The 288,358-nt window shown below is 39.8% G+C and overlaps 3 protein-coding genes, 1 long non-coding RNA gene and 2 pseudogenes across 13 annotated transcripts in view; 4 read left to right on the forward strand and 2 right to left on the reverse strand.

Annotated features, from left to right (window-relative positions):
- Nucleotides 1-848: 848 nt before the first annotated feature.
- WT1 (WT1 transcription factor) lies at nt 849-50,080 on the reverse strand. Of its 7 annotated transcripts, none has more exons than XM_026012938.2 (10): nt 49,208-50,080; nt 43,536-43,658; nt 42,966-43,068; nt 33,009-33,086; nt 31,896-31,946; nt 13,497-13,593; nt 9,683-9,833; nt 5,682-5,771; nt 4,969-5,061; nt 849-2,271 (listed from the first exon to the last, which is right to left on the reverse strand). In XM_026012938.2, exons 1-10 carry the CDS (start codon nt 49,650-49,652, stop codon nt 2,150-2,152), a joined length of 1,353 nt encoding a protein of 450 aa, XP_025868723.1. In that variant the 5' UTR covers nt 49,653-50,080; the 3' UTR covers nt 849-2,149. The 7 variants fall into 7 exon arrangements, with proteins under 7 accessions (XP_025868723.1, XP_072615168.1, XP_072615171.1 ...); XM_072759067.1 differs by having other exon boundaries at nt 4,978-5,061; nt 49,208-50,059; XM_072759070.1 differs by lacking the exon at nt 49,208-50,080 and adding an exon at nt 45,428-45,635.
- A 143-nt stretch (nt 50,081-50,223) lies between these two features.
- Nucleotides 50,224-146,325, forward strand: LOC140599054 (uncharacterized). 2 transcript variants are annotated; one of them, XR_012001732.1, is made up of 5 exons: nt 50,224-50,353; nt 79,034-79,199; nt 96,721-96,769; nt 113,594-113,650; nt 143,391-146,325. It is a non-coding gene; the product is annotated as an uncharacterized lncRNA (long non-coding RNA). The 2 variants fall into 2 exon arrangements; XR_012001733.1 differs by lacking the exon at nt 143,391-146,325 and adding an exon at nt 116,967-117,154.
- On the forward strand, nt 107,945-108,526 carry LOC112930569 (zinc finger matrin-type protein 2 pseudogene; annotated as a pseudogene).
- A 35,416-nt stretch (nt 146,326-181,741) lies between the features above and the next one.
- EIF3M (eukaryotic translation initiation factor 3 subunit M) lies at nt 181,742-208,223 on the forward strand. 2 transcript variants are annotated; one of them, XM_026012775.2, is made up of 11 exons: nt 181,742-182,117; nt 184,840-184,972; nt 186,250-186,388; nt 186,531-186,654; nt 186,808-186,902; nt 198,333-198,416; nt 199,361-199,460; nt 200,355-200,436; nt 204,980-205,123; nt 206,088-206,148; nt 206,600-208,223. In XM_026012775.2, the coding sequence occupies exons 1-11, from the start codon at nt 182,076-182,078 to the stop codon at nt 206,718-206,720; spliced, it is 1,125 nt and encodes a 374-aa protein (XP_025868560.2). In that variant the 5' UTR covers nt 181,742-182,075; the 3' UTR covers nt 206,721-208,223. The 2 variants fall into 2 exon arrangements, with proteins under 2 accessions (XP_025868560.2, XP_025868561.2); XM_026012776.2 differs by lacking the exon at nt 181,742-182,117 and adding an exon at nt 182,240-182,487.
- CCDC73 (coiled-coil domain containing 73) overlaps nt 206,562-288,358 on the reverse strand; it is a 142,638-nt gene continuing 60,841 nt past the window's right edge. Inside the window, exons 4-18 of one of the 2 annotated variants that reach the window (XM_072759072.1) lie at nt 287,429-287,500; nt 285,492-285,527; nt 284,459-284,533; nt 268,262-268,300; nt 258,444-258,579; nt 258,133-258,212; nt 236,009-236,137; nt 235,449-235,508; nt 234,595-234,669; nt 227,941-228,051; nt 224,790-224,921; nt 215,847-216,027; nt 212,690-214,171; nt 210,517-210,650; nt 206,562-207,386 (exon numbers count right to left, since the gene is read on the reverse strand). In XM_072759072.1, the coding sequence (XP_072615173.1) occupies nt 207,165-207,386; nt 210,517-210,650; nt 212,690-214,171; nt 215,847-216,027; nt 224,790-224,921; nt 227,941-228,051; nt 234,595-234,669; nt 235,449-235,508; nt 236,009-236,137; nt 258,133-258,212; nt 258,444-258,579; nt 268,262-268,300; nt 284,459-284,533; nt 285,492-285,527; nt 287,429-287,500 (2,964 nt within the window). In that variant the 3' untranslated portion in view covers nt 206,562-207,164. Of the gene's footprint in view, nt 207,387-210,516; nt 210,651-212,689; nt 214,172-215,846; nt 216,028-224,789; nt 224,922-227,940; nt 228,052-234,594; nt 234,700-235,448; nt 235,509-236,008; nt 236,138-258,132; nt 258,213-258,443; nt 258,580-268,261; nt 268,301-284,458; nt 284,534-285,491; nt 285,528-287,428; nt 287,501-288,358 lie in introns of both variants that reach the window. The other variant, XM_026012774.2, reaches the window with a different exon arrangement.
- Nucleotides 270,038-270,879, forward strand: LOC112930453 (protein SET-like; annotated as a pseudogene).

The raw sequence follows: 288,358 nt of genomic DNA on the forward strand, positions 1-288,358 counted from the left end.
ATGCTGTCTTCTGGCAGGAAAAGATAAAACTGGCTGATACAAATGAGTCACCGTACTCGCTATAATTAACAGTGATGCAAGAGCCAGATGCGAACGAAGCAGGGCCTCAGGACTCAACTTTTCGGCAGCCCAAACTTTGAGCTGCTGCACAGAGTCTCTCCCTGGTGAGGGGCTGAGCTGCCGGTGTGCTCAGGATACTTTTTCAATGAAGAAATGAAACCTGGATGCATGCACACTCCAAGCTACTGGAGCTGGGAGGGGCGGCACCAAATCCATCTCCTTATTTACACCCGAAAGACCATACACCAGAACCAGAGAGAGAGTTTATAGTTTATACATAATGCTTTTACATTTGCTTTTACACTCGGCTGCCCTGGAAAGTCTAAGTAGTTTTCGGCCTGCTGAGCTGATTTATGGCAACTACAGCTGACAACTCAGTTGGGCTAGGTGTTCAGCCTATGGCCTCCTGATTGCACTACGTATCTGTGAACTTTCCAGAAAAGACCAGTTACCACTAGCATCCCTATTCTCTTTTGCTGGAGCTGGAATAACAAGTGATACAAGGAGAGCCTGACTAAAATAAACCCTCAAACACGCTTCCCACCATGCCGGCCACAAACCCAGCTGACCACAGCATGAACACGATCCCTTTATGATGCCGGCGGCTTCCAGGATGGGTAACTGCGCCTCCTGAGTTTCGACAGAGAGAAACAGCTAGGAGTCAGGACCTGGAGAGACTACACTAGTGATCTTCGACGTCCGGTAGCATCTTTTTTACCTATTTAAGAGAGTCTCAACTGTTCTTGAGATTTGAACACAATACAGCTGATACAACCTTGCCACTTTCCTTTTGAATAGACTTTAATTGAGAGTGAAGTGAAAAATGCAGGTTACATTTTTAGTGTTATCATTGATACGTTGTAAGATCAACACCAAAACAGTGATGCATCTAACATTTATACATTTCCTAATTTTAGTTGTCAAAGAGCAAATCATTATCAGATATATATATTTACATAATAATTTCAAGCAACAGTAAATAATAAACACCCTCCTTTAAGCACACACATGCACACGCACGCACGCGCACATACACACACACACACACACACACACCCAACCATCTTTAAACAATGGATTTCCTCACACTAGTGAGTCTCATTTTGTCACATACACCGGTAGACTCAGAGTTACTTAAGAACAGTCTTATCAATGGACATCCTGGACCAGCCCAATTTTCTTCTAGAATCACTTTAATTTTTACAACTTGAAGCCACATAACCAGCATGGTCAGTACACTCTAAGGACACCCCAGATGATAAAAATGAATTCCACTTCTTTTGTGTGAGGACATATGCACGTCTCTGAAGATGCATGTGATTTACAACTCAAAAAAAGTCGAAAATACCACCAAAATCTCAGCTTTTCAAACACAGTTTCTTAACAGCACTGTGCTAAATGTTAACACCGAATTAGCTGAACGGAAGGATTCTTCTCGATATCTCTACAGAGGTACTGGTTAGTCCTGATGCTTTCTTCAGCTGCTTGGAACGCACAAGTTTTCAAAGCTGCCTGGTGGTGCTACATCCTGCCTTCCAGGTTAGCAGCCTGCCTAACCTCCGGAATGTCGGATGGGACTCACCCCCAGTGCCTTGCTCTCTGATTTATTTCTTGCTGTTAGTAAATGGAAACCATGACAAAGTTTACATTAGCAGACACATACACATGCCCTGGCCTATAAATATTCTATGATGGAAAATGGTACAATGACTCCATTCCTAGTGAAAAGGAGCATAAAAGGAGAGGGGCTGGGGGAGGGGGGGGGACATGATCCACAATGGCTCTTCTTACAGTGGAAAATCCAGACCAAATGGCAGAGGTGGGCTTTTAACTAACTGGACATCGTTAGCCACTTCTCTCCAGGGCCTTGGAGTCAACTAAAAGCAAGCAAAGCAGAGCCCAACTCCTGCGGGCAAACCTGGTAGGATCCAGTCGTACAGGCATCTTGTCTTGTCTCGGAAGCCGGATGAAGATCACCTGCCATTTTCTTCTTAGAGAGGTGAGTGAGGAGGAATTCTAAAGTCAGATTTGAAAGTAGTTCACACACTGTCCTGCCTGGGACACAGAACTGTCCCCAGGTCGGACCCCCTCAAAGCGCCAGCTGGAGTTTGGTCATGTTTCTCTGGTGCATGTTGTGATGGCGGACTAATTCGTCTGACCGGGCAAACTTTTTCTGACAACTGGGCCACCGACAGCTGAAGGGCTTTTCACCTGTTGACACAATTGCCAGTCAGAGACACTTGCAGCAGAGAGGCCGGGCACAAGTTCAACTATCAAAAGCCTGAGTTAAATCATCCCAAGGCATCCACTCCCGGTTCCCTCTAGCTCTTGCCCTAGGCTCACAAATCGGGCTCATCTCATGGGCAGCCTTGAAATGGAAGCCCCTCTGGGCCCTTAAGGATTACACTACTGTAGAAAGTATAAAATATTCCCTATGTCAGAGGCCTAGGGAAATGGCAGAGAAGGAAAAAGTCTAGTTAATCAGAGTGTCTGGGTAACCGACAGTTCATATGTAACTGAGGGGAAAACACTTGTTTCAACCTTTGCTGTTGGACCATTTTTTTGTGAACTGCATACACGTTTCCCCTCGGCTGTCTTCACAGGGAATTGAGCTTAACTGGGCTGCGGAGAGTCAGGATCATCACCCTGGATATTACTGATTGGTTGTCCTCCAGTATTAGAGCTTGACTGTAACTTTAATATCTCTGTCCGTGTGGATATTCGGGGGGGGGGGGTGCTGGGTATTTTAAAATAATTCACGGATACAAGTTTGCAGGATATTTGCTTCTTTTACCTTCAAGTGTTACTGAGAGCTTAATCCCTGGTTCTAGGTGAGGCATGATTTTCAGATTTTTAACAAGCCTGCCATAAGATCGAGACCTCTCCATCTAAGGAGTTCTCAGAAGTTCCTTCCAAGCCTCGTTCTGGATGAGGAGGATAATTAGCATTTATGAAATGCCTAATTTATGCCCAGCCTTGTTGGGCATCATCTACATACGCTATTTCTTGTGTTCCTTACAACAGCCTTGTAAGAGAAGCGTTGGTATCCCCATTCTAGAGAGGAGGCTAGACAGCTAGTGAGGGCAGACCCAAGCAGGACGTCCATCCAGGTCTATGCCAAAGCCCATGCGCTTGGCATTATCCCGCCTCCGAGGCCTGGCCCTAATGGGAATAGAGGCGTGGCTTTATCCTAAGTAAAAATGCCACAGGAGCCAATCTCTGTACCATCAGGGAGATCTTCCCAGGGTATCGCTGGCCCCCCACTTTGCCTCCTCTGAGAGCTAGTGGTTGGGACAAGCAGGGAGGAATGTCCCAGAGGAGGAGCTATCCCAAGGTCACAAGGGGAGTGACCCAAGATAAGTAAAAGGGTCTGCCAGTGACAAGGGCCATTTTGCGCATACACAGGTATGTCCGGTGTTGGAGGATGAGGGGGGTGGGACACCAGGCACGATAACTTTCTCACCAAGTTGAGCTCAGGACTAAGAAAAAGAAGAAACTGGGCAGCCTGGGTGGCTCAGCGGTTTAGCGCCGCCTTCAGCCCAGGGTGTGATCCTGGGGACCCAGGATCAAGTCCCATGTCAGGCTCCCTGCATGGAGCCTGCTTCTCCCTCTGCCTGTGTCTCTGCCTGTCTCTTTGTGTCTCTCATGAATAAATAAAATCTTTTAAAAAATAAAAAAATAAAAAGAAGAAACACCAGAGGCACCTGAGTAGGGCAAAAGAGATGCCTGTCTCACCAACTCTGGGGCACAGGTGCCTTGGCCCTGTCTGTAAACGCAGCCTATTTGGGCTGAGTCTGCAACTGCACGGGGGCTGGTGACCTCATGTTTTCCTTCACCTCCTGCTCACTGTTCCTCTGCTCTTCCCAATCTGGCTCCTGGCCCCCCACCTCCACCCCCAGCCGTGCTGTCAAAGGTCACCTTCTAATGGACTAAGCCCAACCCCTTCTCCTGGTGGTCATCACTTTCCTCAGTGTCTTGGTGGCACTCAGCTTTCCTGACCTTGGCTCTCTTCCTGATTCCTATCCTCCCTGGGCTGTGAGACGAACCTAGGTGCGCTCTCTCTCTCTCTCTCTCTCTCTCAAGAAGGAAGGCTGTGGGACACGGTGGGCTGGGAACAGAAGGAATTGGGTTTGCTACTTACAAGCTTTGGGACTGTAAACAAGTCATTTCATCACCTCAGTCTCCTCATCTCAGAAATGGGGATAAAACATGCCTACCCTTTTTTTACAAGGATGTCACAAAGAGACAGCGAGATAACCCTAAGCCTCCTTCTAAAGGTAGAAAATACACAACAAAGGTGGTGCCATTTTCATTATGAATCACACCAGGCTTGTGAAGAAGCAAGAAACTTCCAGCGACCAGTAAATAAATGTCCTATTCCCCTGTCTATACGAGTACAAAGGAAATAATATCCATCTGCTGATACGAGTCTAGCAGACACCATGTCTGCTCTGGGGACATCAACTTTTAGCACAGCAAGGATTCAAGGTCTCTGAAAATAGTGTCATGAAATGTGAGCTCTCCAAAAAATAAGTATTTGGCTTGCGAGAATTTCTGCTGTTTTTCTGTAAGGTTGATTATCATATCAAAACTGAGTGACACAGTGTGAGGGAGCCAACTGGGAACAGCAGGGACCTAGCTCATCTCTTCCTTTCAAACTTGACACTCACAGTAAGAGTTCTTTTCACACGTCCCTCCTCCAGCTTTATGGTTCCCCCCACCAATCTATTCTGAAACAATATTATTTAAAGATAGCCATGCCCTGTTCTTTCTCCCCACCCACTCTAAAGCCTGCTCAGAACTTCTACACTAGTCTTTTTTCCCATCTCTCTCATCACAAACAACTTCATTCAACAACATTTTTTTAAAAAAATAATGAAAAATAAATGTGAAGAAAAGTTTACGCACTTGTTTTACCTGTATGAGTCCTGGTGTGGGTCTTCAGGTGGTCAGACCGGGAGAACTTTCGCTGACAAGTTTTACACTGGAATGGTTTCACACCTAAATGGACAGAGAAGGTCTAGCCGCAGCCCTAACAATGTGGGAGCATAACGAGGCCCACAGGGCCAGCTTCCTGGTGGCCGGAGGAGCCGGACGTTTCCAGGCACCTGTGACGATGTCTGCCTCACCCGCAGGTTTCCCCAACACCCCAGGCCTGGCACAAACCACCTGATGCTGCAGTGTAATCACTGAAGACCTGCTTCTGTCTGGGGAACAACTCTTCCCTAACCACAAACATCCAGCTTCCCACCAGTCTCAGCTGTGTCCAAGACTGAAAAAGTGAATCACACCCTACAAACTGGATTGTGTTCTCCACCACCCTGTTATTTACCGCTACTATTGTATCATCAGCAAATTGCTAGCGGGATCCCACTGTTCTGCGGTTTGCAGGAGAAACAGGGGATGTTTCCTTTCCTTTCTTTCTTTCTTTTTTCTTCTTTCCCTTAAGAAAAGGAAAATCTCCGGAGATTGGGGGGGGGGGGGGGGGGAGGCACGATTATCGGGAAAAGCTAAGCAAATGGCTAACCCTCTCACATCCATATTCAACCACAAAGAGAATCATGAAATCAAGTGCGACCCAAGAGAATGTACTGGCAGCAATGAGAAGCGAGCCTACAAACCTGTGTGTCTCCTTTGGTGTCTTTTGAGCTGGTCTGAACGAGAAAACCTTCGTTCACAGTCCTTGAAGTCACACTGGTACGGTTTCTCACCTTGGGGAAGACACATATTCCATTTGAAAATGATGCCAGAAATGGGGATCTCATTAAAGGCGAGCTCTCCTCCTGGGACCGTGGGATCCCCAAACGCCTAAGGCACTCTGGCAGACCTTGTCAGGGTGGTGCTGCCGACAGCAACGTGAGGCTAAGGGCCCTCCTGTGCGCAGGCTCCTGGCCAGTGGGCGTACAAGAGAGGACTGGGTGGATGAGGATGGTCCCTAACCTCTGGGTTGTGAGTAGACGGGAGCTCAGGTTCTGAAGTCTGACACTAGGGTCACATCCAGCTCTGCCACTTAAAGCTCTGGGCAGGTGCCATTTCCTTATTGAGAAATGGGGCCCCAAATCTCACAACTTCAAAGGATTTACGAACAGACGAAACCAGGCCATCCACATTAAGGGCTTAGCCCAGCGTCTGGCACAGAGGCACTGCTCCAAAAACACTGGTAGAGAATCTTTAGACAAATAATAAACCAAAGAAGTCTTAACTCTCAAACAGAGTTGGGAGGCAATTCTGGGATGGATACGCCTTGGAGCTGGCCCCATGAAATAAGTGTCCAGCGTTCCATGGTGTAAAGATGTGGTGTTCTCTGCTACTGACTTCTCATCCCTGAATCAAGCATAAACAGCGCCATGGTTGTGAGACACTCAAGTTAAACCAGGAACCAAAGTAGTTAGGAAGGTTTTGGTATCCCTTTATCCGAGAGTAGTCAGGAGTGGGATTACACAACTTTCTGCCTCAGAATGGAGAAGCCCCACCCCTGTGCTTGCTGGAGAAAGTTCAGCCATGAGTGCAACTGAGCAACCTTGGGCCTTCCCACCTTCTTATGAGAACTCTGAGTCACCAGTATTCTGGGATGGAGAGCAAACTATTTGGGGCCAGTTGTTCTTTCTGCTGCAGGGCATTCCCTAGTTGCCTTTCCGGCCTCATACCCTCCTCTATTTCCCTGATAAATCTGTATTCCCGCTATACCAGAGCTCAGCATTCCCAAAACTGCCTTGCAGTTCGCTCACAACAAATGCCCTTTGTCCCTATCTCCACATTTTCCTCCCACAAAAAAAGTCTACTGTATGTCTCTCACCAATGCCACCTGCTTCCTCTGCATATGCCTTCTTGGACATTTCATGTTCAGACTGAAAGCCCTTCCTTGCCTCAGTACGGAATTTGTTCCGGAATATCTAACATTGTAGGCTACATCCAGGGCTACCTTCCTCCGTGGGCTGGAAAATTCTGAGGGCAGGAGCCTTTCCTTAACATTGTATTTATATCTGGCTCAGTGCCTTACATTCCACCAATCCTACTCGGTCTAATTTCTTTTCTCTGCCTTTCTGCTTCTGCTCCTTCTTTACTTCCTCTACTGCACTCTACCAACCCTTGGATGGTTAGCCAAGCCCTTCCTCCTTCTGGGATGATTTTAGCTTACATTAGCAACTGTTCTCGGCTCCTCCAGCCTCGGGTTTAGTACACTGTCATTACTCTCATGACCCCTTTTCATTTGTATGTATCCTAGCTCCAAAACAGACTATCAACTCTTTGAGAAGGGGGTTTGTGAGTTGGAGTTAAAAGGCATGAATTTGGGCCCTGCTTCCACTATACCCTCTCCACTTGGTAACTGGTCAGTGCCTGAGGATTAAATGAAATAATTCATGTAGATAGTCTGGCAGCTAAGAGATATTTTATATAAAAGTACTTAATAGAATAGTCTTCCTATTATCATACGTAGATAAAAAATGATCGCATTGTTTCAAGAAAAGGGCTGCAGGACTGTGAAATACCAGGCTGCTCTCCTTGTCTTCTGGAAAGAAGAGCTTCTTAAAGCCTCCAGTAGGTCTGCGGGTCTTGGCTATCTTATCCACTGCTTCCCCTTCACACAGAACTCTCCCCCTCACTGCTTGCTAAGTGCCTCTTCTCCATCAAAGGTTTCTAAAACCGTATTTCCTTCGCTGTATTCCCTTGTGTTTCTCCAGCCACAGTTTTACTTTATTATTTTCTTTATAACCTTTACAGACACTTTTCAAAGGATCCCATTTGGGGAACAATGTAAAAATATAATGGGCCCCTAGGTGTCTCATCTTTAGCCTCAAAGCATGTGGTCTACTGAGTGCAAACTCAGGTTTATAGGAGAACTGCATCCTCCAGACACAACAACCTAGCAAAGTTCAACGATCCAGAGAGATCTAAACGTGGCTCGCTCCCCTTTTCAGCTTCTCCAAAGCAAAATAAGCAGTAATAACAAAATAGTAAGGGTAATTATAACAATGAAGCTGTCTTTCCAGTTACCAAAAACAACAACAAATAAACAAACAAACAAAAAAACCCAGCACCAGCTCCCCTGTAGGAAAGCCTGTGTTTTGCACTGCTTCCCTGCAATGGAGACCCAACCACGCTCCCATTCAGTGCCCACAAGGCCAAGAGCAAATATTTGTGAAATGGCTGTTTATACTCAATGTGGCCAACAACCAGACAAGGCCAATTCTCTTTCCTAGAAGAAGGCAGATCTCATGACCTGTGGGAAAATCCAGTTTTCCTTGACACATCCATCATCAAAAATCATCTTTCTTTTTTTAAGATTGAAAACAAAAATTAAAACCAAATCCATTTTCCCATTCCTATCTGGTTGGTTATTAGTAACCCAAGCAGTCCATCCCATTTTTCTTTGGGCCATGTCTCTCCTTAAGTCTTACTGACCTTGCCCATCAATCTCTCAAAACTGTCTGATTACCAAGCTCCCAGAACAGGTCCTCTCTCTTTAGAGATGCTACTAGGATTCTAATAGTTATACCACTGTTTATTCAGACCTATTGACATAGGCTACTATACTGGGTGCTTCACATCTAATGCCTTTAATTTAATTTTATTTATTTATTATTTTTTTAAAGCTTTTATTTATTAATTTATTCATGAGAGACACAGAGAGAGGCAGAGACATAGGCAGAAGGAGAAGCAGGCTCCATGCAGAGAGCCTGATGCAGGACTCGATCCCAGGACCCCAGAATCACGACCTGAGCCAAAGGCAGAGACAACCACTGAGTCACCCAGGGCACCCCTAATTTAATTTGATATTAAAAGTTAATCTAGGGAAGCCCGGGTGGCTCAGCAGTTTAGCGCTGCCTCCAGCCCAGGGCGTGATCCTGGAGACCCAGGATCGAGTCCCACGCTGGGCTCCCTGCATGGAGCCTGCTTCTCCCTCTGCCTGTGTCTCTGCATCTCTCTCTCTCTCTCTCTCTCTCTCTCTCTGTCTCTCATGAATAAATGAATGAAATCTTTTTTAAAAATTAAAAATAAAAGTTAATCTAGTCTTGAGGCGCCTGGGTGGCTCAGTCAGTTTAACTGTCCAACTCTTAATTTCAGCTCAGGTCATGATCTCAGGTGGTGCAATCAAGCCCTACATCAGGCTCCACATTCAGTGTGGAGTCCGCGGGAGATTGTCTCTCTCTCTGCCTCTGCCCCTCCCCGGCTCTTTCTCTCAAAAAAAAAAAAAAAAAGAATCTAGTCTTAATTATGGTTTAAGGCAGGTATTATCACCTCCATTTTCCATGAAACAAAATGAAATCCAGAGAGAGGTTAAGTAACTTGCTCAAGGTCTCACCACTTGATCATGAAGCCAGACTTCTAACACAAGCAAGTCTCTTCAGTTCTGTGGAATTTTCTCTCCACCACTCTCCTCTGCTCTTCCTGAAAACAGTTTACTGAATTCTTTATTAAAGGATGGACAGTCAGGATGCAAAGTTCCCCACAGCCCTTTTTTTTTTTTTTAATCACATCGGCCAGACCTTTCAAAGCATTACCGACTGTCAATCCAAGAAATTTTCCACGTCCTTAGTGGTGTGCCAGGCAGGAGCAGGAGTTCTTGAACCACCTTGCCCAAAGGCCACTGAAAAAGAGGCTGGACGGTGGACACACTTACCAGTGTGCTTCCGGCTGTGCATCTGTAAGTGTGAAAGCTTAAAGTATCTCTTATTGCAGCCCGGGTAAGCACACATGAAGGGACGTTTCTCACTGGTCTCAGATGCTGACCGGACAAGAGTCGGGGCAACTCCAGGCACACGTCGCACATCCTGCAGGCAGAGTGTGAGAGAAATGGAGGCTTTAAGCCACGTGTGAATATTCATGTCAGTCCTAGGGAAAGTGAGCTTTAGAATATACCCAGAGAAAGGATGACAGATATAAGATCTAAAACCACTCCCATCCACACCCCAGATGCCCACAGCAGACATCACCAATGGATGACAGATCAGGACGTTCTATTGTGCAGCACCCCAAAGTCATTACTACTGATCAACCATAGCTGCTACTTCACTGAAATCTGTTTGGGGTTGCTGATCCAGAGGATCTGGAAAAGAACTGCTGGTGACTCCAAGAGCTTCCAAGCCCTCCTGTCTCTCAGCTTCTCCACTTGAGGCAGTGAGGTCTGGAAGTTCCAAGTCCCAGATTCTATTTCCTTCCACTTGGATGCACCAGCACATGAGCTCAGGCCCAATCTGCCATGTGCGGATAAGCCCTTATTAGAGAAAGATATGGGATCCTCAATGAACCCCAAACTGACCAGACTTTCCATATGGGAATAAATGACAATGAAGGAGGGACCCCTGGGAATTGGAGGTTTTCTCTGTGATGGGGCTGAAACCACCAGGGCTAATGGTGTAACCAGTGTAATCGCTTAGTAGTAATGCCAGAAAACATTGTGTCTGCCTTCCGGGCACTTTCCATCCTTCACTGTTGATTCCCTTTATCTTGTGGGAGCGGGTACGTGTATGGTCAGTTCTTTATGACAAGGTACTAAGGGGACACGGTGAGGCAAATTCTCCTTCCTGCTCTCAGGATCAATGACTCATTGATGGGAGAACTGGGAGTGCCCAAGGGGCCACCGAATCCTCCTCAGTCTCTTCCAGATGTGCAAGTCAAGACCGAAGAGCATACCCATGTTTGTGTTAAGACCTGGAACTGCCTCTGAGCTTAGCAGTGTCCCTGCCCTGTGCATCTTCCACACCATGCTTACGTTCTAGATTCTACTTCACACTGCCTGGCACTGTGAGATCTTCTTTGAAGAAAAAGTACTAGAGTGACATACACATTGCTGTTGATAGGCCACAGTGTCTCAAGGAAACGGTGGCAAAATTAAATGGTGAGCCAGCTGTGTTCGATTGTCAGACTCTAGGAGAAAATGAGTAGGTAGTGAAACAACACCTGTGAGGTCTGGAGTCTACCAGCAGCCATGACAGTGAGTCTGACAAGTGGCTTGGTGGAGATGAAGGCAAAAGAAGCTTTTTTCATTTCCTTTAATTCAATCTATATGTGGCACACACAGCAACGGGATATAAAATCGAGTTGTCAGTCAGTCAAGGATCCTGGTGGAAGATGGTATTTTTTGGAGGAGAGACCGGATGACTCTTCATGGTACCTTCATCAGATTTTATATTTCTGTAACCCTCACCTTTATTCTCACCCTTGGAAGGTTTGGGTTGAGGGAGCATGCTGTTCAATCACCACGCTGCTTCTGAAGACATCAATCAGAACCTCTCAGAGCTACCTGCCCCACACATCAGGTGGACACCCGGCTCACACACCACTTATTTCTAGGGTACTGACTATTCTGGTGAAAGTACCACTGGTGTCACTTGTGTTACAGCCACTGAGTCACAAGTCAAAGTCACAAACGCACACCCTTGGTACCTGCGTGTGGTTCTGACCTCCCAAAAAAAGGCTCTGCTGAGGTGGCCTGCTATTGACTTCCCCAAATTCTCCAAAATGTTTACCTTTTCACTTTACTTTCCTCACTCTCCTTGAAGCCCTTCTCCCCCAAACTGTTCACAGCCCTCTGTTTCCCTAAGAAGCAATGCAACATGGTGGTTAAAAACAGGGGTTCTGGGCACGTAGGTGGCTCAGTGGTTGAGCGTCTGCCTTTGGCTCACGTCATGATCCCAGGTCCTGGGGTCGAGTCCCACATCGGGCTTCCCGTGGGGAGCCTGCTTCTCTGTGTCTCTCATGAATAAATAAATCTTAAAAAAAAAAAAAAAGCAAAACAAAAACAGGAGTTCCAGAATCAGACAAGACTTGTGTTTAACCAGCTATGTGATTGTGGAAAAGTCACTCATCTTCTCTGGACTTCAGTTTCCTTGTCCGTAAAATGGACATGATGGACCCACCTGTTAAGATGCACTGAGGACTAACTGGAAAAATAAAATATAGACATGGAAGAAACTTCAGTGCATATTGCTAACTGACAGAGGGCAGTCTGAAGCAGCTGCATGGTGTGTGATTCCAGCCATAGGACATTCTGGTAAAAGGCAAAACTGCAGAGTCAGTAAAAAGATCAGTAGTCCTTTGGAGGAGGTGAGGAGGGGGAGAGAGGTGAATAGGTGGACATGGGCATTTTTGTTTTCCGATTGTGAAACTATTCTGTACTAGAATGTGCAGGTTGATACGTGAAATTATGCATTTAAAGAAAACCCATGGAACTGCACAACACAAGAAATCAACCCTAACGTAAACTATGGACTTTCATTAACAATAATGTATCAAAAAGGAACCTTAGGACAAACTGGTAGTTGTGCTGGCAACTTAACTCTTAAATGATTCAGAAATAAGTTATATATACATAAAGAATAATAAGGTGAACGTGGTAAGCTATTAGCAACGAGGAATCTGAATGCAGGAAGCATGTCTACTATTTTTAGACTTTTCTGTAAATTTGAAATTATTTCAACTTATACTAAAGTTAAAATATAAAGATGAAATATGCATGTTGAGGCAAAAAAGTACAGAGAACATATTAGCTCTACTATTAATTAAATTATCTTGAAATCTGAAAAAAAAACAATAATGTATTAAAAAAGAAAAAGGATCAATACCAGCTTATCATTGTAACAAGTGTAGTATACGGAGGCAAGATTATAACAGGGAGGAGGGGAAAGAGGGGGGATATGGGGAGTCTTTGTATTTTCTGCAGTTTTTCCCTAAACCCAAAACTGATTTAAGAAATTAAATCTGGGGCAGCCTGGGTGGTTCAGCAGTTTAGCACCACCTTCAGCCCAGGGCATGATCCTGAAGACCCGGGATCCAGTCCCACGTCAGGCTCCCTGCGCGGAACCTGCTTCTCCCCCTGCCTGTGTCTCTGCCTCTGTGTGTGTGTGTGTGTGTGTGTCTCTAATGAATAAATAAATAAAATCTTAAAAAAAAAAAAAGAAATTACATCTGTTAAGAGAAAAAGCAAAAAAAAAAAAAAAGAGAAAAAGCCCATATATAAAATTCAGCACAATGCCTGGCATACAGAAAGCGTCCAGCAGCAACAAGGTAGTGCTGTTATTGTCATTATTTATTATTACCAGTGGAACACTTGGCAAGATCAGAGTCAGCTTCGGGCACCTGACGATGCAGACCAAGTCCAGGGTCCGCCCGGGAAGCCAAGGGTCCGGGTCACCCGTTGCAAGAACTGCATGGCCCACCGGGAAAGGTGAATTAAGCGGTGGTTGGGGGAAGGGATGGGATTCCACCAGAAGCTTCTTGGTCTGAGCCAGGGACGTGGCCGTGGTCACAATGACCCACGTGGAGAGGAGGCTGCCCTCTGCCCCGGGTGAAGAGCAGAGGTCCCTATCATCAGAGGGGCCTGTGATGAGGACAGACTTACCTGGCCGAATGGCCATCAGCAAAGAAGCGAAAGGCTGCTGAGAAGGGAAGGAGGCACCGAGATCCCCGCCCAGCGATGCCCCCCGAGGTCTCACCTGAATGCCCCTGAAGACGCCGTGCGTGTGTATTCTGTACTGGGCGCCGCACAGGATGGGCGTTGTGTGGTTGTCACTCTCATACCCTGTGCCGTGGCTGCGAACACAAAGAACGGACAGCAAGGCTCAGAGGGGTCCGCAGGTGCCATCTGGAAATGCGCATCGGCGCCAGAAAGAAGGTCTTTAAAAGGATCATGGGACAACAACAACAGTTGGTTGTCTGCATCCCTCCACAGGGGCTGTTCTGGAAACAGGACCCTGTGCGGGGCAGGGCCACTCAACCCTGGGGTCACCACCATGCAGCCCGCCCTACGCTCAGGTTCTCACTGGCTGGCCTTCTGGGTCTCTGCTCTCTGACAGGCTGGGAAAAGTCACAGGGGCAGGATTTCATCCCCAGCAAGTTGTTTACCCTCTAGCCAGCCGAACTGACAGCTGCGAATATCTCAGGAATGAGCAGATACCTCAAGTTTCACATTAAGTGCAATGGATTTTTGTCGGCACCTCATGACTCAGTTTTTACCAGATAGCACGGAGAAAGTGATGACACAGAAGAAATGTCACATTCTCAGACGTGGGGATTACGCATCTGTGCCCCTGCTCCACTTAACCTACAGATCAGTTTTCCAGATCGACTTAACTCTTTGCAGCCAACCGGTGCCACCACTGGACACTGGATAATCCTACCCAGCGTTAGAGTGACTGGTCCTCTAGCTGGTGCTCAGGTTGATCCTGGACAGCTTGGCGAGAGCTGAGGGATGTGGAACGCTGAAGAGAACACCTCGGAGGTAGTGAATCCTCTAAAAGTATTCTCTCCTTTAGGTAAAAGCTGGTATCTATTCTGCAGTTATTCTACTTCCAAATGAGGCAGAGCAAGGATTCTTATCTGCATGGGAAGCACAGTATAATCGCATCTAGAATCAGCACAGGGAGCTCTTATGAAAAGCCTCCGTAAAATGGTGCAGCTGCTTTGGAAAATGGCAGTTCCTCAAAAGATGAGACCTAAAGTTACAATACGACCCAGAAATCCTACTTCTAGGTATATTCCCAGGAGAAATGAAAACCTGTATCTGCACATCAACTTGTACACATTGTTCATGAGCCAATAAGTGGAACCAACCCAAATGCCCATCAGTTGATGAACGGATGAACAAATTATAGTATATTAATAAAAGGGGACATTATTTGGCAATAAAGAGGTAGGAAGTACTGATACATGATGATGTGGGCAAACCCTGACAACAGGGGACTGAAAGAAGTCGGCCACAGAGGACACACCTACTGTGTGATTCCGTTTAACCGAAACGTCCAGAACGGGCAAACTATGGAGAGACAGAAAGTGGATTGGGGATTGGCTGCTTAGGACCCGGGAAGTTGGGGAAATGGGGGAGTGACTGCTGAGAATGTCCTAAAGTTGTGGGAATGGTCGTACAACTCTGCGAATATATTAAAAACCACTGATCTGTATACTCCAAACTGACAGTATGTGGAATTTATAAAGCTGCTTTACAAAATTAACTCCGGGGAATAATGGGTTCCTTCCATGCACGATTGTTTTTTTGTTTTTTTTTTGGGGGGGGGAGGTTGGTTTGGTTTGGTTTTCTCAAGCCTCCAGGTGTCACTAACTTGCTGTCAGGGCTGAGAACCTCCACCCTCTGCCTCTGTTCCTCTAGAGAGGCCAGGGGTCCCAGTGCAGGAAGCAGGGAGCTTGGCTGCTCAGCCCACTCCATAGTGTGGGGAAACCCTGGGGCCGGCTCCACCTCCCACTTCCCCAGGGGAGACAATTCCTGGAGGGGAAGGCTGTCTGCCAGGACAACTGACATGTCCACAGGTCCCACGGCCACAGCAGCTGTGGGATGCGCCACATTTAATTCTGGCTCCAAGCTTTCTAGAAAGAATTGCCTGTCTCCCTTGCAGAGATCAGTGACAGCAGTTTGGGGAACTCGGTGGCAGTTCTGCTCCCTTTAACCTACTACACTTCGTCTCTACATCCTCCAGGTGATTTTTGATATATCTGGGGGGCAGTGTCCCAAAGAGCCAAGCCAGGGTTAAATGTGCAAAAATTGGGAAGAAATGCCAAATCCAGACAACATCTGCCTCTCTGAACCATAGATGGTACTTGCCGAGAAAGAGGCCATGTCTGCCTTACAATTATGCTACAGAGACAGTGGGGGTGTAAGAGCTGATGACAGTGGCGTGTGGTAGCAGAGAGAGGACAGGGCAAGAATGACACCGCCAGAACATTCTGCCTTGAGGGCTGTGAAGGCATGCTGCCTCTGCTTGCTTTAGTCCTCTGCATGGAGCCAGAAGGTGACACGTTTTCTAAGGCTGAGGGATCTTTAGGGACACAACAGAAATCTGAATTATTTTAAAGGGGAAGAATTAGGGATCTCTAGCCTTGGCAGCTATTCTCCGGATTTGATATTACTTGGGTTCCTGGAGGGCATAGGTAATAGACTTTCCTCAAAATACATGTCCCAGGAAATGAGGCGCCACACTACTCAAAGGTAATGACATGATCCTCAGAGCCAGATGCAACCAACACACTAAAGAAGCACCCAGAAACAAGACTGTACCTGCGAAACACGCCCCTAGGTTCTCCTACCAGGTCCGTGAACAAAAACTACAGCTGGGCCTGCCGGCTGGCTTTGATGTCTCCAAAAAACAAACACATCAGTGCAATTCCACGCTGGGGAAACCCTGCAACCCAACGCTCTTCCCAAAGTGGTCTGCCCAGAACACTGAGTACAACACATAGGCATCCTGGTGTCTGCCAGGACGGCTGACATGTCCACACGTCCCACAGCCACAGCAGCTGGAGGGTGAGTAAGCTGCTCTCTGGATAAGTAAAGGAAAGCAGGTCAGTGGTCTTGGGACCATATACTAACATGTGGAGAAGGCATCTACTCCAACCCTCATTTGAAAGCTCCTGGAGCTCATCTTCAACAGTTGGACAATACAACTGGTGGTTAAGTTTTTAGGGCAACCCACTCCAGTTGGGGGAGTGCTTTAATTGTGAGGAAAGGCCTTTCTAGGCCAAGCTGAAATCTGCCTCCTCCCTTCTGTCTTCTGGAGAACCAGAGTATTCGTGTTTTACAGCCACCTGTATATCTCCTCTGCTCTGCAGTAAACTCGGCCTCAAAGACAGAGACCAACCTGCTCCTCTGTATCCTCTCAGCTCAGAGACCAAAATAAGGCGCACAGCCTGTAAATGTTCCATGAGAAGGACTAAAGCTAACTCCTCTTCCACACGACGGCCCTTCAGGTATTGGAAGACAGCTTTCCAGGGCACAGAGCTGCAGTTCTCTCAGTGATTACAACACACACTGGTGTCTGATTCCTTTACCATCCATATCATCCTCTTCTTGATTCCCTTCCTTTGTTAAGTCTCTCTCAACTTTTGGGCTTAAAATGGATACCAGTGGCCCCAGAAGAGTGTTACTATAAGGGAGGGGGGAAGGAGGGCCATCCATAAACACAAAAATCTTAAGAATTGAGGAATTTACATAAATGCATAAGACCAGAGAGTACATGCCTCACCCAAGGGATTCCATCGCATTGTTCAAAACCAGTATGCCAGTCAAACACAACACAATGCATTAGGCTCACAGGCTGTCAGGGCTCCACGAACACATCTAAGAGCATTATCACTTTGTAGCACTCAGGTCACAGTGGTCTTCCCCAGTCAAATAGAATCCTCAGCGTCCAAGAAAGCATGAACTGCAATTAAGGCATGTATCTCCAACCCTGCGCTTGAACACGACTTCTTTAACTGCAGTTCAAGACTACACATACTTCTTACTTTATTTTTTTTTTACATTTTTAAAATTTAAATTCAGTTTGCCAACATGTAACACACAGTGCTCATCCCATCAAGTGCCCGTCACCCAGTTAAAAATGTCACATTTACCCTTCAAATTCCATTTCATTTCTTTTAGCAAGTCATTCCCAACTGTTGAAATCTTTTTTGACTCAATTTAGCTTCCAAAATATTTGCTTTCCATCCCATTTTGTATCATCTCCATCTTTGGAAACCATCTTTTCTGTGTTGCTATTTTTTTTTAAATGCTGTTGTGGGGAACTATTATATTTACAATACACATAATTGTTCTCTAGTATTCAGAATGTGACCAGATTCTAGAAGGTCTCTTTCTGTGGCAACCTGGGGGAAGCCATCATAGAGAATTTAGTCATTTTGATGGGCAAATATCATCAGCAGAGGTTCATCTGAGACAAAATGGCTCAGGATGATGGCAGCTGCCCTTGGAACAATAGCCACTGTTAATACCAAACTATTAGTTTAGATGGTCAAGGAAAACCAAGCTCTTCCTCCAAGAGAATTATACTGAAAAAGTTCCAGGGACTATGCTTAAGATTTCTACCCCAAGGGAGATCTGGGTCTCTTGACTGCTCGGTGAATTAAGCGAGTGAAGGAAGAATTCTTAGAGGTCTAGAGCCATAAAGTCTTCTAAGAAGGACAAGGAGCTACCACCCAGTGAAGGGGTTTCTGGCCAAAGATATAGTTTCCAAATAATCAATCATAAAGCCCTGGATAGTTGGGGAGTAAAAATTTATCATGACCCAGAGACAAGGGTGTTATCATTCATGGAGCAGCCCTAGAGTGGAGTATGAATCCCAAATCTGCCTTAGGGTAGAAATGTTTGCAGTGGGTAGATGTACCTTCCAACTCAGATAATGAGGAGGAAAGTAAGGACTGTGCTCTTCCAGCCAAGGACTGGTAATTATATGAACCCAGTGTTGCCAAATCTTTCCATTTTCCAGAAAAGTCAGAAATCAATATTTTTATATGAGATCACTTCAGCTTTAAATTCTGGCAAATGGGGCACCTGGGTGGCTCAGTCAAGTCTCTTGATTTTGGCTCTGGTTATGGTCTCGGGATCATGAGATCAACCCTGCATCAGGCTCCATGCTCAGCAAGGAATCTACTGGAAGGATGCTCTCCCTTTGGCCTTCCTACCCATTCTCTCTCTCTCTGTCTCTGTCTCTCTCTCCCCTCAATCAATCAATTAAAAATTCTGGCAAATAATTGAGATTTTATAGAATCACTGTCAGGTCAGACAAAATATCTCTGGCCTAAGGGCCACCAGTTTGCAACCTCAGCTTTAAAGGTTATGCAAGGAATTTTAAGTTACAAACTGGATAATTTTGTCTTGATTTTGTTGTCTCTTGCCACATGGCAACAAAGTAGAGTGGGGATATATCTAATTCTTTGAAAACTGAGTATTAGAACTCTTTAAACCCTTGAACACTGAAAAAGAAGCTGTACTAGTACAGCAGACATGGCCAATGCCACTAGGCCAAAATCCAGAGGCACTTTTCATCTACAGGGATCAGTGTTTCACCTCTAAATTTCATGGGCCCAGTTGCTGGTAGGTTTAAACATTGAAGCTTTAGGCAGGAAAGTGCAAATCCCAGCATATCGGTTTTCTACAGCTGCTGCAACAAATTACCACAAACCTGGAGGCTTAAGACATAAATATATTCCCTTAGAATTCTGGAGATCATAAGTCTAAAAATCAGCCTCCCTGTCCTAAAGTCAAGGTGTGAGCAGGGCTATTTTCTTCTGGAGGCCAAGGAGAAAATCTCTTTGTCTTGCCCAGTTTCTAGGACTTGCTTGCATTCCTTGGTCCTTCCTTCACATCACTCTGTCCTCTTGATTCCTTTGTCACATCTTCTACAACTTCTCTGTAGTCAAATCTCCCCTGTGTCTTCTTCTTATAAAGGCACTTATTATGTTTTATGTTTAGGGCCTGCCCAGATAATTCAGGATAATCTTCCACCTCAAGATCCTTAACTTAATCACACCTGCACAGTCCCTTGAGCTACCCAAGGTATCATTCACAAGCTCCAAGAATTAGGACTGAGATATCTTTCAGGGTCATTATTCAACCTACTATACCAAGAGAACCAGATTTATTCAGTTTCTTGCAGATGCATTTTAAAGAGTTAAATTAATCTAGGTTCTTTATCTCCAGATTAATCTACAAGACTAGTCCAAAAGAGACACGACATAGCACCTCCCCATCAGAACTTCATAACATAAAATGAGACTAGGTAAGTAAAGCGCACTGTTCAGCACATGGTATGCCCTCAATAAATGTTCACTATTACTTAATTAGTAAGATCTTCATTTTACAGCAAAGGATATGGAAATTTAAGAAGACACTGAGTTATCTGCCCAAAGTCAGACCGATGGGGTTTGAATCCAGGTCAGTCCAGCTCTCTTCCTTCAAAACTAGCTCGACAATCCGAGTGGTATAACCCCAGCCTGGGTTCACTTCGATCATCAAGACACTTGACTAATCCTCAGCTATTTTCTCCAGTGGTATGAATGAAATTAGACTTGCTGAAGGTTTAAAAATGTCGTGGGAGTGGGTAGGATAAGATAAGGGGAGCAGTCAGGAGGAGCAAGTTCAAGACACTCACTTTTCAGTACACTCCAGCTTCTGCTCTGAGGCATAATATTTATTTTGGTACAAAGAAAGCACAAAGCTAGCTGATAGAAGTGGCCTGCTTATATGCAACAAAGCGACCAAAACTGAGCATCATTTTTACAAAAGGAAATTCTTTCCACCTAACTGGGAAAACAAAGTAAACAGAAACAGTTATCAGCAGAGCATACACCTCATGGCTTCCTTCTTGGTGGTGGTGTGAACTACATGTTTTCCTAAATAGCTTTAAAATGCATAAATATATATCCTGAGAAAGTTTGCTTTTCCTAGACAGCTTTAAAATACATAAACATGTGTCCTTAGAAAGTTTGTGAAAAGAGAAAAATGCCCCTCATATAACACAAATTATGAGCTTTCTTCATGCTAAAACCTTTACATTGAGGTTTGGCCCAGAAAAAAAAAAAAACAACTTAACATTAGAAGGGTAGCTTCTTTAGAAATGATTAATTTTGATATTCCACAGGCACAAGAAGATTAATAAAAAGGAATTGAGGTTTTACAGATGAGGAAAACCAGAGCTGCCCTGAAATCCCTTATCAACAGAGGAGGTTAAAAAAAAAGAGAGAGAGAGAGAAAAAAAAAGAAAAGAAAGAAAGGAAAAAAAGAGGACTTTTGAGGGTAATTAGCATTTGATACAAATATTCAAAAAGGAAAAACCTCCATCTGTGACTTCTCTCTCCTGCTTCTAGTCCTTGGCCAGGTGGGCATCCCCCCATCTTTACCTCGGTCTTCTCACCTCTGCAGAGTTTAATCAGGTTGAAGGAAAGCACCTGGGGAGACTTCAAAGTCTTGCATATGCAGAAAATGGAATTTACCCATCCACCCCTCTTCTCTGTCCATCCTTGATACTCAGGCTTATGAGATGCTTGAGTGCTTGATTCCTCTTGGTGTTGAAAACACACTTTGCCACAAGCCTTGATAACCATCACCCCTGGCTAGTGTGCCACTTCTGAGGGAAAAGAGGACTGGAACCATGTTCAAAAAGTGTGCATCCTTAAAGGTTAAACACAAGAGATGGGGCTAAACACACCACTCTTGCTAAAATAAAATAAAATAAAATAAAATAAAATAAAATAAAATCTAATCAAGCTTCCAGACCTAACTACCTATTTATAGGAACTACAGGGGATGGAGGCCCAAAGTTAAAAGACTATAAGAGGAAGCAATCTGCAGAATCCAGATTGTGAGATTTTCTACTGACCAACTGACTTGGTCTCTAAAGTATCAGTAGCATGAGAAAGAATGTGTAGGGTTAAAAGCTTTACTGAATGAAAATCTAAGTTCCCTGTAGCCAAAGTATTTTCAGAACTCACTTTCATATCCACTTATAAGATCTAACTTGGGAAAATGAATACACAAGGAATTCTCTTTCTGTACATAGTCAGAGGTGACGGCAACCCAGCACGATCACTTGCAGCTCAACGTGAATGCTATTTGATTCTCTGTCTGAACGTGATGTGTTCAGGGCAATATTTAAATAAAATTCTGCACAAACATCCACAGCAATGTCATCTGGCCATCCTCTGTTCTTTTCGTAATTTCATCATTTAGAGTGGGAATATAGCAAATCAATGGGTATATCAAAGTCAAAGGGTTTTTTCTGTTCCTGAGAATATCCAAGTGATGCAGTATCTTTTATGAATCCAGCGGAGAAACTAGAACTTAAAAAATGAAACAACCAAATTAAATTTGATTGAGTTTAAAAAAAAAAAAAAAACTACAAGTAATGTCTGCAGTCTGATGATTCATGGGTATAAAATTTTCCCAGAAGTACAGTCTACAGAAAACAACCAGCTATTTTTTTTTTTTACTCAAAAAAGTGTGTCTTCCTCCCCAACTCAGGTGTTTCATTTCTGTTCACATCTCAAGACAACAATGCACTTTTGACTTTTAACAAAAACCTATAATCTATCTTGTGTCACTTTTCATTAAAGAGCATATTATGGTACCTTTTAATGAACACTTTTCCCATGAGCATTAGAAAGAAGGCTTCTCCATCCATCCCTCATTTACTTTCTCTCCAACTTTCATACACCCCTATGGCATACAGTTACAAAGTGATCTGGAGAGGAAGAGGACTCATGCCACTTTTATTAACTTTGACTGATTTACTTACTTACTTATCTAACTATTTATTTATTTATTATTATTTGGACAGAATCCGAAGCAGACTCCACGCTGAGCACAGAGCCTGACTGTAAGATCATGACCTGAGCTAAAACCAGGAGTCAGACACCTAATGGACTGAGCCACCCGGGCGCTCCCTTACTTTGGCTCTTTTAATTCTCTGTTGAGTATCTCTTTTCTGCCCATTCCACATCTATCCCACTGTCCTCTGGAAATATGGCCCTCCCCCTTTCTAGGGAACCACTTTTCTTCTACTCCTGCCCTCAGATTCCAGGGATGGACATATGCTCAGAACCTGGCCAATCAGATCACTGCATTCTCTAGCCACATGACCCAGCCCAGGCCAGTCAGCGCCTTCTCTGGGCCTTTTGTTGGAGAAGAGCCAATAGAAGAGGTATCCTCCTTGTGAGCCTGTAGATGCCCAAAACCAGAGCTACTTTTTCCACAATGGCAAGAGCCTAAGAAGGCAGCCTGCACAGAAAACAGCAGAGACAAGAGACAATGAAACAGTATCCTAATGAGCCCCTGAATCCAGACCTGGGGTTTTAAAATACAATATAGGAAGTTACTAAATTTAAGTTTCCCCTTTGACCATGCCAGTTACAACTGGAGTTTTGCCACCTGCTGTAGAAAAAGTCTTAATTCACGCATAATCTAGCAGTTACCTAAAAGTCACTGGATTTATTTCCTTAGTGAATTTTTCAAAATACAGAGTATCTATAAATGAGTACTGGTCCCTTCAAAGTATTACCTTCTGGAAGATGCATACTTGTAGCAATGCTATCATTACCAAAACCTAGCTGGTATTCCTCTTTTGGAAGTTTCTCTATGGTCATGGCTCCTGTCTTCATGTCTCATGCAACCTGGTCATTGACTGCTGTTCAACAGGGCACACAGACTGAGTGGCTGATAGCCTGACAACAATGCTTGTATAAATCAGTCCTTAGGAACCATTGAGCCTTCCTCAACACCTGAAATGGTACACAAACCTCCTCCAACTGACCCTTTCCCTGCTATTTAGCACACAGAGCAGAGCTAAGAGATATTTTAAATATTTAAATCCAGTTTCTCACAACAGTTTGGAGAGAACACAGCCCAAGAACACCACAATTTTACCGGCCACTATCACTTGGAAGAATATTTTTTGGCACGACTTTCATTCCTATTTCAACACACACAAACACAGGAACTATATTTTCATAGACCACCTCAATCAGATCATATAAGAAATCTCTGGATCTCTCCTTACATGTATCTGGTATTGAGGTGATAGTTTACCCAAATCCCAATTTGATCTAACTGATTGGGTTCACTCTTCTCAAAGCCTTGGTTCTATGGCCAGAAACTGCTGCTAGATACCAAGAACAGCTGTCCCAGATCCACATGGGAGACAAATCTCACACAGGAAGGAGGGAGCAGGATCTTCTCAGCCTGGATTCCTAAAGGCTCCTACCCAGCTTGCTTTTATACTCTTGAATCTGAAAAAGTTTACTCAACTATGCTCAATTACATTTTATTTTTATTTATTTATTTATTTATTTATTTATTTATTTATTTATTTTATTTATTTTTCAATTACATTTTTTAAAAAAACCTGTCCTCCTTAAAACACCAGGATCAAGCAAAGGGTTCTAAAGATTAATATGTCCTCTGCTTCTCCACTGTTGAAACGGAGGCTTGTAGTATGAAGGCTGTGTGCATAAATCATCTTTTCCTCAACTCCCATCCTCCAAACGAATGTTAGTAACACAACAAAGTATTTCAAGGTGAAGAAACAAAGGAAAAATCCTCATAATGTATTCATGGAATCACACTCATTCTCAAAGAAATTCTGAAGCTAGAGGCATTACTGCTAAAAAGTCTTGAAAAGGAGGAAATTCAAAATAGACATCTGACACAGAATAAGACTTGAAAAAATGTTGAGGAATGCCATCCACATTCTTTTCTTTTATTTTTTTAAAGATCTACTTATTTATTTTATTTATTTATTTTTATTAAGATTTTATTTATTTATTCATGAGAGAGAGAAAGAGAAAAAGAGAGAGAGAGAGAGAGAGAGAGGCAGAGACATAAGGCAGAGGGAGAAGCAGGCTCCCTATAAGGAGCCCGTGCAGGACCTGATCCCGGACCTCAGGATCATGCCCTGAGCCAAAGGCAGACACTCAACCACTGAGCCACCTAGGTGTCCCTACTTACTTATTTTAGAGAGAGGAGTGGGGGAAAGGCAGAGGGAGAGGGAGAGAGAAACCTAAGCAGACTCCGTACTAAGCATAGAGCCTGACACAGGGCTCCATCTCATGACCCTGAGATCGGTTCTGAGCTGAAATCAAGTGTTGGCTGCTTAACCAACTACACCACTCAGGTGCCCCAGCTATCCACATTCTTGAAGAAAGGTTGAGTTTTTTTCCCAAAAGTCAATCTTCTCCAAAACTAATTTTTAAAACTGATGCAATACACTCAAAATTCTAATTAAGACTTAAAAAATAAACTTGTTATTTTAGAATTGTTTTAGATTTACAGAAGTTTCTAAGATAATATAGATAGTTGCCATGTATCTCATACCCAGGTTCCTCTCTTATTTATATCTCACATTAATATAAGTGCATTTGTCACAATTAATGAACCAATATTGACAAAGACTTTCTTTTTTCTTTTTTTTTTTTTAAAGAAGGAGAGTGTAAGTGCATGAGTAGGAGTGGGGAGGAGCAGAGGGAGAGGGAGAGAGAGAATCTTAAGGAGGCCCCACACCCAGCGCAGAGCCAGATGGTGCTGAGATCATGAGCCAAAATTAAGAGTCGGACGTGTAACCAACTGAGCCACCCAAGTGCCTCGATAAAGACTTTTTTTTTTAATTAACAAAATGAATCTTAAATTTATGATTCATCTTGAAGAATAAACAAGCGATAACAGCCAAAATTAGTTTGAAAAAAGAAATACAATGCTAGGAAACTTCTCCCTCTGTCTCTCTCTCTCCTGTGTCTCTCATGAATAAATAAATAAAATCTTAAAAAAAAAAAGAAAAAACAAAGTTAGGAAACTTTTCTATCAGATTTTTAAACAGACTATAAAATTATACCAAAGAAAACAATCTGATACTTAGCAAAAAGAATCAGATTGATCAAAAGAAGAGAGCAGAATCTAGAAATGGATCTGAGGAATTTGATAGGATCCAAGGTTTAATAAAGATAATATTTGTTTTTTTTATATTTTATTATTTATTCATAAGAGACACAGAGAGAGGCAGAGACACAGGCAGAGGGAGAAGCAGGCTCCCTGCAGGGAGCCCAATGTGGGACTCAATCCCAGGACCCCGGGGTCATGCCCTGGGCTGAAGGCAGATGCTCAACTGCTGAGCCACCCAGGTGCCCCATTATAAAGTTAATATTTGAAGTTAACAAGGAAAGACTGGATTATTTAAAATAGTTTGAGGATACTGGCTAATCCTCTAGATACAGGGCAGGGTGGAATCAAAATGCCAAATAAATTCAAGATGAACTAAATGTTTAAATATAAGAAGTTAAGTTTAAAAATATACCTCAAAATATCAACAAATAAGTAATTTAAAAAAATTGGGATGGGAAAATCTTTTCAGACAGGATACTAAAGCAAAAACTTGAAACCATAAGACAAAAACTGATCATTTTTACTATAAAAATAAAAATTTCTGACAGGAAAAAACAAAACCATTAAGAGTTAAAATACAAATCAGAAAAAATACTTGAAGGGCACAGGACAACCAAAGGGTTAATATCCTTATAAACAAAGAACCCTTGCGGATCCAGGGTTGCTAGATAACCTATCCCAGCTCTTAGCCAGACACCAGTTTCCCATGGAGCCTCTTCTCTCTCAAGGACAGTGTTCCAGCAATTCTTTTTATTTTTTTAATTTTTATTTTTTTAGATTTTATTTATTTATTCATGAGAGACACACACAGAGAGAGGCAGAGACACAGGCAGAGGGAGAAACAGGCTTCATGCATGGAGCCCGATGTGGGACCCAATCCCGGGACTCCAGGATCACGCCCTGGGCTGAAGGCGGTACTAAACCACTGAGCCACCTGGGCTGCCCGTTCCAGCAAGTCTATCCTCTCCCACAAACAACTTTTTCCCTCTTCTTGACCATTGTCTTCAGTAAACAAATATGCAGGTCCTTCTCTCTAAATATAAATAAATAAATAATAAAAACAGTAAGAAACCATCTTTTCCTGACATTCAATCCTCATTGAGTTAGAACCTCATTTCTTTGCTTCTTTGTGCAGCAAAACTCCATGCAAGTGTCTTTGTACAAGTGCCTATAGTTTATCTCCTCCTAGGATCTCTTAAACCCATCTCTGTGAGGCACCCCCCAACCCAATCTCTCCAGTGACAGCTACGGTTACTAGCTCGGTAAATGTTTCCAGGAGTTTCTCTCTGCAGATGCAAACACATCCTAATAAAAATTAGTGACCACTGCGTGGAGAGATAACAGATACTTCTTCTCCTTTATGATGTTTTGGTACTGGTCTGAATTTTTAAATACATAAATTAAATAAATAAATAAATAAATAAACAAACAAACAAACAAGCCAGCCTGTTACTTTTATAATCAAGAGGGAAAAAGCCGTTTTCATTGTAATAAAGTCACCATTTTAGCCTTAAGAACATTATATCTATGGCTTTGGTTTTAAAGAGTTAGAAATAAAGCTAGAGTAAATGAACTTTTTCACTTTTAATAAGAAAAAAAAAACCTACTCAAACTCTTGCTTCAGAGAAGTGTTATATTATGGATGACTTTTTGCTGGTGTAGCTTCCATGTCCACCTTTTCCTAGTGGAGATTATGATTTTTTTTTCCTTGGGTAAATGATAGGGAGAAGGATTCATGGTGAGTAGAGGGCCTCAGAAGGGCACAAAATGGGATCATAGACATGAGTGGTCCAAAATACTCCTTTAGGTCATGAAAGACATCCTCCACGTATCTGATATACTTCTCCTCCTCCAACACACACACACACACATGTGCAGACACATGCACGTACACACCCCTTTATCAACGGGCTGGAATCCTACTTCCTCTTTCTCTGCTGAGGCCATCATCCTCCTCATATCCATCCTGGACCCTTTACCACCTCCTTCCTTTTCTTTCATTCCTCCTTGATCTCTTTCTTCTTCTGATCTGAAAAGACCCATCATTTTCCTTCACCTTTACAAGATTAAAATGACTGCTTGTATAGAAATAAAATAGAAACATAGTGTGGAGATGATGTCTATCAAGCCCCAAATAGTTTTTTAAATGAAATGTTTTTTAACAAGAGAATATTTTCAAAACCCTCTCTTGATAGTTGAAACAGAACTTTGCCATGGCCGACAGATGCTGAGGCCCAATCATTTGTTATGAAAAGAAGAAAAGGACACAAATGTATATGTTTGCATAGAAAAAGGTCCAGGGGATCCCTGGGTGGCTCAGCAGTTTGGCGCCTGCTTTTGGCCCAGGGTGTGATCTTGGAGTCCCAGGATGGAGTCCCACATGGGGCTCCCGGCATGGAGCCTGCTTCTCCCTCTGCCTGTGTCTCTGCCTCTCTCTCTCTCTCTCTCTCTCTCTTTCTCTGTGTGTCTATCATAAATAAATAAATAAATAAATAAATAAATAAATAAATAAATAAATAAATAATCTTTAAAAAAAAAAAAAAAAAAAAGGTCCAGGGGCACCTGGGTGGCTCAGTCAGTTGTGTCAGACTCTTGATTTTAGCTCAGGTCCTGACATCACAGTTGTGAAATGGAGCCCCATGTTGGGCACTGGGCATGGAGTCTGCTTGGGATTCTCTTTCTCCCTCTGCCCTCCAGCCCCCCCAAAAAGATAAAAGTCTAAGTGTATGCAACATAATATTAAACAGTAGTTTCATCTGAACTACTGGGGGGGGGGGTAATTTCCTTCCCTGTTTAGTTGTGTTTTCTAAGTGTTCTATATATCTTACTTTATTTATGAGAGACGCAGAGAGAGAGGCAGAGACACAGGCAGAGGGAGAAGCTGGTTCCCTATGGGGAGCCCGACATGGGACTCGATCCCAGAACCCTGGGATCACAACTTGAGTCAAAGGCTGAGCCACCCAGGCATCCTTAAGTGTTCTATAATTTACAGATTTAAATAATGTAAACAGTTAAATATATTAATTGAATATATACCCAAAAAGATAAGCGTGGGAAAGGCAACAGCCAAGGAGAGGAAACAAGTAACATGGAAGTAAGAATTGAGGGCAAAGAAGCTAAGTCCTCTCCAGGTGCAAGGAACAGGAGACAGAGCTCAAATATCAGTCTCCACCGCCACCCTGCCAACCCAGGAGCCCCATGTTGGTCTTGGCAGTATGGCTACCCAAGGCAAGCAGCGTCCAAGGGAAGACAAAGGCCCACTTTCCTGGCATAAAGGTAACCATTTAGAAGGAGAGATGAACAAAGTTTGGCTGGGGGTGGAGCGGAGGATTTCACTCAGGAATGCTCATACTCACAGAACTATTTCTCTCCACCTTTGCTCTGCATCCCAAGCTCCAGGAGTCACTTAAAAGCAGACTATCTATTTTCAAGAAGTAAATCTCTTAGACGAATACCTTATGTTTATGAGCTGGAATGGGAAGGTGCTGGGCTGTGTATTGGAACTCCCGGCCAGAGAAGACAGTTATCTCTTTTGGCACAGGTTCCCAGGGATGAGACCATGTCTAGCGGGGATTTTCTCCAGATTCGACAGCCTTGGCCCTACCAAAACGCACAGCTTTGTTTTCACCATACATCACTCATCGTGAGGCTTTCGTTTTTCCTTTCAACCATCCCCAGGTCAAACACTGTGTGTTCCCACCAGTCCATGAACTTCTTGGGCCAGCAAAGGGACATTCATTCCGCTCAGCACTCCTTTCACATTTCTATTGTGTTCAATTTCCCACTCCCCCTGCCCAGCTCCCAAGAGAATAACTTCTTCCTTGTTTTAATAACTTGGATCGCCGTCAAGGTTGATGTGTTACTCCATTTTGCAGGATATTTTCTTCAGAAGAGACAAAACAGAGACCAACGGAGTAGCTGGGGCTTGTGAGCAGCTTTAGGAAATCATCGGCCTTTAAGAACATATGGGGAAAAGGCTTTTAAAGAAATAAAAAGCAGACAACGAACACAAAGGCACCTAAACAGAATTATTCTTAAAGGTGGACTAACGCTTAGAAGGGATCCCTGGCAATTTTCTTTCCCAGTGACTCACTTAAAAAAATCTACTTTCATTTGTGAGTGACAAAAAAAGGGTCAGAGTTAAGAAAGTGGGTTCAAGAAGAACTTTCTCTTAAATTGAAATATAATACTCTCTTATTTGAGGTCATAAAAGTAGTTCTGATCCCAATGGGCAACAGAGATCAGAAAATGAATAAAGAGAGGAGGTGGGAGGAGTAAATCAGGGGCAGGAGTATCCCCTCCTCCCCATTATATCATGTTTTCATCTCATCTTGCCCATGTTCTCCCTAAAAATCCTATCCCCACCCATTGTAATAGCACTGCTCCCTGACATGTAATGAAAGATGTCTCCAAGGACTTGCTTAATACACAAGGAAAAAAAAACCTATTCTTTTTTAAGTAAAATTTTCAAGAAAAAAAGACATGAACAAATATTTAATGGGGTTTGTCTGGAGTTCATGATCTTTTTTAATTAAAAAATTGGGATACTGCCCCATTTTTATGAATGATATGGAAATTATCTTTTTTTCTCCAAAATACGAGGTAAACATCTAGTTTTATAACTACTGTATCACCATGATTTTTCTTACCAGTGATTTCAAATAGTGTCAAGACACTAGCTATGGATTTAAGTAATAAAAAATTTATCTTTCTTCGTGGAGTATCTTTACTCAAATGTATTTTCCATACTAGCAGCGTTTTCATACCATGGCAAAAGGAAATGAATATGGCATCAGAAAGAAGAACGACTCCTAGCCAGATTGTGCCTTCCCTGGAGAAAAGCCCAATTTTCTACTGGAGTAACAGATTCAATTGAATTCAGTTTTCAGCAATTCAGGGGCTTGGAGGAAAGAGCTAAGGAGTAGCCATTTTTAAGAGCCATAAGAGAGGCGAAATGTGGGTCATGACACATCAGGGTGTCGTAAAATCAATCTATGCATCACAACAAGCATTTTAAAGTTCACACTGCTGTGTGAAATTGGGTTAGGTGGCTTAGTCTCTCCACCCTCCTCATCTGAAAGATGGACACACCATAGTATCCTAGGATTGTCACAAGGTCAAAGGAGAAAACCTACATAAAGCCCCTTACACAAAGCCAAGTAATGTTAACATCCACCCTTAGATAAATGTTCAAGTCAGAAATGGAAGCGGACTTCAGTAGACTTACATTCTAAAGGGATAAATCCACAGTGTGAGAGAAGATGTTAGAAAATTAGAAAATTGCAACTTTGCTCTCCAAATAGTTGTTCTTCTGTAGGACTACCTATTGGAGGTATTTTATCCTTTTCATTCAGCTTTCTGAATAAAAATAGTATTCAAGAAATACATTTTGGTTTCAGAAATCCTTTTCCAAAATGTAAGCACCAGACCAATAAAAACTTTTCTAGTTTTTTTTCATTAAACAAAACAAACTATTCACACTTCGTACTTCATCCTTACAATATAGCTTCTGATTCCCCAGCAAGTGACTAATATCATGTGTCTATAGACCTTAAAAGGTATCAAAATTATCTCAACTATTGGAAAGACCCAGAGTCAAACACATGCCAAGAGTCCCTATCTGTAACTTTTGTAATTAAGCAAACAAACAAACCCTGTACTCCAGCATGAAGAAATTTTAAAAGTTGATACATACTACTCACTTCACAATCATGTTCTATCTATTCTTGGCATTCAATGTGGGGACAGCTTCTGAATTCTGAGAAGAGGAGAAAGAAGAAAAGGACGGGATCCAGAAAGAAAGGGTGAGAGCAAGAAGCCAAGAAACCTCAGACAAGTTGAGTGTAGGTAGAAAGAAAAATGCTGAAATTGTCAGTAGCCCCTTGGATGGAAGTGTGGAAAGGAAAAATTCAAATCAACAGGCTTTTTAACTTTTGGGTCGAAAGAGAGGAAGTTGAGATTTGGATAAAATAGCAGGAAAAAATGGAGGATGGGGGTGGAGAGAAGGATCTAACAGTAAGTCCTGAAAAACTGAAAAACAATCCTGCTGACCACTGAAGGATGATCCAAAAGCCAAGACAGAGCCAAGAAAAAGAAAGGAGGAAGAGGGAGACCAATTCTGGTGTTCAAACAGAGAAAATAAAATCAAAAGAAATAGCTTCAGAAATGTCCCAGGGTGCAGGCTGTAGGGCTGGGGAAGGCACAGATGTCTGAGAATGAAAAAAAAAAAAAGTTTTTGTAAGAATTCTGGCTACAGTCTTGGGGTAAAAATTAAGTTCTCCCTGAGAGATTTAAAAGCAAATAGAGAAAAAGCAAGCTATGTATGGCTGGAAGATTTGACTTATCTAACTGGAATATGAATAATACCACAAATTTTGTGTTTTATAGAACATTCCAGAGGAAATGAGCAGGGTTCCTACAGCATTGTTGTAAAAGTTGTTTTCTAGGAGTACTTGGATGAGAAATGTCACCACCTCCATTTTTGCCCACAGTTAAATAAGAGAACAGAGAGAGACAGAGACAGAGAGACAGAGAGAGAGAGTGAGCAAGAGTCTTCCCATCCTTTTGCACCATCTACTACCCTGATTACCCACTGTCAATGCTAACTCCTGCAGCACCCCAGGAGCCTGTCAACAAGGCCTACATCATTTGCTTTGCCATCATCGTATCGTCCACTCACTTGCTCTGCCCTTCTGTCCATTTCACTGAGCTGGAGCTCCCAGCAGCAACTCTAGAAGAGAAGAAGAGGTGGGGAATGGGGAATGGAGCATGCATGGCTCTAGCAAGCCCCCCAGATCCCAGAATCCAATGAGAAGCAACTAACACACAGAGATGTGCAGCTAGTTGTCTAGTCCAGAGTGTTGGATTTGGTCTCTAATGCCACTAGGGCTGGTGGTGGGGGGAACACCACTGCCTGCCTGTGGCAGCACAGGCAGGCCAGAAAGAGCCTCTGCTTTGGAATTAGATCCAGGCTTAGAATCCCAGCTCTACTACTTCACATGATGTGAACTTGGGAAGTTACTTAATTCTCTGGTTTGTTTACTTGGAAAACAGGGTAACAATACCTAAGCCTTACAGTGTTGTTAGGAAGAGTAAGTGAGGTGACCTAGAAGAGCACTTGCTGCATCACGGGGACTTCACTGGAGTCCTACCTTAATGCCCATGGACTCAGACTTGTTAGAAAGTGAAAAAGTGAGTTCTTGTACTGTTGAAAGCAAGTCCCACCTGTCTGCCTTTCAAAATTTCCAGGGGCAAAGAATCTTCCCTGCCTGCTATGTTCTCCCTGTTGCGACTGTCTATCGAACATGAAGAAAACCTGTGGATGCACCAGGTATGAGCAGCTCTGACTCGGAAACGTCCTAATCATCAGCACTCAAACGCGAGTTTGGATCCTGGGTGTTATGAACTAATTAATGCATTTCTCGATAAGATAATGTAATAGTTAATATCTGTGATATCACTAGCAAAATAAACATTAAATGAGGTTGAACTGACACGATTTTGAAGAATTCTAAAATGCTCAATAAGGCCAGATAATGTTTTCTCAATATTCTCACCTCCCTTGTTCAGGATACACACAAAAATCCCTATTCATATTCCCGAAAATTTAATACTGAACACAATCCACTAGCTGGGGGAGGGAGGAAAGCATCTTAATTCTCCAGAAAGCCAGGACTATTTTTCTAAAACTGCAGCTTCTCCATGAGCTATAACCACCTTTAAATGGTTCAAACAGGTATATGCTTTTGTTTAAGGGCAACTGAACAAATAAAGTTCAATTTATTGAACTTACCCCTTTAAAGTGGCTCCTAAGTTCATCTGATTCCAGGTCATGCATTCAAGCTGGGAGGTCATTTGGTATAAATTGTCACTGTTAGAAAAACATCCAGAGTTAGAAACACATAACTACAAAAAATACATACAATTATTTCTTCAAAAAGCAACGGCGTTTTACCTTTTCTTTGCAGTGAAAACCTCCACATTTTCCAAAACAACAGAATATGTGAGTCTGAAATGATTTTCATTTCACCCCACTGATTCCTGTATTCACTTCACACAGAGCAGAAAGGATGTAAGAGTAATCTGGAAGCCTTTAAAAAAAAAACTTTAGTAGAGCAAACACTGAAGCTTCTAAAAAGGTATTAAACCTTTCCAGGGGAAGAGGCTAAAGGGAGTGGAACTCTTGAAAGGCAACACAGGCCGGATAACTCAACATTAAAGTTAAAAGCCTGGAGCTGAAAGTAAAAAGATGGCAGATTAATTATTCGTGAAAAGGCCATTAAGTTGTTTTAATCAAAAGAAGTATCATGTGGATTATGAGGGTCTGAAAAGTCAAAGAATGATGGGTGGTGGATGGTCTAATACGTGAGGATGTGACAAGCAAAAGGAAGAGGATGGTAAAGTGTATACACAACCAAAGGAATTCCTCTTTAGAAATTTTATAATCTTGGTACAAGTTGAATGGAAAAAAAAGAAAAAGAAAAGAAATAAAAAAGCCCCAGGCCCACTTCTATCAAGCTCTAAGAAGGAAAATAATGGCTGATCATTTACATCAAGACCCCAGAGGAGAAAGTACACTAGCATGCAAGCCAACAAAAGTCATTCTCTCCTCTCCTCTTATATCTATCTCATTCCTAGAAGAGCAGCACATAAATCAATTAGCAGAAATCTCCTTAATTACCAAGCTCTGTTAGGACTCTATTCAGTCCTGAGCTGAAATGGTTAATTATGAAATTTGAGACCCACAGATGAATGGGCTGTCTGGGGGCCCTTGGTCTAAACACATGCCAGAGGAATCCCTTCACTGTCCCTTCATGGCAGGAGCGAAAGACAGAAGCTTCCAGTGTCTCATGTGGGGTATCAGGCCCCAAACCGACAATCTCCATCCCGTGGTGGCATGCCTTTGGACTGCTTCATCGGGCAGAGGCAACACTAAATTTTAATAATTTAGAGAAGGTTTTGTCTGGCCAGCCACACTGGGAACTTGTGGAGGGGTCAGGGAAATCACAGCAACCTGGAATAAATGGATACGGTGCTCCCTCTAGGCAGAGCTTGATAAATCATGGCACAGTCCCTCTGCCGTTCGAATAATGCCTCTGAAAATGATCTGGAACTCCTTCGTGGCGGGCACACGGGGGGATAAGGAGAAAATCAGATTCCAGGAGGGAATTTTACATATGAAATGTGAAGTGACTTCAAACTCGAAGTATGCGTCCTTTCATTAGTCAGTGTGTATCTGGGCCCCATCATTCATGCTCGGGTCTGACCGGCTATTATGCTACTACAATATCCTACAGATCAATGAAAAAAAAAAGATTACTTTCTCCTGCAGCTTCTCCATTTGCAGTAGCGGCCCGTGCTGGTCTGTGCCACTACGTTTCGCAATTCCACAAATTCTTGCTGTAAGGCCAATGTAATTAATTCCTGAAGGACCCCAATTTTTATTAGAAGTGCCAGCCCTGCTGCATTTAACACAGAAGAGTTTCTTGAACTTTCTTTGGGCTGACAGCTCATTAATAAGCAGCCTCCTCCACAATCTCTACTGGTTTTTGTTCTCTTGCGCCTTTTCATCAAGCAATCCATTTATTAATCTTGCCATTAATCTCGGCCAACGGGCATTGTATTCCCCAGGCAGCGTTGTATTTTTGTCACTGATTTTTAAAAAATTGTTCACCAGCTAAAATCACTCAGCTCCAGTTGACAATTTTCCTAGGCCTTATTGGGAGGTGGGATCTTTCTGAAATGATTTCATCTTTGCCTAAGACTAAGACCCTAATTTTCAAGAGAGCTGAGAAGCAAGATGAGGGAAAGAAGTTTATGCACATGGATTAATGAGTTCCAAATATCTCACTTTATGATTTAGGAATTTTCTCACAGGCTTAAAGGATAGTCCAGTAGATTCCTAAGGGTCTCTATAAGAAAGGACCCCAGAGACCAACTATTTTTAAGGCCATTCTCTCAGCCCCCAGAAAGCAAACTTTCTCAAATATACAGTCTATGTCTTCCAGATATGTACCTTCCAATGTGTGCTTAATAAATACTCTATACTGCACTGGTACGATAGCTACTGCTCAGACATAACTATCGAGAACTTGAAAAATGGCCAGTGCCACAAGCTGAAATTAGATTTTGACTATTTTAAAATAGAATATTTTAAAAATAAATTTCACGGTCTTATTTTTTTAATGCAGCTACTAAAAAATTCCAAATATATGTGGCTTGCGTTGGTTCTAAAAATTTTTTTCTTTTAAGATTTTATTTATTTGACAGAGAGAGCGAGAGAGCACAGGCAAGGGAGATGGAGAAGCAGGATCCCCACTGAGCAGGGAGCCTGATGAGGGGCTCGATCCCAGGACTCCAGGATCGTGACCTGAGCTGAAGTCAGATGCTCAACAAACTGAGCCACCCAGGTGCCCCTGGCTACTAGCATCGGTTTTATTGGACAGTACTGCTCTATAAGTTTTAGGACCTTGAGCCAATCAGTTCAGCTCTCTGCCCCTCCATTTTCTCATCTGCCAAATGGAAATATTAATCTCCATCAATCTAACCCTACAGGGATATGGTAAAGCCCTCACAGTGGCTCTCTGAAGAACACAGAAAATATATTTTAATTTTTTCTAATGTATCCAATTTCACACAGTGCTTTTTCACACATCTTCAATATGTCCCACAACTTTGTGAGGCAGGTATAGTTACGATCCCCATTTATTAGAGGAAGATTAGGGCTCAGAGAAGTGCCTGAGCTTGCCTGATGCCCCCACCCCACCTGCCGCACCCCTCGGGAGGCATCCTGGCATCATTTGGCCTCACAGCTCACTCTCTACCACTTCAACGATAGTAATCATAACACAACAATAATGCAGACAAGTCCATAGTTGAAAGAGAAGATGCCCAGGGAAGCCTTGTGACAGTTCTCCGTCTCCAGAAAGTTCTAAAACGCAAGATGCCCGACATAGCCTTTTAAGTTAAGAACAGTATGCCAAGATCACAGGAGGAGCCCCCACGTCTTGTTTTAGTGGTCCTAACAGCTCAGCTTGCAAATCCTCTCGGGGAGAGAGAAGATGGGAAGGGCTGATAGGAGAGACGGAGTTTTGGAAAATCCCCAAGCTACGACTAGGTTTCCTGAGTCCAGTGATAGGATCGGAGCAGCATTTTAACCACATCCTGCCTTCTGCGGCCTGGGGTTCCTCAGGGCCTCGGCCAGTCAGCTTGGCTGGCACAGCCTCTTCACTGGAAGTCAATGACAGCATGGCAGTAACTGCTGTCGGGGAGGAGACGGAATGTGAACCTGAGCTAAAAATACCAGGCCGGAGCATGCTCCAGCTCTGATCTCTCTGGGCAATCGGTCAACACCCAGCTTTCATCATGAAAACCCACAGAAAGAGGCAACACTGGTCAAGGAATGTAAGGCCTCTGACAAATAAAGCATCTAATTATTAAATAACCACTGTAGGTGTCGACCACTTCATTCCCAGAGGAGATCAGATAAGCAGGTGGTTTGGCTCAAAGCAAACCACAGTGGTCACGTAGGCATTTCAGCTCGCCGTCTAACTCTGTCTGTTCGGAAGTGAACTCTGAAATCGCAGGCTGCCAAAATATATTCCAAAAGTCATGGTATCCTTTATATTTTTCAAGTCGATTTTTTTTAAGGCCCCTTGTTTCCTATGTAAGAAATGTTTGAAGTTGGAAGCAAGGGAGAGAGGAAAGAAACTTCTATAACTGGGATTAATGCAAGTTGGAGTAAAATAAAAGGAAGTCAGTCCTAGCAAAAAGAGGAACTTAAAAGGAAATCGGTAGTAGATCATATAGAGTTTGTTTTGGCCTGGACTGCAGTATTACTGAGTTCTCGACCTCCACACAAAAAAGAAAGGAGGGGGAAAAAAAGCCCTCGGCTATTATCTGGGCTGGGACTCCCCCACTCTTCAACTGCACGTGTAATTCAAGTACATGTTCATCTTTAAGTGTGTTTACTAGAGGCAGCAGAACAAGGTAGAAAAGTTCATGTCACCCCTGGAATGGAGCTGTCGAACCAGGTTGAGGTTGGTGTTACCTCTGCCAGATGGTTGCAGGCTGGCAAAGGAGCACTTTGGTGGAAGTACAGTTTCCCCACAAGATTGAAGGGGAAAATAAAAAAAAAAAAAAGGATGCATGAATGAAAAAAGAAAATGCCAACAAGGAAAATGCAGAGGTAGCTGGCACCTGTGATCAGAATTCGTGATTGCTCAGCTTTTGCGTTGACAGCTCTGCCCCACACAGACAGAGAGGCCTCTGGGGTTTCTCCCTACCTGATAACCGGGGCTTAAGCACAGAGGCTGCAGCCAGACCTCCACGCAGCCCTTTTCCTGCGTTCTTCCCTCTAAGGCGCCATGGAGGCTGCCTGTTGAGAAATTTCTGCCCAGCAGGCCATGGTGAATAATTATTTCACAGTCAATCTCTTGGTATTGTTATTTCTCTCAAGCTCACCAGTTAACCAAAGAAAAACCCACTGGGGATTCAACTTCTATTAATAAACACTCGGTCAGCACAAAAGTTGCAGGAATATTTGAAACTAGATGTTTCCCCCTCCCTGGAGACAAGTCCATTTCAAGCCTTTGGTTGTGATAACATTGCCCACCCCTGGAAACCATTTCAGACTTTCTGCCTTCACGCCTACCTATGTGGGAAATAAATTATCGGTACTGTCTTAAGTGAAACCTTACACCATGTAAAGTGTGTGTGGATACACAAGGGAAAGGAGGCATTATCAATTGTCATTTTATTTCCTTGGGCACGAGCTATCCCCCTCTGATACACATCTATGCTGAAGGCCAACCTAAATGGTTGATGATACACTTCCCGCTGACCTGGGCTCCCAAGAAACTCTGTGGCTGCTACGGAAGTCTCTCTCACATAAAAAAACAATCTGCTGCAAAAAGCCTCCACTGTCAACCGCATCATTTGTGTATCACCAACATTCAATTTAAGAGTATCTGAATCAGCAGTTGCTGCTTCCAAAGTTGGGGTCGTTTTACTTACTAAGGAGCAAAAGGAAATATCCTCCTTTAAAGGGGTAGCACAGTTGCTAACGAGGGATATGCAAGCCTAATAAATGAATAAGAAAAAAGGGGAAGGACTAGAAGATCTAAAAAACAAAACAAAACACCAGTGCATGGGGAATACTTTTCAAACACAGGGCACAGAACTCTGTCAAAGTAGCTGTGAATATCAACCCATGAACTGGGCAGATGGGAAGGGGGGGGGGCCTCCAAGGAAGTCAGCAAGCAGAGAAGGCAGATGGGTTTGCAGAAGACTCAAAGGAAGTGAGCCAGCCCAGCTAGCTGCCTGTTCTAGGTAGAAATTGGGAAAAAAATTAGTGCTTAGTGGGAGTGGATTTCACTACTCTCTCCCCTCAGGAGAGGGGAAGGTCCAACCTCTCCTGAATCTTGGCTCTGAGCACAATCGTGGTGGCCCTGGAAGCAGTCGTTTTTCCTGGGTCTGGATGGATGGGGGGAAAGGTCTTCGGGTGTCTGGACTGAACATCACCCCCAATGGTTCACACCTCGTGCTTAAGGCACAGCTAGAGGAGTCTGAAATCTGAAGGACAGACAGCTGATTTGGGAGTGAAGGTTTCAGGAGAAAGCTCAAGTTTGCACCTGACAATAATCAGGAATAATACTGCTCCCAATCTATTAAGGGCTTTCTACCAAAAGTTATGGGTAAAACTAATGGATAATAGGATTTCCTTCATAACTGGGCAATAAAGACCTTTCTCTAGTGAGACACCAGGCAGATGCCACCTTTGGAAAGAAAAGGCGCTTATTCATCAGGAGAGGTAGCAGGGTGAAGTGGATAAGAGGATGGATTCTGAAACCTCACTACCTGAAATGGAACGCCAGCTCTGTCTCTTACTGTGGCATACCAGGCAAATTCACCTCCAAAGGCTTCCTCTGTAAAATGGGGATGATAATCTATTGCCTGCCTCAACAAGTCATGCAGATTAAAGAGGTCAGTGCTTGTAAAGTGCTTTAGAATGGGGCCCCTAATGAAGGAAGTCTGTATAAGGATTTGCTCTGCATATTTATCAGCAACTGTACTGGTACAGACTGTGTAAGGGGAACATTCCAGGTGGAGGATGCCGAGTGGCCTGAAACTCCTCCACAATGCAGAGCACAGATGGGTTTTGAAGTCAGAGACACTGTGTGGATCAAGTCCTGGTCCTGATTCTGATTTGCTGTGTGACTTAAGGAAGTTATTTAGAGAGCCTGAACCTATTTCCTCTTCAGCAGAGTGGAGATTAGAGTACTTACCTCAGAAAGTAATCAGAAGAATTAAAAGTGTGACCTGAATGAAGCACTTAGCTCAGTGCCCAGCAGCACATAGTCAGCATGCAATAAATCCTCATTGTTTACTCATGTTTCACCTAGCTATGATCACTGGGTCCCACAGGGGCTGAAATCTGGCTTCAGAAGCCTTAGTGACCTTTAGACAGAACTTTACCCACCTTCAATATGCTGGATGGCAGAGAGGATGGGAAAAACCATCTCCTATCACTACCCATAAGTTGACTGGGGACATTTTCTATTCACTATCATTCACATCTGCACACAAATGTGCCCCGCTGTAACTCCTGAGATCTGTTATCTGAGAGAGAAGAATCCCTGTATAGTTCTCTCCTAATGAGGAGAGAATCTTGAGAATTCTCTGAAAACAAATTCATATTGTGCACTGCTTGTTTAATATCAGTATATGTATCATCACCTTTATTTCATGCTGGGAAGACAAAATTCAAGATTAGAGAGACAGAAGCTCTTGGAGGGCAGCGGATAAGAGGCTGGGCAGGCTGCCCCAGGGGGTCAAGTGCACCAAGGCAAACGAAATACAAGCAAGCCTTTCCCAGGAGGTCCCAATTTTAGACAGAAGGGAATGGAGCCAAGGACCATGGAAGCACCACTGAGTATCTAAAACCCAAATGTTAAGCCATTAAGTGATTAAAATTTAGTCTTATTTCCCATGCTTTTTCAAACACTGCGTTCATAAAAGCATATAAATACCCTTTCAGATTTTTTTTAGGAGCAAAAAGAAGAAAATGACATAACTCCAGTGATGTCGATGCATAGAATCGATTTTAAAACTTCCCGACACCTGTCCACTCATCGTTACTTCAGGGGAAGTATCTGACCCTTGAAAAGTGATTAGAAACATTATGAATTTAGGGTGACTGGAACTTCAAAGACAGTACAAACTTCAAGGGAGCAAACTCTTTTCCTAGGGAGTCACAAATTCTTCTTCAGATGCTACTGCTTAGAAATGTTCTCTCACAGAAGAAAATGGTATTTTGGTGACATAAACATAAAAATGAGAAGCAAAAGAAGTTCCATTTATGTAGAAAGCAGAAAGGGATAAGCAAATATTTCCCAAAGATGAACCTGACAAAATTGCTTTATACAATCAGAAGCTGGATTAGAAATGTGAGAATTTTACCTATAAAATGCAATCCAAGTGACTTTTCCTACTTCCATGGCAACCACAAATTCAGCCCTAAGTCAAAATCCACCACAGGGACTCACTCAGTTTAGAGAATTGTTGTTGAAATAGCGGCTGTGACCACTTTTTCCCCACCTCCTCTTTCTAGGCTGCTCAGCCCCTCTGTGAGAGAGGAGAGTAAAAAATGTTGTGTATCTGTGTCCCTTCTGAACTAGATTCCAATGCCTCTCAGGCCCCAACACCCAAGGAGATATCCCAGCACATCTCAACAGCACCCATTCCAGCATGGAGGTATTCCTTGCTGCCTAGGTAAGGCTCCAATCAGGAACCAAGGAGGTAGGAGTTCCCATGGGGAACCATTCCAAATGCACCCCCAATGGCTATTAGGATAACCACAACGCCACTTTAGAAATGGTCAGAAGCAGTTCCTCAAGAATGATGGCAATGGCCCTGCCACCACAGTTTTGCTGGGGTGGGAGTGGGAGTGTTTGCAACACAAAATGGTTCTGGGTTCTGCACCCATTCCAGTGACCCCACCCACCTCGAGGAAGCACAGAGACTATGGGCTTGGAAGCACAGGACACTGGGACTGAAGTGTCAAAGAAAAGAACGAGATCTGCTAGTGAGAAAGAAAAAGAGGATGAGGAGGTGTGGTCATTCTACCTCTTTCTGTGCAACCCTTGCACATTTCTTTGCCCCTTCTGGCAGAAAGAAAAAAGAAGAAAAGAAAAGAAAAGAAAAGAAAAGAAAAGAAAAGAAAAGAAAAGAAAAGAAAGGAAAGGAAAGGAAAGGAAAGGAAAGGAAAGGAAAGGAAAGGAAAGGAAAGGAAAGGAAAAAGGAAAGAAAAAAGAAAAGAAAGAAAAGAAAAAGAAAGAAGGAAGAAAGGCTAAAGGAAGGGGAAGGGAAGGGAAGGAGAGTGATCTCGAATCCAAGATCCAAGTAGATAGGCCAGAGTTTCCCATCCAAAGGAAAGGCTTCCGAAGCCCCTGGGCCTCAAGCATACAAAACTAGAAGGGGCTCGGCCTTGTACTTCCCCCACAGGACAATCAGACCGGTGCCAGGCTCAATTTCATAAGCGCACCGGGGCTCTGGGATGCGCCGCCGCTGGCGGGGGAGCGCAGACTCCTTCCCCTCCTCCACCTGTGGGACTGCAGGTCCCCCAGGCGCGGCCACCCCCCACCCACCCAATCTCCCAGGGCAGGCGCTTTTCCTTCCTTCATTACCTCACTACCTCCTTCCCTTGACGTCAGCCCCGGGTCCTCGAGCGGAGGGGGGAGGATGGAGAGGAGTTTGGGGCAGTCGGTATCAGGCTCCCCGCAGCCCCGGGCTGGGGGGTCGGGGCGGAATGGGAGCTAAGGCGCGCCCGACCCCCGCCTCCCCGGCCGAGGGCCGCCGCCTCCCTCCCCCCGCCGCACCTTCCAGGCCCGCGCGCGCCGGCGTGTGCACCAGTTACTAGGCAACCCTATCGGAGGCGCGGGACGCCGGCCAAGTTCACCCAAAGTTGAAGAATAAATTTGGGGGAAGAGAAGGTGGAGGGTGGAGCGAGAGCCGGGAGGACGCACCAGGGACAGGGGAAAAAAAAAAAAAAAAAAAAAAAAAAAGCTTGTAAGAAAAAGAAGCCGGTCTCCTGCCTCCCCGGAGCGGGAAGGAGGGCGAGGGCGGGCGCGGGCGGGCGCAGGGTCCCCGGGGGCCACTGCTGCGTCCCGGCTGCAGTCGGCACACGGTCGGGGTCGGGTCCCCGCGCGGAGCCGGGCGCTGGCAACCACGCCCGCCGCGCGCCGCCGCCGCCACGGCCCCGGGACCGCAGGGCCGCGCCGAAGGCTGCGGTCCGGGTGTCCGCGCCCTCGCAGGACTCCCGGAGAAGGCCGGCCGGAGTGGCCAGTGGGCGCGGGGGCGGGGGGTGAGCAGTGGGAAGAACGGAGTGGGAGTGGACTCGCGTCTCATCTCTGGTCCCGAGGAAGTTAAAGCCCTCCCATAAGGAGCCTTAAAAAAAAAAAAAAAAAAAAAAAAACCTTCTCGAAGCGCCACTCTTTTAGCTCAAATAGTAACCGCCGTCATTTATATTCAAAACAAGAACCACCAGGAGAGGAGGAAACCTACCTCTTCCGCAGCAGAGCCAGGAGGTCTGCTTAAATTTGCTTTAAGTAGCTAAAGGCGTCCTCTGCGTCCGGGACCGTGCACGCCCGAGGTCCAGGGTGCCCGCGTCGGACGTCACCGCTCCCGGGGTTCGAGCGCACCCCCCCCCCGGGTCCCGGGGACCCAGACACCGGGCCGAGCGCCCTCCTACCTGCTGTAGGGCGTCCTCAGCAGCAGGGCCTGGCTGCCGGTGCAGCTGTCGGTAGGGGTGTGGCAGCCATAGACGGGGGGCGGCACGGAGTACTGCTGCTCGCCTGCAGAGAGCCGGAGAGCGGCGTGAGCGCGCCCCAAGGGATCGGGGTGCCAGTGCGGGTGGGGGTGCGAGGACGCGCGGGCAGGGTCTGGGACAGCCGGGCTCGGAGACTAAGCGGCGGGGTTGGGGGGCTGGATGCTGGGGCGTGCCGAGAGAGAGGGCGTCCGGATCGATGGATCTAGGGCGCTAATCAGCTTCTCACTTCACATTCCCTAAGCGGTCGCTTCCTAGTACACCGAAAAGACCATCGAGACCTACGCAGACTTGCTTGAGTAGAGCTGTCCCTAACATTCTTGGGGGTGGGGGCAAAACTCAGTCCTTTCTTTAAAACTGAGTGGGACTGGGCTGATGATTTCTAAAACTCCCTTCTCTCGAAATTTGCTGTGGTTTGGCAATCCTGGGAATGGGGGGGGGGGGGGAGTGGCGGAAGAAGGGGAGAAGGACCACACATCGTTCCCGCCTGCTTACCCAGAGAGCCCTGCTGGCCCATGGGGTCCTCGTGCTTGAAAGAGTGGTTGGGGAACTGCGCGGCGTGGTGCGAGGGCGTGTGACCGTAGCTGGGCGTCCCGTCGAAGGTGACTGTGCTGTATCCTGCTAGGCGGGGGAGAGAGGCACAGGTCAGGGGGGAGCTGGTCAGTGGGTCAACACCAGAACCTGGTGGGGGAGTGCGCTCCCCCAACTCCAAACCCCAGCGGAGAATTATGCCACCAGCTGGCCTCCAGAGCTTTGAGGGTGGGGGGAAGCTGAGACCAAGCCCAGAGGTGTGACCTCGGGGGCAGGCTCCTGCCCTTTCCCAAGTAAGACCCTGACCTCCCAATTCATGGAGGGCCACATCTTCCACTTCTTGCCTGCTTGCTTCTGAACCCAACCTCAGGTAAGTGAGGTATGTAGCCCACCAACCACTGGCAGGAGAAAGTTCTCCAAAAAACAAACACCGAGGCTCTTGTTCAAGGGGCAGAGCGGGTGAGCGAAATGAATCTGTTGGGCTGACCCCGCGCTGACTCGGAGCCGTAAATCAGGGGACTGCGCACCAACTTTCATTAATTATTCGGAGCCCGTTCAACAGCATTGGCTTTAAATGGTGAGAGTAATTACTGAGTAATGTTATCGGAGGCTGTGCGAACCCCAGGACACCCAAAGCCCTCCGGGAAGCTGGTAAGGGTTAAAAGAAGAGGCCCTTTCAGTTGGGCCCTCCGGCCACGCCCTGTGTCCTCCTTACCCTCACCCAACTTGCACCCAATGAGTCCCTATTCTGGGCTCCATTGTGGGGGACACGTTCCTGGGGCTCCAGGTCGGGGAGCATGCTTGTGTGGGGAGTGTGCCTTCCCTCCCTGGCAGTGCACAGGTCCCCTGCCAGTTTCCCTACCGAGAAACCAAGGGTGATGATATCCACCGTGTTCTTCCCCAGCTCTGGGAAGGCTGAGTAACAGAATGTGGTGTCTTGATTGAAAAGTGTAGTCTCCTTTGTAGTTATTATTACTATTATTATTATTATTATTATTATTAAATTGCTTTAAACATAGACCCCACCAGCCTCTGGAAAACTGTTTTCACCTCTAGGGAAAAAGGATCCTCCAGCTAGGATAAAGGTCAGTCCTGGGGCCCTGGACCGACTGGGGGGATTCCCTCCTTTTATATGCAGGCCCTGGAGTCCAGGCCAGGAGATGAATGTGATGGGCCCTGAAGCTTCCATAGGCGCTGGGCAGGGCCACGGTGCCAACCCATCCTCTGCTCATTCTCCCAAGGCCCACCCAACCATTGTGCTCCATCTCCAAACACCACTCAATTTGGGGGAGTGGAATGGGTCAAACGGCCCCACACCCACACCCCATTCTTGCCCCAGGCGAGAGGCAGGCTCTGTAACAAGTGTCGGAGAAGACTTAGGATGGATAGAGGAACGTTGGAAACAAAATCCCTCCTCCAACAAAAATAAACGGAGCTTCTCCTGCCCACTCTGGGCAGTGTGGTGTGTGGGAGTGGGAAGGAGGGCCGGGGCAGGTCCTAATTACCGGGTCGGAACCAGGCAGGCCAAATCTCATGCGCTGCTTAAGTTGACAATTTAAGAAGCCACCAGCTTTTATAAGTCGCATGACCTCATAGTCCTACATCTCTTACCTGCTAAGTAGGCAAAGATCTCCCCCACCCCACCCCACCCCTTCCCGTTCCCTTAGCTGTGGGGGGGAGGGTGCGTGGGTGAGTAGCTTGGGCTTCCTTTTGGGAGCGAACGCACCGCGCTGCCCAAGCCTGCCTGTCAACTTACAAACGAAATAAAGCTCTCGGCACCCAATTTTGCAGAGAGAAGGCCGAATTTTTAGAAGAAGGAGAAACAGAAACCGCAAAGAAATGGTCTCTAGACGAACCCCTCTCCATCCCTGAGCAGTAGGCAGTGGCCCGGAGCACGTGCTGTCCTCGGGAGGCGGGCTCCGCAGTCCTGGGGTTGCGGGCTGCAGCTCCCGCAGCGGCCTGGTCGCCACCGCGCCCCGCGCGGCTCCCGAGGCTCCCTCCGGGACAGGACGCGCAGACCGGGGCGCACGGGGGCGCGGCAGAGGCCGGCCTCCAACCTCCTCCCTCCCGACCCCCGGGAGGGGCCTTAGCGAAAGCGCCTGCGGAGGGGACTGAGCGCTCTTTTCATTAGAAGCTTATCGGCCCGGGGCTGATTAGATCGCGCTGTCCCGGGGCCGCGCGCTGGGCCGGGCGCGGAGAGCGCGGGGGCGGGGGCCAGGGGGGCACAGTGGCCCGCGGAGAGGGGCTGCGTGTCCAGACTCCTCGTACGGGCCTTGGAGGGAGAGGCTCTAAGCCGCCAAGGTAGCGCTTTTCCCACGGTTAGTCTCCCCCGGGGAAGGGAGGGCAACCTTGACCGCGGAGACTCGAGGCACGCTCTGCGCCTCACTCCCCCGCCCGCCGCAGCGGAGGGACGGGGAACAGCCCGGCCCGGCCTCCCGAGAGCTGAGGGGTAGGGTGGGCTGCAGGCTCAGCCAGGGAGGGGGGCAGAAGGCTGAACTTGAGGACTCCATTGCTACAGCAGAATAAGGAGAAGCCTGTTTCCCCCAACGAAATACCCTCTCCAACGTGACCTAAAAAGGGGGGCGCCCTTCGCCCTTGGGTAGAACTGGTCTCTACACTTAACCCTAGGATGGCCTGGTAATGCCAAGGCTGCCCCCCTGCACTGGGACTCTGGGAGCCCTTCAGGCTGAGCAAATCAGAGGCCGGCTGACAAGCAATCTTTTTCCCCCTCCATAAAGTCTTGCCTTTAGTCTGAGACTACCCAGATCCTCCTGCCCTGAGGAACCATCTAACCCTCACACACAGACTGCAGTCGGTTCATTGACCATTCAGCCCGGCGAAGGAAATCCATCTCAACAGAGGGGCCCAGATCCCTGGAAAAGGAGGTAGAAATAGCCTAGTATGGTCTGGCTTTGAGTCCCTGCGGTGCCACAGAGGGGCCTCTCGCACACCTGATCTCTTAGAGCCCAGATTTTCTCATCCAGAAATAAGGGAGTCCTCCAATGTCAGACTCCGTGCACTCCAACGGGCAAAGACGGCCTTAATACTCAATCCCCCGTGCCTTCCACAGAGTAGATGCTCAATAAATGTTTGCTGAATTAAGGTTTAGAAGATCAGTACACCACCTATACTATTTAAAAAATTGGGGGAATATAGGGGGATGGTCTGATGCCTGGAGTGCCAACTGTCCTCTCCTGTGGGCCAGGGCTAGGCTGCTCTGCCTAGGGACAGGAATTCAGAATCTCGATTCCTCTCTGCTGGAGCATGGCCTGGGTCTGCTGATGGCCATTCCCATACTCTGGAGAAGGAGCTGGTGCCCTTGCTTCCAACACAAGCCTCCTGCCAGACTTTGCATTCCTGGGGGAGCCACAGGAACCTCAGAAGTCAAGGGAATAATCCCAGAACCTCCAGGCCTCAGGGTCGCCAAGGCCAGGGCTGAGGCTGGAGCAGCTTCTGACATCTCAGCCCAGCTCCCAGCTGCCCAGTAAGTTCCAACAGCCAGGCAAGCATGGCCCACTTACATCGTCCATGCAAGAAAACCTAAGCCCACGGATGGGAACTGCCTTACAGGTTGTGGCACGTGTCTGGGGCGGGCTCTCCACTGGGCTTTTCCCTGGAATGGGGAGGAGAATTCTTTCACCTGCTAGTCCTGTCCCCCAACTCCCAAGCCTTTTATCTTTTTGGCAGCCAATCCCATGCTGAACTGATGGGATCCCAGGCACTAGACCTGCCTAATAGAAGAGGCCCAAAGTGAGAGAGCCCAGGTTTCAAAATCCCCCACAGAACTTAGATGGCCTCAAATAGTGCAGTAGAGCCCCAGAAACAGACCAAATAGCTACTCCAGAGAGCACACATCCACACACAGATTCCCTTACATCACACACCTGCCTGCCAGTCTTGCAGTTTCTTGTCCAATTTTAGGTGGTCTGCCGCCTTCTGAATTTAGAGCCCCAAGCCAAGGGAAAGTTGGGCTTCTGCTCCGTTGGCACAGAACTTCAGCAGGGCCCAACCCCCAAGTTGTTCATCTCAGCTCTCCTCTTACAGATGGGGAAACTGAGACCTGGAGATTTGTTTAAAAGGTAACAGCCTGCTCAGTGGAGGTGACACCATCAGAGAACACAAGCCTCTGAATCATACTCAGTTGTTTCAACTGTTCCTTGAGTGGGAAACACTAGCTTCTATTTAGGAAACACCCAGAATGGAGGAACCCAGGTGGGCCGTTAGAGGTTCCTCCACAGAACAGGGATCTCGGATTCCCTGAACCTAGAGGCAAGGGTGGTTTCGATTTCACCAGGGCTTCTGGTGAGCCAGGTGCTCCAGACTGGTCTAAGGTAGGGGCCACCTGAAGATACTCGTTTAGAAGGTATGGCGTGGACCGAAGCATAGCGCCCTTCTGCGCCCTGGGCGCCCCGGCACCTCCTGCAAACCATCCAGGCTCTGCGTCTCTCGTCCCACGCATTCCAGAAACGCCCCAGAGTCTCGGGCCCGCGCGAAATTTCGCCCCAGCAAAAGCATCCGCCCGTTGCGTTTGGAAACCGTTTCCTAAAATATCGAATCAACCCGAATTCCGTGCTGTTACATTCTCAACCAGCACAGAAGTCCAATTAGAATAAAATTGGAAAACAAACCACTGGGGTTTGGATATGATTGGTTCCAGCTAGTCCCCGAGTAGAGGTAAGTAAGTAGGTGTGCGGCCACCAGAGCGGGGTGAGGGAACTCGGGCTGTGTCCCTCCGTGTACACTGGCTGAAGTCGGCGGAGAAGCTGTTCTTGTTCTCACCCCCATGTCTTGCAGAAAATCTTTCCCCGAGCCGAGCTCCGTCCGAGTTTAACGACAAGAAGGCGCCGAGACGCGCTGAAAGGAAGGCGGATGCTGAAAGGAAGGCGGATGCCTCGTTCACCGCCTCTCGCAGGACCTGGTCCCTCCCGCACAGCTTGGAAGAGGATAAGGAGCAGGGTCCTGCTCCAGCCCTGGAGCCCGCACTCACCCGCCTCGTCTGAGCTGGAGCCCGGGAGACGTCCGCTGCTGTCCTACCTACGCGCGCCCGGACGCGGTTCCAGGACAGCCACTGTTTAGGTGTCAGCGCGTTCACCCACTCTTGCTCGGCCCCGTGATACCCATCGTACGTCTGATGTGTGCCTCCGCCCTAGGGGAGGCTGCAGCGCCTCCTGACATTTTGGCGCAGCGCGGGAACGCGGGCTGCCCACCCGGGGCTGGTCCCACTGTCTAGAAGCGGGAAAGGTCCAGTGCCTCGTAACGGCCTGGTGGTGCCTTGAGCTACAACAGCGCTTTCCGGAGACAGGGCCAGAGGCTGCACCGGGCCGGGTTCCCCCTTCCCACTCCCACGGAGACGAGCAGCCCTGGAATCTCCCGGGGTCCGACGGGGCCCCAGGTGACCTCCCGGCTCGGGCGAACCCGTCCGGCTCCCGGCTCTGGAGGATGTCAGGGGCCTCTCCGCGGCCTCCTCCCCCCACCCCTCCCGGCCGCAGCTCCTGCCACCCTCACCGTCCTGGGGGAGGCAGCGGGTTAAGAGCCGGGGTCGCGGAAGGGATGGGAAGGGGAGCGCTGGGGCGCGGCGGCAGCCCCGGCGCCACCCCGCGTGTAGGGGGCGCTCCCCCCGCCCCCGCCCTGCTTACCCTGGTTGCGAATAGCGGGCTGGCTCTCGAGGCAGCTGGGCAGGTAGGGAGCGTTGGGGAACATCCTGGCCTGGCCCGAGGACGCCTGGCTGGGCGGAGGAGGACCGAAGGGTCCGTAGCGACAGGCCCCAGCTGTGCCAGTGAACTGGCCGGAGAAATGCACGGTGAAGGCGCTCAAGCACTGCTCCTCGTGCGGCTCCGCGCCGCCCCAGCTCGGCTCCTGCTTGATGAAGGAGTGAGGCGGCGGCGGCGGCGGCGGTGGCGGCGGAGCGGGCGGCGGCGCGGGACCGCCCAGAGACCCGTACGCGGAGGCGCCCGGGGGTGCAAAATCCAGCACCGGCGCCCACTGCGCGGCGCCGCTCACGGGCAGGGCGCAGCCCCCGCCGCCGCCCAGCGAGGGCACCGCGGGCAGCAGCGCATTCAGGTCCCGCACGTCAGAGCCCATTTGCGGCGGCTCAGCCCCGGGCGCCCCGCGGCTCCTTCGGCCTTGCAGACGCTCGGCGCCGGACTCGGCCGCGCCTAGCCTGGCCCAGAGGCCGCCCGGGCCCGGGAGCCCCGGCTGCTCGGGCTGCTGAAGGCACCCAGGCCCGGAGCGGAGCGAGGGAGAAGACGCCGGCTCCGGGGCACACGTGGAAGCCGGCTCCTGCGGCAGGAGGAAGTCCAGGATCGCGGCAAGGAGGCGGCGGGGCCCCGGCTCCCGGGCTGCCGTCCCGGCTCTGGGTGGGTGGGTGGGTGGGTGGGTGCGGGAGTGAATGAGTGGGAGGGCGGGTGGGAAAGGGGGAGCGGACCGGCGGTCGGGTTGCGGAGAGCCCCCGGGTGTGGGCGCTGCCTTGAACTCCTTACCCCAGCTGCCTGGCTGCCCCCGGCTTCCCAAAGCTCAAATAAGAGGGGCCGGCGGCGGGGGAGGAGGAGGAGCCAGGAACCTCGGCCGCTCCATTCACACCGCAGCCCGCGCCGGGCCGGGCGGCGCGCGCCGATCAGTGGGGGCGCCCTCGCAGCGCGGGTGGGGTGGGGGCGGGCCCGAGGGAGCGCACCTCCGGGAGACACCCTCCTCTCCTGCCGGCCTGCGGGACACGGCCCTCCCCCACCTCCCCTGCTCGGCCTTCGCAGGTGTGGGCGCCTCTGGGCCCTGGCGAGCCCCTTCAGGTGAGCAGTGAAGGTCCCCACTGCAGCCCTGGGGGATGGGGGGGATGGGAGGGGGGAGGTGGGATGGGGTGGTCAATCTGAGAGGGCGGGTTCAAGGGAGGGGCAGGTGAGCTCCACGAGGGCGGGAACTTCGGGAAAGCGCAGAAAACTTTCCCGGGCAGCGGAGAGGCGAATTCCTTTGCTCTGAGCCCGCAGGTCCCGCTCTGGCTTCCAGAGCCGTCGGGCACGAGTGGGGCCGGAATCTTACGTTCACTGGGGGGTGTGGGTGACACTTTATGGGTTCCAGAGGCCAGACTCAAGGTGAACGTGGATGACCTGGGGGGGCGGGGGTGCATCCGCTGTGATAAATGGCTTATTTCGATCGTCTGGTAGCTGATTACTTGACGGGATTTGCGCCCAGAGCAGGGCAGTTGTCGCCTGCCTAAAAATTGGTGTCCGCGGCACTTAATCTCCCTCTCTAGGGATGGGTGTTTAACTCTTCTACGGTGAAGCCGGGAAAACAGCGGCTAGTTCGGGAGGGAGGAAAACTCCTAGGGCCTGCACGTACCCCGACCGGGGAGTCCTGGAGCCCAGTTTGGAGGGTGAGCGGTAGGGAGGATTGGAGGTGCGAGCCCCCGCGGAGAGGTTGGCCCCTGGAGCCAGTCCCGCCCAGCTCGGCCTCCGCTCACGATCGAGAATACCCTTCTGGGTAAGCAGTGACGGACAAGGAGACGCAAACCCGTTGGGAGGACCCCGAGGGAAAGCCTCCAGTGGCCCACGGTCCGGGGCAGCGGCCACACCGCTGGGAGCAACGAGCGCCGGCCTTTGCCACGTCGGACCCCTCTCCCCACCCAGCCACTCTTTGGGAGCCCCGCGCCTCGGGGCAGGTGTTTGACGTTTCGAGATTTGTCGTCTGGTTCTTCCAGAATAGTCAGGAGTTAGGGGGATGCGGAGCCCAGGCAACGAGAGGCGCTGGGAAGCCGGGCCGGAGCGCGTCTCGGGGCGCGCGGAAACGCCCAGCAGAGCCGGGGAGGCCGCGGCGACGGCGCAGCCCGGAGCCTCCGGGAGCGCGGGCGCCGCTCACTCCCGGCCGGCCCGGGAGGGCCCGCGGCTCCCCGCAGCGGTAGTTGCAGTTTCACAAAGAAACGGAGCGTTTTAAGAGCCGTGACTTGCTCTCCATTCCTTGCGCTTTGGTTTTCGTTCGTTTGCACCGAGTAAACGAAGTAGATAGACCTGAGCGCCGGCCGCGAACCCGAGGCGTTGGCGGGCTCAGAACCCACGCGCCCAACAAACTTCCCTCCTCTTGGGGTCGCTCGTCCTAGAGGCGCGGGAGACCCCAGACCAGGAGGGCAAAGGTCGGGAACACGCGCTACCCGCTGCCACACACCCCCCCCCCCCCCCCCCCCCGCCGGCCATCTAGGAGGTCCTGCACCTCTCTCGGCGCTACTTTGGTGCGTGACTTGTGCTTGTCTCCACTCAGAAGCTTTATTTTATTCATTCCTTCACTCATTCGTTCATTCATTCATTCAGAAATGGAAAGGTTCTGGAGGCCCCCTCGGTCTCCGCCCGCACTCGTGGGCTGCCCACTACGCTCCCACTAGAGCAGTGGGTCAGCCTGCCCCTGGCCTGGAGAGCTGGGCAGAGGGCATGCGCCTTTGGTCCCTTTGGCTCAGAAAGGCCCCGCAGGACGAAACTTCTGGGGCCAGCTTGCCCTCACAACGGACAGACCCCTGCCTCCCCCCACCACTTTTATTTCTCCTTCGAAGGAGTTTTTCTCAATTAGGATTCACTCAAGCGCCACGAGGGAAGGAGAGCCCTTTATGAACAACAACAGTCAGGGATTTTCATTTGCCAACGAAAAGGTCGAGATTGTTTCTCTTTTATCCTCCTTGGCAGAGTTTTTTTGAGAGGGGAGGATGTTTGGGGGGAAGGTGGCTTGAACGTGAACTTTTCTGGTTTTGAATCCCAGATAGGGCAGAGGTGCTTAATTTTGTGACTGTATGTTTAAAAGAAAAAAATCTTTGTTCAGGGGTGGGGTGGGGTGGGGGAAAGGGGGGCCGTGAAAAGTTAGGACTGCTCTCGCCCCCGCCGTGTGAGGCCAGAGAGTTCTGGAGGGAGGGAAGAGCAGCGGTGCGATGCCCGCTTCAACCCTACGGTCCTCCGCGCCCCAACTTCGTTGTGCGAAGTGGTGGGAGGAGTTCCCCGCAACCGCAGGGCAGGAGACGTAAGTGCTGCGCCTCCACAGCCCCCCGAAGTCGGACGGCCTCACCCCAGAGGAGGCCCCCGAGTGCCCCCACCCATCCCAATCCCCATCCCCATCCCTATCCCCATCCCTGGAAGCCCAGCAGCGCCTGGGCCAAAGCTGGGAAACCCGCGGACTGCGGTCCCACCTCCCCCCTTGGGTAACATTCTCTGCGGTCTCGGGGGTCACCCCGATCCTGCCTGGGCGGAGGGACATAAAGTCTGGCCGGGAGGAAGGCCCACCCTCTGCCCGCTCGACAGGTGGGCGCTCTCCTGCACCCCCGTAGCTCTCGAGGCCCAAGGAAACCCGGGCGGCTGAGCCCTGGCCGCTCCCTCCGCTCACCCATCTCCCCGCTCCCGTGGGCGCTGAGGCTGGGAGCCCAAGAGGATCTGGTCTGAATCACCGTTTGGCAGAGATGGAAATTCAACTCCCCGTCTACAGAGAAGGAAACTGAGGCCCAGGCGGAGGAGGGAGGAAACGCAGCTGCAGAGCGCAGAGGTTAAGAGCAAGGCGTGGGTGGCCAGAGAACGGAATCTCAGGTCCACCAGGTAACAGCTGTAACAGTTTCCTTCTTCATCAGACGGGATGAGGAATCCTAGCGTCCACCTCATGGGGTCGTGAGGATTAGACGGGTTCAATAAATGTTTCAATTATTATTATTAAGGATCCGTAACAAGATCGTGGCAAAGCGGAGCTGACCCCAGATCTCTCAAGTCTAGCTCAGGGCTTTACCCCCACGCCCCTTCTTCTCTGTAGAGCTAACGGAATGGGGTGCAAAGAAAGGAGGGGGGACCCCGAAAACCCATGTGGCTCTGATACGATGGTAAAACGCATCCTGGCCTGGGAGGTGCTTAGTTATTGCGAGATCAGAAAAAAAAAATCGCCTCTGCGTGGTAGAGGGTACTGAGGACCTCCGACCCCACCCCATCCTCTCTGACCCGGTGCAGCCGGGGCCCCAGGGGACAGCGCGGACGCCCAGCCTGCGCTCCCGGCGTCACCCCGAGGCCGCGCACAACTGAATAAACACCGCGCAGCGCTGAGATCTGCCAGGGGCTGGGGCCGCAGACCCAGGAGAGGAGTGGCTCGCCCGCCGGCAGCCCAGCGGGACCGGCTCGCTTAGCACCTGGCGCAGGGGCCCGGGCGCCCAGCTCCGCGCGCGCCAGCAGCAGCCCGACCGCGGCTCCTCCCTCCCTGCAGACTTCCACTCCTAGGTGTGGGCTTACCCCCGGGCACAAACCTCTAGGCAGGCGCTAGGGCCGGTCTGCAGCCCGGTGCTGACCAGAGAAGCCCCAGCTTCGTTTCTTTAAATTAAAAAAAAAAAAAAAAAAAAAAAAAGTAAGGGAGGGACTTTTGTTAGAGCCTACCCCCTTTGTGCCCCCCACCCCACCCCACCCCACCCTGGCTTCCTCTGTTCATTTGAAAAATAACTCGATCTTTTTGAATCACCTCTCGCCTACAGTTCAAACTCCGTTCTCAGTTTGGGGGTTCAGGACCGGTGAGCACCGCTGCCTGGGCGGTGCCAAATTTTCCCCTCTCCACCCCACCCCTTGCCCCCAGCTTGCAGCTCCTGCAACCGCCAGAGTTACCCGTCTGTTCTGATGCCACCGCGAGATGGTCCCCAAGCTCCCAGAGAGTCCCCGTTGAAAGGATTCCGCAGCGCTGCCTCTATTATTATACCGTAAATCTTTTTAAATTCTGGAACTAATTATATAGAGGATATGTCTCAATTTGTTCTGCATTAATGCCACAGTGGGGATGGAGGCCGGGCCGTGGCCAGAGCAGATACGTAGGCCCATGAAATTGATGAGCTGAGAGTTGCTCCCAGTCCTAAGCGCACCATCTGGAATTCCAGTCTGAGGTTACAATTAGAACTCCTGACCCCAGATTCAACTTTGCAAACAACAAGGGAAAAAATGGGAAAAAGGAAAAAAAAAAAAAAAAAACCGAGAGGGAAAAAAAAAAAAAAAAAACCCCAACAATCCCAACTTATATTCTGCACCTGTAAAAAAAAAAAAAAAAAAAAAAAAATCCCCACACTGTCTTAAAATCTTTACATCTTAGACGATTCTTTCCAAGTATTCTTTTGAGTTTTTTTAACCTATAAAAGATAATGGAATATCTTTTATAGATTGGATTTTATCTTATCCCTTTCCCTCTCCCGATTGCACTCAGTTTAATAGTTGTCAGTTTTTTCTCTCAGTGTTTTTTTGTTACGTGTTGGATTTAATTATATGGAACCAAAATATTCCTCAGGAAATTAGCTTGCTAAATATTCTGTCATTTTGTGATTCTGCTTTTGAGAAACAGCTTAATTACAGAAATCTATCTGGATCTAGGAACTTTTTTTTTTTGAGTGTTGCTTCAGCTTAACTGTAATCAGAGATTTTATTTGTGTTGTAATTTTATTTGTGTTCTAAATCGGTTAAGCCAATTTCTTCCTTCTTTCTTTAGTAACACACTGCTTTATTTTCCTCTCACTTTGACCCTCTGAAGAAAACGAAGGACCAGGCAGTACTGGGGAATCTGTTAAATTTATTAGCATAAATGCTTAGACAAAACGAGATATAAATCATTCAGATGTATTAAGCCATAAAGTATCCCAATGAAGTCAGTGCCTCGCAAGGGTCCTGGTGTATAAATGTTCATATAAAACAAGGTATCGGTATTATCTTTCAAACTGAATATACGTTGTAAAAATATCCAAATGTTGAGTTAGGAATACGGGGGTGATGGCAGGGCAGGAAGGGTCTATTCTTTAGAGCAGCCTGTTAGCCATTGTGATGGCTCAAAAAGCATGGCACAAGGGAAAAATCTCAACAGTTTGCATGAGGAATACTCAGTAGACAATTTTTTGAAGAAAGGTAGACAGGATATATTTGATGAGAAGTTAAGAAATAAGGAAAGAAGAGATGAATAGAGAGCAAAACATTGCTTTCAGTAGAATGCCTACCCCCCCCCCCCACACACACACCCAAAGGTTGATTTAGCTTCAAAAAAAAAAAAATCTACTCAGAAAAGGCACTGGCTCTACATACAAGATAACGGATGAGCCATTAGTGAAGAGCCACCTGGGCCTTCGTCTGCGAACCCGGATATGCAGCTGGTCTGAAGGAGAAGGATGTGAATTCACTAGAGGTAGACAGGGAGAAGAGGGATGGGGGAGTGAGGAAGGGCAGTTTCCAGAATTCTTAGCAGAGGTTTACTAAGACAAAAAATTAGGCAAAATGTTTAAGGAGCAGTGGCTCACAAAGCTCATAATCACAGCATTCTGTAAATCTTGGCAAACCAAAGAAATGATTATTCCAAAGCCTTTTTTTAAAAAAAGTTCCCCTTTTCTCTCTTGAATCAAGGAGTTTACCAGAGAAAAGAAAAAATCCCCCCTTTTCTTCATCTGGGGCATCCCCAGCCTTTGGGTGCCATCAGTTCGTTCATCGTGGGGCAACTATTTATGGGCATTTCCTTTGTGCCAAGCATTGTGGCAGAGACTGGAAATACAGCAGGAAGAGGACAGTCTCCACTCTGCTCTCACGGAGCTGACATTCCAGTAGGAATGACAGACAAATTACAAGCAAACCAGGCAGATACTTTTACATAGGAGTACCTGCTACAAAGGAACAAGGAGATTTGTTAGCCTAGAGGAGTAAAGGTTAAGACAAGGACGGGAGCAAATATACTCACCCTGCCCCATCTTAATATGTTTGTAAGTGTCCCACCTGAGTGGTAGGAAGGGTGTGAAGGATTTGGAATGCTTGGTCTAGACACATCTCTGTCTGCAGGGAGGCTGGACTTCATGGAATCAGGAGGGTAGCTGTTTAGACAGGGCTGGATTAAAATTGCCACCACCAGCTGAGTGACTGTGAAAGTTCCTTAACCTCCGAAACACTCCCTTTTCTCCTCTTCAAGATAAAAACAACCAGCACCTATTGAAGTTGAGAGAACTAGATGAGGAAAGGTATGTACCATTTCTTAGCCCAAAGGGAGCACTGAATAAAATGGTGACTGTTATCTATATTCATACAGATTGTTTTTTCTTTGCTTCTCATTAATTGAGTTCTAGACTTAGCCTCAGTATTGGTGTGAGCTGAGAGAATCTTCACTGTTGTTGGATCAAGGCAGGAAGAGAAGCCCTTTGCCAACAGCTCTAACCTTAAGGAAGGTTTGTTGCCACCTCGAAATGAAATTCTGTCCTACACCCAGGCCTGAAACAGAAAATACGTGGCTTCTGGTTCAGAATCAAGCTTGGTTTCTTTCCTTTCAGTACAGAAGGCTACAGGTTAATGTCGACTTGAAAAGTTTAGGATTGCTTTGTTCTTTACAGCCACATTTCAGATGTGTAGCCTAGTTTAGAATAAAGAATGCTGGGCTAGGTAGAAAAGCACCTGGGCTCAAATCCTGTTTCTGACAATGACCATGGCCCCTGGGAAATAACTTAGGCTCTTGGTTTTTCAATACCCTTATCTATAAAACGAGAATGATAACAAGAATGAAATAAAGCAAGCAGAGTGATTTGAAAACTGCAAAATGCTAGACAACGCTTACAGACAGCCATCAGGACCATCTGGTACATGGAAACTAATGGGGCAGTGGGGGGCACTTGGGGGGCTCAGTGGTTGAGCATCTGCCTTTGGCTCAGGTCATGATCCGGGGGTCCTGGGATCCAGTCCCCCATCAGGCTCCCTGCAGGGAGCCTGCTTCTCCCTCTACCTATGTCTCTGCCTCTCTCTGTGTCTCTCATGAATAAATAAAATCTCTTTTAAAAAAGGAAAGAAAGAAAGAAAGAAAGAAAGAAAGAAAGAAAGAAAGAAAGAAAGAAAAAAAGAAAGAGAAAGAAAGACTAACCAGGGAAAGAAATGCTACAGGGAACATTGGAGTATATCACTTTCTCCTGCATGTTTCTTCATTTCTGAAGGGCACAGTGCCTTTCTCATGGGGCTGTTGTGAGAATGACATGAGACGTGGGCAACCTTTCTGACCACCACCTGGCATAGAGGGCTTGCTACCTTTGTTGTTATCCTCCTCTAGCCATGCTCCCAAAGCTGAGCTTTACATTTTCACACTGACAGGGTTGGGGTTTGTTTTGTTTTGTTTTGTTTGTTTGTTTTGCTCTGGCAGGAGGAAATAGTACAAAGAGTAGGGCTTAGGGATCAGACGGCTGGGGTTTAAATCCTCCTCTGCTTTTTATTTTTATTTTTTTATGACTTTGAGTGACTTCCTTATTTTCTCTGAGCCTTAAGATTCCTTTTTTTTTTTTTTTTTTAAGATTTTGTTTATTTATTCATGAGAGAGAGAGAGAGAGGTAGAGACAGGGGCAGAGGGAGAAGCAGGTCCCATGCAGGGAGCCTGATGTGGGACTTGATCCTGGGGCTCCAGGATCACGCCCTGGACCAAAGGCAGGAGCCAAACTGCTGAGCCACCCAGGGATCCCAGCTTTAAGATTCCTAACTATAAAAATGGGAGCTAATACCTTTCCCTCACAGAGTAGTTTTGAGAACAGATCAACACAACACATGTAGAGTGCCTACATGGTGCCTGGCATGGGGTCAGAAATCAATACATGGTAGTTATTAAATTTTCAATTTGCCTAACCAAAGAATACTAACTTACCTCAAAAAACCTATCAGCGACTAAGAACTTGAATTAGAGCATGACTCTGAGCACACACAGAAACAAATTCCCATCTTTGTCTAAATTCACCTGTGCCAATAAGTAAATAAATTCACCCATACCACATCAAAATCTCACTGCTTCGTATAGGAAAGACTTTGCAGTCAAGGCATTGACAATGACTTTCCTTTTTGACTATGAGTCCATTAGATTATAAGCTAGAATCCCATTTATTTTCACTGAGTTTCTTTACAGAATATCCAGCACATATCAAGGACTTCGGTAATCTCATATTTTTTCAAAATAAGCAGAAAAATTTTCAGTCAATGGAGAGAAAAAAAACAGTTTGACTCTCTTCCTGGAGTTGCCACATAGCATTTATTAATAGCTCTGTAAACAGGCTTGAACATAGTATCAGCTGGCTGCTCAAGATATTACAAAAGTTTGTGAGAAGTTGCTCAGGAAAAACAAGATAGAGTCATTAGAAATCTGATACTGGTCAATAGTGCCTTTATCCCAAGTCTCCATAAATCACAAATGAAACTTCTATTGTGATCACTGTTCCAGATCTAAAGGATCTCCCTCTCCCCTTTAGCAGAAATTAAATAACTTTTTTTTTAAAAAAGCCCAAGATTTTTTTTCTCTACTGATACAGAGGCTAATTACAAAATTTCCCAAGAGGTAATAAATATCAAACTCTAATCAACAGACGTGACACGCAATAAATAAGAAGCACATAACTTTGATTCTCTATTTAGGGCACATGTTTATCTTTAATTATCCCCAACCTGAGAATGGAATAACTGTTGTTATCTGTTATACTTATTATTTATTTTTAGAGTGACACCACATTTTTATCCTGCCCAGAACAGCCACAGTTTAAGCTGTTGTCCCAGCTTAATTATTAATTGCTCTCCTTTTACTTCCCAAAGTGTTTTGGTATTGATGGTAAATGATAAGGACTCCACTTACTTAAAACTTTATTTTATAAAAAGATTCAAGAAAGCCATTAGAACAAAGGTGAAAGACAAGAGTTAATTGTGGCTAGTAAGAAGGAGAAAAGATTGCATTAATATTAGAAATCCAAGGATACGGGAGCTCCTGGGTGACTCAGTCAGTTAAGCATCTGCCTGTAGCTCAGATCACAATCTCAGGGTCCTGAGATCCAGCCCCACATCAGGCTCCCTTCTCAGTGAGGAGTCTCTTCTCTCTCTCCTTCTGTCCCTACTGTCTCTCTCCCTAATGTCCCTGCTCATTCTCTCTCTCTCTCTCTCTCTCTCTCTCTCTCTCAAATAAATAAAATCTTTGGGGCACCTGGGTGGCTCAATCAGTTAAGTGTCTGCCCTCAGCTTAGGTCATGGTCCCAGGGTCCTGGGATTGAGCCCCCCCGCCATGGGGTCCCTTCTCAGTAGAAAGTCCACTTCTCCCTCTCTCTCTGCCCCTCCCAAATACCCCTGCTTGTGTTCTCTCTCTCTCCTAAAATTAAGTAAATAAATACATACATAAATAAATAAACAAATAATTTTTAAAAAGAAATGAAAGGAGGATAATTACTGTAATTGAGCATAAAACTTAGTTCTGAGCTTCTTGACACCCGAGTCAAATACAACTAGTTACCTATCATTATGCAATAGAAAGAAGAAAGCCAATTTTTTTCAGAGACAAACTTTTCTAGTGCTAAACTCTAACGGAAACTTATCTCACTGGCCTTCCTCTAAGGATCATCAGACAATGGTTAGTGACTTCAACAATAACATTTCAAAAGATGCAGAGACATTCTCTGATTGGTGGCTTCTCATTTCAACCCAATGGTGTAGTATTAAAATTATAGTTCTTTTTTTTTAGTTATAGTTCCTTTAAAGCAAAAACAAAAACAAACCCAAACCTTTTCTAAATGGAAAGAAGCAGTAATATAATCCTTTTTTATAGTTTTCTGGGAGTCTGACCTGATTCAAATTAGCCTAATGTGTTAATTTTCAGAAACTGCCAACTGATAATTTTTTAAAATATCTTTTATTCATTAATCATCAAATGACTTTGACTATGAACCAAAACACTGCTAGGGATCTGACCCTTGTTTTCCGGAATTTGTGATCTGATTTGGGGAGAGCCCTAGGGTAGTAGTAGTTCTTAACAGAGATGATTTCCTGCACCTACATCTGGCAATGTCTAGAGACATTTGTGATTGTTACAACTTGGTGGGAGTAGGAAGGTGGATGCTATGGGCATCTAGTGGGTAGAGGCCAGGGATGCTGTTAAAACTTTCTTTAATGCACAGGGCAGTCCCCCCCAACAAAGGATTATCCCACCTAAAATGTCAACAATTCTGAGGTTAAGGAACCCTTCCGTAGGGTACTGTCACTAGAGGAGATCATTTCTAGCTGGGTTAAAAAGAAGCTTCCCAGAGATGGGGGCCATAAACTAGGTTCCCCCACCCCATCCCAGTGGGCTGGAGGATGCCTCTCCCCAGGCTCAAGAAATGGTGGGAACAGAAATGGGCAGGTGAGAAGAGCAAAGCATGTTGTAGGGATGCCATCCACAAAGGGAGTAAACCAACTGAGCTGGAGAAGAGAGAATCTATGTGAAGCAAGAAGAGAGAAAGCCAGAGAATACATGTGAATTTAGGGCAAAGAGTTTCTGTTCTGATGTTATGCTCCAAGATCCCTAAACATTGCTAGTGTTTTCTTTTTTAAACCACACAAATCAAAAGCAGCATAAACTTTTATGTTCACAAAGATCATCTCTGAATGCCGGCTTGTGCTGTATATATATGAATAGACACATATTTTCTTCCACTCCCCTACATCATTTTTCACCACTTACATAGTAGGGATTCTTTGGAACTCAGTTTTATATCACATTAAATTTTAAAAAATGGATGCCTACTTAAAAATACAACCTATCAAGGCACAGAAAATTCTGAACCACTGCTGTAATTAATAGGCATTGTAGGAATCACCATTAAGAAATATTATTCTGACCTAGTTCGCCGTGTCACGCTGCAGATTGTCCTTTTCTTGAATCATGGAATGCTTTGTGAGAAAGGACTACAAAGCTGGGTCCCTCGATATTAGCCATCTCACCCCTCAAAGTTCAGCCAGAAGTGGGACAAAACCCTCCTCACCATGTTGACATGTTTACTTCTGGCGTAGGAAAATATTGCTGTTGCCCAATTCGGTGTCCTCGTCCATTCACTTGCCTGGAAACATGTTTTATTCTTTCCTTTGATGGTTTACAAATAAATTAGCGTGATCCACTAAGGTCTGCCAATATACGTTACTGGAGAAATTGGAGATGTTGAAAAATGATTGTAATTTATTGTATCCCGATACTTTCTTCTTAAGGACAGAATATATAGCATCAGTTAGTTTATATTCCTGACATATTTATTGCAGTATTCCTGCTGAGCACTTCCCATTGTCATGTGTTCTCACACATTGTTTTCACAAATTGTGTTTTGAAAGAAGTCGAGGGAAATTCAGGCCGGAGAAACAAGATGTTATCTTTTGGAAAGGATGAGCCCAATCTAATGGAAGAGGATAATCCATTCAGAGGTTTGGAAAGCCAGTGTCCTCCAGTGGGTGTGATAAATCCACAGGATCTGAATCCAGGATTTTGCACTGGGACCTTGAAGTCAGCAGGAACAATTTAGTTGTGCTCCAAACAAAGACAGCGTATCATTATTATTATTGGACAAACATGAACATCTGTTAGGTCAATTTTATCCTATTTCCTCAAGGCAATTGCATTCACCAAATACCGTTCTGTGTCTATCACAAGTGGATCTAAGATGTGTGCATAATGCCAGAGCTGCTTCTTGATGATCTCTATGTTTGAAAACCAGATTTGAAAAAGAGAAAAATGTACCTGCACCTCTCAGATGGGTCATATGCATGGAGGACCCCCGTAGAGACTCTAGTTCTCTCCTAAATTCCATCAACAGGACCATTTTCTTTTTTTTAATTTATGATATTCACAGAGAGAGAGAGAGAGGCAGAGACACAGGCAGAGGGAGAAGCAGGCTCCATGCACTGGGAGCCTGATGTGGGATTCGATCCCGGGTCTCCAGGATCGCGCCCTGGGCCAAATGCAGGCGCTAAACCGCTGCGCCACCCAGGGATCCCAACAGGACCATTTTCAAAAGATGAGACTATTTGACACGGCTGTCCTTCACTTTCAGATAAATGTACATGCTTTAAATAATTTCAGTGGTGGTGGGGGACGCAGGAGGAATCTAAATTTTTTTTTAAAGAAATTCTTCATCATCTCCTTTTCTTAACTCAACATGGTACCTTCCTCAGTATCATTCAGTGCACCCAGGATGTGTAAGACAGTTTTTCTTTGGGCTGAAACAACAGTTTGCAGCAGATTACAGCTGCAAGGAACTTCAAAGAGCATCTAGTTCTACATCTTATTTCCCAGATAAAACATTATATGACTTGCCCCAGATCACCTGGCTAGTTAGTGGTAAAGCTCTCCGTAAGGTCAGGCCTATGGGAGGTGAGATCTGTCTTCCTGTAACAGCATTCACTCATTTACACTTACTGAGTACACATCACAGGCCTAGTAATCAAACCCGAGACACACAGTCCTTTCTCTCAACGTGTTCTCTCTGGCTGTGCTCTAGGACTTGGTCAGGATGTGGAAGTTCTGCTAGGGGAGGTGTCCTTGTAACCACCCTCCCTTATACCAGGTCTGAGAATTGTCTTCAGTTCTTCCCTATGGTCATCAGGGAGACCAGAGGCCACTTCATTAAGTGTTAGAGAGAGGGCCTCTGATGGGCCTGTAAATAATTAGGCTAATCTCAATATTGTTAGAAATAGGAAAGCATCATTATACCTTACAGAGGCCTCGACCTACAAAGATGCCTCACACACCTGCAGCATCCTTTTTGGCTTAAATTGGTCAATGATGCCTCCGAGAGGTTTAGCAACAAGGATACCCCAAGGGGGAGCTCTTCTGGTTTGGAACTGAATTGAAGTGAGTGGCTGATCAAATCCAAAGCACAACAAGCCTTTTAGAGCCGCATTTAGTAACATAGTCAAAGGAAGATAACCAGAAAGCCACAAAGAAACCGTTAATCCCCTCCGCCCTGTGTTTTTGTTGCCTATTTAAAGCTGATGAAATCCTGACAGTATTGGGGGTGGGGGGTGTTACACAATGTGCAAACCTCGCAGACATTCACCAAAGATCAAGTTCCAAGATATAAAACAAAGATTTTCTCCTAATTTGACTCCCAACGGACCTGAAAAGCATTTCAAACGTGTCCAGTAAGGCATTAAAAATAATGATCCCGGAGAGTCATCACTCCCTTGGTTGTTTTAATATATTTTTGTCTACAAACAAGAGAAGTTTTCTAAACTGCTCCCTTGGCTTCCTTTGAAAGGTCTCTAGAACAAAAGTACTTTGGGTGACCCCGGGATACCTGGCAACAGTAACCAAGGATGTGGATGAGGCTGAGAAAGATAAAAACAGACGATGCACTTTTTGACGTCAGACCTAAAATATTGTATACTTAAAACAGAATAAAATGCTGAAGCTTAGAAACAAAGAATAATGCCATCAGGAAAATCAGCAAGCTTATTGAAGAGAATGTTAAATAAGATTTCCCAAAGGGTACTATAAAATCACTCTTATGCTACCCAGATGGCCCTGTGGGGTGGCTTCTTTATGTAATTAGAATTGGCTTTCCTCCTTCTTGCCTCCTCCTCCTTCTCTTCTTTTCATAATAATAGTTATTATTATTCTTATTCTTCTTATTATTATTATTATCAGCAGCCATCATTTATGGAGTGGCTGGGCTCTCTCATACATTCTCTCTACTTCTCATAACAACCATTTTAATGAATGGTTATGATCACCATTTCTGAGATGAGGAAATCTATGCTGGGAGGTTTGAACTGCACGATGTTTTTTGTTTTTTGTTTTTTTCCCTAAAGCTTTATTTATTTATTTATGATAGTTAGAGAGAGAGAGAGAGAGAGAGGCAGAGTCACAGGCAGAGGGAGAAGCAGGATCCATGCACCGGGAGCCCGACGTGGGATTCGATCCCGGGTCTCCAGGATTGCGCCCTGGGCCAAAGGCGGGCGCCAAACCGCTGAGCCACCCAGGGATCCCCTGAACTGCACAATGTTAACCGTGGAGGACATGGTGCCGCCAGAGCAGACGTCATGGCTCTGGAGGGTGCCACATCAGAATTCTGGAAGGAAGTGAAGTAGGTGAACGTTGAGGGTCCCCTTCCACGGCAGCCCTTGGCATAGCTTATTCTCAGAATCAGACTTCCAGCCCATGATGGTCCAGCCCAATTATGATAAGATCCACAGGCCAAAGGAAAATTAAATGGCCTTTACCACAGAATCTGATTCTACCACACAGTGTCCACTGGAATCCAACCCACCCACTTCCTGTTTGTATCAAATTCTGGCGTACCCTCCTTCCTACAATGGCTGTGTCCCTGAAATTAATTTTTTTGGTTGTTGTTAAATACAGTGAATAACAGTGACAATGCACTGTGGGGGAGTTACAGAAGGAATTTGCTATTTCAGGGAATCCCAAGGTGATTTTTTCCCCCTTCTACATGACCCCCGCCCCCATCTCTCTCTGCCTCTCTTCAAACCTGAATTTTTAAATGCCAGGATTGACTAGAGAGGAGAGATGTGCAAGCACACCAAGTATTGCATCTAAATAAAGCAGAAAGAAGCTCTATTGAAGGCTCTACTCAGGTTTCCAACATGGTGGCTCTCCAAAGATCTCAGAGCTGGGCCATTTCTGATGGTCAGCGGAAGAAGAAAGTGCACCCTTATGAGCCCAAAGCTCAAATGTACATTCAGATGTTCACACGTGTATGCATGCATTCATGCACACACACACACGTACACACGTGCATGCACACACATGTTCCTGATGTTTCCTGAGCTGAGCCTTCTCACTTGTACTTCTCCCCACAAGAGCAACTTCTGTTTACATCTCTCTCCCTTCCTCATCACTACTCACACAAATAATTCTGAAGTTATGAGCTAAAGGAATATTGCCAATTTATTATTTTTTTAAGATTTTATTTACTCATGAGAGACACAGAGAGAGAGAGAGGCAGAGACACAGGCAGAGGGAGAAGCAGGCTCCCTGCAAGGAGCTCAATGCAGGATTCAATTCCAGGACCCTGGGATCACACCCTGAGCTGAAGGCTGACACTCAACTGCTGAGCCACCCAGGTGTCCCAGGAATATTGCCATTTTTTAAAAATATTTTTTTATTTTTATTTATTTATGATAGTCACACACACACACACACACACACACACACACACACACACACACAGAGGCAGAGACACAGGCAGAGGGAGAAGCAGGCTCCATACACTGGGAGCCAGACGTGGGATTCGATCCCGGGTCTCCAGGACCGCGCCCTGGGCCAAAGGCAGGCGCCAAACCGCTGCGCCACCCAGGGATCCCTGCCATTTTTTTTTAAAAAAGAAAATGGTTTCATAAAGGAAAAGTGACACCTCCCAGTTACACGAAAAGATAAGTCTCCTTCAAGGTTGACTTTCTGGAGCTTCTCATACAGTTGGTAGGAGAGAGGGGTTAAATATCCCAGGCAGTAGTCATGTGCCCAAAAGTGGAGACAGCTCTGGCTGGCTGAGGGCCTTAGGAAGACAGCCATGGGTCCTCAGTCAGGTATTTGGGATCACAATCTTCTCAGAAATACATCTTGTTTCCAGTGTCCCCTTAATCTCCAGCAAAGAGCATCGTGATCATAAACTGAGTACTGTGGGTAGAACTTGGAACCAGCCACCAGATGATGCCCCACCCTGCAGGGGTGCAACTCAAATGCAAGAGCAGCCCTCTCAGCCTAAGCCACGCTTCAGGGGCTGGGCATGGAGCTCCCCAACTTGGCTGAGTTTTTTGTTTTTTTACAACCCTTCAGGATTCACTCAGAGCTTATTCACTCAAATTAGCTCTGAGACTTATGGGAATGGCATTCCTGCCATTTGGGTTATTTGGCTTCTTTGAGGAGGGGTAGGTCTTGGCAGGCTAGCCATGGCACAAGGATAATAATAATAATAATGGCCACTTTTTATTGAATGTTTGTTGAGTGACTGGCACTGTGATACATATTTTCTTAATTATTTCGTTTTATCCTTACTGAAACTCTGGGGGGAAAATCATATAAACATCCATATTGTATATATGAGACAAGAGAGCTTGCCGTTTGTCCAAAGTCCCACAGGTAGAAAATGACAGACTCCCTCCAGACTCTGCCAGTGTATTCCCTTTGGCCAAATCCTACCAGAAGTGGAAGGCAAGGGAGCCCATTGAGGCAATCTATACAGGTCAGCCTCCAGCAGCCCAGAGTAGAGTGAAGAAAGGTAGAAATGGACCTGGAGGAGGCTTGTCAGTCTGAAAATGACTTTATCCTAACCTTCGCTTGATTGATATTTAGTTGGCTATATAATTATAGATTGGAAATCATTTTCCGTTGGAATTTTGAAGACATCACTCTTTGCCTTTTAACTGCTAGCATTTACCTTTGAGAAATCCAAAGCCATTCTGATTTCTGAGCTCATATATGAATTAGATTTTCCTTCCTGGAAGTTTGTAGAATCTGCAAGAGTTCCCTAAACTGCCCAATTCGATTCCCAATAATCCTTGTTAAGAAGAATTGATCTGTTAAATAAACTGTCCCAACAATTATTTTAGAATGACAATTTATAGAGACAGGAAAAAGAAATTACCCTATCCATTTTTGGGAAAATCATTTTTCCCTTTAGCAACATTTAGGGCCCAATCTAATAGAGGTCTTGAATTTTGAATTGTTTAAAATGCATTTTCTGGGAAAATCACATTAGACATGCGGGGGATGGGAAATCATGATAGTGGGAGCATTCAAAATTATTGTTTCTGTTCAGCATCTAAAAATGTCTGTTATCCTATCCTCACATGCAATTGCTGTTGAATAAAATCAACCTAAGATAGGAATAAATAGTGTGTGTCTTTTCAATAACTTAGGGCCATAGGCTCTTTTAAACGCAGACTAACAAACATTTCTCTTAGAAAAATGATATGTTTTATTTTTAATGGGCTTATTATTTTATATGTAGATATCATAACTGGGAAATTATCCCATTATAGAAACCAGCATGTAATATGTTGTTGCCCCACACAGCACAGTGGGTGACAGAAATTCTTCTGCGGGTTGTAGTCTCCTGATGGAACCAAAGTTGGTTGGCCCGAGAGATTTCCATGGTCTGTTGAACACCAAAGTCAAGGTTGGCTCTTGGCCACAAACTAGGCTGCCCTGGCAATAAGACCTGCTTCCATCAACCCAAGGCTATACTGACTTCTGATTTTTTTTTTTAACAATAGAAATGAAACTGCCACAGGGAAGAGAAAGAACAATGGTGTTTTGACAAATGGAACAAAGATATAGCTTGACTGACAATTCAGGTCAGAAAGAAAATGAAGGCACAGGAAGACTGATGTTGGGCTCCTTCTTGCCAAGAAGCAAATGCTCCAGGGGAGGTTTCCACTGACATGACGAACTAGTTCCCTGGTGGCCATTTGGATTCAGCAATTTTGTCAGTTTTTTTCTGGCCAAAGGGCACTTTTTCTAGGACTTCAAATGTAATTAGAGTACATACTACACAATTAACCCACATAGGGGCACCTGGGTGGCTTAGTCGGTTAAGCGTCTGCCTTCAGCTCAGGTCATGACTCCAAGGTCCTGGGGTGGAACCCTGCATCTCTGTGTCCATCAGGCTCCCTGCTCAGTGGAGAGCCTGCTTCTCCTTCTCCCTCTGCCCCTCTCCCTTGCTCCTGTGTGCTCTCTCTCTCTCTCTCTCAAATAAATCTTAAAAAAACATTAACACATATAGCCACAGTATCTTTGAAACAAAAGGAAGAACCAGTGAGAACTTGGGAGACTCACTGAAAAATGCTATTGTCCTATTTATTTGGAGCTCTGATAGAATAGTTCAGATAGAGCTCTGGCCTCTGGAAGGGGCTAGGCTAAGAAACCTCTAGTCACCCTCTCTAGACTTGCAATCCTCGAAAAATGGAAATTAGGAAGCATTCATTCATGACCTTGAGAAAAATGTTTACAAAAGTATATTATAATGTATCAGTAAAACGAGCCGGGAAAAGGGTTTATGTGAAAGTTCATGTGAGAAATGCAGCTATTAGCACGCATGCCATTCCCCACCTTGACCCCAGAAGGAATGTGTAAATTGTAACATATGGAATGTAAGCGTCTGTTGAGATGTTTCATAAATCTGCCTGGCAATGAGCATCACAAGGCCTTGTGTGAGAACAGGCCCCAGAAAGGGAGAGATGGTGAATGTCACATCTAACTTTAGGCTGTTAATCAGCCTTGAATCTGACCATCAAAAATTTTCAGACAATGTTCTTTAATAATATGGATTGCTTTCTGACAAGGTGACACGTCTTTAGGGGACCCAGCCCAGGAAAAAGTAATATGTTCATCCATTCATTCAAGAAATGTCTATTGAGAGCCTGTGACCTGGTGCAATGTGCGAGGCATTGCAAGTACAGTGGAGAACAGGAGAGACCCTGCATTACTGCCATACAACCTACAGCATGTAGAAAAATCTTAAACAAATAATAACAAAAATAATTTTCTAATTACAACTTGAATAAATGCTAGGAAGGAGAATGCTAGCTTATACTAATAGTACAGACACTCTTCCAAACTCTCTACATACATTTAATATTAGCTCCATTTTAAAGATGAAGAAATAAAGGTATGAAGGCCTACATGTCTTGCTCAAGGCCACACAGCTAATGAGTGGTAGGCTCAGAATATAACGTCAAGCAGTGTCAGTCCAAGCCCTGAGTTCCTGACTCTGTGTCACTTTATTATGACCTGAGTGGGAAAGACCATTGATTTAGATTTCCAGGTTCAAGAAAATGTCTTTCAGGGTATGATTTTAGGCTAAGCCCAAGGATAAGTAGGAATAATTTGGGCAAAAGAAGGTAACAGGAATATTCCAAAATTGGGGAAATAGCATGTACAAAGGCTCAGAGATAGAAGGAGTTGGCTTTGGAGGCTGGTGTGATTGGGTTGTGGGGAATGAAGGCAAAGCTGGAGAGTAGGCAAGGGTCCGAGCCAGTGGGACCTTGTAAATCCTGCTAAGTATCTTGAGCTAAATACTGAGCGGAGGAGTGGGAGCTCCTAAAAAACCAGACTTCATCTAGGGCTCAGTGGAGTTGCTCCAAGCACAACTACTACAGCTGGGAGAGGAAAGGCGTTCTTCCGACGAAGGACGGAGGCTGCTGCTGAGCTAGCAACTCACCCCTCCTTCCCATCATCTTCTATAGAAGACCGAGGATGCTCCACAGTTCTGTTCTTATCAGATCTCTGTCCTCTGTTGTAGTTAGAAGATGGTGGTGTCAAGAAAACAACTGATGTTATGGACTGAATGTTTGTGCGGCCCTCCTCCAAATTCATATGTTGAAACCTTGATCTCCAGGGTCATGGTATGAGGAGGCAGGCAGGGCCTTTGGGAAGTAATCAGGTCATGAGGGCAGAGGTCTCACAGATGGGATTAGTGCCCTTCTAAGAAGACACAGAGAGCTATCTCCTTATGAGGACACGGTGAGAATTTGGCTATTTGCAATCTGACCATGCCAGAATTTGGCACCCTGATTTTCCACTTCCAACTTCCAGAACTGTGAGAAGTTTCTTTTTTTTATAAGCCACCCAGTCTATGGTAAGTAGTGATAGAAGCCCAGATGGATTAAGACAACTGGCAAACCAAAAATTCGTTCAGCACTGCTTAATATTAATCTCTGGCACCAGCTTTAGTTTTGGCATTGCCCACACTGCAGGAATTTAAGATTATAGATTTGGGTTCCTAAGTTGGTTCTGCCCCGTAATTGCTGTGTCTTCTTGGGCAAATTACATACATCCCCATGCTTCAGTTTTTTTTATTTTTAAAAGTTAATAATATCTACCTCCAAGATTGTGATGCATAAGTGACTTTGGTATTAAAGCATGAACAATCAGGATGCCTGGTGGCTCAGTGGTTGAGTGTCTTCCTTTGGCTCAAGGCGTGATCCCGGGGTCATGGGATCAAGTCCCGCATCAGGCTCCTTGCAGGGAGTCTGCTTCTCCCTCTGCCTGTGTCTCTGCCTCTCTTTCTGTGTATCTCATGAATAAATAAATAAAATCTTAAAAAAAACAACAACATGAAAAATCATGCCTGGCACACAGAAAGTGCTCAAATTTTAACAATAGTGATGATGGCTGCTATTATTATTCCCTACAGCATTTAGAATGAGGTTTAAAAGTCCTTTATGGGCATTCTGTGTACAGTGTGGGGACATATACTGTACAGGCAAGAGGGGTACAAGTGGACAAGAGCTAGTTGGGAGGTGATTGAATCAGGGTGAAGATGGTCAAAATGGAGCAAAGTGGGTGGATTTGACAATCCTGCAGAAGTAAAATCACCAGGCTTGTCAGTGAATTGCATATGGGGGTAAAGATGTGTCAAGGATGACAAAGTCAGAAACCTTATGATGATATGCTCATTACAGCATGAAATAAATCCTTATTTTGCTTTTGGGCTCGCTTGTACCCTATCTTTTCCTACTGTGGTATTCTTTCCTTTCTTCCCGTAATAAAGAAACACCAGGAAAACAACAACAACAACAATAGCAACAACAACAACAAAAAAAACAAGAGCCAAAGAAGGCACCGGGTATAGAAGCATAAACTATTTGGCAACATGTAACCAAAAAATGGGAGACTTCTTCTACCTGACTCTGGCTTCATGCCCATCATGAAGGGGCAGAAAGAGGGAGTGTAAGACAACAGGGGAAGAAAAAATAAGTAAAAATGTCTGAATTAATTTTTAGAAAAATAAATAAATGAATAGCATAAGAAAGTGGTTTTTAATTTTTAATGCCTGTAATGAAGTGGGGCTGGGAGTGTAGGCAGCAGGTAGAGAATAGAGAACCAGGCCCTTTGTGACTCTGCAGAACATGGGATGGGGCCAGGGAGTGACTGATGGGGAGAGGGAAACATTCTGGAGATAGAGTTGGGAGATTTGGTTTCCAGGCCCCATTTTGCCACCAACGAGCATTTGAGCATGGAGCTTACTCACAAGGATTCCATGAGATGGCTCTTGGGTTCATGGGTTCTGGAAAGTTCCAGGGAGCAGAAGGGAAGTGTACGGTCCTCGGGAGCCCATCTCACTGGCATGTGAGTTGCCTCTACTATCTCACGGGCCTCGTAGCTAAAGGGAGCCAACCTTCCTCCAAAAGGATCTTCATGTCCTTCTGCCTCTGCCCTCCCAAAGTGACTCCTATTAAACGTGGAATGTTTCTGAGCTGACCGACCCACGAGGAATTGCTTGCTGAGTGGTGGAGTTTATTTCTGCATGAAACAAAACACCTAGGTTCCCCCTCGCCCCCTTCTACCTGGGTCCATGATTTGGCTGTGTCTAGCAGAAGAAAGGCAGGCAAGGCACACTTTGAAATTGTGGCAAGCATTTGAGTGGATTGAATTTAATTTTGGATACAAATGTCAAGGAAAGTCTCCCTTGGCTCTTGTTCATTGTTCACTGAGGCGCAGTGTGATGCTCCATTGAAAGGCCTGCTGATCTAAGCCAGCGCCAGCTGATAATGACAAAGTGCGGGAGGGAGGGGCAGCAGGCCAAGTCCAAGGAGGGATGCCCTTCCCCAGGATGCTTCCAAAGACTCTGCCCAGCCCCACAAGTGCATGGTGAGACAGGAGGCAAGAACCTAAAAACTGCTTTAAAAAAATTTTTTTTTTAAAAAGCTGCTCAAGTCCCAGCTTGGCCACAATGCTGCATGGCCTTTTCCCACCACTTAGATTTTGTTTTCCTGGTCCATGAAATAAAGGGACTGGAAAAGATGAGCTCTAAGATCTTTTCTTTCTCAGATATTAGGATTCTGGCATTTGGAGCATCTACAAATGCTGGAGAGGAATGCCAGCCAAGAGTGTAGGATAAAATTTGGCACAACTATTTGGGAGGGCATTAGCTTTCAGATGTTTAAATTGACATACCCTTTGGCTTCTTAAGTGTCAATTTTTGGGATGTATCCTGTGGAAATACTAGCATAAGTATGCAAACGTGGATGTTTATAACTGCAAAACATCAAAAACAACGTAGCCGTCCACTAGTAGGGGAGTGGTTAAATAAATCTACTACTCACCCATAATAAAGAATAAAAAATATGTAATACTTTGATACGTTTTCCTAGTAATCTATAATAAAAATATCCAAAATATAACTTTAAGTGAAAAGTGAAATTGTCGAGTAAAATGTATATAACATGATTATGTTTATTCTGAAATGAAATCCAGATATGTGTAATATGTTATATTTAATTATATATGCATATGCATAGAGAAAAGATTGAGAAGATTCCATACCAAAAATCATAGTAGTTCGCTCCAGGGCTGCATGGTTCAATATGGTAGCTGCATGTAACTACTGAGTACTCACAGTGTGGCTGGTGTGACTGAGGAACTGGATTTTAAATTTTTAATTAATTTTAATTACTGCACATTTAATTTAAAACTGGTCCTTCAACTGTATGTGTTATGAGATTGAAATAGAGAGCAAGTATTTTCGATGAAAATATAGCGTCCAAATTGAGAGGTATTGTAAGCATAGAATACACATCAGATTTAGTAGACTTAGTACCACAAAGTGGTATCTCAATAATAATTTTCTATTTTAATAATAACTTGATAATGTTGATTATAGGTTGAAGTAAAAATATTTGTGATACATTACATTCAATAAAATATATAATTAAAATTAATTTCACCTGTTCCTTTTTTACTTTTTTTAATGTGGCTACTAGAAAACTTTACACACATAGCTCGCAAGATATTTCTATCGGGTACGGCTGCTCTGGGGAGTGGGATAGAGGAGAGGCTAGACTAACTTTTTATTTATATACTTCTGTATTGTTTGATTTTGTTACAGTGAGCCTGGATTACTTTCACAATTTATGAGGAGTAAAGACCCTTTAAAATGTGAAAATAAAATTCATTTCTAGGATATATCAAAATGTTTGAGAAAACACTCCCTCCAATTTGTTTCTTTTGGGATGGTGTGTCAGGGTCTAAAATAAATGTTTTGCCATCAGGTTATTATAAAGTGGAACTCTCATTGTGGTGTCTCTGTGATTTACCAGCATCTTCTAATTGCTTGACCCTTTCTTGGATGGCTGCTATCCTCAGCAAGGATACCTCTGCCTGACAACCATCCCAGCTGTGTTGGAAGAGGATTGTTTCTCAGAGAGTAGGAGTTAAGCCCATGAGAGTTAGGCAAAAAGGAGAAATAATCCTAAAAGAAATCTCCCCTCTTCTCTCCAGCTCCCTCCTTCTCCTGTATCAAGATTCTCTAAAGCTTTGGGGATCTGTAGTCCTAGGCTGAACTTCCTACCTCACTAAATGACAAGGCCAGGATGTTAATGTTCCCCACACAGACACGTCTGCATTATACATAAAGATGTCTGTGTTACACATAAACACGTTATGGCTGTAACAATATCACTTTCAAAGGAGCGCTAATCCGCTGAAGTCATCGAGTCAGAAAACATTTGTTTCTCCATGTCTTGTGTCTGAGTTGTGTGTGAGAGAGAATAGTAGGAAGGAAGGACAGAGAAAGGATGGAGGCAAGGAAGAACAGAGAGTGTGCACTTTATAAAACCCTACTTTGCAGAGACGGCTTTTCAAACTGTCTCTCTGGTTTCTCATTTGTTTGCTATGGTGTCACTTCCTTAACACAATTTTCTGTTTAAAAAGTTGATGATGATCTTTTCTATACAAGGTGACAGATACACAGATGACCCAAGTCAACATTTTGGATATGAAGTTGTGGGGTTTTAATGGATGTCACAGGGTGATGGGGTGGGGGGGAGAATCAGCCACAGTTCTCAAAGTTCAGGAAATAGCCAACTGCATGCTCCCCTAAAACCCTGTATCACCTATATCATAGCTCATGTCTGCCTAGATCGTATTTACCTATTTTTATTTGACTTCCTTGCTAGACACCTCTATCCCCAGCACCTAACACAGAATCTTGCAAATAGTAGGCTTTTAATAAAAGTTTGCTGATTGAATGAGTGAAAGAGTGAATGAAGAAATAAACAAACCTACCATTCAAGGGTCTGTCTTATCTAAAACATTAAGGAAATTAGAATGTCATCTCAAAATGGACTTGTAAAATATTCCATTTTATTTACATTGTATTTATTAAATACCCATTATGGACTAAAAGCTGGCTAAACAAAGCCAACATTTACACACACACATACACACACACACACACACACACACACACACACACACACACACACGGTCCCAGCCCTTAGGAAGTTTACAATCTGGGGAGAGATGGAAGGTAGAGCTCAGGTATAAGTACATAAAATTAAAATTAAATTAAATTAAATTAAAAATTACAAAATAGTAATAAGTGCTTCCAAGGATATGATCAGGGATGATGATAGAGAATAAAGTAAGGGGCTATGCCAATCTAGCCAAGCAAATTTTTCTCTTCTTTGAGAAAGTGACATTAAAGCCAAAGCATGGAGGATGGGGAGTGAACTATTAAATAAACCAATTGGGGGTGACCGGGAACAGGAGAGAGGAAGAGCCTTCCTTTCACACTCAGGTAGTAGTGCCTGCTGCTTCTGTGACTTACCGCCCAAGTGTGCTCTGTAATTTGAATTTGACTTGATTCATTTGGGTTTTAGGGCCCATGCTAATTTGCATGCCTGACTAGATGTCAATGTCTGTTGGAACCCACGTGCTCAGAGTGTAAAGAGGGTGATTTCCCTTATTAGAAGGGCAATGTGATTATAAGTGAGTGTTCTGGGAGTGGGCTGAGGGGTGGCTGGCAGTAGGCTGGTAAATCTCGTTCACTTGTCTTCAAGGCTGTCTCCTACCTCTGCACCTCTTCACGTTAGCTTCTGCAGTTCAGATCTGCTCTCACTATTTAATTTGTGCTTTCGAGATATGTATTTTTTGTTGACAGTAGTTACATGGAATTCACAAGAGAATTCTTACTTTTCACTTTATACTTCTTGTCCCTTTTGAATATTTCAAAATACGAGTTTTTACAACTCATAAAACTAGTAAATACAATTATTAATTATATATACAGTTCTGTTTAACATGCAACCCTATGACCACTGATGAAAATCAGTTTTCTTTTTTCCTGATTATTAATGCAATATAAGCTCAGTGCAATTAGGTTTGGAAAGCTTATGAGAAAATTAAAAAATAAAATAAAATTCTCCATAACTAATCATCCAGAGATTACCACTGATAATATCTTGTTATATTTCTTTCCTAATGCCTTTTTAAAAATCTACTTGTTAATTTATAACTGGCTTTTAAAAACTCAATATGTGTAGGCACCTTTCCATGACAGTAAATGCTGGGCTTTTGTCTGGATCTATCATAATTTAAGTTAATGGACATTTAGGTTGCAATTTTCACCACATAATTAACTCATAATCTAAAATTTTTAAAAAGATTTTATTTATTTATTCAAGAGAGAGACACACACAGAGGAAGGCAGAGACATAGGCAGAGGGAGGAGAAGTAGGCTCCATGCAGGGAACCCCATGCGGGACTCGAGCCCGGCACCTTGGGATCACACCCTGAGCCAAAGGCAGATGCTCAACCGCTGAGCCACCCAGGCATCCCTTAATCTAAATTTTTAAAAAGATTTACTTATTTATTTTAGAGAGAGAGAGAGTGAGAGGAGGGGCAAAGGGAGAGGGAGAGAGAAACTCAAGCAGACTCGATGAGTACAAACGAATGCTTGAAAATCTAGACTGACCAAATCCAATTCAGGATTATTTCCTAATGCCACTAAACAATTTAAACAGCAAGTTTCACTAAGTGCCTTTTCTTTCTTTCTTCCTTCCCTCCCTCCTTCCTTCCTTTCTTTTTTTCTTTCTTTCTTTCAGATTTATTTATTTATTTGAGAAAGATAGAGGGAGAGTGCTCACCTAGGGGAAGGGCAGAGGGAGAGAGAGGAGAAGCAGACTCCCCATTGAGCAGAAGCCCCAGGCAGGACTTGATTTTATGACACTAAGATCATGATCTGAGAGGAAACCAAGAGTCAGAGGCTTAACCCACTGAGCCACCCAGGCACCCCACAAAATATTCCTTCATAAAATATCAGTTTCTCAGAAGGTTGACGGTGAAGGGTAGGGAGCAAAGCCTCTGAAGTCTATCTAATGCTTTGTTTTAAGACCAGCTTACGTCTACTGTGTAGAGGTGGTGGGGTGAGGGTAGGGGTGAGTACTGTTGGACTCCACTGCTCTGATCACCACTGTCACCGTGTGACCAACATGTCAGGCAAGTGAGAGGGGCGAGATGAAAAGCAAAGTTCCAGGTGCCCAGAAGTGGGTAGGCTGGAAGGATTCTAGCTATTAAAAGCCCCCACATGCCAGGATTTGTAAAAGAGAACCTCAACCAATTTCCCTCCAATGGAACAGAACATCAGCCAGGGCTGGATCATCTTCACATAAGATCAGCCTGTCCCAGGCCAGTGAATTCACCGAAATCCGTTCCACCTTCAAACCTGATATTCCCTTAGTTACAATCCTGTGATTTCCAAAAGACTATTTTCTGTTTCTTTTCAGCTATTGCAACCTGCTCTCTTAAATAGCTTCTTTATCTGGCAGGGCAATTACAGTCTGTGACTAACAGCTGTGGTTCATAAACATGAGTTTCACTGTTTGGGTCAGTAGTTCTTAGCCTTTTCCGAATGGCAACTCCCCCAGCTGATCTTGGCATTACGAGAAGCACCTCTCCTCAGCACTTGGGTTGGTACTCAATAGTGCAGTTTACTGTTGGAGGGTTCTGTTTTCCCATTATAAAGGAGGTGACATTTTTATTAAGTTGCAAGTCCTGGCATCTAATACCAAACATATTTCTGGATGTTGGTTTTATTAGTGAGTTTTAACTTTCCCCATTGAGCTTTTCTTTATATTCCAAATGGTCTACAATAGGCATGTCTTTCTTTTAGACTTAGAAAAAAAAATGTTCTTTCAAAAAGTGATTCTTACCTAGAAACTTTGATGGAGAATATCTGCAAGATCTAGGGCTTGATGAAGAGAATCTTTAGACCTGACACCAAAAGCACATCCATTAAAAAAAAAAAAAAAAGAGTATAAATTACCCTTCAGAAGAATTAAAAGCTGTTGCTGTGTGAAAGACTGTGTAAAGAGGATGAAAAGACAAGCTGTAGACTGGGAGGAAATATTACTTGCAAACCACACATCTGACAAAGGATTTGTATTTAGAACACATAAAAAATGCTCAAATTTCAACAGTAAAAACAAACAACCTAATTAGAAAACAGGCAACCTATATGAGACATGTTGTTGAAGAGGATATACAGATGGCAAATAGGCACATGAAAAGATGTTCAACATTACTGGCCATTAAAGAAATGCATTTGACCATGATGAGATACCACTACACACCTAGTAAGGCAGCTAATGTAAAAAACTAGTGTCAATGCTGAATGCTGACAGGGAATCGGAGAAACCAGATCTCTCATACATGGCTAGTAGGAACGTAAAATGGTACAGTGACTCTGGAGAATAGTTTGGCAGTTTCTTAAAAAACTAAACATAGACTTGCCATGCAACTCAGCAATTTATTCTTGGGCCATTATTGCAGAGAAGTGAAAGAACCTGAACAGGAGTATCATTAGCAGCTTTGTTTGCAATAGCCAAAATCTGCAAAACACCAAATGTCACACCAATAACCAGTTAAACTGAGGCATGTCGCACCATGGAACCGTACTCAACAACATCAAAAAAGCAAACTATTGATATACATGCAACAACCAGGAAGGACCTCCAGGACATTGTGCGGAGTGAAAGAGGCAAATCTCAAAAGGCCACATACCATGTGATTCCACTGATACCATATTCTTGAAATTATAGAGATGGAATTATAGAGATGAGCAGTTGGTGGGAAGGAAGAGGAGGAGTGTGACTATAAAGGGTAGCATGAGGGAGATCTTTGTGGTCATGGGATGGTTCTGCATCCGTATTGCAGTGGTGGTTGCACAAATCTACACGTGATAAAATACCACATGTACATGTGCCCAACCCCACAGTACCAGTATCAATTTCCTGGCTTTCTTATTGTACTATAGTTAAATAAGATGTAACTACAGAGAGAAATGAGTAAGAGTATCCAAGACCATCCTGTGCTATCTTTGCAACTTTCTGTGAATCTGGAATTATTTCAAAATAAAACATTTTTTAAGAGGAATTCATCCTTATTATGGAAAATTTAGAATATGCAGGAAAAAATATGAAGACTACGAGTTCTAAAATTCATACCTTTTTGGATATGTTTGTTTTAGAATGTTAGAATTTATTGCTTAATTTTTTATTGGAGATAAAACTCACTCAACATAAAAACATCATAATTTTTACAGTTTTAAGTGTACAATTCAGTGGTGTTTTTACTTTATTCACAGTATTGTGCAACCATCACCATTATACAATTCCAAACATTTTCATCAGCCAAAAGAAACCTCATACCCATCAGGCCCTTTTCCCTCCCCTGTGATAGCTAATCTACTTTCCACAAATTATTTGATTCCACATACATGAAGTGTGTCTGCACATGGAATCATACAACATGATACAACAGTCCTTTGTTACTGGCTTCTTTCACCTCTAATAATGCTTTCAAGGTTCATCCATGGAGTAGCATCCACCAGTGCTTTATTGCTTTTGTGGTTAAATAATATTTCATTGTATGGATATATTCAATTTTTATTTTTGGTACAATTTTTCTTTGTTCTCTTACTGCAGGGTCTCTTTTACATTGGTTAATTGAGCCAACTCTTTCCAACCTGGACTGCTGACCTGTGACCTCCCATTATTCAAACCAAGGCTGACCTATGTGGGCATCTGGAGACCCTTGGCCTTGTTGCTTCACTTATCCGCATCACCTTCTGAAATCAAGATACTTCATCAGGTAGGTCATTAACTGGGATCCACGGGATCCATAGGGGAGGGTCTCCCTGTGGCCCATCTGAGATGATAAGCCAAGCCAGATGAATGGTGTCAAGGCAGGAGGGAAGGGAGACAACCAGCCTGTCTATGGAACAGCAGAGCAATTTCAGTAGCTTCCTAGTCATAGTCTTGACTCACTTCTCTAGGATGAAGAACACTAAATATTTTTCCCAAAGCAATATTTTTCTAACCTGTTTTGATAAAACAAACATTTTTCCTGAGTGTCCCTGCTCTCCTCATGGTGCTCCTGGGTCCAGAGCTCTCTCTCCTACAGTGTTGTAATCACCAGCTTACCCACTATCAAGCATCCTTTTCCTCCATCACTGAGCTGGGATGAGTTGATTGTGCCTGTAGTACTTTGGTGTCTTAGTGAATGTGAAGGCCATTTAGGATGTGTAGGTCCTGGACTGAGCCCTCTCCTTTCATCAACTCACTTCTGGCTCATAGTAATTCCATCAAGCAGGAAATGTTCTTATTCCCATGTTAAGATTCAGAGACAGAGGCTCAAAGAGTTTTAGGGTCCAGTCCAAGATCATATCACCACTGAGTGGTGTGGTTGGGATGCACACAGACCTATGGGTCATCTAAGTGCACTGAGAGCATAGACTCTGGAACCAGACTTCCTGGGTTCCAGTCCTGGTTCCTTGCTCATTAACTATTTGGATTTGCCTCCATTTCCCTATCTGTAAAATTGGATTAGTAATAAAATCTCGTTGTGTTGTAAAAATTATATATAGGAATCTGTCTACAGCCCGAGAGCTATGTGCCTGGCACATGCAAAGGGCCATGTGAGTGATCACTATGTCATGATTGTTATTATTACACTGACTCTTAAAAATGGGATAAAGAGGTAGGAAAAAAAAAAAAAAAAACCAAATGATCCAAACAGACACCACTTCATGTTTGCCTCACGATATGTCTCCTAGCCAAGTGACACAACATGTGCTGCCTCCAGGCCGCTGCTCCCAACCCCAGGGGCTTTCAGCAACCAGCAAAGCGAAACCAGCCCTTTCCAAAGCCACATTCTCCAGGTCAGCAGTAAGTTGTTGTAGTAACAAGAAAGGGGGCTAGGTGGGGACAACTCTTTCCTATAAGAGCCAGCAATGGATTTCCTTCGAAGAATCATTTTTATGATTCTTTTGTAAATATTTGCTTATGAGCATCTGATGCTCATATTTTGTGTATCTCTATTGTCACAACACACTATGGACCATCAGTGCTATGGAAAATAGAGCCATTAGTGTCTTTAAATCTAACCAAATTAGAGAACCAATTCCAAAATCTCCTGAACCAATATAGAAAACTCATCTTTAAGATTTTGTTCTCTAGAGCAACTCTAGATACCTACAGGTACCGAAGGTAACACAAGACATTCCCTGCCTCACAGTGACTGGTTACAAAGGCTAAGAGCCCTGGAGATGAGGCTTTCTTCACTTCTCTAGATTGGTGATTATCAGGCAAATGATGGCTTCAGTCAGGGCATCATTTGGAATCCCAAATTCAGTCAATTTGGGATTCTTTTCTTTAAAAAAAAGAATTTCCAGGGTTTTGGTTTTTTTCCCCATATCTATAAAGGATAGTTAAGTCTTTAAGATTTTTTTTAAAGATTTTATTTATTTATTCATGAGAGACCCAGAGAGAGAGAGACAGAGACAGAGACACAGGCAGAGGGAGAAGCAGGCTCCATGCAAGGAGCCCGAAGTGGGACTTGATCCCAGGTCTCCAGGATCATGCCCTGGACTGAACACTGCACTAAACCGCTGAGCCACCCAGGCTGCCCAGTTTTTAAGATTTTAAAAACTTACCTTGATGTGGTTTTATCAGCATTCCTGTTCCGTGTGCTAGTAGATACTATTAATCTCCATCACTTAATTGAACTCTTTTATTTTATGATCAAGAAGACGAAGCCCAAAGTCAGACAGCAACCTAGTAATAAAGGCCAGAACCCAAGATCACAGCTGTCAGTCTAGTTTGCAACCCTCAGAGCCACACGGCTAAAAGATGATTCTAAAAATGTCCTTTTACACAGATCACTCTTCCTCTTTTACAAGGCTGGTGGGCCACTTCCCAGCAGATGATTCTATGATTCTATCCACAGCCTATTCATAGTACTCTGAAGTGTGTCTTACTATGAACTAGAGCTTCTGCCCAGATGGAGGGAGAATTCAAGGTTGGTTTGAGGACCGAAGTGATTAAAAGGCTCAATAGAACAATCCTGCTGATTCAGAATGACTAGAGAATGGCCTTCCTGGTTATCTACTCTTTCTGCTCATGTTTGTTGAATGAATGACTATATGGAGCATTGAAATATAATACAAGGGATGCTACCGAGTTTAATTCAGCCTTTCTTCCCCTACTGCATTGAGGTCATCATGATAAGTATGGATTACCTTTCTGGAGAATTCAGCTGATGGTGAACAGGGTTGGCACTGTTCCCTTTGGTAATTTGCTGACCCTGTTATGGAAGGTGAGGGTGACCCAAACTGGATCTTCTCTTTTTAAAAAAGTGAATCCCTTTCACTGCTTATCAGTCTGCTTATCTTTCACTTATCCTTTTCAGTCTGCTTATCTTTCACTTATCCTTTTCTTCATCACAGTATCTTAAGAAATGCACACACACAGACCCAGTTATCTGAGCCTTTGGTTGATTGAACCATAGTTAGCCAGTTAACAGGACCTTCACACAGATGATGGTGTCTTAAACATTTCCCCTGAATTCTCTGTTAACAAGATGGGAGACATGCCCCTGGTCACTTGATTCTTTTTACTTCATTTAGGAACATGAATCTTGAGGCCAAGAGGCAGAAACTAGCCCACTGACACAACCAGCAACTAGACACAAAACAATTCCGGTGATAGGTTCAAGAAAAATGATGTCGATCTTAAAAAAAAATAATCTTTAAAAATTCAATGACCAGTTAGTTACAGTTTAACTCATTACATATTTTTGAGCAGGCAATGAATGAGACCCAAAGAGTACGCAGAGACATTAAATTAAATAACAGAGGCTTTTAGGGACACTTTTTTAAAAAAAAAAAACAAACTTATTGCTTCTCAAATTAAGCTAAATGTTTTAACATTTTAAAATAATTTTTAAAGTCACAAATCAAGATTTATCTACATTCAGGTCGATTCTGCTGGCTCATGTCCAAAAGACTTGGTCCTCTAGAGAGTAGTCTTCCTTGCTTTTCTTTGAGTGCTTATGAACACCTTTTACTTGTCAGGAATTAAGCCAAGTATTGAGGCTACAAACGAATAAGACACAGCCCTTGTCCTACAGGGACTGACATGGAGACTAAATGCTCAAACATTTTCTCACTGTCACCATTGTTTTCTTTCTTAAAATGCCATCAATCTGAGCCTTATAGACAATCCTCCTTACACATGCTATGGTTACTCTGTGGGGTTTCTACACACTTGCTACTTAGCTCTCTTTAAGATGTACATGTAGTTCAAATTAAACAACTTCTCAAAACTACTGCTGTGCAATTTTTTCTTTCTTTAACTTGTTCCCCCCACCCCCACCCCTACCCCCGCTGGGTTCTTTCTTTGGCACCAGCTAGTGATCTGAAATAACAAGGAGCTAAACTGAGAAGGGTCTGTTTGTCTCAGGTGCCCCACCTGGGGCTCTCTGGTAAGGGTGTTGTTATATCTACTTATCCCAAGTTTGTCCTAGCCTATTTATCCCTACATTGTTTTCTTTCATATTAATGAACTATTATTATTATCCACTGAAGCATTATTTGTTTTTCTGTGTGTTTTTGTTTTTAAGATCTTATTTATTTAAGATTTTATTTATTTACTTGAGAGAGAAAGCAAGCAAGAGAGAGAGCATGGGCGGGAAGGGAGGGGCAGATGGAGAGGGAGAAGAAGACTCTCCACCAAGCAGGGAGCTTGATGAGGAGCTGGATCCCAGGATCCTAGGATCGTGACCTGAGCCGAAGGGAGATGCTCAATCAACTGAGCCATCTAGGTGCTCCTGAACATTATTTGTAATAGTTAAGAAAACCCCCCCAGAAGTAACCTGTATCTTCATTTGTAGGGAGGTAGTTAAATAAACTATGGCATATCCATACAATGGAACTCTCTTCATGCTTTAAAAAGAATGTAAGGTCTTGGTGGGCACCTGAGTGGCTCAGTCCACTGAGGTCTGACTCTTGATTTTTGCTCAGGTCATGATATCAGGGTGGTGGGATCAGGCTCTGTGCTGAGCGGTACGTCTATTTCTCTCCCTCTCTCCCTCTGCCCCTCCCCCCCTCGTTTTCTCCCTCTACTATAAATAAATAAAACTTTAAAAAAAAGAAGGAACAAGAGGTGTCTAAAAATGTTGAATGCATAAAAGCCGAGATTAGAATGGTGGTCGTCAGAGGCTGGGGGTTGGAGGAAACGGGGAGATGTTGGTCAAAGGGTACAATGGTTTAGTTATGGCAGGATGAGTAAGTTCTGGAGATGTAATGGACAACATGGTGACCATAGTTAATAGTACTGTAGTGCAGTCTTGAAATTTGCTGAGAGAGTTGATCATCTCCCCACCTAGAAAAAGTGATCGATATGTTAATTAGCTCGATTGCGGAAATCATTGCATAATGCACACATTGATCGAAAACAACATGTTGAACACCTCAAATATATACAATTTTTATTTGTCAACTAGAACTCAATAAAGCTGGAAGGGGGTAGAAATGAGAGGTCTGTATGAGCAGGTATCTCTGATACATTGTAAAATTTTTAAAAGGCAAGTTATAGAACAATATGTGTTGTAGGACCCCACTTAAAAATACATGTGTGACTCTGTATAAAGTGTATCTGAATACACCCATGCACATGGTATTTGAATGAAAATACTTTTAGGAGATAAACAGACTTTAACAGTGGGGAGTCTAGCAAGTGAGGTGGGTAAAGAGCAGATGAAGGAAGGAATGCAATTTCTAATTGTGCACTTATCTGTTGATTATTCTTTTTTTTTTTTAAGACTTTTTATTATTTGTGAGAGACAGAGAGAGAGTCAGAGACATAGGCAGAGGGAGAAGCAGGCTCCCAGTAGGGATCCTGATGCAGGACTCAATCCCAAGACCCTGGGCCAAAGGAAGACACTCAACCACTGAGCCAGCCAGGTGCCCCTCTGTTGATTATTCTAGCAATGAATAGATATACTTGTTATAAGTAAATAAATAAAAAGTAGAATATAGTATTTTCCTAGATATTTCAAAACTATGTGTTCTTCTAGACTTGCATGGCTGTTGAGCTCTCATTTACTTTGATAATATACTTAATTCCTCTTTTATTGCTTCAGGGAATGAAGGCCCCAGACTGACAAGTGTGTGCCTCTCTTTCCTGTTTGCTGCTTCTCCAGGTTTCCCATCCCCCGGGATAATGCAGAGAGTGTTTCATTCAGACTCTTTGTACACTGTTCCCAGAAGTCTTGGTCACATGATAGACAGACTTGTCCTGGAAAATCTAGCCTCCAGTGGTATCACTTTCGTCTCACAGATCAGGAAACTGAGGCATGGAAAGTTGACTGGGGCTGCCGAGGCCACATGAGAGATTAGAAGTAATGGGATGTTGTGGAAAAGGTGTTGGGTTCAAAGTCCTGAGTCCTAAGTTCAAGTTCTTGACATATCACATTTTCTTTGAGCAAACGTTTTAACTCCCTGAGCCCCAGCTTTCTCGTCGGTAAAATAAGGATTATAATGCCTGCCTCCTGGAGCAGTACTATTACATGAGAGGATTTAAGTTTTTTGCATATCGTAAAGCACCATATATATCCTAGGAGGACCAACCGCCAGGAAGGTAGATAGTCAACCAGACCATTATGGTTGCAAATAAAACTAGGCTTTTGTTTGATTTTTCTTCTGCTCAAAACACAAATTTAAAAATGTCTTTCAAACATCCTAGAAATCGTCCTTTTACCTTGAATAGTCCTGTTCTTTAAACTCAAGCTTTATTTTTTTCTCCGCCCCAAATATTTCTCCTCGTGCCTTTTACAAGAGGCACAAAAGTATCAGTTCCACAAGGAAGGCAACAATACTCTACTAGAATGCCATACCAAATTGGATAGAAGTCTAAAAGCAGATTAAAGTTGTTTCAAATGCTTCAAAGAGGAGAAAAAATCTAATCCCCCAAGGCTTCTTTAAATCCATATTCCTTAATTTCAGAAAATTTCCCAAGTCTTTTAAAAGGCCTAAATATCATTTTACAGTGTAAAGTAGTAATGGAAAACATTTCCCGATTTTTAAGAACATTCTTCCTTCCTTAAAAAAAAGGGGGGGGGGGCTCCGTAAAGCTGGGTTCCCCCCTCCCCACTTGCAGAGGAACTGGCCCAAATGGATGGTGACCTGCCCGTCTTAGCCGGGAGTGGGGGCAGCCGTCCCCAGAGCCCTGAGCCTGGAGCTGATGGCTAATGACTACCTGGAGAATTCTTGAAAGAAGCAGTGTCAGGCCTTTTCCCTGTTATTTCTGGGCCAGATTTGCATGTCTGTCATTGTGTGGAAGAACGCCCAGTCCCTCCGCTGTGTAACACTGAAGGAAAGAAAGTTTCCAAATGAGAAGAAAAACAAGGCTGGTTACAAGAGATGCAGTGGGACCCTTTCCATTGCCTTAGAGAACGTTCCTTTTTTTTTTTTTAAATGTTATTTATTTATTCAGAGAGACACAGAGAGGAAGAGAGGCAGAGACACAGGCAGAGGGAGAAGCAGAAGCTCCATGCAGGGAGCCCGACATGGGACTTGAACCCAGGACCCCAGGAACACGCCCTGGGCCAAAGGCAGGCGCTCAACCCCTGAGCCACCCAGGCGGCCCTAGAGAATCGTAAGCTGTCTTCACCTGCCCAGAGAGGCCTACCCTTATCCCGAACCATTTGGCCTGATTCTCCCCTTGCTATGGAGGCAGTGATAAGAGCTCCAGTTATAACAATGAATATTAGTTGAGATGAACCAGGTACCCAAGCAGGTACCCTTTGTTAAAGAGCTTACTGACCTGCCCCATCTTGGCCAATCCATGCAGTAGCTTTGGGGCAGATGCTGTTATCAATCCCATTTTACAGATGGAAAAGTTGAGGTCTGAAAGCCTAATGCTGCAGCATGGGGACAGACACGTAGCTACTCAAGTGGTTGAGCAGGTACTTGAACCCAGATCTTTCTGGCTCTGCAGTCCACGCTTAAACAGACCCATGCGCTGCCTAAATATAGACCGCAGGCCTTACAGCCAGGGCCTGTGTTGAACACTTCTGTTCCACTTTGTCGCTGAAATTTTATTATACTTAACAATGGCGTCCGTATCGCCGCTAAGTGTGCTAAGTGATTTACATGCCCGGTCTCATTTCATGCTTCCCAGCAGGTTTATTAATTTTTTTATTATTATTTTTTAGAGATTTATTTATTTATTCATGAGAGACAGAGACAGAGAGAAGCAGAGACACAGACAGAGGGAACAGCAGGCTCCATGCAAGGAGCCCAACGCAGGACTCGATCCCGGGTCTCCAGGATCACACCCTGGGCGGAAGGCAGGCACTAAACCACTGAGCCACCCAGGGATCCCCCCAGCAGGCTTAAATGGAACAGACTACCCTGACCCTGGAAATAATTTCTGCCTCTTTCATCAGACTTTTTGTCTTTTCTCCTTCTCTCCGGTTTTCTTCTCCGTCTTTCTCCATCTCCGAGATGTTGAGTGCATTCTGGTGGCATCTTCCCCTTGTCTTGGGACTGGGCCTAACATGCGATCCTCGTGGTGAAGGAGCCTGTGAAGGGAGACATCTCTTCAGGTGTCTCCCACTTTACTTGGAGGGCCAGTCCTGAGTGCCCCTCTCTGCTCTCCGTCTTCAGGACACCTCCCTGCGGACGGTGCCAGAACGGTGACCTCAGACCACAGCTTGAACACCGATTACAAGTAATCCAGCTCCCGAGGTGATAGAGTGTCCTTTCTTTTAAAAAGGAGATAAAAATAGCTAAGAAACAACACTTTCCTTAGTTCTCTGAAAGGCTGGCATCCTTCCAGGATAGACTTATGTACTTTTTGTACTTGGAAGAAAAAAAGAGATGGGATTTGATCCAAGAATGGTCCTACAAACGAGAGAAATATGGAGCGAGCAGCTGGAGCCGAGCAGCCAAGTGGTACCACCAGCTGCAGGCCCATTAATTAACATTCCCTGGTATGTAGCAGCTCCAGTGACCTTGATTCTTGTTGAATTCACAGAGATAATTTTTACAGAGCCTCTACTTTTCTCGCGGCAGTATATTTATCCAAGGAGTACCTTGCATATTTCCCCTCATCTCTCCGAGCAGTAAATTTATTCTAATTGCAAATAGATACAGTAAAAGCCTGATTGAACACTTGGCAGTTTATAGAGATTTATTTCTGGGGCTTAAGGGGGTTTTTAGAGTGTGTGACTAGAGCCGGGTTGAGGGGAGCTGGGGAAAGGAGCCCAAGAGAAAATGTAGATTTAATGGATCTATAAAATGACCCCCCTAGATAAAGACTTGTTCCAAAGACTCTTAAACAGCCTGACCCAAACCAGGGGCTGTGACGACAGCCAGCCCTACACGAGGTGTCTGAAGCATTGCATGGTCCTCTCTGGGTTTTCAGGTTTCCATACGAAATTTGTTATTCCCCAGGCAGAGGTGGGACAGGGGTGAGTCTGTTTTCCAGAGAGAAGAAGCATATTTAAGCACAAATTTCTAAGTACTAAAAGCTATGAAAAAGAGGCAAAAGTAAACCTCCAGCACCTGCCCTTAAAATCACTCTGCCTTTTCTTTAACCCTGTTGAAGCTGCATTCCGAATTTTAAGCGTGGGATCCTGGAAGGCGAAATCATGAGAGCCTGCCCTTTGCAGCAGGATTTCTGTACCAGAAAGGGCAGCCTTCAAAACTCGGTTATCCTGGCACTTGCAGCCCGTGGTGAGACAGACGGACACCCTATCCTCTGACTGGGCCTTCTACTCAGAATAGACCTTGAGTGCACACGCTACCCAACCTTTCCACGAAATCCTTCTAGGCTTTTGATCCCATGAGTGGCATTCATCTTTTTTGCAGCTGCTTTGCAAGTTTTGCTGAGGATGAATTTTAGGACCTTCAACTGTTAAGTTTGTAATATTGTAAATCTACTCACTGCACTAAAATGGAGACATTTGTTCTGGAGGAAGAGACAAAATAGAGAAGGGTACAGGGTAGATGCTAGTGAGGAAGAAGGCTGGAGAGTCAGTGACTGGTCTCTTTGGCTAGAGGCTAAATGAGGACTGGGTGAGGGGTTTGTGATGTCCCCTGAATTTTCTCTCTATTTCCAGGAATTGGCATAAGGAGACCTCGGGAACTTTTTTTTTTTTTTTTAAGTTTTTGATTGTAAAGTTTAACACAGAGATGGGGGCGGGAGCCATTTGATATGTTGTTTTAAAGTTAACACCCAACAACAACAAAAATAATGTTAACACCCAAGTCAGGGCATATGTAATATTGCTATCTTTCCCCCATAAACCCCTTTCATGCTCCTAGAGATAACCACTATTGTGGCATTTATGGGAATCACTTCTTTGCTTTTTCATATAATTCTTCAACACCTCAGTGTGCATCTATATAGAATAGTTTAGTTTTGTATCTTAGAACTTTATATAAATGGAATTCATGCCCTGTTTCTTTGTACCTGGCTTCTTTTGCCCCATTATGTCTATAAGAGTCATCCATGTTATACGGAGCTATAGTTCATATTTATCGTGGCATAATCGTTATGACACAATATTTCTTATTTACTGAACTCTTCCATGTATTGCTGATGGCCATCAGGGTTATTTCCAGTTTGGGGATGTTGCTGATAAAGTGCTCCTGCCCATGTTTGCAGGCGTATGTGAGAATTTGCTTGGCCTGCCTGGTTAATACCAAACAATGCAATTTGAAGACAGCTTGAATTGAGACAAGTCCTACGTTTAGTGACAAAATGGACAGGATTTGTCATTTGTTCATTCATTCAGTAAACATGAACTAAACTTCTGTTGCAGGAACAGTGAATATGTGACACAGGCGGCCTCTCCTCCCGTCTGCACTCACAGCAGACATTACCAGTTCATGTGGGTGTTCTTTCCTGTGGAGTCTGAAGTGGCTTCAGAATCATTTGCAACATGGTCCTCAGGGCAGCTACTGTTGAGGATCAGAGATGGGAGTGTGATGGTTAATTTTCTGTCTCAATGTGGCTAATTGTATCCCGATATTCTCCAGAAATTTCTACAAAGGATTTATTTTTAGTTGAGAGTTAGTTGAGATTTACTCAAAGTCAATAGACCTTGCTTAGATTTTTTTATTCAGTCGACTTTGAGTAAAGTAGATTATCCTCCATAATGTGGGTGGGCCTCATCCAATCAGTTGAAGACCTTATAGAAAGAAGACTGATTTCCCCTGAGGGAGAGAGAGAATTTTACCAGAAGGACGCCTTTGGATTCAAACTATACCTCTTCCCTGGGCCTCCCACCAATGGACTACCCCTGCAGATTTTGGACTTGATATTCTCTGGGATCATGTAAACTAAGTCCTTAAAATCTCTGTCTCTGTCTCTGTATCTCTCTCTCTCCCTCTTTCTCTTATTGGTTCTGTTTCTCTGGAAAACCCTAATACAGGTGGCATGATCTTGGCTCAGGATTGTCTAATGGCAAAGTAACCGAAAGCCTCTCAGACTAATTTAAGTAAAAGGGATTTACTGTTGATAGAGTGGAACTCCTTAGAATTAAACATCAAGGAATACTTCTAATATTTAGTATTACCCCTCTCGATATCAAATCATTACAGCACTGTTTTTCTTTGAGATATTTTCCAAGATAAAAATGTGAGTGTAGAGGAGCCTGCTGACTCAGTTGGAAAAGCATGCACCTCTTGATCTCGGGGTCATGAGATTGAGCCCACATTGGGTTCTACTTAGTAAACAAAACTTTTTTTTTTAAATGTGATGAGTGTATATAGTCTCTCCTCAGTTTCTGAGTGTCATCAGAGCTCTCAGCCCATGAGATCTAGAGCAGAGAAACTATGTTGACTCTCCTCGGCCAGTGAGCATTTATGTATACTACTGTGGCTGCTTTCAGCCACTAAGCTGAGCTCTACTTAGCTATCAAAGTTAAACGTATCCTGTGATGTATATTGTTTTTTTCTGCCCTAACCTCCCTTTCGGCCTTCACTTTTGTGGTCTGGCAAACAAATTTGACCCAGACTGGCTGACCAAAATGTATAGGTCATAACACTGGACCTACTGCAAAGATATAAAAGAGAGTGTTGTGTTAGATGTTAGAATACAGGTTTTCCAGAGTGTAGATCCTCCAAGGCATTGGATAAAGAAGCAGAGAGTCCAGCTCAGCAGGTAAATAGGGATATCGGTGGGAGTGTTGATTTAGTAGGTCTTTGTGACAGGTCAGTGAAGCTCAGGATTGACCAACAGATGCATGAACAAGAGCTGGAAAAAATTATGGAAGAGAGACTGGAAGAGCGATGGCTGGTGTGCAGAGCCTGCATCACATCTCTATGGGGGCTGTGCCAGGTGGGTCTCTTCAGGTTGCTGATCGATCGAGAGGGGTGACAGCCAGGCCCTCTGCTTCTCCTGCTTCCCTACCACATTCTCCCCTCTGCAGATCGGCTGCCTCTGTAAGGCTCCAGGTTCCCAGTGCTCCATCACTTGCTCTGGCTTTGGGGGATTGTAGCAGGTGTCGCTAATGTCCTGCCCACATTCTCTGGCCCATCTTGGAGTTATTTTTGGAGATATTTTCCAAGATAAAAATGTGAGTGTAGAGGAGCCTGCTGACTCCGTTGGAAAAGCATGCACCTCTTGATCTACCTACTACTACCCTGCAGTAGTGGTAGACGTTCTCCATGGACTGGCAACTCTTGCCTCAAGTATCCATATCTCTGCTTCTCAAAGAGTTTTTGTTGCTGTTGTTGTTCTACCAGAAAGCTTGCTGGGCTGCAGGAATGTGAACCCCCAAACAGTGGATGTAGGGAGCCACCGCGTAAATCCCCCGACCTTCTAGTTCTCCAGTGGGACGAGTCTGAGGTGTGTCCCGCATGTTTTCTCAGGGCGTTTCAAGGGATTAAATCAGAGTTTCCCATGGTGATAACCTGCTTTTTAATATACCTTATATTGGATTTTCTCCCGTTCTGCCTCACTTTCCCCGCCTGCACTTGTACTTCCTTGAATGACCTCTCAAATAAACTTCCTGCACCAAAGTTCTTGTCTCAGGGTTGGATTTTGGAGGTTCCAGTGGCCATACTCTCTGACTCCTAGCCCTTAGGACTCTTAAGTTCAGAATTCTGTAAATCTGATTTGTCCAGATCAAGGGTGACACTTAGCTATGGAGGGGTGGGGATGGGGAGGCAGTGGGCTTAGTGTTAGTTAGGACATGAGTGACATTTCTTGTCCATCTGACTTCTCCACCCCAGGCATTGTGGTGGGCAATGGGACATAGAGAACAAAACCCAATTTCTGCCCTTAAAGAGTTCTAGTTGGGAAGTAGGCTTCCCAATAATACTTCTATCACAAAATGGTAAGTTTTAGTACAGTGGAGGAAGGGATAAACAAATGTTATGGAAGTAAAGTAATTATAGGTTCGGGCATTGAGGGGTGGTTAGAAGCTCATGCAGAGAAAGGGTATCGAGAGGATTTTCCAAGTAGAGGCCAAGGCATAGAGCAATGAGAGAACATAGACTGCTCCCTGGACGCCAGGCAATGTCTTACCTTAGCAACTTCTCTTTGTGTTTTGTTTTCTTCCTAAAAGGAAGAGTGAGGCACAATGGGAGAACCTCAGGTGCTCTGGGTTCAAGCCTTCTGTTATTTTCCACATCAGTGGGAAGGTGTCCCACTGATGTTTTGAAGCCAAGGAACATATTACTTTACAGTAGAAGGAGAAAAGTTTTAGAGGATGGTGGGAAATGGAAAATTGGAGCACAGAGCCAGGATAAGCAGTCTGTTTTATATGGCTCATGACAACTGCTCCTGGAGTCATCAGGAGTAATATTTATAATCAGATAAGTTGATGCTTTGGAGGAGCGCCTGTGACTCTTCTGCTTCTAGAAAGCCAAATTACCTGTCTTCCACAGACCTGCAAGAGACTTCTCCTTCACATGGAAGGGATCTGACTGTGAGGATGACATTGAAAATATATATATTTTTAAAGATTTTATTTATTCATGAGAGAGAGAGAGAGCGGCAGAGACATAGGCAGAGGGAGAAGCAGGCTCCTCGTGGGTAGCCTGGCATGGGACTCGATCCCAGATTCTCGCGTTCACACCCTGAGCCAAAGACGCTCAACTGCTGAGCCACCCAGGTGTCCCAACATTGAAAATATTTAACCACCGTATCATAGATACCAGACCAGTCAGATGACACAGTCCATAGACATTGGGATGGTTACATTAAGTGTGTGCAGACTACTCCAGTCGTGTCTTCAGGACCATCAAACCTGACACTTGTTTGGCAAGAGAAGCTTAAGGACTAACCTGAGGCCATGAGGTGACAGAGCTAGGAGTGGAGTCCAGGTCCCCTGTATTCACCTTCCAACACTTTCCGCTGCATACCTGACTTCTCTCCAGCCTCAAGGCCTGGATGAGACAGGTGGAGGGCCCTACTGGTTTATCCTAAACTTGACTCCTACCCAAGGCTGCCCATGGGCAGGGTGTCTGGTTCTCTAAAGGTCCCAAGTGAGGAAAGCTTTCGTACCTCCACTCTGAGGATTATAGCTATGACACTGCTTGTGCTAATGTTGAAATTCTTTATCCACTAGTACATAAACATCTACCCTTATGTAATTACAAGCATAATTTATTTGCAAACATAATATGTCACATAACATATGGTAGAGGATGCAGAGCAATAGTCAGTTTTTTAAAAGTTGCCTACCAGATGTATTATACAACACTATTATTTTCCTTAGATCCACCTCATTCTGACTCCAAGTCCCTATCCTGCCAGGCTTGTGAGAAAGGTAACTATCCACGTCCCTCTTTTCAATCCATGGACTTGTGTGAAGTCCAGAGGTCTTCTGCAACACCAAGGCCCCGCCTTCTCATCATTATTCCTTTGTTCAACAACTATTTGTTGAACACCTACCATGTGCCAAGCCTGGCTCTAGGAGCTGATGAATAGTGATGTACAAAAGAGGTTAAATCCTTGCCCTCTGTTCCAGGCTTAGCAGCACTCTGTTCCTCACCTGGGGCCCGGGAGGGACTCACTGGCGAGGCTGGGATAGGGCCTCCCTAGGAGCTCTTGCAGCTGCTCCCCACTAAATGCTGCCTAAGTTGGCACCACCAGGAAGCAGGGAAAAGATTCCCATCTAGATGACTCTGCACTCCTTCCTGAAGGGGACCTCTTCTCCTAGACTCATCGGTTCAAAGGTGCAGTCCCTGGGCCCTCCCTCTCCAGACCACCTTCATGGTCCCTCAAGGCGCAAAACTTTTTTAAAAATCATAAACGTAAAAAATAAATTAAAAAATAAAATAAAATAAAATCATAAACGTCATGCTTATTTCTTATTATAACATACATACATCAGAACTACTCAGAAAACAATCATTGCGTATTTAGTTCAATGAAGTTTTAAAAAATTGTGGTAAAGTTCACATAGAATTTGTGTGAACTCCCATCCTAACCATTTTTTTAAGTGTTCGGTGGCACTAAGTCCCAAGGTGCAAAACTTTTACTCCGAGAGGCTGCATCCAATTTTTAGCTCTAACCAAATTTTCTAGGCAAAGCATGCAAAGCCTGGAAGCCTGCTTGAATGAAGGGAAAGGGAGCCAATGTAGTATTTTAGTCAAGCAACCTGACATATAAACATTGTAACTGTCAAATCAAATTTCAAGGCTGACTTGTCCATGCTGAACTTTATACCACATTCCTACTATATGCATTTGGTCAACACATGTGCATAAGTATGTGTGTGTGTGTGTGTGTGTGTGTGTGTGTGTCCACCAGCACGTGTCTGGCAGCTGGGCCTCAGCGGACTCTGGAAGGTGGTTCTGTTACCAGATCACTTTGTACTCAGAGTCCTGCTGCCTCTTCCTGCTGCCCTGCAGGACTAACCTCCACACCACTTCAACCCAATGCCTACTGTCAGCTAGCTGGGAAAGTTCCTGATAAACATACACTAGCTAAGGTATTTTCCCATCAAGGCTCAAGGATTATTATTATTTTTTAAGATTTTATTTATTTATTCATAAAAGGCACAGAGAGAGGCAGAGACACAGGCAGAGGGAGAAGCAGGCTCCATGCAGGGAGCCTGATGTAGGGACTCCGGGATCCGGGACCTGAGCCAAAGGCAGACATTCAACCACTGAGCCACCCAGGCATCCCTAGGCCCAAGGATTATTTGAGGGATATCTGCATTGTAACTGGGGACACTGAAGACTAAAATGTTCCCAAGACACAAGAGAATGGATCTGTAAGGATGGAATTTCATTCATTGTGACAGGATGGGATTTTTGGATGGAGGAATAGTTTTGGGCTTCACTCTCTTTTAAGGATATAATCGTATGATTTTTCACATGATTATCCAGCAATTTAAAAAGCACGTGTTGGGAGGGGTGCTTTGCAGCGCTCTTCCTTAGCAATTTCATCTTAGCAAATGATATAAACCATGACTGCTGTTTACTCCACCCCCCCCCCCATGGATTCCGTTTTCATAAATCCAACTTCCTGCTGGCTACCTCCATCAGGATAAACTCATGGAATCTCAAATTCAATATGTGTACAACCAAAGTCATCATCTTTTCCCCCGAACCAAGCCCCATTCCTGGTGTTTACACAGAACACAAGTGAGGGGGTGGGGTGCAGAGGGAGAGGGAAAATCCCAAGCAGGCAGCTTGGAGCCCAACATGGGGCTCCATTTCACGACCCTGAAATCATGACCAGAGCCAAAATCAAGAGTCAGACCCTTAACCAACTAGGCCATCAAGGCACCCTTTGTGTCTCTAGTTTTATTAATGGTGTCTTTCTCCATGTCCTTTGTGTTTATAATCTTCAAATGATTCAAATGACCTCTGGGTCTTTCTTTCTCCCCGCCCCCCCCTCTTTCTTTTACCTTACTTCTCCTGTCTGGGTAATTAGAATATTCTCCAGGTGCAATCTCCATAAGATCTCTCAATCCACTCCTTCTTTTCCATCCCCACCACCAGTGCCCTCATTCTAGCCCTCCTGAGCTCTTACCTGAACCATGACAGTAGCTTCAAAGTTGGTTTCTTCACATAGGTGTCTGGTGACTCCTATGATGGTCTAGTCTAGCTCAATCTTCCTGATTATGTTTCCAATCGTATTACTAGATGGGAAGGACATACATTTTGTTCATTTTTTTTTTTAGATTTTCTTTATTTATTCATGAGAGACTTTATTTATTCACAGAGAGAGAGGCAGAGACATAGGCAGAGGGAGAAGCAGGCTCCACGCAGGGAGCCCCACATGGGACTCGATCCCAGGACCCCGGGATCACACCCTGGGCCAAGAGGGCGCTAAACTGCTGAGCCACCCGGGCTGCCCTATTTTGTTCATTTTTATATCCCAGTGCCTAACGGTACCTGATTGCTAGTAGGTACCCAATAAAGGCTGGATTGAACTTATGCTGTTTTTCTACTGAAATTTTTTCAGTAGCTCTTGATTCCCTTCTGAATGAAGCTCCAGCCTGACATTCTGAGCCCTCCATTTAACGGAATGGGTTATCATTTAACTAAACCTACTGCTTTTCTGCAAATACTTTTATACGTTACACTCTTTGCTGGTACTTTCTCTTCCACTTGGAATTCACATCTATTAAAATTCTGCTCATTCTTCTTAATTTTTTTATATTTAAAATTTTTAAATGATAAGCGTATATTACTTTTATAGTAAAAAAAGCACTCAACATTTTATATTTAGTATGTTTGAGATATTTCATGATAAAATGTGTTTGAATCCTCCCATCTGGAGTATTATATAAACATTCAAAATTGTAGTTATGGGTCTATATTATATGCTGTTGTTGTTTACATTTTTTATATGTTTAAAATTTTCATAATAAAGTTCTTAAACATACTTACCAAGTCTATATAAGAACATAAGAATATTTATAATTTTATGTGGCACCTAGTGGCTCAGTTAGTTAAGCTCAGATCATGATCCCAGGACCCCCAGATGGAGCCTGCTTAGCAGGGAGCCTGCTTCTCTCTCTCCTTCTGCCCCTCCTGCCTTGTGTTCTCACACACTCTGCACGTGCACATGCATGCATGCTCTCTTCCTCTCTCTCTCTCTCTCAAATAAATAAATAAAATAAAAATATTTTTTAAAAAGAATATAATTTTAGGTGAAAAGAAGCATGTAGTAATCATTAGTGATGTCCACTGATACTTCCCGTTCCCCTTCCCAAACACTTCCTTGGAGTTATGTGTGGCCCTATGACTTGCTTTGGTCAATTACATGTGAGTGGAAATGACCTGTGAAACTTCTAGATGGAAGTCATGAACAGCCCCAGTGTGCCTGACCATGTTTTCTCTCCTCTATCACAGGTTCTGATGATGTTCAAATGGTCAAAACCCCATCAGCCCGAATCCCTGTGTAAGTATGACACAAAGCAGAGGCTCTGCTGACCTGAGATGACCATGTAGACTAAATGGGAAATAAACCTTTGTTTTTCTAAGCCACAGATGTCCGGGGGTTGTTTGTTGCTGCAGCATAAGGTGGCTAATTCTGATGGATGCTAAGCAAGAGCTAATTCTGATGGATGCTAAGCAAGAGCTTCAGGCAATGTGGAAAACCAGATACTCTGGCCTTACAATTACAAAAGAGCAAAATCATTTTTTAAAATGTGTTGCTGGACTCATCAGTAGTAAGGAAATTGTCTAAGGACAAGCTCTTCTCTCAAAAAGTGGGTTGAGGGCAGCCTGGGTGGCTCAGCGGTTTAGCGCCACCTTCAGCCCAGGGCGTGATCCTGGAGACCAGGTATCGAGTCCCATGAGTCCCACGTTGGGCTCCCTGCATGGAGCCTGCTTCTCCCTCTGCCTGTGTCTCTGCCAATCTCTCTCTCTCTCTAGTGAATAAATAAATAAAATCTTAAAAAAAAAAAAAGTGAGTTGAAACTAGAACTGGGAGTCAAGAGCATTAGGAAAAAAAAAAAAAAAGAAGAATTGGGTTATCCTGAGGGCCAGCGTAGCACTGTAAGGAGCTCTAAAGCCTCAGAAGGTAAGGAAGCCAAGAATCTGAGACTTCTTTTTTTTTTTAATAAATTAATTTTTTATTGGTGTTCAATTTACCAACATACAGAATAACACCCAGTGCTCATCCCGTCAAGTGCCCCCCTCAGTGCCCGTCACCCATTCACCCCACCCCCCGCCCTCCTCCCCTTCCACCACCCCTAGTTCGTTTCCCCGAGTTAGGAGTCTTTATGTTCTGTCTCCCTTCCTGATATTTCCCACACATTTCTTCTCCCTTCCTTTATATTCCCTTTCACTATTATTTATATTCCCCAAATGAATGAGGACATACACTGTTTGTCCTTCTCCAATTGACTTATTTCACTCAGCATAATACCCTCCAGTTCCATCCACGTTGAAGCAAATGGTGGGTATTTGTCGTCTCTAATGGCTGAGGAATATTCCATTGTATACATAAACCACATCTTCTTTATCCATTCATCTTTCGATGGACACCGAGGCTCCTTCCACAGTTTGGCTATTGTGGACATTGCTGCTAGAAACATCAGGGTGCAGGTGTCCCGGCATTTCATTGCATCTGAATCTTTGGGGTAAATCCCCAGCAGTGCAATTGCTGGGTCGTAGGGCAGGTCTATTTTTAACTCTTAGAGGAACCTCCACACAGTTTTCCAGAGTGGCTGCACCAGTTCACATTCCCACCAACAGTGCAGGAGGGTTCCCTTTTCTCCGCATCCTCTCCAACATTTGTGGTTTCCTGCCTTGTTAATTTTCCCCATTCTCACTGGTGTGAGGTGGTATCTCATTGTGGTTTTGATTTGTATTTCCCTGATGGCAAGTGATGCACAAGACTAGGACCCTCCACAGGGGGTAGAAGATCTCAGGTTGCTATTTTCCCTCTGCCACCAGCCAGAAGCAGATACAAATCCTCAGGGTAGGAAGGCCATTCAGATTCACATTTGAGTTCAAATCCAAGATGACCAAGCACAGAAGGAGGAAGGCCATTGGGGGGAGTGGGGGAGGGCCAGCAGCAGAAAAACAAATATCCAGCTTAGAACCCAAGAATTTTGAATATTGGAATTCTCAGGTATAGAATATATATTTTTAAGTTAACAAAACGACAGCAATGATTAAGTGCTAGGATTAAGTGCTAGGTGTCACGGCAAGGATTTTTTTTTCAAAAATTTTTTAAAATTTTTTAAAAACTGGTTTTTTTTTTAAGATTTTATTCATTTATTCATGAGAGATACAGAGAGAGAGAGAGAGAGAGAGAGAGAGAGACAGGCAGAGGCAGAAACAGGCTCCATGCAGGGAACCTGACCTGGAACTTGATCCTGGGACTCCAGGATCACACCCTGGGTCGAAGGCAGGCACTAATCCACTGAGCCACCCAGGGTTCCCCTTTTTTTTCAAATTTTAACTTATTTAATTCTCATAACAATTCTAGGAAGCAAGTATTATTATCATTCCCATTTTATAATGAAAAAGCTGAGGTACAGAGATTAAATTGTCCCAGGTGAACTTTTCTTAAGTAGTAATGCTACAGTTTGGATCTAGGGTCTGCACTCTCCACCATTGCATTTTGGTGACTTTCTAATGCAGAATCAGTACGTATGAAGAATTTAAAGAAATAACAGGTGAAATATTAAAGACAAGCAGGCAACTAAAGCCCCTCAGGGATGACCAGGTAGATTTGAAAAAAGAATAGTAGAAGAACCCCTAGAAGTGAAAATAATATGGTTAGAAGTAAACATCTAATGAACACGTTAAATATCTAAAGAGGTGATTGGGGAATGGGGTACTATCTCCAGAAAATATCCAGAATGTGGCATGGGAAAAAGGGAAATGAAAGTATGAAGGAGAAGGTTAAAGATATCGAAGTTAAAATGGAAAGTTTTCATACATATTTAATTGGAGTTTTGGAAGGAGAGGATAGAGAAAATGGAAGAAGCATAATATAGATATTTTTAAAGATTGTATCCATGTATTCATGAGAGACATAGAAAGACAGGCAGAGACATAGGCAGAGGGAGAAGAAAACTCCCCGGGGGGAACCCAACGTGGGACTCGATCCCAAGACCAAGGGATCATGACCTGAGCTAAAGGCAGATGTTCATCTACTGAGCCACCCAGGTGCCCCTCATCTGTAATTTTAAACTCTCATCTTTCATTGTCTTTGTAAAAGTTCAATCCTCTGTAGTTTAAAAATCAAATTCTAGTAATATGGCATCCACTCAGCACTATTGTGTAGAGACACTGTTCTAAGCATTTCATGTGTATTATCTCACTAATTCCTTATGACAACCACAAGGGCCAAGTACTAATACTATTCCCATTTTACGGAAGTTCAACAATTTGCCCAAAGTCATACAGTTGGTGAAGCTGGGCTTTGACCGAATGCAGTATGGATTCTAAATCTCCACTCTGAACTCTAATATGAAACTGCCACTATTCTTCAGATATTGTCCAGAAGGTTTTCTGATGGGAAGTTAAGGGTTAACATCTCTGAAGAGCTGAACAATCATATGGGATTTTTAAATGTCTAACTACAGCCAGGTAGTATAGAGAGAAGATAATGAAAAATTAAAAGCCTTTTTCTGGCGGGGGGGCCTAAGTACTACTCTTCATGGTTCTGAATATATCCATGTGCCAGAGAATTGCACTTTAGATAATAAGTTAACATAAAATTGGTGGTACAGTTTAAATCTGACAGCTCTGTGTGTCTGATACATTCTGTGAAAGTAATTTTAAAGATAAGACTTTACTCTCAGATCTGAAATAGGTTCTTTAAACATTTCCAACGCCATACAGTATTTGCGGAATTGTTTCAATTACATGGAGAAAAACTATAGGGCTAGGAGGAGAGGAATCTTTTAATCATAAAATACTGTGTTGCCAGAAAAGAAGCAAAATATAGTCAAAGAAATGTGAACCAAACAATGTCAGTGAGAATTCTTGGCATTTAGTTTTAGAAGCCATTTTGCATGGAAATGAATAAAATATAAACACAGTACTTTATCTAGGATATGGCAAGAAACTTCAAGATTGTAATGTGCATTAAGATAACATTCCAAACCTATCCTTTCAAGTTTTCAGCCAAGAATTTGTTTTTACAATTTCTTTGCAGTTGGCAAACAGCTAGACTCTACTTGAGATATCAGTTTTCATGCTTATGGTCCCAATCCCATTGTGTGTAACTATTAACTTACTGTATGACCTTGACAAACTCACTCCCCTGCACCCCAACCCAAATTATGGAGGTGGATCTCTCAGGCCCCTCCTGATTTTAAAATTCTGTGGTTCTAGCCTAGGGATTAGGACATAAACACCATAAAAAGTGCTGGCTAGAGGGATTGGGTTTTTAAATTTTGGGCTGCTTAAGCATCTTTAAGTGATCTGCCTTAAAGCCAGTTATGTAAACCATGGCAGCCAGGGCCTATCAGTGATTTACTTGGTTTTGGTGCTGGTTAGCAGCTGCTGTGCCCATTTCAAGTCCCCAAGCACCTTCTGTAGTTCACAGAGACAGTCTGTCCATGTGCTGCCTTGACTCCCCAACACGAAAGGGATCTGAGACATTCTGGGCACAAGAAGAAGTGATCACAACTGCCATGGTCCATGAGAGGACCTCGAACAGCTTCCTAAACTGCAGGGAGGTGTGGACTCCCTGTGGTACACTACCCAGATCCCCCCTCGAGACTGAAGCCCTCATGCTCCCAGCTGCCTTGGCAGCTGGCAGTTCTTCAGGAGACAGCTGCTTTGCCCAAAGCCACCCCACTTCCAGGGCAGCCTACATCTAAGGACTGCAGATTCCATGGAGAGGCTGGTTAATGGCCAACCCTCTGTCCCAGTGGGGTCCACCTCTGAGGGACCCGAGCTCCCAGAGCATGGGCGGATGAGTGAAGCTTCTCCTGTGGACCCACAGGTGTCGCCTCTGAGCTCCTCCCTAAATTTCCTGTCCCAAGATCTCTTAGAGCCCTTTCTGGGGATCCAGACCTGCCACAGAGACTTACTGACCTGAGTTCGAACTGGGACTCTGCTTATTTCCACGCTGGATCTAGGAGTAAATTTCCTCTTTAGTAACATGGAAATAATGACTACTTCAGAACATTCTTTATTATAAAGAAATGAGTCCAAAGTATGTAGGAAATGATTAGCAGCAATAATTTAACATTTATTGAGCACTGATGTGTCCCGGTCTAAGAAAAGTCAAGAATTTAAACCTAGGCAGCTGGACTGCAGAACTTAGCTAAAAGCCTGCGTTCTCCCACTGCTAAACAAAAAATTTTGATGTATTTGGGTGATGAGAAATAAAAACCCAAAGATGTCACCTGATTCCAGAAGGACCTTTAAAGCAAGGCAATTGTAAAAGAAAATTTTTACAAAGAATTTTTGTACTCCCGTTGTTTATATTTTTGTGTTAACTAGAGATTATGCTTCTTTTTGCTTCGGATCAACCCTTCTTCATCAGGAGCATGAACGAAAACAGTTGGAGGGTAGGGGCTCCTACCCTCTGATGTGTGACAGACTTGTTCCGTGAGATCATTTATTTTTGTTGTTTCTATTTTAATTAAATATGTACTGAATTTCTGTTTTAATGATATTGTCCTGAATGTGAGGCCAAAGAATAAAAAAAAAACAATGGCATGTTTCACTATTAGGTAGTCATTTTGTATACTAATTGGGTTTAGGTCCTATCACATCCCTCCCTCCCTGGGTCGTTGGGAAGTATATTGTACTGGGAAAGAAGGGCACTCTGGCAAAGGCCCCTTCTTTGCCACCCCTGACCCCTCATTTATAGTCTAGATTTGTGTTCGCTTCAGACTAGCTGTCTGTTATTAGCCAATGGAAGGCCTTTGTTTCACATTCACTTCTAACCTAAACAGATTTATGTCATAATTTTTATCTTAGGGGATAATGTGTTAACAGTGCTCGTTTAGACCCCGTTACACCTTTAAGGTCAAGGAAGTCTGTTTTACTCTTTAAGGCACAATCTGTTAAAGTTTTTATGATTTGCAAACAAAGTGGTTTTTCATCTTCTGCTATTAGATAACTAAGGTATAAGAGAGCTCCTTCTACACCAAATAAATTAAACATCTGAATAATTTACAGCTCCAGGTACGTTTGCCAGACTAGCATAACTGAATAAAGTCAACAGATTAAATGTTCCCTTGGCAATCAGTAAGGGTATGAGATACAGCACCTGGGCTGCTCCACTGGGTCTCGTTATTAAATCACAAGCAAGAGCTCAGCATCCCAGGGTCCCAGGTGACAGGTAGGAGCTGACTTTGGAGGATGGAGTCATAGTGGTCATTACCCATGACTTTGGAAACTCTTAGAGCAATTGAGATAGAGAGAGAAAGAGGAGATAGGAGGCAGGGAAGAAGGGAGGGAGGGAGGAAGAGAGCAAGAGGATGCTGGGGAGAGACTATATGTTTCAATGAGGGAAGATTCTAGTTTTTGTATGTCACTAACTTGGGAATTCATCCACGTAACAGTGTATAACTTGTGCAATCTCAGAGCAAAAGTCAAAAAGAGGGAATATTTTGTATGTGGAACCACTTTCACTGTCAAGGCCAGAACAAGAACTTGCTAGAAAAAGAGACAATATTTCCCTCTTTCTAATTTCTTAGAAAGGCTTTGACCAGGACATGCTTTTGCCCTAGGGAAGGAAGATTTGGTCTGCGGAGCTGGTGGCAGCAAAAGAAGGATTGGAACGTAGGATCCAAGAAATTATGTGTGATATCCAGTCTAACAGTCTTATTCTTGGGAAGGTTTCATGTGCCAGAAGCCAGTCATCTCATCTTTAGCAAATGGAATTTATTAACCAAAACATGGTTTTAAATTTGCACATTTAATGATGGGAGGGTTCAGATGATCAGTGGAAAGATGGGGTGAGGAGCAGCAAGGATGCATTTAGTAAAAGGTCATCTCATTTTTAGATCATAGTCATGGGCCCAGTAGACAAACAGGGTCCCATTTAAAAACCTCTTTCCTTTCTAAAGGTCTCGTGGGAATCTAAGTGCCTGAAGGAAAATATGAAAGGCAGGATTATGCTTATACTTCTTAACTATTGTCGGCACAGCTTCTCTGGAGACTAATGGGATGGGAGAAAAGATAAACAACATTCCAGGTGTATTGTATACCGCTGCCTTTAGTAATTACTAGATTTCCAGTTCTATTATAGCCCCTTTGGGATGGTGTAAGAATTGGAAGGAGAGGGGATAAGGGTGTGTGTGTGTGTGTGTGATGATTTAGTGTGCCTGACCTACAAAGTATCTGAATTTAAGGTAAAACCATTAAATTAGGTTCATTGTTGAATTCTCATGGGGCACACTAACTTTTCCATTTTCACTTAGGAAGCAAGGGTGGAAGAGAAGCTTCCCAGGCCTGGTTTATAAATATGGCCTTGAAAATGTCCACAGACGTATTGTTGTCTTGTTGAGTCTGCAGCCAGGAAGGCAGAAATCACTGTGGCAAAGCAGGTGTGAACGTCCCCCTACTTCAGAGGCAGCTCTCTTTGAAGCTGGAAAATCAAGGACGCTGGTACCTTCAAGGAAACAAGGATATAATTATCACAACCCCCAACTGGCCAGTGACCTTCCATTCCTCAGGCCACCCTACTCCCTTCGCTGGCACCAGCCCAGGTCCTCACAGACTCAGCTCTGTGTCCCAGACCGCTCAGACCCAGGAGCAACCCCCTCATGCACCCTTTGAAAGCATTTGTAATCTCTTTCTACTGCGCTGCTCTTGCTGACATAAATCCGCCAGCCCAGGGGGCCTCTGAACCCCCCACGGAGGGAGGCCTGCTCAGGCCAAGTGGAGTCTGAACAGCTTAGGAGTGGGATTTATGCTTCCCCTCACCTGTGCCGTCTGTCTGTGGCCCCTACCCCAGTCTGGTTTTGGAGGTTTGAACATGACCCCCCAGCTTTTTGCCAAGTCTGCGGCCATCATCACTTGAGCCACAGAAGCAGACTTCTTGAGGCCTTTGGAAGCTAATAACAGTGACTCTCAAAGTCATTATTATATTTGAAATGTTGAAAGCAGAGGCCCAATAAAATGAGTTCAGAAAAACAAAACCGAGCTATAAATTATCATTTGAAAAGAGTGGCTAAAGAACTCATCTACTCTGAATACCTAGGGGCTATTTCTCAGCTACAGCAATAATCCCCACATTTGGATTCCCTTCACTGTGCAAAAGCCTTGGCTGTGTTCTCTTAGCACAGACTCTTCTCTGCTTCTATGAGTCAAGTGTCCAGAATCAAGAGTTACACAACAGTCCCCACCCAACTTTTTACACACACACACACACTCCCTACTCCAAGGGGTCCACTGAATTGTATTAATTCTTTTTGACTATGAAGAATTTATCCTACATTATCATCAATCAGCACTCATTGCAAATTTACATTTTATTTATTTTAAGATAAGAGTAAAAGTCTACTTCCTTGATCTCATGAAGACTACTTATGCTAAACTGATAGACTTAATGAAAAAACACCAGAAGCATTATTCCCTGTAAAATCAGAAGCAAATTAGGGATGCCCTTATCACTGTTATTATTACTCAATGTTTTGGAAATTCCAGACCAGTCATTGCTTCTCAGGGCACATTTAGCAATGTATGGAACCATTTTTGGTTGTCATAACTTTGGGAACTGGAGGGCTATGGGCATCTGGTGGGTAGAGGCCAGAAATGCTGCTAAATATCCTGCAATGCGCAGGACAGTCCCCACAACAAAGAATTCTCCAGCCCAAAATGTCAATAAAGCTGAAGGTAATGCTGAACCTTGCTCTCTGTATAACGCAGCAACACGTGAAACATAAATAAGAGAATTAAAGTTTAAAAAATAACTAATTTTCATTGTCATTTATTGCAAAGAACATGTATCACCCGGAAAAGCAACAGCCTCCCCCAGAATTAAATAAACATTATTAAAGTTCATAAAGTAGTAAACAATGTAGCTGGATAAGATGTTTTCAATTATGAGACAGACTTAAGAGTCCTTAAATTTTCCTATAGGCTTATTTATCTATTCTACAAAAATTTCCCTAGAACAAAAGGATTAGTTTTATAAAAGAACTCTTAGGAGATATAAGATGACTTTTACATTTTACAACTATGGAGGGGATCCTGCTTTTCCCTCTCCCTCTGCCTGCTGCTCCCCCTGCTTATGCTCTCTATTTCTCTGTCAAATAAATAAATAAAATCTTTAAAGTAAATAAATAAGACTATGGAAAAAATAAGAAATTTTATTATTATTTATTCTTCCCCAACTATAAACTGGACTTGAGGACTTTTTAAAAACAGTTTGTTAAAGCACAAAAAACATTGTTTGGAGGTTGTAAATACACACACACACTCCTTTTAACAGGTGAAAACTTCCTCAGTATTTTTTAATGAGGCTAGTATTCAGATGCATCATTGGCAGTCTAACTAATCTATCATAATAGATCATTAGGATCCAGTAGATGAAGCTTCTTAGGGGAGGCCTCATACCTTATTCATCTTTCTATCTCCATAACTGACACATATCAAGAACCCAATGTTTGGAATTATTGAAATAAAGAAAAAAACATTAACAGTGAGAGATGGTCTTTGAACTCACTAGTCAATAGTTAACATACAGATATAGCAATTGTAATTCAACATCTAAGAACCCACATCTGAAAGGCTGAAAGAGGGCAGCCTGGATGGCTCAGTAGTTTAGCACTGCCTTTGGCCCAGCGTGTGATCCCAGGGTCCTGGGATTGAGTCCCACATTGGGCTCCCTGCATGGAGCCTGCTTCTCCCTCTGCCTGTGTCTCTGCCTCTCTCTGTGTCTCTCATGAATAAAGAAATAATATCTTTAAAAAAAATGAAAGGCCGGGTGAATAGTCAAAATCTTAATAGGAGGTTTTGCCTCATGTTGCAACTATAAAATGTACAGGCTAAAAATAGAGGGAGTGAAGAATCAACCAATGATGTTTTACTGAGAAAAGTAAACTCAATTTTTAAATGTTGAAAGCTCAAAAGAACATAAATATCTATATGCACATAACCTAAGTATATCAATGGTTTCCTTATATTTTGTTCATTTTTGTGACAAGCCTTCAAAACTTGAGGGGAAGGGCGAGAGGAAAGAAACAAAAGAAAGCCAGGGGGAAAGTCACAATCAGGAAATAATCAAAAGCTTTTGCTTTATCCCTTCCATCCAATCTCACAGGCTCTCCCGAGAACCTTCCATCCTGAATGTTTAAATTTTTTAAAGATTTTATTTATTCATTCATGAGAGATACAGAGAGAGAGGCAGAGACACAGGCAAAGGGAGAAGCAGGCTCCCTGTGGAGAGCCCCATGTGGGACTCGATCCCAGGACACAGGGATCACACCCTGAACTGAAAGCAGATGCTCAACTGCTTAGCCAACCAGGTGCCCCATCCTAAATGTTTAATAGCATTAATTCCACAGTTTCAATTCAGTTTAACATAAAGTCGTCTAAAATGGTGTACTGGGACAGATTCACAGTCTGAGAAGCCTCAGACAAGTTCACCAGGGAACATATTCCAATATGTTCTCTTGTTCTGTTTGATGTAAACTTCACAGCTTAGGGTCAAGAAAAATCACAGTTACTATTCACTGAGCACTGGCACTATTCACTATTGCTATGTGCCAGACAGTTCTTCCTAAAGAACCGTTCACCCATTTATCTTGGCCATCCCTCACTATAGCCCTCCAGAGGAGGAGACAGATGTAATGGGGGTTATACCAGAGGGCTACCCATACACTGGCAGGGCCAGCCACACCTGCCAGTCCCCAAAGTCAGACTCATAAGTACCGCACTGCAGGTGTCTCCAGAATATCATATTTCTCTCAATAACCCACTCCTCATGGATTCATCGTAAGATCTTCAGGTCAGCAAGCATTGCCAAGGCAGGGAACATAAAGGAAGTACATGAAACAGTCCTTGGCTAGAAGGACTTGCTGTCTTCTTGGAGATACATGATAGGAAGCAGGCGGTGAATAATACCGACTGCAAAGAGTGCTAAAGGAAAGTTAAGTATGTGTCCAAATGGATGTTATAGCCAAAATGTGGATGACCAAGAAGCAGAATGGAGAAAACACCAGATGGCATGGTTAGGGAAAATCTCACTAAGGACCTGAGGATTTGATAGAGGAAGAAGATGAAAGCAAAGAAAAATAAAGACAGAGCAATAATTTCCTTGTGCTTGGCTATCCTTTTCCAGCATCTCAAAAGCCTTTCTGCCATTACTTGAATTAGAAGATCAAGAGAATAAACATTTATCGAAATCCACTGTAAACCTAGCACAGTCCCACGTATTTCACACACTCAAAAAGGTTAAGCACTTTGCTCATTCTCACACCACATAAAGTAGGAGAGCCCAGGGCAGCCTGGGTGGCTCAGTGGTTTAGCACCACCTGCAGCCCAGGACCTGATCCTGGAGACCCGGGATCAAGTCCCATGTTGGGCTCCCTGCATGGAGCCTGCTTCTCCCTCTGCCTATGTCTCTGTCTTTTTCTTTCTCTGTTGTCTCATGAATGAATAAATAAAATCTTTTAAAAAGGGGGTGGGGGGTGCAGTGAAGATGGCGTCGGGCAGCGGGACAAAAAACTTGGACTTTCCCGAAAGTGGGACAAAGATGAGAAGCTTGCCGAGAAGAGGCTCAAGTAAGAGAGAGAAAAGAAGGATGGAAAACCAATACAGCCAGTCAAACGGGAGCTTCTCCGGCATAGAGACTATAAAGTGGACCTGGAATCCAAGCTTGGGAAGAAATTGTCATTACCAAGACCACGCCACAATCTGAGATGGGAGGGTATTACTGCAATGTCTGTGATTGTGTGGTGAAGGACTCCATCAACTTCCTGGATCACATTAATGGAAAGAAACATCAGCGAAATCTGGGCATGTCTATGCGTGTGGAACGTTCCACCTTGGATCAGGTGAAGAAACGTTTTGAAGTCAACAAGAAGAAGATGGAAGAGAAACAGAAGGATTATGATTTTGAGGAAAGGATGAAAGAGCTCAGAGAAGAGGAGGAAAAGGCCAAAGCCTACAAGAAAGAGAAACAGAAGGAGAAGAAAAAGAGGGCTGAGGAGGACTTGACTTTTGAAGAGGATGATGAGAAGCCAGCTTCTCTGGCTTTGGTTCCACCAAGAAGAGTTACTGAGACTTTCTATGCTTGGCCTTTTGTTAACTGTGTGTGTGTGGGGGGGGTCATTTTGGGGGAGGGTACTTGGAAAAGTCCTTAAGAGCTGCAATGGGGGTGGACTAGAGGGTGGGTGTTGGTGGTTTCCCTCTACTTTGGAGAGAACACAGGATGCAGAGGTAATGCTGTGGCATATTCCTTCAGCCTCGGCATATCACTGGAGTCACAGGGCCTCTGCCTGAGTTCCCAATAAAGAAAAACCTCTTCTAAGGCTGCTTTCCCAAACCTCCCCCTGCATCTTTCCCTCTTCATCTGTCCAATCTCTTTGAGCAGCTGACATTTATCCTGTGTTTTCCATTTGTTTTAATTTTGACTCTTGCTTAGCCTGCAGCAGAAGGGTTCTCTGGGTCCCCAGTGTCCAGCTGATAGCACATTTTTGACCAGCCCTCTTTTTTCCCCAAACCTCTTGTGGTTCTCTACTGCCTGTGCATGCATGTGTATTTCTGCCTGGGTCAGTAGTATGTGCGGGCGTGTGTGCATGAATTTGTCACATAGAGGGAGCCTGAGCTAGATCCTCAGAGCATTGTTGCCTTGGGGCCTGATGTTCTTGGCTCTCTCAGTGCATGTAACAGGAAATTAAATGGGATGAGAGTTTGGTGTGGTTTCTGTCTGGTGAGTTTTTTAACCTTTGTTTTTCATATGTAGACTGTTCAGCCTTTCCTGTTTGTTTCATTTTATTGAGGATTACTCTTTTTTTCTTCCTTGTGAGCAGGCTCTTGGAAGAACCTATTTGATGCAAAAAAAGAAAAGAAAAAAAAAACTTTATATGGGAGCCCTTGGGTCTCAGAGACTGTTCAACATGTATAATAAATGGCATTGACTGGGCCTATTCACAAAAAAAATTAAAAAAAAGAAAAAAGTAGGAAAGCCCAGCACTAGGTCAGCTCTGTGTTTAATTCAATTCAATAAATATTGCTGGAGCACCTGCATAGGTCAGACTCTGTCCCAGGACCTAGCAATACCGCAGCAAAGAAAATGGACAAAAATCCCTGCTCTCATGGAACTTACAGTCAAGTGCGGAGACAGATGATAAACCAGATAAGTAAGTAAAATATAAGTGTTTTGGACAGCAGTAAGCAAAAGGAGAAAGAAATAAAATGGGAGAGAGGGATAGGTTGGGACAGGGAGACTACAATTTTAGAAATGGTGGTTAGGGAAGGTGTCACTAAGAAGGTAACAATAAAGCAAAGGTAGGAAAAAAGTGACACCACCCAAGTGTGTATCTGGGGAGAGGATCTTCCTGGCAGAGGGAAGGGCAAGAACAGAGGCTTTGAGGCAGGTGTGTGCCTGCCATGGTGTTGGAGGAACAGCCAGGAGCCCCGTGTGACAGAAATGGGATGAATGAGGAGAGCCAGAGGGAAAGCAGGCAGGTAATGGGCTGAGCACCTCTGTCTCAGAACTCCTAGTAAGGACTCTTTCTAGGGAGATGAGCTGTAGCCGGAGGATGTGGACGTCATTGGATTTGTACAACACCTGACCTGCTTTGTCTTCCTGTTGTGTTGGAAATAGACTGAAGGGACCAGGATAAAACAAAGGAGAATAATAAAGAGGATATTGTGGTAATCAGATAAGAGGTGAAGGTTGGCAAAAAGGATAGATAAATGGTGGCAAGGAGAATAGTTTAAAGGGGTCAAATTGGCTTAAATATATTTTGAAGGCACAGCCAATAGGGTTTCCTAGCAGATTGGATAGGGGTGAGAGAAAAACAAAGCAAAACAAATAAATGCCAGGAGACAAGAGGGACCTCAGTAACTTTGGCTCCAGTGAGAATGGAGTTGTTTCTATCTGAGACAGAGATTTTCAAGATGTCTGTTTAACATACAGGGGAGAAGAAATCTGGACTGCAGGTAGAGATCGGCCTCAAAAATAGGTTTCAAAGCCCATGCTCCAGCCAATATCTTACAAACTTGGAATCTGGGGACATGTGTCTATTTTTTTTTTTTTAAGATTTGATCCATTTATTCATAAGAGACACAGAAAAAGAGGCAGGGACATAGGCAGAGGAAGATCCCTGCAGGGAGCCTGATGCAGGACTCAATCCCAAGACCCTGGGATCACGCCCTGAGCCAAAGGAAGATGCTCAACCACTAAGCCCCTATTTGTTCCTATTTGTATGGGGGTGGAAGAAATAGCTTTCCAGAAGTAACAAGAATGAAAAAACTAATTAGACAATCTCAAAACTAGTTTAAGCTGTGTCTTTCAAAGTCTTGATCTTCCCAAGCTTTCTCTGATTATCTGGGCTCTTCTCCTACCCTTACTGCTCCCCACTCCCACCTCAAATAAAATCTATGTCCAAGTTGTTTCTGGCATGATAACAACAGGGCAGTCACTCCTGGTGGAAATGAATATACTTTTCTCAGAGCAAACTTTACAGAAACAGTGGTTCTCTGCTTGTTGACACTCTCTGAGGACCATCATAAACTCAGACATCCCTTCCACTCTTCAGTTCTTCAGGCTACTGGCTGTCTGGACCTCTTGGCCATTTCAGAGTTTCCATAGGTTGACAGAGGAGGAAGATTGCAGGTCATCTTAATCATTCAAACACCTCTGCAGTGTATCAGGAGATTCATCAATGTCCTCGTCGCTTGAGTTTTGTTATCCGTTTTGTAAATCAGAATCACTGTAATTTTTTTAAGACCACACATAAAAGAGGAGAGGCAGTTGATCATTGTAGAAATAAAAGACTGAACTGGACCTTAGAGTAGATGCCTTCTCTCCTGGATGTAGGAAGTTTTTTGTGTTTATATCCTTACTATTCATTGCTCAGGAGGTGGATATGAGATTTGGATTCAAAAATATTTATTGATTTATTGACACAGCAGAGGTTAAGTGCCCTTGCTTATGTTAATCTCTTTAATCCTCACAACAGCACTGAGAAGTGGTATTGTATTATTTTGCAGTGGGGAAAAATGAGGCTGAGAGCACGAGCAACCTACCCAAGCCCAAGCCAACTGTGAGTGGCAAGAGTCAGGCTTACAACCCCAATCTTTAGGGGCTCTTATTCCCATGCCATATTTCTGTCTCATAACATGAACAAATAATGAAACATTTAAGTCAAAACATTTAGTCTCTAAGCCCAATGTTAGCCAAAGATGACTTGTCTTCTCTTTAGAAAAGAAATATCCATGTGGGAGAGGTTTCACCTTAGAATGTGAAGATTATACTCTTAGTTGCCAGGAGAAAGTAGGTAAACACTTTATTCAATGCCTCAAAGATGTGATAACAGAGACAAGAATTTTCCTTTTTTCATTCTCTCAAGAGAGTGTCACGATTCACAAGTATAAGATGCAGACCCAAAATATGTGTATGTGTCTGTGTGTGTGCCTGAGAGAGCGGGGGAGGGGAGAAACCCAATCAATGCTTACTCTGGGTAGGTACAGACGATCCCTGACTATGATCATTGGATTTATGATTTCTCAGCTTTATGATAGTGACAAGGCCATATGGATTCAGGAGAAACTGGACTTTGAGTGGTGCCTGGTTGGCTCAGTTCATAGAGTACATGACTCTTGATCTCGGGGATCTCAGGGTCATGGGTTTGAGCCCCACTTTGGGCATGGAGCCTACTTAAAAAAGAAAGAAACTGCACTTGAAATTCTGAATTTAGATCTTTTCTCAGGCTAGCAAAGTGTTCCTGTCTTGTGATGCTGAGCAGGACAGTGAGCCATAGCTCCCAGTCAGCCATGCAGTCATGAGAGTCAACAACAGATATGCTCACAACCGTTCTGTACCCACACCGCCATTCTGTTTTGCACTTTCAGTATAGTAAATAATAAATTAGATGATATTCAATACTTCATTATAGAATAGGCTTTGTGCAAGATGATTTTGCCCAGCAGTAGGCTAATGTAAGTGTTCTGAGCACCTTTAAGGTGAGCTAGGCTAAACTATGATGTTCCATAGGTTAAGTGTGTTAAATGCATTTTCAGCTTACCATATTTTTGACTTAGGGTGGGCTTATTGGAACATAATGCCATCATAAGTCAAGAAGATCTTATATTCTGTTAAGTGCTTTCCATACATGATTGCTCTTAATCTTTGCATCAGTTCTTTGAGGCATTATCTCCTTTATGTTATGGAAGTACAAACTGAGAGTCTTTCAGGTTAAGGTTTGTGTACTTAACCTACAGTACCCAAAGCTTACAAGAGGCAAGATTCCAACCCAAGCAGATAGGAGTAACTCCCATTTCCCCTATAGCTCCAAACACACCATTTGAAAACAGTATTCCCACTGAAATGGCTACTCTGAAACTTCACCCAGGGCAGGTAACCTGATAGCTTTCAGGCAGGCTGACACCATGGCGCTTTTGATCCCATCATAAAAATAAGCCTATTCTTTTGGCCCACTAATTTCATATCTGGGAATTTTCCCAAAGGAGATAATCAGGCATATGTGTGCAAAAATTAATGTGCAAGTAAGTTCTATACATTGTTATTTAAGTTATTTATTACCAAGTTATTAATATTGTTACTAAATTATTAGACTCAAGTGTTTAATAGGAGCTAGGTGAGATCCTTTGTGGTACATCCACATTGGCAATGTTAGGAAGTCGTTAAAAATCATGCTGTAGAAGAATATTTGATAACATGAGATACTGCTCTAATACATTCAGTGAACACAGGGGATGCTATCCTCGTTATGTAGTATTTACCAACAGGATACTTAGTGGGCGTTGAAAAAATACTAAAAGAGATACTCAGAACTTTCTGTAAAGACATGACCTCAGGCTTCCTTAACTGGAGCTTCAATGCAGTGTCCTTCTGAGGTTCTGTGTGAAGCATGTCTTCCCACCACATGGAACAAAATCCAGACTTCTTAACTTAGGCTGGAAAGCCCTACATGACTCTGGTCTTCTGATCATCCATCCACCCTCTCTCTGCGTTGCTCGCTGTGTTACCCCGACACGGGCCTTTTTTAGCTAGTAGACTATACTGGCCTAGCCCTACTGGTGTGCAGGGACTTTGCACATGCTGTCCCTTCTGCCTGGAATGTTTATCCCCATTCTCATGGCTGGTTTCTTTCCACAGGTCTCAGCTTAAATGTCATCTCTTCAATGGAGTCCTTTCTTGGCTACCTCACATAAGGTAAGCATCCCCTATTATGCTTCCCTGCAGCATCCTGTCCTTTTCCCTTTTCACACACATGATAATTTGTAATGATATATTTGTGTGTTGTACTTGTTCACCTTCTCACACTGAGGGTGTGTGGTAAGGTCCACACTGTTTTTTTCACCACTGTACACTAAGTGCCTACTCAGAGGCTACTCATGGCAGGCATTCAAGAAAGACTTGAATGAATGAATAAATGAACAAAGGTAATGCAAAATTTTTAGGCACTGGCTCTGTACCTAGCAAAGTGCCATGGAAGGCTTAGAAGCTCTTCAGAGGAAGAAGACAGGAACTAGATAGCTGCTGGCTGGTAATCAGTGTAAATCAGTGTAACTGATAACTCAGGCTACGAGAATTCATGCAAGGAAATGATTGGGTTATTTCTAAACCATTTCCTAAGAGTGGCTCATTGGATGTGAACTATGTTCTACATCCTAGAAATAATGCGAAATAGAGAGAGAGATCACAGGCCTGAGCACAGGCATCCCATTTTCCTAAAGGTATCTAGAGCCAGATACATAGGTTGAAGTGGAGCCAACCGGTACCACTTTGCATGTGCTCACTTTTGCCCCACACAGTCCCTCCAAATCTGACTTCCTTCCTTAAGCAGAGGGAGAGAACCTGCTGCTCTTGTCCAAAAAGGGCTCATTCAAATGCCTAGGACTGTGGTTCACAAGCAGAAGTCATTGTGTCTTCTGTAGAACCACACAAAATATTAAAATGGTGGCAAAAAAAAAAAAAAAGCCAATCACTTTTCTGTTAAAAGAAAAACCCTCAGAGGTAAAATCTTGCAGAAGGCTTAGGAACAATTGCAGGAAAAAATAGAACAGATTATTCTAGACATTTTATTATTTTTCCCTCTGCAGACTACAAAATGGCAACCTTCATCTGACTCTAAGAACAAACACATAGGGTGAGCGTAGGGCCCATCAGTGCTCCTAGGGAAGGTTGCCTGTGGACGTGAATTTGGGTGTTTGCGGTGGGGGCTGGGATGGCATGAATATTTTCCAAGCCTTATTCAAACAGTAACTTCTATCTGCTACCATGCTATCAATTTTTCCAACAGTGGATTGCAAATTCACCTCATAAATCAATCCGTACAAGAGGTCAGAAGCCAACCACAGCCAATTAAAACCTCTCAGCAATAATTCATCCAAGATCTGAGTAAGGATTTTTTTTTTTACAAGTCCTAGGAGGCTCTTGTTTATTCTAATCAGATCAGTAGAGGAAGAACTAAATTGGGTAGAACCTGCATTTTTCTCTTATCCCAGAACACAAACTCAGATGTTTTTATAGGGAAAGGAAGAGGAAGAGGAGAAAGATATGAGGAAAGAGTGAGCTGAAGAATTAGAACACTTTCTCCACATAAAGTTGTGTTACTGAGGCCCTCCCAAGTGCCAGGCCTGCATGGGACTGCTTCATCCTGAGGAGCTTCTTTTCCAACCTAACTGGAGTCTAAGCCCTGATAGGGTCGCGTCCAACAAATAAATACACCTAAACTACTGTTTAGCGAGTGTCTCTGACATACCAGGCCCTGTGGACACTTGAAATGAATCCGTATATTTATCACTCTTTAGAAGACTGTAGCTTACAGGTTATCCAGGTGTGAGAAAGTGCTGGAAAGATTAGGGGGCTGGACCGCATATACTCTAAGTGTGTGAATATAGGACTGTACACACACACACATGCATATACTACAACTGTACAATTGTAATTGTCTTTTCACTGTAGACCTGTGCTGAAAGCTGGGTGAACTTGGGAGAAATCACTCAGCTTCCTGAACTTCTGTTTCTCGTCTGTAAGATGGGTAATAACAGTACCAACTCGTAGGCATGTGGGAGATTAAACAAGATGTTTGCAAAGCACTGGCATGCCCTCTGGCCCCCGAGTGGCTGCTCAGTGCTGGCTGTAACTAAAAACCGTGTGAGATTCTGGGCCCCACCGCAGTGCTCCCTGGTTATCAGCTCATTGGGTTTCGAGATTCTCCCTCCAGTCGCAAGTCTAGCCCGATTTTTGATGGATCACCGCCCTGACACGTCCTAGAGGTTGGGACTGAGGAAGTGCAGGCTCCCTCAGGAGAGATGCCGAGATGCCGACAGCCAGCCTCAGCCTCCTCCTTGGGCAGCCTCCTGGGGGGCTGGAGGGACTCCACACGGCCTAACGTGCTCCCACCTGATTAGCAAGACTCTGATTTAATCCTCCTCTCAGTCTCAGGCACAGAAGCAGAGCTTCTAGCTATTTTTTAAAACAAAATGCTTTATTTCTTAATTATAAACATACAAGGAAATGCCTATCATAACAAATGGAACAGATCTGAAGTGTATAAAGGAACAGGATTCATAGTCTTGCTGTCTCCCCCCTCTCTATTCCGTACTCTGCTACCCTCATCCTGAGGTAACCAGCAGCAATTGTTCTGGAAATATCCTCCCATGACTCGTAAATACCTAAGAAATACAATGTCAGTACTTTTCCACATGCAATCATATAGACATATCATAAATATGACTCTGCAACTTGCTTTCTTTTCTCCCAGAGTCCAAAGGATTATGGACATTTCCCCCAGCTATTATTAGGAACTCTAGATGAAACTGTGAGGTCTTTACCCAAGTTCTGCAGGACATTCAACAAAGTAAATAGAAATATTGGCTTTGTCTTCCTAGTTACTATCTCTTAGATTTCATCCATGGAGTTCCAAAGCATTAGATTTGGGGTGAGGAAGTATGTCAAGGAACTCATAACTGTTTTATTTCTCTGTAAAACCAGAGTAGTTTAGGTGTTTATGGTCTGGTTCCCTTTCCTGGGAAAATTCTCGTCTTCAGCTTTTTCTAGATTTTGAGACATATGCAAAGGAAAGCTGGCAGCAAGAGGCATTGTCTTCCTCACCAGACGTCTCTCTGCAACTACTGATACCACATGGTCTTATCAGGGTGAAGAGATGGTGTGTGTACTTGAGCAGACAAATTTTGTCCACTCTGTGGTTACCCCATACAAGGGTGACCAGGCCCTCAACCACACCAGCCAGGAGCGTACAGCCCATCAGAAAACATGGCACACCCAAGTCTCTCAGCTGTTGCAACAGCTGGCATCAATGAAACTGGCCAGGGAGAGTCCAAGAGTAGAGTTAGAAGTCACTTTTCTCATCAAGTCCTGGGCAAGTCCTGAGAAAATGAACATGGAACCAAATCTTGTCCCACACCCAGGGATCCAGAGAGTCGGGAGGAGAGCGGAAGTTCACGGTGGACGTGGCCAACCTGATGGCCCCCTTCTCTTGTTCTGTATTCATCACCTGCAGGGAAAACACATCCAGAGAGATGGGGATGTTCTTGGGATGAGGTCCTCATCTCAACTCTGCTGGGAAGACAAGACGCCAACGCTCCCTCACAACTCACCCTGTGCTGGGGCAAGAGTACAAATCAAGAGACACTGCTGCATGAATCAAGATACGAGCTAGGAAAAAATCATGTATCTGAGAGAGAAAAGGTATCCTGACACCAAGTCTAAACCCCTAAATCCAGCCTAGCACTAACAGGGATAAGGAGGCTCCTTCCAGCTGGAAACAGAACAGCCCTCGTAGAGTTATTTATCGCTCGCCTACCATGTTTATTATTGTTTGAGAGCCAGAGAAAGTGGCTGTGTTTACAGCAGGTTAAAGGGATATCAGAACACTACACACAGGATTCTTGAGGCTCCTAGAGCCCGACAGAGATTAGAAAGCGTAGAGATGCCCCTCCTAGACCCACACATATTCCCTAATTACACTTCGTGTGTGTGTTTATCCAGGGACTGTGAGCTTCTTGAAGATAGGAGTGATGCTTTATATCCTGTACATCCTCTCCCAATCATCCTTTAGAGGAAATGAGACTTATGAAGCAGGAGCTCCATAAATATTTGTGAAACGAGCTCAGTCAGAGAACAGAATCCATTCTGACCAGCAGTAAAAGCAGCTCACTCTTCAGCTGATACTATTCAGAATCTAGTAGATGAGGAGCTAGAGTAGCCAGGGAAGGGGGAAGACAAGTTCAAGGAGATGCTGCTCCCAGCCCTCCCAGTGGGGTGAGGAGGGTAGCATCACCTTTCACAGAACAAGGGACTCCATCTGTTAAAATCATTTTTTTTTTTCAAATTTCTCACTAAGGTTTTTTGAACATGGTGGTCAAATCCCCACCATTTCTCATTTTAGACATAAGGCTTAAAATATTTTTTAAAGGAATATATGCAGGTCCCCTCGCACAGGGCCTGGAATATGCCCCCAGGTGCTGGTTTCTTTCTCATTTTCCCAGTCCTGTGGACTTTAATTCATGGAAGTTGCAGTAACCTGATGCAGATTCTTTCCTGAAAGCACAATTTGGCAGGAAAAAGGAGGAGGAGGGCCAAGGAGACATGTCAGTGAGGAACTCAGGGAAAGGTACTGTTTTGGTGAACGCTATAGTTTGGTAGCAAAAAAAAAAAAAAAAAAAGCATGTGTGGAAAAATCTGCAACACCGAGGCCACTTGATGCTTAACAGCCAGCCTGAACACATGCGGGAGAAATCCAGCTGCTGGGGATCTTACTCAGACTGCTCAGAAAACTCTTTCCATTGTCTAGGTTGTTATTGCTGTAATGTATCTTGTCACTCATCTCCTTACTTCGAAAAAGAAAATTTGTGTACAGATTTTATAAAGAACCTTGTATTTACTTTTTTTTTTTTTTGGAACATGACCCAGAAAACAAAAAAAAGACAATGGAAGGGATCGTACAACTAACAACAGAAGGAGGTGAAATCTTCCCTAAGTCCCCCATCCCCACCCCCATTTTGAACAATGAAATTTAAATTATTTGGAAATTTACATTAGTTTTGACCTATTATGGCATTTACCTAGAGGAAACATGCGAACTTATAATGTGAAATAATTAAATGTCTTCTTTTGTTTGAAAGTTCTTTAAATTCCTTATGAGACACAGGAATGGATAGAAAACACTTCAGATTCTACAGAAATAAATAAGTATAGACAGATAGGCACAGATATGAAAATAACATTATAGGTGATTCTGCTTTCTAGGTAACTTAAATTCTGATACGAGCATATGACAGTTTTTGAGAGATCTTTGACAAATTTGGTATTTCTCAAATTTTTGTGAAACTCATACGTACTGATTGAAAAGGTATATAATTTAGTCAAAAAAGTCAAAGTGAGAACCTGAGGCTATTTTTCCCTCTGATTTTGTTTGACTCTGTTAATATTTTTTTCTAAATTCTTTTCCCCAGCCATGTTTTTTCCAATGTCATCATTTTAGTTTCAATTACTATTATGACTATACTTTTAGTTTATCACAATTTTTCATGTACATATAAATAAGATCTTTTATTCAATAAATAGTGATTGAATTGCCAACACTGTACCAAGAACTGAGTTTTTATTTTTATTTTTTTAAAAGGTTTTATTTATTTATTCATGAGAGACACAGAGAGAGAGGCAAAGACACAGGCAGAGGAATAAGCAGGCTCCTTGTAGGGGGCCTGATGTTCGACTGGATCCCAGGACCTTGGGATCATGCCCTGAGCCGAAAGCAAATGCCCAACCACTGAGCCATCCAGGTGTCCCAAGAGCTGAGTTTTAAAAGGTTAATAAAATCTCTGAGTCTGTATTTTCATATACCCCTTCTTATTAAAACATGGTAATATTTCAGTATACTTTTCCTATGCCCTAAAAAATAAACAAAAAACCAACCAAGGTATCGAGGGAACTTAGAGACACTAACATTAGTGTTCATTAATGTTCATTAGTGTTCATTAGTGTTCATTAATGAATAACAGAACTGCACTAAAAAGGAGGATGAAAAGAATTGACTTAAGTAACTATGGAAAACAGTTATCTTGACTAGGTATTGTCAGGCTAAAGACAAAAAGATCCATCCAAAATGCTATCTTCTATTGGAAATGTGGATCTCCTTAAATGTTTACTAGAACATTAAAAATACGTGAATAGGTTGTATAAAATCACAGCCAAGTTTCTCAGTGTTGGAGAAAGAAGTTACAGATAAGGAAAAGGGAAAGGTTAAAATGAACCCTGTGTATTAGAGTCCAAGTTATTGATATCAATTCATATTATTATATACATACATATACATACACATATACATACGTGAATACATGTAAGTGTATATATGTAGACATACATACACACAGATATATACACATAGAAAGATACATACAGAAATACAGTGTGGATGTAGATAGTACTAGTGGGTATATACACATGGTTTATAGATATGTAATTTCCTAGCTCTGTCTGCTGAGAGGGCCTGGAAACAATAGTTCCAGTTGCAATGAGCATAACTAGTGCCCAGATCTTGGTTTCTAAAGAGTCATTATCCAATAAAAGGAGGAATAGTAGAGTAGGGACAAGGGCAGGGATATAAGATGAGCCTGGAAAGGAGGCTCATCTTATATTTGTGGAGCCAGAAAGGAGGGAAGTACTCTAAATAAGACGGGGGCATGTCAAAAGAAAACAAAAGTCTACCAACAGAAGTTCCTAATGGACAAGTTGGGACAATTTGAGCAACAAAATAAATATTGAGACCATTGGATTTTGTCCATAGAATAATAGGAATATTCAGGAGACCAGACTGATATAAATATGTAATTGAATAAATAGATAAATAAATAGATGGCTAAGAAGAGATAGCTCTTTCTTACAGTAGAATTCCAATGAACAGATGTAAAAGGAAAGATGGAAGTAGAAAAATCATCATTAGGTACATATTATAGTAATTCTTGTTGCAGACAAGCTCTACAGATGGATGCTAAAAAAAAAAAAAAAAAAAAATCAATGGACAGGGACACCCAAGTGGCTCAGTCAGTTAAGCATCCAACTCTTGCTCTCAGCTCAGATCTTGATCTCAGGGTTGTGAGTTCAAGCCCTGCATGAAACTTACTTAAAATAAAAAAATCAATGGATGAAAATTTTGCAAAGTCTCAAAGTATCACCCCAAGAGATTTATTAACTACAAAGGGAAAGACAGTAACTTTATAGTGGATAAACCTTGCATACATCGACTTAACCAAGTGACTGAAGTTAAAATCACCAATGATAAAATATATTAAAATCATAAACCCCTTGTTTCGAGAAGGACACAACATCATGTCTGTGGTGTTCTTGCCAAAAATTTATAACCTTAGCTCAATTGTGAGAAAACATCAGAAATGCAAATTGAGGGACATTCTGAAAAATGAGGAGTACTCTTCAAAATTATCAAGGTTATGAGAGACATGGAAAGCCTATGAAACTGTTAGAGACTAAAGGAGATTAGGAGAATTAGCAAGTAGATGCAATTGGGGAAGCTGCATAAGGTCTGGGAACAGAAAAATAACATTAGCGGTGAAAGTGGTTATATTCAAACTCTATCAATGCTTGATAACTGTGTTATGGTTATGTAAGATGTTAACACTTGGGGAAGTAGGTGAGGGTATCCAGGAACCCTCTGCCCTATTCTTGCCACTTGTTTTTATAAGTTTAAAATTAGCTCAAAATAAAAGTTACAAAAAATTTTTAAAATATTTTAGGAAAAAATCTTGGAGGAAATTGAAGGCCCCACCTACACGGTGCACTGCCATTTCTAACTTCTCCTTACTCTGTTTTCCCATAGCACTTCTCACCTTCTAACATATTATATAATTTACTTACTTCCTATAGTTAGTGTGTATGGCATGGTCTCCTATAGAAGACGGGAGGGAGGGTCTTTGTTTTGTTCACTGGTTTATCCTGAGATCCCAGAATACTATCTAGCACAAAGCAAGCAATCAATACATATATATTTGTATTTGATAAAAGAATGGACAAAAATTTGCAAAAGAATACATGCAAGATAGCATATATTAAGTGGATGCTACAAACTCAGATGCCTTCAGGGCTTGGTCAGGTAACCTAAATATGCATAGGGGTGTCTGTTTTGTTTACACATGTACTTCATGTGGCCCAGATAGGGCCTGGTACTTAATAAATGTTTGCTAGAAGAATTAATGTAAGATTTTTTATTATTAATTGGGTGCAATTATACATCTCAAATTTTAGTAGTTTTTTGATTGGATAAATATGACTATCTTAACTTATACAACATGAAAAGAGGGAAAAACTAAATTTACAGGTCAATGCAAAGATATTCTGGATGACATTTTTATCTGTTCTGTACTAAAAATTTTACTTTCTTTTTGATTCAAAAAATAAGTTTGTTGGCAGAAAAAGATATTTCTCAAAAATGCGGTATTAAGATGTAGTGTAGTGTCACATGTTGCTGGTGGCAGTATTAATCGCCATAACCTTTCTAGAAAGCAATTAGGCATTATGTTTCAGGATCCTAAAAAAAGAGCTTAGGTTTTTACTACACATTCCTTTTCTGGAATCCATCTTCCAAATTGAACTGTGTAGATACAGCAATCACAGAGCTAGTTATGAATTGGGGATGGTTAAGAAATGAAAGTTTGATCAAAAAACTCAATCCCTAAGGGAAAATGAGTAAGTAAATGCAATATATTGAAATTATGGATTATTTGGGGGGGCACCAAAATCCACATTTATGAATTGCCTTTAATCCCATGGAAAAGTGTTTGTACTAGAACATTAACTGGAAAAGAGGAGGAACACCTAACTCTGGGAAATGAACAAAAGGTAATGGAAAGGGAGGTGTGCGGGGGGTTGGGGTGACTGGGAGATGGACACTGAGGGGGGCACTTGGCAGGATGAGCACTGGGTGTTATGCTATATGTTGGCAAATTGAACTCCAATAAAACACACACACAAAAAAAAAAAAAAAAAGGAAAAGAGGAGGCTACAAAATTGCATAGGCAATATTATCACAATAATATAAAATATAAATTTAAAAAGTGGAAATATGCACATATGTAAACTCTTTGAAATTTCCCCCCGCTTCTCTGTACATTTCTTTGCTTTTCATTAACCTATTATACTAGTTTTATTTTTTTTTTTTTTTTTTTTTTTTTTTTTTATTTATGATAGTCACACACACACAGAGAGAGAGAGAGAGAGAGAGAAACACAACACAGGCAGAGGGAGAAGCAGGCTCTATGCACCGGGAGCCCGATGTGGGATTCGATCCCGGGTCTCCAGGATCGCGCCCTGGGCCAAAGGCAGGCGCCAAACCGCTGCGCCACCCAGGGATCCCTATTATACTAGTTTTAAAATCAGAAAAGATGTTAATGATAAAATATGGAAACATTCAACTGATTCATCTTAAAAATACTATGAAGTAAAGTCAAATGCCAAAATAAAATTTATTTAAGAACTTACAGCATTACCAGAATAAATGCTGAATGGAACCAGGATCTAAATATAAAAAATAAAGCCAGAGAATTACTAAAAGGAAATTTGGATAAATTCCATGGGGAAAGCCTTTCTAATTATGACTCAAATCCTAGGAGCAATGAAAAGAAAAAAACTAATAAACATGAGTGCATTAAAACTTTTCGTGGAGAAACAAAAACATAAGCAAACAACAATAACAACAAAAGACAAATTGTGAGGCTATTTGAAACTCTTAAAATACAATAGGGCCAATTTCCCTATTGTATAAAGGACTCTTAAAATTGAGAAGAAAAACTAAAACCTGATAGGAAAAAGGGCATAAAACATGACCATGCATCTTTTTATAGAAAAAGATATACAAATGACTCTTAAATATATGATAAGATGCTCAACTTATTTCATAATATGAGGACTGTAAATTAAAACCACACTGAGACATCATTTCTTACCTATTATTAGCTGGCAGAAACCCAAAAGCTCAATAATACTGTAAGACTTTGGGGGAACAGGCCTCTTATACACTACAGGTAAGATATAAGGGTGCATTCTACGGAGGAGAATTTGGCCATGACTATCAAAATTGACCCAGCCATCTTACTTTCTGAGAGTGCCCTTATATTTTTCTTTTTATTTTCCTTGCTCCATAACCATGTGTGCAGTTTACAGCTAGTGTGCTATAAAGGCATTCTAAGGAGACTTGAGTCTTATTCTTGCCACTTTCTACAAACAGATCTTTCTGGGAAAGATCAGATGGGTCTGTTTGGAAGTCAGCACTGTTTTTCCATCACCAAGGGGATTGCTGCGGAACGCCGCCCCCAAAGTTCATTATCTCAGCATTTAATGTTTTGTTTTTGTTTTTTCAAAATACAGAAAAGTAATTAGAAGACATGATGGGCAATAACCTCTGTGCCAAATTACCTTGTTTTAATTTGATGATGCTTTTGAATTGTTCAAGCTCAAATAATTAATTTAAAAACTGCCAGTCTCTTGATAGGATTTTTTTTTTTTTTTTTGGAATGTGCATGCCAAGTATTATAAAGAATGTTTTTCATGGTAAAATCTTAACCCCCTAAGACACACAATGACCACCGGACCACTGATCTGCTTCAAATATTCGAAAGATAATAAGCCACAAGTTCACAGGAGGAAATTATTGCCTGGCCAGCCTCTAGCAGTGGAGGTCTGACTATTTCTGTAGTGACATTTATAAAACCCCGTTGCTTTAATCAGATCATAAGAAGACTGAATCAGGTTTCAGATTCACTCAGGGTTGATAATTGAGCTCATTCCTGAAAGGCCTGAGGAGCACAAAAGCACTGAAGTGAAACCATGGAAATTAGTGATTTGAATAGGAGAATCGTGAACTTTGGTAAAGAAAACATTCCCCATCGGGGCTCTCATGGAAAAAGATTTGCCAAACTCTAGCAGGATGAGTGAAGGTAAAATTAAGGAAAACACGGTGACTCTTGTTTTCTATGAAAGGAAAGAAGAGAGGGGAAGCAAAAAAAGATCAACCTCATTTGTACCCTTAGCTATATAATTATGGGCCCATGGGGAGCGGCTGGCAGCATTTCCTTGTTGCTGAGGGAAAGGCCATGTCTAGTTCTTTCTCAAGTTGTGGGGCTTGCCTTTGGAATAGTTGACTTCTCTAAATGAAACAGGACCAAAACTCAGGGCCTTTTGTAAATGTTTGTTCTCCACAAGGGCAGGGCAACTTCCTATGTGGGTAAGCTGGCTGGAGATCTGAGCAAGCTTAGAAAGGAGAGCCAGGCCTGCCCTTGAACTTCACGGGCACTGAACACAGCAGCGCACACACCCTCCACCCTGGCTTGGGGCCCTGACGTGCGGCCCAAAGGAGCCTCCCCATCACTCACTCACATCCCCTCAGCATGCTGTCCTTGGGGGAGGTTTGCAAACCTGCCAGGCACCCCCTGCCTTAGGAACAGTCTTCTCTCCCCTGTCTGTGGGGCTTTCTCCCCATCCTCCAGTGCCTCACTCAAATGCCCCTTCTCAATGAGGCCTTCCCCCAGACCTCCACTTTCCCCAACCACCCCCTGCCAGCTCCATTTTTCCTCTTTCTCATAACTATTGCCTCCTAACTTCGTATTAACTAACTTTTATGTTACTGTGTTTATTAGATGGCTCCCCTAGTACAACACAAGTGCTCTGAGGGCAAGTTTTTGTCTGTTTCCTGCTGTCTATCGCTCATACGGGAACAGTGCTGGGTGCACAGTCGGCATTTCATAATTTTTGGATGAATGAATTATCCTGCAGTCGCCTTATCATGAACCTACCCATCCTCATCATAATTGCTTATGTCGTTATGTCTTCCTTAATGGATTCTAAGCTCCATGCAAACCGGGATATCTATGTCACCCAGTAGATACTCCCAACAGCTGGCATAAAGGTGGGTGCGCAAATAGGCCTTCCATCATCACTTATTGAATGAAAGAATTAAACCATCCTAACAATCCTTCTGAAGATACTTTTAAAAATGGGAATAAAGAGCCCCTGATGTTAAATAACTTTGGGAAAATCTTTGACCTCAGTGGACTCAGCTTTTCCATATGAACAATGATGGGATTGGGCCAGAGCAACAGTAAAGTCCTGTCTAGTCTTTAGATTCCATGGAAATATATGCTTTTATACCACATCTTCCTCTTTCTTATATCCAGTTTATTTATTTTTTATTTGAGTATAGTTGACACACAATGGCACATTAGTTTCAGGTATATAATTTAGTGATTCGACAAGCTTACACACTGGGCTATGCTCACCACAAGTGTAGCTATCATCTGTCCCATTACATTACTATTCCAAAATATCATTGACTATTTTCCTTATGCTGTGCTTTTTATTCCCATGACTGTCGCTCCATAACTGGAGGCCTGTAGCTCCCACACCACTTCACCCATTTCTTATCCACTTTTAAAAGTCCAGGTAAAGTATGGTTACTAACTAAGATGTATGCTCTTGGAAATTGTTTGCTGGGAGAAATTGGGGTTCCCAATAAATATTTTAGATATTCCCAGGGGTTTGAGACATGTAAATGTGATGGAAGAAACTGGCTCATCTTTTGATATGGGTGCGACCGCCCAAAGTCTTAGTCTTTTGAAGGACGGATTAGTTGATTTCAGATAATGAAATCATAAGGATTATTTTAAGATTTTAAAATTTATTTTATTTATTTTTTAAGTTTATTTTTACCAGTAATTTCTACACCCAACTTGGGGCTTGAACTAATGACCCCCAGATCAAGAGTCTCATGCTCCTTCCACTGAACCAGCCAGGCACCCCCCATAAGGATTTTTTTTTAAGTCCTACTTATAGTAGTCTATCCCATTGTTAGATCATTTTTGTTCTAGTCTGAGATTCAGAAATCTTAGACACATTACTTTAGAAAATCACAAGACCCACAGAAGTAATAAAAAATGTAGAGTTGAATGCCTTCTGCAGTCAGTGAAAATCCACTGAGGGATGTCTGCTCATTTATTTAGGACCTTTTAAAAAAGTTTTCCTTTGTTCTAAATTCTAGGGCAGGCTGGGTGGCTCAGCAGTTTAGCGCCGACTTCAGCCCAGGGCTTGATCCCGGAGACTCGGGATCGAGTCCCACATCGGGCTCCCTGCGTGAAGCCTGCTTCCCTCTGCCTGTGTCTCTGCCTCTCTCTGTGTGTCTCTCACGAATAAATTAACAAAACCTTAAAAATTAATTAATTAATTAATTAATTAATTCTAGGTCACTGTCCTGGTTTCTAGTGTTGGGTGCCCATGTGATCTACCAATACCTCTTGAAATCATGAACTCAACTCTCAGCCGTTTTCACGGCAGGTGTAAGACATGGCACAAATTAGTACAGCAGTAGCAGGATGCTTTCATATTCCTATCCCTGGTTTATATTTTTAGTGTTTTCACTGCTTTAAAAACTCGTTGCAAATATTTCGCTTTGATTACTCTGTACTTCCAAACCTGCCAGTTTTCATGTGGGTTAGGGATGCCCATGCTTTTATTGATTCTACATTCTCAATACATCAAGAGGCATTAAAATATTCTGAAGCTGTTTCTGTTTTCTATTTTTAAAGTCATTCTAAGTCAGATAAAGCTGAGTTTGATTGGTCCTTCTTGATAACAACTAGCGTTTCTTGGCTCCTCCAAATCATCAAGTCTGCCCCATGCTATGCCACCAAGCTGCTCAGTGGTGCTGAGACATGGACCAGTCTCCTCACATAGGGTGGCCCAACGCAAATTGAATCCAACCCCAGTGAGGTCTTCCATAGACACTCAGCCAAGCTGGAAATTGATAGGAACCAATGTTCGGTGTTGAGGAGATGACATTTGAAGACTCAAGGCAAAGGAGTTCTCTGGAGAGGGAATAGCATATGCAAAATTTCTGAGGTGCAAATATGCTCTACATGTACAAGAAATTGAAAAATACTGGTGAGACTGGTATATGGGAACTGAGCAGTCACATGGAACAAACAAAAACTAAGTAAGTTTTATTTTCCATTCCCAAGTCTCTCCTGCACAGTTTGGCATAAATGACGGCACTGGCAAGGCTGAAAATTTTGCACTCAGGTTGGAGCTCCCCAAGACAGAGAGTAGATAAAAATCCTATTTTTTAAAAACTTTATTTAAATTCAATTTGCCAACCTATAGTATAACACCCAATGCTCATCCCATCAAGTGCCCTCCTTAGTGCCCGTCACCTAGTTACTCCATCTCCCAACCCTCCTCCCCTTCCACAACCCTTTGTTTCTTTACCAGAGTTAGGAGTCTCTCATGGTTTATCTTCTTTTCTAGTTTTTCGCCACTCACTCCCCCCCTCCTTCCCTTATGGACCCTTTCACTACAAAATCCTATTTCTGGACTTCTTAGACTGACTAATCTTTAACTGGTGGTTGTTTAAATAAAGTTTCTCAACCTCTGATCTAACTTCTTTGCATTCTAATCCCTGCTTTCCCTTTTCTATCCTTGATGCCCTTGGCTTCCAACACAGCTGCAGTGTCCACAGTCCAGGATCACCTGAACTGGTTCATACCTATCTTCCTGTCCTGTCAGAGCATCTTGAGTGATGACCTAGTAAGTCAGCTTCTTGATTGATGCCCCTCTCTATCCCTGATATATGTGTGTTTTCACCCTTTATCTCACTCCTACCTCCTTTCTCTCTCTCTAGCCCACACCTCCTGCAGTCCTACATCCATACTCTATCTGGTCCCTCCTGCTTCTAGGGACTCTACACTTTCCCCACCCTGTGGACCAGCCAGATAACAACACTGAAAAAAACAAAAACAAAACAAACAAACAAACAAAAAAAAACACTGTTGGCTTAGAAGCACTGCTGGCATCACATAAGGAATTTGGACTGCAACATCTCAGAAACAACCTGCACAGCATTTGCCGACAAACACTAGCCACCTCTATGGCAAAAGTTTCTGTAGTTCGATCAATTTCTTCTCTGAACTCAGCATCTCCTTATTTTCCAACCCACGCAACTTGATATTTTGTTATGGTTTTGCATTATTTTCATTTTGTGGATATTTTAATATTGCATCCCAACAAAATGTAAAGTTCTTGAAAAGTGAGAACAGTGTCCTGTATTTCACTTGTAAATTTTGTCAGCCTTAAAAGTGTTGTGCTCACATAGTTTATGTATGAGAACATAATAAATACTGGCTGATTCATTGTCTTAATTCAGCTAGGAGTCTTAGGCACGGGAGCAAAGGTGATGGAAAGTGTAGTCCTTCTGGGGAGATCTGTGTCTTTGGAGCTAAATGCTACCTCTAAATAGTGGCTAAAGTTAGAAGCTGGGAGGCTGAGCAATACAGCACTCCCACGTCCCTGGAAGGTCCACAGTTGCACAATTCAGGACAAAAGGGCAGCCCTTCCTGCTTCATGTGATAATTAGATTGTTCACTCATTTGTTAATTCAGTGAATATTATTTTCTGAGTCATGCTCATGTACTATGTGTGAGGCAACATGTTAGGCATCATGGAGAACATACCAAAAAATTCTGAACCATGATATCTGGGGTGCCCTAGCTCAGCCTGAATTATAATCAGATAAAATCTCGGCTCTTCCTCACGGAAGAACATAGGGGGCATAATCTGCAAACAATGGGCATCACACGTCAGTATCCCGGCTGCTGGCTGGACTTCTCTATTGGAACGTGCTGTCCGGGTGGAAAGCAAAACCATGGATCAAGACCTTTGAAATCAGGACTTCCACACTTCAGAACTTCCCTTTTCTTTTTGTAGCAGGATGTCAAACACATTCCAATAAACCACAAGAAATTCTGATGTAAGAAAGAAAGATTTTTAACCACTTCATGTGCACAGACCTTACCCTAAAGTGGACTTGTAAATTTTATAAATGATCACAAATGTAATGAAAAAAAGGACTTGTTTCACTACACCACGCCAACGGATACTATACCAATTGATATTATTATGATCAACACATGTGCAACAGAGGTTTCATTCATTCATTCATTCATTGTGTTGTTTGTTCTTTCCTTCACAGATGTTTACTGATTGCATACTATGTGCTGGACACTGCTAGGAACTATGGGTGATACAAAGATGAATAAGATACCACCTCTCTGGCCTTAAAGCACTTTTTAGAGGAAAAAAGAGGGGATAAAACATGCACTTAAAAACTATTGATAACATGTGTGACAAATCATCCAAGAGAATTAAAGTGCTCAGAGGGCAAAGATCTGGTTTGAGAAAAGGGCTTCATAGAGGAGGTAGCTGGGGCCTAGAAAGAAGGTTGAGAAATGAGTATGTGGAAATGGGAATGGGGTTGAGGATGGGGAATTATCACCACCAACACAATCAAGCTATAGAGTATGTATATCACACCAAAAGGTTCCTTCATAGTTCCTGTAGACAGTCTCACCATTCCACCCTCCTTGCTTCTGAGGAACCAGTGGTCTGCTTTCTCTTATAGGAAATAAGTTTTGCCTGTTCGAGATCTTCATTAAATGAAATTATACACTATACTGTATACAGTCTTTTGGATCTGGTTTTTTTCATCCAACATGTTTTTTTTTTTTAAGATTTTATTTCTTTATTCATGAGAGACACACAGAGAGAGGCAGAGACACAGGCAGAGGGAGAAGCAGGCTCCTCACAAGGAGCCGGATGCGGGACTTGATCCCAGGACCCCAGGATCACGACATGAGCCAAAGGCAGATGCTCAGTGGCGCCCCAGGTGCCCCGTTTTGAAATTCTTTCCTGTAGGTGTTCATTTCAGTAGTTTCTTCTTTTTGATTGCTGAGCAATATTCTATTATACGGCTATGTCACAATTTCTTTATCTGTTCACTTGCTTCCCAGTTTTAAAAGATTATGAAAAAAGCTGCTATGAATATTCATGGCCAAGTCTTTGTGTGGACATATGATTTAATTTCTCTTGAATAATACCTAAGAGAATTCCTGGATTATATGAAAAGTGAATGCTTCCATATAAAAGCAACTGCCAAACCATCTTCCAAAGTAGCGATACCATTTTACACTCCTACCAGCAACGACCAAGAGTTCCAATAACTCCACATTCACTCATACTTGGTACTGTGATTCTTTCTAATTTTTGCCATCTTAATAGGCATGTAGTGCAATCTCACCGTGGTTTTAATTTGCTTTTCCCTGATGACTAAATATGTTAAGTATTTTTTTCATGTGCTTCTTAGCCATTGCCATTCATATATTTGCTTTAGTGAAGTTTCTTTTTCTTTTTTTTTTTTTTTTAGTGAAGTTTCTATTCAAATCTTCTGCCCATTTTTTAGTTGGGTTTTTGTTGTATTACTGAGGTGCAAGTATTCATCGTATGTACAAGTCCCTTATCAGGTTTATGTATTATGAATATTGCCCCCTTGTCATTGGCTTACTTTTTCCTTTACTGTAATGGTACATTAGAAGAGGAGCAGCTTTAAATTTTAATGAAATTCAACTTGCTATTTTTTTTATCCACGGTTTGTATTTTTTGTGTCCTATCTAAGAAATCTTTGCTTTCCTGAAATCATAAAGAGTTTCTTATATGTTTTCTTGTAGAAGTTTGTTTAGCTTTGATATTTCAGCATATGAGCCATTATGATTAAATTTTGTGCAAGGCTGTGAGGTAGGGGACAAGGTTTATTTATTTCCATATGAATCTCCATTTGGAACACTTCCACTTATTGGGGGAAAGAAAACTCTTTCCCTGTTGGATTACTTGACACCTTTGTTAAAAATCTGACAATATACGTGTCAGTCCATTTCTGGGCTACATATTCTATTCCATTCTTCTATCTATTCATCCTTACACCAAATCTGCACAGTTCCATTTATGTAGCTTCACAGCAAGTCTTTCAATCAGTAATCTCTTTTTCATCATTTACAAATCAAGAAAGCCAACTTGATTTGGTTTTGTAACAACCTGTTGGCCAACAGCAACATCACAGATAAGACTGTGAGTCATGTGCACACTATCACCAATTTCAAATACTTTTCTACTCCAAATTAAATTTCTTCATTTAACACAAGCATTATTTCTACCTCAACACTATGCTCCGTCAAAATTCAAATTTATATTATTACCAGAAACATAAATTATTTTATCTTCACTGATGAACTTAACTAAATTTATGATAGCATTCATAATAATGGAAGAAATGGCAGATATTTTGCCCTTGACCAAACAAACTTTCAAATAATCTATTAACTCTTACTTCATGAATTGGATTAAAAAGTGGAATCACTATTGCAATTAATTTCAGTGTCTATTTGAAATATCTGATATAACGCCTATAAATCAGGCATCATTTAACTATTCAGAAATTTCTTGGGGCGGTCAGCTAAGCATCTGCCCTTGGCTCAGGTCATGATCCCAGGGTCCTGGAATCTAGCATGGGCTCCCTGCTCAGCGGGGAGACTCCTTCTCCCTCTGCCTCTCCCTTCGCCACAGCTCATGTTCTCACTCATTCACTCACTCTCTCTCTCTCTCTCAAATAAAGAAATAAATAAAATCTTTTTAAAAAATCCTTATCTCACAAAAAAAAAATCCTTCTCTATTTGCAAACTTCTTCTGCTAATGGAGCCAATACACTTAACAACTTTTTATTTCTTGTAAATGCACACACACACAAATATATTTGATATCTGTTGTGTACCACTTCCAATTGTCTCAGCTCCCCAATTCCAGTTGGTTGCCGCACTAATGCATCCTCAAAGTCTTTCATCTCAGCTCTGCACCTTCAGTTTGGATTTCTTACTTTGTGCTCCAGAGCTTCATCGTATGACACCTTGCAGTATATTTGGCATATGTGTACAAGGTAAAAGGACGGGAATGGTCCCTGGAAGGAACTTGTAACAAATGGGGCCAATCATTAAATGCTATCCCTTTCTTCATCTGAAGGACTGTCTTGAAATGTGTTTAATATGGCTTTTCAGGTAGTCTCATGGATTGAACAGTAAGTCACATGGAGTAGTGGCCAACTTTGATAGCACTTCTTTATGTTGACTCTGCCTGCCTCCTTCCCTGCTTTGCTCTTCCTGTCCCTCATGCCTGCTACCCTAATCTCATTTACCAATAAAATATTTGAATATAAAGATTTATTTTAGGCGCTACTTTCTGGGGAACCCAGGTTAAGATAACTCAAATTAAAATAGCCAAATTAGGGGTGCCTGGATGGCTCAGTTAATCAAGTAACCAACTCCTGATTTGGGCTCAGGTCATGATCTCAGGGTCCTGAGGTAGAGCCCTACCTCAGGCTCCATGCTCTATGCTCAGTGGGGCGTCTGCTTGCCATCCTCTTCCTCTCCTTCTGCCCCTCCCCCTGCTAGTGCACACACACACACACACACACACACACTCTCTCTCTCTCTAAAATAAATAAATAAATCTGTAAAAAAGATATAAAATAGCCAAATTAATTTATAAAAAGGAGATTTCACGCTTTAACAAATGAACTTCTGAAGCTGCATGTGTGGTCTTCTTGAAATAACTACTAACCTAATACATCTTAAGAACATTTATGTCTTCTAATTTTCATTAATCAATAATATCACTATGGATCCTATAACAGATGGTAAATGTACACTCATGTTATGTGCAAGTTCATCAACTTTCTTGAAACATAGAAACTCAGTATTTAATTTTTATAAAACAAACCTCCCATCTATCCTTCCTCCCTGCCTTTTTTTCTTCCTCCCTCCTTCCTTCCCTCCTTCCCCCCTTCTCTTTTCATTGCTGCTGTAGTGAACACTGTGGTGTGCTGTCCAGATTCCCCTTGCAGGACTGTGACAAGCTTCTCCCAGCTTCTGGGAATGCTAGCAGTTGATAGTTCACAGTTAATTCAATATCCAGAATTGCCCTTAGCTGAAATGTGCTGCCTTATTCAATGTCATGTTCTTTCTCTGAGAGTGGAGGGGCATGGGGAAGGAAGGCAGCTTCCACCCTATAAAGTCAGTGAATGGCAGGGGGATGGAAGGTGGTGATAAAATATAAAGACCTGGCCCATCTGTAACCTTGATAGATCACTCAGTTCCAGAACTCCCATGAGATCGGCTGAGGCTTCTGCTGCACCTGCATCACAAATCAATTTTCCTACTGCCCAATCCTGCTTCCCTTGCTCCCTCACAGGTGTTGTTCCCAATAAACCCCCTGGAGGCAAACCTCCATTTCAGAGTCTATTCCTCAAAAATCCAGTCTAAGACAGCTGCTGAGAGGTTTTTTGTAACATTTTTAAAAAGCATTACTAAACAATGAAATAAATGCTATTTTCATCATGCAATAAATAATAAGACCTCTGTACTAAGAGTGTCCCGGCTATTCTCTATTCACTTTTTAGTAAGACTGCTCAGCCTGTATTTCCTGCACACATTGCATGTACACCTAGTCCATAATTTGCCCATTTCTTTCTGGGTTGGCCCACCAATGGTCTGGCAGGTGTACCCAAAGACCAGCAAAAACAACATCATTGACTGTGTCTCCCACCATCTCTGGAGATAGAAGGAATTAGCTGTTATGACTGATCCTATCTGAGGGCACTTTGGTTTTTATCAACAAGTACTCTCCAAACTGTCCTTCAAAGGAAGGTGTCAATTGCTTTGCACCTTGAAAGGGTCCAGCTAAGAGAGGAGGGCTAGTCTCCATATAGAACCATGTGTTAAAGTAAGAATTCCATCTGTTACATAACCATTTCATGTGCAATAGAGATCATGACAGAATCCAGATCTTTAGAGTGGAGGTCTGTCAAAACCATCCTAGCTTCTCATTCCACTATTAATAAAGAGTATCCCATTAAAAAATGAAACACAAATACTGGTACAAAGGCTGGGTAGGAGTTGGGGAAACAGGCACAATTCAGTGTCTGGGGTAAACCAACACACGTGGTCACCCTAATTTATAGGTAACAGAATGACAATGTGGCTGTGTGCTCAAGAGCATTCTCTCACACCCTACAAACTTGAATGGATGCAAGAACGCCCTTTCGGCAATACCAATAGAACCAAAAAAGCTCAGAAGAAAACTAAAATTCTCTGTAATATGCCCTTGGGAGATGTCCTAGAAGTTAGTGATAACCCAATAGCATGGTCTTGATAAATATTCTGTGGGTAGAGATCTCTATCAGTACAGGATGTGAGATAACCAAGGTCTTAATGATGAATAACAACAAATGTAAACTGCCAAGAGTCAACAGCCAATTTCCAGAGTTTCCATGACTTGTACATGTGAAAATTTCCTCCAATGCATGTTGAGGGTGATGGCATTCATGGCCACTGTGAGCAGAATCAGAGCATTAGATATGTAAAATGACTATTTTAGACAAGGTTGATTTAATTGAACAGTTTAAATGTGCTGGGTTGGGTTCTATTTATGTTAGGAAAAAAGCAAATATTTCAAAGGGCCAAAAAAATCAAGCAGAGTTTGCTTTATCAACACAGGTTCTGGGCCCCTCCACTAAGAATTCGAACTGGTTATTTAAAATCAAAGGCCTGGGAACCCTGGGTGGCACAGCGGTTTAGCGTCTGCCTTTGGCCCAGGGCGCGGTCCTGGAGACCCAGGATCGAATCCCACGTCGGGCTTCCGGTGCATGGAGCCTGCTTCTCCCTCTGCCTATGTCTCTGCCTCTCTCTCTGTGACTATCATAAAAATTTAAAAAAATAAAAAATAAAATAAAATCAAAGGCCTGTGTAGCAACTGTAGAAATATCTAACTTCTACTCTTGAAAGATTGGAGAATAGAGTTATTTTCCATTAAATTAAATTTAGAAAGATGTCAACTAAATCTTTTTTTTTTTTTTTTTTTTAGATTTTATTTATTTATTCATGAGAGACACAGAGAGGCAGAGACACAGACAGAGGGAGAAGCAGGCTCCTCACAAGGAGCTCAGTGTGGGACTTGATCCCGGACCCAGGATCCCTCCCTGAGCCGAAAGCAGCCACTCAACTGCTGAGCCACCCAGGCGTCCCTCAACTAAAGCTTTTAACTTAGTATCAGATACAGATTTCTATATATACCTTTATTATCTTTATACACCTTAAGGGAGTGCCTGCATGGCTTAGTCAGTTGAGCCTCCAATACTTGGTTTCAGTTCAGTTCATGATCTCAGGGTTGTGAGATTGAGCCCCAAGTCAGGGTCCTCACTCAGCTTGGAGTCCGCTTGAGATTCTTTCCCCTTCTCATTCCCTTCCCCACTGCTCCTTCCCCACTCCCACTCTCTTTCTCTCAAATAAATAAAATCTTAAAAAAATATATAACTTTATAGATCTTAAATCTTTATAAGAACCTCATGGCAATGTGATAATTAAATTAATTAATATACACAAAACACTTAGAACAGTGCCTGACACCTAGTAAAGACTTAATAAACGTAAGATGCTAGCATTAATTTTCTTTTGCAGAGAATTAAAAACAGGAGAGATTTACAAAAACTTTTCAAGCAACTTTTGAGACATCTGTTTGGGACTTTCCCATTCATTATTCATTTATTCAGCAAAGCATTTGTTCAGTATGTGTTCATTATAACCATTCTGATTACTTGAGGCTACCTGTCATGTAATCAATACAATTTAATCACACCAACATATGATCAAAACAATTCTACTGTTGTGTCTAATTCTTTAACCAGGCTCAACTGAATCAGATAAACCATATAATAAAAATTTATGAAGAAAATAGCTTTTAAAATAGTTTGTAGATTAAATGAATTCATTCTGATATTCAATTTCCAGACAATAATTGCCCTTCAGAAATGCCAGCAAGACACAAGAAGCCGTAAAGTCAGAGAAATGTGAACATTAACCGAACAGCCGGGTCAGTTATGATGTCATTAAATAAAACACACATTCACATAAGCAGAAGCCAAATAGACCATAAAACAGTTGATTCCTTTCCACATAGAAAGACCAAATGCATCTATCTTAAGAGTGAGGACCATGTATGCCAATTAAGTTGGATATTAGATATTTTCCAATACAAAATAATTTTAGCCAAAAAATGCACAAAGTATTAATAAAAAAATTAATACTCCCAAATCTTGATTAATATACTGGGTTAAAATAAGATACATCAAAATGAAAGAGTAACATATAATCAGTAGTCATTTAGTAAGTTTTGGTAAAAACTTTGGGTTTATGTACCAGCAATTTAGAGAGCAAATTATTCTAATAGCTGAACCATAAATATTTTTACAACATTAAACGAAGGTATAATGTAGTTGACAGCCAACAGAAAATTTAAAATAATTTGTATGCCAGAATAATATGTTATTTTTAATGACATTTTGAAAGGAGTTCAAGGAATCAAATGATGTTGCCCTAATAAAACTTCTTTCCTATTTATGAGCTGTTTCTCAATGCTTACATATAAAAGATAGATTGAAATAGAATTGATGCAAAAAATCTCATTCTAATAAGTAATATCCATGATATATACATAAATCAATTTTTAAAGGCCCATCTGTCTCAATAATCATTTGCTTTTTGGAGTCAATAATTATTTACCTAAATTTGTAATATATTTTATAATCTTTTGCTTAGGTGGGTATTGCCATGTACTGTATAATTTTAATAAAAACCCAACCAAGAAGAAAACAATTTCTCTCTTGGAGGCTGATGACCAGAGAAAAATTTTTTAAATTTCAATTTATTTACATATTTATGTGGCAGAGAAATATTAGTCATCAGTCAAAGTCTTTCAAGATTAAAATAATTTGCATGGGGGTGAAATTGTATGGTGGAAGTAGAATGAAGATATAAATTCAAGAGGAAAGAAAAATGATATAAAGTTTCTGACTATTAAAAGAGTGGATTCATGTATTCTTTAAAAGGTAAGGAAGGGCATCAAATCACTAAAGTACTTAAAGTAGGGATCCCTGAGTGGCGCAGCGGTTTGGCGCCTGCCTTTGGCCCAGGGCGCGATCCTGGAGACTCGGGATCGAATCCCACGTCAGGCTCCCGGTGCATGGAGCCTGCTTCTCCCTCTGCCTGTGTCTCTGCCTCTCTCTCTCTCTCTGTGACTATCATAAATAAATAAAAAAAAAATTAAAAAAAAAAGTTTGAAGTACTTAAAGTATTTAAAGTCCAGTTTTATTTTGAAATGTCAACGTTTACAATGGACGAGACATTACTACATTTGCAACTTTCTAAACTTATGATAACACTTTTTAAAAAAGATTTATTATTTATTTATTTATTTATTTATTTATTTATTTATTTATTTAAAGAGAGAGAGCAGGATGGAGGGGCAGAGAGAGAAAGGGTCTTAACAGACTCTGCACTGACATAAGGGTCAATCCCATGACTCTGAGATCGTGACTTGAGTCGAGCCCTTAACCAATGTGCCCCATGTCAACATAAATTGTGCAAGGGGATGCATAGTTTTTCAAAATGGAGTTGGTATGTGTAAGAACAAAAACACTGGAGGATCCCAGTGGATCTCCCTATCTATGGACACAACGTCCACAGTGAATCCAAAAGGCTGAAGAATTCTAGGAGAAATGGACTGGGGAGTGGGTGGCAGCTCTTGCAGGGCAGGAACAAGGCTGGGAGACTGGAGAGAAAGACTGGCAGATTGGAGAAAAGTGTTTTTGTACAGCTGGAGTGAGGCCCCGAGCAGGTAGCCACAGCCTGGGCAGCGGACAAATCATCCAGCTGAAAAGTTAGAGTAAGCAGAGGAGCAGAGTGTGAGGATGGAGCCTTGGGGACAGGATAGTTGGAGAGGAACCCCTGAGGACATTAACAAGGCATGATCCAAAAAAATGGGAAGAGAATGGTTTGGGGGGGCGGTGGGTATCGTGAAAGCCAACTGAAGGCAAGGATTTCAAAAATGGGAATTGACAACAGTGTCCACTGGATTAAAACGGGCTTGCTGATGGATGTGTTAGTTGAGGTCTCTGGGTAGCATGCCTTAGAAAGTAATTTAGGCAAGAAAAGTGGTAATGTGAAAAGTCAGAGCAAGAGTTGAACACCCACGCAGGAATCAAGGCCGCTGCAGGAACTTGCCCTAGAGCACTGGCTGTACTCTTGAGGGTGAAGCCATTCATCAGCTCAGCTCCAGTCATTCCCCGTCTCTGGATTTCCATTCAAGCTTCTGGGTGATTGACCCAGCTCAGGGCAGGTGTCTCCTCTTACATAATCAGCCAGGGCCATGGGGGACCAGGACCTAGCACAGAATGGCTGGTGAGGGCCTATTCTGGTGTGTTGGGGCAGAGTTAGAGAAGCAGAGAACCGCTGTGAGCAGGGAGCCATTCCAGCTGGGGTCTAGAGATTGCCTCCATGAGAAGTCGTGGGAACAGAAGTCAGACTGTGGTGCTCAAGGAGTGAATGGGAAATTAGAAAGCAGGTTTTTAAGAACTTGGCCATGATAGCACAGAGTGAGAAGTGGTAACCAGAGCGACTGAATTAAGAGAGGTTACTTCCAATGGAATATTCTATACACATCCATTATTTTGTTTTGTTTTTAAAATATTATTTATTTATTTATTTATTTATTTATTTATTTATTCATGAAGGACACACAGAGAAAGCAGAAACATAGGCAGAGGGAGAAGCAGGCTCCATGCAGGAAGCCTGATGAGGGACTCGATCCCAGGATCGAGGATCACGACCTGAGCCAAAGGCAGACTCTCAACCACTGAGCCACCCAGGTGTCCCGCGTCCATTGTTTCCCTTCTCTCCCATGCACATAAGAATCGGTCTTAAAATCCATCTATAATAGTTTCTCAATGTGCCTGAACTAAAAAATAGTTGATGGCAGGGAAAGAGTATGGGCTTTAGATACAGAAGACCAGGACCTAGGCTCTGCCTCTGAATAAATGTCTGACTTCGACCAAGTCCTAAGTTATCTCCAAGCCTCAAGTGCCTAATATGTAAGATGAGGATAGTAAAAATTGTGGGGGGGAGGGATGAATTATGGAAAATTCAAATAACAAAATGTATATAACTACTTTTTAAACTGTGAAGAGTCAAACAAATAATACAATGCGGCATCCATAACAAACATGCAAATTAGAACTGGCTCACATACACAAACTCCACTCCTGAAAATTCTATACACTTGTTAGTCCGGTAATATTTTTGTTTTGGAGAGCTTAGAACTTTGGAAGCGGAAAAGTCTATAATGATTATCTTAGCAAACTGATTTTGTTTAAAAGAAACACACTGAGAGAAGTTTAGTAACTCATCTAAGGTCATACAGCTAGTGAGAGACAGGATGAGAACTTGACTCAAGCTTTGCTTAGTATGCATTTCCTTCTTGCATGTGATTTCCATGTTGAAGTGTAACATACTTTTTCCTGCAGTTATCATATGTGCTTTTCAAAGTCTTTCCACTGTAGTGAAATCTGTGTCTGTGGAAGTAAAAGATCTACATTGCATAGTCTCAAATGGGAGGAGAAAATTCTGGTGGATCACAGAGTCCTTGCCTTCTAGTTGTGAGGATAAAGAAATCACACTGGTATAGCTGAAGGGAATGGCTACTTAGGACCAACAGCAGCCTGAAAATATGTAGCCGACTTGGGTGCACAGGTTTGAATCTTGGCAGGGTCAACATGATAGCTTAACCTTTTAAGACAGATAAATTGAGTTCTTGGAATGCCCCCTGTTTAGTGGGCTCGCAGGGGTCTTTTGGATGAGCCCCTTGCTAAGTGAAGCTCGGTCTGCTTTGCATCAACTTTACACAATCTCAAGATAATCTCAGACTAGATCTCCACGAAGCCAAAGCCAGCAATAGGAAATTCAGTCTATCAGCTCTTTATTTGGCACGGGGGAAATTGCTATATTGTCTATTGCAACATTATTTATCGTAGTGAAGTTTGAAAACCGCCTACATGCTCAAAAATTAGGAAATGTTTAAATGAATTATGGTCTATTTGTATGAAGGAATATTGTGCAGCCAATGAGATTTTGCTTTCTTAGGATCTAGGCATCTTTTACAGCTAATTTTAAAAACAATTTAATTTATATTTTTGACGCATGTTGCCACAGTATTGACTTAGTCTGATGAAATCTTATATAAGTCCCTGTGTAATGTTTCCACTTACCAATTATTGTTTCCTCCATCCTGTAGCCTCTTAACTATGATCACCACAGAAAACTTTTTTTTACAGTTTTTTATTTAAGTTAAATTTGCCAATACATAGTATAACCCCCAATGCTCATCCCATCAAGTGCCCCCCCCAGTACCCATCACCCAGTTACCCTAACCCCTGCCTACCTCCCCTTCTTTTTATTTATTTTTTATTTAAAAAAAATTTTTTTACATATTTTTTAATTGGAGCTCAATTTGCCAATATATAGCATAACACCCTGTGCTCATCCCATCAAGTGCCCCCTTCAGTGCCCATCACCCAGTGACCCCCACCCCCCGCCCACCTCCCTTTCCACCACCCCTTGTTCATTTCCCAGAGTTAGGAGTCTCTCATGTTCTGTCTCCCTCTCTGATATTTCCCACTCATTTTCTCTCCTTTCCCCTTTATTTCCTTTCACTATTTTTTATATTCCCCAAATGAATGAGACCATATAATGATTGTCCTTCTCCGATTGACTTATTTCACTCAGCATAATACCCTCCAGTTCCATCCACGTGGAAGCAAATGGTGGGTATTCATCGTTTCTAATGGCTGAGGAATATTCCATTGTATACATAGACCACAGCTTCTTTATCCATTCATCTTTCGATGGACAGCGAGGCTCCCTCCACAGTTTGGCTATTGTGGACATTGCTGCTATAAACATCGGGGTGCAGGTGTCCCGGCGTTTCATTGCATCTGTATCTTTGGGGTAAATCCCCAGCAATGCAATTGCTGGGTCGTAGGGCATTTCTATTTTTAACTCTTAGAGGAACCTCCACACAGTTTTCCAGAGTGGCTGCACCAGCTCACATTCCTACCAACAGTGCAAGAGTGTTCCCCTTTCCCCACATCCTCTCCAACACTTGTTGTTTCCTGTCTTGTTAATTTTCTCCATTCTCACCGGTGTGAGGTGGTATCTCATTGTGGTTTTGATTTGTATTTCCCTGATGGCCAGTGATGCGGAGCATTTTCTCATGTGCTTGTTGGGCATGTCTATGTCTTCCTCTGTGAGATTTCTCTTCATGTCTTTTGCCCATTTCATGATTGGATTGTTTGTTTCTTTGCTGTTGAGTTTAATAAGTTCTTTATAGATCTTGGATACTAGCCCTTTAACTGATAGGTCATTTGCAAATATCTTCTCCCATTCTGGAGGTTGTCTTTTAGTTTTGTTGACTGTTTCTTTTGCTGTGCAGAAGCTTCTTATCTTGATGAAGTCCCAATAGTTCATTTTTGCTTTTGTTTCCCTTGCCTTCATGGATGTATCTTGCAAGAAGTTACCGTGGCCAAGTTCAAAAAGGGTGTTGCCTGTGTTCTCCTCTAGGATTTTAATGGAATCTTGTCTCACATTTAGATCTTTCATCCATTTTGAGTTTATCTTTGTGTAGGGTGTAAGAGAATGGTCCAGTTTCATTCTTCTGCATGTGGATGTCCAATTTTCCCAGCACCATTTATTGAAGAGACTGTCTTTTTTCCAGTGGATAGTCTTTCCTCCTTTGTCAAATATTAGTTGACCTCCTTTGTCGAATATTAGTTGACCATAAAATCCATTTCTGGGTTCTCTATTCTGTTCCATGGATCTATGTGTCTGTTTTTGTGCCAGTACCACACTGTCTTGATGACCATAGCTTTGTAGTACAACCTGAAATCTGGCATTGTGATGCCCCCAGCTATGGTTTTCTTTTTTAATATTCTCCTGGCTATTCGGGGTCTCTTCTGATTCCACACAAATCTTAAGATAATTTGTTCCAACTCTCTGAAGAAAGTCCATGGTATTTTGATAGGGATTGCATTAAACGTGTAAATTGCCCTGGGTAGCATTGACATTTTCAGAATATTAATTCTTCCAATCCATGAGCATGGAATATTTTTCCATCTCTTTGTGTCTTCCTCAATTTCTTTCAGAAGTGTTCTGTAGTTTTTAGGGTATAGATCCTTTACGTCTTTGGTTAGGTTTATTCCTAGGTATTTTATGCTTTTGGTTGCAATTGTAAATGGGATTTCCCTTTCTTCAGTCTCATTGTTAGTGTATAGAAATGCCACTGACTTCTGGGCATTGATTTTGTATCCTGCCACACTGCCAAATTGCTGTATGAGTTCTAGCAATCTTGGGGTGGAGTCACCACAGAAAACTTCTGAGTTCCAATGGGCTCATGAGGATGGGGTGTAGTTATATAGCTCCAAAGTGGGGTTTTAATTCTTTATAATACACTGAAAAATGGGAAAACTCTTGAAAAGTTGGAAGTGCTGCATAAATTTTAGTGTTATAATACTGTTAAATACATTTTTTAGTCTAATTAAATAAATAAGTATTTTTTCTCCTAAGTACTTACTTTTCTAGCTGAATACTTTTTTAATATCTAATTCTGGCACTGTAACAACAGTACAAGTAAATGCAGACAGGCTCTGATAAAAACAACAACAACAACAATTCTGTAATAGGGGCACCTTGATGGCTCAGCGTTTGAGAGTCTGCCTTTGGCTCAGGTCGTGATCCTGGGGTCCTGGGATCGAGTCCTGCATTGGGATCCCCGCAGAGAGCCTGCTTCTCCCTCTGCCTGGGTCTCTGCCTCTCTGTGTGTGTGTCTCTCATGAATAAATAAATAAATAAATCTTTTTTAAAAACTCTGTAATAACAAGTTTTAGGAAGTATATGGAGAAATAGAAACCCTCAAATGTGGCTTGTGGGAATGAACAGTGGTGCAGCCATTTTGGAAAACAGTTTGGCAGTTCCTCAAAATGTTAAATCTAGAGTTACAATATGGCCCAGAAATTCTGCTCCTGGGGATATATATGCCTAAGAGAAATTAAAACATGTCCATGCAAAACCTTGTGCATGAATGCTAATTGTAGCCTTATTCATCCTAGCCCAAATAGGGAACAAACAGTCCAAATCTCCATCTGAATGGAATTTGATGAATGAATAGACAAAATGTAGTGTGTCTACACAATGGCATAGTATTTACCCACGGGAAGGAATGAAGTACTGATGCACACTACAAGATGGATGGCCCTGGAAAGCATTATGGTAAGTGAAAGAAGCCCATCGCAAAAAGACTACATATCGTACGATTCCATTTATATGAAACATCCTGGGTAGATAAATGTATAGTGACAGAAAGTAGAATAGCGGTTGCCTAAGGCTGAGGGTTGTTTGGGGAGAAGATGGGGATTCACCACTACTGGGTACAGTTTCCCTCTGGAGTGGTACAATCTGTTCTAACATGGATTCTAGTACTGGTTACACAACTCTGTGAATATACGAAAACCATTGAATTGGCCACTGCAAATGCGCAAATTGAAAGATATGGGAATTAGAGCTCAACAAAGGTGTTAAAAAATAAACTCAGATAAAAAGGGCTGTTCCCTGGTTAATGCAAGGTTGCACACATTGGGAAGTGGAGTACTGAAAGGTATGAGGTGCCTGAATGTTACGATTTCAAATGAATGGGAAAAGCCACCAACAACTGGGGAAAATACCCAATCTAAAACTTAGATCAGAAGTGCAATACACATAGACTAATTTTTAAGATGGCATCAAATGATGGATGACAGAGTTGATGCAATTATACAAAACTAAATATAAACAAAAGCATTTGGTTTTATATCTCTCCCATAAAAATAATTTAAGTTATAACAAAAGTCGGTGGAAAACTACGATTTGCATGGTATTTAGTGATACCAGCTCTGTGATTTCCTTAACCAATTGATCCTAATCTACCTATCAGAAGCAGAGACAATTTTGATATATCTTCTGCTTCAGCCAGAGGGAGGAAGACATTCCCACATAATAATCACATCCTTATAGAAATTGAAAACGTATGTTCCAGCCATGGTGGTCCTACAAAAATATAAACCCATAAAGGGGTTCTTGATTCAGTGTCATCATTCATTTTGCTCACTGGGATAATCAGAATTTTGCCAGGCTATGCGATGACTGATAGCTTTTTCATAAAAGGATATTTTATGAAATATTGAAATGTAGCCCATTTCTACCTGATAAATGCCTGGACCTGTAAACTTTGAACCCTCATTGGCCTTTGTTGCTTGTGACCTTGTTTAAATGATTAATGTTCTTTTAACAACTGCAGGCTGCAGGAGGCAGCATGCACTTACTGTGTACAGATCCTTTATTCGAGGCAAAATAGAGTTGTTCAGACATAAACCTGCTCACAAAGTGCACCCTAGTATACAGAGAGTTGTATCACTCTTTTACTTTACTTGCCCTACTAAAGGCTAGAATGTATTTTTGTGATGTATTTTTCTTTTCTTTTAAAAAGTTATAACGGCTCTCTTAGTTTTTAATTTTCCTTTCAAAATTGTTGACACAATTTATTCGTCATCCCCAAACTAAGAGCGAATGGACAGATAAGATTATTTTATAGCACATTTAAAAATATTATTGTTTTATCAATGTTTAGTAGCATTTTGTGCCACTTTGCTGTTATCATCAAAGCTGGTGAGTTATATTATTACTGAGCTATCTGAGGTCTCAAACCCCTCAATCTCTATCCACTGTTAATACCCATCACTTAAATATCAAAGATCTGCATTTGCCAGACGTCATTAGAATTTGCTTTCAGGGACTTGATGAAAAATGGACTGGATCTTTCTTAATTAACATCACTCTGGAAATGGTGAAGACATAACAAATTTTTCTCATGGCTTTACACCAAAACTGAAAACAAAGGCCAAAAAAAAAAAGTTCTTCTGGCCTACAAAATGTTTTATGAACCCAATGTTCCCTGAAAAGTTTCATAAGAAATAAATAAAATTGGAAGTCTTTAGCAGCTTGCTTGGTATACATCATTACTTCAAGGGGATAAAGATATTTGCCATTTTCAAATGAATGTATTTGATAAAACACATTTTCTTATGACTACAATAAGAAAGATCCTCCTTGTTTAGGGATAAAGAAGAGTGAGAGGGTTACCCTATTAGGGTTAGGAAGGGCAACTATATTTTTAAGATATCACCTACCATGAAATCAATGGATTATTATATCAGCACTAAAAAAAGATACTTCTTTTTTTTAAATGAAATTTTTAGTTAAATTCCAGTTAGCTAACATACAGTGTAATATCGTTCTGGGTGATGAATTTAGTGTCTCAAACACGACATTTCTTACCTTATTCAGGATCCACATCACTGTAAGTAGGGCTTTGGGTTAGCAATTTACGTAAAATACTACTAGAGGTAAGTTGCCTTTTTTTTTTTTTCTTAATGGCTCCAAGGTTAAAGTTGAAAATACCAACTTGAGGTTGTGCGGAGATGTGGACATATTGAATGTCATTTCCACGTTTCCCAGTAAATCACTTCATTATCCATAATAATAATCTTCACCGGCTTTACAAGTAATTGCTTTGCTAAACTTAAAGGAAGTCTGATTTTAATTTGCTATCTACATCTACATTCTCGTATTCTTTTTATAGATTTTTAACAAGTTATCAGTAGAATCTTCCTTCACTCAAACATAAGTGAAAGTTTTATCTATCTTGAGATATCACTAAAATAATTTATTGCTGGAGAAACAAAACCTTTTGTCTCAAAATATATTTCTTCCCGACAGCTGTGGTATTTCAGAGAAAGCACCAAAGCTATGATGGTCTGGACTGCAATCAACCATTCTTAATAGGAAATTTTACAGACTTTTAATAAGATATCCTCAAATAATTTATGGGGAGAGGTTTTGAAGTGAAGAGGCATTGTTTGGCAATATGTTCTTCCTCTAATCTCAGGAAATTTAAATAAAAGAGTGCTCATTTCCTCTGAACTCAGCAGTTCTTCTTAAAAAAAAAAAAAAGATTAAGAAAAACACCTGCTACGACAGTCCTAAAACACGGCAGGCTTACTTGCTTCAAACAAAATTGTCCTCAAACAAACAAACAAACACTTCAGTACTACTAAAGCCTTTTCTTGTGGACTTGCTGGTCTATTACAGGTTAGAAATTTCCACAAACAAATCCACAAGGCCAGGTTTATTTGAAAATCATTGGAGAAGTGTCTCCTGTTTACTAAATGCATAGAGTAATCCCTAGGTCACCCTGCTCCCTTGGACTCATGGTTCCAATCTGTCCTATACAGAGCTGTGTTGTTTGGTTTTGTTTAATTTGGTTCAGTGTTATCCTGATGCTCTCAATTCTTCCCACTAAAGTCATATATTGCATTCATCTTCTTTGATTTCTCACCTTTTTGTTGGTTTTGTTTGATAGGTGATTTTACCCAAAATTTTGTTGTTTTCCTACTTAAAAACAGAAGTTTGAAGTCTCTTTACCTGTCATTATAATGATAATTTCCTCATCTTAGAATATGCCAGCATTCACTCCATTTGGTTCCTTATGTGGGGTGGATGTAGACTAGATCCACATCTCTTGTGTTTTAGTGTACACACAAACCATTTGGGTATCTTGTTAAAAGGATAGTTATGCAAACTGGTGGTCACCAGAGGGGAGGAGGGTATGAGGATGGGCGAAACAGGTGAAGGGAATTGAGTATTCTTATTGTGATGAGCACTGAGGTGATGTATTGAATTGTTGAATCACTATATTGTATAGCTGAAACTATTATATTGTGAAATATGTAACTAATATGTTAATTATACTGGAATTTTAAAAAATTAATTACTTTTTTTTTTAAAAAAAAGGTAGTTCTGGGATCCCTGGGTGGCGCAGCGGTTTGGCGCCTGCCTTTGGCCCAGGGCGCGATCCTGGAGACCCCGGATCGAATCCCACATCAGGCTCCCGGTGCATGGAGCCTGCTTCTTCCTCCGCCTGTGTCTCTGCCTCTCTCTCTCTGTGACTATCATAAATAAATAAAAAATAAATAAATAAATAAAAAATAAAAAAAGGTAGTTCTGACTTAGTAGGTCTGAAGTGGGGCATCTCTAACAAGCCCCCCAGATGATGCCAGTGCTACTGGCCCTTGATCCACACTTTGAGTAGCAAAGACTAGATGATATCAAAGGTCACTTCCAATTTTAATGCCATATCCTAGGGGTTCCAGTGCAGTTTTTTTTTTGGGGGGGGGTCGCTGAAGTGTCCATGAAATGACTCAAAATCCTGATAGAAAATGTTTAAAAATTTGAAAGCCGCATATATTGCCACTTATATTCTCAAGCAGAAGAATACAAGTGAACCTAACATTAGCTGATTAGCAACAAGTGTGATGTTGAACGTATCTTTGTCTTGGGTCAAGAGAAAATTATTTTATTCATTCTCATGCTATCTCTGTCTCTTCCCCTCTCTCTTTTCTTCCAGTAAACTTGACGTCTCTCCAACACACACACACATTCAATTGGGTAGCTCCTGTACTTACATAAATTCTTCTTTCATTCATCAACCATCAACCAGAAACACACAGCTGTACTGTTAGAAGAAAAGAAGAAACCAAGATTTGCCTCTGACAAGATATACCAAATTTACTCAAAGTATAGTTGTATCTCAGGGAAGGATAGGAGGAAATGTGGATTCATCATATATGCTCCTGAGATATCCTGAAGCTTTAGTCACTAATCCAGGAGACTTCTTTCTCCAATACTAACTCACTTCTATATCATTCATACTGTATCTGTAGCTAGAGATGGATGATTCTTAAACTTTCAGCCAAGATATAAGTCAAAACTCACCCCAGGCTTAAAAAGTCATTCGGCTACCTTTGAATCTATTGTTGTGGACTGGATTTCATGAATTTTTCTTCTCTTTAGAGTGAGAGATACACTGATTTAGAAAGGTGCAAAACTGGCATCTCAGTTTTTCTCTTTGTTTCTGTTTTCTGTATTTTTAAAAATTATAGAGCAGGGTTGATGACTTCAATTTTTCACTTCACTTTGTACGTGAATATCCAATTTAGTGAAAGAAAAGACTTCAAGAATAGTCATATTGGATAAATGTAAGTGGAAAGGATTTTTAAATCTTTCAAGAAATTACTTTTTGTGAATTTTCCAAATGTATTTGTGTATGATAAGCCTTAGGTCAGATCATTTGAACTATTCAGAGACCAAAACAACTAAGGCCTGACGTAAGTTCAAAGGCTTTCAGCAAAAGAGCAAAGCAAACAAACAAAATGATAGAGGACGTGGCAAAGGACAAGGAAGGGAAGAGCAGGCTGGAACTGAAATGTTGTCTCTCCCTGGGAAGGTTTCTTTTTTGGAGAACATTTAGAGCTGTGAGGAAGGAAGGGAATATCAGCTTAGCAAGTGTAACCAGAACAGGGGATCAACAGTAGAACAGATGATGCAGACGGATGACCCTCAGTTCCGATTATTTATTGCTGCCTAACAAGCAATCCTGACACTTAGTGGCTTAAAACAATAGTTCTTGTTGTATCTTGTAATTTTGCGGGTCAGGTGTTTGAGAAAGGCTTGACTATTCCATGTGGTGTTCAGAAATCACTTGGGGGTATTCACCCAGTAGATGGTCTCGTCTGTAGGATCCAAGAAGCTTCACTTCCAGGACTGGTGACTGATAGGGATGGCTGTAAAGCAAGGCTCAGCTGGGATTGTCAATCAGAATGACTTCAGGAGGCTTCTCCAGCATGGCAGCTTGAGGGGTCAGAGTCCTTACGAGAGCCAGTGTCCCAATGAACAAGATAGAGTCTGCATGGCCTTTTATAACCCAGTTTGGAGAGTCACACATATCACTTCGCTGTGCTCTTTTGGTCGAAGCAGTCATAAGCCTGCCTACTTTCAAAGGAAAGGAACATTAACTCTTGAAGGGGAAGTGTCAGAGAATTTGTGAACATCTTTAAAAACTGCTCCACCCTCAAATCCATGAATAGTTCCAGAAATGGTAGAGATCAGTATTTAACTACTGGCTACTGTAGTGAGTGCAAACTCAAACAAATGAGCCTTTTTTTTTTAAATCTCCATGCATGCTTAAAAGATGCATTTGAAATGAAAGCTACAACTCCTTGTTCACTTTATATTCTGATGCATGAAGTCAGTCTTCTAAAACTTTATTACTCATTTTGGTAATAATAACTCAGTTACTATTTTTTAAAAAACATTTTATTTAAAAAAAAAAAACCTCCACACCTAGCATGGGGCTCAAACTCACAACCCCAACCAAGATCAAGAGTCACATGCTGAAAAAAAAAAAAAAAGAGTCACATGCTGTACCAAGTGAGCCAGCCAGGTGCTCCACCAGTTACTAGTTTTTACATTACCCACTACTGTGTTGTATTCTATAGCCATTACTTTGTAAAGCATGCAGATATTGGTATCCATCATCAACTACAAGACAAAAAATTGTAGCTCTTGCCAATAGCGTACACTGTCAATGTATTATAAGGTATTTTTCAGTTAGGACTTTACTCAGTTCTCCTGAAAAACAGACGGTGAATGGTTTGCAAAGTTTTTTTTTTAATTGAAGTTTAGTTGACATACTGTGTGATAACAGTTTCAGGGGTACAACACAGTGATTACATTATGATAAAAGCTTTTGATGTCTATGAATTAAATATTACACGATGACACAAACTATTATTGCTAGTAATGTGAAAATTAATAAAAGGGAGGCTGAAAAAAAAAGAATGGGAGGCTGATGGGGGAGCTCTTACCCCCTCCCACTCCTCATCAGTTGCAGATCCCACTGGAAGAGAGATGTTACCCTGGAAGAAAGTCTCTCCTCCTCCCCCAGCAACAGCCCAGCCATTGAGAGACAGTTACAACTCAGCCAATGAAACGCCATTCTTCTTTGGCCTCCCGGTTTACTCCACTGGACTTTTTATTTTATAACAGCCTCTCCCTCTTTCCTATATAGAAATGTGGTCCTCTCCTTCATTCTGCACTCTTACCTATGACTTTGCTGTAGCTTGCTTCTACGGGACTACAATTCTGTGCTACTCCCAAATAAACCCAGTTTTGCTAGTAAAATAATTGGTAGTTTTATTTTTTTAAGGTTAACAGTAATGGTAGTCCGTGTGTGTTTCGTAGCTTTGTGCCAGATATTGTTTTAGATCATTGACCTACAATTTCCAAACTCCTGCCCACAAATTTGTAAGTAGGTTATTAAAGTTTTCGCGGTAGTAGCTAGGAAAGTAAATAAAATCCAGGGAAGATTTTTTTTTGAAAGGGAATGATATAAAATGATATGTAGAACTTTTTGTAAACCACTCATTATCTCACACTTTTAATTGTCCGCTGTCCAAATTGTGTTTCTCTATTGTGGCAACAGCTGAGATTTGCATGCAGTTAAAAAAAATTAAATTGGTAAGAATCTGAAAATCAAGGGCCTGGCACAAGCTAACTTATTAGAGAAAGTGGCGCCCTCACATATCTTAAAAGTATGTCTTAAACCCCTGATTCTCATGGATGATGTATTCCTAAACAACCTCTCTTTTTAATTATAAACCAATTAAATATAAATACACTTGGGGGAATGACTAGTAATGGGTACTGGTGATGGCTTCACAAACTTTTTGGGAAAAAAAAAACCCACTCAGCTGAACATTTTTAAAGAATGAGTTTTATGGTGTGCGCATTATGTTTCAACAAAAATATCACACTACTATAAATATATGATCCTTATAGAAAAATTAGGGAAGGAGATATTAACAACTGAAAATCTTAAAAAAATATTCTAATTAGCTGGTGATGCTATTGTATACAAGATGTCATAAAGCCTAATCTAATTTATATTTTCTATCATTGTGTTGACAGCCACAGTGGGGTATTAAATTCTGCAGGAGGCAAGATGAATAGTGAGTTAATCTCTGCCACTTGTCCCCACTTACTATCACCACACCAGCCACACTCCCTAAACTGCTCATTAAAATGTCATGGAAAGAATGTGACCCAACCTTTTCAGCCTCGCTCTAACAAGACTATGAGGGCTATCAAATCAATATATAAGTTCACTCACTCCATTTGATCAACTATTCAAAGTCAGGTTTACTTTGTAACTCATCGAAACCAAAGCACCACAAAACTCCCACCAAACTGAAAATTGCTACTTGTGAATAACCACAAGTAGGTTAAACCATTAAGGTTGGTTTGTTTGTTTTATACAGACAGCTTCTTTTTTTGTCTTTTCTCCACTTAATTCGTTTTATCCTTTATTTAGGTTCATACTATATTAAAAATATAGTTTTTATTTAACCCTTTATTCCAAGAGAAGGCCACAAAAATGTTTGCCAACAATTAATACTTAAGTGGGTATGACAGTGGCTCTAAAGTACTGAGGTATTACACACAAAATGTCTTTTAAATTTCAGGCATAAATTGGTAAAGGAAAGTTTTTGCATGAAGTTACCAAGCACTAGGGTCGTAGCTATAATTCAGTAGTCCCCACCATATTCTACTGCAATAAAAATATTGTTCCAGATTTTTGCCTGTAGAGATCAATATATAGCCGTGGTACTGCTAGGGCACAGAGAAAGTAGATCAAAGTCCTAGCAGAGCAGCAAAAAGAGTGTGAACAAACACCTCCCTCTGAGTTTCAGGGTGCAAGACCCTCAAGCAGAGAAGTCATCTAGAGTACGCCCTCCCCACCAGTGCCCTCTCTCCTGGGCTTCTCAGGCCCCTGTTGGCCCTCAGTGTCCTTGTGGCACCTGCAACCCTCTGATACATCTCTCCACTCAAGCTGTCACCTCCGACCATGCTCTCTGTTCCCAGATTAGTCCTCCCATATCTCTCCATCCAAAGCTCCTATTTTCTCTCTGATCTCTCCTCATAAATGTTAGAAAAATGATATGGAATATTTCTAAGATGATGCTTTGAAAACTGCACAGCTCCCCAGAAAAGGCCTTTGTTATTATAACTCCGTGTGGTGTATTTGCATATTAACAGAGGCTGCTTGTGGTGATACCTTGGCCAAGGTAATAGTAGAATGTTAAGTGGGAGGAAAGGTTTTGGGAGATATAAGTTTCTCATCCATCCATCCATCCATCCATCCATCCATCCATCCATGCAAGCATTACATCACATAGCTACTATCTCCTCTGTGATATTATTAAACATATAAGCCTTCTGAATTTCTGAATAGTTAGAGGCTGAACTTTAAATCTTTAATGCTAAATTGCTTATTATTGTGTGTTTACGATCCTTATGACGGAGGAAATGTGGATCACTCACTTCAATGAGTTTCTATGTTTATCAAAAGCTTATCATTACACCAAGAGATTCATTGTCTCGGGGTGGGGGGTGCCTTCTACTCTGACCATTTAAATTGCCTTTCCCACCAGGCACCACACCCTAGCTCTTCCTAAAAAGAAGGTACAAATAGCAGATGCCTCCTGGACCCATGAGGACCTTTTCCCAGATTCTCTCATCACTGTATTATTTCTCTACAGTCTCAGATCCCTGGCTCCACACCCTCACTTCACCCTTACTCTCCCTTCTGTTTGAAGACACACCACATTCTCTTTGGGCTTTTTGAGCTTTGGATTCTCATCAGATTCTAGACTCTGCTTCCTCTCCCAGTTTTAGAATCCCACTTAGTTTCAGATAGAGAATGTCCACCTGCACACAATCTGACAGGGACAGCTCAGTGTCCCTACAAACGGATGGTAGAGTTCATACCTCAACACTAGTAATTGCTATATAAGATAATAATCTGTTACAGATTGGCTTACTTAGATTCAACTTAACTGGAGCAACCTGAGAAAATGATTCTTTTTATTTTGTAAGACTACAAATCCCATTTCGCCAACCTTAGATGATGCTAGAAACATGACATATTCTTGTGTATCTTAAATAGACTGTATATTCCACAGTATGACATTCTACCCCTCATATTTAACTTCAGGAGGCATGTTGTCTTCTGCCATCAGAAGACATCTAGCAGTAGAAATAAAGAATACCCAAGATGGTTTTTTTTTTAAACAAAAGTAAGACACCTTCTTTTTTTAATTTTTTTTAAGGATTTTATTTATTTATCCACAAGAGACACACACAGAGAGAGAGAGGCAGAGGGAGAAGCACGCTCCATGCAGGGAGCCCAACGTGGGACTCGATCCTGGGACTCCAGGATCAGGCCCTGGGCCAAAGGTGCAAAAGGTTTTGCAGGTGCGAAACCACTGAGCCACCCAGGGATCCCCAAAATAAGATACCTTCTGATGCTTCATAAATTAAGATAAATCTGATCGATTTACACTTGGCCCAAAAGTCTTTACGTAGGCAACACTGTTCTTTAAAAAAATGCTGATAGCATTATACTTTACATGTGTTTAGTTGTTGAGGATTCATTTAAGGGCATATTTGTGGAGGTTGGATACGTAGACTTTTAAATGTAAATAAACTGGTTTGAACTTAGCTGTCACCAAACAGACATGCTCAGGAGAAATTTTTGTTCTCTTGTGATCCGTGTCATTTCTATCTCCAAGTGGTAAACATGGTAGATTAACACTCAGCATCCATCTAACCTCCTTCTAGTAGTGTTCTTATATGGCAGAAGCTGGAAATCTGGGGAGGAGGACACTTCTTAGAGTCACTTGAAGCTAGGTGTATTATTTCCTTGGGCTGCCATAACAAATCCCCACAAATTAGATGGCTTAAAACAATGGAAATGTATTTCTCACAGTTCTGGAGGCCAGAAGCCCAAAATCAAGGTGTTGGCAGGGCTGTGGTCCCTTGAGGCTTAGGGCAGACCTCCGCTTCTAGCTTCTGATGGCTCCAGGCATTGCTTGGTTTGTAGCTGCATCACTCACCCACATCTCGGCCTTCACCTTCACATGGCCTTCTCTTTTCTCCGTGTCTTCTCCTCTCCATCTCTTATAAGGACATTTGCCTTTCGATTTTAGGCTCATCCAGATAACCCAGGACAATCTCATCTCAAGAATCGTAACATAATTATTTCTGCAAAAACTCCTTTTCCAAATAATGTCACATCCTCAGGTTCTAGATGGACATATCTTTGGGGGAGCCACCATTCAATCCATTATGCAAGAGTTTCTGGATGTGAACCAGGTTATGTCCATTAGATGTACAGTGTGGAAGTTGGAATGTAGAAGTGAGGAGGAGGCCATCCTTCCACATCCTTGGTTGAAGCTGTTGGTGATCACAGTTGTGAAGATCTTGAGATTTACTGCAACAAGTTAGCAGGGGACAGCCTTTAAATATGTGAAGATCAAGGGCAATTTCTGTGCAGTGACTTCCTGATCTCTAGCATGCTGCTAGAGCCCTGTGTTCTTGAAGGCAACAAGAAGGAAGGTGATTCCCACCTTCCCAATTGGCACAGAGGTAACAGTACTCCTGGTGGGTCAGCTCTCTGGTGGTTGTTCTGGGAGTAATTCTGGGTGTCCAACCTATAACCCTACATTAAATCACTTTTTGCTTCAAATATTAACTTAGGCAACTAAATCCTGTCAGTACATTCCCATTTGGCCAATCCCTTCCTACAAATGTATTGAAAAGAAAATGCTATTATTTTAAATAGTATCATTTTATATTGAGCCCCATACTATCTCTTATGTCTGGCTCACAGTGACTAAACTACAAAGTCATTTGAATGGTGAAGCACAAGGCATTATCTTTTTAGGTCAGTGAACAAGTCTGTATGATACAGTAGTGGTGAATAACTGATGGCACCTACAAAAACCCATAGAACTCCACAGCACATAGGGTGAACCGTAATGTATGCAAATTTTTAAAACTCATTTAGGGGGCTAGGGGATCCTCCTAAAGAATGTGATGAAATTATCAACTCTATTGCAATTGTTGAGACAACTTCACTGGAGGAGTGGGGGACAAATTTGCTGACCCCAGTAACTTTGGAAATGAGTAGTCTGCAAGATTAAAAGCCAAAAGATCTTTTAAAAAAACCACTTAAAATTCCCTTTTAAGTGATTATTTTCCTTCTTCATTCTCAACTGGGACATCCTGTATAGGAGATACAAGAGAATCCTGGCCTTTTCTCATAAATAACTTGCTTGCATATTCTCGCAAATGCAAAATTTGTTCTAAGCTAATGCAAAAGATGTAATGTGATGGCCCAATGGTGGCCTGATGCAGCATATAGACACATTTTGTTTAGTCTGCACAATGTTTTAAGAGTACTGGAATTAGCTGTTTATATTCCAAAATCAGAAGATTACATATAAAAATATGGATTTCCGGCTTTTTATTTTTTTTTTTTTTTTAAATTTTTTTTAATTGTTTTTTTTTTTTATTTATGATAGTCACAGAGAGGGAGAGGCAGAGACACAGGCAGAGGGAGAAGCAGGCTCCATGCACCGGGAGCCCGACGTGGGATTCGATCCCGGGTCTCCAGGATCGCGCCCTGGGCCAAAGGCAGGCGCCAAACCGCTGCGCCACCCAGGGATCCCGATTTCCGGCTTTTTAAAAAAAAATCAGAAGCTCCAGCAAGACTAAGCTCGTATTTGCATCTGACAATACATGGAGTGACAATGGCCTGCAGCTAAGAAAATGTTGGCTTCTTTATACAGACCTGTTAATCCAATTTGCCATGGTCTTCGCCACTCACCAGTGTTACCTTGTAATTTAAGATGCCCTACTGACATCGGAGTTTGCAACCACCAAGATAATGGAAAGATTTGGGGCAATCTTCTGAAATACTGTGAACGGATGAAGCCTATCCTTTCAGTCAGCCTCATTGCCCCTTTCCACACCTTTCCCCATCTATCAGCCTCACTTTACCACATTTCCCAAGGCTTCCTAACTTGCCTTTTCCCAGAGAAAAGTAATCTGACCATGTGTGACTCAGCATTTCATCCTTTGCATTTGCAGAGAAGGAATCTAGAAAAAAACTGTTTTTAGCTGAAAGCAGTTTGTCTTTAATGACAATATTCTGGGCACCATGAGGCACTTTTGTGGCCAAAGCCTTTACGTCACTCTTTTACCTATTCATCAAATAGTTCTGAGCACAGTCTCTGGATTAAATCTCAAGAGGTGTGTCAATTAGAAATGGGATTCTTTGGGGGTTTTTGTTTTTGTTTTAAACGTGGACACAGTAGCAATGAAATGTACTAGCTAGTGAGTCTGTAGTGTTGGAAACTACTCATTAAATTTATTGGTTCTTTGATGTTGGGTTCATGGTAAACTCTCATGGTTATTTTGCCAAAGAAGTCAAAGTCATCAAGTCAAACACGTCAAGTTGTGTTTTTTAATGGGGATTGATACACTTTTATGAAAGGGACTTTGTGGAATTTTAAAAGGACATCCATTTCCCTTCTTCCTAAGTATGGTAACCTTGCCTTGGCCCCTTGAGACTCCTCAACACCCGCGTGAATCTGCTGCACTTTCATGAATTTCACAACTCATCCAACAAAATGTTCTGACTTTTTCACCTAAATATCAAAAACTTTCAGTTAGCCAAGAGAAGAAAACATCATCATCAAAAGCCTTTCTCATACTTGATTCTATGGAAACCACTGACCATATATAGGAAAAATAGCGGGCAGCCAAAGTTTAGATTGGGGCATTCATCTTGCCTTGGTGATAAAAAGTTAGGCTGGTGACTCGAGAACTCGCTACACGCTTCATTGGCAGAAATGCTCTGTTTCTGCTTGAAAGCGTGGGCACTTCAGAAGTGCCTCCCCTCGCCAGGATGAGTAAAAACAATATCATTTTCCCTGATAGCTGCTGAATTGAAGTGAAGGATTATTTATTTAAACTTTTGAAGCATGAAGCAAAATGCCACTAGTATGCGCTGTGTCTGTCCCAGAAACCATAAGTCAGAGGGAAGAGTTTACGAAGCGTTTGGTCAGCAGGGGTGATTCCCACTTTCTCATGTAAACCACACATGCAGCAGTAGCCTCTACACCCCTGTTAAAAAAAGCCATAGTTTCAGCTCCTTAGTTCCTACTACTGCACAATCCTATTACCTCTTCTTCCCTCACAAAAATATGTTTTGAATTATTCCTCTGCTGATGGGTGATGAAAAGCTCTTTTTTATTACTTGTTAACAGTTATTGTTATTACCAAGAACAGAGAGTCTGAAAGCCTTTGCCATCCCCGCCTCCCATCCTGCTTCCAGCCCCAAGTAATGCCATGGGTTTGCCAAATCCCACCACATTAGCACCTAATTGCTCCTGGGAGTTCCTTGAACCTGGCTGAGGCTACCTGCAATCGGACCTCCTGCCCTGGAGCCTCCAAACACCTCTCTCCAGAGCTGCTTGAGACGGTTTGAGCTGCTGAAACAGGCATGGAACATTGCCTTGTTCATTAGTCCTTTCACTTTCATCTAAACACAAGCCCTTCCCCAGATCCTAGGAGCCTCCCAAGGCTTGCAAATTTTCTGATTTTCTGTTACACTCCAAGAGATATGGCCCTACTTCCTATCTCTTATTTCAGGACGAGTCTCTGTGTTTCCTATTGTTGCTCTAACAAATTAACACAAATTGAGTGGCTTAAAGCCCAGAAAATATTTTTCTCTTATAAATTGGGAAGACAAAAATCCAAAATAAGTCTTACGGAGCTGAAATCAGTGTCAGCAGGTCCAGTTCTTCCTGGAGGCTCCAGTGGAGAATCTATTAACTTGCCTTTTCCAGCTTCTTGTGGCTGCTTATGGCCCCATCATTCCCATCTAACTTCTGTAGTCAAATCTCCCTTTGTCTCTCTCTTTACGGACACTTGGGATTATATTTAGGGCCTGCCTGGATAATACAAAACAATCTCTCCATCTCAAGATCTTCAATCACAGCAACAAAGTTTCTTTTGTCATATAAGGTAACATGCACAGGTTCCAGGGATTAGGACATGGACACCTTTGGGGAAGCACACATGTTCAGCCTACATAGACCCAAGTGTGAGTTAACGATATTGTTATCATTTGCTTCTAGGTAGTATGTTTTCTTTTTAAATTTAGATGTTCAAAGACTGCAGTGTTTTATCAAAGTAGTAACTCTTTCAGGGGAAAAAAATCTCCAGGAATCTTGTGAGTCGCTTTAAATGGGTGGTTCTCTAAATATCCAAAGGTTTTGATATTTGGAGCTACAAAGTTTTCCGCTTTTCTTTTTTTTTTTTTTCAATTCAAAGAAGTCCCATTCCAAATAGTTTTCAGATTATGGTTTCTAAATACCATTTTGCTCCAAAATGACTCAGAGCTCCTTAGATAAAAAGGTAATGCCAGATCTAGGGGAGGAAATCTACTAGTTGAGCCTGAAACATTTCAGATACAAATTAGAAAAGACTCCTGAAGTCTCTTCAAAGGAGTCAAGGGACAATTTGCCAAAGCTCCCACTGGCCAGTAATCACAATGGATTGAAATACATCAAATATATATATAAATCCATGAGTTTAAACTGTATTTAAAAAGTATCCTTTAGAGAATGCTAGGGAATCCGCTTACTATTTTAAAATCTGGTAAATAAAAGGAGATAATCAAGCCTTTGTCCTGCTTTTCTTAAATGGGCTATATCTGAGGGTAATCAAATAGTTGAACAAAGAAAGTTTCTCTTTATAGGATTATTTCAGCTGATAAATCATGAAAGAATTCTAGAATTAGAAAAATCAAGGTAACCCCTAATGAATTAATGACTTGTGCAACCCCAATGAATTAATGGATCTATGTAAGTGATGATCCATGGTTGTTAATGTTATAACAACAACATCAACAACAAAAAACCCAGTATAAATGCCTGCTGATAGAACACACTCATAAACCACTATTTATAAAACACCCTGCCAAAATGAATCTAATCAAAACTCTAGACCTAATAACCAATCCACAGGAAATGGCAAGAGAAAAGAAAACACATTAAATGATACTAGATTAGATGTTATTTGTAAAATCTGCATGCGAGGTACTCTATAAACCCAAAATCTCAAGGAAAGAAAAAAAAAGATGGAGGGGGAGCCTATAAATTAAGCCTGTCAATAAGTTGCCATGTCAGTCAATCACAAGCTATAGACTCCAGTGCATCCTTTATTCAAGCCAAACTACAAAAATCAAACAATAATAAGGGAAGCTTGCACTCTGACTATATATTTGGTGGTGTTAAAGAATTATGATTAATATTTTAGGTATGATCAGTTTAAAAAAGATGTTCTTCTCATTTAGAGCTATATACTGAAATATTTATAAGCAAATGACCAATGGGATTTGCTTCAAAATAATCTGGGGTGGAGTGAGGACCAATGGATGAAACAAGATTGGCTTCAAATTCATAACTATTGAAACTGAATGATGGGTGCATAAAAGTTCATTATACCCTTCCCTCCACTTTTGTGTAGGTTTGAATTGTTTTCAGAATTGCTTTTTGGTTTTGAGGTAAAATCTTGCTTTTGCTCTTGGCTTTAACCTAACAAAATCGATAGCAATAATACTATACACAGATTATTTGGGGATATTTTAAGTTAAACACAGTCAAATGTCTTTAGCTACAGTTCCTAATAGTCCAAACTCCCCATGGACTTGTTAGTAGGGAACATAAGTTCCAAGTTCAGGCACTGGGGCACTAGCTCGCTATTCTATGCACCTTGCATCCTACATGAATTTTTCTTGAATGTCCCACTGTGTTTTGTTATATATCAAGGCTAGACACAAGGTTTAAACACGCTATAAATCCAACCAAGTTCATAGATTGCTCTTATTACCTGTTCTCAAATATCTTGATAATATTCAAGGCTGTAAATCTCAGATTGGTTTCTGCCCTATTGTACCTCGCCACTGGAGAGAAAATTACAAGCAAAATTCAGCCCATCTCCTAAGGCAGACTTCTCTAGGGAGAAAGGCTGAGAAATATACACATTTTTAAAAATAATAGCATGGTCATTAGTCTGTAAGGATCTTCCAACTAGGGCACCTGGGTGGCTCAGTGGTTAAGCGTCTGCCTTTGGCTCAGGGCATGATCCCGGGGTCCTGGGATGGAGTCCTGCATCAGGCTCCCTGGTGGAGAGCCTGCTTCCCCCTCTGCCTACGTTTCTGCCTCTCTCTGTGTATCTCTCATGAATAAATAAATAAAATCTTTTATTTTTTTAAAAAAAGGATCTTCCAAACAAAGAGCTGTCTCCCAAGAGCTATACAATTCTCAGTAAATTAGACTCAACATCTTGGAGTCATCATTGATGTGTCCCATGTGCTCTTTTGGGGGACTATTTTTGAGTGGTTGCTATGTGCAAGGCACCATGCTTTGGCACTGAGGATACAGGGGAAAAACAACACGCTCCTGTCCAAGAAGGAATCAGCCTGGCGGATGGGAGAGAATGAACATGAATGAATCTATCTGGCAAATGCTCTGATGGAAGTCCTCAAGCTCTCCAGCTTTTATGTGCCCTCTTTCCCTCAATTCCTAGTGGACCTTATCTGAACCAGCATCCTCTGTGACTGTAGATGGTACAGTCCCTTTCTAATATGCAGGTGACATTAGAATTCAATAGTTAAGAACAGAGACTTGGCTGCCAAACTGCCTGGCCTTGAGTCCTGACTCCACTATTTCCTAGATTGTTTGGAGGTATTAAATTTCTCTGTGCGTCATCATCCATAAGTGGGGGATGATAAAATTGTTGCAAGGGTTAAAGAAGTTCATGTCTATAGAGGTCCCAGAATAGAACCTGGTGTAATAAAGACCTTATCCACTTAAGTCTTATCCACCTTTTCACACTGCTGTTTTCCCATCCATCCATAGCACTTCTAGCAGCCACCATTGCTTCCCTTAATTCCACAAAGCACTGCTAATAAATAGTGTTTATGAAAACATTGCTACACCTAGGGTCCATTAAGGATGCCCCTTTCCAGGAAGTCATTTATAGTACGTCTCTCTGCTCAGCCCTCAGCCTGCTGTTGGGTTGCAGCAGCCAGCTCTCAAACTTCAAGACAGATATCCTCCACAGCCTGTCCTCAGCCCCCACCCAAGTCAAGCACCGCAACATCTCTCCCTTGGCCCCAACAAGTAAAAGCCCTGTTTAAATAATGCTCTCTCTAGAAATGCTCCTTGCTCATAGTCAGACTGTCTTTTACATTGCTCTGCAAAGTTACTAAGCCACTCACCCTGAACTGCTCTATCCCAAAGGAGGATCTGCTTTCACCTTTGCGTGACTCAAAAGGAACATTGTAAGTTGTTTTCCTTACAAATAAAAGAGAAATCTAAAAAAAGAGACAGAGAAATCTTCCCTTAAAGAAGAATTCTGCATAAGTATAAAAGATTATAAGCACCGAGGATGAATCTGGCGTAGAAATCTAAGAAGGCTTCCCATAGGAGGTGACCTGTAAGTTTTAAATCATCTTAATTTCAACATTCCCCGCCAAAGGTCTATTAGGGTAATGAATGTGGAGGGACTTGGAAGAAATATGGCAATACATAAGCATTAAATATCTCAAAGGAAATGACTTTTGGTAATTCTTTTCTCATTTATATTTGTATACTTCCCAACTTGCTGCAATGCACGAATTACATTTGGTATGTAATGTAATTCAAAGATGGCAAAGGTGGATTTTTAAATGTCTCATATCTGGATTTACCCTTCCATTTCCATTGTCCTCAGCAGCCCCATGCCTGTCATTTTTATCTGGACTCTCTCCCCTGCTCAAGACCTAACAATGCCTTCCTCCTACTTTCTCCTCAAGCCCTCTTCCCTCTGCCAGACTGTCAAGCTTCATAATTCATCCCATCCTACCTACCTTAGCATATTCCCCACTGTACCCTCTCATCACCCAAGGATGGAATCCTACCTTTCAGTAGGAAGATGATTGCTTTTCTCTGTTTCTGAGGGCTCTCAGGAAAATACCCCACAATGGCTAAAAATCCTTTCTTGGGTAGGTGGTAAGGAGCAGAACTAAATAGAAGGATCTTCCTTCTAGAAATTGCTGTTATTTGTTTATGAGAGTCCTAACTGCTACTTTTCATAGATGGGTTAAGTAATTTGCCCACCATCACAAGACTGAAAGGTATGAGAGCCTATATTAGGACCCCTAATATATAGGTCCTATATTAGGACACCAAAGCCATGCTCTTTTCTTTACACCACATCCTCAGCAAGGAGAACTCATCATATTTACATTCACCAGCAGCTGCACACATTGACACATTGGCATTGAAACTGAAAAACTGTTTCTAGCCAAGCTAATTCACTCCCATGGCTCTTTTAGTTTATGCCTCATAATTTTGCACATTTTGTACTGTATTTTTGCTAATTGTTACTTATGTATAAATCTTGTCTCCCAGGGAACCCGGGTGGCTCAGTGGGTTAGCGCCGCCTTCAGCCCAGAGCCTGATCCTGGAGACCCAGGATCGAGTCCCATGTCAGGCTTCCTGCATGGAGCCTGCTTCTCCCTCTGCCTGTGTCTCTGCCTCTCTCTCTCTCTCTCTCTCTCTGTCTCTCATGAATAAATAAATAAAATTTTAAAAAAATCTTGTCTCCTTAATCAGGTCATTGGTTTGAGGGGATGATAACCATGTGCTAAGCACGTATTGAGTACATACTAAGGACTCACAGGCTGAGAACTTCATTTCAGTTAAAAGCTTGATTTATCAAAATATTATCTCAAAGTTTATATAATTCCTAACTAAAACCCTTGGGTAAAAGGAAAATTTACCACCTTGGGAAGTGTTTAATACACGAAATAATATTTCTACAGAGGCTAAGAAGAAGCTAATCTCTCCTTTATTAAACTATTTATTATATCATCCTTTCTCAATCTTTCACAAACACTAAGGTTTCTGTCTGTCTCACAAAAATACACACCTTGTCATTGTAATCTACAAAATAAAGTACAGATGGACAGAAACATTTCATTTTTTAATTTAATTTTATTGGGGGGGGACATAAGAATTTTAAATGCTGTGTATTTCTGGAAAAATGAGGGCTAGTTGGAGATAGAAAGATACCGCTCAAAATGAGTGAAAGCCACTCAAACTTGCATGCAAGAAGGAATCCAAAGAAACCATTTAATATGTCTAATCTGCTTTTGCCCAACAATTACCTGAGGAGAGAACAGCATATGGTAGACTCACCCAACATATTTCTGTAATGAGGCTTTCTCGTGTTGGTCACCAAATAACTCATAATTTTGAAAACATTAAAATATAATTTATTAGTGTTACTTTTAGAAGAATAGATTGTAGGCTGCCACCGAATATGAAATAAAATCTTCTACCTGGTGAAATATTTTCCCGTTTCTTCTACCCATTCTGCTTCCTAAGAGGGAGCAGAATGACAGATTTGCTGCTATTAGCAAATCATCATCTCCATTAAGACAAACTTCATGAGGGTCTTTTCTTGTAGGGAGTCACAACTCTTTCAAACTCTGCCCCCTTCCAGCATTTTCCTTTGGGATTGGATCATATTTACATGTCCTTGTTTTCATTTCCTAGAAGTATTATGCCTCTCCAGGTAGACTATGCGGCCTCCTGGGTTGGTTTTCTTTCTATTCTGTAGACCCCCTTAGCTCTCTGTAGCGGAGTGCTGAAATAGGCAGTCAACAAATTAGAGCATTATTGGATTTTATTCTTTTAGGGAAACAGAAGTGTGGTCATCCCTCTGCTTTGCTCCTTGATTCTTTGGGCGTCTCTAAAACCGCATTTCTAAACACAGCACAGCTGAAATAACAACAGCACCAGCTTGCCTTTTTACAAAACCATATACTTTTCAAAGTGTTTCCATGTCTCTTATCTATTTCTCACCCAAATCCTAGGAGGTAAGTAGAGCAGATATGGCTCATCTCATTTGATAGATGGTAAAACAGAGGAAGAGGGAGGTTAAGTGACTTGCCCAGACTCTCACCACTCCAGTACATCTGCCAGAATTATCTTTTTAAAAATAAATATAAACATGACATTCCCCTGCATAAAATCATCAACAGGACCCCGGCTGTCTACAGGGTAAAGTGCAAACTCCTTAGCGGGGCATGCAAGTCCCTTCACATCCTGGCCCCATGCTCCCCACCAGCTTCATCTTCCACTACTTGGGCCGGGCACTCCACACTCCTCCAGCCACCCAGAACTGCCCCCCACACACATACTCATCATTAGCACTCAAGACGGCATGCCTTTGGACATGTGGCTCTGCTGCCTGGAATGCCCTTTGGGGTTTAAACCTCTCACTACCACCTGAAAGTCCTATTCAGTCCCCTACATGTGTGTCAGATGAAATCTCCTTTATAAACTTGCTTCTAGCTTCCTTTCTCTTGGGTAAATTGACCACTCTTTACAAGCCACCAGCCCCTACCTTGTCGCTCCCCTTTACCCTGCTCTATTTTTTCCTTTTTATCCTCATAGAACTTGTTACCTTCTAACATACTGTGTGATTTGCTTATGTTTTAAATCTTCCTATCTGCCTCCCTCTGCTAGAAAGTCTGCTCCACTTGGGCAGGGACCTTGGCTGATTTTCTTCATTGTTCGGTACGCCAAGCACGCAGAACAAAATCCGACACATAATAAGTGCAAGGGAGATTCAGAAAGCATTAATTAAGGGACCAGTGATCTGACACTAGAGCGACAGAGATGAAACACGTCCCTGGTCTAGGAGAAAGAGAAGGGAATTATGACATTAGGGTGCACAGGGTGGGAAGTGCAGTGATGGTTGTAGGTGCTGGGTGAGATGAGAACGTAGATAAGGGGCAGCCAGTGAGGCAGGCGCCTGGCAGGTGTAGAAGAAAGCCGCAGACAGGAAAGGCTTAGGCTCCATCCAGTGGGTGATACAGAAAGAGAGCCTTGACAGCCATTCGAAAGTTCACCGAGTTCAGAAGGAGGTGGGGAGAATCTTTGCAGCTGAGAAATTACAAGTCATTTTTTATAGCTTGATCTTAGAGTGTGTATGGGGGTAGGATATAAGGCCAGAGAACTAATAACTGTGTAGAAGAGACACAGAACTCTCGAACATAAAGAACCACATCTTTACCTCAGATTCAAATGCAACTGGGTTGTTTTTACCTCCGAAACAAACTTCAGAACACCCTTTTTCTGCAATGAAGGATGATTAATTCTGATGTTAATAGTTTAAAGAGGAAAACAGTCCAGAGTCTGGGCATTTCACCTAGATCTCTTGAGACTTTAAAAGAAAATTCTAGAGTGTATACCTTGAAATATTAATCCTGCTCATTTATGAAGCTTCTGGATCAGCAGAAATTTGATATATTTTTCCCTATTAAGCCTTTTCTTTTGCCCTTTCAGAGTTTGAAAAGAATTTTTATAGCTAGAATGTATGTAGTTAGAGATGAATTGTGGTATTTAGCTCAATTTCAGGAGAGTAATATTTTTATTATTTGAGTAGCTCAGTGTTTTAAACCATCTAATGAGTATCAAGCATTGTGCTAGGCCTTTTGCTATCAAGACTAATAACATAAGGTCATGGCTTTTCAGGGGCTCACAGACTGGTAGAGAGATAGGCCAACTTATACCTATAATATAATGTTGTAGATATGAAATATGGAAGTTTGCATGGGATACAGAGGGCAGACAAAGAAAAGAGTGCTTTATTTCTCTAGAGAGAGGGTGAGAGGAAAGTGGGAATACTGTTTCCCAAAAGAGATGATGCTTGATGGGTCTTGAAAGTTCGTGTGTGCTCATCAGTGGACATTGGACAATAGACATTCAAGGTAAATGGAAAAGCATAAGCGAAGGCTTGAGGATATGCAACACTCTGCTGACTTCAAGAAAGTACAAATAGTTCAATATGTCTGAACCTGGGCTCTGTGCATACGTGCTTGTGTGTGTGTGTGTGTGTGTGTGTATGTGAGAATGTGTGTAAGCAGTGAGGCATATGACTCTTTATATGCTATGGTAAGGAGTTGGGATTTCATCCTATTGGCAAGTATTTCTCAAACTGTGATCCAAGGAAAATACCTGTCTCATATTTTTCTAGAGCTTCCCTATTAAAATGTAGATCCTTGGGCTCTTAAGATTCAGAATCTCAAGAAGAATGATCGGTGAGGTTGGAAAGCCAAGAATCTGCAAAGCTCTCTAGGTGATTCCTACATACAATAAGGTTTTAGGACAGCTATTACACATATGTAAATCACACATTCTCCTTGCATATGTTACAATGGGAGACATTCAAAAGTTATAATATGCAGGACAATCAGAGTTGCTTTTGCAATTTTTTTTTTTTTTTTGTAAATAGTATCATCAAAAACTCTAAACACAGGTGCTTACATGGGCTTATCATGTGAGATCAATGACTCACGCAGGCAAGATGTAACAACGGGGAGTAGTAAGACCTGTGGCAAACCCAGAAGCACAAGCCTTGGCTAAAGGAACAGCCACTGTGCAGTTTCAGTCAATTGTTAACAAGTAAGAATTTTTAACCCAGTGCTGTCAGACTGTTGTTCACTTTTGAAAATAAACTGGATCATCCATATTTTAATGTAAAATTCCCTAGTGTTTAAATGGCAACTATGCCAGTTAGGTACTTAGTGGTAAGGATCAGAAAATGATTCTAGATGACTAAAGCAGAAAATACATTTTTTTAAAGCCCCAGGCAGGGCTTGAAACTGTGACTCTGAGATCAAGACCTGAACTGAGATCAGAGTAGAATGCTTAACCGACTGAGCCAGCCAGGTGCCCTGAGAAAAATATATTTTTTGAAAACGATATTTAACAAAGTAAAGCCATTTTGGAAAATTGTTTGGCAAACATATATATATATATATATATATATATATATATATATATATATATGCCTTGTGTTTCCAAGAACTTCTTCCCAAGATATATACTGAAATGTGTAGGTATGTTCCCCAAAAGACACATACTAGAATATTCACACAGTGATATGGATAAATCTTACAAACATAATGTTGAGGAAAAGAAGCTAGAAGCCAAAGAGTACATACTGTGTAATTCATTTATATTTAACACAAAAACAGGCAAAACTAATCCATGCTGTCTGCGATCAGAACAGTGGTTACCCTTGGGAAGGAGTGTTGTGATTGGAGGAAACCCAAGAGGATGTTTTGAGATTCTCAAAATATTATCTCTTTATCTGGTTCTGAATACACTGGTATGTTCAGTTTGTGAAGATTTATTGGGCGATACATTTATGATATGTACAGGGTGTCCCCGGGGTATTTATTTATTTCTTATAAGAATTTATTTACTTATTTATTTATTTAGAGAGCATGATTCAGGAAGGGGAGGGTGCAGGCAGAGCCAGAGGGAGGGAGAGAATCTCCAGCAGACTCCCAGGACTGAGTGCAGAGCCTGGCACAGGGCTCAACCCCACAACCCTGAGATCATGACCTGAGTGGAAATCAAGAGCTGGACAGTCATCTGATTCAGCTACCTAGGCACAGCCCTAGTGTATTTATTTATTTATTTATTTATTTATTTATTTATTTATTTATTATTTTTTATTTTATTTTATTTATTTATTTATTTATTTATTTATTTATTTATTTATTTATTTTAAGGATTTTATTTATTTATTCATAGACACACACAGAGAGAGAGAGAGGCAGAGACACAGGCAGAGGGAGAGGGAGAAGCAGGCTCCATGCAGGGAGCCCGACGTGGGACTCCATCCCAGGTCTCCAGAATCACACCCCAGGCTGCAGGCGGCGCCAAACCGCTGCGCCACCGGGGCTGCCCTAGTGTATTTATTTTTAAACAACGTCCTCCTCCCCATGACAAAATACATTTCAGTAATAATCACAAAATAAAAAAATAGGGGATCCCTGGGTGGCGCAGCGGTTTAGTGCCTGCCTTTGGCCCAGGGCAGGATCCTGGAGACCCGGGATCGAATCCCACGTCAGGCTCCAGGTGCACGGAGCCTGCTTCTCCCTCTGCCTGTGTCTCTGCCTCTCTCTCTCTCACTGTGTGCCTATCATAAATAAAAACAATAATAATAATAAAAATAAAAATAAAAAAATAAAAAATAAAACTAAAGTAATAATAGCTCTAAAAGAAACATAGATGGTGAAATCTTTTTAAGTTAAATTTTACATGCATGTGTGTTTGTGCGTGTATGTGTATGTATATGAGTGATTACACACATGCACATTATATGTAAGGTTTTAAATAATTGTGATATTGTGATTTATAATAAGAAATAGATGTTTTGGTCTTCAACCCCCCTTTCTGGCATAGAACTCCTAAAACCCTTGGAATTTCCTGTGATCAGAGGGATAAAGGTGTCTCTTGTTATGTTAATGAGGTGACCTACTGGCTAGGGGATGGTTGCTTGGAGAACCAACCAAACGATTAGAAGATTTGAACTTCCAGCCATCCTCCCACCCCACTTCCTGGGAGAGGAGAGGGGCTAGAGATTGAGCCAGTGGTGTAATCAATCATGCCTTTGTAATGAAGCCTCCATAAATCCCCAAAAGGACTGTTGTTCAGAGAGCTTCCGGGTTGCTGAACCTGTGGTGGTGCTGGGAGAATGGGGTGCTCAGAGAGTGGAAGCTCCTTGCCCTTTCTCTGTACCTTGTCCTACCCATCTATTCATCTGGCTGCTCCGGGGTTATATATCTCTTTATGCTAAACTAGTGATCTGGTAAGTCAAATGTTTCTTTGAGTTCTGTGAGCCACTGTAGCAAATTAATTGAACCTGAGGAGGCAGTCACTGGAAACTCCAATTTATAGGTGGTTGGTCAGAAGCCCAGGTGACAACCTGGACTTAGAATTGGCATCTGAGGTGGAGGATGGGGGTGGGGGGTAGTCTAACAGGACTGAGCTCTTAACCAGTGGAATCCAATGGGTAGGTAGGTGGTGTTTAGGTATTGCTTGCTGGTATAAGGAAACCACCCTCTCCACGCTTACATATACACATACACACAAAATTGGTATCAGAATGATATTAATAATTAACAATGTTTAAAAAAAGAAACTTCAGCATTAAAGACATTATTCAAAGTCAGTAAAATCTATTACATATGGGGTAAAATTTGGAAAGTAAAAATTTATGAAAGTATCTTATAGTCTCCTTGGTTTCACTGTTCAAATTTCAAGAACAAAGTAAAACTTTCTTAAAGTAGTCATGGATTGACAGAATTGAAATGATTTAAGTTCTATTTCTCTGTCTTTATGTTCCCCACACTATCAGCTGTTTATTTTGAACCTCTTACTTAAACACAGAAATATGTAGGATTGCAGGAGTCAGAAACACAATCTGTGAGGAAAGGCTGCTCAAAAGATTTCAGACCTTTAAGAGTTACTCTTGAAATGTACACATGTAGCTGAGCCCACATATATCAGGGTCCAACTGTATAACTAGATGTCCTCCAAATTAAATTCCTTATAGAATATAATGCTGTTTTTTTAAAAGATAGATTCATTCATTCATTCAAGAGAGACCCAGAGAGAGAGAGGCAGAGACATAGGTAGAGGGAGAAGCAGGCTCCCTGTAGGGATCCCCATGCAGGACTCGATCCCAGGACCCTGGAATCACGACCTGTGCCAAAAGCAGACACTCAACCACTGAGCCACCCAGGTGCCCCTAGAATATGCTTCTTAAAAAATAAGAAATAAAAGTGTGCTAATTATCATATATATATAATATATATACAAATTTATCTAATGTTTAAAAATACACATAGTAGCACCAGAATAATATAGCAATGTATTTATACATAAATTAATATATTATTCCAGAGGTTGATATATATAATATGTAAATATATGTATACTTAACATATATACATATTTAATTCAATAATAGCAACACTTATTGCTTAAAACTTCACCACCAAAAGAGTTTTTCAGGGAGGACTATTCTATCCTTGACATTATTTAGAAGGAGTTGTACATGGCAGTATTAAAAAGCAGAATCAGCTTTGTTATTGTTTTAAAATCATCTACAAAAAAAAAATAAAAAAATAAAAAAAATTAAAAAAAATAAAATCATCTACAAACCGTGTACTTCCTTATTGTATGTACCTGGGGGTGGACCTCTCCCACGACCCCACTCTTGATATGTTGCCAAATATGTATGCTTTTCTGCATGCATATTATGTTTCAAAAAGTAAAAAGAAAGAGAAGGTATATCTGGGGCAGCTCACAGAAATGTTGGGTGAACTGGACAAATAGACTTGAGGTTGTTCTTAAAACAACACCCCAAACTACATGGCCCTCCTGGCCTACAAAAGCCATTAGAGCTGCTCCTGCCCTAGGGGACATATGAGGACAGGCCAATGGCACTGTAGCCCCTGAAAGTCAAAGGTCTCTGCCACCCCCTTTGCTGAGCAGATTATGCATAGAGTTTTCTTCTTCGAGATATGGGTTCACAAACATTAGATTCAAGTGGGTCTATCTAACTGATGGAGCCTAAGGTCAAAAGTTGGGGAATTTGTTTCCTGAATTCCCCCTCAGGGGAGATAGCAATCAGAAGCCTGGAAATCACAACAAGGATGTCCAAAAAGTGATACATAGTGGGAAATATGAGAAAATCCACTACAACATGCTTCTCAGCTGTTTAATATCGGTATGTCCTTGTTCTATACCCAATAACAACACATGAACAATGACAATAAAATTCTCCTAAGGAACATAATGCAAATATCTCTCATGCAAGTAACATGCTACCTCTCTGTCCAAAAGGGAGAACCTCTTTAAAAAAAAAAAAAATCCATCCAAGTACTACATACATACAGTTCAGAATCTTAGCCTTGTTGATGTGCAGTGTCAGATGTGTCTCCTGGGGGCCCTGTGACCTTAACACTAAAAGATATAGGATATAGTGACTACCTCCAATTCACTGAATATGCAATAGAGAAAGATCGGAATGTCTGTAACAACTTCAGTTCAGGAAAGAGGAGAATGGGAAATACCATGACAATCAGCAAACATCAAACACAGTGTTCTGGTAGGGGGATTGAAGACTTCTTGCCTTGGTGGTGGTATAGGATCTTGATGAGCACATCTGATAGCTTCTGGTTCTGCCTTCTGGAGAAATCCTCCTAGTCCATTATCATCCGTGGCAGCCTACGAGAAGAGCTTTGGAAAGGATGCCTTTCCAGGGGTCCTCACAGAACTTCATAGCACACTTCTATCTCGTAGATGTGAGTTTAGGGTCCTGGGGTGGCCTTAGGGGTTGAACAGGTAGAGGCTGTTGCCAGACAAGCCTAGAATTTCTTTGACAATATATTGTTGTGAGACAATTTTTGTTGGGGTTCATGCATCTGCACATATCTTGTATTCAGAAGCACCTGTGGTCTTCAGTTTCCAACTATCTTTTCAAGGGTGTTTGTGTAGAAAACAGTTGTGGAAGATAACAATAGTGTTTCCCTCCAGAACAAGGTCAAGCATGTTCACAATCCCTTATAAAATAGTTGGGTTCCCTAAGCTTGGGGTTCCTCTCCTCTGATGTGCACATTGAACACACACCTGGGCCCATCCTCATAATCTGAATTCACCCCTATCCTTTGGCTCTTTGCAGAAAGTGGCAGGAAGTAACCAGCATGTGTCAACATGAATTATATCTACTCTTTTCCTCTAACAACAAGATAAAACACCAGGGTTTATGTCCCAAGAAACAAATGGAGAGAGAATTCCATGGAGAATGTTTTGACATCATATAACAAGATTCATGCTTTTTCTCGCCTACAAAATCTGTTGTCCCCATTGTCAAAGCCTTCCTTCTCTAAGCCATTACCATATTTTAGGTTCTCTTAATGAAAGCACTCTGCTTCTGGTACCATATTTGTTCAGATTGGTTCCAAGTTCCAAGTAATAAAACCAAACTGCCATACAGTGGTGTAAACAAATAAGGGGTGAATGTCACTCACAAAACTAGAAAATTAGAGGTAATTTTCCCCAGGGCAGAAAAGGTGGTTCCATAATGAACCAGATCCCAGGCTCCTTCTAGCTGTCTTACCCAGGCCTGCTCGCATGTAGAGTTCATCCTCAGCTTGTTACCCTGGGGTTGCAAAGTACTTGGCCCACCTTTAGCAACATGCCTACAACCAAGATAGCAAGAAAGGAAAAAGGCAAAAGCATAAGGGCTCCTGTCAGTCAGATATGCCTCCATTTAAAGAACTGTTGAGAAAGCCCCACATGGTAGCTTTTTTTTTCAGCTTATCAGTGGAAACATGTCACAGCCCCACCCCCAGCAGCAAATAGAGGCTGGAAAACACAATTCTTTAGGTGGCCGTAGTGCCACCCTGAACAAAAGGAGGGTTCTGCTAGTAGAAGTAAAAAGAGAAAATATGTATTGGTTAAGTTACCAGCAGCGTCCACCACAACAATTTATTTTTCAAAAAAAGCTAATGCTATATAGGACAAAATCTATCTTTCAGCTATACCTGTACAACCTGAGTACGATCTCAGAGAATCAGTGGCCAGACAGTGAAAGTGGATATAGGGAGAACAGATAGGAGATGCCTTTAATAATCTAGACAAGAAATTATGAGGATCTGAGTAGAAAAGTAAATAAGAAGGATAGAAAAGTTGTTCAGAATTGGAGGATATGGTTCCTCCCTATGCCTGATGTTTCCTTCCAAGTGCAGAGAGCTCTACACCGTGTCCCTCTGGTCTCGGCTTCTGCTTGTATTTAATGTGCCTCTGCCCAATGGACAGGGAGTGATTTTTCTGATCAGTGTGTGGGGGAAGAGCAATGAGGCTCATTTCACATCCAGCATTTTCTACTCAGGAGCCAGCCTCTCGTGGTGTGCAGCACCTCCCGTGTTGGCAAACTGGAGGTGTCTTTCTCCACTAGGCCTGCACAGTGGGAAACCAGTCTGTTACTGCCTCTTTTTTCCTCTTGGGCAGGTTGACCATGGAGAGCATAAGTTCAATGCTCCTCTGTGGAGTGAGTCTTACTATGTCTGAGGCCTCCTCATCCAGCCTTGCCTGTGGCCAGGTAGGTAAATCTGCCTAATTCTGGAGTTGAGGTTTACTCAATATATCTAGTTAGCAAGTCAAAAGCCATATGACCTACTTCTATTAGTAATGAAAATGCTATTTTGTCCCCCATCTGCCTCTCCTGGGCATTATTTTATTTCCTTTAAAATAAAACAATTCTGGGGTGCCCGGGTGGCTGTTGGTTGAGCATCTGCCTTTGGCTCAGGTCATGATCCCGGGATCCTGGGATCAAGTCCAGCATTGGGCTCCCTGCTCAGCAGGGAGTCTGCTTTTCCCTTTCCCTCTTCCTCTCCTCCTGCTTGTGCTCTCTCTCTCTCTCTCAAATAAAAAAAATCTTTAAAAAAAAAAACCCCACAATTCTGTTGATATAATCCACATACGATACAATGCACTCATTTCAAGTCTATATTTCAGTGAATTTTAAGTTCATATATTCACGGTGTTGTGCAGTCAGTACCACAGTGATTTGTGGAACACTTTCATCACCCCACAAAGAAATCTCTCACCTTTTAGTTATCACTCCCCATTCTCGCCCCCTCCCCTACCCATGGACTCACACAATATGTGCTGTTTCTGTTTACTGACTTCTTTCACTTAGCATAAGATTTTCCATGTTTACTCATGTTGGAGCATGTATGAGTCCTCCTTTTTACTGCCAAATAAAATTCCATTGTATAAATAGTTCACATTTGGTTTATCCATTCATCAGCTGATGATCATTTGGCTCTTATGAATGTTTTTGGCTGTTATAAATAATGCTGCTATGAACATTTGTGGACATGTTTTTATATGGACATACGTTTTTAATTCTCTGGATATATATTGAGGAGGGGAATTGGTGGGTCATATAACTGCATGTTTAATCTTTTTTAAGAAACTGCCAGACTGTTTTCCAAAGTACCTCCACCACTTTACATTCTCCTCCTCAGTGTATGAGGGCTCCCAATTCTCTACATCCTCATCAACATTTATTACGTTTTATATCATAGCCATTCTAGTGGATGTACAAGGGTATTTCATTTTGGTTTTAATTTACATTTACCAGGTGGCTAATGAATGCTCTTTTGTTGATCTGGATGGTGGTTATATGTGTGTGTTCACTGTGATGATTCATCGAAGTCTGCACTTGTGATTGGTGCATCTTTCTGAACATATACAAAAGTTTACCTAAAAGTATATATTCTGGGGCAGCCTGGGTAGCTCAGCAGTTTAGCGCCGCCTTCAGCCCAGGGTGTGATTCTGAAGACCAAGGATTGAGTCCCATGTTGGGCTCCCTGCGTGGAGCCTGCTTCTCTCTCTGCCTGTGTCTCTGCCTCTCTCTCTCTCAGTCTGTGTCTCTCATGAATAAATAAATAAATCTTTAAAAAAAAAAAGTATATATTCTGCTTCAGGAAAAGATTTCTTACATTCTATTGAAAAATGACATCATCACCAACCAACAAAAAAGAAGAGATAGCTTTAAAGTGAGACAGACTCGGATCAGAATCCATGCTGACCGGTGCTCTGTGTCTCCTGGTGGCAAAGCTCCCTAACACTTCCGAGCCTCTGTTGCTTCATCTTTAAATACAATTTTTTTTTAAAAGTAGTAATACTTCACAGTGTTGTGGTTAGTGTGGCTCATGTATGAGCTCAAAATAATGAGTTTAAAAAAAAACATAAAACTTATCAGCTCATAAAGCTCATTTTGCATTCGCATTGTTTGCAGCTGATAAGCCTCTTGACTAGTGAGTGCATTTTCCCCCTCTGGTATAGACATGCCTTTCTGAAGTTATTAAAAAACATAAATGATGAGTGCGTCTTCCTTAGATTTAATAGATTTATGCATGTTTCAATAATTGGTCATGTCATGTGAAGTGAAGAAGTTAACCTTGTGAATTTTGTCTCACTGCAAACCCTAATGGGAAGATTAATGTTTTCTAATGGTCAAGGTGTTTGAGATTTAAGGCGCTGTATTAGTTTTACTGCTCAATCTATAGCTCAGGTGCAATGCATTCCAGTGAGTCACCAATCAACTGGCTTTAAAGGCTGTTTCACCTATAAAGTCACTATAATCATATGTTGCATCACTAGCATAAAATTTAATTATTAGCTGTAAATCTCTGAGATCCTAAGATGATAGTGCTTTGCAAATTCAGTGTTACACCACAACAGCACTAAAAGAGATTCAAAGATTCTCACCATACAAACTACAAAAATTTATGAACTTGTACGTATGTAAACTTTTTATTTACAAAATTATGATTTTAGATTTTTTTCTCTCTGTGTCAGTCAAGATTAGGTTCAGCTGCATATAAGAGACATCCAATATAATGATGGACTAAACAAGTTGCAGGTTTCTTTTTGTCTTAAGTAAAACAAGTCCAGAGGTAGGCAGACATGAGTAAGCACCACATCTTTCTGAAGTTAACAGGGACACAGACTCCTTCCATCTTTCCTCTCCATCATGGCTTCCAATATTAAGGCCAAGTCTTGGTTTTAGTTTGGTTGCTGCAATTTCCACCATCAAGTTCATGTTTTAGGCACAAGGAGGAGAAAGGGGCAAGGGCAAAAGAATCAGCTTCCAGGCCAAGTCTGCTCCTTTATTAGAGCTTTCTGAAAAGGTACTCTCAAAATCCCATTTACAGCTCACTGGCTATCCCCAGCCATAATCAGGCTGATAAACTTAGTTGAATAGAAGGGTACATTGCCACCTCTATGCTACCAAGGAGTAAGAAGATGGATAGCAGGTTGACAAGTAGTAGTCTCTGCCACATTTATTTTGAACTTTTTTACGTCTTTCTACAATGTTATAATCATCTATTTTTTTATTCACAATTAAAATTTGAAACAATTATCAGGTTTATTACAAATCAGTTTAGCTAACTTTTGTGGTATAATTCACTAATATAAAAAATATTGAATTTTCTTTGTATCTAACACTTTGATAAGGGAAGAGATGCAAGAACACATCTCACCTTCTTAGATGTCAATGTACATTAATTTAGTAAAAGGATAATGATTATTAATTTAAATGATGCCCATTTCATATAGCTCATCCTTTATAATGTAGTATTACTATTAGTCAAATACATGCACTATTTTAACATAAAAATATACTTTCCTAAAAATATACTTTTCCTTTATCAGATGAATAATTCTACAGTGTTGAGATGCCTGCTGTGGACTTAAAGATAAATTTTAGATATCAGTATGCAAAGCATTCTCCTTAGAGAAAAATTACAGTTTTGGTCCAATAATTAAATTTCAGGTGAATATATTAATATGGCCCTGGCAAATGTGGAGGCTGAGAAAAATTAAGGCCATTCCACCTCAAGTTTAGCATTAGCACAATACAGCCATCTTAGGTCCCTGGGAATAAGAGCTGAACTTTACAGGAAAAACTGCAGATGTCCTAGGCAGGGAATCCCATATCAGAAAGACAATAAAGCTCAGAATACCCTCAGCAGAGAATCCTGTATCAGATCTTAAGAAACTCCCCCACCGTTTCCCCCATATTGGAATGGAAAAAATTCCTCCACCCCTTCTGAAGATCCCCTAGACCAGCCCATAAAAAAACCCAGCTGTAACCCACTTCGGGGTCCAAGTCCCTGCTCCGCTGTGTCAGGTATACTTGGACCCAAGCTCGAGCTTGTAAATAAACCCTCATGTGTTTGCATCGGTTTTGGCTCCTTGGTGGTTTCTCGGATTCACAATCTTGGGCACAACAGCAAATAGAATAATTAAAAATATAACTAAATCCATGTTTTCTAGAATGTTTAATCAGAAAGAACAAAGAGATAGCACTAGAGGAAAAGCAGACAAATTAAATAATAAAGAACTATAAATATTTTTATTTTTCAGGTAAAAAAATTAGCTAAGAGAATATTTATTGTCTTACAGAAGATTGGAGTCTTGTTCAACTTCTTGGCAATTCAGTTTTTGAAAGTTTCTAGGTATATTTTTAAGAAACTCTAAAGAATATGATAACAGGTTGTTACTGTGGTGGTATAAATGACAACTCTTATTTTATTACCTTTAACACACTAATGACCTGTATTTTATTTCAGGCTTAAGATGAGGTTGAAATCGGCCAGCTCCAATTTCAACTGGTTGCAAATTTCTTTAACTGGCTCCAAATTTATCTTAAATATTTGGAACATATGGAACATGTCATATATAGAAAAATAGACAATATTTCTTATATCACTTGTCTAAGTTAAGGAGACAAGTGAAAAAGAAAAAAAGTCCATAGAATACTTATTTTATTTAGCAAAAATAAAGCTGCAAAATTTTTCCTTCCTTTAAAAATCAATCTGATTCGAGATATCTCTCTTTTTTTTTTTTTTTTTTTTTTTTTTTTTTTTTTTTAAGTAGGCTCCATGCTGGGTGTGGAGCCTAAAGCAGGGCTTGAACTCAAGATCCTAAGATCAAGAGTCAGCTGCTTATCCAACCAGGTGCCCCATTTCTAAATGACTATAAACCATAGGAATATATAATATATATCTTTTCTCATGAGGTTGATCCCTATCTCCTACTTAAAAGTGGTTCTTTTACCCAGTAGCTATTAGAAATGGAACCTAATTCGCTGTTTTGAAAATTAGGAGGAAAGTTTAGAAAAATGGATTTCAAGCTGAGGCATATAAGCTTCCTATCCCCATTCAAGATGCATCCTTTGATTTTATTCTTTCTGGTATCCCACATACCTAAACAGTACCTGGTACATCATAGATGTAAATACGTATGAATGAATGAATGAATGAGTGAAAGATTAAAGTTTCAAATGATTTTGCCTATGTCCTTCCACCATCTCTCTCTCAAGAACTTCCCTTGAAAGGATGTTCTTTTACTTCATGGACCATAGAATGAAGAAAAGTGGCAAAAAGGATAAGACTTTGAAACGTTTGATGAAATGGTACATGTATTTTTTTGTATTCTTAGAACTTCTTGGTATTCTTGGGATATAATAAGGTGTCTTGGAGGAGGAAGCCAGGGACTATTCTTTCTGGATCAACATATATCTATAGACTACCTGCTGGGTGCTGGGCACTGAGGTGTGAGCAAGGAATGTAGTGTAAACATGACACAGTTCCCTGCCATCAGGTCCAGTTTCTACATCATCAAAGATATTCCATGCAAGAATGAATCCTTTTAATTTTGGTGTAGCCAACAGTGCCTGGGTGGCTCAGTCAGTTAAGTGGCTGCCTTCAGCTCAGGTTGTGATCTCAGGGTCCTGTGATGGAGCCCTGCATCTGGCCTCTGCTCAGTGGGGAGTCTGCTTCTCCCTCTCCTGCTCCTCCTTCTTAGGCTCTGTCAAATAAATAAAATCTTTAAAATAAAATTTTTAAAATTTTTTTAAAAGTTTGGTCTAGCCAGATGTTTCTATACTTCCTAGCCCTCCTTATTTCCACCTTTACCTGCCATTTTTTATATTGGCACATAATCATGATACCAACAAACTAGATCTTTCAAATGTACTTGATAAATCTCATATACGCTTACAACCACGACACAATCATCACAATCGAGATAATGAACATATCCATACCCGCCCCCCCAAAGCTTCCTTTTTGCCCCTTGGTAATCTATCTCTCCCTCTCCTTGCCTAGTCCCGCGCACCTAGGCAGTAACCATCTACAGTGCTGCTACTTTAGGTTTGTTTGTATTATTTAGAATTTGATATAAATGGAATCATATAGTATGTCTGGTTTCTTTCATGCAGCAAAATTATTTTGAGATTCATTCATGTTGCATATATCAATAGCTCATCTTTTTATTTTTTTTTATTTTTTTAAATTTTTATTTACTTATGATAGTCACAGAGAGAGAGAGAGAGGCAGAGACACAGGCAGAGGGAGAAGCAGGCTCCATGCACCGGGAGCCCGATGTGGGATTCGATCCCGGGTCTCCAGGATCGTGCCCTGGGCCAAAGGCAGGCGCCAAACCGCTGCGCCACCCAGGGATCCCAATAGCTCATCTTTTTAAATTGTAGAGTAGTATTCTATCACAGGGATATACAATATTTTTTAAAAATCTATTCAGCTGTTGTAAGAAATTTTGGGTTGTTTACCATTTTGGGCTATTACATATAAAGCTGCTGCCTTTTTGGAAACTAGTTCCTCAAAAAGCTAAACATAATTACCATATAACCCAGCATTCCACTCGTAGGTATTTGCCCAAGACAGATATAAACCTATGTCTGCACAGATTCTCGTGCATGGATGTTCATAGAAGCATTATTCATAATAGCTAAAAAATGGAAACAACCTAAGTATGCATCCCCTGATGAATGGATAAATAAAATGTTATAACAATGAAATACTGTTAAGCAATACAAAGGAATGAATGACTGATAGATACAACTTTGAAAGCATTTTGCTAAAACAAAGAAGCCAGACATAGAAGACCATATATTGTATGATTCCATTTATATGAAATGTCCAAAATAGACAAATTCACAGAGACAGAAAATAAAGTAGTAGTTGCCAAGTGCAATTATTCCAGTACCATTTGCTTAAAAGACTAAAGTGCATTTGGATCTTGTCAAAAGCCAACTGAGCACATGGGAATGTTTCTATGCTCTTTATTCTTTTCCTTTCATCTTTGTCCATTCTGGATCCATATCTGGATCCCTATCAGCAATTTATTAGAGTTCTAGTTGCTCTACATTCTTACAGCACTTGATATTGTCAAGTTTTTTCTTTTAATTAGTTATTACGGCAAGTGTGTAGTGGTATCAACATGTTTTAAATTTTCATTAAAATTGGGTTGTTCTTTATCTTATTGATTCTTCCATTATTTTAAAAAAATTTAATTTTCCCTGGACGTCTGGGTGACTCAGCAGTTTAGCGCCTGCCTTCAGCCCAGGGCATGATCCTGGAGTCCCAGGATAAGAGTCCCACATCGGGGTCCCTGCATGGAGCCTCCTTTTCCCTCTGCCTGTGTCTCTGCCTCTCTCTCTCTCTCTCTGCCTGTGTCTCTGCCCCTCTTTCTGTCTTTCATGAATAAATAAATGAAATCTTTTTAAAAAAATTAATTTTCCCTTGCTTCCTAAAAAATAACCCTCCCAGGTGTGTATCATGGCCTTGTTTTCTTGCATTTTCAAGTAAGAGGCAAGCTTGTAATTACCCTAAGTAGTTTGTCCCAGAATATTAGAAGGCATTGGCTTGAATTCAGGACAAAACTTTAGAGTCACCTTGACTTTCTCTTTCTTCCACACCCCACATCAGATCTGTCATTAAATCTTACCAGCGTTACCACTAAAACATCCAGAATTCAGATTCCTACCACCACTCCATCACCTTCTCTCACTCTGCCTTCTGTAATAACTTGGGAGCTGGTGTCACTACTTTGACTAGGGCCCAAATTACCTCAAATTGCAATACCCCTGCCAGGGTGATCCTTTGCCAAAAAAAGTTAAGTTTGATCTCCTCACTCTTCTGCTCAAAACATGTCAGAGACTTCCCAATTCATTAGCCGACACAGCCAAAATTCTCATCTCGGCCTAGGAGACCATGATCTGGCTGGCCATGGCTCTTTCATTTTTTTGCTATTCTCTTACTTAGATCCAGCCCACAGGCCTGCTTGCCCCTACCTTGCATCCCTTCCTGGCTGTTCTTAGGATGAAACACTTTCCCACAGGTTTCTTAATTCATACTTTCCTCAATATGAATTGAGCAATTTTTTTCCCTTAAGATTTTATTTACTTATTCATGAGAGACACCACAGAGAGAGGCACAGCTACAGGCAGAGGGAGAAGCAAGCTCCCTGCAGGGAGGCCCAAAGCAGGACTCAATCCCAGGACCCAGGGATCCCGCCCTGAGCCAAACAGATGCCCAACCACTGAGCCACCCAGACGCCCGAATGGAGCAATTTTCTTCCATCATCTTATGCACACAAACTTACACACTCCCTGGTTTTCTTTCTTTTTTTTTCTTCCCCCCTTCCTCTTAGGCTTTTGCCTTGTTGGCAGTGCTAGTTAAGGTAACATGCAGTAATTCTGTAGTAATAGCTAGTTGCACTCAGGACTCACATTTTTTAAGTGCTTTATCTGCTAAATTACTTAAACCTCCCAACACCGAGGTAAGTACTTAATTATTCTTATTTTTCCAAGAGGAGGCTGAAACACGGATGTTAAGCCATCGCCCTACATCGCACGCCCATCAAAGCGTGCAGGGCGGGGATTCCATCCCTAGGAATTCTAATCCTGAGGCCAGGCTGTCAAAGTCGATGCCCAGCAAGGGCTGCCTTTCTCATTACTTGGAGATGTTGGTGTTCCGTGCGCTCGCTGGAATGCAAACTGCAATTCGGAGCTTCTAGTGGAAACTACGGTTATCCCCGGCGCACAGCAAGTCCCCCAATAAACGCGGAAAAGTAGGATCAATGTTAGCTCGGAAAAAAAATCGTCGAGCTCAGAAAAAAAAAAAAAAAAAGTACACCCTGAAGGCTGTTTTTGCACCGTCCAGAGCCAAGGCTCGGTGGCCGGGGCAGCAACGGAGGCACCAGGCAGCGTGGCCTGGACGGGCTGGCGGGGGCGTGGCTGCAAAGGAACAACTATTTTGAGCACAACTGTTGACCCCGCAAGCTACAGATTTGCGCGGGGAGCTAGGCTAACTGAAGCACAAGACGCGAGCTCAGCGAAGGACGGCAGGCGACGCGGTTCCGAACCATGGAAGCGACAGGCGGAGCCAAGACCCGGCGCCGTCGAAGGCGCCCGTGAGGCCCGCCCACGCGCGTGCGCCCCGCCCCCAGCGCGAGGTGGGATTGGCCCCCTGGTCCCGCCCATCTCGGTGACCCCGCCCCGCAAGACGGGCGCAGGGTAACCCGGAAGCGCTTGTGAGGCCGCCCCCCCCGCCCCCTTCCCCGGCCCGCCCGCGCGCGCTGCTGCCGCTCTCTTTCCGGTCGGCGTGGTTTTGCGAGCGGAGCGGCCGCCGCGCCCGGGTCTTCGCCATGAGCGTCCCGGCCTTCATCGACATCAGCGAGGAAGATCAGGTGGGCTCCCAGGCCGCGCGTGCCTCCGGGGGGGTCGGTTAGGGGAGCCTCGAGGCTGTGAGGGGCCGAGCGTGGACCCCGCGAGCCCGCTCCGGGGCTGAGAGGCGCAGGTCACGCCGCCCTCGCGAGAGTAGGGAGGAGGCCGCGAGGCGAGGCGCTAAGGCCTGGCCTGGAGCCGCGTTAGCTCTCGGAGCGTGGGCTCGGGCGCCGGGCCCGCCGAGGTTTCGCGGCCGGCTTCCTGGTTGGCGTCGCCCTTCCAGGCCGTGTCACTCCTGGTGACACTACTTTCTGACTGACTGGGGATGGTGTCTGCTTCCGTCTCCCCAATGCAGCCACATCCGGAGTGGGAGGTGGCGAATCTCCAGACGACGTAAGCAGTCTCAGGGAAAAATGATTTCGTATTGAAGACGAAATGGTTTTATTATATGATCCCACAGGCAGGGGTGACCCCCTTTTAAATGAACGAAGGCCCTAGAGTGAGGGTTCTGAAACCTGAAAAACAGAACGTCAGTTTCATCCTCATGCTTTGGGGCATACACATGTGGTGAACCATCCTAGTATTTTTTTTTTTTTTTTTTGCAACTCCAACTAACATAAAAATTTGGTTTCCATAGAAGAAAACACCATTACTATTCGAAGATAACTCTTAGAATTACAGATGTTGATTTTTTTTTTTTTTTACCCCCCATGGTAGAAGGGCAAATCCTCAGTCTGAAGAGGAGAGGAAGAAGGGGAAATGAAAGGGTGGGGGAGGGGATTAGGGGAGGAGATAAGGCTAGGAAAGGAGTTGAGCTCATTGGAAAGGAAAATGTGGAAGACAAGGGAAAAAAGCATATATGGTTATTAATGGAATCATGTTATCAACAAATTGGCTATTAGATTGCCTCAAAAAAGTATTTGATTTATTTTTTTAAATATTTATTTATTTATTTATTTATTCATGATAGAGAGGCAGAGACACAGGCAGAGGGAGAAGCAGGCTCCATGCAGGGAGCCCGACGTGGGACCCCATCCCGGGACCCCAGGATCACTCCCTGGGCCAAAGGCAGGCACCAAACTGCTGAGCCGCCCAGTGATCCCCTCAAAAGTATTTGATTTAACATAAAGAAAGAACTTGTAGATGTAGGATGTTCTTGTCGTTGGCCTTATTTTAGTGTCATTTCTAGTTAGGTTATGCTCCTCTTGTAATATATCAGTTTGACACCAGCCATTCCTTTCAGGTGGATACGTGACTGCTTCAAAGTTTAACTTTGGCGAAATTCTGTGTTTGATTAGAGTAGGAAATGGGAGTTCAGAATTTTGTCTTTTCCTTTACTTGTCCTACTCCCACAACCACTTGTAGCCAGTGAAGCTGACCGATACAAACTGTTGATTTAATGGTTCTTTTTTTTTTTTTTTTAAGATTTTATTTATTTATTCATGAGAGGGAGAGAGAGAGAGGCAGAGACAGGCAGAGGGAGAAGCAGGCTCCATGCTGGGAGCCCGACGTGGGACTCGATCCCGGGACTCTAGGATCACACCCTGGGCTGAAGGCGGCGCTAAACCCCTGAGCCACCTGGGCTGCCCCGATTTAATGGTTCTTAGAAAAAGTTTGCTTTGTATCTACAAAGCAGAAGCTGAACAAATGCTTTTTTGGACCATATTATGTTTCCTGCATAGAAAAACATGTTCCCAGCGGTGTTTTTATGTTCTGACATGGTGACACTTGTTTCATGAAATCTTGTTTGTAATGCAACTCATAGGTGAAGTTATCTGCAAGGATAGCGCCATCAGGGCTACAGATTTAATGTACTTCCTGTAGGTACCCAAGCGTGTTTGTGGGTTTAGAAAATGTCATACCTGTGCATTTACTAATGGTATCCTTTCATCTCCCTGCTTAAGTTTTTCATATTATTATCTTAAATACCATCTACATTCATATTTGGCTGCCATAAATACCAAGCCCTCAAAAGAGCACCTTACTAAATATATATATATGCATTAGACTAGAAAATGTCTGAATACCTATGTTCAGACCACAATACCTGTGCTACTGTAGTTATGTTTTTTTAGGTCCAAGGGTGCTTTCTGATCCAGATATGTTTTTTTAGGTCCAAGGGTGCTTTCTGATCCAGATAGGTATTCTAAAAGACTAATTACCAAGTAAATCCAATTTGAAAAGTATTGTATTCAAGACAACATTCAAAGGCATTTTTTTTATCTTTGTGTCCTCCCAAAATGCTTGTCTCAGATAGATTCTCAAACATTTTATTAACAAATAATTACCTTCTTGCCAAGGTAGTGGCAAATGTCTGTAGCTTTTTTAAGTAGCTCTATTATGTACACTTGAGAGCAAAAATATTTCATTTCTTTAAAACCAGTTGAATTTGCTAGGTCAGATTAATTTTCCAGCATACACAGCTCCCTCAGAAACGCTTTGGGATATATTAGAAGCTTTTGCTATGTACTGGAAGTTCAGCAGCATATAGGTGATATGAGAGAAATTCTAAAGGTGATCCATGTGGGCCATAGTGGGTTTGTGTAGTCACTTGGTCTTGTAGAGGAAAACCTGTGGCTTCTGTGGGGTGGTGATGGGGACTCAGGAGGAGAGGTACTTCAGCATGATAATTTAAAGTTGTTGTTAAGTGAAGTATTCTTATTTTTTAAAAAACAATGGTTTGAGATCTTGAATTTTGGCATTGTCCATTTTATAGATGTATAGCAATCTTATTTGATTCAACAGGCTGCTGAGCTTCGAGCTTATCTGAAATCTAAAGGAGCTGAAATTTCAGAAGAGAACTCAGAAGGTGGACTTCATGTAGATTTAGCTCAAATTATTGAGGCCTGTGATGTATGTCTGAAAGAAGACGATAAAGGTTTGTTTTTAATTTTTTGTGTAATAACTTTTACTACTTATAAAGGACCTACTTCTCCCCCTGCCCCTGGTCCCCCAAGATTTTATTTATTCAAGCCCCTGAGTGGCTCAGTGGATTAAGTTTCTGCCTTTGGCTTAGACCATGATCCCAAGGTCCTGGGATCAAGTCCCACATCAGGCTCCCTGCTCCTCAAGGAGCCTGCTTTTCCCTCTCCATCTGCTGCTCCCCCTGTGTGTGCTCGCTCTCTTTGTCAAATAAATAAAATTTTTTTGGGGGGGAAATTATTTATTTGAGAAAGAGAGAGAACGAGAGCATGTGCAAGTGGAAGGGCGGGTCTCTCTTCTAGGACCCTGGATCATGACCTGGAAGGCAGATGCTTAACTGACTGAGCCACCCAGGTGCCCCATAAAGGACCTACTTTTAAATTTTTCTTGTAAATTATATTTGTTTTAGAACTGTTAAGCCTTGTTTTTAATTTAGCTTTGCACATGCTTGAGTTACTCCCATCTGTTCTGTGAATTAAACCTATTTTGAGAAAACCTTTTTTATGTCATGTTTTTTAAGCATTGTATTTGTATACATTCAGTACTGATAATTCAGAATGAACTGAAGAAAAGTAAAGCTCTTTCCTTTTCATAGGTTTACATTAATATCAAATGGGATATAATTTCAGGTAATCTAAAAGATATTGAATTATTTGGCTGGTTCCCTGTTTATTGACATAAAATGGGAAATTTTGAAAATTGGGACTCATGTAAGGTTGAGATTGAATCTGTTATATAATTACTATCTTAGACTCAAAAAATAGTGACCCAGCCAGGAATTTGACAACTTTCATTTCTCAGTAATTTTCTATTTATATGTAAAAGTTTTCTTCAGTTGGGAAAGCATTCTAACCTAAGACCTAACCAATAACTTCCAAATAATTGAATATCTTGCCAGTAAAAATTGAAATGACTTCTCTGTTTTACAGGTTGAAAACCAAATCTTAGATAATGGTTTTCCTTTTCTTTAATACAATGTACAACAGTGCTTTCTGGATGTTAGCTATACAACATAATTGGTTTCATTTGAATTCATGTGTAATATATTTTTAGCATAATGCACACCATTGAAGGAAAAGGGTCCTCTGGAACTGTTTTATAGTAGCCAGCTTGTATCTTCCTAAAGTATCTTAAGTTTAATGGTCTTTGATATATTAAAACACTGGAAATACATACTTAATTGCACACTAGGTATATGATAGCGTCACTATTGTGTTATCCATACATGTGTAGATGTTGAAAGTGTGATGAACAGCGTGGTATCCCTCCTATTGATCCTGGAGCCGGACAAGCAAGAAGCTCTGATCGAAAGCCTATGTGAAAAACTGGTCAAATTTCGGGAAGGTGAACGCCCATCTTTGAGACTGCAGTTGTAAGTTAAGAACTGAAAGAGGCTCAGTTTTTCAAGAGGCTCTTTTTTTATCGATGTCATTTAATGGTTGAAAGCAAGAATTCTGGGGCTTGACTGTCAGCTGTGGCTCTTACTAGTTTTGTGATGTTTCTTTGTTAATCAGGCTAAGCAACCTTTTCCATGGGATGGATAAGAATACTCCTGTAAGATATACAGTATATTGCAGCCTCATTAAAGTGGCAGCATCTTGTGGGGCCATCCAGTATATTCCAACTGAGCTGGATCAAGTGAGTTATTATGTGGAATACTTGTTCTGCTTATAAATGTAGATTTATATTATAACTAAAATAGGAAATACGTATGTCCTAAATATTACCTCTTAAATGATGTAAGTATGTTCAGCTGTGTCACTAAATTTCCTCCTTTTGTCAATCCTATAGGTTCGAAAATGGATTTCTGATTGGAACCTCACCACTGAAAAAAAACACACCCTTTTAAGGCTCCTTTATGAGGCACTTGTGGATTGTAAGAAAAGGTATTCAGAATTAATATACTACCTTAAAACTTAACAGGCAATACAGGTAGTTGAGGCTGTTTAAAAACAAGTAGGGTAAGTGATTTTGCTCTATTGTTCTCCAAAGAATTGCTCTAAATGTATTTCTGTAACTTTCACCTAAGTTAAACATAAAGTTTAAAATAGTTTTCCCCATCCTTAAACTTTTTCAAAAGCAAAACTTGCTTTTATTCTAAAAATGGTACAACTGTTAATCCAAAAGCTTTATGTAACTTAAAAGATTAAGTTATTTAATGATGCTTTGATGTCTTAGAATGGGGTAGTGCTACCACTTTTGTTTAATGATAGTTAGGATCTATCAATCATAGTTTCCACAAAGGCTCTTATATTAACAGTACTCCCAGAATTAAATTTTGCAGTAGACTCTACTAACTGAATACCTATTGGGCCTCTACAAGGTTTTAGGTTTCTAAGGCTTGTAATTCAGCCTAGCAAACTTCATGCCCCAAATACTTATTCTATATAACCAGTTTTAGGATGCTTACTAAGTGATAGGTTTGGCTTAGTTTTCAGAACTAGATAATCTTACCCTTTTTTGACCTAGCTTTTCTATTTCTCTTTTCATGTAGTGATTAAATACTTGTAAAAACAGTAAATAGTCTTCCCTTTAGTTTTATTACTGCACAATTTTTATACTGGCTTTTAATGCTGGGTATTTAATGTATTAGGGTCAGCAAGGTTCATATGTTTCTGTTAATTAATGTAAACTTTTTGCAACTACTTAAATTTAACAGTATAAGGAGAAATTTTTCTTGTGAAAGTTGGAATGTTTTATCCTAAGAGAAGAGAAGCAGGGGATCTTGCATTAATAGCTGTTACATTCTGATCAGTGGTTATTGTCTGTTCATGTTAGCAGACTAATGACAGCATTCTAGCCAGTAGTCAGTAAAATTTTAAGAATAAATAGTTTAGGGCAGCCCAGGTGGGTCAGCGGTTTAGCGCTGCCTTCAGCCCAGGGCGAGACCCTGGAAACCAGGATTGAGTCCCACATCAGGCTCCCTGCGAGGAGCCTGCTCACTCCCTATGCCTGTCTCTCTGCCTCTTTTTCTCTCTGTATACACACACTTGTGAATAAATAAATAAACTCTTAAAAAAAAAAAAAGAATAGTTTATAACAGAGGCCATTTCAAATGGAGAGAGCATTAAAAGCTGTCAGAGAAAGAATCCTTATTTCATTCACACTTCAAATGGGCAATCTGTGGAGCCAGATCACTGAGATTCAAGTCTTGGCTTTCCTACTTATATGACAATAAATTACTTACCATCTCTGTAACTCAGTTTCCAATTTCACAGTGGAAATAATAGTAGTAATTAGCTCATAGGGTTGCTGAAAAACAACATAATATTCATATACTTTTTAACACAGTGGCTTCATTATTGAGATAGCACTCAGTCAGATTTGGAAGTTCTCACTATCTTCATTTTTCTTTTTTTTTAAGATTTTATTTATTTACTCATAAGAGTCACAGAGAGAGAGAGAGAGAGGCAGAGATGCAGGCAGAGGGAAAAGCAGGCCCCATGCAGGGAGCCCGATGCGAGACTCGATCCCAGGACCCCAGGATCATGCCCTGGGCTGAAGGCAGGCGCTAAACCGCTGAGCCACCCAGGAATCCCTTCTTCATTTGTCAAGCTAACTTTTAAGAAGTTAGTCTTTTTTTCTGACAGAGTAAGAGTTTTTAGGTTTCTCTCTGAATGTCTAGTGTTTATCAGAGATGATGACTACTCACTGGATGATTTCTCTAATTGCTGTTTAGTAGGTTCTCTGTCTGCTATATGTAAAAGAGAAATGACTAATGTTCTAAGGAATTCCAAATCTAATTTTTAGAGAAATGGAAATAGAACATCAGTAGCCATCTATACTCTTACTGGACATGTCCTAATATTAACGTACTAGAAAATACCTGCAGCATTTGTCACAGATGATCACCTTTTTCCTTCCTGAAACACTTTTCTTCAGTTGGTTTTTGGGGCCTCCTTCTCTTCCCCTCTTTTATTGGAGTGTAGTTGACATACAGTATATTAATTTCAGGTGTACAACATAGTGATTCTACATTTATCTACAAGGGGCACCTCTCTCGATTATTCTCTTTTTTATAGATTTATTTATTTATTGAGAGAGAGCATGCATGAGTGAGAGTAGGGGGTGGGCAGAAGAAGACAGTCTTCAAACAGACTCGCCACTGAGCATGGAGCCTGATGTGGGACTCCATCTCAAGACCCATGAGATCATGACCTGAGCCAAAACCAAGAGTCAGATGTTTAATCAAGTCAGTCAGATGCCCATCAATTCTTTTCTTCATTCACAGCTTCTTTGTGGGTTCCTTCTTCTCTCAACATTCGGATGACTTATTCCTGGGACTTTCTCTGCTCAGTTTTATTCATTCCTGATGCATGTTTGTTTGTTTTTTGCTGTGAGTTTGGGTGAGGCTGAGTACCAAATGCAGGACAGTTTTTTTATATTGCTAAGTTGTTAAAGTTTAGTATGAGATACTTCACATCCCTGTCCTCACCTACTAAAATGCCAGTGGTGCTTCCCAGTTTCAAGAACAGCTACAACAGCTCACATGCACTTGCAAATGCTCTGGAGGGCACATGGTTTTAGAGCCACTGCTACCTAAGTGCACTCATTCAGTCATGTGCCTTTAAATACTGTTTATATGCTAGTGATTTTCACATTTAGGTCATGTATTTCTCCTCTGAATTCCAAGTATCTATATTCAATCATGTGCCTTTAAATACTGTTTATATGCTAGTGATTTTCACATTTAGGTCATGTATTTCTCCTCTGAATTCCAAGTATCTATTCCTTTTTAACATCTCCATTTAGATACTCAAAAGACATCTCAACGTCTGCAAAAGTGAGCCATTGATTTTTCTTTCTTAATCTGTTTTACTTTCTCCCAACTCAGGAGATGCCATTTCTGTGCTTCCATTTGCCCAAAACTCAAAGCTGGGATTCCTTTATGATTCCTCCATATCTTAATCCAGTATCAAATCCTGTCAACTCTGACAAATCTGAAGTCAGTCTGACTTCTTACCACTACCATTGCTGTCTTGTGGTCTAAGGTACCATTATTTCTTATTTAGATTTTTGAAGTAGCCTCTTAAATGTTCCTTTTGGGGTCTTGTCCCCTCTATAGCCTGTTTTAGTACAGCTGCCAGAAAGTTTTGTTTAATATGGAAGATCAGATTCTGTTTCTCTTCTATTCAGAACCCCTCAGTGGCTTCATTGGGAATAAAAGGCAAAGCTAGCTCCAGAGTCTTTAATCCTTCAAATCTGTTCCCTTGTTACTTCATCAGGAAGGTCTTTGGCTGTCTGTATATGTGACAATATTCCCTCCTACACCCTTGCATTGTTTTTTGTTTCTCTCATCCCTATTTCATTATTTCCCCCTTGCACTTCTTACTAACAGACTTAATTATATTTTAATGTTTAGTGTCTGTCCCTGCTAGAATGTAAATTTCCTAAGGGTAGGGATTTTAATTCATTAGTGTCTAATGTATGGTAGGCACTCTGTATTTGTTGGATGAATATTTCCAAAATATGTTAAAGAAGCAGAGATGTGAAAAAGCACATGAAGTGGTAGTTTATGGAACTAGAGTATATGCCCTTCCCAAAGAATTTTAGGTTAAAAAATGTTGAAACACCTGTCAAGTATAAGATCCCTGGCTTTTTCCCCGATTTCTGTTTTGGAAATTAGTTTCCAGTATTTGAGTGTTGTTGGTTCTTTGATTTCCGTGAACAGATACAGTCCACTGGTCACTCTATAATTTCTGTTTTCCTTGACCTCTCAGCGCCATGTGACCATGATACCTACTCATAGAAACTTCTCTTGACTTCGGTGACACTTCTCCTTGCTTTTCTCCAGTCTCTTCAGCAGTTCATTCTCCGACACCTTTGTAAATTATTCTTTCTTTGCTCCATTAAATACCTCTATTAAATCAAGATTGTGTCCTGGGTAGGACCCTTTTTCTCACTCTCTCTGCCTGGGTCATCACTTCTGTTCCTGTGGCTTCGTCTTCTACTCTGTGGACATCCATGTCTTTAACTCATGCTTCTCTTCTGTGTGTGGATTTTTATATTCAGCGTCTTTCAACATTTTTCTGAGTGTTTCCACTGAGACACAGCTGCCTCAGACTCAATGTGACCGTAAAGAATTTGTCATTTTCTCTCTCTAAATTAGTCTCTGTTCCCTAGCGAGACATCTTGAGGTGTAATCTTCTATTTTCCCCTGTCTGCAATCATAATGATTTTGTGAAATACAAGTTTCATCACATTTTTCTTTAGGACATACTAAAAAATCCATAGCATGTAAGACCTTTCTTACATGGGTTCCTACCTACTAAGGTAGCATGGGCTTGGTGAATGTAGTGATAATCATGCCATTTTTGTATGGTATGTTGACAAACTACAGAAACTTTGTTTAATGGATATTTCTTCCCTCCATTTCCCCCCAATACATAAACCCTTCTTCTTGCTTATCACACCTGAGAGACAGTAAACCTGTGTCTGCTACAAAAGCACCCCGGTCTTTCCCAATCTGAACCAGGGGCTAGCACCTTTTTTGTGTGGTCCACAAGCTAAAAATGGCTTTTACAATTTTAAGTGGTTAAGAAAGAAAATCAAAGGGAGAATAGTATATCATGGCATGTGAACAGTATATGAAATGCAAATGTCCATCTCCATAGGATTTTGTTGGAACATAGCCATTCTTATTTATGTATTGTCTGTGGTTGTTTTTGCCAAGACTAGTTGCATCAGAGTCTGTATGGCCTACAAAGCCTAAAATATTTACTGTCTGACCCTTCACAGAAAGTTTGCCTACCCCTGATCTAGACTGTTTACATTTAACTTCGTTTCTGTGCCTAAAACACTAGTCTCATGTTGAGGTTAGGTACCTCTCTTCTCCAGCCTTCTTTTATCATGGCACATAACAAACACCCTTTATTTTTATTTTATTTTATTTTTTAAGATTTATTTATTTATTTATTCATGAGAGAGAGAGAGGCAGAGACATAGGCAGAGGAAGAAGCAGGCTCCATGCAGGGAGCCTGACATGGGACTCCATCCTGGGTCTCCAGGATCAGGCTCTGGGCTGAAGGTGGCGCTAAACCGCTGAGCCACCCAGGCTGTCCCATAACCCTTTATGAAGAGGTTTGTGAGGTTGTACCCACAGTGAAGGCTAGGAACCTGATCTGTCAACCTGGATGAATAAACGATACCCACCCTAAGGAAGTAGAAGAGGATGGCTATTTTATTTAAATATTACATTTCTGTCACACAACTGATTTAAATTTTAAGATTCGGTTTTTGCCCAATACACATAAAATGTAATTTTCTTTCCTGCCTCTGGATTAAAATTCTGAGATTCACCTTGCCCTTTTATTTTTTTTATTATTATTTTTAAAATATTTTATTTCTTTATTCATGAGAGACACAGAGAGAGAGAGGCAGAGGCACAGGCAGAGGGAGAAGCAATCTCCCCACAAGGAGCCCAATGTGGGACTCTGGTCCTGGACCCCCCGGATCATGCCCTGAGCCAAAGGCAGATGGTCAACCACTGAGCCACCCAGGCATCCCATCACCTTGCATCCCATCACAGATATAAGAATGCTTATATCTGTGGTGCTTGATTATTTTACTTACATTGGTGCTTGATGAGTTCAAATCGAACAGCATTTTTTGAGCCCTTATTATATGTCAGATACCATGCACTTTAAATGGATTCTTTTATCTGACTTTTGTGGATTCAGAGTTCTTTAGCTGGATGATATATTAGGTTGAAGTATACTGTGGCTGCTAAAACTGGAAAATGAAGTGCACATGGACTTGTAGAGAATCATAGGATAATTAACTGAGTAAAACAGATTTTCATTAAAATTTTCTTTTGATTCTTATATCACTGTATATAAGATGCTGATTACCACTTAGCCACGTCTGTGTTTACATTGGGTTTTGTTTTGGTTTGTTTTGTTTTTAAGATTGATTGATTTGTTTTGGGGGGTGGGGTAGGAGGGAGAGAGAATCCCAGGCTGACTCCATGACTGGCTCTGCGTTGAGCATGGAGCTTGTTACAGGGCTTGATTCCATAACCCCAAAATCACAACCTGGGCTAAAACCAAATCAGTTGCTCAACTGACTCTACCACCCAGGCACCCTTCCTTACATTTGTATATTTTAATAAACCTTTAGCTTGTAGGAAGTTGTAAAATACCGTTTAATTTTTTTAAATAAGTGCTATAGCTCCTACTGATTTTACCCAAGTTGAATACAGATATTGGGGGGGGGGGGGGGGGTGGTGTTCAGCGGAGGAGAAAGATTTTTCCTAAAAAGCTAAGCTTTCTATAACTGTCCGAAGATTCATCGATTTAAAGGAAGAAATAAAAGGTGAAGCTAAACGTTTTCTAAGACTTCAAATTGAATGAATGCATTTTGTGCTTTTCACTGCAATTAAAATCAATCATTTGTATAATCTTAATAATAATATAATTGGAAGGGTATTTTTAGTAGTTATTTAAATATATGCTGTTGGCCCAACTTCACCCATGTTGTTCTAATAATTCCTAGGACACAAAACTTTTTTCCCCATCTAAGGCCTCTGTACTTGGTCTTTCCTTTTACCCAGCCTTCCACCACCAACACTTATGATCAATTATTTTGCCTTCTTTAGGTTTCATCTTATGTCATTCCTTCAAAGAGAGACTTTCCCTGTGTAGTTTCCTGTCTCTGCTTGTGTTACTCCTTTACATCACCATTTATTTCCTTCATGGCACTTGTGGGTTTTTTTTTTAATCACTTTATTTTTTTCATTGTAAGTATACTCTTTAATCCCCTGCCGTGTTTCACCCATCTCACCACCCACCTCCCATCTGGTAACAGTTTATTCTTTGTAGTTAAGAGTTTGTTTCTTGGTTTGTCTCTTCTCCTATGCTCATTTGTTCTGTTTCTTAAATTCCACATATGAATAAAATTATAAGGTATTTGTCTTTCTCTGATTTATTTTGCTTAGTATTTAGCTCTATCCATGTTGTTGCAAATGGCAAGTTTTTTTTTTCTTTTTTATGGCTGAATAATACTCTGTTGCGTATGTATATGTATTTTCTTTAACCATTCATCGGTCAATGGTCACTTGGGCTGCTTCCATATCTTCACTGTTGTAAATAATGCTGTTGTAAACAGAGGAGTGCATGTATCCCTTTGAATTGGTGTTTCTGTATTCTTTGAGTAAATACCCATTACTGTGATTGCTGGGTCATGGGATAGTTCTGTTTTCAGCCTTTTGAGGAACCTCCGTACTGTTTTCCACAGTGGCTGTACTAGTTTGCATTTCCATCAGCAGTGCACAGGGGTTCCTTTTTCTTCACATTCTTGTTAACACTTACTGTTTCTCGTGTTTTTTATTTTAACCATTCTGACAGATGGAACATCTCATTGTAGTCTTGATTTTCATTTCTCTTGACAATGAGGGAGTTGAGCATCTTTTCATGTGTTTTTTGGACATGACCCATTCTTTAATTGGATTGTTTTTTGGGTGTTGAGTTGTATCAGTTCTTTATATGTGTTTTGGATACTAACCCTTTATTGAATATGTCTTTTGCAGATATCTTGTATATTCCATAGGTTGTCTTTTAGTTTTGTTGATTGTTTCCTTTGCTGTGCAGAAGTGTTTTATTTTGATGTAGTTTAATAGTTCATTTTTGCTTGTTTCCCTTTCCTTGGGAGACATCTAAAAAAATGTTGCTACAGTCAGCGTCAGGGGAATTACTGCCAGTGGTCTCCCTCTAAGATTTTCATGGTTTCAGGTCTCACATTTAGATCTTTAATCTATTTTGAATTTATATTTGTGTATGGTCCAGTTTCTTTTGCATGTAGCTGTCTGGTTTTCCCAACACCATTTGTTTTTCCTCGTTGGATATTCTTTCCTCCTGTGTTGAAGATTCATCGACCATATAATTGTGGGTTTATTCTGGGTTTTCTGTTCTGTTCCATTGATCTATGTATCTATTTTTATGCCAGTACTGTGTACTATTTTATTTTTTTAGTATCCTATATTTTAATTACTATCTCTTCGTAAAAATATAACTTGGGCAGCCTGGGTGGCTCTGTGATTTAGCACCGCCTTCAGCCCAGGGTGTGATCCTGGAGACCTGGGATCGAGTCCCACGTCAGGCTCCCTGCATGGAGCCTGCTTCTCTCTCTGCCTCTCTCTCTCTCTCTCTGTCTCATGAATAAATAAATAAAATCTTAAAAAAAAAAAATTTGAAATCTGGAATACTACACTTCAGTTTTTTCTTTTTCAAGATTGCTTTGGTTATTTGAAGTTTTTTGTGGTTCCATACAAATTTTAGAATTGTTTGTTCTAGTTCTGTAAAAAATGCTGTTAGTGTTTTGATACGGATTGCATTAAATGTGTAGGTTGCTTTGGCTAGTATAGACATTTTAACAGTATTTGTTCTTCCAACCTATGAGCCTGTGATGTTTTTCCATTTCTTTGCATCATCGTGAATTTCTTTTATCAGTGTTCTATAGTTCTCAGAGTATAGGTCTTTCACCTCTTTGGGTAAGTTTATTCCTAGTTATTTTATTGTTTTGTGTAATTGTAAATGAGGTTTTCTTAATTTCTCTTTCTGTTGCATCATTATTAGTGTATAGGAATACAGCAGATTTCTGTACATTAATTTTGTATCCTCTGGCTTTACTGAATTCATTGATCAGTTCTGGTAGTTTTTTTGGTAGTGTCTTTTAGGTTTTCTGTATAGATAGTATTATGTCATCTGCAAATAATGAGAGTTTTACTTTTTCCTTACCAATTTGGATGCCTTTTGCTATGGCTAGGACTTTAGTACTCTTGAATAAAAGTGGTGAGAGTGGACAGCCTTGTCTTGTTCCTGGCCTTAGGAGAGAGGCTCTCAGTTTTTCACCATTGTGTATTTTGTTGGCTATGGGTTTTCCATGTAAGACCTTGATCATGTTGAAGTATGTTCCCTCTAGATCTGCTTTGCAGAGGGTTTTATCACAAATAGATGTACTTTGTCAAATGCTTTTTCCGCATCTATTGAAATGATCATGTGGTCCTTACCTTTCTTTTATTGGTGTGATATATCATACTTATTGATTTGCAAATATTGAACCACTCTTGCATCCCTGGAATAAATCCCATTTGATCATGGAGTATGATTTTTTTAATGTATTGTTGGATTCTGTTTGCTAATATTTTGTTGAGGATTTTTGCATCTATATTCATGAGAGATGTTGGCCTGTAGTTCTCTTTTTATATGATATTTTTATGTGGTTTGGGTATCAGGCCTCATAGAGTGATTTTGGAAGTTTTCCTTTTCTGTTTTTTTTGAATTCCTTGAGAAGAATAGGTATTAACTCTTCAAATGCTCATTAGAACTTGCCTGTGAAGCCATCTGGTCCTAAACTTTGGTTCTTTGGGAGTTTTTAATTACTAGTTCAATTTCATTACTGGTAATTGGTCTGTTCAAATTTTCTGCTGTAGTTTTGGTGGGTTATTTGTTTCTGGGAATTTACCTATTCCAAGTTGTTCAATTTCTTGGCATATAGATTTTCATAATATTTCTGTTAAAATTGTTTGTTTCTGTAGTATTTTTTTTCCTCATAGTGATTTTATTTGGTCCCCCCCCCCCCCCCCCCCTTTTTGGATGTATCTTGCTAGAGGTTTATCAGTTTTGTTCATCTTTTCAGAGAACCAGCTCCTGGTTTCATTGATCTGTTCTGGGTGTTTGTTTGGTTTAAGTTTCTGTATCATTTCTTTCCGATCTTATTTATATTATTTCCTTCCTTTTTCTGGATTTGGATATTATTTTTTTTCTAGTTTCTTTAGGTGTAAGGTTGGGTTGTTTATTTGAGATTTTCTTACTTCTTGATAAATCTGTATTGCTATAAACTTCCCTCTTATTACCACTTTTGCTGCATCCCAAAGATTTGGGACCATTGTGTTTTCATTTTCTCTTGTTTCCATGTAGTTTTTTATTTCTTTGATTTCTTGGTTGACAAATTCATTGTTTAAGAACATGTTATTTAACCTCCATATATTTGTGCTCTTCCCAGATTTTTTTCTTATGGTTGATTTTTTTTTTCCCCCTTACGGTTGATTTCTAGTTTCATAGCATTATGGTCAGAAAAAAATGCGTATGACTTTGGTTTTTGTTTTTGTTTTGTTTTTTTTTTAATTTGTTGAGACTTGTTTTGTGGCCTATTCTGTGATCTATTATGGAGAATGTTTTTGGCACTTGAAAAGAATGTGTATTTTGTTTTAGGATAGAATGTTCTAAATATGTCTGTTAAATCTATGTGGTTCAGTGTGTCATTCAAAGCCAGTGTTTCCTTGCTGATTTTCTTTTTGGATAATCTGTCCATTGATGTCAATGGGGTGTTGAAGCCCCCTACTATTATTGTATTACTGTTATTTCTTTTATATTTGTTATTAGCTGTTTTATGTATTTGGGTACTCCCATGTTACAATTGTTAATCCTCTTGTTGAATTGTCCTGTTTACGGTTATATGGTGTCCTAGTCTCTTGCTAACAGATTTTGTTTTTAACTCTGTTTTGTCCAATATAAGAATTGCTACCTAGGCTTTCTTTTGACATCCATTTGTATGTTAAATGTGTCTCTATCCCCTCACTCTTAGGTTACAAGGCATCTCTTGGTTTGAAATGAGTCTCTTGTAGGCAGCATGTAGATAGATGAGTCTTATGTTTTTTTAATCCACTCAGTCACCCTATGTCTTGATTGGAGTGGTTAGTCTATTTAACATTCAAAGTAATTTTTGAGGGATCCCTGGGTGGCGCAGCGGTTTGGCGCCTGCCTTTGGCCCAGGGCGCGATCCTGGAAACCCGGGATCGAATCCCACATCGGGCTCCCGGTGCATGTGAGCCTGCTTCTCCCTCTGCCTGTGTCTCTGCCTCTCTCTCTCAATCTGTGACTATCATAAATAAATAAAAATTAAAAAAAAAAAAAAAAAAGTAATTTTTGATAGGTAAGTATTTATTACCAGTGTGTTATTTATTTTGTGGTTGTTTCTATAGATTTTCTCTGATCATTTTCTTGCTCTTTTTCATGGTTTGTTGGCTTTTAGAAAATGATATACTTGAATTCTTTATTCTTGATATATCTATTTTTTGCACATCTGTTAGTGCTTTTTTATTTCTGGTTACCATCATGGCGCTTACTTGTTCTTTTTCATTAGTTGTTGGGCTTTCCTCCTAGAAGGAAAGTTCCATGATTTTTCTCAGAGTGGGACCGTGTCTCTTGGTCACCATTGTATGTATTATCAGCATAGTGCTTGGCACTTAGTTAATATTTTTGAGTGAATGAGTGACAGTAATGATGTCCTGAAATTCCTAAAGCAGTATTTCTTTTTAGTGATGCTGCCTCAAAAGTCATGGTAGAGTTGCTAGGAAGTTACACAGAGGACAACGCTTCCCAGGCTCGAGTTGATGCCCACAGGTAATGTTAATAAGCCTGCTGTTTGGATGGGGTGCCTGCAGTGTGGAGGCTGAGCTACAGTAGAAATCCTGTTTGCATCTCCCAGGGGACCAGAGCAGTTTGAAATTACGGGCTCTGGGGGGTTCCAGTGTAGATACTAAAATTCAGGATTTGTTATTGGAATAACCATAGATTGGATATGGAAGAGCCACATGGTATTTTCTCCTTAGGGTATTGCTGGTTTGGGTGTGATAACTTCAACCTGAGAAGTAGAACCTAGTATCAGGTTGATTTTACCTTATGAGGATGAGGAAAAGTTGGTGGCATCCTGAAAGTTAGCCCATTGCTAATGAGAATAACGGCTTCATACAATCTAGGCCAACTTCGTGGCAATAGTAATGGAATCAGTTTTTTAAATCTGAAGTGGAAATGATGATTTCTTTATTGGGTATGGTTTCACAGGGAGCTATACATGATATATGTTGCTATAAAGCATAGTTTGTGAGAAAGATCTCTAACTCTGAGGTAAGACTGCCTACATTCAAATACTCCACCACTTAATTAGTACTTATTGGGCAAGTTCTTTCAGAGCCTGTTACCATCATTGATAAAATGGACGTGATAATACTGTATATCAGAGTGTTGTAAGGATTGAGTGAGGCACTTAACTAGTGTCTGGCATATGAGAAAATGCTGCTGCTGTTTTATTCACTCTGATTATTTTGGTCATGCTTTCTCTCCAGCTTTTTTAAATCTACTTTATTATTTTATTTTATTAAAACAGATGTACCTGATAAATAGATTTATTGGCCTGTTTTAATTTCAGTCCTGTGGCTTTTTTAATGCTGTGTATATTGAACTCTTAGATATTTAACTGAGTTAAATATATTTTGCAATCTGTAAAAGTTGGTGAAAAGTTCCTGAATCTCAGGACTCTAAGCTTGTATTTTTGTCTTTTAATTAAGGTGTATTGTACGAGCATTGAAAGATCCAAATGCATTTCTCTTTGACCATCTTCTCACTTTAAAACCAGTCAAATTTTTGGAAGGCGAGCTTATTCATGATGTAAGTACTTTATCTAAATGTGGAAAATGTTCTCTTTTCCTAAATGGAAAATACTGAAGCAGAACTCTTTCTTTGTATTCATGAACATGACTGTTAGATCTGGAAAGAGAATTGTTTATTCTTTTTTTTTTTTTTTTTTTTTTTTTTTTGAGATAATTTTTTTTTAAATTTTTATTTATTTATGATAGTCACAGAGAGAGACAGAGAGAGAGAGAGAGAGAGAGGCAGAGACACAGGCAGAGGGAGAAGCAGGCTCCATGCACCGGGAGCCCGATGTGGGATTCGATCCCGGGTCTTCAGGATCACGCCCTGGGCCAAAGGCAGGCGCCAAACTGCTGCGCCACCCAGGGATCCCTGTTTATTCTTTTTATGTCAGTAACAGAATGAAATTTAGGACCAGCTTTTTTTCCCAATCATTGAATGTACCTGTTCTTTCTCCCTTTCCTTTATCTACTTGCTGGGCTGTTATGAACTTATATGATAAGCAAATTTCTTTTCTTTTCTTTTTTTTTTTTTTTTTTTTTTTTTTTTTTTTTGCAAATTTCTTTTTATATGTAGTGTCAGCTAACCCTAGTTAGGAAGATAAAACTGATATTTAAAAACACATGAACATACTTTTCGAGTACAAGTATAAAATACATTTTGTATTAGTTTCCATTTGTACTGTGCTGTTACCCCTGTCTTTCAGGGTAGATCATTTAGTATTTACTGATTCTTCATCTGAATGAGTCTTAATGAAAGCAAATGGTTTAGATGGTAATTTGATCAAACAGATTTATATTTCTGCACTAAAAGAAGCATAGAGAGTTTTATTGCTGAGAGTTAATGTCTTAATGTCTTGAGTATAAATCTAGATTCTTTATTGAATATTGTATCTTTATTTTCTATCTGTAGCTTTTAACCATTTTTGTGAGTGCTAAACTGGCATCATATGTCAAGTTTTATCAGAATAATAAAGACTTCATTGATTCACTTGGTAAGTTTTGGGAGTTTATTTTTTGTTGGGGTATAAAGAAAGATGGGAACATGCTATTCTAGAACTCTCTTGTACTGTAAGGTCCAGCAAATAAGACTGGCCTTTTGTGTAGATTACCCTAACCAGTGGTGTATGCTAGAACAGCAACAAAAGAGGCCGTTTAAAAGATTATTCATAATGAATTGGGAATGAGAAACCAAGAGGGTGTAGGAGGTAGCATTTGTGGTGGAAAGAGCATGAAACTTGGGAGTTAGAAAACTTGAGCCTTTTTCCCCTCTCTCTATAAGAGCTTGTTGGACTTCAAGCCCTCCTACCAGGTTCTACTAGACCGTGCTTCTTTGAGGTGAAATTCTAGCAGGAAGCAGATACAGATAAAAACAGTTCCATTGATACGTATGTGGGTTTTGTTTTTTTTGGTTTTTTTTTAAGATTTTATCTATTTATTCACAAGAGACATAGGCAGAGGGAGAAGCAGGTTCCCTGCGGGGAGCCCAATGTGGGGACTCGATCCCAGGACCCTGGGATCCCACCCTGAGCTGAAGGCAGAAGCTCAACCACTAAACCACCCAGGTGTCCTGATACATATGTTTTTAAATTGTGGAATGGAGGGTGGAGCAGAAGAGCACTCTAAGGATCACTATTACTTTGATCATAATGGTGACTTTCAGAAGTACTCATTTTATTTTATTTTATTTTTTTTTTTTAAAGATTTATTTATTTATTTATGATAGACATAGAGAGAGAGAGAGAGGCAGAGACACAGGCAGAGGGAGAAGCAGGCTCCATGCCGGGAGCCCGACGTGGGACTCGACCCCTGGACTCCAGGATCGCGCCCTGGGCCAAAGACAGATGCTAAACCGCTGCGCCACCCAGGGATCCCAGAAGTACTCATTTTAATAGCTGACAAAATTTGATGACTAAAAGATACTTTATTATTTAAAATAAAACTGTAGGGATCCCTGGGTGGCGCAGCGGTTTGGCGCCTGCCTTTGGCCCCGGGCGCGATCCTGGAGACCCGGGATCGAGTCCCACGTCGGGCTCCCGGGGCGTGGAGCCTGCTTCTCCCTCTGCCTGTGTCTCTGCCTCTCTCTCTCTCTGTGTGACTATCATAAATAAATAAAATAAAAATTAAAAAAAAAAAAAAAAACTGTAAAATTCCTTACATTTTTGGTGCTTTTTAAAAAAGATAGTTACATAATTGAAACAGTTTTTTTTTCTTTGTAATATATTTTATGCTTGGTGCACAACCCTTCCCCAAAATTAACAAATTCTAGAAGTATATGTATTGTTAAGCAGATCTAAGTGAGGCTGTAGATGGAATTAGAAATGGCGTTATATGATGGGAGAAACTTTCTTTACTACGATTTGAAGACAGCATAGTAAGTCTTAGTTTTATATGATTTTAATCTTTGAATTTTCTTTGTAGAGCATGAGAGTTCAGTGTTTGCCAAACTGAATTTAATCTTACCCTCATTGAGCAAATTCCACATATATATTCAGTATTTAATTTCCTTCTGGAGCATGTTTTTAAGATACTAAAATTACAAGGAGAAAAGTTAGAAAATCTGTAGTTGAACAGATTTAAATTGTTCTAAAGCTACCAGTTTTTTGAGCGTGAAGTCAACTATGAAACTAAGGTGCTTTGTTTTCTACTAGGCAATGATGAAAATATCTTAGAGGTTGGTTATGTTTTCTGTGTTAATATTGAATTGTTAGCCTCCTGGTTTGAGATAAAGATGAAGAATACATTTATGATCTATTTTGATTATACTATTAGTCCTCAATTTGGCAGTCATTAATTCCTGTCAGCTGTATATTTTGTGCTGCCATTGGAATTGGGGAAGATTGAATTATTCTGAACATAATAAGGCATTTGAAATACACCAAGATAAAGTAGATGCAAGTGTATTTGTGTAGAATGCTTTGCCAGGTGCACTAGACCCAGAAAACCACATTCTGTCCCAGTTAATTTGTTTTGTGGCATGAAGCTATGTGATGGAATGTTAATGTCAGCAACCTCTTTATTTACGCACCAAGGAAAAAGGAGTAGTAATTAACACTTTGACACTCCCCCATTGATGTGTAATTGACTGTTTCAAAGGAGCACTGGTTCATAAGCTATTGCATGCATTAAAATTACGTTTTCTATATTGCAGCATTTTAAGACAGGGGTCAGTGACAATGCAGAAATTGTTCAATGATGCACATTTTTTTATTACTGCATTAAGGTTTTGACATATTAGTAATGAATAAATGTTTCCATAAAATTAGATTTTTTTATAACTTTAAAATTGAAATATGACACAGAACACTGTGACTTCCTCTTTGAAGGTAATGTTCTAGTTTCATGAAACAAAGCATAGCTTTCTACAAGTCTTTAACTCATACTTCACTGGCTTAATAGTTTTGATTTTGAGAATGAGTTCTAACCACAGGTTTCCTCATGTAACACAGATCATGGTCTTACATAATTCATTCTAGAAGTAATCTTCATTTCTCTGATAAATTCTTAAATTTATGGTAAGCTTCTAACTACACAAAGAGTAGCAGTAAAGTATTTTTAACAGTATCAGAAACTTTAGGAATGACTATCAGTTTATCATACTAAAAGAATTTTATATGCCCAGAGAACTGGAATGTAAGGAATTTTCTTGTATTTGAAAATATTGAGGAAAAATCTTCAGTAGTTATTCTCTGTGATAGAAAAAACCTATTTCTAGTTCATGGTGCCACCCAGAAGTCCAATTCCCTTTTTTGCCTTTAGTTTCTTGAACATATAGGCAATTAAGCTATGTTTTATTAGAAATTTGTAAAAGATGGTTTGGGCAAAACATCTTATTAAATATGTGTATTTTTTATTTTACATGTGTTAGTAACATTTATTACAACTAAAAGTCTGGTTCAAATGTCCAGATTCTACAGGTGGCATCAGTTTATCAAAACACTTTATTAACACTGACAACTTGGGCCAACAGTAAGCATTATCCTGTGTCAACTGAATTGCCCTAACATGTCTACATGTAATCTGGTGTTATACAGTTGCTACCTTCTTGCTTCAGAAAGTTAATCAGCATCTAATTTGCATTTGTTAATTAGGGTTAATGTGCACTAATTGATTTTTTGATGCTTGTAGATTTCCATTAAACCCGGTTAGCAGTACTTACTTAGATACCTCATTCATTTGAGTTATGATGATCATGTTTTTGTTGAATCTGTGCCAAATAGAAGGCCTGCATCATAATTACAGCTAATTAACAGATGATTATGTCCTGTATTAATGGGCTTCCCTTGTCTTCTGCTAATATATGTTATAAATTTCAAGTTTATTTATGGAGTGCTTAGAACTTTTTTAACAATAGAAACTTGAGGCTCTTAATTATTAGAGGGTACGTGATTGATCATTTGCTCAGTTTACATAATTTGAAATATTAGAGAAAAGGAGCGTGTAATTTTAGATTAATTTTAGAAATCTGTTTATATATAATTAGTAAGTTAGCATCAAATCAAGTATATATGATACCTGTGTTATAATTCACTTTCCACTTAAGAACTGGTAATAATTTGGGTATTAATATTAAGGACTTGTAAATATTTATTTGTATTACTAGGAATTTATCTTGTAAGTAAATGCCGTTTTGAGGCCTAGTACTGCCACTCTGACATATAAGACATTTATTTTTATTTATTTATAGATTTCATTCATTTTATTTTTTAAGATTTTATTTATTTATTCATGAGAGAGACAGAGACAGAGGCAGAGACACAGGCAGAGGGAGAAGCAGGCTCCATGCAGGGAGCCCAATGTGGAACTCGATCCCAGGACTCCAGGATTAGGCCCTGGGCTGAAGGTGGTGCTAAACCGCGGAGCCACCCAGGGATCCCTATATATAAGACATTTAATCTCTTTGCTCTTCAGTTTTCTTGATTTTAAAATGAAAGAATCAAGACTAAGTAAATTAAGTTTCCTTTTGGGTCTAACAGTTGTGATCTGAATAATTGTAACTGCATGTTTCACTAGAAATTTTAAGACAAAATATTGTTTGTACAGTTTTCTGTGACCTGAAGGGAAATGGAATGTTTTTATAACTGAAAGTATATGAAAATATTTTAAGGCTTTGTGTCTACTAGTAATACACAAAACAAAAAGTATATAAGGAGTCTTGTGTTTAAATGGAAAGCAAATAGTAAAAATAAACTTAATTACAAAAAAAGTTCTTATGAAATGAACTTTGTACATTTTATCTCCTAAAATGTGTAACTGTAAAAAATGTAAAATGTCCAGAATGTTTAGAGTTTAAAAAATAATCACTTTATAAGCCCATTCTTAACTTTGAACCCGTGACCTGTGGCCCTGTAGTAGTAAAGAAAAAATAATTGTAATGTTTCATAACTTGGTTATGGGATCAGTTTATGGTTTGCAAATATAAGTAGCTTTGTCAAAATTACTCTGTAAATGCTCAGTGACTTTTGACACAAGAGCTGTAATTGTGCAGATCTTTAACTGCTATGGATGTTCACCAGGCTTTACCATTGTGTTATTCAGGTCTATTACATGAACAGAATATGGCAAAAATGAGACTGCTTACTTTCATGGGAATGGCAGTGGAAAGTAAAGAAATTTCTTTTGACACAATGCAGCAAGAACTTCAGATTGGAGCCGATGATGTTGAAGCATTTGTTATTGATGGTAAGGCAATTAGAACATTTTCATTTTTTCCCTAGAATTTCTCTTTTACCTTGTGGAATATAAGATTTTGTATCTTGGGGCACCTGGCTGGCTCAGTCAGAGCATTCAACTCCTGATCCTCAGGGTCATGAGTTATAGCCCCACGTTTGGCATGGAGCCTACTTCTCAACAAAAAAAGATTTTGTATCTTGAAACTGAGTCATATCCTAACAAAGCTAGGTTCTCTTGCAGCAGATGTGTATGTTTAGATTTGCAGATTATATTTGTAGTAGAATGAAAATTCAATGGAAATACAAAGGCCTTTATGGTGTACCATAGTGGTTAAGAGCCTAGGTTTTAGTATCAGACCTGGGTTTGAGGGCCAGGTCTTCCTCTGTGAAACCAGAATGTAGGAGTTAATAATGTAATTGCGAGGATTAAATGAACTAATGCAGGTAAAGCACGTAAGCCCAATGCCTGGCACATAGTCTGTAAATACTAATCATTATCAGTTTTTTCCATTGGCTAGAAATAGGACCTTTCCCAACAATTGCATTATAAAATGATTTTAATTGTTACTCACATTTTTTTCTGGGCTTAAGTTTGAAAGTTGGAGAAATTGTACAATCAAGATTAATAAAACGTACAGAACTATTGACATGGTTTCTTTTTAGTGGTCTGAGTCTCAAACTGTCCTATAAAGGAGTAATATCTTATTAGGAACTTAGTATTCCCCCCCTCCCCCATGCAGTTGGGAGAACACTTAGAATAGACTTGCCTAGATGAAAGTATAGGACGAATGTGTGACCTTCTTCTTGGTTCCATCATGTTGCTGTGCTTGTTATTAAATACAAAAAGCCAATTTATAAAATCATGTTTGAGAATTGTATTGTAAAGTTTTATTGTGGTTTACTTAGTTTTATATCTTAGCTGTTTTTCTTGGGAATTTTCCATATAATGTATCATGTAAAACATCTTTTTTCAGCAGTAAGAACTAAAATGGTCTACTGCAAAATTGATCAGACCCAGAGGAAAGTAGTTGTCAGGTAAGACACTTAAGACTTTGCAGTATTTTGTAGAACAATTTAGTTTATTCCGATTATTTCACTTAAATGTTTAGAGAACCAAGGTGGTGTTCTTATCAGTTGACTGTAGTTAAATAGTTGCTATTTATCATAATTTTATTAAAGTTCAGACTGAATGTGATTAGCTTATTTAATGAAAGAGTCCTATTTTCCAGCACATTTCATTTAATGGCTCAGCATTGGCTAGAATACTAATGACTTTTGTGTCTGGTTTATGTAGTTCAGGAAAACAGAAGGAAGTAGGATCAATATGATAAAGATTTTTTTTTAATAATTTAGAATTGTAAGAGAATTAGAAGCCTCTGTCTTTCATGTATATTTAACTAGATACAAGTGTGTAGTATTGTAAAAAAAAAAAATGCCGGGATAAGAAGTTGACTAATAACTTTGTTTTTAATTTTTCAATTTTTAGTCATAGTACACATCGGACATTTGGAAAACAGCAGTGGCAGCAACTGTATGACACACTAAATGCCTGGAAACAAAACTTGAACAAAGTGAAAAACAGCCTTTTGAGTCTTTCTGATACATGAAATTTGGTTCTTTTTGGAAGAAATCTAAATCATAGTAAAACAAACTAAAATTTGACTACAGTCTGGACATTTATTGTCTTAAGTTTAAAAGAAATGTAAAAAGTCACGAATTTCGGAGGATACAAAGTAATGTTACAAAGGGTCACTCATATAATACATAAGTTGTGTTCTGCAAGGAAAGGGGTTGAAAGTGCAGAAAGAGCTTTGATGAAAGGATATATGGAACAAAGCAAACTTAATTAAGGGGAATTGGCTGCTAACGGCAATCTCAGCTATCTTAAGTGAGCATTTGTAAAAGCATAATAGTAGTAATTCCATCACATCAAAAGAAACTGGAAAAGTGAGTATAACTAAAGTTTTGGTGTAACATTTTTGTTCTAGTCAAAACCTTATTGATATTTCAGTTACATCAGTTCATCACTGAAAGCATTCATCAACATTCCTTTAATCTGTCATTTCTTCCAACATGTCTTCTGCTTTTCTTTTCTTAGGTTGGTTGTCATTTTCTAAGCTTAGGGACTTTTCGATTTCATTAATTTGATTTGTTACCAGGCTCTGCCAGTCATCCTCCTCAGTAGAGGATGCAGCCAGGGCAGCAGCGTCTTTAGTCCTGGTTGCCTGAGAAAGGCTTTGTAGCAGAGCTGATTCCAGAGGCTTTATTTTCACCTAGGAAAGACCAAACCTGTTTTGCTTACCTTTGAAACGACTCGGTTTTTAAAGTCACCATTAAGAGTTAAAAGAAAATTTATGAATATGTGATAAAACCATCATTTTTCTTGACTGATTTTCAACAACTACCTTAATTTGGCAGAAGAAAAAATGAAGTGTGAATCTGGAGGCTTGTGTGTATGTAGTAGCTCCTAGAGATCCCTAATAGAGCCTAGGGATACCATGAACATTTTCTAAAAGGTCTTGAGCTTTACATTGGAAAAGAGATTTAAAACAGCTGCAGGTCAAAATCTGTTTTATCTGCTGCTACCCCTCTTCCCTTTCCAAACATGTCTATGTTTTGTATCTTCTCTAAAAATGCTAATGGAGGGAGACTGCCTATAGAAACTTCCTTGTACTACAGGTTTCCTCTAGTGCTTCAGGGAACCATTGTTCAACAAACAGGAAAGAGCAGTGAGGTATTTGGAAGCTGGCATGTTTCCAAGGCACTGCATTGGGTCATACTTCTAATACTGTGTTAAAAATACCTAAGTTGCTCATTTTAAGATTTTTTTCCTGATAATAATTGTTCGAAGTTCAGATAATAGAAAAGTATAAAGAAACCAAAATCACTAGTAATCTCTCCAGAGAGAGTGGTCAACGTTTTGGTATTGTATGCTACTAATCTTTTTTTTTTTTTCTTCTATTTTTAGCATATCTGGTCAGTCTATAGACTTTCATATCTTTTTTTTTCCCCTCTGTGGGCTGTTTCCTAGGTCTTTAAAATTTTTCATAAACCATTGTCAGTGGCTGCACAAAAATAAATTTGAGTTAATTTCTTGAAAAAAAAAAAAACTTCTGATAAAAGGTTGTATATTTTAGAAATAATGAACAGGGTAAAAATTACCTAAAATCTCACCTACCATTAAACATTTTGATGTAAATATTCTGGTCTCTTCTGTGTGTATACACACTTTTAAGATCTGGATCATATTCATATCATTTTCTAGTCTGTGTTAAAAACAGTTTTAGCATTTTTCCTCTGTTCTTAAAAGTCTAAGAACATGGCTCCATTATATTCCATGTTCCATAATGTAATATGTTGAACATTTAAGTTGCTGAGAAATGCTTACTGTTGTAAATTAGGCTATGATGAATGTCATTTGTTGTCAGATCTTTGTGAAGATCTTCAAGGACTGCCTTACATTAAAATCTAATTGGACTGGAAAAGGTGGTATATGTATAAACATTTTCAAAGTGAGATTATATAGTAATTTTTAAATGAGCTTAAATGTTTACATTTAACCTCAGTTCCCTAAGGGTTGCTCCTTTGGGATGGGTTTATTTGGCTCCTGAGAATTCTATAGTCAGCCCTTAAAATCTTAGCCGCTGATCCTTGTGGCGATGCTTTGTTCACAGTTGACTGCCTATGTTCTTAAGAAATAACAGAAAACACAAGATCAGCACCGGACTGCCCAGAGACCATAGGCAAGTCATTTAAGTTTTGTGGCCTCACTCTTTCCGGCACCATTTAGTTGCAAGATGCTATCGTAGAGTAACTGGTAATGGGTAAATATGTGCATAAGTGTGTATTTCTGATGATGTCTGGTGTGTAAGTGCCCAGGATACGTCCTTTAACTCACATTCATTTTGGCCCTGTAAGTCATCCATGAAATGTGGAGAATAGATCTAGAGAACTATATCAAATCTCAACTTAGGTTGCTAATTTTGAGGTAAACTGATGGTCTGTAGGATTTAATGGTCCTGTTTTGCTCTCACAATGCTTGATACGTTTTGGTGCATTTGATACCAAGTACAAATTCCCTAATTTTCCAGAATCCTTGATTTTTTTTTTTTTTTTTTTAATCTTGATGGAGAGAAAGACATTTACACATACCTGCTTTAGTTTCTTCCCCTTAACTACCTACTTGGGAGGGGCAGGAGCAGGGATTGGCTGGAAAAACAAGGATGTGTAGTGTCTTTTAAAGTTTACACTTAACAAAAATTGTCCTATTTGGCTTGAGGTTTTTGTGGCCTACAGCAATAACTCTAGTTCCAGACATGTTGTTAGATATCTTTGTTCCTTCCTTTCCTATCACTTCTTTTTAAAAATCACTTCCTTACCTCTATACCTCCTCTTTCTGCTTGAGTAAAAAGATCTAGTCTTTGGCCTAAAATTTCCCCCAGGCAGGTTACAAGTCCTGTTTATTTCAGCCTGGGGTAGTATTTTAAAATTTAAATGAACTTAATTTAAAAAGGAAAATAAAATACATTGTTAAAAGCTGTTACCTGCTAAAGGCTGTGTTCCTGCTATAATTTCTATTTTATAGGTGCTAACAAGAAAGTTCTTTAACGTGTACCTCAAAATTTTAAAAATATACAATGACTTAAAATCTGTCACTGTGCAGTTTTTCTTAAGTAATCTTTCCGAACCTTTATAGATTATACCTTTCAGCAGTTAACACCTATGATTTCCTGTTTTTAAGATTTTGAACAATACTGCCTTTTTAGTGCTAGTTTTACCGAGATAAAAATAATTTATAAATTTCACCAAAAGCCTGGTCAGCTGTAGTTAGTTGCATTTCATATGACAAGTGGACTTTTGGACTCCTATAATCTCTACAAATACTTTGCTTAGAATATATATACATCCATACTTGATGCTACATATAGTAAGGATATTTGATCCCTTCACATACTATGTCCTAATGGAAATAATTTAAAATAAATTTTTCTTTGCATTAGCTTCCCAAAATGATATAATTACTACTTAAGCACTATCAAGAACAATAGAGCTTTAATTGATTGTATTATTTTAAGGCATCTTTTATTAAGATAAAATTTTAAATGCTGAAAATGCCACTACTCCCAAATTTAGGTGACTAAAAAAATAGAAGTACATACATAATACACTACCTCACACTGTCCTTCCCAAAACAGGCTGGATTATATCTATTTGATTTATACACTGTGACTTTTTCCTGCTGTTTTCCATCAACCCTAATTGTGAAAAATGGTGCCATGTTGCCCTCTTGATATTATTTTGGAGATCAGTTAGGTCTTAAAGCATCCAGATGCATACAGTTCTACACATATCTGTAGAATTAGCTCACTAAGGTCTGCTCGGCAATATTTTTAATTGACTTACGTGTTCTGTGGGAAAAGAAGAATCGTAAAAAGTCTTTGCAGTTGCATTCCTCTCTTCACTGGGCTCTCCCTTGGGATCTGGATGGATACTCGAGTTATTCAAAGTGTCAGCAACTCTGTTAATGCTAGTAGTATCTGGTTGACAAAGAGGAAATGGCAACAACTGAATTTTATTCTCCAGGCACTCATTTTAGTGACTGAACTTGTTTTTCTCTGATCCTATCTATGCTTTTGTATTTAAAAAGTAACAATTTCTATTTTGTTTTTACTTTGAACATTTTATAGTTTTCATTGACTTTGCTCTTAATATAAGTTAGACATTTCATTTCAGGTAACAATTTTATTGCTACTCTCTAAAATCTGATTTCACACTAAAAATGAGTGAGATGGTATAATATCTTCTAAAATAAAATAACTCCCATAAAATATTACCGTCATTCCCCTGGTAATTGCACTACCATAGATGTAAACACATTAAGTGGGCATCTTAACAGTTCAGATAAATGGGAAAAAGTCTGAATCAACTAAAAGCCCGATCTATAGTATGTTTTTAAAAAAACTGGCCACAGAAGACCAACAAACAGATGACTAGTAGAGTTCACTGAAATTTAATAAATAGATAAAAATTATTTAGAGAAATACGTGAGCTTTGAAGGTTAAAAGATATTTGTATCTTTCATGAGTGGACATTTTTGAAGTTGAATTTCTACAGAATTTTAGATCTCCCCCCCTTTCATCCTTATATCATTGAGATTTAACTTACAAGGCCCTGTGGGAAAATGGTAAACGTGATACCAGCACCTTAACTAACAGCATCTGCCTAACTGCAGCATTCAAGAGATTCAAAATTAATGGAATCTGAAGTTAATATATTTTATTAGAAGAAAAGTTACAGTGTGCAAAATGAGATTTTATGATATTTTGATGTTTTCTATCTTTCCCTGCATTACTTTTCCATTTATGCTAGTACGTATGATATACGTATTTTGCTTTTAATTCCCAAGTTTTCAAAGTTCAATTGGTAAATTGCCATTTTTTTAAAGAAGCCAGTACCTCTGAAGCCTGTTCACAGCTTTGCTTGTAAACTTTGAGAATGCTAATAGCAAAGTAAACTTTTTTCATGAGAATCTTGAACTTGTTCATTGTTCAGTTTAACATGTGTGCAGCACTTAGATGTGATATGTGATTTATTTCTGTTTTTTAAATATTTTGGGGGGTGGCTCAGTGGTTGAGCGTCTGCCTTTGGTTGAGGGCGTGATCCTGGGTCTGGGGATCGAATCCCACGTCGGGCTTCCTGCATGGGGCCTGCTTCTCCCTCTGCCTGTGTCTGCCTCTCACTCTGTCTCTCTCATGAATAAATAAATAAAATCTTAAAAAAAAAAAATATTTGGGGGGAAAAACTTCAAATACACAAAAATAAGAGTATGAACTTGGGGACCATCTCCCAGCTTCATTTCATCCATTTACCTCTCATCTATTTTTTATCCTACAGTATTTTTATAAAGTAAAATTTGGACAGTGTTATTTCATATGGTAGTTAGAATACACTGTTCTCTGAATATTGAACATCTGCATGTTTTAACGTAGGTACCCAACTAGGGGGATTCTGTTGAAAGTGAGTGACAAATACCAATGATATGAAATGTATTAATGTTCCCTCAGCAATGCTTGTAAAACGAAGAAAGCTGGATTCTAGTGCTGGTGAACGGAAACCAGAAGTAGAAAAATTAAGTCTTAAGAAAGGAAAATTGGGGAAAGAAAGTGAGGGAAGTTTTTTCAGTATAGAATGAAAAGGAATAAATAGGCCCACTGGCAGAAGCCTTACAGAAAACTGCAAGACTAAGTAGTTGTTCCTAATTTAAAATTAATGACATGGACCTGTGGTCGCTTCTGCTTTTTTCAGTTCCTTGGTGAAATTTTTAAATTTCCAATATGCATTTTCTCCTTAGTACATGTTGATATTAGTTGCTCAGATTTAGGTGAAAAGAAATCCACTCAGGTTTAAATAAAACCTTTCCTAGTTTTACATAAATACATATATGGAGTATCTTAGGTCTAGGAGAAAAAAAACCCTAATGGTTTCATTTTAAATACAATCGGTTTGGAGACCCTTTAACAGGAATAAGGATTAGAAATTTAAATTTCAAAAGAAAACATAAATACTTTTTTCTTACCTGGTCCAATATCCTTGATACCATTATGATCATTTTCACAAAGTGTCACTGAAACCGTATTTTTGTTTTCTGATGGGCCTATTGGTCTCTCCTTCAGCAAGAAAGGAATGCTAGAAGTTGAAGTGCTCACTGTTTGACTTTCAATTTGATTTACTTTTGACCAAGGACTGGGGTCTAAGAAATTCACATATACTGGAATTTTCTCAGTTTTTTTATCTGAAGTTGAAAGATCAAAGGGTGACCTTGCACTTCTGTTTACTAAATCTCCAGATGGCTTTATGTGAAATGAACATGATTCTTCCAGCTGTCCTTCACTGTAAATTTTTCCTGAAACGATGTCATTTAATGACTCTGTTTTCTCTGTATTATTTAACAATGAATGCTGTCTTTCATTGACATTCACAAAAAGTAAGAGGTCATTTTTTGTGGCTTCAGTTATCTGATTCTCCTCAATCTGACTCTCTTTATTGGAAGACACTATTTCTGTGGAAGTTTTCGTAGGAACAGCAGTTTTCATGTCTTTGGCTTCTGAAGTATGTATATTCTCATTGTTAACCTGAAGATGGGAAATGGTCGCACTGTTTTCTAAATATCCCAAACAGTTCTTTAGTTGACTAGTGTGCATATCATTCAGATTTTTCCGTATAGTTCTTTCCCCGAGGCTTGAGTTGGGTTTCACCAACATAGGCATAATACTAACATTTTTGTCTGAATTCTTAAGTATTTTCAAATTCTCACTGAAAGCAGGTGAGATGAGGTGGTTTGCTGCTGTATCGGAGGGAATAGTTAATTCAGGTTTCTCTGAAGTATCATTACAGATTTCTTGAAAAACTGAAGTTTGCTTAAATGGCAATACGCCACATTTACTTTTTTTATTTAACGGTTGCATTTGGTTTATTTTACATTGTTTGTCGTCTGACATAACATTACTTGACTCCTGTAAACTGTATTTCTGACCCTGAACAGCATCCTTTTTTACATTTAGAGAGGAATCCAGATCTACTTTGATTTGGTCACTATTTGTAATATCCTTCTCTGTGGCATTTTCTTGAATCCCTGGAAGCAATGTGAATCGTTTGAATGATTGATCTTCAGAAACATCTCTCTTTTGATTTGTATGGTGAGCCATCTCACTTAAGATACTGTTAGATGATGTTCTGTTATTTTCAACCTCCAGCTGAACATCTGCATGAAGAGCGAAGCCTTCAGTTCTTTCTAGGTCTGTCTGTTCTGATTCTATCGCCACTAAAAAAGAACTGTTTGGTGATTTAAATTCTGTACATCCGTGGTCTTTTTCTGAACCCACTTTGTCTTTTATTTCTGAAGTAACTGCTTTTCTAAAGTCATTCAAGGTCTGTCCTTGACTAATTAGTTCTTTTTCTGTGCAGAGGGTTTTGCTTTGGGAGATTTCACTCTGATTTTCATCCTGAGGTATCACAGGATCAAATTCATTCTTGGAGCTTTTTTCAAAAAGCTGTAAGTCTGTCATGATGAGAACATAGTAAATTCTTATACGCTAAAACCTGCTTTTATAAGACCTAATGTATTACGTACTTTGGAAAAAGATATTTAGCCTTAAATATTTCATTGGCCATTCCACAAACCTTATGATACCAATTTTACCTAAATATCGAGTTCACTTGGTGTGTGTGTGAGTGTGTGTATGTATATATATTATATAGCATACTGCCCATGTTAAATTTTTATTTCAAAAGAGCAAAAGTATTTTTGATTTAAAAAGCGGGTCTGTTACACTGCCTTTTGAGCACACAGTACAATTCCATGTAAACACCCAGCTGTACAGATAAAAATGAATTTATCCTAACAAGTTAAGACTCTAATTTCTAGTACTACTGTCACAAATTTAACCATGGAAATCTGAAGCTCTAATTGACTGTTAGATGACTGACTGAATCAGGCAGCATTCTATTGAGCAAATAGAAAAGAGCCCTATTGAGCTACAGAAAAGGAAAGGTTTTTAAAGGTAGGGAATGAGTGGGAAAAGGGAATTATTAGCAAAGAATTCACAGTTTTGGGCAAGGTCACCCTCCTACAGGGGAAGGAAGAGGTCTATCAATGGATTTATTATTGCTGACCAGGAAATTCCAGGTTGACTGGTTAAAGGTTACATTCCTGGGGGTTGAAGCTACAGTTTGGTTAGGTATTAAGCTTTGGTTTGCTGGCATGGGGTTCTCAACCAGAGTGACTCCATTTTGGGTCTGTGGTTTTCTTCTTACCACTACCTAGGATCCAGAATTGCTATTTTTTCAAGACTGACAATCCTCAATTTTTTATTCATTGCCTTGTAAGTATTTTAAAATGTGGGGATGGATACCTTTGTGCAAAAGTATAGAATACTTAAGGACCTATATTTTATTCATCTGGGTTTTAACCATAGATTTCAAGTTTTTCCAATAATGTTAAAATAACCCAGAATACAAAATTCAGGACTTGAAGGGCTTTAGTCTTCATTCTCTCTACAACATCTCCACCAAGTGGTTGTTCAGCCTAGGTTTGAATACCTTCATACAGTAAATTTATGGTCTTGAAGCAACTCTTTTTCAAGATGGACAAATTAGTAAATTATTTCAGTGGTTACAAAAAGGCCATTTGAACTAAGGAAAGTGCTCTAGGTCTGATCATCAGATCAGAAGGTTATTGGTAGCCCAGAGAACACACTCTACAAAGCAGTGAATGCAGAAAACTGCAGAAAGCCAAGGAGTAAATAATAAGGGAAGACAAATACAGTTTTCCCCCAAAATAGCTCAGAAGAAGCCTGTCTTAAGACATATACAAATGAAAAAGTGTTTCTTCAAATACAATACAGGATCCCCCAAGCAAAGACTATATAATTGATATTCCCTTAAATTTCATGAATGGCCTACCACAGCACTTTGACAGATCCTTTATTTGTGGAAGAAAAGAGGCAGGGGAACCCTCCATATATAAAATTAGAAAATCTCAATATGGGACACCTGGGTGGCTCAGTGGGTGGGCACCTGCCTTTGGCTCAGGTCATGATCCTGGGATCCGGGATTGAATTCCGCATCGGGCTCCCTGTGAGGAGCCTGCTTCTCCCTCTGCCTGTGTCTTTGCCTCTCTCAGTGTATGTCTCTCATGAATAAATAAATTTTAAAAACCTCAGTATGCTGGTTACCTTCTATAATGAATTCTATAAAGGAGCCTTCTTTCTTCTCCTTTTCTCTGTAGTTAGTATCGAAACAAAAACTCACAGTATCTTTCTTTATTTCTTGCCCAGAATTATATTTCTGTATGATGGTGTTTTCTGATTTTTCCATTGACATTTCACTGTTTTTAGTATTTACTTCTGGAAGATTCTAATGTAAAATGGGAAAAAAATACTTTTAATGTAAAAACATTGTTAAATAGAAGACATCTGAACAAATTTTGCTGATAAAATAATGTTTCAAGTCAACCATTCAGCAATTTTTGAGATCCAAATGACTTTCTTACTAAATTTAATATACTACTCTTTGTAACAAGATCACTTTAACCGCATTTGTATAGTTTATCATATTTAAAGTTGAGATCTTTTTGATGTTTCTATCTTTAGTGAATCAATTCAACATCCTTTTACTCCCCCTATATATTCAGCACAAACACTGCATTAGGCTTTGGGATACAATGAAGAACAATAAGCAGTCCCTGGCCTCAGAAAACTTAACAATCCAGTGAGGAAGATAGGAAAAAAAAAATGCAGATGAGGATTAGGGGGCACTCAAGGGAAAACATGGCATACTCAGGTGCTAAAAGCAAGCAAGATTATAGTCTTCATGGAACTACTCCATTTATTTCAGCTAGAGCTTAGATGCTGAGAGAATGTAGCTGGGGGAAAGCTACACCCAGGTCTTCAAGGGCCAAATATGCTGAAGAGTTCCAAGAAGATCATGTAAAGTCACAAGGGTTTTAGACAAGGCAATAAATATGATCTGACTGGAAAAACCATTCTGGCTACAGCATCGAGAATAGACTGTTTTTCTAAACTTCACTGATTAAAACCTGCAATGAGGAACATTCTACAACATAGCACACTGAATATCTATCTACTCAATGAGATGCCATTCTGCTTTCTATGCTTTTATTTCATTTTTTAAAGACTGCTGGTCACAAATTAGTAAACTGATTTCTATGAACTAACAAGCTGCACCTAAAAATCTGAAAAATCCTGAATCAAAGGGCTACAACATGAAGCAGATACATCAGAAGTGCCACAGTGTCATAGTCCAGGTGATATCAGTAAAGATGAAGAACTGAATAGTTACAGGATTTATAAGCTAATCAGTAGGGTTTGATGAACGATAGAATATGAAGAGTCAAGATTGATTCAGAGTTCAGATTAGGTACGTAGAAGACTGGTGGATGTTATTTACTCAACTAGGAATAGTAGCAGGTGTGATGAAAGTAAGGGTTGTTTGAACTTGTTGAGTGTGAAGAGTTAGATATTAAGGTGGAGAGGTTTAATGGACATTTAGATATATGAATCTGGAGCTTATGAGAAAATTTCTCTGGAAATGTAGATTTGAAAATCATTGGTAGATGGCAACTGAAGACGTACATGTTGATGAGACTAACTTATGAGAGCATATTTTGAGGGAAAAAAGAGGTGAAGTATAAAATGCTAGTGAAATCCACAAAAGAGGCGGAGGAAGAGAAACTTGGAAGAACCTACAAAGGAGATTGACAAAAACAGAATGGTAGTTACCAGAAGCTTTGTAATCTTGGATAAATACGAGTTCAGGGCAGCCTGGGTGGCTCAGGGGTTTTGCACCTGCCTTCCGCCCAGGGCCTGATCCTGGAGACCCAGGATTGAGTCCCACATCGGGCTCCCTGCATGGAGCCTGCTTCTCCCTCTGCCTGCGTCTCTGCCTCTCTCTCTCTCTCTCTCTCTCTCTCTCTCATGAATAAATAAATAAAATCTTTAAAAAAAAATACAAGTTCAAATCCTGGTTTCAGTATTTATTAAGTGTGAAATCTTAGAAGAATAACATATTGCTGTGTAACAAATTACTCCAAACTCAGTGGTTTAAAACAGCATTTACTATGCCATAGTTTCAATGAATCAGGAATTAAGGAATGGCTTGGCTTGATTCGGACTCAGGGTCTCATGAGGTTCTAGGCAAGTTGTCATCATTGGAAGCCTTAACTGGAGCTGGAGAGTCTGCTTCTAAAAAGGCTCACTCAGTGGCTGGCAGCTGGTGCTGGCTGTTGGGTGGAGTGCCTAAGTTCTCTTCTATGTGACCTTTCTTCCCCCTAGGGCCTCTCTTTACAATGTGGCATCTCTAGCAAGATGGACCCTACATGGGCTCAGAAAGAGAGGCACAGAAAGAACGAGTGTGTACACCCAAGACAGACACACCATAGTCTTGTTAAAACCTAATCTGAGAAATGATATCACATTACTTCTCCTATGTTCTATTAATTAGGAACAAGCCACTAAATTCAACTCAGACTCGGGGGGGGGGGGGGTACAAAAGAATATGAATAAATGGAGGTAGGAATCACTTGAGGCTTAGAGGCTGCCTACAATACTTAAAACACTGTGAGCCTATTTTCTCATCCACAGCATGAAAACCTGAAAATTAAATTCAATTATGTATATAAAGCATATAACTCATGGTTGCTTTATTAATGGTAAGGATAACTATTATTTCCACTTTGACAAGTAGCTTGAGAGGTGGGGAAGAAAACAGATGAGTGAAACATGACAGGAGGAAAGAAGAAAGGGTATTCAAGAAGGAGATAGCATCAATGTATCAAAGGGACTGAAAAATGTCCCCTGGACATTGTGTCCATTGGATGGGGTGGGAGGGGTAAAGCCACACTGTCCTATGAGGATGAATGAGAAGGAGGGAAGTAAAGAGTGTGAGTTTAGACCACTCTTTGCACGTTTAAAGAGTATGTGTTCAAACCTGATTCTACAGGAGGAGAACAGATTTGTATTTAGAGATGGACACAAGATCAAAAAGGCTTTTTGTGGATTTTGTAAAATGGGAGAAACCTGAGTGTGTTTAATTGTAAATGGGAAAATATATTTATATATTTATATATATATAAACTAGTAAAATATAAACTAGTAAACTCACAAGAAAAACAAAATTGACAAACATGAAAATAGGTTTAATATAATACAAATGCAAATTAAAACTAAGTATGAAGAGAGTTTGGGTATACAGGTGATTTTAAATGTGGTTGGTGGGACGGACTATAAATATACTATAATTCTGGAAGGCAATCTGGCAATATGTGTCAGAATTATAAGTGAACAAGCACTTTGACCCAGCAATACCAATTCTGGAAATTTATCCTAAGGAAATAATCACAAAAGTACACAAAGATATTTGCATAGGGATGTACTACAATAGAGGAGTGGATAAATTAATTATGGCACACCTCATTCATACAATCAGAACTGGGATATATGTAAATTTCTTCTGACTTAGACATCCACTATTTAAGTAAAAAGGGCAGTTCTTCAAAAGGCTTAATATAGAATTGCCATATGACTCAGCAAATCCACTCCTAGGTATATACTGCCCCCAAATTGAAAACAGATTCAAATAGATGGTTGTATGCCATTGTTCATAGCAGCACTATTCACATAGCCAAAAGGTGAAAACCCAAGTGCTTTTAAAAGATGAATGGATGAACAAAATATGGTATATCCATACAATGTGAATATTCTGCTGTAAAAGGGAATAAAGTTCTAATATGTGTTGTAATATGGGTGAACTCTGAAAACCTCATGCTAAGTGAAATAAGCTGGACAAAAAGGACAAATATTACATAGTTCCACTTACATAAAATATACAGAATAGACAAATTCATAAAGTCAGGAAGTAAATTAGGTTACCAGGAGCTGGGGAGGGAGGGTGGGTGGTGGTGAGTCACTGGTTAATGGTTACACAGTTTCAGTTTGAGATGATGACAGTCTTGGAAATAGTGGTGAAGACTGCACAACACTGTAGTTATAATTAATTGTAATTAATGCAAACGAATTGTAATTTTAAATGTCAAAAGAAATAGATGATGGATTTAGCAAAAAAAAAAGTAAAACTTAAAAAAAATGTAAAACTTATAAATGTTCAAGAGTTCAAGAATAACATGAATATAATAAAAATATACCCCCCAAAAAGAATCAAATGGAAATTCTAGAGATAATATATAAGTATCTGAAATAAAAACTCACTGTATAGGCTTAAAAGCAGATTAAACATTAGAACAAAAGATAACTGGGCTTCAGAACACAGAATAATAGAAAATCCCAATGGGAAAAGAGAGAAAAAAAGAATAAAATATGCAGCACCTGATAACCTGTGGGACACTAGCAAGCAGTTTAGCATATGTAGTTGAAGTCCCATAAAAAGAGAGGAAGAGGACAGAAAAAAAAATCTTTGAAGAAGTAATGACCACACAACACACAACACACACACAGATACATACAAATATTAAAGAAGTTCTTCAAGCTGAAGGAATAGGATACCAGGTAGAAACCTGGATCTACACAGAGTGCCAGAAATGGTAAAGATGAGTGAATGTAAAAGACATTTTCTCTAATCTTCTTAACCATATAATTAAAAATTTAAAATAAAATAAATAACAATATATGGTAGAGTTGATGACATATATAAAAGTGTATTATAAAAGTAACACAGACCAGGAAGGAGAAAATGAGAATAAAGTATTGTAAGCTTCTTAACTAATCAGAAAATTTTGCATATCATTATTTGAAAGCAGACCATAATCAATTAAACTCTAGAAAAGTACTAGGCAAACTATGACCAGTGGGCCAAATCTGGCCTACTGTTTTGGGAAATATAGTTTTATTGGTACACAACCATGCCCATTTATGAATGAACTTAATGCCACTGAACTGCACACATAAAAATAGTTAAAGTAGTCAATTTTCTGTATATTTTCCAATAAAAAATACAAGAAACGGTTCTCAGAAAATGAAATACTTCTTGTTATTATTCAACATAAAAAAGGAATTATGAATATTTCCATTAGAAAAAGTAACAGGATGAAAAGGATATATAATATAAACACTAATCATAAAAGATGGAGTAGATGTATTTATACAAAATAGATTTCAAGACAAGAAATATTACTAGGAAAAAGATGGATATTTCATAAAGATAAAAGGATCAATTAATCAGGAAGTCATAACAATCATAAATGTATATACACCTAATAACAGCTTAAAAACACATGAAGCCAAACAGAACTGAAAAAGGAAAAGTTCACACTTCGAACTAAAGATTTCAATAGTCTTTTCCCACTAACTGATTGAACAAGTACACAAAAAAAATCAGTTTAAGGATGGAAAAGACTTGAACAACATTATTAACCAGCCTGACCTGACATTTATAAAACATTCAACCAACCAATAACAGAATATACATTCTTTTCAAGGGCACATGAAATATTCACCAAGATAGAGAATATGCTTGGCTAAAAAACAGGTCTTTTTACCCTTAAAATTATATATTTATATTAAAAGGCTAAAAGTCTTATAGAAGAGGCACCCTGGGTGGCTCAGTGGTTGAGCAGCTGCCTTTGGCTCATTCCGGTGTCCTGGGATCAAGTTCCACATCAGGTTCCCCATGGGGAGCCTGTTTTTCCCTCTGCCTCTCTGTGACTCTCATGAATTAATAAATAAAATCTTAAAAAAAAAAAAAAAAAGTCTTGCAGAAAATATTCTCTGACCACAACGAAATTGTATTTGAAATCACTAACAGAAAGATATTTGGAAAATTCTCAAATACTTGGAAATTAAACAACAATTACAGGTCATACTTATACCATGATTTAGCCACATACCCAACTGATCAAGGAAGACCTCACAAAAGGAATTTTAAAATATGAATAAGAATGAAAACACTACATATCAGAATTTGTGGGATGAAGCTATAACAATTCTTAGAGGAAACTTTATAGCTTTACATGCTTATACTAGAAAAGAAGAAAGGCCAATAATCAATGATCTAAGTTTCCATGTTAAACAGTTAGAAAAAGGAAAAGCAGGTCAAATCCAAAATGTAATGAGGGAAATAATAAAGTTAACATCCAAAGCAATGAAATAGTAAATAAACAAACATGAGAAGGAAAACAATGAAGTAAAAACCCGGTAAGTTTTTTTGAAACTCTGAAAAGTTTCAGTAAAACCTCTGAAAGACCAGTAAAATTGAAAATCTAGTTAAATTGATGAGAAAGAGAGAGAGGGGGGGAGGACAAGGAGGAGTTAGAGGAAGGGGAAAGGCAAGACAACACAAATGACAGAGGGGACATCAATAAAGATTCTACCCAAAGATTCAGATGCAATGAAACGTCGGGACACCTGCACCCCGATGTTTCTAGCAGCAATGGCCACAATAGCCAAACTGTGGAAGGAGCCTCGGTGTCCATCGAAAGATGAATGGATAAAGAAGATGTGGTTTATGTATACAATGGAATATTACTCAGCAATTAGAAACGACAAATACCCACCATTTGCTTCAACGTGGATGGAACTGGAGGGTATTATGCTGAGTGAAATAAGTCAATCGGAGAAGGACAAACAGTGTATGTTCTCATTCATTTGGGGAATATAAATAATAGTGAAAGGGAATATAAAGGAAGGGAAAAGAAATGTTGGGAAATATCAGGAAGGGAGACAGAACATAAAGACTCCTAACTCTGGGAAATGAACTAGGGGTGGTGGAAGGGGAGGAGGGCGGGTGTTGGAGGGGAATGGGTGACGGGCACTGAGGCGGACACTTGACGGGATGAGCACTGGGTGTTTTTCTGTATGTTGGTAAATTGAACACCAATAAAAATTAATTTAAAAAAAATAAAAATAAAAAAATAAAGATTCTAGAGAGAAATGGAATAATAAAGGAATATCATGAGAAACTCATTGCCAATAAATTCAATTCAGATGAAAAGGATTAGTTCCTTGAGAAAGAAAAATTACCAAAAATGACTACTGTAAGTCTCCAAAATCACCCCCAGGTTCCCTGATTTGCTAAGAAGACTCAGAGGACTTGGTATACAGTTGTACTAATGACTAAGACTTAATTACACCAAAACAATATAAAACAAAAAACATCACAGGGGAAAGGCATTCAGGATAGAAATCTGGAGCAAACCAGGTACAAACTTTCAAGAATCCTATCCCAGGATTCTTGCTGAATTCCTGCAGCAGTGAATTGTGACAACAAATACAAATTTTAATCCACCAGATAAGCTCATTAGAGACTCAGTGCCCAAAGTTTTTTTGGGTGCTGCTCATGCAGGCACCATCTGCCTAACATGTGCCAGAACTCCAGATTCCCAGTAAGAAAACAGATGTTCAGAATAAACCACATTGGTTCACTGTGCCTACACTGTTAGTCAAACACTCTTGTCAGTTAGGAAATGGGAACCTTCTCCAAACCAAAATTTCCAGGTATCATTTAAGGGCCAACTTTACAAGCAGGCCTTTTTAAGGATAGCATTCACAAGCCTCTCTGTTAACTGTTTTCTTCTGCACATCACCACAAGAATAGAGAGTCTGAACTGACCTATAAATAATTAAAAACTGAATTTGTTATTAAAAATATTCCCACAAAGAAAAAGCCCAGATAGCTTCATTGGCAAATTCCGTCTAGTATTTAGTAAAGAAATAATACCAATCCTATACATTATTCTTTCAGGAGGAGGGAACACATTCTAACTCATCTTAAGAAGTCAGTATTACTCTGATATGAAAGCCAAACTGAAAGAATACAAAGAAAAACCAAACAAAACCTACAGATCAGTATTCCTAATCAATGCGAATCCTTAACATAGTATTAGCAAATTACGTAATTGATTTGTAAATCAATTAATTGGTTAATATTAACATATTAATAAGGAAAATATTATCTCAATAAATACAGAAAAAGCATTTCACAAAATTTAATACCCACTCATGATAAAAACTCAGAATACTAGGAACAGAAGGAAACTTCCTCAATCTGATAGAAAACATACAAAAACCTATTACTAACATTATATGAAATGGTAAAAGACTAAAACTTCTCCATCTGAGATTGGAGGAACAAGGTAAGCCAGTCTACTGTCACAACTTTTATTTGACATTGTAGTAGAGGATCCTAGCTACTGTAATAAGTGAAGAAAAAAAACAAGATTCATACAAAGCAGAAAGAAAGAAAACTTCCTTTAACTTCATAGATGACGATACTGTACACAGAAAACCCAGAAGTTAGAAAAAAACTACCATTACAATAAATTGTAAAAGGTAATAGGATATAAGGTCAATTTATAAAAATAAAATTTTACTTCTATATACTAGCTAGAAACAATTAGAAAGTTTTTATTTTTAAAATACTCTTTATGATAGAATCCTAAAACATGGAATATTCAGGGATAAATTTCACAAAACATTTTAAAGAATGTTACACAATGAAAACTACAAACCATGTCTAAGAAAGATACTAAAGAATATCTAAATAAATGTAAAGATATATATACCGTGTTCATGAATCAGAGGAGTCAATACTGTTAAGATGTCAGTTCTTTTCAAATCAATCTACAGATACAACACAATCCAAAACCCCACAGACTTGTTTTTTATAAATTGACAAACTGATTAGAAAAATTATATGGAAATGCAAAGGACTTAAAATAGCCAAAACAATTTTGAAAAAGAAAAAAAAATTCAAGGACTTAACAATATCATATTTTAAGACTTCTTACAAGGCTTCAATAATAAACACAATGTTGTATGTTGACTTAATGATAAACATATAATCAATAGAACATAATAAAGAAGTCAGAAATACATCCACACATATATTAGATCAGCTAATTTTCAAAGAACATGCCAAGGTACAATGAGAGAAAAAGTCTTTTCAAAAAATGTGTGTGCTGGAACAACTGGAAATCCAATGCCAAAAAATGACCCTCAATCCTTGTACACAAAAATTAACTGAAAATATATCAGATTACATGCTTATGCTCATTTTTTAGAAGTTGGGATACTGAAAATATAAAGCAGAGACAAAATCAGTGATGGTCCTAATTTAAATTTTGTACCCCCAAAACACTTGAATTTTACCTGAAACTTCTTGTCTTCCTCAAACTTCTTCTGATCACATAATTCATTGTAATGTTCTTGTAACTTATGAGTTTCTTTAAGTGATGATAACTCATTTTTAATCTCATTAATTTCTCCATTAAGTTCTTCAACCTAATATAAAATTTAACCAAAATGAAAAAAAATAAAAAATAAAAAATAAAATTTAACCAAAATGAATAGTTATGTAAATGTGTTTTGTATGAGGGTGCCAGGGTGGTCCAGTCAGTTAAGCATCTGACTCGGTTTCAGCTCACATCATGATCTCAGCGTTGTGGGATTAAGTCCTGTATAAGGCTCCACACACACTCAGCAGGGAATCTGCCTGAGATTCTCTTCCTTTCCCTCTGTCCCTCCCCCTATTTGCATGCTCTGTCTCTAAATAAATCTTTTTAAAAATGTGTTTCATATGAAAATATTTTATTAACATAAGCTTTTGGAAATGGTAAAAAATAAAAATGATCCCAAAGTAATTACTAATACTGAGAGCTACTATTTATTGAACAGTGCTGAGTACTTAATATAATTTCATACTCCTAAAAGTCCCCAATTTATAGGTGAGAAATGTGACTCACAGATGTTCAAGTAATTTGCCAAGATTAGGTGGACATAGGCAGGATCCAAACCCAAAGCTAAATCTAGGCGTTGTAGTCTTAACTACCACATTAAACAACCTCTTGTTAAAAATGAAAAATTGTTATTTTCAATCATAACAATTCTCTCAAAGCTATATCCTCATTACTTTCTTGAAGTTTTATTTTCTTGTTGCAAATAAGACATACAGGCTTTCTGTTACTTATGCAACAAAGTTCAATTTATTTTCCAATGTCACATTCCATACTCTATGCTTTATTCAAATCAGACCGCTTATCACCCTTGAAAGTGCAGTTTTTGTGCCTCCATGATTCTTCTCATTCTTTACTAAATGGAATGCTAACCAGATGGAAAGAGAAGTGCAGGAAAAGGGCACATGTTGTGTGGTGAAACCTTATTTATCTTTCAAGGCCAAACTAGTGTCACCTTTTCTCTAAAACTTTCTCTAACCTGGCTAAATGATATGATTTTGTACTTTCATAGTAATTTTTTAATACTGCTAAAACCTCTCCATGGTATTGTGGTCAATTTCATAATTACCTGTTCATTTGAGTGTGAGATCTTATCGATCTTTGTATTTTAAGCATCTCTGAAAATCCAGTACCTAGAATAGTGCCTAACACATAGATGCTCAACAAATAGTGTGAACTGAATTCCTTTTGTGACCTATCCTTCCCCTAAATAATTTCTGAACATCCTTGTTTATTGTCTTTTTGTCTATATATACACCCATTAGCTATTTAACTAGCCAAATGAAAATACACAGAACACTGTTCTTTATAATATTTCAATGAATTTTAACTACACTGTCTAAAAATAATTACAAAGTTTTATTTGTACAGTATCTCTTTCACTGTTTTTTGGTTTTATTTTTTTGGAAAATAGCAGTTTTTAAGATTTCCATCTTATTTTTGCCAATATCTTTAAAATTTTTAAAAACCCATCTTGATCCAATCTCAATAGCAATACTCTTGTTCCTCACTCAAGAATGGTGAAAAAGCTGCATAGAGACAGAAATACAACTAAAAAGTAGATCTGACCTCCCATTCAAGAAAACTTTTACATGGTTCTACGCAGCAGCTTTCTCTTATTTAACTATGTTCTATTTAGTACTAAAGCATATGGAAATGAAATGATTGTAGTAGCTAAACAATCCTAAGACAAGACCAATTTCATACAAATTTATAGACTGAGGCCTCCCCAGTAAAATTGAATGCTTATTTTTTTTAATTCAACTGATTTCTCCTTGTGAGAGGGGCATCGTTATGGTCTCAAGGAAAATGAATGTTTAATTTTCTGAGCACAATTAATCTTTTTTTGGCACGGATAATTTATTTAGGTAGATTATCTTTACTCTTTACACTTTTCCCTAATCTGACAATACCATTTCCATGGCTTTTAAACATTAGCAATGGGAAGGAAGAGTTAGGATGCAATGTGAATTTTCTGAAGCTAAAATAAATATTACTACGCATGCTGCTTAATGGTAAACTATGAGAGTAAGCATTTTTAGTATTGATACAACTAACTACAAAATACTTCTTGAAATTTGGATAAATCTTATTAAATTTATCAGTGAAGACTTGATATCTCCAAAAGATAAATTAAAGGAACATATTAGCTACAAATGAAGTGAAAACTCAAAAATTACTTATATAACAATTTATATCAAACTCATCTACAAGAAAAGGTTTATCAAACTGCTATTTGGATACATATTAGTATAAAATATATTGCATTAATATTAGAAAAATATAGTATACCTAGTATAATAGTGCAAAATATAATCTTTCTTTCCCAAAATATAGTTTTCATAAACTCATAGTGACTTTCTATTGTGTTAATTCTTTTAAAAACTGAAAGGAAATGAAAATACATATTAAAATAGAATAATCAATTTTGGAGTCCATCAATCTTTAAGGCAAACTTTTATATTTAACAACTTTAATTTATGCCATTTCATACTTTTATTATCTACTTTACTAAAATGAAAATTTAGTGTAAAATAAATGGATGTGGTTTAAGGAAATAGCTATGTTTATAACATATCAACTGTCTATGATAAAATGTTAACACTACAGAACTCAACTACTGTACACATGTCCTAAACATGACTTTAATACATTTCAACAAAACTGCTGAGGAAAGCTAAATAGGTCAACTAATACCACTACCTATATAATTATTCAATCATTTACTAAAATACTATGTAATTGTTTTATGAAAAGGTAAATTAATTCTTCTTTGTCACATATGGGAAGTCATTCAAATTATATATATACATATATATAGTTCAACAGTTATATAAATATCCACACATGTATATGTGTGATTTTTCATGCATGAAAGCATTACAGGCAATTTTATTAAATTTAGCTTTTCAACAGCATTCACTTCTTGGAAATACAAGTGCAAGAAGAATATGTGTCTGATTTTATTCTTATATTATTTTTGCAGTATTTTCTTAGCATTTAATAGTTATTTTAAATGTCTACAACTTCTTAAAATATTTTACTATTTTATTACTTAATAAACCTACATGTTTTTTCCAAGTTCCCAGTGCTTTCTCATGCTCATTTTGAAGATTAAGGAACTTTTCTTCATTTTCTTTTATCTTCTCCCTTTGCAGCTCATTATCTCTTTCAAGGGTCTGCAATAAAATTAATTATCCAAAAAATAATCAATACCACATTAATGAATTTTGATGTGTTTTATGTTGCTTGGACCTTTGCTTCTAACATGCTGAAAGTGCCATACAGATCAGTGATAATGTGCTATCTCAACAATAATTTTCATAAATTAACAGAAAGGTGCTTATAGTTTAGTTAACAGGAAATAGGGGGAGGTTATGAAAAAGAAATGGCTATAAAAGGGTATAAAAACATTGCCATTATTCAGTTTCACTGCATAAGTTTTAATGTACTGAAAAAGTAATATAAAGTACAGCACTGAAAAATATGAAATGTAGCATAATCCAGCCTAACTCTACTACAAAATTTTAACTACCACAGAACATTTTTCCATATCTGTTTATTTTAGAAATTAACTGGCTTAGAAAACCCTTAAATACAATTTTAATTTTTAATTTCAAATTAACACTTTTTTAGTAGAGCTTCAGTATTTACCATATTAACTTATTACTTCATAAATTAACATAATATAATCACCACTACACCACCCTCTCCCCCCCAAAAAACCTTTAAAGAGTAAAAATACTACTGTTTTCTAAGGCAAGGGTTTTAAAGCTATTAAATTATTATCACCAATATTTATTAGGTTTCTCAATGTCTGCTGATAGTCCAAGTTAATTTCCGTAAAAAGAGAAATAGTTAAGAACTCTACCCACATGCCTAATACATCGGGAATTTTTAAGTCCATTTGTTTATCATCAGTAAAGCTATTTACATTCAGGGTTAACGTTTCAAGTCACACAAAGGATAGAGAAAGAAAGATAAAGTGTCCCTCTAACAGCTCTCCAGGTCTCCTCCACCAGAGGTAACCACTCTAGCAGTTTCTTGCATAGTCTTCGAGAAATTGTCTCTAAGCATACAAGTTTATAAAATACATCTTTTTAAATACACAGGAGACCATACCATACATATCGTGTTCTTCCACAATCTGTTTTTCTAAAAAAAGTTAATATTTCTTGCTTACTTTCCATGCCATCAAGTACAGATCTAATTTTAAAGGCTTCACAGTATTCTATTTAAAGACTTCTCAATTATATCTAGAATATCAATACACAATGACACAATTATGCAAAATTATGGAAATGTGTAATAAAAAGCATTTGTTTTAACATTAAAATTCTCCTCTAGCACACAATGAATATTATTGCACTTTGATAGCCTTCAATGAATACCTATTTTGACTGACTCTACTTCAAGATAATGTAAATATTTTTATAGAAGTCATAAGTTCTTAATTCATAGGTAAACAATAGAGTAGTTTCCGAATATTTACAATGTATATATTTAATAGATGCTTATTACTATTTTAACATTCTACCAAATACCGTATGTATTTATACTGATAACACCATATTTTGGAAGATAAACAAATCAAAATTTAGGAGATGAGAGAGAATGCACTACAGTATCTATCCTAGTAATAATAAATGACCAAGAGCATTACATTCTTAAAACTGTAGTAGATATGACAACCATTTCCTGTCCTGACCCATACTCTCATCTAAAAGAAACTGCCTATATCAGATATTCTTTGTTTCCACTTTCTGGAGACCTTCCATCCTTCCATTACAATTTGGACCCCTTGCTCTTTCAATCTGCTACACAGATCGGGTGATCTCTGAGGACTGCCTTCTCTTTCTGGGATTGGTCTCTTGTTTCCTAGATTCTACTGTTTCCTCTTTCCTGGTTTATTCCCTTGTCTTGGTAGAACAAACCTTCCATTACTTCTTGATGAAGGAGGCACAGACGGTACTTTTGAGGCCCTGCATATCTAAAAATATTTTTTTCTACCAATACATATTGATTTGTTTGGCTGAATGCAGTACAATTCTGCTTTAGAAATCAATTTCTCAGGGGTGCTTGAGTGGCTTGGTCAGTTGAACTTGCAAATCTTGATTTTGGCTCAGGGCAGGACCTCAGGCTTGTGAGACTGAACCCTGTGTAGGGCTCTATACTCTGCACAGAGCATCCTTGTCCCTCTCCCTTCCCCTCTGCTCCTCCTCCCCCTTCTCTCTCTCTCTCAAATAAACAAAATATTTTTTAAAAATCAGTTTCTTTCCAACCAATGATGGCATGGTTCCATTATCTTCCATCTTCCAGCACTGCCAATGAGAAGTCTGAAGTCATTATGTTGCCATTTTTATTCTAATCATTTGTATGTGAACTAATTCTTTTTTCCACAGAGAGTTTTGGAATCTTCCCTTTTTGTATGAAACTCCATAATAATATGCACTGGTATTGAGCAAAACAAACTCTAATTCTTCAGTTCTAGGTTACCTTCTAGTATTATTTCTTTGGTCATCTCTCCATTTTCTCTGTTCTTTCTGAAACTCACTAAACTTCTTGGATTGAACTCCTAGTGTTCTTTCCCCTCTGTTATCCATCTTCTTGTCTTTTGATTCAACCTTCTAGAAGACTATCTCAATATTACCCTCCAAACCTTTTACTGTATATTTTATGTCTAAAATATTTAAAGGTTCTCTTTTATTCTGAGTGTTTCTTTCTCTAAAGACTCCTAATTCCTGTTTTTGTGGATTAATAAATGTTTCTCTTAACTGAGTATATTTTCTTAGTTTCCCTGTGTTTTTTTTTTTCATTACCCTGTTTTGTCTAATTTGCAGGTAGAGACATTCTTCAGGTGCCCACTGATCCTTAACTGTGTGTTCATATTAAGAATGAAGTATTAAAAAGCTGGTTACAAGTTATGTCAAATGATGGACTTCACTGTAGGTTGACATGGCTGAGCAATTTCCCTGGGAGAGCGTAACTGGAATAACTTGAGCAAGTTAGTTTCCCTACAAAGGAATCTTCAGTCTCCTGCCTGGAAGTGATAAGGCTAGATGTCCTCTAAATGGGGAAACAGAGCAGGAAGGTCTCAGATTTCAGTATTTAGACTTTCCACCCTGTGTTCAATATAATACTCTCAGTAACATATTGGTAAACAATTTTTTGTAGCATTTGCCAATTTTAAACATTCCAACCATAGGCAATTTCAAGCCACCACTAGTTTCACAACCAGCTAGCAAAATGACAACAGCTCTAACAACTAGCTCTTCCTGGTATAAGCTGCCTCTAGAACATTACTGGATTTTCCAACTTCAGTTGTCCCTCAAACTCTTCAACAAAAATCTCCAATCTTCTGCCAAGTACAAGACAGGCAGTGCCTTTTTGTGCAGGATAGGGAAAAGAATTTGGAGGTATAGTAGCTTCTAGCTTCTTATATAGACCTTCTCTTCTTGGCTTCAGTTGCACATTCAACTTCTAGAGGCACATGATGCTTGCAATTCCTAAGCATCTCTGCATCTTTGATTTGGGTTTCTATGTTCTTTCATTTGCTAAGTATTTCATTTGTCCTTGAGAATTTATTAACATCATTTTATTGCAGTTTCAGAAGGAAATAGAAGTTAGTGTGTAGGTTCAATTCAACATGTTTAACCAGAAGCCCATACCTTGTACTATCTGAACTTACAAAGATTCTAAATTTATTCATTGTTAATCATTCATTAATTTAATAAAATCTGGTAAGCTCTAACTGTATGCCAGATACTCTTTTAAGCTTCTTACACTACATGAATGAAACTATTACTATTCTCATGGAATTCAGTCTCTATCAGAAAATTATTTGATATTATTTGCATCTGGATTAACAAATCTAAAAACCATTGCAAAAAAAAATGGATACTGCAGAAAATCAAAGTAAAATCATCTGTTAATGTTTTAATATACCAAAAACTAAGTAATATATTCTGGTTAGTGGCTATAGGAACAAACTAAGTAAATTATTCATGTTAACACTATGAGTACAGCAGCATAACTACACTTACATTTAGACTAAACTATAATAAAATCATAGCAGAAAATATTCTCTATCATGGGAATTCAGGTCTCTATGCTCCATACTGTACTATTAAAAAAAATGAGACAGATGACAGTGTGACTGCAGAGCACTGAAAAAAAAAGGCCATTATGAAGAGTAATGATCCCTTTTAATATAGGTGGAATTAGAAAGCTCCTCGAGAAAACACTTGAGATATCTATACAACATAATCCTCAGCAATAGTTCAATGTTAACATTTTCTTATACTATATATCAGTGGTTCTCCAACACTGTCTGCAAACAAGTACTGATCCATGACAAAATTTCACTAGTTAATGGCAAACAGTCTGTAAGAGCCATCAGATGTCTTTTTCTTGTAAAAGACTGTATCTATTCTGAGATTATATCCTTATATGTAGTGTTAAAATATTCTTTTTTATAAAATAAAAGTGATGACAGATGGTCTTATTTTTAATGTCCAAAGTAAAAAGGTGACAATTCTATCCTGTTCTTGCCAATACTTTGCAACAAAATTTCCATATGGAATCTAGTTTCTCGATGTACCATCAAGCTCAAATAATAATAGTACTAGTTAAAGAGGCATCTGGATTATCTAAGATATTGGCACTCAGAGGTAAAAGATCCTGGAACCATCGTTATAGTCCTTGTTACCTTAAAGAAACACATGACTGTAAGTCTCTGACTACTGTACACTCCACAGAATTCAACAACACATAAACATTGCATTTAGAGCTCATGAAGGGTAATTTAAAAGTCATAGTTTCTGAATAAGTTATCTAACAAAAGTGGCAGGTCTCACTGATCTAGGAAGAGTACATTAACAATGTAATATTATAGAAATAATGCTGGAGTAGAATAGGACAAAAATTTAATTTGGGATTTGCCACTAATTAAGAAGCCTTGAACTCTACTGCTTTCACTTTCTTTATCTTTAGTTTACCAAGAAATGAAATAATTGGGTTGGCTGACCACTAATATTTTGTTCATCCTAACAAAGCTGTTTGAACTCCTTTAAATGGGTAAGAAAACAACCCTGATAACTGCTACTCTTTATAAAGAATTTGGGTAAATTCTATTCTACATTTCTTTGGAGAAGATTCAAAATATTAGGGAAAGCCCCAGTCGTCTATCTGTAGGGTAGGTTAAAAAGATGAGGGAATACTTGCTTGTAACTGGACTTTCAGAGAAATTTTTTTCACTTGTCTTAGTGGAGGAGGTGAAGAGGTTAAAAGAGGAAGGAAGTGGGATGCCTGGGTGGCTTAGCGGTTGAGTGCCTGCCTTTGGCCCAAAGTGTGATCCTGGAGTCCCTGAGTCCTGGGATAGAGTTCCACACTGGGCGCCCTGCATGGAGCCTGCTTCTCTCTCTGCCTCTCTCTGTGTCTCTCATGAATAAATAAAATCTTTAGAAAATTAAAAAAAAAAAAGAAAGAGGAAGGAAGAATTGACTCCAGCATAATTCCTCCCTCTCCCTCTTCCAGGTCTATGTTTTACAGTATTGGGGACAGGCAAGAGAAATGAAGAGGGCAAAACTCTTCTTTACATCATTAGTCACAGAACATCAATGGTGAGGAGACAAAGCTTGCATTGTTCAGGTTGTTTGGTCCCATTCAATGATGATGAATTCAGCATAATTTGTGGTCTTTACATGGGAGGTAACTGTAGTTTTCTTGAGAAATGCTCAGCTTCACCATCATTACCAAGAATCCCTTCAGAGGAGCACAAATAATCTTCCACTGGCCACCCCAGTGGAACATGTCCCCAGCTCCTTTCCTTGAACTGAGCATCCTGTCATTTGGCCAGTGGCGCACAAGGCAATTTTTGTCATTCCACTAACCTTCATGTTCCTTCATGTGGAGCCAAGGAATCACAAAGTTCTCTCTTCTGCACCCTTGTTCCATATAGTATTGTAACAAGCATAATACACTACAAGCCCATTGGTACATATCACTCCAAAAACTTTCCTCCTTGAAATTTCTGGACCATAACTGTGCATTAGTCTATATGTTTTTGGGTATAATCCCAAACTTCAAGAAACATATGCCAAGTTCTTCCACTGAATTTACCACATTTTATTCCACTGGCAACACCAGAATGGACCTGCAAGTTTCTAGAGCATCTCAAGCATCCATCTACAAAACGAGATGGCACCTTCTCCTTTTTGTAGTCCAGTCTTTACATGATTTTCACTAGACTCCTTCACTTAGCTTATGAGGAAATGTACTCCCTTCCCAATTAGGGATGTAATAGAAAAGCCTCTCTTATTGAACTCTAACTCCCAAGGCATCAGTGACCATAACTTCCTCTCCTTTCGAATCTTTTTTTTTTTTTTTGGATCTGCCTTCAATTTCTGGGAGTTCACTAACTGCTCTCTTCTATTTTCAGTTTTGGTCTTAGCCACAATTCTAAGACAAAGAAAAAAAAATCCCATCCAATCTGTTACAAAATTAAGTCAGACACTTGATAAAATTGAACATTTAACTAGTGACTTAAATGTTAAAAAAATATATGTGTTTATTATTTTAGACATTGATACCAAGTTGACGAAGAGGGCCATTATCTTACCCCTAAAATTCAAAATGGTCTCAGATAAAGTTGGCAAATAAATGCAACTAAACAGGTAAAGCTCATTAAATGGAAATATACTATCTATATCTCTATATACAACCTGATTATTTTCTTTTAAAACCTTCAATTCTGCTTCCAGTTCAGTGTTAACTTGAGTTTGATGCTGAAGTAACTGCTGCATACGTTGGAAAGAAATGATAATATCCTTTTAAAAAAGTATAAATATGATATATCAGTTGAAAGTATTTTAAGATGTGTTTCTAAATACATCTTAGGTGTGTTTCTAAATCCATTAGAAAATGTCATTTAAAAATGAATTTAGAAACATACCTGCAATCTTAATAAACTACATCTTCTAATTTAATTGTTAGGGTGCCAATGGTCTAAACTATCAATGAAAAAACGGATTTATTTTTATTCTTATTTACTCGTTAAATATTTTAATATCATATTTTTCCAACTTTATTAAGATATAATTGACAAATAACATTCTGCAAACTTAAATTGTTCAACATGATGATTTGATACACATATGCTAAATGATTACCATAAGATTAATTAACATCACTATCACTTCACATAATTACCATTTTTGTCTGTGTGGTGAGAACATTTAATGATCTACTCTCTTAACAACTTTCAAATATATAACATAATGTTAAAACCATCATGCTGTAAATTAAACCCTCAGAACTTACTTATAACTGAAGTTTGTACCCTTTGACTAGCACCTCCCCATTTCTCAGATTTATTTTTTAATGGAACATATGTGAGACCTGGTTGAAAAAAAAAGGTACACATATATCCATTCAAGAAATCCCAACTGAGTACTTACTATGTGCCAGGAATTGATCTGGACATGATTCCATTTATTACTTAACTTACTTTATTTCCCACATTATACCTGGTTTTAAAAATATTTCCTGGTTCCCAAAATATCTTATGACCGCTTGCCTGTTTTTCTTCTTGAATATGTGTGATTTCTTCATTAATCTTCTTATTTAATTCCAACTCCTTTTAAAAATTGAGTAATTTTAAAGTTATAAAATTCAGCAAATTCTACATTTAATTCAGTGCTCAACACATTTAGGAAAGTCATGACCCCTTATTACCCCAGAGTACCAACATCTGTTTGCTGGTAAAGCAGTGGCTCTAGCAAAATAAAAGTGGTATGAGATACCCATAACAGGCTGATGTGCAAATTTATAAATATTCACATTAAAAAGTTACAAAATTTCTCATCTCCAAAAGCTTTTCTGGAGACACCACTGTATCCTAAGATTATCTGACATTATATTAAAGTGGAAATAAAATGGTCATACACAAATTTTATTGTCTTAAATTCTTGCTGAAAATGGCAAAAATTACCTAATAGGTGAAAAATAATTCACAATATTGTTTTTTACTATTACAGTATATTAACTTTACAAGAGGGGGACATTTTTATATTATAATCCTGAAATTCTCTTTTTACAAAAACATCTATATAAACATGAAGACATTTAATTAAATACCATGTTGAGTCTTTCTTGAAGTTCTTGAAATTTTTGTTCTTTAACTGTTAAATGGATGTTTTCTTCTCCCATCTTATGTTGACACGTGACCTTGGACTTTATCAAGTCTGAGGTAACTTTTTTTAGTTCCTTAACATAAGAAATATAAACACTAAATTCAGTATAAACATTTCATCAAACCAAGGTACTTTTCTGACAGTTTTAAAGTCCATTTTAAACCTATCATTATAATTTACTGTATTTCACATATCAAGATAATACTAATGGTCCATCAAGGTCTATTTCTCCCAGTTCCCTTGTGAAATAATTAGCCAAGGTGGGAATGCTACCAGGATAGAATGTACGATTTAAAAAAAAAAAAAAAAAAAAAAGACATAGGCAGAAGGAAAAGCAGGCTCCCTACAGGAAGCCTGATGTGAGACTTGATCCCAGAACCCCAGGATCATGACCTGAGCCAAAGGCAGACGCTCAACCACTGAGCCACCCAGGTTCTCCAATTTTTTTTTTTCTCTTAAAAAGAGCACACTAACCAAATGAACTAACCAATCAGAAGTAGGGTGTTTTCACTCATTTAACAAAAATCTTCTGAGATAAAAAATAATAAAAGATTATAGGTTTCTAAGTTCATTAGCATCTAATAAGAAAAATTTATGTGAGAAATAATCATAATCTAATGTGATGAGTGCTATATTACAGGAATGTTTTGAAACATACAGAAAGAAAGAGAATGGCATCAAGCAAGCATCACTAGGAAAAGTGGTTTCTGAATGGAGTATTTTTTCTTTTAGATTTATTTATTTATTCAGAGAGAGAGAGAGAGAGGCAGAGACACAGGCAGAGGAAGAAGCAGGCTCCATGCAGGAAGCAGGACTCGATCCCAGGTCTCCAGGATTACACCCCAGGCTGCAGGCGGCGCCAAACCGCTGCGCCACGGAGGCTGCCCTGAACTGAGTCTTTAAAGATAAATCTGCAAAGAGGACAAAAAAGTAGACAGCCCAGACAAAAAGATTCTACATGCACAAATGTACAGAAACATGGAAGAGTATGGCACTTTTCAGGGAAACAGAATAGGATATGGCTGGAGTGAACACATTATGAGTGAGAGAGAGGAGTAGAGTATTCATGATTGTGGCTAGAAACTTTACAGGACTCAGATATTGAAAGGATTTGTAGGCCAAGCTAAAAAGAACTTTAACTTTATCCTATCCTATGGGTAATGAGGAATTAATAATTGAAGGATTCTGATTTAATAATTGAAGGATATATAAAAAATAGAAGATTTATAATTCAGAAAATAACTCTAGCATCATTAGATTATTAGAATTGAAGAGGATATTAAAAAAAAGTCTTCATTTGTGAAGTCAGACGTCCACTGAGCTGAACAGATATCATCCAAACACATAATTCTGAAATACCAACTTCTGAGTTGGTGTGTAATTTATTATTCTCCTGTTCTGTACACACTATCTTAAATACTCAAGAATCCAATTTTCACATTCTTAATTACACAGTATCTGAACTCCCTTTGACTTTTGGAAGAATTCTACATTATAAGAGTCCACCAGAGAAGCCAGAAATGCCAGATACTACCTTTATATAGCATGAGGCCAGACTGCTAATCAGATGTACCCATCCTGGATACTGGATCAGGAAGTAGTATTACAAAGAACAGGAACTGCTGCAAATCCATCTGTTGGTAGGCTTTAGGGGCAATGCTAGTAATATCACCTTTGCACGGACAACAATGGTACCACTGTAGCAGAAGCAGCATCCACTATAGTCAACAGTGACAGTACAACCTACAATGTATAATACTCAGGAGTGGAAGCTGGCTTTATGGTGTGGTCTTGGATACTGTACAGCTTCCCCTGTTTCTGACCATTTTCCAAGTCTGAGATGACCAACACCCAAATTCCTTTGTTGACAAATATCATCTTAGAGTTAAGAATCTTGCCTAATATACTTTAGTTTTTAAAAGACTGTATGTAAGAACTGAATAATAACAACAAACAACTCTTTTGTAGGAAAAAAGTTCATTAGGGTGGTGACATTACAGGAAATTGTTATTTTCTTTTTTCCTAAAGTAGACATGTATTTCTCAGTGTATAAGATATACATATACATATACAGCTATGGAAACAGGGGCAATCACTTCTAGTTATTAGTTAGAAAAAGAAGACGGCAAATGACTGAGTCCTAAAGAATTCCTACACTCACGGATTACAGAAGAAGCTAAAAGAGAATGAGAAGTACAGTCAACTGAGGTAGGTGGAAAATTAAGAGTGTAACATGCAGGAAGCTGAAGGAGGAACAGCAAAAAATAGGGCTGCCAATACCTCTAGAGTTCTGCATAATGTAGCTTCAGCTGCCCACAAAGATACCCAATTACAACTCAATACCTAGTTCCAAATCCAAGACAAAGGAGTTTGTTCACACCTCCCTTTGCCATATGTGCACTACAGAGAACACTGCTAAGGTAACCACGTGTGGGTCAAGAGACAGGATTTGACTTTTAGAAAAGCACGCAAACTAAAAAAAAAAAAAGAACTAAAAAAAAAAAAAAGAAAGAAAAGAAAAGAAAAGCAGGCAAACTAATAGACTAATAGGCAGGACAAAGAGAACCACCAGCACATACTGAATAACAAAAGGAGTCTGAACAAGTAGGCCTTGCTGAGTAAGTAGCATACTGGCTAGCCTCTGACCTGATGCACTCACTCTCCACCCTTTCTGAAACTGCTCTGTCCCCTGTGCTGCTATCTGAGGATAAGGCAAACAGCTTTTTGTGCACTCTGGCTCCCAGTTGGGGGCACTCTTTGGAAGGAACCAGCAAATCAGTATGCCGGCAGGACAGAGTGAGGTATTTCTCTGTTTCCTCCCCACATGGCCACAAAATGACAAAAGCTCTCCACCTTTACCATAAGTCATAGCTTCTGAATTCTGCTTTCTTCTATAGCTGTGCCTCCAGCTCTCTCCAGGTTCCTGGGAGCTGCTTCCTTCCTTGGCTCCCCTGCAGGTTCCCGTGGTATAATCATCCCCCAACTGCTTCTCTCCCTTTGGTGCTTCGGTGTCCCTGCAGGTTTCCCTGAACTCTGCCCACAACCTTGTAAGCAACTTCTTCATCAAACTTTTCTTTTACCTATTCGAATGTGTCCTCTGTTTCCTGACTCAATCCTGTTTAATACAAGTAAATTGAGAGAAGGGATCTTAACTGTGGGGAGGAAATGAGGAGAGCAAAGGCAAAAAGGTAGGAATAATGAAAAACTATGACGATTGCAAAAGGATCTTGCATTAAATACAACAGAAGATGCTTCAGAAGTAGTAGGAAACAACGTTGAAGATGTAGAATGTGGCCAGGCTGTGGAAGATCTAAAAAGCCAATTAAAGAAGTGTGAGACTAAATCAATGTGTTAATACACCCAAACTTACACAATATTATATGTCAATTATATCTTAATAAAGCTGGAGAAAAATTAGGACTTGATTTGGTAGGCAAAAGAGAACTACTCAATCTACCATTCCCTATATATGTACTAAGTATCTAGCATGTCAGACACATAGAAGCAATGCATTAAACTAGTTACCTAGCAAAGTTAGTTTGGCAACAAGAATGAATAAAAACCAGGGGTGCCTGTGTGACTCAGTCAAGTGTCTGCCTTCTGTTCAGATCATGTGGCACAGTCCGGAATCAAGCCTCACATCAGGCTTCTCACTCAGTAGGGAGTCTGCTTCCCCCATTTCATCTCCCCCTGCTCATGCTTGTTTTTTGTTTTTTTTTGTTTTTTTTGTTTTTTTTTAATTTATTCATGAGAGACAGAGAGAGAGAGGCAGAGGGAGAAGCAGGCTCCATGCAGGGAGCCTGACATGGGACTCGATCCCAGGTCTCCAGGATCACACCCTGGGCTGAAGGTGGCGCTAAACCGCTGAGCCACCTGGGCCGCCCCCCCCCCCCCCCCTCATGCTTGTAAGTGAGCTCTCTCTCTTGCCTACCTTATCTCTCAAATAAATAAAATCTTTTAAAAAAGGAATAAATAAAAACCAGATAAAAGAATACTGGCTAAAGGGCTACTTTATTAATCTAAGCATGAAATGATGTCTATACCATTAAGAAATGAAGAATGGCAAATATGAGATATTCTAGAGGAGGATAAATAATTGACTAGACAAAGGGAATGAAAGACAAAGATTATTCCAGAATGTCTATGTGAAGCTAAAAGAAATGAAAAGAAAAACCATGAAATCTGAAAAAGAAAGCATGACAAAGGAAAGGAAATGAAAGGTCTGCTTCACTGATGAAATACATGAAAATGTATTTAAGACAAGAAACAAGGGATGAACAATGTTCTGAGACTGTTAAGAAAGCAAAAAAGCACAAATCACTATGCCTGAGCCACAGGTTGTTATTATATTTAAAAAGTCCTTCATTCATGTTCTTTTCAAATTACAAAAGGTTACACATGATGAATTCTCTCAAATGAAGTTTCAATGTCCCAGCAATGGTTCATCTTCACAGTCAGCAAGAGGATTTCCTTTCAAGGAGAGTTCCATGAATTTGGGGAGGTGTGGGGGACAGAAGAAGGATATGGAGAATGAAGAATCAATCCATGTGACCCTGAAATCACAGTAAGTTATAAAAGGAGATGACCAGTTCAAGGCAGTTGAAAATATAGAACTAAGATTAAGTGAAATGTGAGGCTGGAAATATAAAGTCATCTACATGAAGTGAATGAATCATAGAATATAAGAGCTCACTGAAAGAGACGAAGAGTTTTGGAGGAATGAAAGGACAAGGATAATCAGGGAGCCAAAGGAATTTTTATCAAAAGACCCTTAAAAAGTGAACTATCACATACATGTTATAAAATGAACACATTTTATATTTTAAACATCTATTATTTTGTACAAAACATAATATTCTGTAATTAAAAACACAAAGGGTATCAGGATCCTTTGGTCACAGTAATTTCAGAAAACAATATAAATAATAATAATATTTGTTCTTCCATATAACAGGGAGTCCAAAGTTCTTCACTTTTATTCAACATAGTACTAGAAGACCTAGCTCCAGCAATTAGACAACGAAAAGAAATAAAAGGCTTCCAAACTGGTAAGGAAGAAATAAAACTTTCACTATTTGCAGATGACACAGTACTATATACAGAAAACCTGAAAGACATTACCAAAAAACCACTAGAACTGATAAATGAATTTGTATCCAGTAAAGTCACAGGATACAAAACCAATGTACAGAAATCTGTTGCATTTGTATACACTAATAATGAAGCAGAAAAAGTGAAATTAAGAAAACAATTCCATTTATGATTATACCAAAAACAATAAAATATCTTGGAATAAACTTAACCAAAGAAGTAAAATACCTGTATTCTGAAAACTATAAAACACTGATGAAAGAAAGTGAAGAGGATGGAAAGACATTTCATGCTCATGAATAGGAAGAACAAATATTGTTAAATTGTCTATACTACCCAAAGCAATCTACAGATTTAATGCAATCCCTATGAAAATATAGATAGCATTTTTCACAGAAGAACCAACAATTCTAAAATTTATATGGAACCACAAAAAACTCTGAATAGCCAAAGCAATCTTGAAAAAGAAAAACAAAATTAGAAGTGTCACAATTTCAGATTTCAAGTTATATTCTGTGTAAGCAAAACAGTATGGCACTGGGATAAGAATAGACACAGATCAAAGGAACAGAATAGAAAACCCAGAAATAAATCTAAAATTATATTGTCAATTACTCTTTGACAAAGGAGATAAGAATTTACAATAGGAAAAGAACAGTCTCTTCAACAAATGGTGCTGGGAAAAGTGTACAGCTACATGCAAAACAACTTTGAAAGTGGACCACAAAAAAAAAAAGAAAGAAAGAAAGAAACTGGACCACTTTCTTACACCACACACAAAAATAAGCTCAAAATGTATTAAAGATCTAAATGTGAAAGCCAAAACCATTAAAATCCTGGAAGAGATCACAGGCAGTAATGTCTCTGACATCAGCTATAGCAACATTTTTTTTAGATATGTTTCCTGAGGCAAGGGAAATAAAAGCAAAAATAAACTATTGGAACTACATCAAAATAAAAAGCTTCTGCACAGCAAAGGAAACAACCAACAAAAGGGCAACCTAAAGAAGATATTTGCAAATGACATATCCAATAAAAGGATAGTAACCAAAATATATAAAGAACTTATAAAACTCAACACCCTAAAAACAAATAATCCAATTTAAAAATGAGCAGAAGACATGAATACATATTTCTCCAAAGAAGACATACAGAGGGCCCACAGACATATGAAAAGATGCTCAATATCACTCATCATTAGGGAAATGCCAATCAAAATTACAATGAGCTGTTACCTCACACCTGCTAGAAAGGCTAAAATAGAAAACTCAAGAAACAACCAAATGTTGGCAAGGATGTAGAGAAAATGGAACATTCGTGCACTATTGGTAAGAATGGAAGCTGGTGCAGCCACTTTGGAAGACAGTATGAAGGTTCCTCAAAAGTTAAAAAGAGAACTACTCTATAACTTAGTAATTGCACTGATAGATATTTACCCCAAAAATAAAAAAACACTAATTCAAAGAGAATGGGATAATGCACCTCTGTGTTTATTGCAGAATTACTTACAATAGCCAAGATATGGAAGCAGCCCAAGTGGCCACTAACAGATGAATGGAATACACACACAAACACACACACAATGGGATATGATTCAGCCATAAAAAAAGAATGAAATCTTGCCATTTGGAATAACATAGATGGAGCTAGACAGTATAATGCTAAGCAAAATGAGTCACAGAAAGACACCTTATGATTTTACTCAGGTGGAATTTAAGAAACAAAGGCAAAAAAAGAGAGGGCAGGGGAGAAATGAAAGAAAGAAAGGAAGGAAGGAAGAGAAAGGAAAAGAAGAAAAGAAAGAAAAGGGGATCCCTGGGTGGCGCAGGGGTTTAGCGCCTGCCTTTGGCCCAGGGTGCGATCCTGGAGACCCGGGATCGAATCCCACCTCGGGCTCCCAGTGCACGGAGCCTGCTTCTCCCTCTGCCTGTGTCTCTGCCTCTCTCTCTCTCTCTCTCTCTCTGTGACTATCATAAATAATAAAATAAAAATTAAAAAAAAAAAAGAAAAGAAAGAAAAGAAAAAAAAAAAGAAAAGAAAAGAAAAGAAAAGAAAAGAAAAGAAAAGAAAAGAAAAGAAGCCAAGAAACAAACTCAAGTATAGAGAACTAGTTACAAGAAGGGAGTTGGGTGGGGGGATGGGTGAAACAAGTGAAGGGTTTTAAGAGTACATTTATCATGATGAGCATTGAGTTATGTATAGAATTCCTGAATCACTATATTGTACACCTAAAAATAATGTAACACTGCATGTTAACTATACCAGAATTTAAAAATTAATAGTAAAATAAAAATAAGAAAACAAAAAGCTGGGGAGCTTCTTGTGTTGATTGATTCAGGCACTCAATAACTGGGACATTTATTAAAGGCTAGGTATTCGCAAAGACTAGGATATTTTCATTTCTTCACTTTCCATTCTTGGGACTGACCTCTTTCTTCCATTGTTGAGACTATAACAAGAGGCCAATTTAGGTACTTCATAGCACTTCTCTCTTCCTGCAATTCCTTTTAAAGAGTAAGAAAATTTTTCTTTGAATCACTTCCTACTGGCCAGAACCAGATCACAGGCTCATTCCTGAACCAAACACTGGCATGAAAAATAGACTGATCATAAAAGGTGGACTGAATGATGGGGGAATTATCACAATGTCCACTACAAGAAAAATTTCAGCAACACTGTAAAATATACAGGTTATTTAGAATATTACTGACTACATATAGTATACAGTATAATAGAAGATAAATGGAGAATATTTTTTACTACCTGATTGACAATTGAATTAACCTACTTTTTTAAAAGATTTTATTTACTTGAGAGAGCGAGCGAGCACGTGTGCATGAGGGGGAGGGGTAAGAAGGAGAAAGAATCTGAAATAGATTCCACACTGAGCAGAGCCCAAAACAGGGCTCGATCCCACAATTGCGAGATCAGACTTGAGCCAAAACCCCAAGTTTGACACTTATCTCACTCAGCCACCCAGGCGCCCCTCACTGACTTTAGGTTTTAGTTCCCTTTACAAAAAAAGGAGAGGTTAGATCCAGTTAACGGTTTTTAAATTGTGCTCTGAGAAGTCCTATAGGTTCCATGAAGACCATTCATAGCTGCTAACAGAATAGAAAGAGCCCCTAGATATATATAGCTCTAGTGTTCCTCCAACTCAAGTAAAAGCAGTTCTACCTTTTTTTTTTTTTTAAGATTTTATTTATTTATTCATGAGACACAGAGAGAGAGAGGGGCAGAGACACAGGCAGAGGGAGAAGCAGGCTCCATGCAGGGACCCCGACGTGGGACTCAATCCTGGGTCTACAGGATCACACCCTGGGCTGAAGGCGGCGCTAAACTGCTGAGCCACCCAGGGATCCCGCTCTACCTTATTAAATACTGAGCTTCCACCATCTTGAACTGAGGTTTCTGGAGCTCAAAGACAGAAAAAAGCCAGATCAGATGATCCCTAATGATTCCATGAAATTTAGAGATGACCTGAAGAAGACAGTTTACAGAGAACTAGATCCTATAGAAATAGAAAAATAGTTCAAGCGTGAAGGGAGAAAGAACAGTTGAGTCACAAGAAATTTCTGACTTTCCTATCTGATAAAGGAATTTAAAAGCAAATGAGTCTCTGTTTCAGTTGTCTTGAAAGGCTATACAAATAAAGCACTTAGTCTATGGTGCAGAAAAGCTGAATCTAACAAAACTGCCTTAATCCTAATCTTAACCTAATATTACTTGCAAGTAACAATAATCCTATAAATTTCTATGGCATGTTTGACTTTCTGAAGTGCTTTTTCGTGCATTTATTGTTTTATATTTATTATACATATGTAAACCAAGAAAGGTAGGGATCATTCTACTTATATTAAAAAGAAGAAAACAAAAGGGAATAAAGAAAAACAACATCTGTATAGGTCTGAGTCAAGCAGCTCTTTGAGAGGATTATAGTTGAAAGGTTTAGTTTTAAAGAAAAAGGTAAAGTGATGAATTAAGATAAACAGAATAAATTACAAATATTGCACGGAATTATGTGGGGGCAGGAAGAAACTAAAGGACTGGGTGAAGTAATGGGAACTGAAGGACTAGACGTAAAGAGAACAAATTTGAGAGTGTAATGGTACAGATGATAGAAAAGGATGCTCTGGCTGAAGAAAGAGAAGGACCGAATGAAAGAGCCCAAAGGAAGCAGTGTTTTAATGATAAGATTTCAAGGTAGGGACATACAAGGAGCTGGTATTTCAGGAGTATGAGTAGTTAACAATTCCCCTGTTTAATAATCTCCTTTCTAATGGGGAATAAGAAAGGGAAGAAACTTGTGTGGATAAATTGCTTATGCTGCTATTACTATCAGCATGGTTAAGACTGTAGGTTCTGGAGCCAAATTTGTCTAGGTTCCAATTCTGGCTTTTTTTCCTTGTTATGTAACTTCAGATAATTCCTTCTGCCTCAAGTTTCTCATCTGCAAATTGGAAATACAATTTTTTAAAAGCAAAGTGTCTGGCATGTAATACTCCATGTAACAAGTATTTGTTGAACATCTACTCACTGTTCCCTATTATTACTACTAAGGTCTATCCAAGGGATTCTAGGTTTGTTTTCTCTATTACTAAAGTAGACTACATTTTATAATTAAATAATCTTTTGTTTATTTAAAGAATTAAGATTCATTCTTTTAGAGCTAAAAACAGTACTAATTTTTCTGTGGACCAAGAGCTCCTCAAAGACAGGGGCCATGTTTTATACTTAACCCTCAGAAGCTTAATACATTCAAGTAATCTAAAAAGGAACTAAACATTATAAAGACTGTAAGAAGAAAAGTAATTAACATTAATAATGGAAAAAATGTGACTTATCTTTACCTAAAATAAGATTTGATGAGATCAAAGGTTGATTTATTCAGGATAAAACAAATGGCATTAAAGATTTGGTGAGAGCAGTCAACGTCAGCCAGGAACAGCAGTATTATTAATGAAACAATAGTTCATAGTCCATTAGCAAGACTGGATAGAGAGTGGTAGGTTTAAGTATAGTGCTGAGGGTTTAATCACTGATTAAAACAGCTGGTTTTACTCCATTCAATGTCAAACCACAGACCCACAGATCACCATGTTATAGACAGATGCTCCTAGTTTAAATGTGAACAGACCAGTACAATAATGGAAAAATAAAGCTTAATAGATGGTGAGTCACTAACATTATGTTAACTTTAAAAGAAAGGTTTTTGGTTTTTTTTTTTTTTTTGGCTAGAAAGTTATATTTTTTGGCTAGAAGTTATGTCTTTGGGGGGCTAGAAAATACCCTTGACTGTTGTAACCAACAGCCCTAAATTTGTGAATTTAAAATAGGTTAATTCTTCATTTTAAGTAAAGATCCAAGAATATGCTAGAAAACAATTACAGAAATAAGACAGTATAATAAAACATTACTCTGGAACTAGAGGGTCTTTGACTTAACAAACTTATTGAACAAAAGAATGTATTGACATTATTTCCACCCTGCGAAAACATGGGATGATAGTTAAACTGACTATGAATACTGAAGGATATAAAAATACTCTAGTAATTTTAGCACTTTAACTTCTTAAAATTTTAGGAGATTAATTCAAAGGAAAAATATCTGTTAGAGGACATCAAAGTTTTATTTTTTTATTTTTCTTAAAGAGTATTTTTTCTTTAAAGATTTTATTTATTTATTCATGAGAGACACACAGAGAGAGAGAGAGAGAGAAGTAGAGAGAGAAGTAGAGAGAGAAGCAGGCTCCATGCAGAGAGCCTGATGTGGGACTCGATCCCAGGTCTCCAGGATCAGGCCCTGGGCCGAAGGTGGCGCTAAACCGCTGAGGCACCCGGGCTGCCCAACATCAAAGTTTTAATCTCAGTTCATATTTATAGGATGTTTGGCTAATTTTTATATTGTTACTCAGTATTTAGTCAAATATCATCTGAGTATTAAAAAAAATCTTTTGTGCTCAATTGATCCTACTTTTTAAAAAAGCCACCAATAATACTGGTCTTAAAATAAGGTACATCTTTCTTTAGGTGTTTCCAAAAACTTGCTTTCAAGCTGCTTTTTGTGTGCACTAAAATGGTAGCTTTAAAACATAGGGGCACCTGGGTGGCTCAGTGGCTGAACCTCTGGCTCAAGTTGTGATCCCAGGATCCTGGGATCGAGTCCCACATCGGGCTTTCCAAAGGGAGTCTGCTTCTCCCTCTGCCTGTGTCTCTCATGAATTTAAATTTCTCATGAAATATTTAAAAAATAACAATTGTGAACTTTTAATTTTTTTATATTGTATTTTCCTAAGCAAGATACACCTGCAAGAAATAAACATTCAAACAACTTATAAAGTAAGTTAGATGCCTTTTATACTGGTTTTATACCAGTGATCAATTCTAGGTTCAATCCTAAGACACAATGTTCTACTGATAAAAGTACAATCAAACTGAAGTATATGTTGCTAAAGCTTATATTTATATAAAGTGGCTTATAATTCTCTCAATTAAAAAATGATTCAGGGGATCCCTGGGTGGCGCAGCGGTTTGGCGCCTGCCTTTGGCCCAGGGCGCGATCCTGGAGACCCGGGATCAAATCCCACGTCGGGCTCCCGGTGCATGGAGCCTGCTTCTCCCTCTGCCTGTGTCTCTGCCTCTCTCTCTCTCTCTGTGACTATCATAAAAAAAAAAAAAAAAAAAAAAAAAAAAAAGATTCATTTTTCTAAAAGTTATTTTTTCTGAAGCATGAAAAATCAGGGCATCCGGGTAGCTCAGTGGCTTGAGCTCAGCTCAAGCCTCTGCCTTTGGCTCAGGCCATGATCACAGGCAGGGTCCAGGGATCAAGTATCATATCAGGCTTCCCGCAGGGAAACTGCTTCTCCCTCTGCCTATGTCTCTGCCCCTCTCTCTGTGTCTCTCATAAATAAATAAATAAAATCTTTAAAAAATAAATACAAGTTATTTTTTCTGTCAAGGTTACAAAGTGCAACAAACTTCTATCGCTTTCTATACTTTTCAACAACTGAAAACCTGGAGCTGTTGTAATCTGCTAAGTTTTCTAGGAGATACTCTAAAATGCATCGATTCCTATTACAATAATTGTTCTGAAACAACAGAAGTGGGAAAGGAGGATAAGAGCAAAAATTTAGCATGTGGCTGACAAAAGTAAAAACTAATCATTTATGTCTTTTTCTCTTTTATATTAATTACTTAATCTTAAGAACATAATAAATTAAAATCAGAGACCTCCACGAAATGATTTTCCACTGAAAATATGCTTTTGATTTTATAGCCCTTATATAGCTTTTAAATATCCTGAACTTTTAGTACATTGTCTGTTTTCTAACCATTTTATTCAAAGCTGTTAGTGCAGCAAGTAAACAGCACATGCTTTGATCTCATTAAATTACAACTTATAGTTCCTAGAGTCATAAATACTGTGTTCTTTTTTCCTTTACCCCTCCTTTTCTGGTACAGGGTAGTCTGTTAAATATCACTATCTCCTTGAGTGCCCTGACGTTTACTCAGACAAATAGCAGAGGTTATGAATGTTGCTCACAGATAGTATCAGGAATTCTTCATGATTGCCATAATGGTGAACCCAGCATTCAGAACTGTAATATCTAGTCCAATCTAACAACTAAGTTTGGTCTGTTTAACTTTGCTCCCCCCACTCCACCCCCCAAAATCCACCTTATCACAAACCACTAGCTTAATTGTTTTGAACAAAATCATAAAACATAATAAAAATTATCTTTGGGAAAATGAATGATTAATAGTTTTAAATGAGTGATAGAACCAATGTTACCAGTTTTGATTAGCTTCTAAAAAAAGATTCTCCCTCTGCCTGTGTCTCTGCCTTTCCCTCTCTGTGTGTCTCTCATGAATAAATAAAACCTTTAAAAATAAATAAATAAACAAACAATAGAAAATGAAAAAACTTTCTTAAAGTTAAAAATTAAGACTACATACAAAATACAAAATACACGAAAAAAATACTTACACGTAGGATTCTGAAATATTAAAAATGGCTATTAAAATATATTTTTAAATTTTCACTCCTTTAGCCACTTGGAACTCTCAAGGTAATAAAATTCTCTTGCTTTACCCTTTCATACACTCTCTCTTCCAGAAACAATTTGGTAGCACAGTCACTGACTTAATGCTCTTTAGAGACACAGGCCACTACTGCATGACATATCAGTACATTTAGTTAGCCCTTGCAGGGCTCCAAGACCTGGGGGGAAAAAAGGGTAAGTGTGCTCCTGAGCAACACTAACCTACTTGTGCAAAGAAGGAAACATTCTTTTACCCTAATCTGCTAATGGTGTCTCTCCGTGGATTTACATGAGCCTCATCTCCATCTACAGGTCAGTCTATATATCAGAAATATAATATTATAATGAAACATTTGTCCTTATTTAATGAAAAGAACCACATAACTTAGAAACTTATGAAGTATAATCCTTTCATAATAATGCAAAAACTGAAAAAAGCATATGAATATTTTAATATAACCACTAAATATGATTAATCAGTTAACTCATGGATAAAAATATTAAAAAAATAAATGAATCAAATAGACATCACTGAAATACATGCTTATTCAAAATTATTTGGTCAGTATTTAGCTATTTTTTTAATTTTTATTCTTAATTTTATTTTTTATTTTTTTATTTTTTTAAAAGATTTTATTTATTTATTCATGAGAGACACAGATAGAGAGAGAGGCAGAGACACAGGCAGAGGGGAAAAGCAAGCTCCATGCAGGAAGCCCTATGTGGGACTCGACCCCAGGACTCCAGGATCAGGCCCTGGGCTGAAGGCAGGTGCCAAACCACTGAACCACCCAGGGATTCCCCAGTATTTAGCTATTTATATTTGTATTTGAAGTTTACATTAATAAAAAAATGAATGGTCCTTTTAACAATCCTCCAATTTGAGACTACAGGCAAATTTTAAATTACAGCTTCTCTCTTTATATTAAAAAAGCCATCCTTAATATTCTAGATTGTGACTGAAAACAAATGTTTTCTACATAAAAATGGTCTAGTTTGCTAGACAGACTTAAGACTTTTAAGGGTGAGGAACATATGCCTATTACCACCCATTCTTATGTTTTATACTGAGCTATTCCTATGTTCTTCCTTTCTGATCCTTCAGAATATAAAAACAACTTATTGGCAGTTATAAGACCAAAGAATTAGATAGATTAACATTGCAAATATTAAAGGACTTTGGACTCTGGCTTAACATTTAGAAGCCACTTCAATCTTTATTCTAAGTAATCCTGTTTTCCTTGAAATACGCTAAAACAGAAAGTAGTAAAAATTTCCTGATTTCTTGAATTATGCATTAAAGTATGTTATTTATCTCATAATGCAAAAAACACTTCTGTTCAATACTTAAATGTTACTCTAGAGCCTTAATAAAATTTTAATTTTAGTAAAATTAAAGTAAAATTAGTAATTTTAAAATTACTAAATTTTAAAAGTAAAATTAAAATTTTAGTAAAATTATAGCTAAATATAAAAACAGGGGGACTTATTTCCAGTCTAGCCAATAAAGGAGCTTAAACTTTGTCCTGACAAGTAAAAGCTGAACAAACTGAAAATCAACAACTCTTCTTAGATCTGTCAGAGAAATGAGGTCATAAGGCAAATAGCTGCCTCAATAATTGGAGAGGTAGACTGGCAAATATAGAGAATTATAAATTACCAGAGTAGAAGCCCACAAACAGAAACTTCTGCAGGAACTAGTGCCACTGTAGGAAAGGCCTGAACTGTAATTGACCAACTACCAGAGGCTCAGTGTAGAAAACTTAGAGAGCTAAAAAATTTCAAGAGGACACAGTCCTAGGGGGAACACTGCCACACATACTTTTGTGAATTTCACTTCCAAGGCTTCTCACTGTGAATGTCAGAAGAAAAAAAATCCCCTCTTGCTTTCAGGAGGAGAGAGGAAAAGGAATCATTTCTGAAATATGCCAGGGAATTCTGTTAAGAGGGCTTGAACTCAGGAAAAATGATTGGACCTGAGCCTAAACTACCTGGGGAAAGGGTAATACTAATACTTAAATCCAGCCCCCTCCAACCATGTTGCACAACCAACAGAGGGAAAAAAAACTAAGTACTGTGAAGTTCACAGTCCAGTGACACAGGCTTACCAAAATACAGAGACCTAATCATAGGACACTTTGCGCTGCCACCCTCCCCCGACCTTACCATTACATTACTAACGGCTATTTAATGCAAGTACTTTCACGTGTATATCATGTCCACCTTTTAACAAAAAATTACAAGGCATACTAAAAGGCAAGAAAAACAATTTGAAGAGAATGAACAAGCATCAGAACCTGTGTCAAAAAAAAAAAAAAAGAACCTGTGTCAGTATGGCAAAATATTAGAATTATCAAATCTGGAATTAAAAAAACTAATATCCTAAATGCCTTAATGGAAAAAGTAGACAAAACATAGGAAAACAAATGGATGATGTAAGGAGAGAGAGAGAAATTCTACGAAAGAATCAAAAAGAAATGCTACAGATCAAAAACACTGCAACAGAAATGAAGAGTGCCGGGATCCCTTGGTGGTGCAGCAGTTTGGCGCCTGCCTTTGGCCCAGGGCGCGATCCTGGAGACCCGGGATCGAATCCCACGTCGATCCCACGTCAGGCTCCCGGTGCATGGAGCCTGCTTCTCCCTCTGCCTGTGTCTCTGCCTCTCTCTCTCTCTCTCCCTGTGTGACTATCATAAATAAATAAAAATTAAAAAAAAAAAAAGAAATGAAGAGTGCCTTTGGTGGGCTCAACAGCAGTATGGACAAGATTGAGGAGTGTCTGTGAACTTGAGAATATGATGGCAAAAATTCAAAAACAGAAAACAAAAAGAAAGACCACCAAGGTCTTTCTGCAAGGAAAGCAGAACAGAATATCCACCAACTGTGGGACAGCCAAACAAAATGTAATATATGCATAATAGAAATATCAGAAGGAAAAGAGAGCAAGGAGAGAAGCAATATTTGAAGCAGTAATGACTGAGATCTTTCCTAAATTAGTGTCAGATACCAAACCCCAGACCCAGGAAGCACAGAGAACACTAATAAGAATAAATGACCAAAAAATGTATTACCTAGGCATATCATATTAAAACTTCAGAAAATCAAGAAGTAAAACAAACAAACAAAAAATACTGAAAGAAACCAGAGGAGCGGGGGGAACACTTCATCTACAGAAGAGCAAAGATAAGAATTATACCTGACTTCTCAGAAAACATACAAGCAATGAGAGTGATGTGAAATATTAATAGGTTGAGAGAAAAAATTATTAACCTAGAATTCTGTATCCTCTGAAATTATCCTTCAAAAGTGAAGGAGAGGGACACCTGGGTGGCTCAGTGGTTGAGCGTCTGCCTTTGGCTCGGGGAGTGATCCTGGAGTCCTGGGATTGAGTCCCACATTGGGCTCCCTGCATGGAGTCTGCTTCTCCTCTCTCTGCCTGTGTCTCTGCCTCTGTGTGTGTGTGTGTCTCTCATGAATACATAAAATCTTTAAAAAAAAACTGAAGGAGAAATAAAGACTTTTTTTAAGACAAAAATTGAAAGAATTTGTTGCCAATAGGCCTGCCTTGCAAGAAATATTAAAAGAAGTTTTTCAGAGAGAAAGAAAGTGATATAGGTCAGAAACTCTGATACCAAATAAAAGGAAGAGCATCAGAGAAGGAATAAGTGATAGTTAAGTATTTTATTTCCTTTATTTGAAATTGATAAAATAACCATTTGTTCAAAAAAATAATAGCAACAATATATTTGATTATGTATGCTTAGGTATTAGTAAAATGAATGACAGCAATGACACAGTGATGGGAAGGAAGAATCAGGATTATTTAGTCATTATAAGGTACATGCATTACCCCTGAAGGGATATTTTATTTGAAAGTGGACTTGGCTTACTGCAGATATACTGTCAACTCTAGGGCTTGCACTAAAAAAAATTTTTTAAAGTATGATTTTAAAGTATGATTTAAAGGGAGAAAATGGAGTCATAAAACCCTCAGTTAAAACCACAAATAGCAGAAAAAGAATGGAAGACAAAAAAGAGGAACAACCAAAGACAACAAATGGAAAACACACACACACACACACACACACACACACACACACACATACACACACAAAGGCATATATTAATCCGATTGTATCAATAATCACTTCAAACATCAGTAGTGTAAAATGCAACAATTATCAGAGTGGATCCAAAAACAAGACTAAATCATATGTTGTCTATAAGAAATCCACTTTAAATATAAAAATACAGGAAAAAAATAAAATAAATATAAAAATACAGGGACGCCTGGGTGGCTCAGTGGTTGAGTGCCTGCCTTCGGCTCAGGGTGTTGATCCCGGAGTTCCAGGATCAAGTCCCACGTCAGATTCCTGGCATGGAGCCTGCTTCTCCCTCTGCCTGTGTCTCTGTTTCTCTCTGTGTGTGTATCTCTCATGAATAAATAAATAAAATATTTAAAAATAAATAAATATAAAACCACATATTGATTAAAAGTAAAGGGATGGAGAAAGATATACCATGCTAACACTTATCAAAGTTAGGAATTGCTATATAATTTCAACCAGAGTAGATTTCAGAGAAAGGAAAGTAATCAAAGACAAAGAGGAACATATATAATGAGAAAGGAGTGAATACCCCAAGATGACATAACAAAGAGTACCTGTATTATGTGCCTAACAATAGAGAGTACCAAAATACAGGAGGCAGACACTAATAACTGCAAAAAAGAAATAAAGAATCTATCTGGAGACTTTATTATTCCTTTATCAGAAATGGACAGATCCAGTAGGCAGAAAATCAGAAGGGTCAGAGTTGAACTTAGCATCATCAATCAAATGGATATAACTGACATGTATAGACTACTTCACCCAAAAGCAGATTACAAATTTTTCTCAAGCTCATATGGAGGATTTCCCAAGATAGACCATGTTCTGCACCAGAAACCACATTTTATGTGTTTAAAAGAATTTTAACAAATTTAAAAGAATAAAAATCATACATTGTCTGCTCTGAGACCACAATAAAATTAAACTAGAAATCAATAAAAGGTAGCTTGAAAAAAAACAAAATACTCAGAGACTAAACAGCACACTTCTAAACAACACATGGGTTAAAAAACAAATCTCAGGAGAGATTTTAAAATATTTTGGGCGAAATAAAAATATAACTTATCAAAAATCTGTGGGATGCAATGAAAGCAATGCTTACAAGGGAACGTATAGCAATGAATGAAGATATTAGAAAAGAAAAAACACAAAAATATAGAAGCAACCCAAGTGACAATGATAGGAGAATGGATAAAGAAGATGTGGCATGTATACACAATGGAATATTAGCCATAAAAAAGGATAAGATCTTGCCATGTGCAAACCACAATGGACCTAAAGGGTATCATGCTAAGAGAAATAAGTCAGACAGAGAAAGACAAATACCGTAAGATTTCACTTACATGTGGAATCTAAAATACAAAACAAATAAAAAACAAAAACAGACCCATAAATACAGAGAACAAACTAATGGTCACCAGAGGGGTAAGGTAGTGGTATGGGTAAAACAGATGAAAGGGAGTAGGGGATAGGAGTAGGCTTCCAGTTATGGAACAAATAAGTCACAGGGATAAAAGATACAGCATAGGAAATATAGTCATTGGTACCATAGTAGCATTTTATGGTGATAGATAGTAGCTATAGTTGTGGTATGCACAGCATAATGTATAGACTTATCAAATCCCCGTGTTGTACACCTGAAACTAATGTTATGTTATATGTCAACTACACTTCAACTTAAAAGTTTTTTGAAAATCTAAAATTAAACATCTGAACTTCAAACTTATGAAACTAGAAAAAGAAGACCAAAGTAAATTCAAAGCAGAAGAAATAATAAAAAATTAGAGCAGAAATTAATGAAAATGAAAACAATAAATCAAAGAGAAAATCAAGGAAACCAAAAGCTGATTCTTTAAACAATCAATAAAATCAATAAGCCTCTATCCAGGCTAAGAAGAAAAAAAGGAGGGGGGGACACAAATTACTAATGTCAGAAATGAAAAAAAATGGATATAACCATTGATCCGTTTCCACGAGCTACCAAGCCATGAAAAGACATTAGACAAAACAACGTATATTACTAAAAAAGCCAATCTGAAAAGGAAACATTCTATATGATTCCAAACCTGGAATCAAAGACAAAATTGTGGAGATAGAAAGGGTAGTGATTGCCAAGGGTTGAGGAAAAGGACAAATGAAAGGGCAGAGCACAGACGATTTTTAGGGCAGTAAAACTATTCCGTAGAACTCTATAATGGTGGAGACATGTCACTAAACATTTGCCCAAACCAGATAAAGTATAAAACCAAGAGTGAATCCTAATGTAAACAATGGAATTTGGATGATACTGATGTTTCAATGTATGTTCATCAATTATAACAAATGCACCACTCTGGTATAGGATGTTAACAGTGGGTCAGGTAGTATATGGGAACGCTCTATACATTTCACTCAATTTTGCTGTGGAGCTAAAAATGCTCTAAAAATTAATTTAAATAAATAAAAATAGTTAAATTCAATGTATACCTACAACTATAAATGCCTGGAATGTTTTTCCTTCCATTTTAAAAGTAGACTCCATTTAAAATCAAGAGGAAGATACTGACCCAAAATTTAAATTTTCCTCAGAACTTATGATGTATCTGAACAATATCATCCATATTCATTTATTTATTGTCTCTAAAATACGTATTGCAAACATGACTTGTTGAGATTTGGGGTATAATTCTTGTAAAAAAGAATGTACTGAATGAACCAACCAGCTTATGCAAAAACTGAATTGAGAAGCTTGGCCTCACTAATATGAACACTCTAACCAAGTGCATAATCAGAATCCCAACAAGAAACAGATGGTACATATAAATTAGGACACTTTGAAGATGATTTATTTGTAAAACTGTGGACACAATATAAAGGGACCATAAAATATGGTGCAAGTTCCAGGGGCTAGCAGCAATAGAAATGTCCCCTTGGGGAGCCCCCAAAATAATAAGAAGGTAAGTACTGAAACCCAAAAGGAGAGCATCACACAAAGTAAGTCAATTTGAAAAAGCTAGTGATATGCTGAGACGAGGCCACCCTGAAGTGATCTCAAATGGAGGGGATGAGGGGAAAATATACTGATTCAGTATTTCTTTCCTCCTCTCTCCTGTCCAGACTGCTCCCCACTGGCCCAACTCAACAGGAAGCCAGAAGATATGGGGGCACTGATGGAATCCATATAGGAAAGCCTTACGTGGAGAAGAGCATGCATACATCTGAATCTGGAGGGACAAATGGAAGGTATTTTGCACCTTGATAAATTAACTACAGAGTATAATTTACTAGTAAATATTTAAGTGGCACTCAGTAAACGTTAGTTAAAAGCATTTATTGAGTGTCGGTAAGGATAGATACTTACTTCTCTCAGGAATAGGCAGATGGTCCAAAGTGGAATTGTTTCAGATGGGGGTTTGAAGGGAGCAGGGAAAGGAAACAAGAGGTCATTCTCTGAGAAAAGAAGAACAAGGCCTTGCTACTTCTCCTTCCTCTCATACCACTCTCACCTTATATCAGTGAAGATGTTTTTAGTTGCAAATAATGAAAATTAAACTGGTCCAAATGAAACTAACATAAATAATAATGGGAATTTACTGACTTGTATAACTGAGAAGTCTAGAAATAGAGGAATGGTAGATTTGGTGGATCCAGGAACTCAATAATGTCCTCAAAGAACAGCTTTCTTCACTTCACACCAATCCGGCATCCTCATTGTCAGGTTCCTCCTGTCTGGTTTCTCATGTAGAGAAATGACAGACAACCACAGTCGGGGTTACAGTCTTCCTTATTTATGACCACGAGCTAAGGCCATTTGTCCACTTCTCAACTAATGACTGTGACATGAGGAATAAAATGTTTATGGCCTCCTCCAATTTAGATCTCAATGTCAATGTACTCTTTCACTCACAATGCTCCAGCCATATCAGACTGTCTCCAGTTTCTTACATATACACTAAACTCTTTCCTAGGGATCCCTGGGTGGCTCAGTGGTTTGGCGCCTGCCTTTGGCCCGGGGTGCGATCCTGGAATCCCGGGATCGAGTCCCGCATCAGGCTCCCAGGGGAGCCTGCTTCTCCCTCTGCCTGTGTCTCTGCCTCTCTCTCTCTGTCTATCATGAATGAATGAATGAATGAATGAATGAATGAATGAATCTTTTAAAAAATAAATAAACTCTTTCCTATACTTAATCTTAGCCAAAAGTCTGAGAAGTGATTACCAAAACTCTTCTGCCTCAAGGCTTTTGCACATGTTGTTCTCCGTGCTGGAGTATTACCTATTGTGTGATGCTCTCTTTCTGGGTTCCAGTAACACCTTCTTTCTGCTTTTTGGGTCCAGTATGGGGACATATCTATTGCCTGAAACCTTATTCTCTTCTCTCCCCTATCCCTTTACCTCCAATATAAGAAATTCACCTTTTATATCAGTCTTTACCTTTTCTTCATATCATTTATAACATTTTAAAATTATTTGATCTGTGTGATTATGTATTTTGTGTCTAAGTCCTCCACTGGACTATAAACTTCAAAAAAGCAGGAAAATGTTTTATTTTCTTCAGATCTGTATCCTCAGTGCCACACAGTACCTGACACATACATTCAAGTACTGAAGAATGAATGAATAAATGGTGCTAATGAGATTGACATAAAATAATGAGTTAAACTGAGTTAGAACTGATTCATCACATTTATTGGAATCATAACTCAGTTTATGAATCTGTATTTAAAACATTTTGCTTTGTTTTTGCTTTTCTTTATACCAAAAATATCTACCCCACTTTTTCTAGAAAAATTTCATAAAAATAATTAGACTATAAACTTACCTAATACTATAAAACTATATTAATCATACCTTCTTTAAACTGCATATTTCAGATTCTTGGTTTTTATTTAAAGCTGAAAGTCTTTTGTTTAACTGTATTGCTTCCTGTACTGCAACATGAAAAACATTTATAAAAATATTATATTCAACATTTTAAGGAAAGTATCACTAAAATGGACAGAGAAAATAGCCTCAATGCAATGTATATAATTATTATTGAATTTAAATATTTATTAAAATGTCATTTAGTATTATCAGGACAGAAGTTCAATTTATTCATTGTAAATGAGCTCATTTTATCACTCCCTATTAAGTATATGTTTAAATAAGATAGCACTTACCATTTCGTTCTAACTTTTCATGGTTCTCTTTTACCGATCCAAATTGACCTGTTATTGTGCCATAATATTTCTCAATTTCATTGAGTTGCTTCTGATGATCTTCTTTAGCCAGAAGATGTAACTGGACTTTTTGTTCCTATTTTGAAGTTATTTAAAATGTTATAAATATATCATACCTATATACACACATATATTTAAACATACATAAAAATGGTTTTTAGTAACTGTTATGAAACAAGCCACGAAAAAGTGCTGAGTACACCATAGGGAGGAAATGTTAGGAGATATTTCTAAACCTGTGTAAAATTAAAGCCCTTTTTTTCTGGTAGCAAAATAGTCATTTAAATTTATACTGCCCTTTATAATTTTTCAAAAACCAACTAGCATCATTTATAGAAAAGTTGATTAGTCCATGCCAGCACTAAGTAAAATCACTGGAATGTTAAAGCAATACTCTTGATAATTTAGGAAAGGAATTTTTTCTCTAAATTTGGGGGCACAATTATGAGTGCAGGGTCAAAACTCAAGTAATTTTCAAGTAATATGGATGATTTAATTTTAATGAGTATGGCCCCTTCTCATTGCATTAAATAATTGAATGATAAGGATAATCTTTATCAGAGACGAGGGCAATACAGTATAGTAGAAAGTCTACTTAAGCTGAGAACCAGAATTGGTAAAAATTGGAGCCAATGTACATTTTAATATGGGCCTTCACTGCTTTCAGCTAAAGAAGCTTGCTTTGTTGTAATTAGAAATAGGACTTTAAATTTTAAAAAGAAATATTATGTTAATAGAATAAATATTTTTTAAAGGTCTTGATCTTGACTTAGCATTGGTAGAATCAATGACTGGTTTCACAACTTGCATTCATTGGGCCACATGCTGCAGCACCTGTGATAAGCAGTAATGAAGGACAGTGGGAGCCCACCGGCCAGCACTTGGGAGTTGTTTCCTGAATGAACTGGTATTGTCCCATGGAGTTCCATTAGTGCAAATCTGTTAGATTTACCTGGCCTGTACCTGTTTCCCTTCTCCGATATTATCATAATTTCAAATATATACTTCAAGTATTTCCTCCTCATTACAATTTAGTAGAATTGAAATTCATAGGCTGGATTCTCCCCTAGTCAAGTGAAGGGCATATTACTCAAAATAAACCAACTGATTTCTACCTTTTTGGAATTTGAAACTTGAGCAAAACGACTAGAAAGCTAAATAAGTTCAACAGTGATCCTATCCAGACTGATGAGATTTCGGTCCTGGGTTCCTACATCCTGCTGTCTTGTATGGAATTACCCTCGTTCCTGTTCATTCTCAAGCCCATTCTTCACTCTGATTAATTATGAGTGCCACCACTAAATTTCCTTTTGCATAAATTAAACAGCCATTTCCTACTGCTTAAAAACCAAAGTACAGGCAGTATAGCAAACCAGTCGAAAGCTAGTGAGCCTGTGTTTAAATATTGCCTCTAATTTAGTTGCTGTGTGCTTGGGGAAATTATCCACCCTAACTTTGAAACAAAGATTTTATTTTAAAAAAATATTTTATTTATTTATTAATGAGAGACAGAGAGAGAGAGAGGCAGAGACAAAGGCAGAGGGAGAAGCCAACTCCATGCAGGAAGCCCCATGGGGGACTCGATCCAGGGTCTCCAGGATCATGCCCTGGGCTTAAGGTGGCGCTAAACCTCTGAGCCATAAAAATAAATAAATAAACAAACAAACAAACAAACAAACTGCTGAGCCAGCCAGGGATCTCTAAAAAAACAGAGATTCTAAAAGTATATCCCTTGCAGGTTTGCTCTGAGGTAAAATGAAGTAATATATATAAAATACAAAGAACAGAGCCTGCCACTGAATAAATACAGTACATTAGTGTGTTCCTTAAATGCTAAAACTGCTTTCAATATTTTTAATTAATTTTATTTGGAATAATAGCCCTAATATTAATAATAAAGAATATATTTTACAATTTAAGTTGTACCTAACTATATTATCTTGGAAAATTTGATGATAGTCGTAATTTTTTCAAAGATACTTTCTAATGATTTTAAGCAAAATGATAATATCATTGGTAATGATCATGATGGATCAATACAAGTTTCTCATGCACTTCTATGGGCTTTTCAAATTTACTACTTAGTCATACAAATTACTCATGTAACAGTTATATCCACAAACAAGCTGACAAGTGTACTTACCCTGGATATCTTATGTCTACCTAAGTAGTCACTATTATCAATAACTAAACAATGAAAAATAATGAACTATATTCCTTCCATTCCTCTAAAATACCACTTAATTCTCTAACCTAGAGAATTACATTTGTTTTCAGCAGATGTGTAAAAAACTAACAGAATTTCACTAAAATTAGTCTAAAGGCATTATTTCAACTCAAGGAATTTTTTTTAAGTTTTTATTTTAATTCCAGTTAGCTAACATACAGTCTAATATTAGTTTTAGGTGTACAAAATAGTGATTCAAGAATTCCATACAACTGATACTCATCACAAGTACATTCCTTAATCCTCATCACCTATTTCACTCATTCCCCTTACCCACCTTCCCTCTGAAAACCATCAGTTCTCTATACTTAAATGTCGGTTTTTTGGTTTGTCTCTTTTCAGAACTTCATTTGTTTCTTGAATTCCACATAGAAGTGAGATGATACGGTATTTGTCTTTCTCTGACTTATTTTATTAGCTCCATCCAGGCCATTGCAAATGGCAAGGTTGCATTTTTATAGCTTAATAATATTATTCCACTGTATGTGGAATACTTGATATAGATTGATGTATGTTTACAGTATACACATATATACTACGTATATATACACATATCATATATATCACATCTTCTTTATCCATAGGCTGCTTCCATAGTTTGGCTATTGTAATTAATGCTGTTAACTGTAAATAATGCTGCTATAAACATAGAGGTACATGTATCCCTTTGGATTACTATTTTTGCATTTTGCGGGTAAATACCCAATAATGCAATTACTAGATTGCAGAGTTCTCTTTTTAACTCTTGAGGACCATACTGTTTTCCACAATGGCTGTACCAGTTTGCATTCCCACCAACAGTGCATGAGTGTTCTCTTTTCTCCACATCCTTGCCAACACGTTTCTTGAGTTTTTGATTTTTAGCCACTTGAACAGATATGAGGTGATAGCTCATTGTAGTTTTGATGGGCATTTCCTTGATAACCAGTGGTGCTGAGGATCTTATCATGTGTCTGTTGGCCATATAAATGTCCTCTTTGTTTTTTTTTTTTTTTTTTAATTTATTTATGATAGTCATACAGAGAGAGAGAGAGAGAGAGGCAGAGACATAGGCAGAGGGAGAAGCAGGCTCCATGCACCGGGAGCCCGACGTGGGATTCGATCCCGGGTCTCCAGGATCGCGCCCTGGGCCAAAGGCAGGCGCCAAAGCGCTGCGCCACCCAGGGATCCCTAAATGTCCTCTTTGAAGGTCTGTTCATGTTTTCTGCTCATTTTTAATTGGATTGTTTTGGGGTTTTTTTAAGTTCTTTATATATCATGGAAACTAACCCTTTATTGTTTTTATGCCACTCCATTCCAAAGGTTGTCTTTTAGTTTTGTTGTTTCCCTTGCTGTGCAGAAGCTTTTTAAAAAACTTTTTTTTTTAAAGATTTTATTTATTTATTCATGAGACAGAGAGAGAGAGGCAGAGACATAGGCTGAGGGAGACACAGGATCCCCATGGGAAGCCTGATGTGGTACTTAATCCCAGGACCCCAGGATCACGACCTGAGCTGAAGGCAGATGCTGAACCACTGAGCCACCCAGGTGCCCTGCTTTTTAAAAATTTTGATGTAGTTCCAATAGTTTATTTTTGCTTTGATTTCCCTTGCCTTGGAAGACCTATCTAGAAAAATGTTGCTATAACTGATGTCAGAGACATTTCCGCCTGTGGTCTCTTCAGGATTTTAATGGTTTCAGGTCTCACAATTAGGTCTTTAACCATTTTATTTTTGTGCATGGTATAAGAAAGTGGTCCCGTTTTCCAACAGCATTTTTTGAAGAGACTGTCAACAGCTGGATATTCTTTCCTGCTCTGTATAATTGTGGTTTTATTTCTGGGTTTTCTATTCTATTCCATTGATCTGTGTCTATTTTTGTGCCAGAACCACACTATTTTCATTCCTACAGCTTTGTAATATAACTTGAAGTCCAGAGTCGTGATGCCTCCAGGAATTTTTTTTCTTTTTAAAGATTTTTTTTTATTTATTCATAGAGACACACAGAGAGAGGCAGAGACACAGGCAGAGGGAGAAGCAGGCTCCACGCAGGAAGCCCGATGCGGGACTCAATCCCGGGTCTCTAGGATCACACCCCAGGCTGCAGGCAGTGTCAAACCACCGCGCCACCGGGGCCGCCCTGCTCTTCTTTTTTAAAATTGCTTTGGCTATTCAGGGTCTTTTGTGGTTCCATATAAATTTTAGAATTGCTGGTTTTAGTTCTGTGAAAAATGCTGTTGGTATTCTGATAGGGATTGCATTAGATGTGTAGATTGTTTTGGGTAGCACAGACATTTTAATGATATTTGAGAATGGCATGTCTATTTCTTTGTGTCCTTAATTTCATTCATCAGTGTTTTATGGCTTTCAGAGTATATGTAGGTTTTCACCTTTTTGGTTAGGTTTGTTCCTAGATATCTTATTATTTTGTGCAATTATAAATGGGATTTGTTTTCTTAATTTCTCTTTCTGCTGCTTCATAATTGATGCATAGAAATTCAACAGATTTCTGTACATTGATTTTGTATCCTGCGACTTTCCTGAATTCATTTATCAGTTCTAGTAGTTTTTAATTGATTCTTTCTGGTTTTCATTACATAGTATCATGTCATCCGCAAATAGTGAAAGTTTTACTTCTTCCTTACTGTTTTGGATGCCTTTTATTTTGTTGTCTAATTGTTGTGGCTAGGACTTCCAGTACCATGTTGAATAAATGTGGTAAGAATGGAGTGGACATCTTTGTCTTGTTCTGGACTTTAGGGGAAAAGCTCCCAGTTTTTCTTCATTGAGGATGATGTTAGCTGTGAGTTTTTCATGATGTTTATTATGTTGAGGTTTGTTACCTTTAAATCTACTTTAAGAGGGTTTTTTTTTTTTTTTATCATGAATGGATATTGTACTTTGTCAAATGCTCTTTCTGCATCTGCAACCCTATGGTCCTCATCTTTCTCTTATTGATATGATGTATCATGCTGATTGATTTGGAAATATTGAACTGCCCTTGCATCCCTGGAATAAATCCCACTTGATCATGGTGAATGATTTTAATGCAATGTTGAATTTGGTTTGCTAGTCATTTACTGAGGATATTTGCATCTATGTTCACCAGGGATACTAACCAGTTGTTCTCTTTTTTACTGGTGTCTTTATCCAGTTTGGGTATCAGGATAATGCTGGCCTCAGAATGAATTTTAAAGTTTTCCTTCTGGGATGCCTAGGTGGCTCAGAGGTTGACCCTCTGCCTTTGGCTCAGGTTGTGATCCAGGGGGGCCTGCTTCCCCCTCACCTACGTCTCTGCCTCTCTTTCTGTGTGTCTCATGAATCAATAAAAAAATATTTTTTTAAAAATTTCCTTCTTTTTTCTATATTTTAGAATACTGTGTGAAAAACAGGTATTAACTCTTCTTTAAATGTTTGGTAGAATTCATCTGTGAAGCCAGCTGGTGCTGAACTTTGTTGGGAGTTTTTTCTATTATTTATTTAATTTCTGCTGGTGATCAGTCTGTTCAAATTTTCTCTTTCTTCCTGCTTTAGTTTTGGTAGGTTATATGTTTCTTGGTAGGTTATATGTTTCTAGGAATTTATCCATTTCTCCTAGATTGTACAATTTGTTGGCATATAGTTTTTCATAATTTCAGAGAATGTTTTTTTTTTATTTTTATTTATTTATGATAGTCACACAGGGAGAGAGAGAGGCAGAGACACAGGCAGAGGGAGAAGCAGGCTCCATGCACCAGAAGCCTGACGTGGGATTCGATTCCGGGTCTCCAGGATCGCGCCTTGGGCCAAAGGCAGGCGCCAAACCGCTGCACCACCCAGGGATCCCAAGTTTTTCATAATTTCTTTATTTCCTGGTTGACCTACTCATTGTTTAGTACCATGATATTTAACCTCCACATATTTGTGGTCTCCAGATGTTTTCTTATGGTTGACTTCTAGTGGTCAAGGAGTTTTTCAAAATTTCAGTTCATATCAATTTTTATAGTCTTTATGAGAATATTGTCCACTAATAATATTATTATAGGCTTCTTTAACCTTTCCGTTAAAAAGGTAAATATAATAGGCTGTCAATGCCTGCAAAGATTAATAATTCTGTAACTAAAACTATAGCAAAGATTAAAGTAATTTAGTCGGTTTTCTCTATATACATAGAACTCTATATACACTAGAATACGTTGTGATATACTCTATTCCAATGTTCTTGTTTAACGTCAATTAAAATGCAATTTCATTTGTATGACATAATTCCGATTTTCAAATACATTAACCTATTCAATGGCCATTATACTTTTATAAAAACTTTTAAATTACATGGACACCCATAACTCATTAGCCTATAGAGGCCCATACGGGACTGTTCGTATATGAACCTACTTGGCTGCTCTGATATGGTTTTGATAATGAGATGAAGAGGCCAGTTGTCAAGTCTGCCACTAATTGCATGTCAGCAAATAGCTTAAATTCTTTGGGAAGCAACAACAAAAACCGAATGGTAACACCCCTTGCTTGAGAAACCCAAGAACATTTTAAAGAATAATATAAATAACTTTAGTGTGTTATTAAAACTTTAATATTACATACTATATCATAGTAAAGATATTTTTATTATGATGACTAAGAAATAGGTACATATACTGTTTTTGTTCTTTTTACCTCTGAATTTGTTCAAGCTATTTTCTTTTACACAATTTTACTACTAAATGCAAAGACTCTGTCCACAGAGTAGAGAGTGAATGTTAGGATTCACTGCTTTCCTAATACAAATTAAAATTTAACAAGGTTAATCACCGAAAAACAAGATTAAAGGAAATAAAGACAGTATCTGCATAATTAAAAGTGAAGTGTGCAGGTGTGTGCACGTGTGTAGTCTAAAAGATTACTTTAAAGCTTCAAGTCATTTAAATAGGAATAATTTTTTATTTATTTATATTTTAGGAATAATTTTTTAAAATAGTATTTACACACAACTTTTTACAACTACATTGACTAATAAAAGGAATAGCTGCTAACTTCCCTGTTTTCTCATTTCCTTATAGAGACCAATTTGAAAACCTTTAAGAATAAAACTAATTTCCCTTAAAATAATTCATTAAAGTAAATTTTAGAGAAAAAGATAAAAACTCAAAAAGAAACTTCATACATTCTTCAAAATCCATTATGCAACCTCCTTTTCAATTTCTCAAAATGAACTCAAAATAATTTCTCACTTTTTAAACAAACTGGCATCTTAAGATACTTTTACCTTTTTTAATCACAAAGATAAGGCATATAAAACTTAAAAACTAACTTAGTTATACTAACACGTTGTGTGTACAGATATAACTAATATTTACAATTATGAAGATTATTTCCAGACAAGTCTTCATTCTAAAAACATTCTATGAAAGGAAAAAAGGTGGTGATTTTAAATCATATGCAACCTTCAGTACTCAACCTTTTTTAATTTAATTAAGAAAAATGAATCTTTCTTAAAAGTCTTTTCTTTAGAGGAAAGTGATATACAAAAAAAACAAAATGTAAGAGATGGTTGGATATGTTTTTACTTCATTTATTAAGTCCTATCAACTACTCAGACAAAACAAAGTCACCTAATATAGTAATAATGAGAACACAACAGGAAAGATTTTCATCAATCATCAAATCACAATAACAATTTTATGTTCTATAGTTTATCATTATTTTGTTGCATTCTTTCTATTGGCAATGATCAATATGATCATTTGTTCAATAGAAGGTTAGGGTACTTTTAGAGATAGGTGATTCCTTCAATTCATAATTGTATTAATTTATCTAGAGACATATTACCACCTCTACACAAAAACCAGCTTATTGAATTCCCAAGAGACAGAAATTTACTAGTAATGAAGGGCTCAGTTATAGGAGATCATGAATGTCTTTACAATTTTCTTAATACTATTTTTAAAATTATTTCTTTTTAAACACTTAGCTTTATCAATTGCTTCCCAAAATTCTGCCTTGACAAAAGTGACCATTTTGTTTTCTGTCTTGCCCATAAAGTTACATGAAAGAAAAATGATTGGAATAAAATAAGATTAACTTAAGTACTGAATACAGTACTTTGAATAAAGGTCATCTGAATTATATAGGAATAATATAAAAAGAATAATGTAAGAATGTTTACAAAAAAAAGATTTTTTAACTCTTAAATCAATTATCTAAAATACATTTAATATTCTGCCAGAATGGGCATAAAATATTAATTGTACATACTGATATATAAAATCATTTTAATGCAAAATTATTTAATGCTTTGAATTGTCAGAAAAATACTGTTGCTCTAACTCCAATATCATTTTAGTGAATAAGAGGCTGTCATTCATATTAACAAAATATACAGAAGTGACTAAAAACTTGTTTTCATTTTTTCTAAGATTGTAGGTATCTGATGAAATTTTAAAGTGGAATAAAATAAAACACACTTTATGTTGCCTTTGATCTTTAACTTGTAGCCTTATCTCCCAGGTCAGAGGACACATTATTCAATTTCACTGTATTTTGTGTAAAACCGCTGTAGCGTTGAAGATGACTTTCAGTACAAATGTCATGGTACTTAAAGCTAAACCAGAATCTAGTTTTTCAGCTTCTTAATTAAAATCATAGTTTAAAATAGTCTGACAATATTATCTTTATTCTTTCCAGTTGAACAGCGACAGAATTTTCACATCTTTTATTCAATCAAGCTTAGCAATCTTTCTAAGGCTCTTTTATTTTCTAACACACCAAAAACAATTTCAAGAAGCAAAACAGTTACTTTATTTTTCTGTATTTAATAAAAAGTGACTCCTCATTTCTTATTTCTCTTATGTATAATATACAAACCTCACCAAAATTTACTTGTCTTACAGTATGCTCCAAAGAAGAAAGACTGATAGCATAAGCCCACCCAAAAAGCCCTCAGAAGATTTAAGTGGGAAAAAAAAAAAAAAAAAGAAAAAGAAAATTTAAGTGGATATGGGAGAATTTTGCTCAATCAAAAAACTACAGGGGAAAAAAATCCTTCTGAATCAAATAAGGATAGGAAAAGAGAATATCCAAGTAAATATTCCATAAAACACTATGCTGTAAAAATGCAAATATTAATTTTAATATCCTATAGAAGAGGAAGGCACAGCAAACACTTGTTGAATGGTAAAAAATAAAGGCCATATCCCAAGTGTCGTATTCAAATACAAGTTCATATTACTTTAATTTTTCAGGCAATCATTAATAACTACATGTTTGTATAAATACCTAGAAAAGATAATAAAATAATAGATTTATTGTTCTTATTTCCTTGTTGTTTGATATTAACATAAATCTGGGAACTGGGTTAAATTTATTTTATAATATGTAAATACTACGGAATCCAGAAATAAATTTGTGAAATAAATTCATTTAATCTATATTTGAAATTATAATTCAGTCTTTTAAAAGGGATATTATAATATCCAGTTTCAATTTTTTTAATATATAAAAGTCATTTATATTGACAAGATACCACACACATTATTTTCTAATCTGGGGAGTGGGTGTATATTTTGTAATTTTCTTACCATTTCACTTACTTTCTTCAGTAAAGAATATTTAGAAACCTTGAAAAAACAAGGAGAAATTTCATTATAATTCTGCACTTATCTGTTACAAATTCCACCCGATATTAAAATTGTATGCTATAAAATGTGGTGTTTATTTCCCATGCACTATTTTTTTCAAGAGGTTATTTACCATAACTTTCTTCCATATAATAAAAACAATACATTCATTAATTATTCAACACATACTTATGGAGTACCTACCATATACCAGCCACTTTCTTATGAGTCTGGGATACAGCACTGAACAAAACAGACCCCTGCCCTTTTTTAGAAGAGGTCTAGTAGGGGTAGTGGTAGACAGACAATAAAATATAGGTAAAAAGTAGAGGTTAGAGAATGACAACTACTATGAAGGAAAATAAAGCAAGCAAAATAGCAAGAACAGCCCAGGAGAATTTCCTACGTAGTATCAGCTCTTCATTGAAGATAATCTAATAAAGGAAAAACATAGGGTAAAAATTTTAATGATCTCACAACCCAGAAGTAATAATCATTAATACTCTGGTACTTCCAGCTATTTTTCTATGCATTTATACTTTAAGAGAGAGCCAGTAGGAAGTGGGATAATAATATATGTACTACTTTATAACCCATTTTTACTTAATATAGAAGGAACACCTTTCTATAACAAATTAATCTACAATGCAACTTTTTAATGGGTTACATAGTATTCTACTATTTAACTTAATACCATAGTTTACCAAATCACTCATTTTTGTAGATTTGCCCAGTATGCATTTTTTTTTTTAAGATTTTATTTATTTATTCATGACAGACACAGAGAGAGAGAGAGAGAGGCAGAGACACACAGGCAGAGGGAGAAGCAGGCTCCATGCAGGGAGCCTGATGTGGGACTCCATCTGGGGTCTCCAGGATCACACCCCGGGCCACAGGCAATGCTAAACAGCTGTGGGCCACCCGGGGCTGCCCAGTTTGCAGTTTTCTAACACTACGGTGAAATAAACATGCTTGTACCAGGAAGTATACTCATCTTATCAGAATAAATTCCAAGAAGCAGAATTCCTATTTTCTGTTCCCTTTCATAGACTCTTAGCAATTCTTATGAAGTCCTCTAGAGTGGCTGATCAATTTAAACTCCAACCAGCTGTGTAAGTGCTTATTTTCCTAAATCTCTTATTTGCTAAATCTTAAGCAAAAATAATTACTTCACATTTCCTATGAAATCACTCTAGCATACTGCCTTAAGTAAGCTGATAATTTTGGGACACCTGGGTGGCTCAGCAGTTAAGCGTCTGCCCTCGGCTCAGGGCATGATCCTGGAGTCCCGGGATCGAGTGCCACATCAGGTTCCCCACATGGAGCCTGCTTTCTCCCTCTGCCTGTCTCTCTCTCTCTCTCTTTCTGTGTGTGTGTGTCTCTCATGAATAAATAAAATCTTAATAAAAAAATCTTTTCCAGCTTAAAATCTGGGGATTATAGAAAATAACACTATAAATAAGTTAAAATATATAGTCTATTAAATATTGAGAAGAACTAAAGAAAAATAAATCAAGGAAGGGGATGTGTAAGATACCCAAGAAAATCCTTCCTTCCTGAGATGGCGTCTTTTGAGTCAAGACTTGATAGGAGCAAGGAAGAGAATTCAGCAACTGCAAAGGCCCTAAGGTAGGAGAACATATGGCAACATTGAACATTGTTCAAAGAACAAGAAAGAGAAATTGGAGCTTCTTACAAAAATGCATCTGCCCTTATTTCGTGAGCTCTCCTAACAGCATGGCCCCCAAATGCCAGTCTTCACTCTGCCTCAAAGAAACTGAGACTGCCTCCTGCCCTCAAGGCAGAGAAGACTTCAACCTCTCAGAGCTTGCCAAAGGGAGAAACGAAACTGCAAGAAGCAATTGAACATACTGATGAAGTACAGAATGAAATAGACAATGAACAAGCCAGTGAGGAGATTTTTAAAGTAGAACAGAAATATAACAAACTCCACCCACCATTTTTTTCAGAAGAGGTTGGAATTGATTGCCAAAATCCCAAATTTTGGTGTAACAACATTTGTCAACAATCTACAAGCATCTGTACTACTTGAGAAGGAAGATGAAGAGGTGCTGCATTATCTGACAAGAGTTGAAGTGACAGAATTTGAAGATACTAAATCAGGTTACAGAACAGATTTTTATCTTGATAAAAACCCTTACTTTGAAAATAAAGTTCTCTCTAAAGAATTTCATCTGATCCATCTTCAAAGTCCACTGAAATTAAATGGAAACTTGGGAAGGATCTGATGAAACGTTCAAGTCAAACATACAATAAAGCCAGCAGGAAGAGATGGCCTGAGGAACTGAAGAGCTTCTTTACCAAAGAGCTTCATGATGGTTTACTGACCATCCTCATACAGGTGCAGACGAGTTAGGAGAGGTCATCAAAGATGATATTTAGCCAAATCCATCACAGCACTACTTGGTTCCCAATATGGATGATGAAGAAGAGGAAGGAGAAGAAGATAAGGTGATGAAGAAGGATTAGAAGAGATTGAAAAGGAGATGAGGATTAAGAGTGAAGAAGATGATGGTGATGATGAGGGGGAAGAAGAGGATGAAGGAGATGATGACTAATGAAATACTGATAGATTCCAACCTTCCTTTGTGAATTTTTTACAGTCCCTGGGAGCAAGCTGCAATTTCTCCACCCCCACCTCTTGTGCTTATTCACCCTGTTTTTTGAAATCTCTTTTCTCTCCCTTTATACCATGGTTCTTGACTTATTTTGGGGGGAAATACCTTGAGCAGAATACAGTGGGAAAAGAAGCTCTACTCCTTTCTGTTCCAAATTCATTTTTATCCCTTCCTGTTTCAACAAAAATTTTACAGAATCAACACCCTCGTGCCCTCTGGGAAAAAAACCTTCTGCTACCTTAGCTCTGCTGGAAGCTGGAGGGTGCTAGGCCCCGGTGTAGTGGTGCACAGAATTCTAGCTTTCTTCCCCCTTTCTCTGTATATTGGGCTCAGAGATTATATTCTGCCTCGATGTGAATATGGACAGCTAAGCTAGCACTTACCAACATGTATCTGTCTACTTGTCAAAAAAAAAAAGGAAAGAAAGAAAGAAAGAAAAATTTTAAATGAGGTTATAGAATATCAGAAAAATTTGAAATTGAGATGTCTGAGTAGGTTAAGTGGGCATTTTGACAATATGGCTTCTCCTTTGGCATGTTTAATTGTGATTTTTAATGGACATCCTTGTGGTTTAAGTTGATACTTTTTAAATAAAATTCTCTCCAAATGACTTGAGCCTGCCACTCAATGGAAGAATCAGCAGAACTTGGGACTTTATTTGGAATTGACATTCTCTATTGTAATTTTGTTCCTATATATTTTTAAATTTTCCTTTTGTTTCACTGGAAAATAAGATGATGCTCAGTTTTAAACATTAAAAGTGAACAAGATGCTTTGTTACAATAAAACTAAATGTGAACTCACAGAAGAACAACAAGAGGGCCAGTGTGATTGGAAGGGAACAAGTAAGGGGAAGAACAGCAACAGCTGAGAGAAGAGTAGGAGGCAAGAGGGGCAAGTCATTGTCAGTCTTGTAATGCACAATACAGATTCAGATTTATATACTGACTGAGACAGGAAGACATTCAAAAGTTCCAAGCACAAGTGTAACATAGCCTGACTTAATTTTTGGAAGAATCACACTGTTATGTTAACAGTAACAGAGTATACAGGTATAAGCAGGTAAACCACTATCCAGATGAAAAAGGATAACGAAAGAGGACTCGGGTTTTAATAACGAATGTAGTGAGAAATGGTCAGATTCTGGATATACTCTGAGGGAAATGCTGAGGAAAAAAAGCTGCAACAAGTAAAAAAAGGGAGCTATAATTTATAAGGAAAGAAAAGACAAAAAAAGTTTTGAGGAGGGGGACATTTTCTAAAACAAAAAAAAAATCATGTTCATGACTTTGAATATATCAAATTTCAAGTCAATCCAGGTGGGACTTGGGGCTAAAGATATATATTTGAAAGTGCTTCACACATAAATCCCTTCTGAAAGACATGAGATGGGATGAGATCAGAGAATTTTTTAAGGCATATAGACAAAAGAAAAGTAAAAGGGTAGAAATTATCTAGAAAAATAAGAGGAAAACAAACTTCAGAACACTTTCATTCTAATTCTGAAATCATTATTCACTACTGTAATAGTTAATTTTACATGGCAACTTTATTGGAACAAAAGGTGCCTAGAATAAACATTATTTCTGAGTGTGTCAGTGAGGGTGTTTCTGGAAGAGATCAGCATTTGAATCAGAATCAGTGAAGTAGATTGTGGTACTTCTCTGCTTCCATAAAGGGTAACCCAATTCCTCATAATAAATCTCTTTCTATATGTATATCCTATTGGTTCTGTTTCACTGAAGACTTCACTAACACAGCTACCATTTGCCAAAGGTAAAACTCATACACCTAGAGCATATTTACAAAATTATTTCAATTCATTGTTTTTCAGACATTAACACTTCTGCATTTAGTTCTTTCTGAATTATGATTCACAGCTATATTTTATCAACATTTCTAGAGCACTTCCCAACTTAACAACCTACCACATAGTTGCATTCCTATGAAACATAAGTAGAATTTGACCGTAATATAACTAGACTGACATAAAATCTTTTTACGGAGGCTATTATATATAATGACTTTTTTCATTCTAAAATTAAATATAAGTGGATTATAGTATGAGATACAGACATCTTTCTAATACAGGAACAAAACTATACTAACACTAATAAACTTATTAACTACAAAAGACAGTTTCAAAGATAAAGCACAAATGTTTTCCTATTATGGTTATCCCTCACTTTATGGAAAGTTTCATAAAAAGCTACTATAAAATGCATTTCTTTAAGCAAACCTTATTTTCCCACTATTTTTCCATTAGCGAGCTTTATATTACTTGGTAATAAAATCCTTCAAAATTATATTTAAAAATATTTAACCTTTTCCCCTTCCTGAACAATTCAGTCCTAAGTCCATGGGGTGGGATAGGGCAAGGTTAGTGTTCACAGGGAAGGGATGAAGGGGTCATGGTGGCAGCATTCCAGAATAGGATGTCAGGCCTGAATGGGGAAAAGAGGATCCCAATGAGAGAGAGGGAAATCTGTGAGGATTTCTTCAAGATCCAAGTAGTTTCCTCAACTACTGTGAGGAGTCAGAAGCTGAGTAAGGTATTATTTACAGATGACAGGATACTATATACAGAAAACGTGAGAGACACCTGGCTTGCTCAGTTGGAAGACCATGTGACTCTTGATCTCAGGGTCATAAGGTAAAGCCCCTGTTGGATGTAAAGATTACTAAAGAAAAGAAAAAGCCCAAAAGATTCCACCAAAAAACTACTAGAACTGATAAACGAATTCAGGGAAGTTGCAGGATACAAAATTGATGTGGAAAAATCTGGTATATTTCTATACACCAGTAATGAAGCAGCAGAGAGAGAAATTAAGAAAACAAATCCAGGTAGCCCTAGCGGCTCAGTGGTTTAGCACCGCCTTCAGCCCAGGGCCTGATCCTGGAGACCCAGGATCGAGTCCCACGTCGGGCTCCCTGTATGGAGCCTGCTTCTCCCTCTGCCTGTGTCTCTCTGCCTCTCTCTCTCTCTGTCTCTCATGAATAAATAAATAAAATATTAAAAAAAAAAGAAAAAAAATCCCATTTATAATTGCACAAAAAATAAAAAGATATCTAGGAACAAACCTAACCAAAAAGGTGAAAGACCAATATTCTGAAAGCTATAAAACACTGATGAATGAAACTGAAGAGGACACAAAGAAATATAAAGACATACCATTCTCATGGATTGGAAGAACAAATATTGTTAAAAATGTCTGTGCAATCCACACATTTAATTGCAATCCCTATCAAAATACCAACAGCATTTTTCACAGAACTAGAACCAACAATTCTAAAATTTGTATGGAACCACAAAAGACCCCGAATAGCCAAAGCAATTTTTAAAAAGAAAAGCAAATTCCTGGAGGCATCACAATTCTGGACTTCAAGTTTTATTACAAAGCTGTAGTAATGAAAACAGTGTGGTTCTGGCACAAAAATAGACACATAGATCAATGGAATAGAACAGAAAACCCAGAAATAAACCCAGAAAACCCAGAAATAAATGGTCAATTAATCTCTGACAGAGCAGGAAAGAATATCCAACTGTTGACAGTCCCTTTAAAATATGCTGTTGGAAAACTGGACCACTTTCTTATACCATGCACAAAAATAAACTTAAAATGGATTAAAGACATAACTGTGAGACCTGAAACCATTAAAATCCTGGAAGAGACCACAGGCCATAATGTCTCTGACATTAGCTGTAGCAACACTTTTCTAGAAATGTCTCTCAAGGCAAGGGAAATTAAAGCAAAAATAAACTACTGGAACTACATCACGGTTTTTAAGAAGCTTCTGCACAGCAAAGGAAACAATCAACAAAACTAAAAGACAACCTTTGGAATGGGAGAAGATATTTGCAAATGACATATCCAATAGAGTTAGTTTCCAATATATATAAAGAACTTAAAAAACTCAACACCCCAAAAACAATCCAATTAAAAATGAACAGATAGTTTTCCAAAGAGGACATTTATATGGCCAACAGACGCATGAAAAGATCTTCAGCACCACTGATTATCAAGGAAATGCCCATCGAAACTAAATGAGATATCACCTCACACCTGTTCAAATGGCTAAAACTCGAGAAATAACAAGTGTTGGCAAGGATGTGGAGAAAAGAGAACATTCATGTAGTGCTGGTGGGAATGCAAACTGGTACAGCCACTGTGGAAAACATTATGGAGGTTCCCCAAGAGTTAAAGAGAGAACTACTGTACAATTTAGTAATTGTACTATTCGGTATTTACCCTCGAAATGCACTAATTCAAAGGGATAAATGCACCCCTATGTTTACAGCTATGTTACAATAACCAAGATATGGAAGAAGCCCAAGTGTCCATCAATAGATGAACGGATAAAGATGTGGTGTGTGTGTATACAATATATACAATGGAATATTATTCAGCTATAAAAAATAATGAAATCTTGCCATTTGCAACAACATAGTTGGAGCTAGAGTGTATAATGCTAAGCAGAATAAGTCAGAGAAAGACAAATACCGTATCATCTCACTTACATGCAAAATTTAAGAAACAAATAAGCAAAGTTTAGAGAGAAGGAGAGAGAAAAGAGAAAGGCAAACAAAGAAATAGACTCTTAACTATAGAGAATAAACTGATGGTTACCAGAGGGGAGGTGGATGGGGAGAAGGTTAAAATAGGTGATAGTGGTTATGGAATGTATCTGTCATAAACAGCACTGAGTGATGTATGGAATTGTTGGAATCACCATATTGTACACCTGAAACTAATTAATATAACACTGTATATTAACTATACTGGAATTAAAATAAAATTTATTCCAGTAAAATTCCTGTAAAAGGGCAACCCAGCTCATAGTGCCAGACTCAAAGCAGGAAAAAAAAGGGCATCCAGATTAGGAAGAAGGCATGGCAAAATGCCAAACTGGTTGTATACAAGGTAGTTTATCAAAGAAGTAAAAATATTAAGGAAAAAGAATGTCACATTTCTCACTGTAATAGAAAAGAAATGTATAAGTTCAGAAAGGAAATAAACTACAATTAACCTTGTGGTTTTGTATTAAAATTGGAGGTAATGTGAATTTATAGTTTTGATATACACAGGTTGTTAGGAAAATAAACATTATAAATTATACATAAACAAATTATATTTGTGTGTATATAATACATAGATCTCAGTCTACCAAGAAAGTCTGAGAGCAGTGACATACCCATAGTAATGAGTATAACAATGCCCAGATCTTTGCTTCTACATACCATTTGCCATTAAAAGGAACCAAGGCAACATGGAGAAATGATTCATTCCAGTGCAGGGTCAGATAAATTACAAAATGATCCTGGCATATTTTGCTTTTATCTAAAAGCAGGAAAATGCTGAAAGAATGAAGACATATCCAAAGAACTCAGTAACTGGCTTTATGGACTTCCACTCACCAAATCAAGGGTGAGTTGAGCAACAAAATAAATTACAGTCATAGATTTTAATCCATTGAAAAAAAACAATGAATCTATACTGATATAAACAAATATACAACTATAGTAAAATTTTTATTAGAAACAATATTTACATAATTTTAAAGTATCTCCCTGCAAAATACTCTGATTACAAAGGGGAAAAGAGTTCCTTTTCAATGGAGAAAGTTGTCAGATACTACCTTAATCAAAGTGAACATCACCAAATAGTGAAAATGAAATCATGAACTGTCTGATAGGATTCAATTATAAGAACAAGAAATTTCTTCTGTAATATTACTGCCAAAGACATACAACTAATTCTTTTTTTTTTTAAGATTTTATTTATTTATTCATGAGAAACACAGAGACAGAGAGAGGCAGAGACACAGGCAGAGGGAGAAGCACACTCCATGCAGGGAGCCTGACGTGGGACTCGATCCTGGGTCTCCAGGATCACACCCTGGGCCGAAGGCAGCGCTAAACCACTGAGCCACCGAGGCAGCCCCATACAGCTAATCCTAATCATGAGGAAACGTCATTATAAACAGACATTGAAGGACATCTACAAAATAACTGATCTGTATTCTTTAAGAGTGTCAAAGCCATAAAAATTACACAAAGACTGACGAACTAGTCTAGATAAAAGAAATTAAAGAGATATGACAAACAAATGCAAACAAATGCAAATGCAAATCCTAAGCTGGATCTTTTTGCTCTAAAACACCTTATTAGGACAACTAGTAAAACCTCACTGGGGTATGATAATTAGATTTTAATTATATGTTAACGTTAACTCACTGATTTTGATGGTGTTATGGTTTTATAAGAGAATGTCCTTGATTGTAGGAAAGATAAACTATAGTTTTGGGGATAGTAGGGTATAAGATGGCACACTACTCTTAAATCATTCAGGAAAACGTAAGTTCTTTATATTGTATTTCCAATATCTCTGTAAGTTTATGATTCTCCAAACTAAAAAGTATCCAAATGTCTACCAATTCCTCGTGGATAAATGTACACACTACAGGAATTTAATTTCCCTTGTCACTGTGGTTAGTGAAGGCTTAATAAAATTGTGTTTCAATGGTACAAACAATACATTATTGTATTAAATATGCCCTCAGTTCTGTGGAAGTAATTACTATCTTAATTTATAAATTCAGTAAGTTTAAAATTTAATGAAATAATATGACATAATAGAGCTATAGAGCTGAAAATCTCCCAATCCAGCTTTTACCATCTTCTATCTATGCTCTCATATTTACGCCTCTTCTGGGTGGGTAAATGAAGACCTCTCCCAAATTCCTTATTCCTGACATTGAGAGTAAGGAATGTAGATATGTTAGTGGTTCATGAAGTGATCTTGTTCGGGAAATTGTTTGTTTGGGAAATTCTGACATATTTCAATTTCTTCACTTTACATAAAGGAAAATGAGGCTTAGGAAGACAAAGTATCTTATCACAGGATCATGTAATAAATCATTAGTAGGAAAAAATAATTTACTTAAAATCTACAGATAGGAAACTCAATAAAATCAGGAAAATATATGTATGAAAATAAATTCAAAACAGAAATAGAAATCATTTTACAAAGAACCAAAAAAATGTAGAGCTGAAGAATGCAATGAATGAAATGAAAAAATGCAAGAGAGAGAGCTTTATGGCCACACTGAATTGAAGAATCAGTGAACTTGAAAACAGATCATCTGAAATTATTTAATAAGAGAAGAAAAAAGAAGGTTAGAGAGTGAAGAAAGCCTACAAGAGTTATAAAACATCAATGGAATCAATACAAGCATTATGGGAGTCCCAGATGGAGAAAAGAGTAAGGGACAGAAGGAAGCTTATTGAAAAACTAATGGTTGAAAACTTCCCAAATCTTGGGAGGTAAGTGAACATCCAGATTAATGAGACTCAGAGGACTACAAAGAGAATGAACCAAAAGAATACTCTGAAACACTTTATAATCAAGTTGTCAAGAACAAAGACAGAATTTTGATAGTAGCAAGAGAAAAACAACTTGTCATGTATAACAGAACTCTAATAAGATTATCTGTAGATTTCTCAGCAGAAACCTTGCAGGCCAGAAGAGAGTGGGATAATATATTCTAAGTAACAAAAGAAAAATGTGCCAACTAAGAATACTATACATAAGCATTTTTTTATCATTTAAAAAATGAAGGAGAGATATAGTCTTTCCCAAACAAACAAAAACTAAGGGAATCAATTACCATCAAGTAACAAAAGAAAAATGTGCCAACTAAGAATACTATACATAAGCATTTTTTTATCATTTAAAAAATGAAGGAGAGATATAGTCTTTCCCAGACAAACAAAAACTAAGGGAATCAATTACCACTTGACTTGCCTTATAAAAAATACTCAAGGAAATTCTTCAAATTGAAACAACATGCTAAACAGCAATGCAAAGACATATGAAAGTATAATTCTCATGTGTAAAGGTAAGTATATAGACAAATACAGAGTAACTCAAGACTGAATCAGTAGTAAATTACTTTTAACCCTTATATGAAAATTAAAAATAAAAATTTATTAATGAATACACAATATAAAAAGATGCAAACCCTGGCTATAAGAACACAAAGTTAAGGGGACAATTACAGTGTAGTGCTGTTGTATGCAATTCAAGTTGTTATCAACTTAAAACATTTATACTACAAGATATTTTATGTGAGACTTCAGATAACCATAAAGATAAAAAACTATAATACATACACAAAGATAAAGAGAAAAAAATCAAAGAAAATCATTACAAAAAATCAAGTTTTTTACATTACATTTACATTACAAAAATACCATGAAGAGAGATATACAAAACAATTGTGAAAGAGATGGAAAACAATTTACAAAATGACAACAGTAATTCCACACCTATCAATAATTGTTTTAAATGTAAATATTAAACTTTTCAACTAAAAGGAATAGAGTGACAGGATAAAAAAAAAAAAAAGATCTAGTGATATATAGCTATTCCCACTTATCTGTGGTTTCCCTTTCCATGGTTTCAATTACCCATGGTCAAATGCAATTAGGAATCAGATGACTCTCCCTCTAATGTATCATCAGAAGGTTAATAGGAGCCTAATACTGTCATGATGCCTACATCATTCACTACATTTCATCTCATCACACAGGCATTTGATCATCGTACAGCATCACAAGAAGAGAAGAAGGGTGAGTTGTTTTTTAAGATTTATTTATTTGAAAGAGAGAAGAGTAGGGGAAGGGGGAGAGGAAGAGGGAGAGAGAGAGAATCTTCAAGCAGACTCCCTGATGAGCATGAAGCCTGACATAAGGCTCAATCCCACCAACATCAGATCATGAACTAAGCTGAAATCAAGAGTCAGACACTTAATGGACTGAGCCCCCTAAGTCCCCCAAAGGGTGAGGTATTATAAGATACTATAAGATATTTTAAGAAAGAGAGAAAAAGGGGAAAAAGAGATCATATTCACATAACATTTATTACAATATATTATAATTGTTTGATTTTATTATTATTATTATTAAACTCTTACTGTGCTTAATTTATTTTATAAGTTTATTTATAAGTATTTATGTATAGGGAAAAAAACAGTATATTTAGGGTTCAATACCATCCATGGTTTCAGGCATCCACTAGGGGTCTTGAAACATACTCCACATTGATAAAGGGGTACTATCTACTATCTTGTACTATCTACAAGAGTCCCTTTAGATTTAAGGACACAAATAGGCTGAAGTACAGAGATAAATGAAATATACCAGATAGTAACCAAAAATAAAGCAGGGGTGGCTATATTTATAGCAGATAAAATAAACTTCATGTTAAATTCTGTCTTTGGAGACAAAAAAAGATTATATGATGTTAAGGAGTCAGTTCAACAGGCAGCTATAACAACTGTATATGTACCCAACATCAGAGATAATAAATATAAAATATATATAAATATATACAGCAAATATCAACAGATCTACAGGGAGAAATGGACAGAAATATAGTAATTATAGGAAACGTTAATACCTCACTTACAATAATGTACAAACATCCAGAGAGAAAATCTACCAAGCAACAGCTGATTTAAACCTCACTATGGATCATATGGACATAACAGACATACACACAGAAGTTCTCACCCTACAGCAGCAGAATACATTCTTCTCAAGTGCATGTGAAACATTCTCCAGGACAGATCACATTAGGTCACAAAATGAGTCTTAACAAACTTAAGATCAAAATCAGGGCAGCCCCAGTGGCGCAGCGGTTAGCGCCGCCTGCAGCCCAGGGTATAATCCTGGAGTCCGGGATTGAGTCCCACGTCAGGCTCTCTGCAAGGAGCCTGCTTCTCCCTCTGCCTGTGTCTCTGCCTCTCTCTCTCTCTGCATCTCTATGAATAAATAAATAAAATCTTAAAAAAAAAAAAAGAAGATCAAAATCATTCCAAGTATCTTTCCATCTATAGTGGCATGATACAAGGATCAATAACAGTAAGAAAACAGGAAAATTCACAAGTATGTGGAAACTAAACATTCTTGGACAATTATTGTGTCCAAAAAGGGAGAATATAAAAAGCATCTCGAAACACATAAAACCAATAACACAACATAACAAAACTTATGGGATGAGGCAAAAGCAGTACTAGTGGGTATTTTTATAATGATAAATGCCTACATTAAAAAAAGAGAGAGAAATATTTCAAATAATCTAATTTTACACCTCAAAGAACTAGGAAAAAAGAGAACTAACCCCAATGTCAGCAAAAGGGAATAATAAAAGAACAGAAATTAAGTAATAAATAGGAAAACAATAGGAAAAAAAATAAACACAACTAAGTTATTGTTTGCAAGGATAAATGAACTCTACTAACCCTTAGCTAGACTAACAAAAAGAGAACAAATTCAAATCAATAAAATCAGAAATGGAAGGAGACATTACAATGGATGCCTCAGAAATAAAAAAGAAACAACTACACACCAACATATTGGATAACCTGGAAAAAATGGATAAATTCTTAGAAACACACAATCTGTCAAAACTGAAGAAAGATGAAATAGAAAGCTTGACCATACTGATCACAAATAAGGAAATTGAATCAATAGTTTAAAAACTCTCAAGAAAGAAAATCCCTGACCGGATAGCTTCATGGACAAATTCTACTAAACATTTGAAGAATTAAAATATCCCAGTCCTTCTTAAATTCTTCCAAAATGTAGAAGAAGAAGAAGAAACACTCCCAAAGTCATTTTATGAGGCTGGCATCACTCTGATAACAAAGTCAGAAAAAGCCAACAGAAGAAAACTACAGGCCAATATCCCCGATGAACACAGATGCAAAAATCTTCAATAAAATTCCAGCAAACCAAATTCAACACATGTTAAAGGTTCATACACCATGACCAAGTGGGATTTAACCCTGGGATGCAAGATGGTCTGGCATATGCAAACCAATCAATGTGATAGACTACATACAGAATTTTAAAAATTTACATGTTCATCTCAATAGATGTAGAAATGCATTTGACAAAATTTAACACCCATCCATGATAAAAACTCTCAATAAAATGAGTATACAAGGTAACTCACCTCAACACAATAAAGGCCATATATAAAAAGCCCACAGTAAACATCATCATCATTTCAGTAGAAGGCATGGATACTCATTCTTATCACTTTTTTCAACACAGTGCTGAAAGTCCTAGCCAGAGCAATTAGACAAGAAAAAATAAATAAAAGGCTTCCAAATCAGCAAGAAGTACAATTTTCTGTTTGGAGATAACATGATCAGATATGTAGAAAATCCTAAACACTCAACAAAAACAGTGTTAGAACTAAAAAATGAATACAGTAAAGTTGTAGGATACAAAACCAACATATAAAAATCAGCCTTATGTCTATATACAAACTATCCAAAAAGGAAATTAAGAAAACAATCCCATTCACAACTAAAAATATATTTAGAAATAAATTTAACCAAAGAGATAAAATATTTGTACACTGAATATTATAAAACCTTGATGAAGGAAATTTAAAAAGACAGGTAAGTGGAAAGATATCCTGTGCTCATGGATGGAAGGATTACTATTGTGAAAATGTCCCTATTACTGAAAGTGATCCACCACTTCAATGTAATCTATGAAAATCAGAATGTTAATCTCTACAGAAATAGAAAAAAAATCCTAAAATTCATACAGAACCACAAAAGCCCCTAAAACCAGAAAATAATAGCCAAAGCAAACTTGAGCAAGATGAACAAAGCTAGAGGTATCATGCTTCCTGATTTCAAAATATATTTCAAAATTACAGTGACAAAAACAGTATGATACTAGTATAAAAACAGACATACTGGTTAATGGATCAGAATAAAGAGACCAGAAATCCATGCAACTACAGCTAACTGATCTTTTTTTTTTTTTTAAGATTTTATTTATTCATTCATGAGACACACACAGAGAGAGGCAGAGACATAGGCAGGGGGAGAAGCGGCTCCTCATGGGGAGCCTGATGTGGGACTTAATCCTGAGACTCTGTGACCACATCTTGAGCTGAAGGCAGACACTTGACCACTAAGCCACCCAGGTATACCAACAGCTAACTGATCTTTAACAAGGGTACCTAGAATATACAATGGGGAAAAGATAATCTTCAATAAATGGTGTTAGAAAAACTGGATATCCACATGCAGAAGGCAAATTAGATTCTCATCTCACACCTTATACAAAATCTCATACTATATACAAAAATCAACTCAAAATGGGTTAAAGACTTAAAACATAAGGCCTGAAACCATAAAACTACCAGAAGAAAAAACACAGGGAAAAAGCTTCTTGACGTATAGGCAGTGATTTTTTGGATATGACACCAAAAAGCACAGGCAATGAAAGTAAAAATAGTCTACTAGAACTACATAAAACTAAAAATCTTCTGCAAACAAAATAATCAACAGAGTGAAAAGGCAATCTATAGAATGGGAGAAACGTTTGCAAACCATGTATCTGATTGGGGTTAATATCCAAAAAAAAAAAAAATCCAAAATGTATCAGAAGCTCATACATTCCTAGCAAAAAAACAAAACCAATATAAACACTGGACTGAAGACCTGGATAGACTTTTTTAGAAAGAAGACATACAAATGACCAACAGGTATATGAAAAGATGCTCAACATCACTAATTATCAGGGAAATGCAAATCAAACCCAAAGAGGTATCTCCTTACACCTATTAGAATGGCAATGACCAAAAAGACCAGAGATAACAAAATTGGTAAGGATATGAAGAAAAAGGAACCTTCTTACTACCTTAATCAACTAAAGAAAGTTTATCATATGCTTAAACAAATTGACACTATGATGTGAGTTACCTAATTAAGGATCCATCAGGATCCTTCCATTAAAAATATATTTTGGCCTTTGTAATCAATGTTATCTATAGATAGTTCAAAATGATATATTTTCTACCCTAACAATCTTTATTTTACTTTGTATCTCATTTTATTGCTTGTCTTCTCCCCCTCTACCCTTGAATGGAAGCTCCATAAAAGTAAAGACTTTCGTCCTTTTATTCATTGCTGTATCTCCAGAGCTTAGAACAGTGCTTGGCATATTATAGACCTTCAAAAAATATACTTATTAAACAATCCTTGTTGTATACCTCTGTATTCTTTCTATATGAGACTGTGAACAACTTAAAGGCAAATGTGATGATTTTGTCATTTCTGTATTTGCAGTTCTTAGCAAATAATCATGACTTGCTTAATGCTATTTTAGCTTTTTTAAGGACCACAGTTAATCAGTTATAATATATATGCCTGACTTGGTTTTTTCATCTATAAAGTGTTAAAAATAACATTTAATTATACTACAGTAATAAATAATGAAGCTAATTTTAATATTTCTTTTTAAAATAAAAGATGAGGAAAAATCCTACTAATTTGAAACTCAAGGCTTTCAGGGAAGAACTCCTAAATTGTATACTATATGAATTTTTCTCAGCTTTGTTTTGCTAACCCACATATTTATTGGACATTTTACTAATATAATGTTAAAATATCAAATTATTTTTAAAGCAGTACTAAGTCGTTTTACCTGTAATGCTTTTAATGTTTCCTTCAATCCTTCTATTTCTTTTTCTTTTATTTCTGTAGCAAGTTGATATTTTCCCTTTAGGTAAAAAAAAAAAAAAAACACTATATTTCAGTACTTTCCAGTGTAAATGGGGAAAATAGAAAAGTTCAAGAACCAAAACCTCTGCTTTAAAACTAACACTTCACACCTTCAAACTTGGATCTGCACCACAATTTACATCCCTAATGACTTCAAAATACCATGAACTTACAATAAGGCCTTTATAAGATTACAAATATCATGGAATAAAAGATTGCTATAATCTATAGCAAATCACTTTATCAGTATTAAACAAATATTTATAACAAATATTTATGAAGGCCTCGGTGCATGATAATGATTTTATTAGAAGAACATTCCACAGAATTTATGGACACTATATAATTATTTAATTCATAGAGCTAGAATAAATATATTCTAATTAGTTACAAGTATATTTGTCTTATAAAGATATGGAAGAATTTTTTTAAAGGCCTTTATAAACAGTATGATCACTGATATAATAAAACATGTATTAACTATTAAATAATCAGAGAAAATATTTAATTCCAGGTGAATTTCTAGTTCAGAGTTGTATCTTCTTTTCCCATTGGTCTGCATCCAGATGCAAATCATTTTAATGTTTTTTTAAACAGGTAATTACATTTAAAAAGCATTAAAAATACACTTACTAGAAACATTGCAGTAAAATAGAGCATTAATTTGGAGGCTGAAGAGATCTAAGTTCTAGTCCCAACTTTGCCACTTCAGAATAAGGGCTTTAGCAAGTCATTTAATCTTGCTATGCTTCACTATTATCAACCATAAAATGACAGAGGTAACATGATTTCCTTGGGTCTTTACAATATCTAAGGTTTTAAGCAATTAACAGTCTCCATTTACCTATTGCTAATACTCCTTTTCATTGTGGTGAACAAACTGATCATTAAATGCACTTAACTATGCTTTAAATTATTTTTTTAATGCTTTAAATTATTAAAAAATTAATAAATACCTTTTCTTCTTCCAAGGCACACATCTTCATTTGCAACTGATAAACAATTTTAAAAATTAAAATACTGGTAAGGAAATTGTTAACAGTGATTTACACTGGTCAATGAGACTATAAAAAGATTTTACATATCTATACTGTTTGAACTTAATACAATATGAACGTGCTGCCTTTACACTGAGAAAATAAAAAATAATAAAAGACATAAAAGGAGGCAAAAAAGCCAGTCACCAAAAAAATGAACAATTTAATCACATGATTAGTGATGCCATCATCCTTGAAAATTTAATTTTTCCTTCCACAAGTTTGTTTTCTTAAACGTTTCAATAGTTTGCCATCTACTCTTAAATAATAACATGTAACATTTTCTGAAGGCACACTTTTTAAATTTTTTTAAAATTTTACTTTGAAGACACAAAATAAATTTATTTTATGAAATCTGTATCATTTGTATTAGCATTGGCAGTATTTTCTGAAATTTTTTAAAAGATGCATGTAACTGTCTAATAAATAGTGATATTTTAAAACAGAGTAACTAGGGTCAACATGCCAAAGAAAAATAAATATTTCAAGCAACACAGGATACTAGGCAAAACTGACAAGAAATAAAATTTTTCTTTGGAACTTCTCCATCTCATTTTCCACATCCCTCCCTTACATTCAAGAATCAAGAAGAGGAGAAGGGTGGGCAGGCGAGGGGAGGAAAGGAAATAAACAAAAACAAGGAGAAAAAAAGAGCCCAAGAGCACTTTCTCCACTACCCTTCAGATACCCAGGCATTGTTATTTTGCCTAAAGTCCCTTGTGAAAAGAGAGACGTAAACTTGCCCTCTCCTAGAAAATACTATATGGTATATTTGACTTCTGCTTCCTAAGTTTTCAATTAAAATTCCCATAACTTTGGTGAGGCCAATCTCAGACTAAAAGGATGAAAAGTTCATCATTTGCTTCAACAACCCTATACTACAGTGTGCATTACAAATAACCTCAACCAACTAGTAATTTATCTTATGTAGGTATATTTCTTTTTATGCATTTCACTTTCTAAACACACACACTCGTGGGAAGACAAAAAAGAGGGAAGGAAAAAGAAAGAGAAAACGGTGATGCTGGAATGACTATAAGAAAACAGTTGGGCAGCCCAAGCAGCTCAGAGGTTTAGGCCACCTTCGGCCCAGGGTGTGATCCTGGAGACCCAGGATCGAGTCCCACGTCAGGCTCCATGTACCGAGCCTGCTTCTCCCTCTGCCTGTGCCTCTGCCTCTCTCTGTGTCTCTCATGATTAAATAAATAAAATCTTAAAAAAAAAAAAAAAAATCTTAAAAAAAAAGAAATAAAAAAGTTGACAGTATTTCTCACGAGCACATTTCTTACACTTAGATTTTCTAACGAGGGGCTGAAGAGAAATCTGAAGTTAGAAAGAAGAGCTATACAACTCAAAATAACTTTATGAGGTTCTATTCATTTTTAAAATAACATACATATATGTTTTTCTCTGCTCTTAGTTGCTGATAGTTAATATTTATGGAGGCTTCAGTGCATGATGATCGCATCTCCTCATTCTTCACATCTCCCTCCTTGTATCTCAGCTTTTTATCAGTGTTCTAGTTCTGGCTTGGGTAAAGGAGGAAAGCAGAAAAGGTAAGAGCCTCAGATCCTCAAATCAAAGAGAGAGGGGAGAAGGGAGAGAAGGAACAAGAGCACAGACACATCACTGACCTAATTTATTTAGGAGAGATGAAAATACATCTCAAAAAAACCTAGTTTTCCCAATTTCCCTCCTTAACTCCTCCTACTACATATCACTTGTTATTCAAAGAACTCTATCTCCTGCTTCCATTAATACTCTTGATTTTCAAAGTGATATGCCATAATATTCATATGGGGGCAGGGGGGAGAGATATTTGAAACTGTAGTGTTCACCTATCCTTATAAAATTACCTGCTTTTTAAAAGCTGCCAAAGCTTCTTTATGTTGCTTTGCTAATGTTTCCTTTTGATTCTGAAGAGTTTCCTATTTTAAAAATTATGAAAAGTTAAAACATAAATTTGAGCAACTTCCAATTTTAACTTTTACTTAGGTTCACAATTTAAATAAAAGTTAAACATTTATTGCATATATTACTGTATGCTCTTAAATGCAACTTTAAAGCAATCCTATGATTTTTTTTTTTACCTGTCAAAGAATCAGCATACAATAATTATGCTTTCGGTTGCATCTTCACATTAAAACACATTTCCTTAAAATTTTTAAACTCTAAACATGGCTCAGGGTGCCTGGGTAGCTCAGTTGAGTAAGCATCCAAATCTTAATTTCGGCTCAGGTTGTGATCTCAGGGTCATGGGATTGAGCCCCACATGGGGCTCCATGCTCAGTGGTGAGTCTGCTTGAGATTCTGTCTCCCTCTCTCTCCTTACCTCTCTCCCCACCCTTCTCTCTCTCTCTCTCTCTCAAATAAATAAACCTTTAAAACACACACACACACACACACACACACACACACACACACACCTCTAAACATGGTTGATCCCAAAGCTTTCAAGAAAATATTTCATCAAAAGTTATTAAAATTAATAGTACACAAGAAGCCTATAGTCTTTTAGAGTTCCCAAAGAAACCCATTTTATTATCTAAACACAAATGTTCACCTGAGACACAATTCTTTAGATTCACTGAAGTAATTTTTTAATATCAAAATGACCATGGTGCATTTTTTAAAAATCCACATACGTGACTTTTTTTTCTTCTCTCCCTCCTTTTTTGATAAAAGTTGTGTGTTCTGTTCTTCAGATTCAAGAGGACTTCAAACTTTTTTTCTATGTTTACTGAATGACTCTCACAATTAAAAAAATTAGATCTAAAAGTGGGAAC

Source organism: Vulpes vulpes, chromosome 5 (genome assembly GCF_048418805.1).
Source record: "Vulpes vulpes isolate BD-2025 chromosome 5, VulVul3, whole genome shotgun sequence".
Taxonomy (NCBI): domain Eukaryota; kingdom Metazoa; phylum Chordata; class Mammalia; order Carnivora; family Canidae; genus Vulpes; species Vulpes vulpes.

Bases quoted from the DNA above. Each gene is read 5' to 3' on its own strand.
- WT1 (XM_026012938.2), bottom strand. From the start codon at position 49,652: ATGGGCTCTGACGTGCGGGACCTGAATGCGCTGCTGCCCGCGGTGCCC. The intron at 13,594-31,895 runs GTGAGTGGACGA...TTGTGTTCGCAG, and splicing joins TGGACAGAAGGGCAGAGCAA to CCACGGCACAGGGTATGAGA. The intron at 5,062-5,681 runs GTTTGTAGGCTC...CTGTCCATTTAG, and splicing joins ACACCAAAGGAGACACACAG to GTGTGAAACCATTCCAGTGT.
- EIF3M (XM_026012775.2), top strand. From the start codon at position 182,076: ATGAGCGTCCCGGCCTTCATCGACATCAGCGAGGAAGATCAG. The intron at 186,389-186,530 runs GTAAGTTAAGAA...TTTGTTAATCAG, and splicing joins CCATCTTTGAGACTGCAGTT to GCTAAGCAACCTTTTCCATG. The intron at 205,124-206,087 runs GTAAGGCAATTA...ATCTTTTTTCAG, and splicing joins TGAAGCATTTGTTATTGATG to CAGTAAGAACTAAAATGGTC.